The 288,358-nt window shown below is 40.0% G+C and overlaps 2 protein-coding genes across 5 annotated transcripts in view; both read left to right on the plus strand.

The window, feature by feature from the left end:
- The first annotated feature begins 73,999 nt into the window (after positions 1-73,999).
- On the plus strand, positions 74,000-227,573 carry SCAF8 (SR-related CTD associated factor 8). 3 transcript variants are annotated; one of them, XM_064708204.1, is made up of 21 exons: positions 74,000-74,430; positions 95,860-95,943; positions 97,423-97,467; positions 100,966-101,127; positions 103,851-104,007; positions 105,129-105,259; positions 108,132-108,308; positions 111,857-111,936; positions 112,337-112,454; positions 115,223-115,354; positions 115,480-115,592; positions 116,080-116,273; positions 118,431-118,531; positions 120,146-120,259; positions 120,896-121,052; positions 122,200-122,330; positions 123,319-123,463; positions 123,979-124,059; positions 124,649-124,870; positions 125,499-127,215; positions 227,501-227,573. In XM_064708204.1, the coding sequence occupies exons 1-20, from the start codon at positions 74,401-74,403 to the stop codon at positions 127,199-127,201; spliced, it is 4,077 nt and encodes a 1,358-aa protein (XP_064564274.1). In that variant the 5' UTR covers positions 74,000-74,400; the 3' UTR covers positions 127,202-127,215; positions 227,501-227,573. The 3 variants fall into 3 exon arrangements, with proteins under 3 accessions (XP_064564274.1, XP_064564273.1, XP_064564275.1); XM_064708203.1 differs by lacking the exon at positions 227,501-227,573 and adding an exon at positions 162,736-163,879; XM_064708205.1 differs by lacking the exons at positions 74,000-74,430; positions 227,501-227,573 and adding exons at positions 74,702-75,057; positions 162,736-163,879.
- A 47,125-nt stretch (positions 227,574-274,698) lies between these two features.
- Positions 274,699-288,358, plus strand: part of TIAM2 (TIAM Rac1 associated GEF 2) — an 88,499-nt gene continuing 74,839 nt past the window's right edge. For both annotated transcript variants that reach the window (XM_064708197.1, XM_064708198.1), the window contains exons 1-5: positions 274,699-274,768; positions 275,832-277,034; positions 282,741-283,176; positions 287,037-287,209; positions 288,222-288,358. The exon at positions 288,222-288,358 is cut by the window's right edge and continues 88 nt beyond it. In XM_064708197.1, the coding sequence (XP_064564267.1) occupies positions 275,838-277,034; positions 282,741-283,176; positions 287,037-287,209; positions 288,222-288,358 (1,943 nt within the window). In that variant the 5' untranslated portion in view covers positions 274,699-274,768; positions 275,832-275,837. The remainder of the gene's footprint in view (positions 274,769-275,831; positions 277,035-282,740; positions 283,177-287,036; positions 287,210-288,221) is intronic.

Below are 288,358 nucleotides of genomic sequence, written 5' to 3' on the forward strand. Positions count from 1 at the left end.
CAAACCAAACAAAAAATCTCCCTGTTTAAGTAATACTGTCTTCCTGTGCTGAGTAAACAAAAGTCTCTAATGACTGTAGTTTGGGGCTATTTTTCACAAATCTCTTTTAAAAAACCCAAAAGTACAGGAATGTGTTCATGGAGTTAATGGGATCTTACATTTGATTTATCCTTTCTTTTTACAGCAGCAGAGCGATAACATTTTCTTTCTTTTTTTTTTTTTCCTACCATCTTTCTTTACTCTTTTTTTTAACTTTTAAAATTGTGTTTCAGAAGATTTGCTTACAGGTGAAGTTAGGAAGTCTTGAAGATATTTGAATGTCTTCTTGTTGACATCTTTAACTGTTCAATCCAAGAGAAATAAAGTGAAATCTGCTAAAACTCAGATGAATTTCACCCTGGATATATACCACTACATTTTCTCATAGTCCATTAAAACATCCAGTGTTCTTGTGCTTATAGAGGCAGCTTTGAGATATCACATATATGGTTTATGGCAACTTCTGTGCAAACTCTCTGGGGTGCACAGACCCTCATTAAAATCCTAAGCAACCAGTGTTTCTAAAGATTGGTGGTCTTAGTTGAATATTTTTTAACAATCTAAGCCATGTTTGGTGCTAATCTCAGACTTCCTATGTTGGTCTCGTTATTTTGCAAAATCTGATGAAACTCAGTTGAAGTTTTAAGTAGTAATTGCAACATTTGGTGTCACAATTTGTGGCAATGTATGCATCATTTTTTCATATGTTTAAGTAAGGATATTTCATAGTAACCTCTGTTGAAACAAAAGAATGTTTCATATGGAGAAATAGTGACTGGTCTCTCACTGATTTAAATATAAATAAAATTAGATTCAGCACTTTGGACTTCAATAGGTAGTTATGGCCAAGTTATAAATTTAACTAAATGGAGCCTCTAAAGATTCCCTCTTGGGAATCTTTAGCTACTGTTTGTTACCCATTTAACTCAGTTTACTGAAAAATGGCCAATAGCTGATATCAAGAGCTTCCAAATCTGTTGAGATTTTGCCTTCACTTTTCATGTGATGTATTGCTTTTATAGTTTTAACTGTGCTACAAAATTTGCTTAAAACAAGAGGTTGCAGTAATTACCTCAGTCTTCTTGGTGGCTTCAGCAATGACTTGGCAGATTTTTTTAAGACTTTTACAAGTGACAGCATCTCTATCCAGAAAGTTCTTGTGCAGTCCTGGTACGTTCAACTTATTCAAAGGACTATAAAGGATTGATCTGTTTTTATTTGTCTGACTATTTACACACTTCTGAGGAGGAAAAAGAAAGAACTTGAGGCAGCAAATTGTTTCAATGAATCAATCAGAGTAGGCAATATACATTCAATCCATACTCAGGTCTGAGAAGCTGAATGAATTTATATTAACTTTTAAAATATTTCCTCCATACATGTTAATGGTCTGTTAAACCTGACTTATTCCTTTTCCTTCAATATGACTCTCAATTCCTTAAACACTTTTGAAAGCCACAGCTTGAAAAATTTTGACGCCACAACAGTTCCTGATTTTTGTGGGCTGGGTTTGTGTATATTCCATGGAGCTGTGTGCCAGTGGTGCATTTGGGCTATACAGATGATATAGCCTAAGGTTCACCTGTGCCTCAAGGATTTTGTCTTCTAACCAGACCAAGAACAGCCCAAAGCTGCAAAACCTGCCTGGCATTGCAGTAGAGAGGTCAGGTTTTCCTGAGAGTGGAGGTGTGCAAAGAAGGCAGGATTGTTCAGTTTAGGTTAGTAGTACACTGGAGCTGATATTGACCTTGCAACATTCAAGTGTTTTGGAGAAGGAAGTGGAGGCTCAAGGGATCCCAAGGAAAGAGATACTGTAGAAGTCCCTAGAAAGACCCTGCTCATGTATAACAATCATGCATGTGAGGAGTGAGCAATAGAGCCATTTGGATTACATCCCATAATTCTGAGAATGTTAGAAAAAAATATTTCCACAGCGAAAGAAAGGAGATCAGAGAAATCAAAAGAAGAATTTGCTTTTTGACCAAGCAGATTATAGAAATTAGTGTTTTTCATGACCTTTGGCCATTTGTCTATCTTCGTTTTTTCTCAAAGGTAATTTTCTCATCCAGGGCTCAACAATCCTGTGAAATATAATTATCTTTGCCAGTTGATATAAGACATAATTTAGTACAAGTTTAAAAAGAAATATAATGGCTTTTATCCTTTTTTTTCCTCCAGATGTTTCAGAAGTGTTGACATAGATCAAAAATCTGTGCTGCCAAATAAACACAAGGAATTCCTTGTGCTAGTGGAAAGTATGGGAAAATCCTTATACAAGAAGTTGAGATGGACATATATCACATGTATATTAGCAGAGAAGAAAGAAGATTCATTGGTATTCAATGTCACATGTATTTTAATAAAGTGAAAAGAGAACTCATTCATTTGTTTTATCATGATATTACAAATATGAGGATCATCTGCTGAAACCTTCATCAGCAGTTTCTCCATCAGCAGGCATCAAGTTTCTCCATCAGCAGAGCATCAACTTTACTTTTATTACTAGAAGATATTTCAAAAACATTACTGCGAAAGGCCCTTTGAGGTCTCACTGGCCTTAGCAAAGGTCTGGTTTCTAAAGGAAAGGAAAAATACAATGATGACATTATGAGACAAAGATAAGCAGAAGGAATATGTTCCTTTCACAGAATTACATCATGATAATACATTTTGATTTGCCCTTGCATAAACTTTCATCTGAGGAGTTCAGGAAGTTCACAAATATCTACATGGCAGAAAGAGTATGTTGTTTTCACTGCATTACGTCATGATACTGCATTTTGATTTGTTTGTCCTTGCATAGACTTTCGTCCAAGGAGTTCAAGGAAGTTTCCAAATGACTAAGTGAGTCTCAGAGAAGACAGAAAGTGATAAACAATGACTGATTTATGCATAATAATTCAAAAATCAATAGCAGAGAAAGGCCCAGAGCTCATATTTTCTGACTGCAGCAACAGTCATGCTACTGATTCATGAGCACAATGAGATTATGCCTGGCTTGAGAATCAAGGTTTATTTTGAGCATCTGAGCACTACTCAGGTGCTCAAAGTAGAGAAGATACCTAAGCCCATTTCTGAATCATGATCTAACTTTGTTTGTTAGGAAACTTGGTGGACCTTGCACCCATTCAGTCAGCAAAACAAAAAAGTCCACCTTGCACTTGGTGGACTTCTGCACCCATTCAGTCAGCAAAAAACAGCTCAGTCTCTGGCCTCATCCCAACACAACCATGACTACAAGAGACCAATTAAGACAAATCATCTTTATTTCATGAGAGTGGCCACCATCTGCTGATGACTATAGGTGAAATGGTTTAAATAAGAATGCTGAAATTCCCCTCACCCCTAGCTGAAGCCTTGTTGAGCTGTGCACACTGGGACAGCCCAGGCTCAAGTACTCAGGATGCACAACAGCACCCTAGATGAGCTCCAGCAGAAGGTTGCAGTGAGCAGCTGGTGGGGGGACACAGAAGGGGAAACAGATTAAGTCAGCGCAAGGCACTGGGGAGAGCCTCAAGTAAAGATTGAACACTAGAAACTAGTCATAATTTGGGTCCCAGGAGTGCCTGACAGGATGTTCTATAGGTTTCATTCTGCTAAAAAGAATCAATAAAAGATGGGTTAAACAGTGTTCTAGATATCTATCATCCTATACAACTGTCTTGTTTTAAACTTCAGTGTAAGCTGTTCAGTTCTGTTCTGTTTTTACCAAAATAATATTTGAACAGTGATGTATGCCACACTGTTCACATAAATCAGAGAGACTAGCTGGTAGTGGGAGCTGTGAGGGTCAGTTTCATATGTCTCTGTACTGACATGTGGTTTATTTCCTCTGTAACCAAGTATAGTGTCTGATCGGAATGTTTCTGAATTTCCATCATCTGTCTCCCACGTGGCATTTTCTAGTGGCTGATATTACATTTGAGCTCATTTATAGAAACTTCCCTCAATAGGGGCACAAATTTTCCTATATTGTACCAAATAACTTTACACCTTGATCAGAATTTTATAACAGCATTACATTTTCAAAATTATTTAGTTCTCTTAGTCTGTATTTTATTTTCAATCATCTGTCAAAAAAATCGGGAGGTTTTTGGTAGTTTTTTCTTTGGTTTTTTTTTTCAGCAACATGTGGAGTAAATTGAGACAACTCTTTAATACTATGGCCTTACAACACTACACTATAATGCAAATAAAATACACTTTAAAAACATCTTCATGTTCTCTTAAGCACTGCCTATTTACAAGAACAAGCTAATTCTGTGAAGACAAAGCAGAGCTTTGCATGTTATCGAAGACTTACTTTAAAATTTACTCAGTTACATGGATCATTTTGCATCCGTTTCCAACAAATAATTGAAAAATATCACCACACAATTTGCTCCAGATTTGTGAGCTCTGGGGAACTAGATTTCAAGGGAAAAAAGAGATAATGAAAGTAATATTACAGATTACACTGAGCCAAGTCTGTTTCCAGTCTGTTGCCAGATTGGCAAGTTGAGGAGAAAGTAAAGGATCTCCTTATTTAATAATTATTCAAATCCTAATTACTTTCAGAAATCTAGGGAAGCCAGTAAACTAAAATCCTATATAGAGATTAATTTATGTAGACATTTTTCTATGGTTAGTAGCAAACAGGAATATGTATTGCAGGGAAAGATTAACTTGTGTGATGTAGGTAGATCTACTCCCAAATCCCTTTCAATGCATTCCAAAAAGTACATATCTCATATCTGCAACTATCACAGCTACAGAAAAGTATTGCAGCTACTATTCCTGTGCTTACAGGCACTGTTGACAATACATTATATTATGCTTTGAAAAGGCAGTTATTGTGCTGTCAAAGACCCACCTGCATCCTATAAAAGAAAGTCAGGTCCTACCCCAACAAACTATATAGAATCAAGACAAAGGAGCAGAAGGCATCAAAGTCCCATTTTGAACTAACCTGAAGGTAGCAATAAGAAAATATGTACTTATCTGCTTTAGAGTCTACTATGTTCATTCAAAAGGCACATTGACCAGGCTGGCATAAGAAACTAGATGAGTAGTTCTGTCTTCACAACAGCTGGAAAGGAAAGTCAAGATGACATGGTGGCTTAATAAATTGAAATTTTAGCCCATTAGGCCCTGGTGGTACAGCTAGGTCAACACTGTTTTTACTGTCAAGCCAAATCATGCCCACATAACTTCTCTTTCTGGGAAGGAAGAAATATTTGCATTCATTTATCTTTTCACTGAGAGGCAAAAGTTCCCATGAAAACCATGAATGACTTGCTGACTGAGTTTAGCAGCAAGAATGCCTAACAGTGAAGGCAAATGTGTTGCACAAATTTGTTTATTCCTCCAGGTCCATCCTGGTTCCATTTTGCACTATTCCCTGAGGTGGACAAAGCTCTAAAGTTTGAAAGTAAAATGAGGGTCAGAGCAGTATGCCATCATTTCCATACGGATCCAAGTTTCACAGTGTGGAAATCCCAGCAGGTTGGAAAACAAGCTAGAAATACCATGAGAACAGATTATTTTTCTGACTGTTGGGTGTGTTTGTTTTATCTCCCTGGGGAGAATGTGGGTTCCCTAAGCCACATTCTGCATTTAGATTCTTTACCAGGAAACCCTAGAGAGGAAATTCTAAATTATAGCTTTCTACTAACTGTATTTGGCAGCCGAGTCTCGGAAACCTCCAGTGTCTGGTGCTCACCCAGCTGAAGCCAACAGGATTTCTACAAAGCTCTGAAGGGGTTTCCCACTAGAGGTCCATGAGGATGCTACTTGTATGAGCTTTGATGGAGAATTTCCATCCTAAGCATTCCCTTGTGCTTCTCTTTTACAAATAGGAAGAACCCCACCTAGCTCGTTCCAGGAAGAACAAGCACAATGTCATCAATACAGGCTCATGTATACCTGACCAGGTCAGGTCTAGATATGAAAGAATATATTTTCCCTCACTGATTTTTTTATCCTTTCTTCATCTTCCTCACTAAATACAATAAAATTTGGCAATATTTTAGCTTTCCCTTCAGAAGAGAGAAATGAAGATTATTTTATTTCTGTTTTTAAAGGGGCTTTGGGTAAATCAAACACAAAACTCCAATTAATTCAGAAATGTTTTGACACATCTGACTTTCAGCTTATTGAAAGAGAAGACTCAATTTCACTGGCTACCTCAACAAACTACAGTAGTCTATTTGTTGTTTGATTTGATATCTGATAATCCATATTTTAGGTGGTATATTTACCCTCCCATCTTCATAAAATATGGAAAGTAAAAGTCCCTGCCTATTCTCTAGGATTGTGTCATTTTTAGAACTACTTATAAGAAAACAGGAACATGATCTGCTTCCTCTTTTGGTGAATACTGAGAGATAATTACATGCATTAATATAATCATCAAGTAACATCACCTAATCTAAAGATAAGCCAAGCTTAGTCACAGCTGCAGATGAGAGATGAAAGGTAGAAGTTGAAGGTAAAAAAGATTTCAGGACATAAATTGTTTTCACCGGAGCTCATTTCTCTCCCTTTTGGAAGCTGAAGGTTGCCATTGGGAGTAGAGCTGTCGCTTTGGACATCTTAGATGTTCTTCTAAAACATCTGGACCCCTGCAGCATGACCTGCTGCAGCTGAACATCCTGCAGAGCCACAGGAGCTCTGCTGCAGTTCACCACACAGTTCATGCATCCCCAGTGAGATGCAGGCAGGGGTTTTACCCACGAGCTGATGCCATGTAATCACCTGCATTTCTTCTTGTGGGAAAGAAAGGTCTGCGGGTCCTATTTGTGGCAGAACTCTCATTTATTCGAGCACAGATAAAGAGCTGCATGAAGCTAAACGGTGTTTAGGAACATTATTATAATATGGAAATCAATTACTGAAAACATACAGGAGTCAAGTTTTACCTAAACTAGTTTGAAGTTAGTGAACAGATCAAAGCAGTTAAAACAAGAATAATGACTTGCAAATTCTAATGATAGAGAATAAGAACCTGTACAAAAACAAATAAAACACCTGCCTGAACTTGAGGGTGGCAAGGGAATTACCCACAATGAAACATATTTCCTGAAATATGTTTACATGAAATGTGCTTGGGGGCTGGGAGCACAAAGTAATTAGCAGAAAAATGACTAGATGGGCGAGGTCAGATGATGTGTTTGTCTAGTCAGCGGTTTGGGGCCATTGCAATGGAAGTAGAGAAAGGGCACTGCAGGTTAAAAAAAAAAAAAGGGAGCAAAGGACATTTTCTTATTTGCCAGAGTCAATAATAACACCCCATAAAAGCAACAGTGCTTAAATTATTGGAGCTGATCAAGGATCTCTCACTGCAATGTCTTTCCAACAGAAAATGCAGTTCCCATAAAGATATTTTTTTCCAGAGGAGCATTATATTTAAATGTAATTTTCTGAGGAAAATAGTGTTTTGTGTTGTTGACTTGAAATATTTCATTTTAAGTAAGTCAGCTGAAGTGGTGTTCTTTCCTACAGCAGATAGCCTCCTATGAGCTCCAGACTGAGCACCTCACTGTCTTAAGGCTGCACTGGACATCGTGGCTTTACAACATCTCCAGTGATGCAAAGCAGCCACCACCTGACTGTGAGATATGGGGCATCACAGGATTCACTCAAACAGAGTCTGTACTAAGAGATATGACTTAGCTAGACCAGACTTGTCTCTTCAAAAAAGAATGAATGAATCCAACTACCATAAGGCAAACACAAGATTCAGCTGCACCAGACAGTGTTGGCTATATACCATTCTGAGTATTTATAAGCTCGAGTATTGCAGGAATTATGATCACAGCTCCTGCAACACTCAGAAAAAAAAGCCATGTAAATAAATAAACAAATAAATAAATTATTCTTATATTCTTTGCTATATTGTACCTATGTTTTTACGTTGAAGTAAGCACATGTTTGGCAAAACATCATGAGATGACAACAAATCTTCTTTATCCTTTGGTGACCACATTGTCATCATATATCACAGCAACTGTCCTGGAAACAGGACCCTTTCCCCATATTTTTGTACATTTCCAAATGTTTTCTTGGAAACCCAGTGACTCTGGGTGCATGTTTCAGGGAAAACTGGTTGCCTGTCATTTCTGAAGACTGCACAACAATGCTGTGGTTTAGCAACCAGAATAAACTTAGGAATAAATTTAGCAAAGTCTTGCTCCAGGAAAGAAGCATATACTTACATATACTGTCTTAAACGTAAAGCCTTCATACTAGATTCGAAGAGAAACCTTTCCTGAGCAGGGTTTTGATATTTTACCCAACTTGCAGTGATCTCTGGGGTAATAGGCTGCATGGAGTCCCTGCAGGTGACCACAGGCTGTGACTTTAACACCCTTTCACCATAAGGGAGCTCTTCTTAGAAGGTGATCCCCTTCACCACTATTCATGGCTATTTGTCCCTATTATCATAATGCCAAGTGTAGGCAAGGTGCACAGGTAAAGAAAAGAACTAAAAGCTCTAAACTGTGCCAACCATCTGCCCACCCCCACCTACTGATACAATAAATTCCTGGAATTTTTCCAGGAATGCTGACATAAGGAATGCTAAATCAAGTAAATATTTCTGGCTGTGCATACTGGAAGTTAGAAAATTTGGATCCCACATAAAAAAGAGGAAATGAGTTAGCAACCCAGGGACTTTCCACTAAGAACATTCTGTTGCAGCACCTGGAATTGAAATCTGGGGAGTAAGCCTAAAACCATCCTGGGAAATATCATGGGCCAGCCCAGGTCATATCCTCTCAACAGAGAACTGTGCTGAGGCCCTAAGACTCACTCCAAAAATATTGGAATACTTTTCTGGAGGAAATCAGTTAGATGCAGGGACATTCAGTAGTTTATGTCAGCAAGAGATCATGGGAATTAGGGCTGTGGGAATTTGTGATGGACAAGGTCATCCACTTCTCCTTTACACCTCTGGTGTGGAGTCTGTCCACAGACAGAGCAGACACCAAGTCCATCTCAACCCACAAGGACAAGAGCTCCCCAAAGGGGAGACAGGACCTGTAACTCCAGTGTGACAATGGGAGCAGCCCCCTACAGTAAGTAGCTTTACACACACCAGTGTAATGTCCTGCAGAGCCAGCTCTGGCTCCTTCAAGAAGGGAAAGATGTGAATGACCTTGTGCATTGCTCTTCATTCCAAGACTTTCTACAGTCAGGGAAAGGGATCACTCAGGGCCCACAAAAGCACAAGCAATCCCTATTTCTGCATTACTTGCTTCTTTTGACAGCCAAGAACCAAACATCAATATTTTTTCTATCCATCTTTCACTCTGCTGGTTTACACCATTGTAAGTAAAAGGACAATCTGACCTCCCATTTCTATTCCACATATCACAAAGCAGCATTTAATGTATTTGATATGCAATACAGAAAATGTATATGATACATAAAGTGTTCAGTGTTCAGCTATCAGCTTTGATTTTGTAGTAAGAGCTGCTTTTAATTGTTACCAGGAATGTATGTCAAAGGGGAAGGAACCAAAAATAGAACTGGATGCAAAAAAAAAAAAAAAAAGAAAAGCAGCTCCATAGCTGCTATTCTAGCAACACATGTATCTCTGTTAATCTTGAGGATTTGCCAAATGTAAGGGCACATGTTTTAACTTGCTATAAAATGAATGTGCCTATGGGCCAGATTTTTATCTTAGTTATAACTATGTAAAATAGAAATAAACTTCTTTGAAGCTGTTAGACTTATTTTGGATTTATAGTACTCTGAGATCAAAATCAGAACTGCATTTTAAATTGAGATGAGCAGAACAATGAGAGAGGCATAGGATTCAGATGGCAGTGAATACAACAAGATGTCTAGCATAAAACTCAATTTTTCTGTGCACAGTGTAATGAAGCAGCAGAGCATTACTGTCTAGATGGTCCATGTTACTACGTAATGTAGTTAGTATATAAATTATTGTATGCAGATGCACACTCTCACACGCTATTTCTTTGGCATGGATTTTCACGAGTCTCTTTGTTCTGGAAAGCAAGTAATAAAACAGAATGTAAAAGTCAATAATATGCATCCAAGTGCACACATATTAAATATACTTGGAAGCATAATGATTGTTTTTTAATTTATTTTCCTTATGATGTGCCTCCTAGAATACAGAAGACAAACAAATACATATCTTTCACTTCTCATGAAAAAAATACATTCCAAAGCCTCTCTATTCTAAGCAAAACCAAAGAAATATGTAAACTTCTGGTATACGTGAGAGAATGCCTTCAGCCAGCATCTTAGAACATCATAGCACCAACATGGTGTATGCCTTCTCCTGTTTACCATAAGAAAAGATAATTAATTAATAATAGGAAAATGCTGGTGGTCAGCGAAGTGTCCCATGTAGTACACTGACTTTGTTAGTCTTGTGGGACAAATACAGGCACTAAGACAAACGCATGGCCAAGGAACATAATTAATGGTGGGTGAAACAAATTTTAAAATTCTTTTATGTAGTAATAATAATATATTTATTTTCTTACTGACACACAAACAAAAACTGCCTCTTAAAAATATACCTCTTTGACAGAAATTGCCACTTCTGGTTGTTTTGCTTTTACAGAGAGAATAAACTGAGATAATGAATATTTCTAGTTCATTTCATGAGATCAGAATACACACAGTCCTCCGTAGTCAGGCTTGCCCTGCTAAGGAAGCATGGACTCAGAAAAGCACCTTTACCCCTGATAAATGCACAGACTCACAGGTAACTTTTCACTCAGCTTTCCATACAAGAAGCCTGCATACAGAAATAATGACTGGTATCCCATACCTAGTGCATGTGAAGGATCCTTTTCTGCATAGTGCTTGTGAATTTGCTGTGTGAATTTATGTAGTTCAAAAAAAATCTACTGAGGACATATAAAACCATCCCAGCAACAGGGTGGCTTGTTTTCTTGCTCAAACAGCTGCTCTACCCTCATGTTCTGCCAGGAAACTGCTTTTGGTGGGGACACGAACTGGTATGGAGAAACCTAACCACAAAATGTGTATTGTTTTGAAAAGTTTGTATTTCTGCTGTTCACATGCAAGTAGCCGTGGCACACACTGTTCACTAGGAAACATCTGTCTATGGCTTTTCACAGTTGCAAGCATTTTAAAGCATAATAATGATTCTGAGAGTAGATAACATTGACACTGTTATATGCAGGCAGGTTTTAGTGACTAAACAGAAGTCACGCGGAAAATTCATGTCACCGATGAAATGTCAACATGCTGATGCACAGGAAGACAGGGAAGAACATCCAGCCCCATAACTGCTTTGTGTTTGAAGGCCAGAAAGGTAATTCTGTGCAGCAGAGAGGTTCCATCCGTATTTGGAAGAAATATCTATAGTGATTCACACCATCCCTATTTTGCCTTTAGAAGTCTTAGGAATTTTCAGTGATTTCAGTCTCCATAAGAAATACAAAAGCATAGATAATTTAGCAAATTTGATGATGAATTAATTATAAATTAGATAATTTGATGATGCAGGATTATTTCTGCCAAGAAGACTGGTTGATCTGTGTACAGTAGGAGTGATAGAGCGGCATAAGAGCAACTGCACAGGACAGGCACAAACACAGGTGGAGGAAGGACTGTATCCCTCTGGAGCCATCTGATAGAGAGATATCTGACTGTGTAGAGTGAGAATGTAAAATTTCCTGCAATGGCCTATTTCAGAGTACTTACAACTTAAGTGTGTGTATAGTAATAACTACTACAATATGAGTCGCAAAACAGAGATGGACAATGGCGACAGCCAAAAAAACCAAAACATTAAGGTGCCATGAATGCACCTCTCTCACAGTCTAAGCATAATCTTGATCATCTGGAAAACCTCCTAATTTCAGAAGCAAACTGCCAAAGTGCAAGAATCTTGTTAAAGGATATCAGTGTTGATACTCAAAGGGTGTGAGCAACAATTCCTCAACAACTAGAACAACCCCTCCGGCAAGTCAATCATTGCCAAGTTATTTACCTCCTGCCACCTCTTTCCCAAGTAAATCATAGCAGGACAACTGCAAGAGCCCCAGGAAGGTGACAGGGCAGGCTGTGAGATACATATGGTTTGCAAATGTAATGTCCTCCCTGCCAACAGGTGATACTTCCAGTAGCTGCTGAATACTGAATATCTATTTCTGTGCTTTGAGGATGCTGCCACATCACACCAGGCAGGGGTACACAGAAGCTGTAGAGTTACATTAAAATCTTAAGAAATTGAATAAGCTGGTGCAGCAACATACCTGAAATCTCATCAGCTAGAGATACTGGAATTCTTTCACTATCACATCAGAGTGCTTGCAGGCAAATGAGACTCCGTGGGTAAGTGTTGTGTATCTAGAACATTACAAACTCTAAGCCTTTCAACATTGCCACTGAATAAGAGTTCTGTTACAGGCACACTCTCTATGCATAGCCAGAACTTTCCCCAATTAGGTTTCATTGCCCTTTCTCTTCTGCCTGTTGAGTAATTTTTTAATATACCAGATTTTCTTGAACTTGATAACAATAAATCAAGTATAAATACTTGATAACAATAAAATATATATCAGATAGCTGCAATATTTAGAAAGTTCCACCTATAATATACTTCTTAATAAACTCAAAATATAAAGTGTTTTTGAAATAAAAATAAAAGTATAACTTAGCTATTACTCTTTACTGTAAATATATTGCAATGCAATAACCTGTTGAATAAAAGAAAGTAAAAATAAATTAAATAAGAAATAAATTGAATTATGCTCTTATGATTTTCCTAGCCTTGTTCACTATAATCTTACTTGATGTCTCTACTATCAGCTGTGATATTAATCCAAGCCAAAAACAAACTCCTCCTGTCCTTTTGTTGGGATTTAGTGTTTAGAACTAATTGTTCTTAATCTTTAAGGATTTGTAGAACAAGCTGTCATTTTAATCCATCTTAATGCAACTTGCCTAGTATCTGAAGAAACTTCACCCATTTCCTTTTAGGCAAAGCAAAACATGAAGACTGTTGCAGTAAAACTGCTCACTTCTGCTGCAAGAAAATTCAAGTGTGGATGAACCAACCATGTCTCGCTATCGTTTCCTATATGCAGGAAAAAGGACAGTGCCAGCCCAATCAAGTTTGCCAGTAGCCTGGAAACAGACTTGTTTTTAATACTTCCAGCAATTTCAAGCAGTAGCTAGGCTAGTCTACCCTTGCACAGCTAAGCACTGGCTTTCACCAGATCAACACAGCACATAGAAGCCCAGTGTCTCAGTGTCCCCTCTCACACAAGGGCACTGCACAAGACACATCACCCATTGTATCAGCTGTGGCTTCTCTGGAGCATCTTTCATACAATTCCTGCTGAAAATAATGTCACCACACAGATTAAAACTGATTTTTATACTCCTCATCTTTACATTAATATGCTTTGTTCATGAAATTAGTTGGATTGGGGATCTGCCATGTTTTATGTATTTGTGGCACTGGGAGCTGGATGCTGTTCTCATCTCTGTCACTTTGAGCAACTCACATAGTCTTTGTCCCAGTTCATGCAAGACATCAAATGGTGATAATAACCATTACCTGTCTGACAAGAAAGTTGCAAAACACTTTTCATTATCGTTTGTAACCAGGTTTTAGAATTTCATACAGAAGATTTTCAGACAGGCCTTTTCCAGGTCAGTCTTTTTATAGCACCAAAGTTCTTATCCTTCGCAGAACTTGTGTCATTAGAGAGGAAGAAACTGGCACCCAGATGTTTGCAGTCACATTGGAGGGGTAAGAGAGGATGATCCAAGCAGTAAGGTTTATGCCCTTACCCTCATTCACTGAGGGGAGATCCTGCCTTTAGAAGCAGATAAGAAGAGGCAATTAATTCATCCCTTGGTTCTATGTGTGGGGAAGAATTGAGTGTCCTTTCTTTATGTGATGATAACTGCTTAACCCACAGACTCAGGAAGAGCCCTGGAAAATTTAGGCTTACAAAGTAACAACTGCCTGTGAGAAGCACTGGCTGAACTATATATTCCTTCGCAGAAGAATGAGAGAGGCACTGGTTATTCCCAGTACAAATTTCTGTGTTGCTACTTGAGTTCTTTTCACAACAAAGGTTTTCTGTGTTGAGAAGGTCACACGTTCTTCACGCGCTTGATCTGCAGCCAAGCCAAGTCTCTGGGCTCAGTGACTGCAGGGGACTATAACCCTTTCAGGGCAACGAGACAAGCCCAGATAAAAGCAGCAGGCAGCGTAACTTGGGAGTGCCATGCTCGAGTCCAAGGTCTGCACATCTGCAGTTTGCTATCCCGCTCCCTGAGCTCTCCTGCAGGAAACAGGCAAGAAAACAAAGATGGATTCACAGCCTGGTAGTTGAGGTCTATTTCCTGAGCCCTACCCAAAATCATCATCTGAATGCAAATACTATGATGTGTCTGTTTGTGTAGTAATTATTTTTCTTTTCTTTTAACCCTACAAGTGTAACAGGACAATTAGAAGGACAAGCCTGAAAAATGCTATTATGGGCTTGGTTTGAAATGCATTTTCTTTCTCTCTCTCTCTATTTTTAAAGGGGGTTTGTAAACCATAGTGTCTGTCAATGATATTGAGCCAGTGAAAAAGCCAGGACCTGAGATTTGGATGATCATGGACTCATCAGGACTGCCAACCGTGGGATGTACATGACTCAGAAGTGCCCTTCAGCTCCTTGAGTTTCTGTCTGATTTGGCATGGTTGTTAGAGATATTGGAAATATTAACACTGTCGAACACAATAGGGTCTTCATCAGCACCTTCAGCAAATACTGTATTGTGAATAGTAACTCTTTTGACAGCATTCTCAAATACCACCTAAAGAAACAGACAGAAGGCTTTCTATTGGACATGAGAATGTGTCACTTCAGTAGATGATCTGAGTGAATATGCTTTCCCTTTGTGGATGTCCAGCAAGGGAAAAAAAGGATAATTATTAGATAGCTGGAGTTTGAGAATAAATTAAAATCTATTTGTTCCTTGATATATCCCATCAAGCATAGCACCCCTGAATCCTGTCTTCCATCCTCTGCCACTCAAAGCTGTATCTAGAGCCCCACAGGGCACTGCCTTCAGATGGGAAGTAAACTTGAATTTCCCACAACAGACCAGCTATTATAAAAATATGAAGAGGCCAAATAAGCTCATTCATGTTCTGACCATCTAAGCTGCATTAATTAAGAAAATCACAATTAATAAAATTGACTGGATTCTCAAAGGTGAAAAAACAATAAACTGGTAATTTCATTGCACACAGTTCCTTTCCCATCTGTCAGTGAAAGGATGGGGTTTTACTGGTGCCTATAACCAACATGACTAGTTGTGCAAGTGCAGGCTTTAGAAACTGCAAATAGAAACAAAGAACCTGCAACAGCTGAGATAAAAACGAGTCACAGGATGAATCAGATCAGTGGCTGTGGAAATGAATTTCAGGACTTTTATGAAGCTATGTGACCTGGCAGGAGCCCAGGGAAGAATAAGATAAAGAAGATTTGATTGAGGAAGTCACCAATGACATGTCTGGTATTATATAAGAAAGTGGGAGAGGTTGGAAATAGATTTTTAGAGTCATCATCACAAAGGTAGCAGTTAAATCTATGGGAATAACTCAAGTTACTTATTCATTTACCTACCCACACACGTACACACCCTTGCTGGCTTCTTAATTGACATTGTGGCCAGAGAAGGAACACTGAATTCAAATAGAGGCTGTTTGTATTTTATTTCTGATCCAGCTGTACCCAAGAGGTGCCAGGAATCTTGTGAGAAAGGCTCCTTTCAGACAGAAATTGAGCTGTATTTCAGGCCGTGTGAATTATGGTCCTCTGAATCCTCCAGTCATTTGAAAAATACTTTTTTTACTCACTAAGACATCATGGTAACTTAGCATGATAATGTGCTACACTATCACATAGAGAACTTTTTATTAATCCTGTATTGTGTTAATTTTAAATACCATCAAGTAATGATTCCATGGAGAGAAAATTGCCAAATCATTTTTTCCTTTTAAATTGGCATTTTTCCAGGACAACTTTTTACGGCTCACCCTTTCCAGTAAAACTTCCCCACATCTCAGAAAGCTCTCAGCTTCCACACTGTGTTTAGTCACTAGTAACTGTGGAGGGGTAGGAGGTACCATGTCTGGCTGTGCACTGTCTCTGTGCTGGCCAGACAGCTGCTGTCCCCATCACCACTGGCCAATGGACACCCTTATACTCCAGCATTTCCTCAACAGGGAAACACCTCGCAGCCTTATTCCACTCTCCAAACACTGGCTTGCCTTAAGTGTGTGGAAGTTTCATGTCTCTAAGGTCTTTATGCCTTTTTTCAAAGTGGCTGAAATGGTTCGAAAGCTTTAGAAGGCCACTGAGGAGTACAGCAAAGAAAAAAAAAGAAAAAGGTAATAGTTGTATTGAATTTGGAAACCTTGAGTTTAAATGTTCCACCCAGTTCATGCCTTTGGCTTAAAAATTATATTAACATCTATTTCTTTAAGAAAAACAAAATTCTGTTACATCACTTTTTTCACTGAGGTATAGTTCATGCTTATCAGGTATCCCAGGGAGCTACCATTAAGCACTGCCTATGCCATGCCTCAGGACACATAACTGAGCAAGAGCTGCTGTTTGATTTCAGTGTTAGTTTAGCTGATATAGTCTAGTTTTTCCCCATGAGGTAGGCATGCATATTAAATTAAAAAATTTGTCCCTGCTGTAGTGGGTGCAGTCACTGGTCCATCTTGCCCAATATTTATACTTGTCAATCTCTTGTCGGATCTGTGTGATCTGTTTGAGATGAAGTCGAGCCCTCTTGTGCCCTGCCAATGCCAGCTGTGTAGTGCTGTGTGTAAGCAAGGGAGTACTCATTCCCTGTTCATCACTGACAACTGATTTGGGATGCAGAAGGGTCAGCACAAGCATTTCATTACCTCAAGAATTGATGCAAGTAACTGAATAACATTCCAGTTTCATAAGCACTCTTTCTCAAGCACTCTATTTAAAATATTTCTCCACTTAGGACTAGAGGATAATTGGGAGTGTCACTATTGCCACTGAGCAGGGAATGGCTCTTGGGCTGCAAATAATGGAGATGGCTGCCTAGGTGCATGGGGCTGCAAGTGCACGCAGTTTTCATCTCTCTTGGACATTTCTGGTAGCTTGTGCTGGGTTGCCTTGTTTGCTCTTTTCCTACTTAATGAATGTAACACTAGTCTGACACCAGTGTGTTTCACAAGAGGGGGTTGTCCAGGACTGTGGCAGCTCCCCATGGGGGCAGCCAGGCAGGATCTAGCAGCCAGGATCCATCCCATTGACCCAGCCAGGATCCATCCCACTGACCCAGCCAGGACCCATCCCACTGTCCCAGCCAGGAGCAAGCATCCAGGAGCACCAGAGCAGCTCCAGCCACAGCCCCAGGCACTGGACCCCTCACTGGAGACAAGGATGGGCTGAGACTGGTTGGGACAGCAGGTTCTGGAAGCCACTTGGTAGAATTCAACTGCAATATGGGTAACTGTCCCAAATAGCTTCATGTATGAACTCTTTTCTATATTATCATTCTGGATATTACACCTTGCAAATAGTGGATGAGGATGTAGAAATTAATTTCTCTGCTTTTACAAGTTCACCATATTTGTCCATTTACAAATGTAATCTCCTGTAGCATTCACTGCATAAAACTCCAGCTTCTCAACACATAACCTAAGAGGTTTCTCCTCAAGAAGTTCCTTATGCTTGATTAACTGGACCCCTTACTGAAATTACAGTACCCAGTTTGTTGCTATTGTTCTCTAGAGAAGATTCATCCATATTTACTCATTTTGGTAAAATTCGGGTCCTAATTAGAAACAAGCTTTCCAGATTATTCAGCTGGACATTTTCACCCACAATAGCAGCTACTTATTTGCATATATTGTAAGGGATCAGAATGTAGAGGGAGTCACACATAGGAAAAAAGCCTAAAATATTTCTGCCTTAATAAACCCCTCTGTTGAGTATAGAAACAGAAAAAGAACATTACTTCATTAACAGGGTTAATGCAGCCCGTGTCAATATATTCTGATCCAAAGATACCATCCTTATTATTAAATGTCCTGCAGCTGCTTTCATTAAAAATCTCAATATTTATGCTCTGGGAGGTGCCGAAGTGAAGTCTTGCTTAAGAGCAGAAATGTAAACAGCATTATACCTCCCTTCAGCAGGAACTACTCACACACCTGTCCTTTTTGGAAGAGTTTCAGTTTAATATTTTTATTTTCCTATGCTTCTGAACTCAGTAGGTTAAGGGCTGTTTTTTTTGTGTTTTGCTTGGGGTTTTTATAATTTTTGATGCATGTGCCAGCTACACATTCCCTGTAATCCTTACTTGATCTGAGGGTGGGTATATCTAGTCCCAGGAGTGTTCAGTGACCTCAGGGCATAGTGAATATTTTGCATGCTCTACCAGCTTCCACTGCGTTTGCTGCTGTTATCTTAGGCATAACTATTACCTCAGACTTGCCAAGTGTCAGGTATGTGGCATGGCACATATTTTCCCACAATGTCGTGCTCTTCCTTGCAGAACTCAATGCCTCACTCAACCATGGGAAACACCTTCTTGTGCACTGGCACACTGACAACAGGAGTGAGTATCATAAAACTGGCAATGCCCAATGCCTGGAGTCCCCACATTTCACTGTAGCACAAGAAAGTCTGACTCACTGCATTTTTCATTGTCCCTCTAGGATTTGCAGGTGTCCATATGTGCTCCTGGACACTTCTTTGCGAATGAAGGTAAAGGACAAATTGTGGAGTGGGGCTGGTGTTCCATTCCAACATCCCTTAGTTGGCACTTTTGTCCATGGTAAACCAAGGAGTCACAGATTACAGCAGATTTTATTTTAAAAAAGGCTTCCAGCAACCAAGTTTCTCCTGAAAGCACAGTCCTACCATCAGCACAAAGCCAGGCTCCTTCCTTTTGGGGGACAGCTTGGAGCCACTCACCAGCTGGGAGCACTCTGAGTCCTCTCAGGCCTCTGGCACTTGTCACCATCACTTGGCATAGTTCAAGTACAGGCAGGGACAGGGACAGTGCTAGTGCAATAATAATAATACATTTAAGTATTTCATAAAGGTTGTGACATGTCTTTTGCAACATATTTTCAAGCTTCCATAAAGACAGCAAAGCATAAATATGCTTTGTCAATAATGTTGAACCCTAGAAACAAAACGTTTATAGGACAAACAGTACTGTAGCACATGGCTAAGTCCCACGAATGTCACATCTGTTAACAGAAATAATGGAGCATATCAGTTCCCTGGAAATGGAAATATTTCCTCTGTGTTGTGAGGAATGCCTGAGGACTAGGGGAAACCCATGTGCCTTAGAGCTGGAGTTGTAGGAAGGCGATTTCATCAGAGCCTCCCAGAGACTCCCCTGCAAATGCTTCCCTACATTTTGGTCAGTTACCTAATCTTATGGTAAGGGATTTCTGCAGTTAATATACAGTCTTATCTGATTAATGTAAATTTAAGAACATTACAGGATCAGCAGTAAGTTTCATATATTGCAAAGTTTGTAATATGTCTCAAATTCTTCCCTTACTAGTCGGGATCAACACAAAAGTGAATGACATAAGTGTGCTTTGGAGATTGCAGATGCATAGGCCAGGCACTCAGTGAAGATGCCAAATCTCACTCTTTTCTAACCAGGTTGGATCAATAGCTAAAATGCTCTAAATTCTGTCACTGAAAATTGTTGTAGTGAAGCATAACCGGACTTAGACCATTACAACATGGATATACTTCCAACACAAAATTCTGTTACTTAACAGGCATAAAAGAAGAATTGTTTGCCACTAGTGAGCAAATGTCTACACAACATATTGACAATGTTTTAAATCAAGCACTAGAAACCATCTGAACGTGGTCTATGTTACTCCTTCCAGTGCTAGCAGTACTGGTATGGTGGAGGAATTTTCTTTGGGGGCAGAGGGGGCTGAGGGGGAAGCTATTGCTGGCATAATCCTTACACTAGCATTGAATACAATGTGCTAGAAAAATATTTCTCATAACCCTTATGAGATAATGAACAGCAGCTCTTATATGCCAGTTCTGACGTACCTTTACTGAAAGCTAAAACTGACCAGTTTTATGCAGCTGTCTCACATAAAATAACTAATTTCTAAAAATCAATTTTCTGATTAGAGAAAAAATATCATTATTAAAAATAATAACGAAAAATTAAAATTGGCTTACCTCTGAAATGATAAGGAAAAAAAAATACTTCCTTTAAATTATATTCCTGCAAAACAGATTTCACTGTATTTTTTTCAGTGAAGAGAAAGGAACTAAATAAGTAAGCAAACAAACAAATAAAAACCTGAAATGTCATTGAGATGTTGTCCCAGTGGTATTTGATAGAAAGTTTTAAGTCGGCAAACAGAAAAATTCCATAAGAAACATCTGCTTAGTTTAACTGATAGGTCCACTATTGCAAAGATGATATTTTACTTATGTTCTGTTTCAGAAATATTATTTAAAGCAATTGACAGAGAAGTTTCCTTCCACAAGAAGGGAAGGAAACCTTTTTGAAGCTCTCACTGTCTTCCATATAAATTAATATTAAGTGATTAAGTATAGTATTTAGCTCTCAGCCATACCCATAAGAAATTTAATCCACTGCAGACTGCAAAGGACATTTGTAAGGATCAGAAGAATTGCATCATCCTCCAATTATCAATAATGGTTTTAGACCATCAATAAATTCTGAAAGAAAAATTCTGTACTGTGCTGGTTTGGTACTGCACATCACAGCAAAGTGAAAAATATTTAATATATAAATAGTATCTAATGTATACATACATACAGACACATGAACATACAACATGGACACAAACTGAGCAACGTTCATCACTAAAAACTATGAAGAATATTTGAGAAGAGCTTGATTCACTTCTGCATGTCTCCCATCTTGTTCCCCATGACTCCCATGTTAGAGAGGAATTGTACAGAAGCCTAAACATCTCTATAGATGTCCAAAGTGCTTAAACCCCAGCAGCTTTGCTACAGGTTTGGAGATCATATTTGGACAATCAGGAAGCCTAAATGATTCAGAAATAGGGAAGCAGAAAATGCAGAAATGTATTCCTTATTTCACTTTTAGGTGTTTTTGAAATATAGCAAGTCTATTAACTTACCTAAATCTGATCTACATGCTGAGAACAATTTGTGCTGTTTGCTGACCTGCAGAGGGGAGCTGTCCTGACATGAAACATTGTGCATCACAAGATACCAAGGAAGGGTGTCTTCTTTCTCTGTCAAAAAGATAAACTAAATTTTGATAATTTGAACACAAAATGTTAGTTAAGGAATTAAAAACATCCTTATTACATTTTGCTTCTTTTTTTTCTTTTTGAGGGTAGGGTCTTAGAAGAATCAATCTTTGTTGATCACCATATAAAGTAACTTTCAATTCTGTGTTTAATTCCTAGAAAAGATGTTTCTTATAAACTATAGCATAAATAATAGTTTTATTTGTTATTCCTGTCATTATTTTGTTCTTTCTTAAAAAGTCAACATGAAAATAAAATCCATACATGAAAATCATAGTGCTCCAAGCCAAGCACTTTCCATGTCACAGTTCAGGTAAGAATTATTTTCTTCTCAGACAAATTACATCACTTCATAAAGGCCAGCAGATTCCTGAACAACAGCAAAAGCAGTATTATTAGAAGGGAATTTCTTTAGAACTAAAGGGCAATCAGGAGCTAATATTCAACAGTGTTCCCTTAGGGTACAAACCTTAGTTACATTTTAGTAGGAGAACAAGCTGTAAAAAATAGATTAAAACATTGCTTTCCAAAACCTACAAACTTCAGTTCCAGGAAGCTAATTACTTAAAGCCTTGTTTCAGAAACTAAAGCTGAAATTAGCTCATGGTCCTGCGACGTGCTTCATTACCCCAGGACCAAACACTGCTCTGAGGTTCAAACCAGGCACAGTAAACCTGGTACAGAGCAGTTGCTGTCTACAAGTCAATGCATCCAATCTCTGTCACAGCCAAAAATTATTATTCCATAATGGTTTTTTTCTTCTTAAACTTATCTGTTCTTGGAGTGTTACCATGTCCCCAGTGGGTTTTAATTGCCATAGGGGCTCTAGGAGTTTCTGAGCATCCCCTGATACCCCAATAAAGTATGGGTTTGCAGACTTTTAAAGGACCAAGGGTGAAAGTATAACCAAAAATAAAATTATGATTCAAGCATTCCCAGTGTCACAACTTGCGGAAAGTAGTGCTGTGAATGTCACGAATACCAACCTTTATTTTAATAGTGAGCATACAGAATTATGCTCTCACTTTATAGTTATTTCAGGAACACTAAAATAGCTACACTCAAATGAAGGTTTTCATACACTCAGCGCCAAAACTGAATACTGAAAAAGAAATATTAAAAGGAAATAAATAAACTGCATTTTTAAACTCCTGGAATATAAAAAGAATATTTGCTTTCATAGTCTGACATTAATACTTGAAAACTTTGAGTGTAAGCAATGAAAATGTGCCAAGAACAATTAAAAAATGAAAAGGCAAATGCTGAAAAAAAAAAATGAACCCTGTTTTGCCTTTTAATAAATGAAGTAGGGTTTTTAATATGGGTGAAGCATTCCCTCCAGAAAATTATGAGCCAAATATCCAAGGAAACCTTGTGAGAGAAGGAAAAAGCAAACAGTTATTGAAGAAAAACAGTTCCTTAATGATTTACTATTTCATTAACACACATCAATCATTTCTAAAATATAAAAATTTTATTGGCACCTCGGATGTGGTATCACCAGTAAGTTGCTGTATGCTTATAGTGTTTCTTTCCCAGTGACCTGAAAGACCTTGCTTTATTTTTTGTCTTTATTTCTTTCTTCATAAATCTTATTTGGTTATCATACTGAATAAACAGAGCAGAAAACACAAGACTTACTCTTTTCTTTTCTAAATTCAGAAATGTTTCTAAGGGTTGGTCTTACAGGTTTCTGTCCCAAATCTTTACAAGATTAGGAAGGCATTGCAAGAGGAACTTAATGAAGTTTTGAGGGGTTTTTTTCAGCTCAGGCCTCTTTATTTTAAGCCACAGCCTCTGACCTGCTTGCTTTGCAACATGTGGAGGTTACAATCATCAGAGCAGTTTCAGCAATACCTTCATGAGTTTCCAGAGACGATTTCTTCATGTGGAGGAAATGGTATGTTTTCTTTAGGCAATTGCATTTTTTGTGCTATGATTAGTTTTATTTGTGCAGTGATTAGGAATGGCACTCCATCTTCCTAATCAAAGGTGGGATGTTTGTTTTCAGTTTCTATACTTATTAACAATGGCCAAAATTGTAGTAGACAATTACATAGATTTAGGGCTCACCTTAGTCTTGCTGAGATACAAACTAACCAAAATAAAATCAATTAAACTTGTAATGGAAAAGAAGGAAGGAAGGAAGGAAGGAAGAAGGGAAAGTAAGACAGTGCCTCTGAAGAAAAGAGGTCTGCCCCAGGCTTGCTTCTCTCAGCTGGTGCTTCTTCAGGCCAAGAGCTGACATCCCAGTGGACTTGACAGATTGAAGGTGCTGGCCAGGCAAGGAGGAGGGATGAGCTGCCACTCTCGGTGAGCAGAGAGGAGCTCTGGGCAGCCAGGTGCTGCAGCTGCAGCAGGCTTCACTGCCAGTCTGGGGCAGAGCCAGACCTACAAGCAGGTCAAGCTGGGCTATGGCTCTTTGCTGTTAGGCCATTTCTTTGGGTACATCTTTGGCAAATAAACACTACTTTGTTTTGGAGAAGCTGTTTTCTGAGTCACTTTAATTAACTGCTGTCACAACAGAGATAAAGGGTGTGTATGTGCCAAATCCAGTTGGGCCTGTTGAGTTAACCCTGCTGCCAAGCAGGAAAGTTGGGGCCTTGAGATATAATCTGAAATTGGGAGCATCTGTGATTCCCCCAAGAGGGACAAGATAGCCAGGATCATCTGTCTCCTAAAGGTTGCCTTAATGGGTGACAAAAATAGGTCACCTTTCTGGATGACCACAACTGCTGTCAGGAAAGGAGAAGGGGCCTCTCTTTAGGCAAGAGAAGAAAAAAAGTTTCCTCTTCTTAAAAGATGGTAAGTTGAAGAGAAGACTTTGTCTTCTTCTATGAGCTAGAAAGGAAGGCATGAAGAAGTGCCTCTATTCATCTGTCAATTGGTTATTAAAATGACAATCCATTGTGATTACACCATGGATTATTGTCCTAGAAAAGTAGCTTCTGCATGTGTCAGCAACACAGGGCGTGTGAAAAAGAGTCAGCATGGTGCAAACCAGCACACTATGCAATGGGCAGGGACAGGTGACACAAGAAGACACAAAGCCTTTGTCTACTCCACTGATGACACCTTTTAGAATTTGCTGGGCTTGCCTTGAAATTAAATTAAATTAAATTTTAAAAAAAAGTTTTGCAAAGATGAAGTCAAGACTGACTACTTCAGAGAACTGACCATAGTTCTATGTACTTCCACAGGAACAAGTAAAGTTATTTCTCTCTTTGCCTTTTCCTGGTATGTTCCTCTGTCCCCTTGGTGACACATACTTGGATTTTCCCAGGATCTGAGGCCTCTGAGTGGGATGGTTGGACCATCAGAGCCATTAGAAGTATATGAAGATTATTTCTACCAAGCAATGGTACAAGAAGTGCCAAGACCTTTGCCATCTCCATGGAGATCAGTGACATGTAAGAATGCTTTATGTCTCACCAGGGAGGTTGATGTCCTCCCTCAATGTTTTCATTTACAGAAAGGGAGGTGCTGGTTTTCAGCCAGCTCTGTGCCTTTTAAATTCTGTAAGGGCCTCTCTACTCAATCCCATAGAAAAGTTAGTCCCCCCCCCACCTGGAACAGCAAACTGCATGAAGCTTTTCTTTTCTGTAGGCAAACATGAATTTTGCAACTCTAAGTGGGAGGGACCAAAGCTACTTCTATGGAGGGAGAAGAGGTGTGGTGAAAGACACAGAAAACATGCAGAAACTAGAGGGAAATTAGGAAAAGGCAGGTAGAGCCTGCTCAGAAAGCCAAGACTGTTGCTCCTCTTGTCACAGATGGTGTGGAAGGGGGGTTAACCCTTTTGACATTACTCCTACCCTAGATCCCCCTATATTTTGCTGGGACAATAGCAGTGTTAGTCTGGCTTTCAGAATTCTCTGCCACCCCCTCAGTCTGCCATGGCAGCAGCCTGATTTGCCTTTGCCTCAAGCCCGTCTCATCTCCCTTTGCCTCAGCACCTGCCAGCATGTGCTCCTTGCTACTGACTTTTTTTTTTTTCCTTTTTTTTCCTCTTAATAACTGGATTTCAAAAGCTGGGGCTTTTACAATAAGCTGATAGTACTGCATTTACAACAAAGCCTAGGGGGCTGGCAATTTCACATAGCCCATAGACTCAAACCTTTGCACATGGTTTCTAGTAGGCCCAACAAGTGATTTTCTACAGCTTTTGGTAAGGGTTAAAACTTTGTGTTTGCAAAATGACATTAACTATAAATTATTAGATCTGCTAATTGTCACTGAACTGCCATATGTAACTGTGTCCAAATATCAGTCTCATATTGTTCAAGCACATGCTTCTGCAAATTGTGTTGTTTTGCTAATTGAGCTTTGTCTTTATTTGGCTGAAACTTGTTGTGACTGCAACAGTTATTCCGGGGCTGTACAGAAGCCAAAATATGGAGGCTTGATTCCAGCTGGGAGCTATAATTGATATTATTATCTACAATGCAAATAACTATAACTCCATGTACTTCCTTTTCAGTAGGTTTTTCTTGGCAGGATGAGTTGACCCTTAGTGTTGAATTATTCATTTTCTCCCCACTTAAAATATATAGCCCATTTTTTTATTCCACTAACATGACAGTCTGTTCAAGAGCTTAGCCAAATAAGGCCCAGTTCATGCACATTTTGAACCTCATTAAAAACACCTCATTGGGACCTGGATAATGTAAAAAAATTACGCTGTCAAATTTTGTAAACTGACAGCAAACTACATATTAAGAAATTGGTTAATTATATGAAGATCACAAACTCAGTCTGATTTGCCAGTGAGCCTAGTGTAACCTAGATGCAAGCAAACTGTAAGCAAAGAACAAGTAATAAATCTACTTGTTCAGTATAAACAGACCTGAGGTGAAGACACTACAAATTAGGGAAAAGAGAGGAACACACACGGGTTACAGGCGGGGTGGCAGCAGGAAGATGATGTGCTCGCCCACACACTCGCCAGAGCATTTGCCTCAGCAGCATTCCAGTTACCACTGGCAGAGTTCAGAAGCTGGCTTCCAAACTGCTCCTTCAGGGTGAGCTTCATTCCTCCAGAGCAGAGAAACAGCATTGCCACTCCTGTAAGGAGATGGGCTCCCAGTCTTTAGGAAGGAAAATGTTTTTTAAAAACAATGACAATTGATAGGGCTACGAAACTTTTTTCTCCGAGTGATACTGGCTTCATCAAAACTAGTAAAATTTGCTGAAAACTAACCAGGTTTCATATTAATTGCCATTATCTCCTCAGGTAGCGTCATTGGACAATAGGTAGTCTCTCCACAGAGTAGGAGGTGACCCCAAGACAGCTTCACATATGCCTATAAAATGGAATTTCTGCTTCCATGGGCTCAGTCTTATCTGTAGGAATCTCTCTGAATGTAGGGCATTTGCCTGCAATTTTATTTCCAGTGAAAAAGATATTAACTTTTACATTTTTCTTAGATTGCTTATTGCTGCATAAAGGTGCAAAAGGAGGGCCTGTAAAATCATGGCTTAGGCCTGTTACTTTGACTTTGTAGAAAAGGGCTTTGGGAAAGAGACTGAGCTGAATTAGGGATAGAAAAACAAGTTATGTAACCACTGTGGGTTCACATCGTGGTGGATGGTGGTTGGTTGAGTTATGCTTGTTGTGTTTTAAAACTCTGTAACTGAAAATGGTCTAACTGCTTAAAAAGGTTTCTTGTAATAAAGTGGCTCCCTTTGCACCTGTGCTGGGGACTTTGCATCAGTATGGATCCTTTCCCACAGCTTGTAGACAGTCTGGGGAAGGAGAAGAAGGATTTCTGTTCCTCTGCATAAGGGATATTTTGCTGAGTCTTTTTGTTTCCAGTTGCTAATGGTATAGCCAAACTACATTTGGATCATAGTACATACTACCTTACATTATGTTCATAATTAGCAGCTAAAATGTACCTCTAACTCCTTACAGAAAAGCCAGTATTCTTCTAGCCACCATAGGATGTTACATGACTGAAAATTAATTGGACCATCCCAGTGAAAGTAGGAAACATTCAAGGGGACAGTGTAAGGCAGTAGAGTAACAGAGGACACATGAAGAGCACCTAATGATGTCCCTCCCATCACAGAAGAGTGTAATGGAAATTTGGCAGTGTCCTTGGTCCTCTCTGGACTGCAAGTCCCTAACATTCCAGAGAGGCCAGCTGCAATGCTCCTGTCTCACAGATTCTCTCTCCAGCTTCTCATACTCCAGAGCGCCCAAGAGATCAAACATCACTATTGCTCTTTCTTCAGAATCTCCCAGTATTTTCCAGGCTGAATATCCGCCTTGTACTCCTTTTTTCCCAATGTTCCTCCCATACACAACTTCAGCATCTCCAAAAGTCTTCCTTCTCCAACCCATCCAGGCCTAAGCTCACCCACCCCGTATATCCTGTTTCATTCTCCTTGCTGGCCTAATGCACTCCCACTTTTCAGCTCCCCAACCCCTACTTCATTTCTGTTTTTCCTCTGACCTGCTGTCCTCAGCTCTGCCTCAAAATACCTCCAACCCATTTTTCTCCTCACAGCTTTGGGTGTTCCTATTTCCCTCAGTTCCCAGGTCCTTCTGTTCTGTTGGGAGGCTCCCACTTGGAGGCTCTGCATTTGAGGTATGTGGGTGAGATGTTCATCTTCAACTTGTTATATTACCCCTAGCGATTGGCACTTCCTTCTACATCCTGTCTATCTGAGAACAGCCTGGAATTCCCAAACTTGCTTTGTCTGGGTAAGACCGTCAATAAATAATAAATAAATAGCAGGCAGGGACTGAAATATTAATTGCTAACCCCAATGGGACATAAGTGATAGAATGATCTGTCTGAGAAAAAAATTACCATGTATTAGCCAGAGGACTGTGTAGAGAATGGCTCATTTCATCACAAAGTCTGCCTGATGAAGCAAAGTAGGGTCCCTGAGGTAGATGCTTCAGAGAAAGGAAATAGCAGAGGAAAAAAGCTCCTAGTTATATAGTAGTGTGTACCTGTTTGTAGTGTGCTGGCAAGTCAGAAGTTACACTATGATTTCTTTGGAAAAAAATTTCTTTGGAAAGCTCTAAAAGGACAAGTATGCAGGCAAGGGTTTGCTTCTGCATTTCTTTTCTTGTTATACTAAAACATCCTTGCCCATGAAAGCCTTACCCTGTGGTGGTCAGCACAAAATAGATGCAAGGCAAGAAAAGGAAATGTTCTGGGGACTTTCCTCCTCCTGCCCTTGAAGTCATAAATCTGTCCCTTCCTTGAGCCCTTTTGCATTCACAGCAGATCCCAAAGAATTTATGCTCAAATTACCCTTTTGATGGCTGACCTTGAGGCTTCCATTTGCAGGTTTCCCTCTTTCCTTGGCCAGAACAGTTTCCCTCGCTCCTTTTTCTTCACTCACTGCTCTGCCCTGCCAAGTGCTGGACATTTGTGGCTGGCAGTGAAAGCTGAGGACCCTGACAACAGCATGCCTAGAATGTCTTCACAGAGCTTTGCTAAGACAAAGATGTTGCTGACATTACTGAGCTGGTAGCAAGCACCATGCATGCATATCTCAAATCCCTTGTCAAGTTAGAGCTTCTGCAGTCAAAGCCACAAAGAAAGAGAAGCAATTAGCTTTGCAGAGTGGCTTAGTGCCACATGTTAAAACAAAAAATTGCACACCTGTTAGGTGTTAAGTCTTATTGTATCATTAAGCCCAGTTACTGGACCATCTAATGCTATATATCAGAATATATTTCTCCTACAAAGACATCTCTGGATCTCTTCCTCTGTGGCAGTGTGAATGCTGATCAGGCCCATCAAGCAATAGGTGAGCAGTTTTCAGCAAGATCAAGATTCAGAAGTCCTCCAGGGGATGCATCAAGAAAGTGAATGAGTGCTCATTCTCAGTTTCCCTGTCTAAATTCTGCCATTTGAAACTCCATAGCTCTCTCACACATCCATTGGCATTCCTATCAGTCTTTAGTTAATTAATCTGTTAATCTTCTGTAATAATTTCAGTGAATAATGAGGTGATTATTACTACTGAAAAATACCAAGGTACCTGGAAATGGCAGAAAGTTTTGAAGCAAATTTTTAAACTTTATTAAAGCCGGTTGGACAGGAAGAAACAGTCAAAAGACAAAGCACATTAGAGAAACCCAACAGATATACCCACTGTGAATGCTATGCTGAAGCTCACTCTCATTTCATTTTACTTCTGAAGAAATTATTTGAAAGTGGGAAAAAGGCTTTAGAAGTTTAGGGGTGGTTTGAGATACCACAAGGTAACAGACACTGAGAATGAACAGCACTTTTCAGCACAAGAGCCATGCTTCCTTCATAACAGTCTCACTCACTCTGTGTTTGAATATCATTAGACCATGAAGATTTCATGCCCTGCAACTTGCATATTTCATACCCTGCAACCTATGAGAATATTTCATTCCAATTGTACATAGACACTAAATAAAAATGCACAGGGGAAGCACTTCAAGCAAACTGAATAACATTTTGGGGAGAGAACTGACTAATCCCCAGGAATGACAGCCAAGAGTGAGAAACTCTTTGTCTTACAAGATTTTAGCTGTGAAGGCAGAAGTAGACAGCATTCTTCCTTTAGTAATCATTTTAGCTCTAGTGTTTCAACCTTGACCTCAGAAGAAAGGGCAATGAGAGAAAAACTAGCCAATCTATTTCTCCATTGGTAAATGACTTACTCATTAGTGTTACAGCGGAAATATCTGAGATTGTTTACAAGGATCCAGAGTTTAATTAAAAAACAATTCCCAGATTCTGTTTTAATAAAGGAGCACAGTTTTGTAGCTTTTGGCCAACATTTTCAAGATTAGGTGCCTGGTGGTAAACACCTAATATCAGGGCCTGGTTTTCAGAGTTGTTGGTTGTTACATAAATCTCTCCGTGTCTGTAGTTTGTGTGCCTCTTGCCATTCCTGGAAATCAGACTGCTTGTCTTCATACATCAACATTGAATGTGTTTCTCTGGACCAAGGTACTTGAGTCTGAAGGGGTTTCTCTCATGACTCCACACCTGAAAAATTCAAGGGTGGGAACCAGGTGCACCTGTTCATTCCCTGACCTTGCTAGTTTGCTTCTCAAGCTTATTGAAAATGTACCTGCAGTTCAGCAATCAGTGAACTGCAAGTAGGAACCACAAACCTACCCAGGGCTCCAGCCATCCTAAACACATGCCACATGACTGCTTGCTAAAGCAGCTCAGAGCTGCTTTGCTAAAGCAAACAGTACTACAATGTATTATGTACAGTGCTTAGCAGTGGCAGATATTAGCCACCACTTTCAGATATTTGTAGCTCCTGAGCTCCTGAACCCCATCAGCCATTTAAACAAGCACAGAAATGTTTCCTTTACAGCTCCTGTACATAGAACTCGATACCTTCAATGTATGCATGCAAAAAATGTGATCTCCTACATCTGCATAGAATGTGTTTGTGCAACTGCCCACAATCTTCATTCTCTTCATATTTTTCATATTTTCCTTTATGACTGAATCCTATTAGTCTTGAGTATTCACTGCATAAATTTATGACATCTGTCTCTGCATTTTTTCAGACCTTTGACTCATCACATTTTGTTCATGATAATGCCAATTATCAGCATTACCTCAGAATTCAGGTTTCCTCTTCCCCTTCATTTGCTCTTCACAAGCTAACTTCCCTCAGTGGCTCAACAGAGAACACAGCCAGGCATTGCAGCCAAATGGGTTTAGGGGAATCATTATGCACAAATCCTGACATTGACTCCATTTCAGAATTTTCATACTGAAATGATGATTAATATGTGGCTTCTTGTTTCTCCAAACAAGCACAGCAATGCCTGTGGGCAGGATAATCTACTAGCACTTGCTTTTCCTTTATTCTGATACAGAAAAGTAAGGCTTGGATGCTCAGAAACATCCACTTGTGGGTGGACTTTGTGCCACAGAATATGTCACTTAATTAATATAAAATAAAATTTGCCGAGAATTTTAAAAAAGAATAAGGTACATTTATCAGTGAAATTAATATTTTCTTAACTGAGCAGTTAAGAAATGCAGACATAAGAAAGCCTTCATGAGACAGCTATCCCACAAAGTCTTTTTCTCCCTTGTGGGATTCCAATCTTTTTCCGCAGTGAATACCTACAAGATGATATTAAGGCTTTTAACTGGTTAGAACTTGTGCAGAGTGCTCTGTCTTATTCATGTCCATGTGAGGGTTTTTTGTGAAGAAACAGATCCAGCTGAGGGAAGTTCAGTACTATTACAGTGGCATAAGAGACTAGTCCAAAATAATAAACACTTAGAAAGGATAAAATTATGCAAGTACAAAGCACTCTGTAAACATCTTTTAATCCTCAGATGTTCCTGTGCCAGTTTCCCCTCCCCTCTTTATAAACCAGGCTGTCCAAGGCCACACAACAAGTCAAGAGCTGAGCCAAAACTGCCTTCTGATGCCTGAATTCTAGTTTTGAAACCCAAATCTATCTCTTCTCTTCTATTTCTACACTCTGACCACTACTCAAATTGCTTCTTTTCAAAAAAATATAGAAAGAAAGATTACTGAAGCCTTTTGACCCTTGTGCCCAGCAAATCCAGTCCTTGGGCTGCCAAGGACCTTTGCAGAACTCTGTGCCTTACAGTTTTGTAGTCTCTGTAGTTCAAAGTAACTTTAACCTCAGCAGACATCAGATATTAACTTCTTTTTCCATATCTGAATGGCATCTGGATTCACACAAATTCTTTCCTCTTAGCAACAATTTTGTTTGGTGACTTGCAGGGAGACAAGCAACCTCAGGGAGAACAGGCTCCCAAGAACACAAGTAAGCAGTAATAAACCAATAAAGCTGCCAGAAGGGCAACTGCAGCATTTCCCAGGTTGGAGACATGTCTAGGTTCACAGTCATGCTGTTATCTTCAAAGACAAAGTCACTTGATTGTTTCTATTCCTTCATCATAGCAACAGCTTCCTTTCCTCCCAGTTCAGCAATGACATCTTGCATCCTCCCTATCCATAAAACAGATCCCTGCCTCTAGCATTGTGCTGATGAAGAATTCTGCTTTCCTGATTGATTGTCAGCCAAGACTGCTCAGATGCAAGTGAGGGTGATTCAAGCCTTTGGATAAACAGTCTTAAGTTCCTGCATACCTGAATCTGAGCCAGATTCCAGCAGTAGCATTGCTCACTAGAGCTAGCTACCATCTCCAGATCCCAAACAGCATTTGAGCTAAGCTCTCTTGAAAGGATGTCAGTGTTGAGATATATCATTAGTACATGGAAAACAATCTCCAGCTTTGAGCCTTTGGTAACAAATAAGGCTGCACAGTTCTTTTCTGTATTTATAGTACAGACTTTTTGTTTAACATTTGTCTACTTCATGTATCAATGGCACATATTTTCATAAATTAAAAGCATTAATGTGCTGTCTTTTGATGAAGCAGCTCTAGCTTCAGTGTAGCCTGATTCCTATCAAAGACTCCTTTAATTCTAACCACAGATGCACAGAAATAAAGAGGACAATTTCTTTTGTTACATTTGGAGGGGATCACAAGCTCTATCAGGTCCCTAGAATATTTGTTGCATTTTCTTTTTCTACTGTTCTTTCATCTTTCTTCTCAAATCTTCATCTAAAGTACACTTACTGCACATCTCAGCTAGACAAGGCAAAATCTGTTTGCACTCCTTCTATGGTCCCAAGCTAGAAAAAAAATTTTTCAACATGTGCCTATCCCATAGGCATGAGTAGGACACATTTTCTAGAGGAAACTTTCTTGCAAAGCAGAGAATCCACTGTGCTTGATGTGATCATTTTTGCATGAGCACCACACAAGGAAACCATGAAGTCTTTCATTCCCTTATACTTGGCAATGGTGAAGCCACATCTCAAAACCTGTGTTCAGTTTTGGCCCCAAAAAAAGACATTGAGGCACTGGAGCATGTCCAGAGAAGAGAAAGGAAGTTGGTGAAGGGTCTGGAGCACAAGTCCTTTGAGGAGCAGCTGAGGGAGCTGGAGTTGTTTAGCCTGGAGAAAAGGAGGCTCAGGAGAGACCTTATCACTCTCTGCAATACCTGAAAGGAAGCTGTAGCCAGGTTGGAGTTGATTGCTTCTCTCAAGTAACAAGAGACCAGACCAGAGGAAATGGCCCCAAGTTGTGCCAGGGAAGGTTTAGATTGAATATTAGGAAAAATTTCTGACTGAAAGGGTAATCAGGCATTGGAAGAGGTTGCCCAGGGAAGTGCTCAACAGGCATGTGGATGTGACACTTGGGGAAATGGTGAACAAGGTGGTGCTAGGTTAATGGCTGGCCTCAATGGTCTTAAAAGTCTTATCCAGCTTTAATGATTCTATGATTTTATGTGTGTGGCAAATAAAGGGGGGTGGAAGTGGCAGCTCTGTCAGAGCTGGGTTTCTGAAAGACAGGTGAAAGGCAATGCAAGGCAAGGCCAAATATGCTGTGCAAATACTATTCCTTTTTTTTTGTGTTTCAAAGGAGGCAATTCAGAGCTGGGAGATTCAAATGCCACCAGAGCTGGTTGTCAAAAGTCAGTAAAATGAAGACTTGGTGTTATCATCAGAGGTGTAGTATCTTCTGCTGTTTTTGTGAAGATTCTGTAACCTCAGTTTTAAAATTCATCACCTTTGTGGCACTGTACTGTGGCCCTTGACTGAATGGCATTTGTGAGTCTCTTCAAGGGCCCACAGATTGTGAGGGTTGTCAGAAATTCTCAGTGATTCTTTTTCCCCACTTCCCTTTGCCTGGGAGTAAGGTACTTGATTACTAGTAACTGCAGAATACATTTATCTGAAGAAGGAAAGTGAGGCTTTGAATGACAGGGGTGTGAGCCACCCTACAAAACTGGACTTAGACATGCTTATCTATCTCATAGGGAAAATTTATGCACATGCATCACTGCTGTAGCTTTATCAGTTTGTGGAGCTAAAGCGAAAGCATGTATTTTGGATGGCATGAGATTTACATTGTTGGCTTTTTTTTAAATGTATTTATTCTCAGATGATGTTTTTATTATGTATTGGGGATAATTTAGTTCAAATTTAAAAACTGGAGAGTGGCATGAGACAGGAGTCACGTCCAGTGTTAATGCTGAAAGATCACTGGCAAGCACAAGCCCATTTAATAAAAAAATGGAAACTTCACAGAGTTCAAGATATCTTCTTATCTTTTGCTGTTGAATGGCCGACAAAAGGAAGGGAAGTGACTCACTATCACTGAAATTAAATGGAAGATTCATACTTTGTTCAGTTATGAGTTTAGCTATAAATTATTCAGGAAAAGTTATTTCCTGACAAAGAAATTGACCTTTTGTGTTCACAATGTCCTAGCAATCCTAACAGGTAGCACCTGTATGCAGAAAAAGAAATTGAGATCCACTGCCAAAAATGTAGTTTGTTGCTATCAGTTTATTGAAGAAGGTTGTTAAAAATTATAGTCATGAAAGTGAAAGAAAATTTCATAAAATCCTAACAGCTTTGGTGCTTGGGCTGTGCATAAGTACAATTTTTCAAAAGGGTCATATCTAAACTTTCTAGAACACAGAAAATTTATAATATTTTCTTAGATGACCTTGAGGACTTAAAAAATGACACCATGGAATCTTCAGCATTTTTTGCTGCAGGTAGATCTTGGACTACGTCAAAATAATTCAAACTCTTCTTGAAAAAATACAGGAAAATAATTCAAAAAAATGCAGATGTTGACACAGCCTTTTACCTGCATAAAAGGCTGGTTTTGCATTGAAGTCAGCAGAAATGCAAGATGTCATGAGCATTTTCAGCAGTACAGGACAAGCACTTGCCCTGTTTGAAAGGCACCTGTGACTCAGGTGTTCAGGGCCCCTCCTGCCCTGGAGAAACCATGCCACTGCTCTGCCAGGCCAGCTGAAGGCCAGGCTGGGCCCATGCATTAAACAGCTTCCATCGCTTGCTGTGGAAGCAGCATTCAGCCCAATTCACCACAGACTTTTAAAGGGGTAGAAAGTGATTAATGCTCGAAAGTGATTAATCTTAGCGTAAGCTGCTGACGCGCTCAGCCATCTGCATGGAGGCCGGCAACAGCTGCTCCCACAGCCCGGCCGAGGAGCTGGCAGAGCAAAGGAGGAGCCTGGGCACATCGGGAGTGGTGAATGCTGAAGGGCTGCTTTCCCCTGCTATTTCTCCATGGGGAGAAGGAAATTTATTGTACTTTGGAAGGGAAGGAGGTGTGTTAAGCCGCTATGAGATGTTAAAAGAAAAACAAACTCAACAAAAAAACCCCAGGAGAACTTTACAAAACAGTTTGATCTGTAACAGAGAAAGGAATGAATTTGAGATCCCATGAGTAACTCCCGAAAAGATTTCTCACATCCATTTTCCAAACAACTCAGAGTACTGACCATGAGAGCTGGAAGACATTTTTGTTCTTCTTCTGTCAAATTTATTCTTGCAGTAACCTTCCTGAAAATTACATATATCAGCATGCAATAAGAACTCTGTATATTTAATTATTGCCCTCTCTTTCTGAGGAAATTACAATATCTGATTTTGCTTTTGGTTTCTAAGTGGATTAATTTAAATGAATGATTGAACAAAGAGTCTTGTAGCCCTACCATTATATCCACTCGAGTACCTCAACAAGTTCTGTGGATTTTGGGTTAAGTGGTGTATTTATATAATATGGATGAGAGTGAGTTTTATTCCTTGTCTTAGCAGTGTGTGGAAAACCTCACACTCTTGTCATGTTCTTTGCCTTGACACATTTAACCAACACAGTGATATTACCATGTACATAAGTTACATTTTCAAGTACATGTTATAAATATTCCATGAGAACAAGTTAATAAGTTTTCCAAATGAGCTCACCCCTTTTTTTTTTGAGGCTACAAAAGCTTCTTGTGCTTTAGAGATTAAAAAGACACAGAAAGGTCATCTTCTCCATCATCTTCCTCTCTGCAGATAAAGGTGACTAGTACATACTTGTAATGAGAGCATGTTTGCTCTACGTGTTGTAGAAATTCCTTATTTTCCTCTCAAGGAAAGTGTTGGAGGCCTGGCAAAAGTACCCAGGGCACCTGAGCAATGTCCACATAGAAGGTCCAGAATCCAAAATCTTGTCCAGAAATACTCTTGGCTGATGGCTAAAGGCATGGCCTACTCTCTGTATGAGAGTTTGAACTAGAATATCAGAGATCCTTTCAGACTCTTTAAGATTTGGTAGTTTTGCAGAGTTAATTTCAGCTTTCTCCCAGACATGTCCTTTATAGCTCTGGCCAGTGCCCATCACAATGACAGCCTCATGCAGCAATAGAGATGGGGGAAAAACTCATTCTTGCAGCCTAAAGACAGAAAGGTAAGATGTTAGGTAAACTCTTCTCTTCTTTCTAACTTCTGCTTTTAAAATGGGTTTGTTTCCCCAAAGGAGAAGAAAAATCTGGAAGTGAGATACAGCCAAATTCTTCCTAGCCTCCTTCTCCCCTAACTCCCCAAGTAACTTTCTGAGAAGAAAAATGGTGAAATGCTTTCTTACTTGGCAACTTCTTATCATTTTCTCTAAACAGTACATGTACCCACAGTGCCTCTTTTTCCTTTCAGCTGCAGATCTCAAATATTCTACATTATTGTGTGACACAAACTAAGGCAGCAAATCATGATTCTTAAAAAAGGCCAGGAGTATACTCATCTTCAAATGTTTCTCTGTCCTTCCTCAGAAAAGATGCAGACCCCACATGGCAAATACCCCCAAGCACTGCAAGGAGACTCTGCTTTCAAAGAAGAGGAATCATCTGTTTTGAACAGCACTTTTATTTTTTATTCTCCCCAGCAGTATTTTTTTTTAAATCAAGCTCCTTTCAAAAAAACTTCTTTTACTTTCTTTGTCTGTCAGTAAAATTCTTCACATGAGCAAGCTGTCTTGTAAAGACAACGTTTTTCAACTGCATTAACCCAAATGAAGCATTTCATTCACAGTGAGACATTGGATAAAATGGCTTTGTTTTCTGAAGAACTCTCAAGAACTTGACCCATACAGGATAAAATAATGAACTAGAAATTTTTATTTAAGTGCTTCAGTTTGAGAATCTGAGCACTTAAATTTAGGCTTGTATTTTTCCTTAAATTAAAAGAAATTTGAAGTGTGAAGAGATGCTAACACAAAGCTGTCCAGATCAATTTGTCCTGCTGTACCAAAATACAACACATTTTAGCAATCTCGTGGTTTCCCTTTGTTAAAAGCTGTAGTTAGATCTAAAGTACCAATATTAATCCACAAAGCTCTATGTTTTAAAAAAATACCACAAATCATTATCCTGTGTTAGTACAAGCCAAATTTTGCTGCCCCTAGTAGAAGTTCTAGGTTCTGAACAAAGCTGCTGTCCCCATGAACGCTCTGTGTTCTGCTGACCTGGTGGGGAGCTGCAGTGGCTGGGAACAGTGAGCCCTGTGAGTGCTCTGGCCACTGCATTGTCTCACCACTCGACAGTCAGGTAACCTAAACACCCTGGTTTAGCCCTCATTTTCACACAGGAACCCAAACTTTAGATTCATCTGTGGGAGAGAAGCTTCACTGGCTGGAATGCAAAGAAAAGGGGAATTTCACTCACTTCCAACAATTAGACTGGGGTCTCTGCTAAGATCAAAAGTGTCTGGTTGATGAAAAGCGGTTTCCTTGAGGAGTACAATTCATTTTGGCCAAATAGCACTCAAAAGTGTTAGAAGTACTTGAAGGGACAGTGGCCTAGTTCAGTGAAACACCGAAGCACAGCCCTGCAAGCAGGTTTGGGAAGTCCAAGCCACAGAGCACACCCCATTGCCTGGCCAGGGTCTGCGGGCTGGCGGCAGAGCAGGCAGGGGAGATTCACAGAGTCACAGAGCTGCTCCCATTCTCACCCCAAGAACTGAGCTCACAGCCTTACTCAGAGATGGTTTAAGGTTCAGCTCCAGCCCCTTCCAGCACAGTCATCAGCAGGTGACCTTTTTGGTGAACCTCAGTGGCAGGCAGCCCTCAGCAAAGGGGAGAGGACAGAGCAGGAGGCAGCAGGTGTCTGAGTCCATCAGCAATGGCATTATTGGTGACACTTCTGAAACAGGTCTTGTGCCAAACATAAGGCTCTTAACTGCTGATCTGCATCAAAACAGGGTTCCTTAGTTCAAATAAAGAACTAAGTGATAAAAATCAACATAAGCAACCAATTACTTTATATAGTTTTTTTAGGAGATTAACAGAAAATATTGTGGGTTATGAATTTTAGAGATGGATCTAAATTCAAACCTCATGTTGAAGGAGCAGATCTCAATGAGAATATAGTGTCTTGCTACATATTATTGCATTTAATAAACTCATACGCACAACCCTCTCTGGGTGTTAGGGCTGGATGTTTGGCTGTTCAGGCTGGGATCTGGCTTTGCAGTTAAGATAGTACTACTAACTCTTTTCTCTCTGGAAATTACTTCATATTAAAAATATTTGAAAACTTAAAATGTAATAAGCAGAGAATTTTTTTTTATAGCATAAGAGGAAAGAATAAATAAAATTTATTTTTCTCACTGAAGAAAGGGGAGATAGATTAGTGGTAGAGAAGGCTGCTGATAGCAATTTAATACAGACCAGTGTCACAGTATGTTGCTGTCCTCCTCATTCTCCTCCCTCTGGCCTGACTCAACAAGGGCAGCTGCTAATCCCTCCATTTTTAGCACAATGCAAACCTTTCTCTGTTCACTAATCCATCACCACATCAGCAGCATCAGCTGATGTGCAGCCCCTTTTGCCTACAACCCCGTAGTCTCCGCCAGCATGCCTGATCCTGTATACACCTCCTGCCCAAAATTCCGTGCCTTGAAAGCGTTGTGGGGAGAGCAAAACACTGCCCCTTGAATGGTGCCTCAGGAGAACTTGGGCAGCCTGAGTTTTAGTTTGTTTTCTTTAAAAAGCAGTTCAGTCGAATAGAGCTCGGATTTACAGGACAAAGGGGGAGAATAAACCCTGCTAAACTGTCATTAATCTCACTGCAGTGGTGGAAAGAAATTCCATTTGTGTTCCTAGGGAGGGTCTTTGCTTTATGATCCAGCAAATGCTGGATGCTACAAGGCCGTTTGAACTTGTGCCAAATTCAGTATAGACCCACAGCAGTGGAAAACAAAGTCATTTAATTCTACAGCTAACTAAACTTCTACTATAAATTGTAGGGATATACCGTACAATTAAATCCACAGCCTTGGCACTTAGACTAGTTTGAATTTGAATCCATCAATTTTTTTTATAAATAAATCCTAATTTTTTTAGTCAGTAACATGCAGAGAAGGAAGATCTATAGAGTCCAGCAAAATTAGTTTTTCTTTGGTCTTCATTCATCTTTTGCACCATTTTGGTAATATAGGGGGCTGAGTACTGATACAGATCATGCAAGAAAGGTCACCTTCATGAAGCTGAAGAAGGTACACTTAAGCTGCATGCAACTGTATAATATAAAAAGGGCATACCACCATTAGTTTAAAAAAATGAACAAAACAAAGATGAACAAAAACTCAAAAATCCAAACAACTCTATAATACTCTGCACATGATAAAGGGACATTGATATACAAGGCCTCATATCCATTTGTTTTTTCCTGAGAAATTGTGGGATACCTTGAATTAGCTGCTATATAATACATGGCATAAAACTCAGCGCATAATTCACTTATACACTTTAAAATCATTTGAATTTTGAAATCCTCTGTGATACCAACAACATAAGAGGCATGTAACCTTTACAAATAATGAAGTGTTCATCTAAAATTAAATTATTTTTATTCAGATGCAATAACCTCTGTTATTGCAACTGAATAAAAATAAATTTAATTTTAGATGAACAATAGAAAACTAATCCAGAATATGGATTGTTCCTCCTTTACCCACTATGTTTTTTCCCAAGGAGAACTGTCCCTGCCGAAAATATCTCCTCTTGTGCTCACAAACAGCTTGCTCAGAAGCAGCAGGACTATGCAAACATGCAAGGACATGGGCTGCAGACACATCCCTGCACACAACACAAGGTAGTTCAAAGCACTTGGAAGCTGCTTCTGCATCTTTGGCAACCTCCAAGAGAAAAATGGTCTCAAAAGTGGGACATGGCCTTGGTACTGGTCGGAAAGTTTACTCAGCTCCAGGGACTGCATACTGCATATTCCTGCAAGTTGCTTCGCACTACAGTGAGTACCGAAGAGCTTTTATTAAAAAAAAAACTAAAACCAAAAGCCAAAAACCACCCAACCAGGAAAGTGTGTGAAAGTGACTGAGAGCTGAATTATATCAGCTCTAAGGTGGCACACAGTAGCAGTAATTAGGAACAAAACAATCACAGGAGGCAACTTAATAATGTAATTGGCTTCTGCATTAGGTCAGAGTTGCTATAAACCTCACCCATCTGTGAAGCAGTCAGATTTTCTGCTTGAGTTCAGCTTTATCCAGTAAACCAAGGGAAAGAGGAGTACAGAGGTTGTAGACATAAAAATTCTGGCTCTTAGCTTTGGAAGAAACAGGAAACAAAATTACATTGTCTGAGGAACTTCCTACAGCACAATTTTGCAAGGCAGTCAGATTCAGCTATCAGCAATACAGAACACTACCCGATTACCTTAGAACAAAAATACTCCCTGTACTATTTCACCATCACAGTTCAGCTTGCTGTGTTAAAAAGTGAAAAATAAGGAATAACTCCTTGAAAAAGTGCCAAAAAAGGTCATAACAATAATGTAGAGAGTGATGTAATACAGCAGGTGTTTGGAAATGTGGCATTTTGTTTACAATGGTACTATCTACTGAAGATTTCATGCAGTAGAGGTTGCCCCGATATGCTTGGGTGTGTAGAACCTGTGCACTTCAGGACCTTATCTCCTTCTCTCGACTTCATGTGTGACAGAAAATATCATGCCAGAAAATACCATGCCAGAAAGTACCATGCTGCCCCCCAGCCTGAAGCACGAGGGAATTTCCCCAGGCAGGAGGAGGAGAGGGGACACATTCACCCGGTCTTGTCCCATGACTGCAGGGAGGGTGTCCAGCACATGCACCCAGACTCAAGCTCAGGAGCAGGCACGGGGCTCACAGGCTGAGAACCAGACTAAATAAAACCTGTTTGCTTAAGGCCTCTCCAGATAACCTTGCACAGGGCCTGGCACCCATGGGCAGCAGGGAGGGAACTCCTCAGTGACTCCACGGGGAGGACAGCCATCCCTGGCACAGGAAAGTGATCATATTTGTTATACAGGGAAAGTGAAGGCAGCCCTGGACAGACACACTAAATGCAAAATGACTCTCTCAACAATTCCTTTTTAAAAAAAGTTTCATTGTTCTTCTATAAAGAGAGAGAGAGAAAAGCTTAAAAAGCTTTGTCTGCTGGTGTCCATCACTCTGCATCTGAAAAGCCTCCTTCACTACTGGCAAGTGCATATTATGCCTCCACATATGGAGGCATTTCCCCAAAACCCAAAGGCAAGCAAAGTCTGCCTCTTCTAGCCAACAAGGAGATGAAGCATCCGTGGGCTGATCAGCATTTCTAAAAGGAACCAGAAGCTTTTAACATGAGCTTCATTTGAATAAGAAACAAAAGAAAGATTTAAACTGAAATGAAATTCAGTGACACAAAAGGCTCTACTGCGATACAAAAATATAAACAATGTGATCTTTAACAGGACACTGATTCACGTTTCCTTTCTGGAAAAAAAAAAACAAACTTTACTTTTTAAAATCAGTACTGGTAGGAACATATAGTCCAGTAAATAACATTTGTTACTTTTCTCTTTCCCCCACTCCCTTCCCACCCATTATATGCTTATAAAGAGAGTGATTACAGCAATTTCAATGTCCAGACACTTGAGAAGATGTTGCAGAGAACACAGACCACCCACTAACTTCATCTGCCTTGTTTTTGTAGTCCTGAATTTTTTCAGATTTTCCACTGCCCTTGATAATGAAAAACATAAGCTTTTTCTTTTCTTTATTAGTTTTTATATAAAAAGGGCAAAATGCAAGGGCAGGTCAAGGAGAATTTGTTAAATGCCAAAAAATCCAAGACATCCCTCCACACATGTTGGCTTTCCTCTCAATTTGTGTGCCATCAGGCACAGCACCAGGTCCTTTTCCATTCTCATTGTAGTTTCAAGATCCAAACTGATTTCTGACCAGTTTTACTCTCACAAACCTGCTAGACAACGACCACTGTAGCTTTCCTTTCTCACATGAAGCTTACCTCTCTTAAAGAAACTACACAGGTAAAACAGAAGTGAAATTAGCCCAGAAAAAAAGAAAATTTAGTGTGATTCCATGGGTCCAAGCTGTTATAGAGCTTTATTCCCAGAGTCCACAAATTCTCTAATAATAAATAATTGTAATAATAAATATATGCTTGCATAACATAGTTTGTGTGCTATCACGCAGAGCTATATTCTTGGAGGGATCTGCAAAGGGACAGTTTAAACTATATTTCACTGTTGAAAAACAAAAAATCTAGATAGGCTGCTTGTTAGTTAACATATTGGCTTTGCTGTTCACTTCCAAAGGTCACCTCTTCCTGCTATGGAGCCTTCTGCCACATTTCTGTCCAGTCTAACAATTTTTGCCAGACAGTTTTGTCAGATTAGGTTAATTATTAACACAAATCACAAAAACAACCCCATCACAAGTCCTTTTCTTTTACTTGCAAACTGGGTACATTACAAAAGCTGAACAAGCTTAATCTACCATAAACAGTGGTCATGTGTTACATTTACATAGCTTTTGTCAGCAGTGCTTCAGAAAAACACACACAAATGGGGATCACTTCATCCTTCACTAGACTTAATCAAGTTGGAATTTTTGAATGGTATACAGTGATGGTTTGTAGAGCAAAGGAAAGAATACAACTTTAGTGAAATACAGAAAAGAGGGGGAAAATATTTTAAGCAGGTCAGGCATCAGCACAAACTGAAATATATCCTGAGTCACAGAATAAGACCCTTATAAACAGGGCAGTGTAAGTTTTACTGATTGCAAATGGTCAACGGCTTTGATTTTCTGCTTCACTGCAAAGGTTCAAACCCACACATCTCATTTTATCAGTAGATAAATATCTATCTCAGGGTAAAGCACAGTCCCAGAGCTGAAACCTGACACCCTGAATGCTAGATATCCAGACTTACTGAACTGTGCGGATATCTTTACATGATAATCCATCTGTAAAAGATACTATGAATTTCCAGTTGCCTAATTTTCTTCCCTTGACTTACTACTGAATTGCCTACTGCAATTTGGAAACTTTTCTGTGGAAAAGGGTTGATTTCTCATGGGGAAAGGCAAGCTAAATACCTGAGAAAAAAATACCCCACCACCAAAACTCCACCAGCATGGAGACTGTCTCCTCAGGGAAAATTTCAAAAGCAGGTATTCAGAGTATTGCCCAGTTGAGACCACTTTTAACAGCAATTACATTTAAGAACCAGTGCCAGAGGAGCAATTTTTATTTCTGTACTAACACAGTACAGAAATTTTAAAAAATGGGGGGGCATTTTTTGAAGTTTGGGTAGTTTGAGAGTTTTGTTTGATTGATTTTTTTTTTCCAATAAAAAGTTTTTCATTATTCTTCTTGATGTATTTCCCAAAGGTTTAATGAAGACAGCATTTAGCTTAGCTATTGTCAGCAGGTCAGACGAAGATAACTCCATTGGCAGGTTTCAATGAAGCACCACAGTCAGAACACGCTCTCGGGACATGCTTGCACACACTGAAGCTCACTCTGATCACACAGGGCCTGTTCTGGAGGCAACAGGGGCTGCTTCAATTGTCTAATACAGTAAACACTAGGAAAACAGCTAGAAAACCCTTGAGGATAAACACCAAACTACAGTTTAACAAGACTAGAGAACATTCTGGACTCCTGGCAAGAAGATACCTTCTCATTGTAGGTACCAGCTCACTTAACACCACTAACTCCAAGGGCTTGCTGAGCTCCAAAACACAGCTAATCAGAGTTTGAATGCTTTCCTACATCTCCTGGGTAAACTCTGCCTGCACCCCTGCCAAAACACACTTCTCTCCTCCCCTGCATTTCCAAACAATCCCCCACCTTAGGTATTTCCCCTGCAGCTTCTCACAGTGCTGCGCACTTCGCTGTAAGCTGCACAGCCACACCAAATGATCGGAGGCAGAAGTGGACGCATAGAAGTGTTGGCTGTGTATCCTGGGAACAGGAGAAAGCTCTTAGCCCTGCCTCAGCACTTCTGCTCCTAGCTCTTCTCCCCCTTCATCCAAAAACTAGACCTAAAAGGAAGAAATATTTCCAGGCTCCAACTTCAGCTTGTGCCACCGAGGTCCGATGGGTGTCTGTGCAGCCAGCCCTGGTCACAGTCGTTCTTCACGTTCATTTCGGGGACAAGCTGCAATGCCTGCAGCGCTATCCTCCCACAGGGAGGGCGATCCAAAGCTGCTGTGGGAATCCAGCAGCTGCCCAGACACCAGATAACAACAACAGGATGTCATTTATCCTCAGCAGCGGGGTTGGAGGTCCTGCCGAAGCAGTTAGAGGTCAAAATTAGTTACCAGGCAATGGCTGTTTAGTGATTCATGCGAAATTAGTCGTGACCTCAGCCGAGGGGCTGCGGGGAAGCGTTCCCGTGGCACTGAGGCGCTAATTAGCACTGCCGCTGGATGGCTCCATGCAGGTCACAGCCGGGGCTGGATCGCACGGGGAATTACCCCAGCCCACTAATGACGCCAGTGCTAATGAAGTGAAAGTTTGCTCCCATGGAAAACTTAAGTCAGAGATTACTGCCTTATCTGATGCAAATACAAGAGGGAATGATGGCTCTGCTCCCTCCATGAGCGTCACGCAGTGCCTGATCAGAGAGGGAAAGCAGGAACCCATCCCAGAAGCTGGACCCTTTACTCCCAATCACTCTTTAAATTAGTCCTTCCCCTAATGTGTTTGAATCCCCAAAAGGCACAGTTTGTGTCCTGAAGAGCAAGCAGATAACGAGCAATGTGTGGGATTAGCAGTGAGTGCATAGCAAAGGTGTAAGATTTGGTGCCACTGTCAAAACACATCCACACTGAGCTTCCCCACTTGCTGACCACAGCGTGGCTGAGCGCAGATGGGAGCAAGGGCTGGGTCTACTTTTCACCACATTAGAAGGACTTCCAAGAAAAGTTTGTATTTTGACAATGCAATTGGATTTTCAAAAAAAGTTTGTATTTTGACAATGCAATTCCCTTGGAAAAACCAAAGTTCTTGTGTTAGATGTGCACAAACACATTATAAGTAAAAACATACCACTGCTTCTATTCTGTGTTAAACTTCATCACAACCTCATTTTTAGATCTTAAAAAATTCAGATTTATTTAGAGAAAGGAAACACAGTGTAGCAGCTGGGATTTTCTTATTTGATGGCGTGGGGAGAAGACAGAAAAGACAAACTCCTGAGAGCATCCCAGCACTGGAGAAAGGGCAGACCTAGAGCACCTGGGCAAGAACCAAGAGCACCTGAAGCCCAGGTGTAGATTAGGGAGCAGGAGTGACAGCTGGGGTGGTACCAAGGGATGCAGAGAACTCCTGATGTGGGCAGGTGGTGTGCAGACAAATCCTGGCCAGAACAGCGTACAGCCTGCTCGGGAGGCCCACATGCATTTCATTTCAGTAGAAGCCTTTTCCTCAGACCTTATTTATTTATTTATTAAACTTCCTAAAATTTGACTTGGCAGAGAGAAAAAGGGACTTGGCAGAGGGAAAAGCAACATTTCCCAGTAGGGTAACTTTAGGCTAGCCAGTGCAACTTGATATGAGTTCTTAATCTTCAAGACTTGTGTTGACATCACAAGCTGTGAAAGTGGAGCCAATGATCAGGGGAGCTGAAGTTTGGGTTACATGAAGTGCTCTCTTTTGTTTTTCTTTCTAAGCTATCATTGCTTTTAGTGCAAAACTGAAGAATTAAAAGAATTTTAAGGGCATGGGGAGTCACATATTTAAATAACAACAGCAGTGTGGGATGGCCTTGGATTTCAAGTCAGTCCAAAAGCAAAGGCAGAATTAAGAAGGAAGCTGGAGGCACAGAGCTGGACTAAACAGACTGCAAGGCCCATGTGAAAGAAGTATCTGGCCAAATACAGGGATGGCATCCTGCAATGCTTAACACAGCCTAAGCAAAGACATTCTTTCTCCATGACTCCAGAGGAGCAAGGAATACACAAGATGGGGCAGAATGGCACTGCTTGCTAGCAAAAGTGCTCATACAATATGACACTATTGTGTCATCAGCTCCAGCAATGCAGCACCCTGAATGGTGGCAACCTGCACCCTCCTGTAGGTTTGGTGGCAACTTTCACCCTCCCAAGGCTCCCCAGCTCCATGCAAGGAAGAAATGGTCTGGAAGTGCTGCTGCCCCAGAGAGGAATGCAGTTTTGTGGCCACTGCCCTAGACCGCAGCTCTAGGATGAAGCCACTCCCTAAATTGTGACTCTGGTATTCCAGGTGCCTGGCATAGCCAAGATGTCCCCAAACCTGCTGGCTTTTCAGATTTATTCTAGTAAGATCAACCTTTTGAAAAGCTGAGAAGCTGACTGTGCATTGCAAGCAAGATGCAGAGCACTGGGAGTCCAATCCTGCTCTTGCTAATGTCAAATAAGAGTTTAACTGTTGGCTGCAATGTCATCCTCAGAGCCATGCAGAGGAAACAAGATTAAAAAGGCAAACTTTTCAAATCTAAGTAAAACAGCAGATTTCAGATCATACATTTCCAAACAAAAGTTACTGAAAACAAGAGTTTAAGGAGTTTAAAGAGCTAGTTGGCAATTTTGAATGCAGCTCTTTCCAGCCACCCACTTGGACACATCAACTTACAGCGAGGTTATGGAACTCCAAATCCTTTTACATAGGCTGGGGAAAGTTAGGACCTTGACATTACCCGCTCTTTAAGAGGGTAGGTGAGATACTTTTAACAAGAGAGGAGAGGAAGGGGTGCAACTTAACAGCAGGAGTAGCTTTCCATATTTTTCACACTGTTTGCCACCAACCTTAAACACACAGAAGCTATGTCCTGAAAGTTCTTACAGCAAAAATCTGATACCATAGTATGAAACACACCTTCTGCTCGTTTGTAGAAACAGATGTCCTCACTGCCTTGCCAGGCTTGACAGAGATACATAGAGCCTGGAAATCAGTAAATGTTACGAGAAAACTAAGCTCAGTTTTATAGGCCTGACTTCAGTTTGTTGACATGTAACTTAATGCCTCTCTTGAAAGAGCTCATCAAGTATTTCAAAGAGAGCACAGATTTCTTTCATTACTTTTACAGAATAAAACCCACAGAATAAAAACCTATCAGAGTGGGAAAGGGCAAGCCTGTGCCATTAAAAGTTTAGACTCTGTTAAATGCTCCATTCTTGCTGTTAGCCACTTGTGCAGTCAAATGAATGACCCCAGACAGCAGAGTAAGCAAACTTTAACCAAGGGGTAAAGCAACTGTAACCGCAGGTAAAAGAAGACTTTTTTCTGACCACTCAAGTAAAACTCTAGGCAAAAGTCTATTATGGTTGTCCTCAGTGAAGGCAGGACAGGAAAGCAAAAAAAGCAAACAGAACTCTTAAAAGCCAGTAACTCCAACAGAGAAAATATTTTTTCTACCACAGAAGTGCTCAAACTCACTTTTTCCTCACTGCTAAGGCTGAAGACAGCTATTCATTCACCTTTTTGTGCAATCATGTGGAGTCAAATGAGGGTAGCAAAGGCTGAAAAGCCAGAGCTAATGTTAGCACTGTATATTTTTATGACCTTTGGTGTGTTTACAGAATACAGAAGCTATTGTCTGGAATACTTTCTCTCCGTGCTGAGGAGAACGGAGCTAGGGAAGAGGATTATGAACAGTTCTCTGTTTGTGCATGAATACCAGAGCTAGCATCTCCACAAAGCTGTATTGCTTACCCCCAAACCAACTTAGGAGCAGACAAGAATTGTTAAATATACACCAACATGTGACGATGAATGGGGAAGCAACATTCTATTTACCAAAAATAAAAAAGGAGGGGGAGGGGCTACAAAAAAATTGTCAACAAAATAATTCTTAGTCTTCCACTTGAATTTTGACCATCATTTTAGAGCCCACACAATTCTATCTTCTCATATTCTGGACAACTCCTGGTAAATACAACATAAAACAACAGAAATAATAGTGCTTCTGCTGCAGCAGCTCAGTTTTATAGTTTTCCTTTCTTTCTCATACAGTAAAAGTTCCTATAGAAGAGCCATTCCTATTCCTTGGCCATAGAGGTTCCTTATCACCTTCATCAGCCATATCCAATGCTAACTGAATGAGGGAATGTTGCTTTTACAAGCTCTTTGGACACAGGTGCTGTAATTGAACTCAGGTGCTCACCCTAGTGCAGTCTGTTTGGATGGAAAAGTATTTTCAGGTCATAGAAAGGCCCCATAAACATGGAAAGGATAGATTTATACATGTTTATAGGTTCTATATTTTTCTAGCCATTTAAGAGATAGATTGGTCTATAGCTAAAGCAAACTTCTACCTACAGCAATTCCAAGGCACTTCAATGACTGCCTTCCTTTCTGTCTTTGTTATTTGAACTGGAAACTTCTGAAAGCAGGGAAGGTGTTCTCAGGGGCTTGAGGATTTTCTGGCTGGATGTTTGCACAGCAGATTTCCCACCTGGACTCCCACTAAACATGATACTTCCAGACAGCAACACTATATTATCACTATGGATGCTATGCAAAAATAAATCCCATTTTTCCCACCTCATGCTGCAGTTGTCTAGTCAAAACCATGAAATAAAACATTTTTAGAACCCAGAAAACCTCCTGACCATCAACTCAAACCCATTTTTCCATTTCCTGCCTTTTCACCTTTTGTACAGCAAGCAGACAACATTGGCCTAAGAGCCTTAAAGCTAGAAATAAATTAATAGAATAGAGCAACATATCAGCCTTCGTTGCATTAATGAGTAGAGCAATCAAAACTTCAAGAGGAAAAGGACAAGAGTCAAATCCCATGCTGACTTATCTTGCAAGGAAACAACACTGGTCAGACAGATGTTCCCCCCAGGTTTAGAACAGACACTGCCTGCTGGCACTGTGCACCCACTCTGGGGCAGGAGGTGCTGGACACAGATCCCTGTGGGACTGCCCATGACTCGGCAGCAGGGCCAGCCAGTGTGCCCAGCTCCACACAGAACCACGAGGGACTGTTTTACATCACCTTTCCTCTGGCACTCTCAGCTTACTAAAAACCTTGAAAACCCCAGCTTTCCTGAAAATCCTTCCAAGACAAACCCTCTTCTATCCCTAGTTCCTCTCCAAATGCCTCCCCAGTTCTATATAAATTATATACTCATTAGAAGTTTATTTTCTGCTCAATAGATAAGCATGTTTGTACTTCATCAAAGAAATTGTTACAGCCTTTGGTTCCTCTACCAAGGCACTGTTTCACATGTTCTAAAAAAAAAAAAAAAACCAAACCTCACAGCCTCACATCAATAAGGCCATAATTAATTCTGTGAATATCAGACCACTCTGAAAATTTTGGTATTCAAATAAGCAACTTCTCTTTGCATTGATTCAGATCATATGAGTACCAGGAAAACAAAATAAAACCAAAAACCAACTTTCCAAAAATCCCCCAACCCACTGGGAAGGAAAAAAACAGATATTAGGTTCGGAAAATTCTGGTTAGGAAGGAGAATTTAAAGATATTTCCACAACTTGAATGCTCCCAAGAGTCAGTTTTGTTACATGATCTCAGTGCTCTGAACAAGCTGCAAGTTAGCAGGCTGGTTGGAGAGGAAAGAGGATGTAAACACCCTACAAATGCTCAGACACTCTCACAGGACAGAGGGCTCGGAAAGGAGCCCTCACCCCAGCTCACATTGTTCATATCATGAACTTTCCTCCACCTCTTCTTCCAGACAATTGGTCACTGCCTTCACACACCATCACATGTACACATCCCACATGTCTCAGCAGCTACATGGGGAGACTGAGACCTGTAACAGTTCTCCAGAGCTGCCCTAGACTTGACCATTAGTAGGCAGGAGAAGTTAGAGCACCACCAAATATTCCTTTACTGGTTGACCAGAGCTGGTACTTGAGTAACAAGAAAGTTGTTTTTTCTCTCCTCCAAACAAGCTGAGTTTCTTGGTGCTGTTTATAAGGAGCCTTCCTTGAGCTGGGACTGGAATTATTACTCTGGCTGCTCTCTGGCCAAGCTAGCCCAGAGCAGGGGCCCAGAACATATTTAGGCTGTGCTTCTAGCTCACCAAAGGCAGCAGCTGCTCTGGGGAAGATTCTGGATGCAAAGGTCTGAGCACGTAAAGCATCAACCAGAGTGACTGATATCAATGCAAGGATACCAGAACTCCCCACTGCTGGATCTTGAGCACAGACCAGGAGCCAGCAGTTTTGGCATTCTGAGATCTAATTCCTACATTGCCCTGATTTTTTTTCCTACATGCACTGATTTTAGCAGCATCCTGGCTTGTCAGACCTGTGGTTGCATCACTTTTGGAAAAGGTCCTTTATTATATATATATATATATATGTATATATATGTATATATATGTATATATATAAAATAAAGTAGTAGAAGCAGACAAAGAGGTCTGAGACCTAAAGAAAAGCCAGATTGGCAAAATCAGTTCACATTTCATTGTTGTTTGAATTCTAGTAAATACAGCCCTAAGAACAAGGGAAATCTGGATGAAATCCAGTAGATTCTTTGGCCTGAATCAGCGCTGTACTAGAAGTTGAGGCAGGGAGAAAAGGCTTTAAGCAATGCTTGCATCCTGTCCATCTGCAGACAAACCCAGCACAGCCATAGGCCCTGTACATGCTTAACCAGCTCAAAAATCTGGTTTGAAAGAGGCCTGAGAGCACCCTTATGATACTGCACCATCTGTTCATACACATCCCCCTGACTGCATTAGGACCTCCAGCATTCCTGTGCCACCCAGGCTCAGTGTGTTAGTGCCACTAACACAAAATAGGCCTCTAAGCACCCTGCCCCTCTGAGTGGCAATGTCAAAGTCTTCCTGACTGTCCTCTGCCAAGCACACTTCCCTCTCCTCACCTCCCTGCTCCCATCCCTTTCTTTGCAGTGTTCTCTCACCTCTAGCCCTCAGTTTCTCTTCTCTCATCAAACCTGATTTAAAATCTTCCTTCGAAAGTTAAAAACTCTGTTTGCAATATTTTGATGTACATAGTTAAGACTAAGGTTTTAAGCATTTTATATGTACACTGACTAACTAAAACCAAGAATGCTTACTTTGCATTGGCACTGGCTTATACCTTCAAAAATTCACATTCAAGCTGCTATCAGACAGGTCATCTGTCAAACCTTCATACACCTCCCTTAACTGTGTCTTTAAGAACTTGAAATTTTTTTCCTATGCAGCAGTGGCTGTTCAAAGATATTTATAAATTATAGGATTTTATTAGAGCTGAATAATGCTTGAAGCATTGAAAAACCGAAGGGACTAACATTATTTTCCAACTACATTCTTACAGTCAAAATAAAGGCTTATGTGAAACATAACACTGAAATTGTAATGAACAAATTATTCCTAAAATGACCAGAACAGCCATCTTTTTACATTCTTAAATAATAATGTATTGCAAAGAAACCAGCAAACTCATGTGATCACCAGAAATAACTACGATAGATCTCTAGCTCATTTTTTCTGGAAAAGCAGCACATACCTTTCCAATTAGAAACTCACAAACATTGCCATGTACTTCCAGCATGTAAGACCACAGGGCAGCCCTTCTCTTCCATTCCCTGTCACTTGAGGCACACCAGTATTAACCAGCAGACTTCCTGGTTGCCTGAGCACAGCAAGTCAGCTGTGTCCCAACCTGAGCCCATTTGAAAAATATTTGTCTTTTGTCTTGCACAGTGTTGCACATGGTTAACAGCATAAACAAGACCTGTTGCAACATGAAATAGTTTTGGAAATGGCTTCTTCTTGTCTTCAGTGTCTCATGCACATCTTTGGGCATCATCTTATAATATCCTGGAATACTAGAGAGTTTCCACCTACCAAAGTCTTCTTTATGATGTGACTCATTACAGGAAAGGACTGAAGGCCTCTGATATAACAAACGATACCCCTCAGTTTCAGTCACAGAAATGAAAAAAAAGTAAAATTTCAGTTTCTCTTTTGCATACTGTCTCAGCGAATAGGCTATTGTGTGTTATTCAAGGTTTTAATTGTTAACCAGTTGACTGGTTAAATCCCACCAGGACTGGCATATTTTTTCACTTTCTGAAGGATCATGAGATGGAAGTACTAATATTTTTTAGTAGTCCCAGAGTAATCTTGAAGTTTTGTTGCCTTCAAGCAAATACTTCTTTGGAGATGCATTGATTGTTTTCTCAAAATAATGAATGTCAAACCATAAAATGAATCTCTTTGCAGACTCTTATTGTTTTTGTCAGAATGCCCATACCAAAAATATCAACCCATGGACAGGCAGAAATTCCATCTGAGGAAAGCTGGCTGTCTACTCTTGAACAGTGTGGGGATTACAGGATGCTCAGAGCAAGCACCTCATGATGGACAAAAAGGCAGATTAGCCTGACCTAAGATAACATGAACATGAAGTGTCATAGGGCATACTGTCACACCTGAACATCTATTTCAGAGCTACAAAAAAGGGTAGAATAGAGATAGATTAGGATTAGGATAGAGGTACAATAAAGGGTAGCTAGAACACTGGGGAATACTATGCTGAGTCACAAGGGGAGGAGGACAAGAAAAGTGGGATGCATCAGCACTGCAATGACAATCACCCTTGTTGTGACCTACTGGCATGAGATCAGAGGACGATGATGGAAGAAGAGAGATTTTTTATTTCCAGTCTGACAGAGCAAGTCTGTTTCCTGATGTCCAAAGTGAGAGGTTTGATGTTTTGTAAGAAGCAGTTTCAGCATCACAAGGCACTTTTCTGTGCTTGTAGGTTCAAAGGGAAAATGTGACTGGCCAGGATCAAAAGCGTAGCTCAGCCATGGCTGATAAGCATGTGCCTCATGGCACCTGCCCTGAAAACAGGGTCTGTCACCTTCCAGGGCACACTGGGGCTGAGGGACCACCTACAGCAGGGAGAGATGGGACAGGCCATTTTCTGTTTAACATGGAAGAAAAGAACAATGAAAATATGGAACTGAAGGTACCTATAAGATGTATTTTAGTCTGAACTTTGTGCTCTTTAAATAGGCCAAGGAAGCCTTGACAGGTTAGTTCTATTAAGCCTACAAACTTTAGAACAGGTTAGTTATAGCAATGCAGTAACAGCAGTTTCACTTTTTTACTGATATTTCTTCCTTTGCTTTAAAATCTCATCTCCAAGTCCTTATTTTCCCCCATTGCATAGAATTATCTTCGGTAAAATGTTTAAGTTAATTTCTTTTCAAAAGGTGCAGATTGTTGTACTCTTTTTTCAGCTAGTTGAAGCTACATTAGATTCTAAATGCCTCTCACACAGTGCTTGACCTCCTCATTCCCAAGAAAATCCTTCCAGTTTTAGTGAAGGAGAGCCATTGTGCACAAAGCAGATGACTAGTACTGAGAATACTTGATTGTTTTCCAGCTTCTGCCATGTGCTTCTTGGGTGTTTTCCAGGAATTCATTTTACTTTGCTGTGCTCAGATCCCCACGTATGAAATGGAAATAATATTATCCAACAGCATGATATCAGAACCAGATATTATCATTATTGCTAAAGCAAAGGAAACACTCACCACTCGGTTTTGTGGTTTTAATGCTCTGAAAATAAACAAGGACTAGATACCTCTTCCATCAGGAAATAAAACAAGAAAATGCCCTTCATTGACAGCATCATTTTCCCACTTGGGTATAAGAACTACATTTAAAAACTCAGAGGAGTGAGAGATTTTATTTATCATGTAAGATTTCCTACATTCAGTGTAAGAAATCCACACAGAAATAGCTTGATCACAGCATTCATAGCACTGTGAGCAATCTTTCCACAGACAAATAAGTCCATAAGCAATCATCATGCTTTGTTAGGGAATAGAGGCTCAGGGAATCTGATTCCATGGGGCATTCTAGAGAAAGAAAGCATCAAGACAGCAGATAAGAAAAAAATTATAATTCCCCAGTGACACAAACCAAAGTCATCAATGAAGGCAATCATTGATAGAGACAATTAAAAAATATATCTGATGTTTCCTGAAGAATTGGAGCCTCCTCAGTGACAGAAAAAAAGCTGGATGCCATATACAGTTTTATAGAACACATATATTACTGCTTGCTGTCCTCTTGTCCCAGGACAGCTAAAAAATTCATGTTAGCAACAGCATTCACTAAATATTTAGCTTTTTTTAGAATGGACTTTCATTTCACTCGTGATCAAGAATTTCCTTTATATGGGATACATCTTCTGTCACTTTGGCTAATACTTCACATAGTCAGAGAAGAGCTGTAAGTGTCACTTAGAATTAATCGAAAAATAGCAGTATGAGGGGAAAAAATGTTTCCATGAGAGCATAATGTGCAGCTTCCTGTAATAGACTGCTCTTTCAAATCCAGCAGAAGGTAGTGCATCTCTTCAGCATTCACTGGGCTGCTAGACATGTAAATAAAGATGAAGCATGCAGACACACAAAACTAATCACTGTATTCCTACAGGCATACAGGAATGACACATTTCCAGTAAACAACTGGACACAGGCAATGCTTTTACTGCCCGGGACAGCCAGGTTTATCCCTCTGACTTTTCCTTTTCTGTGTGTGCAATCCGCTCACTCCAGGCCTTCTAGGGACTGGACTGCTGCGATTCCACGGGCAGAGACAGATGTGCAAAAATGGGCTTTGGGGACGGCTTGGCTCAGAGCTGCTCACAGCCCGGGCCAGGGCTTACGAGCTTCAGCGCCCTGCTAACAGGGTACAGTGCAAGAGGGATGCACACGGCAAACAGGATCAGGGATTTAAAGCAAAAAAGAGAGTGAAGCGTGCAGGGCATCTGTGCAGGGCTGCCCTGCAGACTCAGGGAGCTCTCGGCGCGCTGCTCGCATCCCAAATCCAGGGGTTTTCCAGCGCGGGCGGTCCCAGCGGGGCAGCGCTGCCCCCCAGCGCCGGGAGCCGCCCGCGCTCAGCCCCGGCCAGGACCGGCTGCGGACCGCGCACGGCTTTCCTGGGAGCAGAACTGCGGTAAGGACATACAGGGAGCTTCATGCTCACAGATCTATATACATTCTATTCATATATCTATAGAGCTATGTCCATATCACAGATGCGCTCAGCCCCGGCCAGGACCGGCTCCGGACCACGCACGGCTTTCCTGGGAGCAGAACTGCAGTAAGGACATATGGAGAGCTTCATGCTCACAGATCTATATACATTCTATTCATATATCTATAGAGCTATGTCCATATCACAGATGCGCTCAGCCCCGGCCAGGACCGGCTGCCGACTGCGCACAGCTTTCCTGTGAGCAGAACTGCGGTAAGCACATACAGAGAGCTTCATGCTCACAGATCTATATACATTCTATTCATACTATAAGCATTCTATGAATATATCTACCACAAGATAAATTTTTATTACATACACACCCCCCCCTTTTTATTACATATACACTCCCCTTTACAAGTAAATATTTATTTGTTCCACACAAAAGCACCTTTACACACACAATGCATTTGTACTTTTTTTGGTTGTAGATATCAGCACATGGGACAAACAGTACAGTAATTAATGTGTGAGGGTGGTGCTAGGTGTGATGAAGAAACACTGATAAGTGAAAGAATTCTCATATCTATAACAAATTAAGGTTCTTATGTGATAAAGATGGTGCTTTACATCCTCATTTCATTTTCACAGCTGAATTCTCTATCAACAAGGAACATCTTGCTCTGTAAATACATGCTCTCTCTCTCTTCCCTTCCTTCTCCTAAGATTTTGTGATTATTTTTATTCCCAGCTTTCCATAAGATTGGCCTTTTATACATAGCAAGAAAGTCATAATTAAAGCTTGACACTCCCTTTACCAAGGGGTTTGTGCTTCTGAGTAATATTTTCCTCTGTAAAACTCTTGTGAGAATTTTAAAGTCCTCCTAAAACACTTCCCAAAAACAATTGTAAGAGTTCTGCTGGGAACAGCAAAAGCACACTGGAAATGCCTCCTGCCTTTGGGGTCCATAGGTACCCTCCAGAAAAATCCCATTAAGGATCATAACTGGACGTGACACTTCTGCCTTGGAGTGAGTATATGGGCACTGGTGTCACTGGTAGATTAACACCAGCTTAATACTGTATTTCATATTGACCCTGACAACATTTACAGAGATTGCCATCCTGCTCAGGCCATGGAGGAAAATGTTCTGCCTTCTGCCCTTCCCCATGTCACCTCCATCCTACTGTGCAGAATCCTACAGTGGTAACTACAACCATTTTCCAAAGATATGACCCAAAGTTAGGACTCACTTTCATTGTTTTGAATATAATCATTTTATGTTCTCCCCAGACAGGATTAACCAGAAATTTGCCATGTGTTGGCTGGGCTCCAGTGCCTGTGACACAAAACTGCATCCCCACCAGCTCTGCAAAAGGACATTGTGTGCCAGGATTTTCCCTGAGCTTTCAGAAAGATCTCACACCAGACCTTAAGGATGACTCAGCAAACAATCCTTACCTCTCCTACATCCCCTCACAGAAGGGAAACTAATCCAGAGGCCTAAATCACAAAGAAAAAAACCTCAGAAACCATGCAGTCATACAGCATCATGGAAAACCCAGACACTTGGAAAAAATGGAAGATCTGGAAGAGAAGGAGCACTGCAAGGAGTTAGCCAAGTCACAGTGTGGAAAAGATAAGCTGCTTCAGGAAGAAGACAGTGCTCTCCATGAGCAGGCAGAGCAAATTGTATTTCCCTCTGATTTAATTAAGGCAAAGAACAACTTCAGGGATCCCTCAGACTTGTTTCTTTAATTAGGAGATTAAATGACAAAGTATATGGACAACTGCTTTGATATCCTACAGTAATTTGGAGGTTCCTAAGTCACAAATTGCATTAAAACAAGGACATGTTAATACAGTGTGTGACCCATTTTGAAATAAACATATTGGGATTAGACCACTGTTACTATGTATGCACTTCCTAATGCACTTATTAATTTTGACTGTATTCCAGTATGTGGACCAGAACATCTGATGTTTTAAGTTTATCCAAATAAGTAAAAAAAATGTCCTAGTCTATGTATTGCCCAAATACAGTGAAAGAATTTTCCAAGTCAAGCTAAATATGCTGGTATACACTGTACCCTCACAAGGAACATGAGTTAACAGAAAAACTAGCTTTATTGCTTTTTTTATTGCTTTATTATTTAAGTAAAATAATCTCCTAGTAGTTTCTTAGCTGTTTAGGCACATTGGGTTCTGTAATACAAAGCAAAAGCATTTTAAACTTTGAATACTGCCTCTGTTACAGTAACAAACCAAAATCAATTTATCTAAAACAGGATTTGGGATTATGCTATTAAAGGGCTGGAGTCTAGTCACACTAGAAACATAATGGCCTGCCACAGTTGAGTAAGACAATACCCTTATCCCTTGGACTTTCTTCAGTTAATTTTGGAAATCACTCTGCCATTCATAATGCAGCACTTTGTCTTCACATATCCATTTTCTGCTACACCCAGCAGTATTTACTACTTTTTGACACTCCATCAGTCTAGCAGCTGTTTTATTTTGGTTTTGATACTGCCTGTGGAAAATTCAACATTTTAAAGTAAGAAGAAAGAAAGAAGAAAAAAGAGAGGAAACAAGTGCTGAACAATGAGAGACTTTGCACTCATGTGAAGGCAGCTCCACCAGCATGGAAATAGATGGGCCAGCAGATGTGAAATCAAGGGAGGCTTTCCGGTGTTTGCTGAATCATTTCTTCCTTTGCTATCGCTACAGGGCTTCCTGTCAGCAAGTCAATAGTGCATTCAGAACACAGCTAAAAGGCCAGATCCTATTCACTGAGGAGCCCCAATTAGCCATGTGATGTCAAGGGACCTTTTTGCATCTAACACAGTAACATTGTATCAAAATAATGGTTATCTACTTCCAAAGCTGGAGGAGGGAAAGCAAACTGGAACACACCCATGCACTGCTATTGGGGCCTAAAACAGATTTTTACAGTGTGCATGTCAAAATTTGTTCTGTTCTCTCATTTTTCTCAACCAGATAAGCATTATTCAGCAGGATTTTCTTGGTTTAACTTTAAAGGAACAGAACACAAGTTACATGCAAGCCCTTTAAGAGAATAAATACACAAGTTTTACTGAGACTAAGAGGGACTGAATTTACAAGTGTAACCGCCACCCCCTCTCTTTGGGGTCATTGGATGAGGACCTCCATATAACCAAGACTGAAAACCTATTCTGACCTATTCTGTATAAACTGCCTTAACTGACCCTCAGTAGCATAGGCAGAAAAAGAGATGGGGAGGTGCTCCGGCTTAAGGGCTACAGAAAAAATTAGGCAGGCATTACACAGAGTTTTCACTGGCAGCTGGACTTTGGCAAAAAAACCTCAAGTATTGAGGGCTAACTAACTCAAGCGGCCACCTCTGCTCCTTACCTGAGCACTGGCCCCTGCCCCAGGGCAGTCTGAAGCCGATGGCCCCAGAGGTCTGCACCCAACACTGTCCAGGGAGCAGCCTGATCCCCATAAGGGACCAAAGAAAAAATACACATTTGTAACTAAGCGTTCAACTCCTACCACTCTTAGAGTGACTTTTGGCGACAGCTGACTCTCCATGAGAAAAAGAAATCAGCTCTCAAGACAACAAACCTGTCTATAAAAAATCTGCAGTGAAAAGGGAGTAACGCTGGATTTGCAAATTTCTATATACAAAGCTCAAACTCTACAAGGAGCGTGACCATGTAATTCATCATATAACTGCATCTCTGTTCCAAAAGGAGGTAACTAAAACAAGGACTGTATAACTTCTTTTTTTGGTATTAAGATTATATTTGATAACTGAACTATAACTGTATTTTAACAGATATCAAGTTTTACTTGAATTAAGCTAGTTTCCCTAAATTTCTCCTGTACTGTAATGAACTAGATACCTCTACAGAAATATTAATAACTTTCTACATCACACTTTCATTATTTTTATGGAGATTTCAAATAAAAGCACAAAACAACTCAAGACCCCAGGCAGCATTATCTCACAGGTAATAGAATTCAATAATATTCAGTTAGGTTAAAAATAATACCACCTCTGAAAATAGGTCAATAATTTCATGTGAGCTGCTATATTTTATATCAGAGAGAAATAGTTTTTCTCAGGTAATTTTTACTCCTCTTAACTTATTGATTACTATAAACATCAGGACTTAAAGTTTCATTATGTTTAACTCCAGACAGTCTCATCTCGGCCTTTAGAGATGACAGAACATGACAAGTACACAAAGCACATAGACAGCTTAAGAATTCAAGCTACAAAAAAACCTTGAACCCTATAATAAAAGCCTACTCTACTATATCAAGCCCCTATAGGAATCCAAATTAAAAGCACAAATCAGAATTTTTTTACTTGTCACACAAGCCACATACTGATTAAACTACACAAGAGATAGCTCACTAAACAGAGCAAGGATTTTTTTGTTTTTCTATCTTGAATACAAATTCTTTCCCTAGATAATCTTAGCTCTTCCCTTTCCTTGTTCATTTTTCTAACACGCTCAATGTTTGTAAGCTACTTCATCCATTTGTGTGAGGCTTTGAGAGAAAGCACCCACCTTGATCAGTGATGAGCAAGAAGCCCACGCAGCAGCACAGCATGGAAGACTACCAATAATGCAGTAGCTGTAAGCATTAATGTCTTTTTCTGTGAAAGACTTACAGACTAACATATTTTTCAATACAGTCACAGCATGCTTTCCTCTGTCCCTGAACTAATTGCGCCTTTCAAGGAGAAGTAGACAAGCTATATCTTTTATTAACAGGAGCATGCACATCAAAAACTCTTAGCTGCAAAACACCAGAATCAAGATTTTAATTTTTAAGGAAAGAGAAAAGATACAAACAAACAAGTCTGCCCACCCCCACACTACAACAAACAAATCCCTCTAACTATCTTACATACGGTAAAAAAAAACATTTTTAATAGAGAGATGGCACTTACCCTTTCACATAAGTATACCACCCCATCTCAATAAACTACCTTAAGTAGGTTTCTGTCACCTGTATCTTATTCTCATCAAGAAGATGAAGTTACCTATTTAAGGTGGGTATATTCACACTACCACCTCAAAGAAAAGTCAAGCCAAAAAACAAGGTGGTTTATGTACTTAATCCACTGTTTTGTTCCCTCTATAATAAATGGAACTAAGATGTAAAATGTTCAGTATATATATTCATTACAATGAAAAAAGAGCTGCTATTTTTAATTATTGTAGCATTCTACTCTAAATATGCTAATAATTTAAAGTGTTTCAATTTTTTGGGACTTTTAAAGCATTGATACCTCTATTATGAGCTCTGTTTGCTGTTACAGAATTGGCTTAACTAGTTTACCATCCAGTATAAATGCATAAAGTTAAGAAAATAAGGGGATATAAAATGGAAAAGGAACTTAATTTTGCTGTTTTCTTTCTTTCAGTGATTGCAACTCCTTGGTAGGAAAAGCTGAACCTTGTGTCAAGCCAGAGTCCCAGAGCTGTGGTTTTGGGTCTGCCACACTAAGGTCAAGAAGCATTTAAATATGCGGAGTTATAAACTATTACACCAAAAGATGCTCACTTGGGCTTGGTAGCGCTTTCCGAGGCTGGGATAAATAATCAGGATGGAATTATTTTTTCCTGGTTTAAGTCTGCCCATGCTTATCAGTCAAGGAGGTGTCTGGCTGGCATCACTGAAGTAATTCAAGTACCTCAGGTGTTTGCAGAGAAGAAGTTGTTGTTAGCAACTCATGTCTGAGGCAAGAAAAGTGCTGCATCTGCTCTGGGTGTCAAGGCAGTCTTAAGTCAGAGCTAAATGGATTTTTTTTTCCTTGGTTCTCTTCTAAGAAGTAGCAGCAAGCATTTGTCTTCTATAGACACTGCTGTGCACATTAATTATGTAGAATGAAAAAAAAGGGATGTTTTTTCTCATGGGCACTTAGGCAGAGTGTGAGCTCCTCTCTTGTTTCTTGTGCCTAAGGAAGCTCTGACTCACTTTCACTTATTCTACCTTCTACTGAGGAAGCCTTTGTACTGTTGTGATAGACTGGATGAAGAAAGATGTAGCTGAGGATGGACTCAAAAAGACAGAGAAAAAAAGGCTGCCTTATTAAATCTTTCAAATACAAAAGCAGTTCTGGAAAAGCCTTTCTGCTTGGTTTTTTTTTCTTCATTTTTGTGTAAACTTTTATTTATGACTATGTGGCTGTGTTGCAATTTTTCTGGTGTCTATCCCTCTAGAGCCAGGGTACTACAGCTCCTCTGAATCAACCAGAGCACCATCTCCATTTCCCATACTTCATCATAAAAATTGCTGTGTTCAGGCTAAATCCCATGCCTTGTACAGTGTTCTAAATTTGCTAGTATCGGGCATTAATTTTCTTACCTATTCTAGGAGAGGCTTTTCAGGTGAGTGCTCAGACTTTGCAGGTAAGTATTTTTAGGGAACTGCCCAATAAGAGAATAGGAAGAAGGATAGACATTCAACAGAAACAGAGTGATCATCCTGTAGTGTGTTCTTTACATCTTAGGTGTAAGATGTTTTGTTAAAACAACAATGCTTTTATTCTTAAAGCAATATTTGCTCCATACCTTAATTTTGTCAGGCATTTTGCTCAGGAGGAAGAACTCTTCATTATGTTCCATAGATATGGACAGATTAAATCTATCTCTTCTTTTCCCCCATGTAATCATCTTATATGCCTCCTTGGAAAAACTGATATAGTATTTCTCTTTTCCACAAAACCTAGCATTAACAGTATAGTTTAAAGTGAAGTAAGGACTTTTAACCTAGAAATGTAAGGTGTTACTTTATGGTTTTGAGAGTCATGTTTTTGGAGAGGAAGTGTATTACTAGAAATGATGCCTAAAAACCATGCACCATTCTTTCAAGATAATAGAATTTAGCCATGTTAATAATAACTGCAAAATGCATGCAAGCTATTTTTTTCCTTTACTTGGTGGAGTAAAGCTTACATAGAAGTGGTCTCTGGACAGAAATTATGCAGAATTAGTGATCTAAATATCATGATTTTTTTTAACGAGTTTGGTTTGTTTGTATTTAACTACAGTCTAATTAGTGTTAACCGGCTTTCTGAAGTTGTTTTTCTTCTGTAGCATTTTCTTCTTTCCACTTTTCTCCGGGTCTTCCTCAAATCTCAAAGTTCATATGTTCTGTGGGTATTAGAGCAATATGTAATAAGTCACAGCAGATGAAAACTCAATACTAATTTCTTCATAGGTAACTCTGTGTGAAGGATGGCACTGGAAACTTACCAAAATTTTAAGGACTACATCTAACTTTTGATAAAGAAACTGTGCACAATAGCATTTATTGTACCTTCCCTATTAGAGGAACAGTTGTTGCTTGTTTTATTCTCACTAGCAACAGAAGCATGAAATCTAGCTTTGCCCATGACTGAATCCTTGTGTTCCAAGTCTAGCCAATCTTTTTTCAAATAAATTTTGAAGAGAAATCCCAGGGAATTGTCAACATCAGTTACAGTCTTGCAGTCTGATCCTATAATTGGATGCCACTTTGTTCCTTTCTGTAAAACTTCAGGGCATTGCTCAGATCCACCAACTCAGGCAGACAATTTGATGTTAGATTTGAGAATAATTATTGTACTGACTTATTAGGACCAATTTTTGTAATAAATGCTCTTTTTATTTGTTGTGTTTTGGGGTTTTTTTTCAGAGAGAATTCTAATATAAGAATATCATGTTGAATTAGGGATGTATTGTACTTTGTTTTCTCTTTCAAAAGTTGATTCCACCATGAATGTAGGAATCAGGCTTACAGAAATTATCACCTACAGTTGCTCAGCATGCTTAGAAGATCCAAATGCCATATATTACCTTTTTACTAGTTCATGAACATGCAACTGTTAATTTAATTATTTTGGGAGTATTTTTGGATAGGAGCATAGGCTTGTTTCCTTTTTATTGCTGCCTGCCATAGCATTTGTTACTAAAAAGTCTTCTTTTACTTTGATTATTGTTAGTTTTCTAGCATCAATTACAACTTGTTGGGTATTGAACTTAGAGAGATCTGGATGATCTTTGTACTTAGATCATCATTTGCCACCCTTTGAAGAGAACCTACCAGGCAGAAATGACTAGTGCCAGGGTTCCTTTTATTAGAATTAGTCTTTTAATTACAGGATTGTCAGACCTATTAAGCAAACACAGGTGCTATAGCTGACACACTTTATGCCAATGGTTATAATACACTTTATTCATGTATACCTCAGCCTAGTTACATTGTATGACAAATACACCCTACCTGATGCTAAATCAGGGGGTACAGAATTGTATAAAGAAGTCTGAAGATTCACCAGTGCTTAAAACTTGGAAATCTGAGAGGCCAAAATTAAGACTGGAGTCCCACCTCTGTGTGTTTCGTAAGAGGCAGTCATTTTCCTAAGCTTTAGGTAGCTTGTGACTGAACCATATTTACTCAGAACGCAACAAAAATTTAAAAAGACAAAACTGAGTCATTAAATTGAGAAAAATAATGAGTTTATAATGACACTAATAAACTGCTAAGTTCCCGTTTCATACGTATTTACACTTTGTATCATTTCTCCATAAATGACTAGGAGGAGATAGGTGATTCACCACTTGCATTTATTTGAGCAGAGCTCTGTATGAATGTGGTGATTGATGGGCAAAAGCTGAGTTTACAAGTTATGGTCCTCAGTATGCAAAGCACACTGAGGGCAAGTACATAAACTGAATAAAAATCAGCAAAAACTATAGCTGAAGTGCAAATCATATGCTAATAATCTGGCTTTGGTTTTGATGTGGCATATATAATCAGCATAGCATAGCAGCATGCAAGTAAAGGCAATCTTTTATTAATACAGATTGCTAGCAGAATAGTGGGGATTTTTTGTTTGTTTTTTAAAATCACTTCCACCAGTGGGAAATGGTAGAGGGAGATAAAAAAGATTGGCTAATGAACCCGCCCCCTCTTTTCGGGTGGGTTGTTAAGGCCATGCTGTTGGGGGCAGATGCACGGATTTTTAGGAGAGCCGGGAGCACAAATCCTGCTTCCAGATTTGTGGTGCAAAGCGCTTGGAGCAAGAGCCGCGGGGAGTACGCGTGAAGCGGGGTTATGTGAGCAGGGGAACAAGGAATGCCGAGCACAGGGAAGGGAACCTTATTTCGCTAAAAAATAATTTTAAACATTTTTTTCAAAATTAAAAAAAAAATAAAAAAAAAAAATAAAAAGGAAAAGAGAGACGCGAGGACGGCCCCGTGAGGACGGCCCAGGCTGCCCGAGGGAGGCGCTTTCCTCTCCCGCCCCACCAGGTGGCGCCATTGCGGCGCGGAGCGGCGGGGCTGGCCGGGCCCTGAGGGGCGGCGGGGCCGGGGTGCTCTACTGCCGGGGAAGGCACGGGCAGTGCCGGGGCGCTCTCCCGCCGGGGAAGGCACGGGCAATACCAGTATGCTCTCCTGCCGGGGAAGGCACGGGCAATGCCGGGGCCCCGGCAGCCGGCTGGAAGCACCGACCTGAGCGACGAGTAGTGGTACCGCCCGAGGCGTGCCGCTGTTGGGGGCGCAAAGGGCGGAGCTCGCTGTCGGGGGCTGCGCGTCTGCCTCCCCGGGGAGCCGGGACTGCCTTGTAGGCTTTGGGGGCAGCAAGGGAAGGAAAAAAACCTTCAGGACTGTAAGTGCAGCGCGAAAACACAAAAACGTCTTTCGCCACCATCTTTTCCCCTTTTAGCGCTGCCCTCAGCGTTACTCAGCTGCCGGTCTGCGGCTGGATGAGCGAGGCCAGGGCTCGAGTGTCTGGTCCTGATGGCTCATGACGCTGTGATCATGCTCCAGAGAGTTGTTTGTCCTCCATGTGGTTTTTGAACAAAAATTTGTGTCATACTTCTTTCCCAACCAAAGCTGCAAAGATACTACAGACTGCGTCCCCAAAAAGTCAGGGGCCAGGAGCTAGGGCATTTTCAGACTTTTAACCTGCAGAGTGTGACTGCTGGTGCAAATTTCCCTTTGGGGAATGCAGCTGTAAAGCTTTTGGTGAACACCACCAGCATGCCAGGAAAACTGTAGCTCAGGGAAAGCTTTCATCAGAAGCCACTTTCTCAGTATCTTCTATTTGAAGGACACAAGAATAAATCTTAGTACGTCTTGTTACATGGATTTTAACACAGTTAAACCAAGACAAGGTTGCATTTGAAAACTTTTTTAAACTTGGGTAAAAGTTAATACGTTAATAGTTTTTAGTTTTTTATGCTGTTTGTCTACTACATGCATTTGATTTCTCTCTGTACCATCCTTACAGTGATTCTATACGGGTCATTCAAGAGACTGATATTTTTGCAGATTGCAGGTTAGTTTATTCTCTAATTATACCGGAATAGATAGCTATGAAGCTCAATACTCAGTTTGGTCAAGGTTTTCTGGCCAGCACATATCATGTTTTGGGTTGTGTAAGAAGTTTTGAATTATATAATCTTGTTCTGTGAATTTTGCAAGGTAAGCATAAGACTGAGAAGTCTCACCTGGCTTATAACAGCAGCTGAGCTCTAGTCTGGAGAGATAAGCTCCACTATTTGCATTTTGTTCTGGAGGATTCTGGGGAGGTGTGTTTTTAAAGCAGTTATTAGCATCACTTTGCTGTCGAACTGGAAAGCTCCACAAACACATCCAAAGCTTGTCTCTCTGCTGTGCCCTACTGTGCTTTTGAATGCCTTATTTAGCATCTTTTGAGTTATTTGGAATTAATGGGAGCAGTTTTTTGACTAATGCATTCACATCAAGAGCAGATCTGATGATAACCAAATGTTCTTGGATGTTCATGTTCTTGTAGTGGCAAAACAGTGTTTCAATTGAGGCACAGTATAGCAGTGTTAGTTTCTTAAGGCTTGCCCTTAAAGGTAGTGGCCACTGTAAAACACATCAGACTTGACAGGATGATTTCTGCCAGACAACATGATTTCCTCTAAGAATCAACAATTCAGCTCTTACAGCCACAAAGTCTTAAGAGAGCCAGTAAAGGGCTTTTGAATACCTCATCTCATAACTTCTGACCAATGTAAGATCTACTACCTGTTATTGCTTGGTAAATAAAAAAAAATAATATTTTATTACACTGAGAGTCTTATAATAAGTGTATATAAAGTTTCTTAGTGTTTCCATCCTTGTAGCATTAATTTTTTGCCTGTATATCATAGTTCTATATGGAATTTAAAGGCTATATAGGCCACATACCTCTCATTATCTTACATTTTGGCTATAAATGCCCTTAGGAAGTCTAAATTAGAAGCCTGAAAGTTGAAGGTGGAGTGTCCTAGGTACATAGGGATATCAAGCATGGCAATGCAATACATTGTTTGTAAAGGTATTTATTTAACAAGGCTAGGTGGATTACAGGTTGTCCTGTAGCAAAGCTAAAGCAAACAGAGGCATTTGGAGTGTACTGAGAAGTCCATACCAGTGTTCCTACAGAGGCAATAATGAACATTTTGCTCTCTATCCCCAGCAATTCCATTAGTTCAGGCACCAGCAACCACTGTGACAGTGTGCTGTTCCAAATATTATCTTATGCATTCTTGGCTTTAATGCTCACAAGCAGGTGGTTGTCAGGGTTAACCAGGTGGGTGATTTCTGTACGGTTTCTGGTCTGGCAAGCACACTCTTTAGGAAACTGTAGCTTCAAAAGTGTTAAAATTAGTATACTCAGGTGCTGAGCATTTCCCTCCCTGGATGGAGTTTCCAAATAATTTTATGTTAGTTACTGTCTTGTGCTAGTTATGGGCCAAGAAATAACAGAGTGTAGGTCTGTGGACTCCTGCATCTTTTGGATAGGTGAAGGATTAAGAGGTATTATTAACCACTAGACTTTAGGGGACGAAGGATTCTGCCCACACAGGGGGTGTTTTTCTTCCTGCCGAGCTCCATGTGTGCCATGCTGTCATCTGCTACGCTGCAGATTCAGCTTACTCTCTTCTGCCTGTGCTTTCAACATGTTTGACCTTCATACCCCGTGATTTTATTGGTTTTTTAATATCTTCTGTGCAATTTTATTTATTACATGTTTATATTTTCTTTGTGAGCGTACACAGATAAGCAAATTCTTGGAGGAGGTAGAAATGGATTTGCCATCATTCCTTTGCTCTGTTCTGGTCAATAATTCTTGCAGATGGTCTAACTAATGGCTTACCTAAACTAGTGAACATGTGCTCATGCCGAGCTTGAAAAATGTAGATAGTGTTGCCTAATAACATTCAAGAAGGACAATGTTTCCTCTGGTAGAATCTGAGCATTACACTAAGAGATCACTTTTTAAAACTTGTTTTATCCTAACCATACCCATCCTAACCTATCCTAACCTATAACTGAATAGAGTAATTTTTTTCTAGGGCATCTGGAGAGAAATCTAATGATTCATAGAAAAAGCTAACTGCCAGGTCAGGAACATATACTATTACAAAATAGAGTTAATAGTGTAAATTGCAAATGTTGTCATTACAGTATCTATTTTCAGTAAACACATTGAAATGGGAACACACAAGTATGCAGAAAGCATAGTTATGTAAGTTTCTTCTGCAACAGTTGTAAGTAGCTAATGGTTTTTGGGTTTTTTTCCTGCCAGGGTTTTCCTTCTCATCCTGGGGTAAGGTAGTGGCTATTTAAAATTCCTTGGACTTTTGTGCTGGCCCACACCTTATGTGTATATATGTAATTATCTCTGTTCTGCTTGTTCCCATTTAACATTTCCAGTGCAAAGCTTTCATTGACTGAGCTGTTCTTTTCTAAGTGATGAGCATGCTTTTAGAAAGAAAACAGACTTTCTGTATGGTTTGTGCCAGCATGGACTTCTGGTGTCTCCTATTGCAGTGTAAATTGTTAATGAGCTGAGTCTCACTGTCCAAGATCTACCCGAGGAAAGTGTAAGGAAATGATTTACTTTTCTAACTGGAGTTACTTTTTATTGAAATGCAAAGGATGACACAATAACTCCATTTCTTTAGACCAAAAAAAGTGTCAATGATATGACTGCAGTGAGGTCATAACTTGACAGAAAAGAAGATCTGAAACTGGGAAAGTCAGGCTTAGCAGCTGAATGTGATGAAAGAACTGTCAGAGTGATAAGGAGGCATATTTCATCTCTGTGGAATATCTTCCTTGAAAGCCTCTTTTAGTCATAGTCAATTAGACATTGAAGGTGTTTAGGTTTAATCAGTATTAAATAAACCTTGGCTACTCCTTCATTTCTGGCCTTCTGCAGACTGAGGCTTAGGTAGCTATCACAGTACAGGTGCATGAGGTGAGTCTGGACCAACCACTGCAGAAAAATGTGTCCAGTTCCACAAATACCTGTAGATCTCACTGCAGGAGATCTGCCTACTGATTTTATTGTCTTTATTGTGGTATTTTTTGATTAAAAAGTGATCTTAAGCATTGGCTAAAATTTTGATTTCAAGTCTTTGCAGATTTTTAGTATAATGAGTGTGATGTTCTAAATCTAAAATGTTGAGGTCAAAGCAAAGTAAAAAAGATTGAAACAAAATTGCTCATTTTCCTATGTTATTTGCTAGAGACAGTAAAGAGACATTATGAAAATTACTCTTCGTGAATTGTGCTCAGTTTTGTTATGCTGGTTTAGCAGAAAGGGAGAAAGAATTCTGCTTTTGCAGCCTTATTGTTGCAAGTTGGAAATTTAAGCTGTATGGCAGGAGAGAAGAAGTAGCAGTATGCAAAGGAATGGCCCAAATTGCTGGTTATGGACTGCCCTCATTGTAGCCTGTATGTAAAAAGCCAGCTGGTAAACACTTTCTGTAAGTATAATTGTTCTCAGTTGATCTCTAGTGTTCTTACTTCATGTTTTTGACCCTTCATTTGCTTGTTTGGCAGTACAAGCAGTACTCCAAATAAGGAGTCTTCTGCTGTTTATTACGTTTGAAATTTATTAATGAATCATCCTTGAGTTTTCCTTGAATTAGCTAAGTATATTTTAGAAAGTTTTAGTTTTTACCAAATTCATCAAGAATTCTTTAAATTGAATTCTTCAAGGCAATTTGAGTATAAAAACATATGTTTTTATAAACGTATCTACTGAAAAAAAAGGGTTTTTTCCTAATTTCAGTTTCCCTTAAACAATAAATGGATATGTTTGTAGTTGGAATTTACCGTAAAACATTTCTTATGTCTTCTGTGATATTTGCAAGCTAAAATCTAGTGGGTTTTCTATCCTTGTACTTCTGCTGTTACATTAAAATTATGCAAGCATTGCTTCTGTAAAACCATTGTCTGGCCTTTATTTTAAAAGAATTGTCTTGTTAGGAGCAGAACAAAATGTAACTATGCAGCTGTAGGAAACAATGGTTGTTCTACCTTGTAATTGTACACTACAATCAATAAACAGGATGCCAGAGTTCAAGCTTCAGGATTAGAACCCCACACAGAATAAGAAAACATTAGTAAATGCTTTCTGGCTAAGCTTATTAGAAATGCCACGGTTGGTGTGACTTGTACTGCCAGCATGTTTTAGCATCAGGTTATCCAAACCTCCTATGGGCAAGTCCGAGAAATGTTACTTGAAGGTAATTTCCAAGATATTGTTCTCCTTTCCTGATTAAAGCAGTTTGCTTTGACATCAACAGAGATTTATAGAGTGTGCCTCCAGGAGAAGTAGCTGGCCTGTAAATTAGAGCTCCAAATGCTTTTTTCAATAAAGTTGTTTTGAGGTTGTTTCTGTGCTGTTGTGCTGAGAGAGTCTGACACCACCATGCTTGCATAAGTACAAGAGTCAGTCAAGCTTGACAAGAAGGAACTGCATAGTAAACTAACTGGAGCTCCAAACTGTCAGGCTATCATGAGTAACATGTGGTTACAAATGATTCAAAAGTTCTGTTTCTGCCTCTGAAATTTTTAAAATTTGAAAAGGAGCTCCTTATGTGAACATATGCCTGTAACAAACTTAGGAAAAGTTCAACATAAGATTTATTTCCATACTTTTTTTCTTACAGTTTAAACTTTTAAAATGGTTATAGAGGTTAAGAGGACTAAAAATGCAAATGAAAGAGAAAGATGAGATAGAGTTAGTGAAGAAGGACAGAGGGGAGAAATGAGTTCAATTTCAGTAAAAAATGTAAGATAATCTTTGAAAATGCACTGAAAAGTTAAGTAGAAACAGGCAGAGGAAAAATAAGTAGACATGGTGCATGGAGGATGACTTGTAGCTGTGCATTCAAAAAAAAATTGTGGAGCTAGTACGAGGAAAACAGAGTGATATTCTCTCACCTGAAGCTAAGTTACTAATAACAGATCTATTTTTCTCTGTTCTCTGTCAACTGGAACACCAGTTCTCCCTCCAGACACTTCCATGTGGTTTTCCTGAGAAGAAACAGGGAACTGCTTACTTGGATGACAGCTTTTTTAAGGGCATTTGCCAGCATGACACTTGTTTGACCTATTGAGACTCTATTTGGACATGTCTGAAATAGGAAAAAAAGCAAGCATACCTATTTTACCTTCTCTTATGGGGGAAGGAGGGAAATAACAGGAGACTAAAGATGTATTCAGTCCTGCTTTTCCATCAGAATTGCAAACCTAGGTGTTTGTACCCACACAGGAAGTGTGCCCCATCATTGCAAATCCCACTTATAATTCATTGAGATGTTGGGAAGCAAGTGGGATTTCACCTGCAGAGCTAATGTTTCTGGTATGAGTTTGATCAGTTGTGCAGAGCACTGGAACTGCAGAAAGCTTGTGCTGTGCAGGAAGCTGGAACTTTCTCTGCTGTGCAGCACAATGAGAACTCTGCTGGCTTTGGTATGTCAGGAGTGATACTGAGTCACTGAACTAGAGAGCCTTGCGGGGCAAGGCCACCTTGCCCCAAAATAAGTTAGTGTTTCTGCACTAACACTGTTTCAATGTTACATGATTTGTATGTTTTCTTAATTAGACCACGTAAATATAATCGGAGATGTTTTTTACAGTATTCATTCTGTAGCCTATTTCTCATTCTTGGATGACAGCTGGCTCCTTTTGAGATCAGGGATGTAATGTGCTGCTCTTCTCCTTTCTACTGCTGGAATTAAAAAGGGCTGTTAAAAGGTTTTGCTACCTCAATATTTTAAATGGTAAAAATAGTTGTTTAAATGTTTATTACAGACCTACAGAAAGCAAGCTTAAAATGTGTGTGGGGGGGAACCACTTAGTTTCAAATTCAGGCTCTGCTTTTGAGGTCAAGGCTTTGTGCATGTATCTCTGAGTGAAAATCCTACCCCTCCTTCTTTGGCTTTTCCTTTATTGGAATAACTTCTATGCTTCTGGAAAATATATTCCTGAAAAGCAACTGAGTGGGAGTTTGTGATCACTTTGAAGCCAATTTCAAAACCTTGTTTAAAAAGTTTCTGCAGTGTGGAATTCCATCCATTTTGCTAGGGAAAACTAGGCTTGCTTCAATTTCACCAAAAAGGGAAATTAGCAGATCCTGGAGGACTGTTTGTAACTGCAGTACTTCAGTAAGCTTTCCAGAGGAGTACAAGATAAATAGTTACAGCAGTTACTCTTGTAGTACAGTGAGTACCCTGTAAAGCCTTCACAATGATTTGAATAGAGTTGTCTCTTCATATTTTATTTACTCTTAACTCCCACAAGAAAAAAAAAAAACACAAAAAAAAAAACCCAAAAAACCCCAAAACCCAGAAAAGCAACCAAACCCCCAAATAAATTAAAAAAGCCCCAAACAAAACAAAACCTGAAAGAGAAACAGAGGCCTTGTCCCTCCTGGTCAACCAAGTGTACTTCTCCTGAATCACCTGTGAAGAGGGGCTGTCAGAAGGCAGCACTGAACGCTGTAGTTGGTAGAGTATCAGTGCCACTCAGATTAGAAGGGACCCGGGGAGCCTGTCCAGTCCAGTCTCTGGCTCAAAGCAGGGTCAGGCTGTAACCTCTGAGCAGCCTACTAAGGTCCTTATCCCAAGGAACTTCATAAAGGGCTAGAGACTGCACAGCCTGTCTGGAACACCTACCCCACGGCTTGGCCATCTTCACAACCAAAACATTTTTCTTGGGTTGTGTCAGAAACTCCCCTGCTTTAAATGAAAACTACCTCTTGACCTCCTGCTGTGTAGGAGGTCTGCAAAGAATTTTATTCAGTTGTTTAAAATCAATCAAACACTTGGCCATTGAGCCTTAGTCAGACATTTTACTTTGCAGGCATTGGGTGTCCTTCCTACTCCATGGCCATCTGGGCTGTTTGTGTCCGAACAGACACAGTCCTCTCATCCTAGTGGGGTATTTGCTCTTGTTTCCTGACCCTCATGGTGGCCTGACACTGCAATAAGGGTGGTTGCTAGAGATGGGCTTTTTTTCTTAAGTAAGACTGTTGGGGGGTAAGATGGGAGGAACTTCCAATTCCTTTTGTAAAAAGACTTAGTAATTTCTCTTGTTCCTGTAAGAATGGAGCTGTAGGATTCCAGGTCTCCCTCCAGTGTTGGGTTTATGTTAATTTATGTTACCTTGTTTGTTGAATCAAGCCCACCTGAGTGTGAAGTCCCTGACTCAGGCCTGAAGAGGGATTTTCACTGTCCATGAAGTCTTTGTGGCTGCAGTCTGAGGGGCACTTTTGAGACCATCAAGGCACATCCAGAGCCTTACCTAGAGCTGTGACTGGAAATGATGGAATGCAATTCAGATGGGAACTGTCATATCTCTACTGCGTCAGTAGAGTTGAAAGGACATAACCAAGCAGGGAAAAGCAGCAACAAAAGACAAATCTAAGTTTTCATCTTCAGTGCTTCTGAGACCCTTGAGGCTCTTCCTGGCAAAGGTGAGTCATGAACAAAAATCTATGCCCTGGAAGTAAGTCCTCCTGTTTGACAGAGCTGCTCCTGCTGGGATTTCTCAGCTAAGGAAAGTGTTTGTGCTTCAGGGAGAGGCAGGTGCTCTGCCGGTCTGGCATGGTGCTGGGGACATGGGGAAGTGAGCCCTATCCGAAACTTAACCTGACAAGATGCCCTGGGTAGTCAAACAGAAATGCCTTAACGCCTGGTTGTGGGTTTGGAGACTTTTTGGTGTGGAATTGTTGCAGTAAGTGCACTGAGGCTTGGGACTGATTTACATTACGATTGCCTAGGTTTTCGCCATTCCTCTTGAAAAATATTACTGACTGCCAGTGGGCTTATCGAATTAAGAATTGTTTTGCCCTCCTACGCCTCGCTGATTCTTTTTCCCGCTGCCTTTTTTCAAGCCTGCATGCCGTTCCCAGTTTCGCCGGCGGGCCTTGCTGCGGAGAGAGGGAGGCTCAGCGGCCCGGGCGTGAGGAGGCGAACGGTTCGGGGATCTGGAAACGGTGAAAAGGGCGCCTCAGGAACTCCGGGATCTGCCCCCCGGTGACGAAACGAGCGGCATTTAACACCTCGCTCCCGTAACCCTTTCCTCGCCGCCCGCTCTGGGAGGCGGAGCAGAGGGAGGAGAGCGGGCGGGGCGGACGCGGCGCCATCCCAGCAGCGCCCGTGCGGCGCGGCGCTGCAGGCGCTGCCCGCCAGGGGGCGCTGTAGCCGCCTGCGCCGCTCCGGCGCTGCACTGCGAGGAGCCCCCGCGTGTCCGCCATATTGGCGCCCGCGCCGCAGCCGCCGCGCGTTGTTCCTCCATCTCCTGCCGGCGCGGCCGCCCGGAGCCGAGCGCGGGAGGGAGGGAAGGAGAGAGGGAAGGGAACGCCGGCGCCGCCGGGCGGGAAGCGGGGCGAGGAGGAGACGGAAACGAGCGGGGCCCGCGTCCCCCCGCGCCCGCCCCCTGCGCCACCCGCCATGGAGAGGAGGCCGGGCGGCCCCTGAGCGAGGAGCGCACGCACGCACGGACCGAGACTTGCCCCCGCCCGGCCCGGCGCGGCCCGGCCGCCATCAGCGGAGAGAAGCCGCCCAGCTCCCGCCTCCGCCGCGACATGGAGGCTGTGAAAGCCTTTAACAGCGAGGTGTGTAACCCCCTGCCGGCAGCCTCCCCTCCTCGGGGCCGGGGAGCGGGCGGGGCTCCGGGCCTGGCGCCTTCCCTGCCCCCTCCTCGCAGTGGGGAAGCTGCGGGATCTGGGGGAGCTCCGGGGGTCCAGGGGTGCGGGAGCGCTCCCGGCAGGCCGGCCCGGGGCTCCCCCCCGCGTCAGGCGGGAAAGGGCCGTTGTCGCCGTCCCTGGGAAGCGGGAGGGTGGAGAGGGTAATGGAGACATCCCCCTCCCCCCCAGCTTCTTCCGCCGTGAAGCTGGGGGCGGCTGAAGGGGAAGAATAGATCTGGCGGCGGGCTGGAGGAAGAGGAGGACGCGTGAGGAGACCGAGGAAGAGGAGGAGAAGGAGGTCTCTTCCCTGCGCCTGGCCTGCGCTGGGGCGGGTGATGCCCGGCCAACTTCAGCCAGCGGCCGAGGAGGCTGCGCTGGGCGGCGGGGGGGACCAGGCTCGCCGGGCACGGGGACTGTGCCCTTCCACGCCTTCCCTCGTCTCTCCTGCCACCCTCTTCCTCCTCGCGTGTGTGTCCGAACCTCGCCAGCGCGCACTTTTAACACCTCGTGCAGCTGAGCTTTAAATCTGGGAAAAGGAATACAAAGGCATTGGAGGTTTGTCTCCGTGTTTAAGAGTCGTATATTCGCAGTGGTCAGGATGGAAGCAGACATTCCCTACATGCTGCGCAGAGCTCAGATCCTGCACTGAAGCACTGTGCAGAGAGCAGGCTATGGAACCCAAGAACACATACATACATACATATAGGCTGAGGTGTTCATATTGCACCTGGCTTCTCTTTTGTGCTGAGAGCCAATGTTTATTTTATTGCAAGATGGTTCTTGTGGCAACTCTTTGTTTCTGTCATTATGAAAGTATCATTTGTATTTTGAAGTTAATGTACGAGCAAGAAAAACAAATACGTATTTTTCTTACCAAGTCCTACATTTTACAAAGTAGTTTTTAGCTTATGTTGACCTTAGATAGTATCGTCATTCGTTACAATGTATACTTCTAGAGACTGCTCGCATACTGAAGCTCCCAGTTGCTCTCTCACTAGTCCCAGCAGGGATGTAGTACAGTTTGAATAGTTTCTAGTAATGCTGTTTCATTTGACCTGTGGTGGAACAGTGTGGCAACCATGTAGTTGTTTCTACGAGCACAGTAAGATAGACTTCTGAAATGAGCAGGTACTCTCCAGTAACACTTGTACAGCTCTAACCTAGATGTGCAGTTCCAGATGTTGCACTTTATGCAATTTGAATTCTTAAGTAGAATAATAAGCACATTGTGGCCACTAGAAAAAAATAAACACTATAAAATTTTATTCCTGTGTTATTACTTGATTGGCACATGTGCTATATTGTTATGCAGGGAAAAGGAAGAATCTGGTCACAAAACCAGAAGAACATAAGTTGTTCAGAACATTTTCCTGCTATATACCTATCAGTAGGAGCAGAAGTCTTCCTCCTCATGTTGAAAAATAGCTTCTTACTGACCTGCTGAGCTCTTGGGTATAAGTACTGTAAAAATAAGTGTGAGACTTAAGGTGGCAGCTGTGCTGAAGAGGAGTGCTTTAGATTATGCCTTAGATTTTCTAAATGCTTAAAAATGGTAGACAGTAGGTTCTTGGAAAAGAAAATGTAGAACTGACAGTGTCCTTTTAACCAACTTATCTGCTATGGTATAAATAGACAGTATGTCTGATTTTACCTCTGTATTTGAATGCTGGGCTACAATGATGGGAAGGTTTTAAAGATGCCATGACTAAACAAACCCTGATCCTGGAAGTAAATGGTACCAGACTTGCTACAGGTAAAGAATCCCATGTGTCATTGCTAACCACTCTTAACACCTCTGTACCCAGTGCAGAACTGAACTTTAATTTAACTTTCTGTCATTTTCTCTGGTTGAATTTGCCTGTACACACTTTGCAATTTAGAACTGTGAAATGATCACTAAATATGTGAATTAGCTAAAGTGTATGAGTCTATTTATTGCTGTTCTTAAATAGTTTTGATTCATTTACAAAATATTGGTTGTAAATATTACTTGTAAAATCCTGTTCTTTGTTTATATTATGTTCTAAGGTCACGTTAAACTCTAGAACTGACGTCTGAGTCCTGTTTTAGAGTTTTTTGGCTTAAAATAGATGTAAATTAAATTTAGCAGCAGATGGGACAGAATAAATGGTATAAAAACTTTTACCATACTTTTTCTTATGCAGTTTGCATTCAGTTAATGATTTTACAACAGTTTATGTAACTTACTGGTGAAAACCAGATGACACTTTAGAAGGAGCATTTCAGTACATTTAAACACTCAAGTTTGCATTCTTTTTGTTTGGTATTTTTAAAGGAAGGAGTTGTGTTTGGATTCTCAGTGAAGCTAAAATAAAGGCAGGTATCCATCTAGGGAGTACAGCTAACTCCAGAATTGTATGTGAGCTGAGCAATAGAAGTATTGTGACTATACTATGTGGCAGTCAGGATTGAAGTGCTTAGAATGGGCTTGTCATTAATTTGATTAGAAAGAAGAATTCCAAGTTTATTTGAACAGTAACTACTGGAAATAATGGTGGCTATTGTGGAAAACTGTTCAATGTCTGGTAGTACTGTCTGTGCTGTACCTAGTGGTACATAGAAAATTAGCCCTAACATTTCAAGTCTTGGGAAAGGTAAATTTAAAGCTGAGAAATAGTCAAGCTCCTAAATAAAACATGCTCAGTATTGTTTTCATGTAATGGTTGACATTTTATTATTTGATTAAAACTGCTTGGCAACTGGAAATTGGAATAATATATGACTGACTTAGTGTAGTGTTGAGGTAATTGGCAATGTTTTGTACCACAGAGTTTATCATTTGCTACAGTTGGCACCACGAAGGCTTACCACTGCAGAGCCACTTTCCTCCAGGCCTCAGTTTAGGCCCTGAGATTTTTCAGAAAAGCACAAAATCATATTCAAGAACAGGTCCTGACAGAAGAAAATGAGTCAAGTATTTAAAATTCTCTATATGTTCTATAACACGTATTTTGTTAAAGAGGAATTGAAATGGAGTAGAGGCAAGCATGTGTATCATCACAGTTAAAGTGCTTAGATGACAGTGATTTAATTGCAGAAGTATATAATTAAAATTCAGTATTTGTTACATTTGTTCAGTGTTAAAGTCCTGCTGTCATCATCAACTCTAGGTGGCCATTGTCATGTTGCTTTCAGGTACTGGTCTTGAAGTTCATTTTGAGTGCTATACTCCACAGAGTTTTCTTGCTATACTTGTCGTTTTTGCAGTCGCAAGCCAAATTATTTTTCACTTTGTGATGTGAAGACTGTGTGGAAAAAGAAGAGCAATAGATGTTTTAATTCTAAAACACATGTAACTATTTTAAAATTTATTATTTTAAAATAAAACATTATTACATGTTAACATGTAGAATAAATATAAATAGTTTTACAGTCAAATAGTCACAGGATTGTAATTTATTTTAGGGGGAATGGAGATCACAAATTCATTTTTAAGTGCAACACAAACTGAATATTTAACGTTGTGCTTTGTTTAGCCATACTAACTGCATCTGTAAGAATTAAATAATAGGAATCTTGAAAAGACAGAGCAAATTCAACTTAGATATTTATTTCTTTTAAAATTGCAGTAGTAGTTCACTGATCTGGTTCAATTAAACATAGCATTTCTAATAATTTAAAGTTTGGCAATATCTTTACTCACATACAGGCACACATCTCATCATGTATGAGCTTCATCAAGTCTTGCTGTTCATGATGTTTACTGATGGTTTTGGTTTTGCATTCTCTTTAAAAAAAAAGCAAAAATAGCTCCTGCATAAGCTGTGCATGCTTTAGTCAAATTATTGAATATTCTTTTCATTTTGAGTAGCTGAGACTGGTACTTGCATCCTTGATTTACAGCCATTTAGAAGGTCAGTAGTGGTAAAACCTACTCAGGAAAATTAGATAGCATATCTAGATTTAGAATTTCCATTGTTGAATCCAATGCACAATAGTTGTTATCGTCCAGTGCCACAGATTTCAGCTGTATTTGTATTTGTCAGGGAATGCAGTATATTATGGCATTGGAGAGGCAATCGAGAAAAGGACAATAACATAGAATAAGGCAGAGCTGGTCCCTTGAAACTCAGGAACAAGAAAGTCATGTGTCTTCTGATTCCTTTCACAAACGCCTTGTTCGCTTGTATGAAAAGCTCAGATTCTCTTGTCTGTACAGTTGGGTGCTGATACCTTCATACAAGGGAATTGAATAGAAAACTGAAGTGTCATCATGGAGACCTGGAATATCTGCCATCTTAAAGTGGGATGCACATAAAGTGCAGTAAGGTTAAGGTAGTGATTACGGTTTGTTTAAAGAGTGGTGTGGGTTGCTGTGCCTTTTCTAGGGTGTGAGAGTCGTACTTAAAACTTCTGCAGCATTGCTAGGTTGGTGTTGAGCCGTTATTGACAATTAAAATTATTCTCTTTGCATAAGTCGTCATAAAATACACTGAGCTTTTGGTGTGCATTATACTTTTCATAGTCAAGTAAGATGATGCATAAAGTGGCTATTGCTGCTTTTGGGTTCACTTGTCATTCTGAAATTGCTCAGAGCTGGAGACGTGGCAAACACTGATCATTTACTGGTAATGCTGTTGTCTCTATACTTCATTTGCGCTTCATTTTATGTTGTCCAGCTTTATCATGACAATTCTTTGGAAGGTGTATTTTGAGAGTCAGTGAGGAACATTTCAGTGGCCTACAATTTCAGAAACGTGATCTTGGAAATGACCCACATTTTAAATACTGAACATTGGAGTATGGGTGCATAAAAATACAGAAGGCTAAACTAAATATTCTATTTCAGACTACCTTATTTAAATGGCATATTCTAAGTCAACGAGGCGGGTTTTTCATGAAAGAATGCCAGTTGATGCTAAAAAATGCTAAATGGTATGCCTCATGGAGATGCTAAATAGAGATTGATGCTGAATAGCTGGGGAAAGTGGGGAAAAAAGGGATTCTCTATAAAATGAGCAGGGCTTTGATTAGAAAAGTAGATACTAGCAGTTATATTGAGAAACAGTGAGAAGACACATGAGCTACTACCTGTCAAGATATTTTTCTTGGATTCTGCTGCATGTTTCATGTTGGCTGAAGCACCTGAAACATCTACAGGGTTTTTTCCTAGCTGCTGTGACAATGGCACAACCTCTATCTGTTTTGTCTGTCACTATATTTTAGAGTACTGCCTTCTTTCATATCCTCTGCTGTTCAAAGGACTCTGCAGCTGTGATAAGTTTAAAACTTTCTTCTTTTTTGTTTATCTGCTGCCTCATTTATAGTCTGATACTTGTAAATTTTATTGTAACAAATTGAGGTGTGAACTTCTGGTTTACTTTTGTCTTTTGTCAGAAGAAAAAGTGATACGTGCATCTGCAGATGAAAAGTTGTTTCTGTGTTTCATTCTTAACCTCTGGGGTGGATGTGAAAAATGTCTTCCATTTTAGTTGGCTGTGTAATCCTGTAGTGTTTCTCAAAAAAAAAAAAAAAGCATGGATATTTACACGAATTCCCTTAAGATGCAACAAAATATGTTGCAAACTAACAAGAATTTGTTAGTTTCCTGTTTACTGTCAGGAGCATTAGGAGCAGTGTCAGTGAAATGTAAGTATTTTACTCTATTGTTTCCCAGCAATAATTGAACTTTGCTGGCTCTCAACGATTTTTTTAAGAGTGTAGAGAAAGTTCTTTTCTCTTCAAGATACAGTAAATATTAAATTGATGTTCACCTGGTTAAATGTCTCCATGGTGCTGAATAAATATTTACAGTTTTAATATCACACTTTCAAAGACTGATCCGACCTTTGATTTTCATTAGCCACAGAACCTTGACTTCTGGCCTTGTAAAGACATGCTCATGCAAGTGTGTGTTAAAGGCCCGAAATGTTAGGGTTTGGTTTTATTTTGGTGCATGTCTTGCTCAAGAACCTAATTTCTTTAGTGAAACAGTATAGGACAGACATTGATAGGTTTTCAGTCTTAGATACATAGATTTTAAATTTGTTCTTAAACCGTGATCTAGATCAGATCCTTGTGAGCCTGGAGCAGTTGTGTAGATCTCCAGATTCTGCAAACTCTCTGGAGTTGTAACTGGATAGTTACAAGTACTGATCCTACTTGCTACTCATTTAGAGAGCAGTGTGCCATTTTGCAGTTTAAAACAAATGCCCTTCTGAACTCTTACAGCTTCAGATCCTTTGATTGTCATCTGCTTACCAAGATTATACCTGGGGCTACAGTCTTTGACAGAGTACTTAAAATTATCTTAACAAGTCTTGTTTGAATATGCCACTATTTGAGCTGTGCCCCATCCTTGGAAGTGTTACAGGCTAGGTTGGATGGGACTTGAAGCAACTTGGGCTAGTGGAAAGTGTCCGTGCCCATAGCAGGGAGGTTGGAACTGGATGACCTTTAAATTCTCTTCCAACCCAAACCATTCTATGACCAACAGTGTGTTTTCCTATGGCAGTTGTAGAAGTGGAGTCTGGTAATCCAGATGGCTTTCTTACGGGAAAAAAGCCATTCAGAATAGAACTTTTTGGTAAGGCAGGTTAAAAAAAACTTTAAGGTACTTAAGTTACTCCCATGTTTTTTCACTTAGGAGGAGGTCTTCTATTCTCTTGTCTGTAAAATTAATTCATCATTTTACCCCTGGACAGCCACCAAAGAAATTCATCCTGGGTGGCTCCTTCCGCCTTGGTTATAGCCCACATTCATGGCTCACTGGTGTAATTCCATTGTGAGGCCCAGGACAGAGGTGCATAATTGGCTGTTCATCTGTGTAGCCAGAGTTCACTGACCTTGGCTTTGAAATTTCAAAAACAAAAACAACTTCTGAAAAAAGTTCAAACAATATTAGTCCTTGTTCCTGTTTGGAACTTTTTGTAAGTTGTGCATGTATTTCTGTTCTTCCATTTTTTCAATTCTTTGGGGCAACCTTCTGCAGTATTTCTCAGGAGCACTGACACAGCAGTGGTTGGGTAGGTAATTTTATTAACCTTATTCAGGAGTTGCTTCTTCACTTTAGGGTACTTGTTCTTTGAGGCAAAAACACAATGTCCAGTTACTGCTGTACTAGTACTTATTTTACCTGTTCTTGCCATATGTACTGATCAAAAGGAGACATTTTTATAAGTAGATTTTAAAATGTTAACATTTGGAGGAAATAAGAAGAAATGAGTGCATTGTCACCGTGACCCTCTCTCTATCAGATTTACCCCTACTAGAAGTGCATATTTCTTGTAATAACCTGCTGTTTCTGCTGTTAGGCTTTTGGGAAGTGAGCTGGCATTTGCACAAAGGTGATTACTATGGATATAAACAACTTACTTAGCTTCCACTTCTTTTTGCCAGAGTTTGCCACATAACTTAGCTTGTTTTACTGGGTACTGTCTTTGATTGTATGAGGTTGTTTTTTTCTCCTGTCCCTGGTTATATGAGTGGGTGGCTGATGCTTTAACATTCAGAAATATAATGCATGTGTTTAATTTACTCAACTACATGTGTGGAAAATGAGGCTTGGCACCTTTGTTGATGTGTCTGCTGTGGATAGTTTTGAGGGTTGGCAGAGAGTGTTCTGGTTCCCATTTAAAATGAAGGCACAAAAGATGTGCCCCAAAGAAGGGTGGCAGAGCTAAGATCCAGGAGCAAGGAATGGTGGTTTGGGTGGATGGTGACTGAGCAGTAAAAAAAGAGTGGAGGGTAGCAACACCTGAGAGGTTGAAGCCATCTATTTTGTAGCCTTGAGCTTCTTTATTATAAGATACTGTTTATAACATTTGTTTTGAAAGATTGAAGCAAATAGTGCTTTATAAAAAATTATAACAGCTGAACAAGGTGCACTGCCTTTATGCAGGAAGGTGAATAGCTGTCTTATGTATTTGAATTGAAATTTATTATTGAAATAGCATGCATTTTTGGGAAAGGTAATTTAGAAGATCCATCATCTTGAGTAGTTCAGTCTAGAGCTCAGTGTTTCCAAATAATTAGTTTAGAGTTGAGTGGTAAAGGTTTCCGTACTGTTTTTTTGTTCTCCATCTTCAGTATTTATTACTTACTTTCAAAAACCTAAGTAGAATTAATTATGTGCATTCTTTGCTTTCCACCCCTATTATTCTATAGTTTGTATTTTCTGTAAAGTGCAAAATACTGTAAATTGCTCTCACTATAAAACTCTTGGTTTAAAAATGTTGGCCTTGTAGCAGGACTTTATAGAGCTCTCGGTGCATAATTTAGAAATCAGTATGATAGATAAAAATACAATTCTAATATTTTGCTAGTGATGTGACTGCAGTTTTAAAAAGAGAAATAATCATACTTATAAAGGGTTTTTTGGCTTTTTCATAGGATAAGAGCTTAGAATATATTAACCAGGTTGTTGGAAACTAGTGGAAAGACCTGACCAAATCAAATCAAATCTAATCAGAGTCTTTCAGAATACCAAATCTCCCATATGTATTAAAAACCACAGCTGGTTCATATGAAAATTAATAGCTTCAGATAACATGTTGATCTTCAGAACTTGTTACCAGATGTGTAGTAGTAACCACTTGCTGCTTAATTTTCACAAGAGTGAAGTGGAGCACTTAAGCACTTAACAGGAAATGAAGACCATTTATATGGCAAGTGTATTGGTTGGGGAAATCCAATCCAGTACAAACTGGATTACATTTAAAAAAAAAATTTTGAATAATTAACTTTCATTGTGAATGCAGGGGTTTTAAACTATATCCAAGGAGATATTTTGAAATCAACACAACAAGACAGATTTTGTCAGTTGGCAGAGAAAATGTGAGAGTCTGATTTTCAAAATGTTTAAGATCTGTTCCTATATTTCATATCTCAGAATTGTAGAGGTATGATTGTAGTTAGGTTTCTCTGAGGCTTTTAACTGCATTATGCCATACTTTACCAAACTAGTGCATTAGAACAAGGACAGAGGGTACTTCTCCAGTGTGAGCAGCCCCCAAGCTCACATCTGGATATCTGTGAAGACTGGCATTGTGACAGAAGCTGATCCATTTTCCTCTTGATCTAGAATTAGCTATATAATAATGATAAAATGTTAGTGATGGAAATTAGCCATATGGCAGGAAAGATGAGAAAATTGCTTGAAGTGAAACGCTTCTGTTATTTTCCTTGTTTTCTTGTGTGATACTCTTACCTGGATTTTTTGTCAATCCTGCCTTTCTGTGATTGGGAGTTCAGGCATTGGTGAAGTGCTCACTCTCACCTACCTATTTCATTTGGTCCATTTTGGTCTTCTAAGCTTTTTGTTCCCATGCAGCAAACACCCCAAGTTACTCTGAAGAGAAAAAGGGGAATTGTGTTTGATGACTTAAAAATGGCTAAGAGCAAGTGGAGCATATTCTAGAGACTATCTGAAGTAAGCATGTGTTTTGCAGTTGTGTGGAGTTCAGGAAAGTGGAGCCAAATCCAGGTAGTTTCTTTACATTCCAGTTTTATGTTCATATTTGTACAAAGCAGACTGTACTAAGAGTACTTTGAAGCTTTCTTTGAAGGGAGTAATGGTGAGGGTTTAAAGAAAATTGTAAATGGGCTGATGGGTCAGAAATGTAAAAACTAAAATGGAATTTTGTCATTCCATCTGAAATTGTTCAGGTTCAGTAAACTTTCTTAAGACATAAGAAGTAGGAGAAGCACTAGACAAGTGCAGCAGTGGTAACGCCTGACTTCATGTGCTGGTGTCTGATGGGCTGAGGGACTGCTGTGTTACCTTTGCATCCTACTTCACTTAGTTGCCTGTGTAGTAGTTGGCATGAATATTTAAATGCCCTCTTTAAACATAAATAGTGTATAATGCAGCTGATGTGTAGGGAGAGGCTGTTTTTGCCCTGAGTGTTGTTGGTTGCTTTAAAACTTTTTTTAAGAACATGCACTTCGATATCAAGAAAATGCACTACTATTTTTATGTTTCCTAATTAAAACCACGTGTCATGCGCTTTGTTTATGAAAACAGTTGTTTAAGGGAGCTGCTGTTGTCCTGCAACCCACTTGTTCTGCACTTTTTTTAATGTTGAATTTTGGCAATTCATCTTGGTTGATAACTGAAAGAATAGAATTTATTTTTTTTCTTCCAAACTTAAATACCGTATGCTGAAAAGAGTATCTGCCATTCTGGTCATCCTGCATGCACATCTATGGTATCTATTTTAACATTTATATTCAGCACTGAGGGTAACAAAGTGCTGACAGGTTTTAAATAACAGTTCTCACAGGTAGGTCCTACTCAGCATCAAGTTAAAATCCTACTCACTGTGAGATCAGGGCATGCACTTTGAGTAACTTTTCCAAGAAATTTAATTTTAGGAAGGTGTATAAAATGTAACCTAATAGAAATTTGTTGATAAATGTCTTCTTTTTTTAGCAATAAATAACAATACTCTTTTCTTGTTCTCTACTGTGTGTTGATATTAATATTTAGTAAGCAATTCAGTGACTATTTCTGTATTTCCAATTGGATTTTATTTATTTTAATGCTATTGAAATATGAAATAAATTAAACTGATTTATGAAGATAGTATGTATTTGGCTTGACTTCTAAGTATTTATTTTGGGTTTTCTGCATTGAAATTGCAGATACTTGTTAGTATATGTGATGTCTGGTTAGTGTCATGTCATTACTTGATGTCTTTTTAATGTTGTATCCTGGTGGCAGGCAGAGAAAAGTTCAAAAATATTTCTGTAGAGGGATTTGTAACTGATATCCCTCACACTGGTCATTATCTCATACTTAAGAGATGGGCTGAGTCCTGGTGTATCAGCATCAAAATGTTTATTCCCTTAGCTGCTGTATCAGTGTTACAGAGATTTGTCTCTGTGAATATCTGTTCCTTTGTATCTCATGAGACTAGAGTTGTTCACATCTTTCAAGCCTTTTAAAATTATATGGCAAAATTATATGAAAAATTATTTCCTAGCTGCTCTTCTTGTCTTTATAGGATGTGGCAGAGGTATAAAAAAAGGGATATATTATTTATGAAGCTTTTTAAATTTTAATAAAATTAGTACTGCTTTCTCTTTTTTATTAAAAATTTTGGTACAGGAACAGCTGTCTGACTCTTTTGCCTATTGAATCAGAGCACTGAAAGATGTTGGAATTAAGTGCTGGGCTTTGTAGAAGTGCAGTGTGCCATTGCTTCCATGGATGTGTGTAGTAACTTGCTGTGTAAGCAACTGTCCATCCTCGGGGGATGTAAGCTCATGTGCATGACGTCTGGTCTTCACTTGAGAAGCTTTAGGCTGTAGCTTAGCAGCCTGTAGTACTGCCTTGTAAAACTACAGCTGTGTGCAGGAGAGTTTGCTTTTTATGGGTATTTACAGTAGATTTCACTTTTAAGTACTTCTTTAGTTATGATTGTAATGATAAAAATATTGTTTGTGATAATGAATGATAAAAATTTGAAATATGCTGATAAATTCCCTGACTTTCAGTAGGGCTTCTCCTGAAGACTGCTTTTCTTAACAGAATTAAAGAGAAAAATATAGAGCAGAAATTCACTGCTTTATTTATAGTATCAACCTGATCTTTTGCATTTCCCCCCAAACCCAACATGTACTTTTTATAGCTCATTAGATCTTTGAACAAGCCTGTATTTTTTTTCCCAAAATTTGGAAAGAAGACTTGGTTTTTTTAAAATTATATTGGGGAAAATGAGTATTAACAATGCTGTTGACCTTTATGTACACTGGAATATTGCCTTGTATGGAGTGCCTTAGCTCTCCCATCATTACTTTTTGCTGTACAAATAATTGTACTGTTTTATCAGATAGAGGAAAATACAGAATTGTGAATATAATTAACTGGCTTTAATTGCTGGCCCAGTCCTGATACGCAGATGTGCATTTCTGTAGGAAAGAGATAGTCTTAGAAACCACTTTTAGTGCTATTACTTTGATCATATTAAGAATTCTAATGCTGTCTGTGCAGTAAGCTGTTCTGTGCTTTACGTGGACATTTGGCTGTCATCTTACTTTGCAAGAACATGACCCTAGGAATTGCTTTCATTGAGACAAGATTAGGTTTTGTAGCATGTATATCTTTGTCTACTCACTTTGTCCCTGAGGTGCCGTTCAGATTGAGGTCTTCCCTGTAAGGTTTTCCTGTGATTTATATTAAGCATTTAATTAAACATGCATATTTCTATCAAAGGTTTATTGATTGTCCCCCACCTAATTATGAAAATGCCAGCGTGTGTAGGACATGGTTGGATGGAGTCATGATACAGGAAACCAGTGAAACAACTTCCCCCCACAAATACACTGTAAATTTTATCTGGTGTTTTCTTTAGCTTGAATGGGTTGAGAAGATTAATGTTCATTTTTATTTTGTAGTTTCCTGTATTGTTGGCAGTGTATTTGGAGCCGAGCATGTTCAGTCATCTAGAATGCTTGAGGCAGGCAGAATAGTCTTGTCTACAGGTTCCTAGTATAAAGTGATTATTAAATGTTCATTGACATTGAAATCAAATGTATGCTACTGTTAAGTGTGCTGTCTTGAAAAAAAACACTGGTATTTTTTACAGCAGCTTAAAAATATTCTCTTAACTTTGGCTATGCTTTTTCTCCCAGAGGAAAATAAAATTAATCCCAAAAGATCATACAGGAATCATGAATTAATGCTCTTTCTAACTTAATTATTTAACACTTGTTTTTTCAAAACCTGGGCTAACAGTTTGAAAACGGTGTTTCCCTTACCCTAAGTCAGACTCCTTGTGACTTGGCACTGATTGTGTAACTCTTGCCTCATCCCTCTTGTTCCCCTCCTCCCCATTCTATAGAATTTTAGTCTTTGTTCCCTCCTTGTCCTTGTGTGATAATGCCATCTGCCATCTACATTTAGACAGGAAATGTTTCATCTTTAATTTTCTGAGTCATGTGCCATAGTTCAAGAACGGACAGTACAAAACAAAGCTTTGTATAAATTTTAATGTATATTTGCAGTTTTGGTTTTTTGTTTTTGTTTTTTTTTTTATAATCAGGGTTTAACCTTTCAACTTATTTTAAGTCACTCCACCTTTACTGAAGCAGCATTCTCCCAGAGGTGTTTGTATTGTGGTGACTGCTTAGGAGAGTCTTTGTGTCAGTGACTTTTGGGTGGATAGATAGGTCACTGGAGCAGTGCTCTTTTCTGGGCAAGTATCAGGAGACTGTTTCTTCTCTCTAGATGGTAGGATGGGAGATAAATTTTGGGTTGATTGAGATCAATATATTCTCTTTTCTGCTGTAAAATCAGTTACTAAATGAACAAAAAAAATAAATTGATCCATCAGCTTGTAGGGTGGTTTTTAAATTAGGTTTTATTATGCATGTACATCATCAACAGGTGATAAATGTTCAGTGTTTAGAGAGAAATTCTCAATACATATTTTAAAAAGAGACTCCACACAATGTGGTGCTTTCCACAACAATGCCTCAGATTTCAACAGTAAATGTTTGTACTTACTGGGTTTTCATATAAGAAATGGTGCAAATCCTTTCACTCTGCAAATCTATAACATGAAACTTAGGAAGATAACTAGAAAAAATTGTTTTAGTTGGTATTCAAATATCTTTTAGTAATAATCAGACATTTAAAGATACCGATCAGTTTTTGGCTTTGAGCAAAGGTTTCATATGGGTTGATGTATATCCAGAAAAGCAGTAAGTGGCTAGTAAATGGAAGATTTTTTTTCATAATCATATGGTAGTTCAGCTTTAAAGTGTTATTTTTTAGGTTTACATATGGGTTTCTGTCTGTTCCCTTTCTTTGTTCTTCCAGCTTGTAAATGTGAACTAGTCTGTTTCAAAATGTCTGAAACTTACGGTTTTACCTGGCACTTGAAGATTACAGTGTTTCACTTTCGACCCTCTGAAATTAATTGTATTTCTACTGTGAAAAAAATGCAGCTGCTTGATGTGATAAGGCTTGAACTTCATTTGCATAAGACCTTTTAAATAGAGAGCTACATTTTACACTATCATACAGATAGCTGACTGTAATTTATACAGTTATTTAAAAGAGTGGGTGGGTTTCATTATGGTATCAGGGCACAGACTTAGCAAGCTCATGGTGACAGTTTAGGTTCTGAGTCAGTTCCCTCTGAGGCATGCCAGAGCTGCCCTTACAGGCTGAGGAAAACCACACTGGGCAGTTTGGAACCACATCCACCAACTGGACTCTTGCATACTCCCTGCTCATCTCGTGTGGTGTGCTCCTTGGGTGAGGAAGATCCTTCCCAATTGATCTTCAGTGCTGAGGTTGTATTGGCATATGCCTCTCCTTAGTAATCCTGTTCACCAGCTGAGGAACCTTTGTTCTTCACTTGAAAGCTTCTCCACAGTTTTAGTTATCCCTGATGATTTCATCCCAGCTTCGAAGATTGTACAGTTGAGAGTGCCCTGTTGCCTTATCACTGTTGCCTAAATAATGTAGATCCAAATGTCCATTTACTGCATTTGCTACTGAGATTTTTCTGGTTTGCTCTTGACTTGATATCTTCAATGCCATCTCTCATGGATCAGCAGATCTCTTTGCTGAATGGCAATAGCTTCAAGCTTCAAAGCCAGTGTCCACTACTTCCTGCGCATTTACTACTTGGTAGTGTCACCAATGTTCCTCTCCAAAGTCTGACTTTGTCCTAGCCAGAATATAGAACCCACCTGGGTTCTGTTGGGACTTCCCTTTACCCTGCACCAAGTGACTGTTTGTTCAGATTGTTTGCTGGCTGTATTTAAGGAGTAATTGTTTGGGTCATTTGTCATGCAAGGGCCTGTTTAGAATAGCTTAGTTTCTTGGGAGCCTTTCGTGATAGATCTTTGGTAAATGTGCTTTGGTGGTCCAGTTGGTTTTATATCAGTGATTTCTCACTGTGGTCCTGGAGTCTTTTTGAGAAGAACAATATACTGAGATGTTGCCTTTCCTTACAACAGCTGCATGGAATTATCTGTGTTCTCACTAATACATTTCTTTGAAGTAATTTATGCTATTTTTTAATATTTAACCTAACTGATCCATTGTTTCCTAATTCTCCCCTTGAACTGCTGTCAGAAATTCATGTTGCTTTTCTTGTCTTTCAGAGCTATAAGTTTGAGACTGCTTTAAATGAGAATTCATGAATCATAGCTACCAAGTCTTGCATTCTGGAGTTCTGTTCTAATACTTTGTTATTTTTCACATTGTGAGCTTGTTATTTACTGTATTGTAAACACACTTCAGGATGATTCTGATGTGGGATCAGTTTTTCCTTAGTGTATGGATTAAAAAAAAAAAGGGTGTATGTATGTGTCTTTTTCTGTAGGGCTTTATCTCCTATGAGTGCTTTATCTCCTGTAAGTGCTGGTTGTCCAGGACAAGGACTTTAGTAGATTTACAATTCCTTCCCTCTTCTGAAAAGCACTGATTTTCATGCTTTCTCCTGTTTGTTTCTCAAACTTGATTGCACTATCTTTTGCACATACATTGCCAGCCAGAGTTTATGGTCCCTCCCACTCTTCCCCATACCTTTGAATATTACTACTGGTTTTCTCAAGTGTATAATTTTATTTCAGAGTTTCCTTGACTTTACTATTTAACCATGTTGCCTTTTTTTTTCTGGTTTATTTAAAGATGTCTTTTATGTGAAGGCAAGCAATTACCTTCTGCAAATGAGCATGAGTGTCTTAGAAAACTAAGACACTGGTCTTAGAGAGCAAACTGGTTTAGCTAAACATCTCTAGGAGATGGCAGAGGAAAAATTAAACTAGGATATAAGCACAGATTTTAAAAATAATGCATGTGTCTTTAATTCCTTATTCTTCAAATTCCAAATGTTTAGAATAATCATCTATGCTGGATGAAAAACGAAGTTTTCATCACAAGAGAGGCAGCAACCAAGTCTTGCTTCTCTAGTCAGCCTAGACATAAGAGAAAATGGGTTTGGTGGACAGCCTGTTTGATGGATAAGGAGCTGGCTGGATGTCAGCATCCAAAGAGTTGCAGTTAATGGCTACAGTGTCCAAATGGAGACCAGTATGAACTGGTGTCCTGCAGGTGTCTGCACTGGGATTGATATTATTTAATATCTTTTTTGATTACTTAGACAATGGGATTGAATGCAGCCTCAGCAGTGAGGTGCAATTGATGCACTTTTCAGAATGCAATGTTTTATAGTAAATTAAAAGCTTTTTAAAGACAATTAAGGAAAAATAGTTTTTGAAGAATTTTTATTTCTTTTCTTGGTTTTTTTCAGGTACTAAATTTGGGATCTGTGTGTTTTTTAAATGGCTGTTAAAATCTGTAACAGATGTAACCATTGTCCAAAAAGTCTCTCTCTACAGAAGTACTGTTTTACTCTATTTATTGATACCTTTCCACCACCACCTTTCCCCCTTGAATTATCCGTCCTTAATGCTAAATTTGCCTGTTTGCTACCTGGAATAAAGTATCAGGATGTCGGCAACAACCCAGGTTCTCCTGTTGGCTTTTGGCATATTCCTGATAAGTGGTGCTAGGATATCTGACTGCACGCAGCTGATGTCTCAGAGTCAGTTGTGTGCAACTCTTGTTTGTTTCCCAGCCATGTGTGGTGGCTTCCTTGATACTTTGAACTGCCCCATTCGGGCCCAGATTATTTCAGAGCTGATGGCCTGGTCAGGTGTGGTCCCTGTGAGTATCTCTGTGAGTCAGTGGTTCTCCCTCCTTACAGTTGTGTGTTTTGTAGGTAAAAGAGCTCCTGTGCCAATCCCATCTGGGACTGTTTTTAGATTGACAAGCTTGGCTTCTTGAATCTAGGCTGATTTCACATTTGCTCATGTACTTGTAAATTGCTTTTACTGATTAGTGTTTCAGGCTTGAGAATGCTGACCAGGAACACCTAAAATGACTCTACTAAGAAACACTATACAAACAAAAAGTTTCTGGTGCTGTAGTGTTCCCAGAAGTAGTTTAGTTGTAGTTGCTCAACATCCAGCCAAACAGTAGCCAAGATGAGTGATTACATTTTGGTAATTACCTGTGAGCAATTGGAAGCTGAACAGTGAGCTGTAAAACTCACTGTCTCTCCCAGCACATCCTGGAAAAGTGGGCAGCCCACAGCTTGGACAGGAGCACTCTTTGCTGGGTTAACAAATGGCTGGATGGCTGAGCTCAGAGGGTAATGGTGAATGGTGCTGAATCCAGCTGGTAGCCTGTCACCAGTGGTGTCCCTCAGGGGTCGGTGCTGGGGCCAGTTCTGTTCAGTATTTTTATTGCTGGCATGGATGAGGGGATTGAGTCTTTCATTAGTAAATTTGCAGATGGCACTAAGCTGGGAGCGTCGATCTGTTGGAAGATAGGAGGGCTCTGCAGAGAGACTTGGAAAGGTTGGGTGGATGGGCAGAGTTTAACAGGATGAAGTTTAATAAGTCCAAGTGCCGAGTCCTGCATTTTGGCCACAATAACCCCCTGCAGCATTATAGGCTGGGGATGTGTGGCTGGACAGTGCTCAGGTGGAAAAGGACCTGGGGATGCTGGTCCACAGCTGGACATGAGCCAGCAGTGTGCCCTGGGGGCCAAGAAGGCCCCTGGCATCCTGGCCTGTGACAGGAATAGTGTGGCCAGCAGGAGCAGGGAGGTCATCCCTGTTCTTGGCACTGGTGAGGCCACACCGTGAGTGCTGTGTCCAGTTCTGGGCCCCTCAGTTTAGGAAGGGCATTGAGACACTTCTTGAACATTTCCAGAGGAGGGCAGCGAGGCTGGTGAGGGGCTTGGAACACGAGCCCTATGAGGAACAGCTGAGGGAGCTGGGGGTGTTTAGCCTGGAGAAAAGGAGACTTGGGGTGGCCTTATCTCTCTCTGCCACTCCCTGAAAGGTGGCTGTAGTCAGCTGGGGGTTGGTCTCTTTCACCCGGCAGCAGCTGACAGAATCAGAGGACACAGTCTTAAGCTGCACCAAGGGTTGGATATTAGGAAAAAAATTTTTACAGAAAGAGTAATAAAGTACTGGAGTTGTCTGCCCAGGGAAGTGGTGGCATCACCATCACTGGATGTGTTTGAAAAAAGGCTGGATGTGGTACTTGGTGCCATGGTTTAGTTGAGGTGTTAGGGCATGGCTTGGACTCGATGATCTTGAAGGTCTCTTCCCACCTTATGATTCTGTGAAAACAGAAGAAACTGATTAGTGACTTGGGTTTGTATCTCTCTTCTCTCTTTTCCCCGTGGTGGTGAAGAGCATTCATATATCTACATTTTAGGAATGTATTGCTTTTTGTCGTGTGAGCAGCATGTAAATAATTCAGAATATTTTGCAACAGCAGTTAGCATTAGCATTAGTGAGAAGTAGTAACAGTTGTTTTAAAAGTGGATGTCTAGCTGTGAAGTGGTTATAATTTCACAGTTTTAATGGAGATCCTTTCAAGCTGAGAAGACAGACACTTATGCTTGGACAAGCCTTTTTTTTCAGTTTGTGTTTTGACAGCTACAGGAGGTTTTGGTTAAAACTGGTTTTGACAGGAAAGGATAGAAAAAAAGTATCTCATGTTTACAAGGAGAACAAATCCTTGTCTCTTGGAAACTCAAGTATGATGAAAGAATATCTACTTACTACCTTCAGCAATAAATTATTATAAGCAACTTGGGGAGCATGACCTAAATTTAAGATTGTCTAATCCTTTCCACTGTGTGATCCTATTCAATCTTACAGTTTGCTTTATTAAATATAAACAATTCTGAACTATGTTTTCTGAGCTAGCAGTTTGCCACAAATTGAGAAAATATTAGGAAGTTAAAGATAATGTAAATATCTGTATGGATATTAATCTGGTTCATTATATTATATAGCATTTCTCAGGCTATATAGGAGAGGAGAGGGGGTTTTGGCTTTATTTCTGTTTCAATTACTGTTTTATGGAACAACTGCAATTTTTCCTGTTTTCTAGGAAGGAAGTAAAAATTTTGTTATGGATGATCATTCCTCTTATCAGAACTACATTTTTGAACTAACATGCTTCTAGACATGTGTTGTAAACAAAAATAAAATATAAGTTAAGAATGTCCTTAAATCAGGTTTGGCTCTTTGTGTCTGGTGCTTTTATGCCTGAAAGTAGCAAATATCAGCCAGTCCCTTCTCTTATAACACTTAGACCTGAAGGAGAAAATAACAGCATTTTGTTCAAAATCATATATTGTGAGTAATCAGAGGTTTTCACAAGTAAATAGCTTTGGGGAGGAGTTACTTCTAATTACAACCCATCAGTCATAGCTGTGAATTTAGTTAAAGTTTCACTGTGCAGCAAATTTGTGATGAATACCTGTCATGCTGGATTGTTTCTGCTGGGAGATGTATGTACCAGTCAAATGAGCAGAGTTAATACTGCATCCAGGGAGAGCATTGTTGCAAAACTACACTGCCTGTGTGCTCTGGTTTTTTTGCTGTTAGATATTAGTGGAGTTAAGATGCTCTGCTTGAAATTGAGAACACAGCTGGATTTTTGCTTAAACATTTGTAATACTTTCTATATGTTACTTTCCTGGGTTAATGCAGTGAATGAATGAAGTTGTCATGGTTTGAGCCTGGCACAGAGCCAGTGCCCCCCATGAAAATGCCTCACCCTGGTGTCTGCTGTGAGATGTGACCAGGAATAAGCAAAACAGGCTCCAACTTAAACATAAAGAACACTTTATTACCTAAACTACAGGAAAATAGGGAAAGACTATAAGGAAAAGAAAAAAAAATTGAAAACCTTACAAAAAAACTTTCCTCCTCCCCACTCCCTGACTTTCCCAATCCGATACATTCTCCCAAAACACCAACTGCCCAGCCTTGGCCCCACACTTTAGTATACTCAAACTTCAGTTCATGAAGAGGAAAGGAGTCTTTCTCGTTCCATAGGCTTCTCCTGGAAACACACTGAAACCTCGTGTGCTTCCCTGTCACTTCGGCACCGCCCGGAAAGTCCTTTTGCCGCTTGTGACATCTTCCTTCCATGCTCAGTGCTCTCACCACTGAGACATGGCCAGAGCTGCTTTTAGGGTTGTCTTTCAAGGATGCCTTGTCTCACTCCAAAAAGGCACAGTCTCTGCTTTTGGGACATCTGTCCCCCCCATATTTTTCCAACCCCCTGGGGCCGGGGGGTCCTCACGAAGAACCTTCCTGGTTTTGAGGCACTGCCTCCCCCTAAATGCAGTCTGTGTCACAGGAACAACTGAGTCCATAGCCACAAGAAAAGTCCAGCCAAAAGGCCACTCCAAATCATCTCTCCCCATCCAATCATCTCCACATTCTTCGGGCCAGGTCCTTGTCTCATCTCATCTCTTATCTCCCTTCTTATTCAGCTTCGAGGAGGATTAGCATTTTTGCAAGGCCCCAATCATGCAAGAAAGGGTTAAAAGTTTTCAGTCTCTGTCTGTCCTGGGACGAGATGATACTCCCACACGTGCTGCTGCTGCGGCCGGCCGGGCTGCACCCTTTTCCCCCCCCTTTTCTCTTCCTGGGCCGGCCCTCTCTCTCTCTCCTGGGGGGGGGGGGGCTGGCTGCCCGATGTCTCGATGTCTCTTGGGGCTCCTCCACCCTTCCATCCTTGAAAGCCCCTCAACCCCATCTCTGTCCAGGCCCCGGGCCTACCGCATGGCCGGCCCCTCCCCCGCCCAGCAGCAGCGGGCTGGACGGGGGGGGGGGAAGATCTGACCTCCTCGCCGCGATGTCCAAAAGAGAGAGTGCCAAGGGCAGTGCCCTGCTTTTAACCCCTGTGTATTCTCGGAGGTGTGTCCAAACCCCACTGGCTACACCGGGTGCCAGTCTCAAACCCAAAACCTTCATTGGTTTGACCACAGCTTCCCAGAATTCCCACTCCTTCCTGGTCAAACCACGACAGAAGTCTATTCTTTTTACAGTCTGTTTAAAGTGTCAAATTGCTACATGCTCATGCTCTCTGGGCTTGATTTTGTTGTTGTTCGTTTGTTAAATGGAAAATGAAAAGACCAGATTCAGCAGGCATATAATGATGAATATACTAAGTTAAGGTTTTGTTGTGCTTCCATAAAGGTATTCAAGTATATCAGTGTCTTTGCCCTGGGAAACTTAGCAAGAGCTACTGTATTTGCATGTTTTAAGTATTTATTTTGTAACTTCACCTGAAATGCCTCCAGTATTTAGTGCTGGTGAAGCTAGGTCTATATATAGGGACCATTGCAAAGAAGAACCTGCTCTCCTTTAAGCATTTTGAATTTTATATTATATGTTATTGAGTTTTTTATTTCTTAAATGGGAATATCTTTTCTTGCTTAATACATAAAATCCACTGAAAATTAGAAGTGATATTTTCTTGTGGAAAAATAATGTATTCTGTTTACAGTTCTGCAGATTATATTTCTAATAGTGTTTTTTTTTCTTGCAGTTGTACTCGCTAAATGATTATAAGCCACCCATTTCTAAAGCTAAAATGACACAGATCACCAAGGCAGCAATCAAGGCTATAAAGGTATGAAACCAGTTATCTTCTTTTGTCCTCTTTTACATTTCTCATGTGTGTCAAAATAATTTGGTGAAATAGTCTAAAGAATTTGCTTCAGAACTTTCCACCTCCCTTGTGCTTACAATTTCCAAGTTACATTCATATGTGATATCCAGGAATACAGCAGAAGGCTGAAAGTGGTGTGTGACTTTCATTTGCTGGTTGTCATATGTGAGAAAGAATTATACCAATTTGTCTCCATCTGAATTCCATCAGATCTGAAAGACAGGGCTTTTTTCCTAGTTTACAAAGGAAACACTGACATGCCTGTTAACAGATGAATAAATAGAAAATTACAATTCACCCTTCCTTGTCGCCTCTCTCCCTCCCTCCCCAAAATTTATGCATGCCTTTGGATCAATACAACTGTTCATTTTTCTGAATTCCTAGCATGCCTTTTCATGGATATTGTTCATAGATTTCAGTTTTCTTGTTGCTTGGATACAAATTGTCTTTAAGTTCAAGTCTTAGTACACTCATTAAAGATTATTCCTGCCACAAAGTAAAACTAATTGCTAAACAACAGCACAGCAGAAAACGTCACTGAAAAGCGGTGAAGGAAGTATGCCACTAGTGTTAAGCATTAAAACAAATAGAAACTCAGTGAGGGCTGGAGAGGTAGAAAAGAGGATAGACCAAACTTATGCTTTTCTTATCTGCATTCCTTTGCTGACAATGCAGATATGTTTTCCGATAGTGAAATTCATATTGGTGTTTTGTGTAATTGGGAAAGAGTAATTTGATGACTGAAGAGTGAAATTCAGTGGCCTTCTTAAGTATGTCTGTAAGTTAAAGCCTGTGTGTTGCTATATAATGGAAATGCTGAAAACTTGTATTGAACTTAAGTAGTAAATCATAATAGATAGTTCTATTAATTAAACAATTAAATTATACCCAAATGTTTTATTATGTACTCAACTTGGAAATCCTACTTCCACTCTACCATTTCAATGATAATATTTAATTGTGCAAGTGGTTATTTCAATTATTGACATGATTTAGAGCCATTGTGATTATATGTGAGATATAAAAAAAACAACTCCATGAAAGACAGGCAAACTTTAAAGAAAAAGTAGCAGTTGATGCTATCAATTAATTAAATGCAGAGAAGTTGTATGTTTAGTAACATTAGGTGAACATCTTCAGTCAAGTACAGTAAAATAACCTTGTGTTTTGGTGGAACAATTAGATTAATCTCCTTGTTCTCAATAAATAAGCATGCTATTCAAGAAATCCAGTGTAAAAAACCTTCAAGAAAAAAAAGAAACACTCTTTCATAGGCTATTAAGTGTTTTAAGAAAGATTGCATGTTCAGCTGTAGATATTGGATTGCTATTTAATAATCCAAAGTTTCTGCTTCTGATTTTGCTATCAATATAGCAGCATACTTGAACAAGTATATGCATCTTCATATTTTCTCTATTGATATACTATTGTATTTTTCAGTTCTACAAGCACGTTGTACAGAGTGTTGAGAAGTTCATTCAAAAGGTAAGACAGTCAAGTGGGGGTTTAGGTTCACATATAGATTAATATTAGTTAGCACTTATTAGTTCATCTCCATTTTTAGTGGCATTCAGTTTCTGCTAATAATTGGCAGCAGATCATAACCCATGATACAGAATGACAAATACTTTGTTCTCATTTTGTCCTTTGATCTGAATCACTGTGGGTACTGTTTTAGGACGGCTTGTGTGTGTATTTATTTAATGTTAAAAGAGACTGTCAGTGAACAGCTAACAGCAAAACAATTGACAGTTGTTTGGCTGGTGACAGTTGCTTTTGCTTTTCTGCCAGGTTTTCCCATTGATTTTAAAGCTGAAGGGAAGATGACCTTCAGCCTCGTCTTTTTTGTAGCAGGAGATGTAGCATTTCTATTGGTGGTTCTTGCAAGTAAATTAAAACAAAAAAATTTACATGGCTAGATTAGAATTACTTTTTGGGAAGATGGTAGTATTAATTTAATGATTCTTTCTAGCAAAGAAATTTATAGCACTTTCTTTTCTTGCAACAGTTAATTGTTTTTGGGTAAAACTGCATTTTACTTCCAGTTGGAAATGCATGGACTCAAATTTGTGAGTCTTCCTTGCTTATCTGTGTTGTACCTGATTGTTCAGTTGGTCACTTTGATACTGAATTTCTTCTCTCTTTGTAAATAGCAGTAAATTATTATCAAATTGAAATTTAGTTTTGACAAACAAGCTAGAGAAGTTAGGCTGTTAATGTTGCAATGTTGGATGCAATTTTCCTTCTGTTACTGTTTTTACTGTATTAGTTACCCGTCTTCCTCATTAACTTTTATTCCTTGTTGCTCTGTGTTGCCTTTTGACAGCGACTGGGCAGTGTAAACAGGTTTCAGCTTCAGCCTGGTGTTTTTATCTGTCTCAGAACTGTTTATGATTAAATATTTAGGTACTGGTACATCAGTCCTATGCGAAAAAAGCGTCATATATGTGTTTCAAAGCAGTAGTAAAGACCGGTAGTACACTTTATCAACATTGCTAATTTTTTGTCAAGTAGTTGTCTTTTGGGTCCTTGACTCTGACTTCTTCCATCTCTGAGACAGGGATCACTATCCTTTGATCCCTGTTCAATGCTGCAGGTAAACACAGGTGGAGAAGAGCAGGCATACATCTTATTCATCTCTGACCAGTAACACTTTGCAGTTCCATGTCCTGAAATTAGCTCAGAATTGTCTGAGTTCCAACAGTGCTTTTTAATTACAGTGGATGTGATTGGCAGTTCAGTATTCAGAGGTACAAGAGAAGTTTTACCCTCTGCATGAATGAATGGCAATTTGTCAGGATTTGGACTGGTTGTTCATGACCCTTCCACAAGCTACTTTGAGTTATCTTTGCATGCCTTCAGTGTCCAGTACTGCTCGATGAGGAAGCTCTGCACTGTTCATTGCTGGTTAGAGAAGGCAGATGTACATTTTTATTGATAACCTTGTTAATGATCGCCCTGGATTAGATGATTTCCCTTGGTGGTCTTGCTGAGGGGTTTCATGAACAATTTAGTGAAATGTGCAACTTATTAATAACTTTAAATAATAACTTTTTTCTTGACTAGAATGAGAGATAAGCAGATGAAAGCTAGGTATTTGATATTAAAGGGCTTAAATTGTATGTTTGGAGACTTAATTGGAAGTTTTCTGCAAGCAATCACTTCAAGTTAAAGTGCAAGATGACTAAATCTTCCATTAAAGTCTGCTGTAGACTTGACCAGAATGGTGTCAATGCCATCTCAGATAGTTTGCTCTTCATCTTCCACAGTTCCAGTATTTTCTTTTGTAATTTCATGACATTACTGAAACTTCGGATAAAATTGTTGCTTGTGATATTCTTAATTTTGTGCCACTTAATGCACTGGTCTATTGTTATTTTGGTCAAGTGCTTTATTCTTTGGCAAAAGATCACTTCAGGTGTCAAATGATCACATTTCATATATGAGAGGTTATTCCATTGGAGAGCCAGATTTAATTTCTTTGAGTAATCAAATTACATTATTGATTACTCCCCCAGAAAATAAGTAAATATTTGTGTGTAAAGGCTGTTCCATCTGAGATTAGGGATATGCATGTTCAGTACCTACCCCAGTCTTAATTTTTATTTAATTTTTTACTTCCATTTTATTGCCTTTTCCATATAATCTATTATTATTACATTATTGTCATACTTTGCTTTCTTCATGTGCCATGTTTTAAAATACTTCAGCTAATACATGTCCTGAGTTTTCTTTTTGAATTTCTGTGAGCTTTATTAATTTGAATATTGTGAAAAGTTATATACCTGTCTGCTCTGTGTGCAGAATACTCTTGTTCAATAATTTAAATAAAATTTCAGAGGCTACAATACATTGAAGTGATTTTCTGAAGACAGTGTATTATATCCAATTTAAGCTTAATGATGCACATATATTCCTAAAAGGATGTCGCACACATTCTAAAAATAAAGAGTGTCTTACTTAAGTACATTGAACCATGTTTAGAAGCTAAAGAAAGGTGGCTTTCTAAAGGTTGCAAGTGTTAGCAAATCAACATTTTTCAAAACAGAACATTTGTATCTAGGGCATAGTAAAATTAATATTCTGAAGTGTTTGTTTGGCATTTTATTAAAGATTATTAACTTAGTGTATTGCATAATATGTCTACAGGACCAGAGAGGAAAAGGGTGTTCTTTCCTATGTTTTCTGTAATACCTTGTGTGTTATACACCCAATATTTATTTAATGAATCCATAACATAATATATACTGATGATGACTTCATTATACTTTTGGACCATGTTTTGTTCTGTCTTAAAACTGGTTGCAATAATGTGATGCAATTACTTTGCAGTTAAAAGACAAAAATTTTACCATTAGTTGTTAAGAAAGTAAAATTACATAATTAATTAGTATTTTAATTAGCAGACATGCCTTATGAATATATCATGCTGTTTGTAAATTATGCAAGTTTTCTGGAGTTGTAAAATAAATATTGTTATATTCTCAACCAAACAGATGTCCCCATAAATATGTTTTTCTGCTGCAAGGGAGGATATACCACACCCTAATTACAACAGTGTAAAATGAAGTAAACAAATTTTAACTTTAATGTTTACTTTGATCATAAAGATCATAATTTGATCATGCTTTATGTGTTACATGCAGTTACTTTTAAAACAGAGTGTACGTTTTAAAAGGATATGTGGTTTGTGTGCTAATTTTTTTTATAGATAGATTTTTAAAAGTTAACTCTTTAGCAGTAAGGAACTGATTTCATACCATTTACATATCTTCAGAATGCATATAGATGTGATAATTTAAACATTAGAGGTTGGATGTTACTTGAGAAAGCTTCATTTTCCAGGACAATTTATAAAATAAAGAACATTTCAGTATACTTGGATCTACTTAAAAATTAGAGAGGATTGTTTGTATTTACTCTGCTGTTAATGGTTTTGGTTATTTTTCACATATGCTCTTTTTAAATGACTGTTCTTTGTAGTGCAAACCAGAGTACAAGGTGCCTGGTCTGTATGTCATTGACTCCATTGTGAGACAGTCCCGGCATCAATTTGGACAAGAAAAAGATGTATTTGCACCAAGATTCAGCAATAACATCATCAGCACTTTCCAGAACTTGTACCGTTGCCCTGGTGATGACAAGGTAAACCACTTTCAGATCTTTCTAGTTAAAACAGTATTTAACATACCATCTATAAAGAATAAAGATTTTCATCTTACTTTCTACTTGCTGGAGGGGATCTACTTATAAACTTGCCCTGTATATGTATTTCTTAATGATGCTTGTCTTAGTGTAGGGATTGGAAAGAGGTATCCAGTGAGATTAATTAGAGTTTTGAAAAGGTTGTCTTTCCCTTGACTCTATGATTATCCAGCAGCTAAATAAGGTTTAACTTGTATAGTTTGACTCACTAGTTCAGCTGTTCCCTTGGATCACAATAGTTGAGATAGCCACCAAATTCTGTTTCTAAAAGATTGGCTGGAAATAACAGAGTGCAGGCAGTTTGACTTTCTTCATATTTGTCTCTTAGTTGTAAAATAGGTAGTATTTCTTCTTATTGAATAACTGCAGAAAGGTGGAGCATTCTAAGGGTTTTGTCTTGACAAAAATTTGTGTAATAGAGTCATTAGGTAAAGTAGTAAGTGAGGCTGGATACTACAGGAAGAGTTGTATTTAAAATAGTTACATGCATTCCTAGAGCTGTATTTTTCAATCAGAGATATGAAAACCCAAGGCATCCATGGAAGGTGATTAAGGCACATTCAGCCATTGTGTTATCTTAGGAATCCTGCCTTTTTAGAGTAGTTAAGACAACTGCAGGAAAATGTGTTCAGGACCTGGAAATTTTGCTTGGTTGGAGAAACTTGGCAAAGGATGTCTCTCTTCTCTTCTGCAACTGAGTTCTGAGGTGTTGCTGAACAGGTTATTTAAGTTAAATGACATGTTTCCAATCTGGTTTTAGGTTATATGTGTGATTAACTTGTGTTGCTTCAATTCCACAGTGTTTTGCTGTGGTTTTTTTTATAAATAGACACAATTTTTGAATTTATCTTTTTTAGTGTGTTTTGTAAACTCATTTAGCTTGCTACTTTGGGAAATATACAGAAAGATCCTGATGTATTGAAGAAGGATAGGTAAGAACAAGGATGGATGCAAGTATTTATTTTGTGTCTAGTTTAAAAAATACATAATAAATTCATTGGGTAAGAAATTGCACTATTTGCCTGTGATATTTCAATGCATGGCAATTAATATATTGCATTATAGGTGTTTGATGTGAAGAAAGAGGGTAAAACCTAGGCTATTTAGGGTCCACGAAAGTCCTGTCAAATGTCATTTCTAGGATATTTTTCACGTCAGCATAAAACTGTACTTTTCAGTCCTAAGTGCTGCTGCTGTGCTGCATATGGATTCAATATTATAGGAGGGTCTTTGTACTGTGAAGGTAGTTATCCTATACATTGCCTAGCAAAAAGCTGAGCTGTCACAGAGACCAAGGTATGTACCTGGTTTGTAACATTTTGATGTTTAATCTGATTGAAAGGCATGATGGAGAAACACAGCAGTTGTCTTTATACAAGCAAATGTAGAATTTGTTTTTAAATCAAACAGAAATGCAGTAACATTTCATTTAAAGTAACAACAAAAACTCCACAGATTCCTTTGTCTGGCCCAGAGAAAGTGCAAGGTGTGGGTAGATAGGGAGCCCCAGAAACAGTTTTGTATTCCTGTTCTGGAGAGATGAGGGCAGTTAGAGCCGCTGATGGACTTGACAAGGACTGCTTATAACACAGACTCTAAAGAAGAAGGGCTCAGATAGTGAAATGCTGAGTGGAAGCCGTCAGAGATTTCTTTAAGGGAACTCTAAATTGCATCTTGCATGCAGTGAAAATTCAACACTTCTGTATTACAGTTAAGGATCCTCTTGTGTTTCTGGACAAACAGACTTCTTTTTCTTTGAACACTGTGGCTAAGTGCTCTATGTTCTTGTTTTATAGAACTCAAGTAATTAAACCACCTTTGTGACAGCAAACACCAGATCCTATGAAGAATTTCCTGTTCTTTGTAATGCAATTGATTTTTTTTTCCCAAAACAGGGGAAAATCTTTCCTTTTGGTGGAAGTTAAGCTCATTGAAAGAAAGATTGGAAGCAGATCAAAATGATGATCTGTTTGCGATGTAATAGAATGCCTCTGTTGTAATAGAAAAAAATAAACTAGAAATGTAAGCTGAACAATGAGTTACAACTAATGGAATTGTATGAGGTCTTAATTTGGGGGTTTTTTTCCTTCCCCATGATCTACCTTTTTTAATATTGCTATGTATTTTCAATAGGCAGGTAATTGTGTTCCAGTTTAAACTTCTAAATTCCTCACTTCGTCAAGAGAGCTTGCAAAATATGAAGCTGCTTTTCTAATAAAAATATTTAGCAGTCTTAATAGTATATATGCATTTTTCAGTGCACTTAAATGATTTTGGTTCACAGGCAGAACAGAATTGCATTTATAAATGCTAACTATAAAAAATTAGCAGACTAATAATTCATTATTTTAATTATTAGTAATGCTTCAAGATGCTTCCTTAAAATAATTTTCCTTCCATGTCATCTTCCAAAACTAAAGGCACATTTTTGGTTGAGAGAACATTGTCACCTGTGTGTAGTAGCTCTTTGCTGTTGCCTAGGATCAGTCTCAGGTTTGTAGTTAAGACATCTTTGGTGTGACCCAGTATAGCTGTCCTTACTGTTTGCAATCCTAAAGGTTCTTTAGTCTAGACAGATTAAAGTTTCTAGCTAAGAATTCCATGATCAATAACAAGAAAAATAAGCATGACTCAGATCTTTTGCTGTCTTTTCTTCATTTTAGAGTAAAATTGTTAGAGTGCTAAATTTATGGCAGAAGAATAATGTGTTCAAGAGTGAAATTATTCAGCCTCTCTTGGATATGGCAGCAGGAATTCCTCCTCCCGTTGTGACCCCTGTCTTGCCCAGCACTACAGCTGCTATGAGCAACAACACGCCAGGTAAACAAAACCAGATGGAAGTCATACTTTGAACCAAAACACTTCTGTCAGCTTTGGTATGTTGCCTGTTAACATGCTGAAATATCTCACTCAAATGAATGCTAGAAAGAAGTATATTACCAACACCATCAAGATCAGGGAAACAGGAAAACATTATTGTAAAAGTGGGCTTGATTGTTTTGCGCTCTGAGTATCTGCCTTGCTTATGTAGGTAGATAGCAGGAAAATGGATTTTTAACTTCTCACTTCATCAAAATTTATTCTTTTGAAGTTGGGATATATGGTACATTGGCCAAATAGGAATGGCTTTTGGCACCTGCTTTTGTAACTCACCTTTTGCTGATCCCATGCTGAAAAGGAATGAGATGGAAATTCACCTTAGCTTTCATTGGTAAAGCAAATATGTGAGATTTTCAGATCTTGGAGTGCCTTTTCTGCATCTTCCAGTTTAGTATTTTTTACTTTTATATCGTATGACTACATTAAATTGTTGGAATCATAACTTTTAAATTCTGGTGCAAATTGACTTTCAAAGCAGTAATCTAGTCATGTTTAGCATTCATTGGTATACTTCTACTTCTGAGCTATAAATAAAAAGTATTTGTGGGTATGGAGGATTCTTCTGGATTATGGCATGAAACTAATTATCAGAGTGCTGATTTAGTCTTTCTCTTGAGAAAAAACAATAAAACAAGCCATCTTCATGAATCCAGCTGATACAGGTTGAAATTTTTAGTAGAATCTTTAAGATTCTTCCTGGGGATAAAGTGCAAGCCCAGTGAGATTTGGACTAGCTTACAAGTAGATTGCTAACAATTGTCTTTTGGTATATGTAGTTTCCACTGAATATTTTGGAATACTGTGTGAAACTTATTTATTTTGTCTTCATCAGTGGTTTTGTTAGGAGTCCCACTAGTCCCAACTAACACCAAGTAATTCTGCTACTTGAGGAATGTTGATGTGAGTCTGTATTATTTCTGTGTGCTCTCGTGTATGTCAGAAAAGTAGTTTCAATTGATGTGCTTTCTCAGTGTTTAATTACAGCAGGCTTTTGTCTTCTCTAACACTATTTTTATTTTCTGTGTGAAATATTTTAGCATACTGATTTTTCTGGTTTTTAGGTACACCTGTGACTCCAGTTACCCCAGCCAATGTGGCACAGAGTTTGCCTGATCCTTGGGTATCTCAGATTGCTAACACAGACACCCTTGCCGCTGTTGCACAGATTTTACAGAGTCCTCAAGGCCAACAGGTAATTTTGTGGACAGTTACACTGTAGACACTGTAGACTGTCTGATACTTTGTGACTTTGGGGTACAGGTAAGGAATGCTTTCATGTGTATCTCTTATTTGTCTTTATGTCCGATGTCCACGTTAACTTTCCCATGAGGTTGTTCATCACAAGTAAGTTCCAGGTCAGTTAAAACTCAGTGTTGCCTTTTGGAGCCAGCCCCATTTAAAGCCAGCACCTTTAAAGACTTAAAGAGTCTCAGAAGGTGATTTCAGATAAGATGGACTGTAATACATGCTTGTCTATATAGATGACAAGTACAGATCTATTGCAGATGACTAAATCAAGAGCAGCAATAAGATTTTATGGATAAAGGTATGAAATAGAATGCCAGTTAAAGCATATGTCTCTGTTGGATGCCTGAAGAAGAGCTAAGCATTGTACAGAATTAAAGAACGGCAGCAAACTTCTTCAGGAAGTGTACTGTATATTGATTCCTTTTTTCATCTTTCCATCAGCTAAACATAGATTTTATTTTGCAGCATTCAAAAATAAGATTTTGGAAGTTACTATGTTCTTCAATCTTTAAACGCTCAACTCCAAAAATGTCTTGATTTCCAGCATCACAAGAACTACTTGCCCTCATAACCTGTGGTTACATAAGTTAAGCACACACAATTGGCTTTCTGTAAAAATGTAGATCATTTTTTCAGGCTGTGCTAGAGCTATGACACCTGCATAACTTTGGCATTGTGATTTTTATTTGGACGGAGGTTGTTTTACCTGCTGGCATACTAAAAAAATTCTCATGCATATGAATAAGAAGCAGTGGCCAGTGAAAGCTCTTGCTGGCAATAACAACTTCACTTAGTGAGAATGTTTTACAGTATGTAGCTAGCTAGAGTTGTCTGTAATTGTTCAGAAGTCAAGTGGAGGGAATATTTTTATCTGTTTACACTGGAAGAAATGAAGTCACTGAAAATTAAAGCAAAATGAGTTTGTGGGATACTTTGAGAAATATGAAGGAAAAATAGTGGACTAGCTCTTAAAAAGGAAAGGATATGAAATGAGAATGGTAAATACGTGGAAAGTCTGTGAGGTAATTTTAAAGATTTTTGCTGAGAGAATATAAAAACAGAAAAGCAAGAGAAAAAATGAAGATGAGAAGGGAATTAAAATTTTAAAGACAGCAGATCACAAAGAAATAACATTTGGATATTTAGCTCAAAATAGTCTTAAGCAGAAGGGAAGAGACAGACTGGGTACACAATAAATATGTACATGCAGATGTCTAGGATTGGTAGAGGAACGATGATATTTGCTTACATCCTGTTTGTCCCTTTTCTTCTTGTTCTTCAAACCAGTCCTCTGCCACAGCCTCTCCCCAGCTCCAGAGAGCTTGATTTAATCCTACAGTTGTGTTTTATCGGTGAGAGTGTGTGTAGGTAAATTGAGGGTCTAGACATAAGAAGGGGCTGACCCTAAGAAAGATGTGACCAGCAAGAATGGGAAAACAGCAAGAATGGTGCCCACCCAGGATTTTTCCACTCTAGGGCCTCCATCTCTGCCTCTTCAGTTTGATTCCTTCCTACTGAGAGCAATGCACAGGCTAGACCAGCTGTACCAGACAAAAGGGGGTGAGGGGAGAACGCTTCAGCTTTGCCTATTGCAGTAATCAGGGAAAGCTCCTGCTTAGGTAGAACAACAATTGAAGCCTTTTCAGAGGCTCTGCTGTATAAGAAATCTGTAAAACTGTTTTTAAAGGAATAGGGAAAATGATTTCACATTATCAGAAAGTTACTCTAAAACTATCTTGAAAAAGGGTCACACACTTCCGATGCATTGCAGAGAAGAAATTCACTTTATGAAGTTTCTAATGAGGATTAGTAAGAAGGGAGGCATTGAACCCTTTAAGAGTTTAGTGGGGAAACTTATAAGCGGTTGGAGTATTGAAGGTAAGGGTAATCAGGGACTTATGTCAGCAAGTTTGAACTACCTGAATTTGCTCAACCCTTTTCCCACAAATATCTTTAGATAAGACTCTAGAGATTTATCTCGAGGAATGTCAAAGAACTGCTTCCTCTAATTCCACAGTGGTTTAGGAGAGCTTCTTTCAATAGGGCTAATATTTTTTCTTAAGGCAAATTGCACAGTTTTCTGGGAGCATTCCTGTCCAACAGATAAATTGATCTCCCTATGAGAAAGCCTTTTATTTCCTCACTAGCACAGCTTCTCCAAAAGATTATATACAGATATGAATTTGAAGTAAGGACCTCAAGATAGACCAAGTGATTGGTTTGTACATTTGCTTTGATGTTTTGTTAACATAGTAGGAGAATTGCATTCTGTCAACCCACACCTGAGTTTCACCATGAGATTTCACTTGTGACTAGTGCAGAGACACAGGTGCAAGCTCTCCCTATGAACAGGTTGCATTGGCAACCTGTGGAGCTTGCCACAGAGCAGTTCTTTTCTCTGTACAAATGCTGTTACAGGACACAGATTTTCCTAATTTAGGTGGGCCCTTAGGAAGCTGGAATAGGCTAACAGATTTTTTTCAGGTCAAAAGGAATCAAACTGGAGAAGCAGAAGAGGGGGAACACTAGAAAGCAGGAAATCCTGAGTGGTGACTGGCATCATCATGAAACCTGTCAGAGCAAGTTAGGAAGAAGAAGCATCTGCCTATCTTATCAGCCCCAGAAAACAAATTAGCCAGTAAGTGGGAACAAAATTTGCTGTAAATAAATAAAAGACAAAACAATAGCCATAGGTTAGATGATACTTCATTCCTGGGAGTTTTTTTACTAAGTGGAAGGGGAAAAGCCTACTTTGTACTTTGATTTTTTGCTTTAAAAAATCTTATTCTATGTATTTGTTATCTTTTCTCTTTTAGCTTCAGCAATTGATACAGACACTGCAGATACAGCAGCAGAAACCTCAGCCTTCGCTACTTCAAGCTCTGGATGCCGGTCTGGTCGTCCAGTTACAGGCCCTCACAGCTCAACTCACAGCTGCAGCTGCTGCTGCTAACACACTTAATCCACTGGAACAGAGTGTCTCTTTTAATAAGGTAGAAGTAAAATAATAGAACTTTGAAGAAGCTTTTTTTTTTTTTTTAATATGTGAGAAATTCTTTTAGATTTTATTGTTTGACTTTGGACATTTTAAAAATACATTAATATACCATAAAGTGATACAGCTTGAAAATAAAAAACAATGTCTAGACAGTAGTGTAAATGAAAATATTACTTTTATATGAGTTTAGGGCTAAATAGCCCATTGTATAATATCTAGTATTGGAAAAGACCCACAAAGGTTATTGAATATGGTAATGGATTTGATTTATGATTTAGCAAAGTTAAGCCATGTATTTCTGCACCCTTTGTAACATAGCAATGAGAATTGTTTCTTACAAGGTAATAAATGGAAAATATGCAGGAATTAATTTAGTATACACTGTTTTCTCAGAAGAGTAAAAAAGTTGGATTTGTAATTTTCTTGCATTATAAAGTATGTCCCAAGAAAACTTTAATTTTCGCCACAAAGTGATGTAAGTGAATAAATAAGCCTGTCGGTAAAGAAACTTTAATTGCAAATAACCCAAAACCAACCAACCAAAAAACCAAACACCAACAACCCACCTCCTCCCCAAAAAAAGAGCACAAACCCCCAAACCAAATTACAAACAAAATCAGAACGCAGGAATTTAAGAATACTAATATTATTGCATGCCAGGTAGCAACAACCATGCAGGCAATTGCAGTCATAGTAGTATAATACCTGTAATAAAAAAGGAAGAACTTCTGCTCAAAGAATTATAACTAACTAGCTAAAGAAAGAAATAAATAAGCATTGTTCTATTGTTTTTGGAAGAAATCGTTTGTGTGTACATAATCTCTGTAGGATTGTCCTGGAGTGAATAAATAGTAAGCATAAGGAAGTTGAAGAAGCAAAAAACCCTTTTTTATTCTTCACTCAGATAATCTCTTTTTATTGAAAGTAATGCAGCTGTAAAAATAAGTCAGGAAAAGAATGGCCTGTACTCTGCTATACCACAGCTGTAACCATCAACTTGAGAAGGGCATAATCCCAGGGAATGAAGGCATCAGTTAATAGGGACTGCTGTATTATTTACATACAGGAAGTATTTTATAGTGTGGCATTGTTCTGCAGACTTGAATTCCAGCATTTCCATGGATTGGTTTATTTGTAGGTGTGGATGTCTTGAATTTTGGACATCTTAAATTGAAGCAAATGGAAGGAATTCATATCCTGATGAGATGTTTGTATACAGACATAAAAGAAAGGGCAGCAGCATAAATATTTACCCAAATATTTATTAGTATTGTGATCCGAAGGAAACTGTGAAGCATAGTTTTTATTCCATGACATCATGTTTGTGAATTGGATAACAAATAATAAATAGTGCAAGAAAATAATTTTGATGAATGCATAAGTATCCATCTTTTTTTAAAAGAACCTATTTGGCAGTTCTTCCAATCCTTTGTTTTCAATCTCTTCAATCTGTAGTATCTTGTGTTACTTAATCGTGCAAATTAATCTGCATTATGTGAAAAATTCTTTCGGCAACATCGAATGTGCCTGTTGTCTGATCTTGCTATAGAACCAAATACTGTATTACAGTTAAAAAAAAAATTGATGAACATTACATGTGGATTTGCCCTACTCCTTTTCTTTTAATTTCCAAAGAGCATATCCTGATTCTTATGAAAAAATTAGTTTCATTTCTAATAAAAACCTTTTTTCATGTCTTTATTCCTTTCTGTTGCTTTTTCTGAACACGTTTTCTTCTTACATAATTAAAGTAACACATGTAGCATAAGGGAAGGTTCTGCAACTTTTATGTGCATGTGTGTGTAAGATTCAACTTGGTGTCCTAGTATTTCATTTGGTTTAATTTCTGTTACTTCACTGTAGAGAGTATTATTCTACAAACTATGTAAAATCAAGATATTTCAGTTCAGATTTTTTGCTTCAGTATGTACAATATTACTTAAACCAAATATAAACAAAAATCATGCTACACATTTACCTGCCTTGGCTGGAAGTTCTCTCCTTTTCTCTGGCCTTGGTTAATCTGGATGTTTTCTTTGTTTGTTGTGAACTGGTGACTAGTTTCTATTTATTTATTTTCTCAGCCATATAAACAGTACATGTTCTGTTATTTTGCCTCCTACTTTGTCATGATGGAAGATACATGATGATTAATAGTATTTTAAGTTTGAGGTTGTTTTTCTGAAATGCACAACTTTTTTCAGAGCAGCAACATTTTATAAGTGCCTCACTGGAAATATTCTAACAATACAAACAAAAAAGGTGATCACCTTGCTGTAAATGAATTAGATATATATGGTGAAAGTTGTTCTGGGTTTTAACATCCCACCTCACATAAGCTGAATGGTCCGTGTTTCTACTGTGTTTTCTCAGAGACATATTCAGTCCTGCTTTCTCGTAAATATTATATTGGGTAAAGTGGTTCTAAAATTCTTGATTGATCAGTGATTGATCCATCTTCTAGTTAGCTTATGCTTTGTTCTTCTTGCTGGACTGCAGTAACTGAGAATAAATAGAGCATCCTGAGAAAGAATATGGGGTACTGGATAATCGTGGCTTTTTGCTGAAGATGTTTTTGCCTTAGTATTTCAAAATTGCTGCCATACATTCTCATCCTCTGGGTTTTTTTCTGAGATTAAGATTTGAGAGGAAGTTATGGTGCTTGGTAGTATAGCATTAGCTCTGCTTTTCAGAAAACTTCCAAGGTGTGTAAAGATGCATGGACATGGTTTTAATAGCATGGTTCTTTCATTAAACAGTGAAAAAATGCAATCTCACTGATAAATAACATCTGTTGTATTTCTTTATGCTTGTTCCTTAGTTTTTCTCTTCAAGAAAGGAGGGTGCTGTTAAAATACTTCCGAACTTTTTAAAAAGTTTTTAAAAACTTTACTTTTTTACTTAAGCAGAACTCCAGTGTAGACATCTTCACAGATAACACAGGAAGTTTATCCAAGTTTTTCTCCTTGTCAGATACCTTTCTTTTTGTCCATTAGAAGGATTATTCCTCTTACATGATAACTGCTTGCTTTGATTTTTTTTTGCAGACTATTGAGAAGTTCTTTTCAAGGAGCAGTATATTTGAAGGAATTCAGGTTGTCTAAATGACACGTGTGTGTGAAAATACAATAATTCTTTGTGAAGTAATCAAGCTGTAGGTCTTCTCTTGATATGAGCAGAGTAGTTTGATGATTACCAAAGGATTGAATAGTTGGCCTCTTCGTAGTAATTTCTTCTAATTAAAGGTACCATTACAAAAAATTAATCTTTATTTAAGCTTTACTCCAAAATAGCTCTTAGTTACTGTGGAAAAGAACATGTGGTTGTACTTGTTGCAGCAGAGCTCAGGAAAACTGGGCCAAAATTTGATGCAGTCAAGAGTTTGGTAACAATAACAGTATGCCACTTAATTTTCTATTCAGGATATTTGCCAAACTTTTTTTTTTTAAGTTGAGAAATGAGAGCATCTTCCTAATGAAAAGGAAATATGCTTAAAGGGACATATAAGGAATGTTTAGTAATGCTTATTTTGTTTTCTCCTAGAAGCTGATGGACAGGTTTGACTTTGGGGAAGAATCTGAACAAAATGAAGAGCCTAAAAAGGAAACTCCCTCTTCCCAATTGTAAGACCAAGCTATGTTTCTTATGGAAAATGCTAAAATTTGCCTGATGCTAGTTGAAAATTAGGATTAAGTAAGGAAAATATTTATTTCAGAGCATAAGTACACTAAAACAGTAGGAAGAGAATAGACAGTTTTCTAAATTAGCATACACATTTTACTGTGTCGGTGTTCCAGAATATTTTTTGACTTTAGGATAAGGTTAGCATGTTCTTTGCTTTTTATAGTTATATTTATACATTTGATGGAATAGTGATGATATTAGCAGGTTGAACTAACTCCATTGTCCTCATTATTTTACATTTTAGTTAAACTTGAAACCCAGTTGTGAAGATCTTTTTACTAACTGTTTAAACAAACAGAAAAACTGTAGGCTTTTTTTTTTTAATTTATTTCATTTTAGGCCATTAGTACCAGAATCTGTGAACAACTCACTTTTTCACCAACTAGCTGAACAGCTACAGCAGCAAAATTTAGAGCATCTCAGACAGCAGCTTTTGGAGCAGCAGCAGCCTCAAAAGGTAAGGACTCCACCTTGTGGCTATTGTAGTAATTTATGTTCTGCTCTGATTAAAAAAAAAGCATATTCCAGGACAAAAAAATTGTGTTGTTACTGACAGTTTTCCTATAATTAAAGTCTTTATTGCTAGCTGACCATGTAACAGGAACTTGCTGAGTAAGTGGGGTAGGTGGAAAAAAGTGCTTAAAGTAGAAAAAACCCACAACCAAATGTGTGCGAGTACAATTTGTTTCTCTTAGGAAAGAGTACTCATTAGGTGAGTTAGACATGACTGTGCTTTGGCTGTTCAGCTCTTTACATGGGGGAAAAATGCTTTCCCATGCTTGCAGAAGGAATAAGGTGAGCAATAAAGTGATTATGCTCCTGTCTCTGAGGGGAGGACAGAATAGAGACTGTCGGTAGCTTTAATTTCCCCAGGTTTTATGTCTTGACTAATAATTGATGAAATAATTCTGTTGAAGAATCTGAGCAAAAGTGTAGTCATGTATTTCCTGAGAAATTATTCATTAAGAACTGGTGCTTGAGATAACCCAGGGTTCCTCTTAACTACATGAATTGTGTCCTCTCTACGCTGACATAACTTGACTTATTTCTGCTGAGATTAGTCCTCTGTACTTAAATGTTCTTTTTCCCCTCCTGATCCCATTTAAAAGAAAAAGAGCAAACCAAAGCCAACAAAAGTATTTTTTCTTGATCCTGGCCAGGTATGAAGTGGACTTCCTGTGGAGTATTTGGATATAGTTTGAGAGGAAAATAGAAATCTCAGATTGAAAGAAAAGACAAGGGATCACAAACTTAACAAACATCTGTTGGAGACTTTAGTTCAATCTGTGCAAAGGCCAAGTCATAGAACCATTGAGTGGTCAGGGTGGGAAGGGACCTTAAGATCATCAAGTCCAGCTGTAACCACGACTGGCACTGTAACCCCTGAACGACTAAACCACATCACCCAGCCCAGATCCAGTCCAGATCTCTTAAACTCCAGCAGGGATGGTGACCCCACCACCTCCCTGAACAATCTATTCCACTGCCTGAGCCAAGGGGCTCAGCTTTCAATCAAGAATGCCATTTAAGCTTTGAATTTCTGACTTTTTTAATTGAATTTCTACTAAATACTGTTTCTTTGCTGATTTATTTTACTGTTTTGTTTTCATTTCTCATTTAAGTGTAGTAAATGGAAAAGAATATACAGTATAGCTACAGACTAAATAGTTTTGGGTACTGGTGGATATCTGGCTATTTCTGTCTCTAAACACTAAAAACACTGTAAAGGAATAAAGAGAGGAATGATCTGTTTGAGGAGCTTTTGAAATGTCATATCAAAAAGTATCTGTCTAATTTGAAAATATAAATATTGATTGCCTGCCTTGTTGTAAAATCAGCAAAATCAAAGTTTACAATATATTTATGGGTAGAACGTTTACTTGACTCTCCCCTTACTATTTAATTTTCTATTACAAGACCTGATGAATTTCCCCTTCAGATCCAGACTTCTTGTCTAGTCAGTATGGAGAGAAAGGGGTTTTTTTTTCCACTTTGATAACAGCTAAAAGATACAAACTGCTGCTGAAACTACTTTGTAGTGACTGCAGTATGTTATGGGTAATATTTTCTTGATTTCCATGTGTAAGTTTCATTGAGAAAGATGAAAGGAAAGAGAAGGAAAGATAAAGCACAAAACAAAATTATTAGACATCTGATGAGGAGCAGAGGGAAAGGGAGGAGAGGACAGAAGATAAAAACAGAAGGGGCAACAAGAATTGTAGGCATTGATACCAAGAAACAGATGGTTGAAGAATAATTAAATATAAGGAAAATGAGACAAAACATTCTGTCAGAAAGCAAATAAATTAACTGAATTATAGTAGAATATTTTTTTACAAACTTGTTATAAGATGTTTAAAAAATATAAAGATAAAATTGTTACTACTAGTAATTCTGCTGACTTCCTGTCATTCTCTGGGCAGATAGAACATTTGTTTAATTAAAAGTTAAAATATAGTGAGCATCACTGAAATGTTTACCTGCAGTAATGGGTTATAAATTTTAAATTGCTTTTCAAAATTTTTCTCATATGATTTCTGAATATTTTAATTTCATTTGTTCTAGTTCTTGAATTATTTGTACCTTAGAGATATTTTTTCCAAATCTGTACTTTTAGGCAATGCACAGGCTGTTATAGCTTTTTCTCTAGCAAATCATCAGCACCTTGAGTATTCCACATTCATTAATTTTGGTGTTTTTTCAGCACTGCTTATTTTGTTAGATCTCTTGAAATTGCCATATTGACACAAATGGCACAGCTTCCTCTCTTATTTTTCAGTAATTGCTTGTCTGAAATCATTCACTGTAGAAAAGTTCAGGCTAGTGTAAATTTTTTAACTAGTTCAATTAGTATTGCAAATATTTTTATTATGTTAGTATCAACATTTATTAATGCATATGCATGGGGGGGACAAGTGGATGTCTTTCAGGGTCACTGTACATATGGCTACGTTTGTCCTGTGAATTTCTGTTTTGAAGCAGTAAATTGTGTACTCTGTGTGTACTGTAGTTTTGTTATTTAGCAAATAGATACTAATCTTTTGTAATCAGAAATATTAATTATTTCAAAGTTTTGTGTTTTAGGATGATACCATTAAAAAGGAATGGAATGTATTGATAGCCAGTTCAGCTTTCATATTAATGAGAAATGGGAATATTATTTTCATGTAGTATTACGTTTGTAATTGCAAGGGGCTTTATGGTATATTATTAACTGTTATTTAGGCAAGTCCTGAGGAGAATCAAGAAGGAAATTTTGGTTCAGAGCACTCTGCATCACCATCACAAGGGAGTAGTCAACAGCAGTTTTTAGAAGTGGAAGCAAATGTAGATGATTCCATGGATATTCAACAACAGGTAAAATTATTTAAAATTTTATTACAGAAATTGAAAAGAAAACATAAACTAATATAATTCCAAGTCATATGTATTGTGAATAAATTTATTAAGTATTACTGAACAATTTTTATGTCTGATCTCAGGACATGGATATAGATGAAGGTCAAGATATTGCTGAAGAAGAGATTTTTGAACAAGAAGAAAAGAAATCAGCTGTTCGTTCAAGATCAAGAACTCGTTCAAGATCTCGTTCAAGGTTTTGTAATTACCTTGCATTAAGTAAAGGAAGTTTTTCTGAAAAAAAGTTGCAGTTTGAGATTTTCAGTCTTAATTCTGTATTTTCCAAAATTATCATAAGCAGTTTTTGTCAAAAAAAAAAATATGTTTGTTAAATATTTGTGTATTAGATGCAAACTTTTGTTATGACAGTTCATTTGCCACGTGTGTGATTTAACTGAAATTTTTTAAGATGTGTTCAGGTTACAGAAATAGCTAACACTAGCCAGCTGGACAGGCTTTCTGTGCCAGAGAATTAGGTACTGTAGATACAGAACATTTTGAATGTGTTTTGTTTTAAGGTGTATGTTCTGTTCCTCACCCAAATGGCATTAAATTTATTTCCTGAAGTTGTTTTAGTGAATATAATGGAAATATCTGTGTAGTGCCTAAAGTTTATAGTTAAAAGATGACTAAATCAGAGTATTTTTTTTTAACTCAGCATACTAAAATTAAGTATTTTGTAGGTCACCAAGAAAACGAAGGTCTAGATCACGGTCTGGTTCTCGTAAGCGGAAACACAGAAAACGTTCACGCTCGAGATCAAGAGAAAGGAAGAGAAAGTCATCTCGGTCATACTCCAGTGAAAGAAGGGCTCGGGAAAGGGAAAAGGAACGTCAGAAAAAGGGATTGCCTCCTATACGGTCAAAAACACTCAGTGGTATGTAGTACCTGGGTAGTGCTTTAATAATGTGGGATTAAGTGCAAAAAAGGCTTTCTTTCCATTGACAGAACAAGAATTATCTTGACTGTTTATATATTTATAAGTTTAATTTCTCATGTTTCTTGCAGCTTAGGTACATCATGTCATCTTAGACAAGAACAAGTATCATACTCCTCTTCTGATGTTTTTAGTCACACTTGCACCACTGATTATGCTTCAAAACAGAGAGCAGCAAGGGCTGTCTCTTAAGTTACAATCTTTTCTCTTTAATGCTGTCTTTAACTTGACATTTGAACATGTCCAGCAGTTGGTCTAAAAATTTTTAAAATGTTAAAGGGTGTGGTGCACACTTCAGACACTTTGATGGAAATCTTAGAGGCCCGGGTTTTAAGACGTTAACATTGTTTTTTAAATAGATTTTCAGAGGAATGTAGCACCAAAGCAGGTGGAATTTGCTAGTGTAAGACGGACCATAATGGTAGTATCTTAAGGAAGTATTCAAAAATCAAGTGGATTTCAGCCTCTGCAGAGTGCTGCTGTGTATTGCATTCATTTCCACAGAGAATTTACATACTGAAAAAAAAAAAGGTAGTAAGGAAAAAAATAACTTCCTCCACCCGGTTGCTTAAATCAAAGGAAATGTATTTTGAGAGTTTAGTTTTGTTCAGATAGGTTATAAACTGTTTCTGATATAGTTTTGCATTTATCTTGTGTATTAGAGCTATATGGTTTATCTGACAAGAAAGCAGCTCACAACTCATTTTTGTAAACGAAAGAATGTTCTGTTCTCTTCACATTAATATTTTATATCATTCCAAAGTGACTTTAAACAGTTCCGATGCACTTTTTTTCCCTCTTCTTCTCTGGTTTTTCACACGAAAAGAGACAAATTGGTTTTATGGTATAGATTTCTCCCAGAAGTCTACAAGGCAGGGAGCTATAATCAAAATGGTTGGGAGCTGAGAGACAGAGATGTTAAGTAACCTAACAAACAGCAGCAGCATTTGAGGTCCTGTGAAAGTTAAAGGAGACATTAAGTAGGCTAAGTGAAGTGTGGAAACTTTGGGGGGAGGTAAGCGATTAAATAAACAAGTAATTCACCTGACAAGTGTTCTACTTCATGAAATTTGTTCAGTGACAGCCACTATTACTGGTTGAGATCTAAAGAATTGTTTCCTAGAGCTTAACACCATGAGATATAAAAGGGATATCTACAAGCATGTGAGGGACAAGTTTTGTCCAAGAGAAATCTTAGAGCTGGTCATTTTCACCACTGTAAAGTAGAGTCAGTTGAAAATGTCAGTTGACAGAATGCACAGCTCTGGTTTCCATTTTGGTGCACCAGGATTGGTACACCAAAAGGAGATGTGATGTATCAAGGTAATGATGAAGAAAGAATGTTTCCTTCATAAAGGATAGAGCAAACCAAGAAATCCAAGCTGCGCATATAGATTGGGCAGTATTTGGAAGACAGAGGAATGGCAGAAGGAAGTCTTAGCTCATGTCAGCGAGTGTTTGTGTTTGGTGAGGATGGTGGGTGGACATTTGGAAGGCAGGGATCTGGGCTTGTGGTGGAATTTACAAGAATCAGAAGTATCATGCATGTCTTCAGCCTGATTTGCCTCAGATAAATTTCTTTTCAGGCTTTTGCCCATAGTAAATTAATAATATTGTTGCTATTTTCAGGTGAAAATGCAGTGCATAATACCGCTGTATTAAGTTCCATCTGTAAGACACTTTTAGCCAGTTAGAACTTAGTCTTACTTTGTTAAAATTGACTCCTAAAGGCATGGGGTTTTTAATGGAAATGAGAAGAGAAATGTTTTGGTTTATTTCTAGAAGTAATTTATAATTCAGTTTGCTCTAAGTGCTAATCTACAGAATTTTACAGTTTTATTTCTATGAAAACAACTATTTTGTTTAAAAGAATATGAAACAAGAAGAAGAAATGCTTGTGGTCAATATGTTTGATGTTGTTTAACCCTTTACCATTTTTTGTTAATGTACTTTCTATATAGTAAGTAATAGATTTACCATTCTTGGGTTTTTAGCAGTGATTCCTGGATAGTTTCAAAATCTTTTACATTCATGCTATAGAATATTTCAGAAGGTAACATTCAATATTTTGATTGATGTGAATGTGTCTCTTGACAGTTTGCAGTACTACTCTTTGGGTAGGTCAAGTAGACAAGAAGGCTACACAGCAAGATTTAACAAACTTGTTTGAAGAATTTGGACAAATAGAGTCAATTAATGTAAGTAAGCATGTTGCTATTTCAGAAATGTTAGACTAGAAACTTAAGCATGCTTATGTCTCTGAATTCTTTACAGCTGCTTAAACTTGTATTTAGGAGACTTTTCTATCACAGTTAAAAATTGTGGCCATGATATTTGCCACCTAGTTTTGATCTACTCTGTTTTGAAGCACTAAAGACCACACTTCAAGGTAAAAAGGCTCTTCCTAAGCTCTAGCACTTTATGCAGTTTTTAAACTAGAGTTTAACCAAAAAGTTATGGTTGTTCTGGTTTAGTGATGTGTCATGGAGCAGGTATCATTTTTCCTTGTCCTAAGGACACCTACGGATGTGTATCCACATTGTTCTTGGTTACATTCCAAACAGAGGATTCCTTAAGTTGAATCCTTCTCGATAAAACATTTAGAAGAAAAGAAATTGTACTGTAAACAAACGTTTATTCTAAAATGTGACAATTAAAAACATGCTTATAATTTGGACATACAATTCTCATTACTTAGAGTAATTTAGCGTCAGGTGTTTAGAGTAGTACCTCAGTTGCCTATAATTCAGCTTCAAAAGGAAGTATTTTTCTCCTCAAACAGCACATCTGCATGAGAGAAATCTGGGTTTTCCTCTTGCTTCAGCAATTTAAAATGCTTCTTGCACAATTTCATCATTTCAGATGAAACTTTTACTGTTTTTCTATCATGTTAGTATAGTCAAATATGTAATTAATAAGGAATATGTTTTTGTCACTTTACAGAATCTTCTAAAAAGTTTCACAAGTGAAAAAATTAGCCCTGTAGCCAGACATTTAAACCTCATTTTGATTTGCAGGGGCTATCAATTAAGGAAAGAAATGTAACAACTATACATATGTCCTAGTGCCTGTTATATTTCAAAGGCAAACCATATTGTAGATAGTTCATCCTACGCATTCCACAAAGCCTAAGTACCTAGAATAACAATGTATATCTTAATGCAATTCTTAGAAAATATGTTTACAGTCTGTCATCTTACATGTTTGTTATGTTACTAGTGCATTTAAACAGTGTAACAGCACACCAAGATTTTGACTAAAACAGTTGTAAGCGATTGTCATACATGATAATTCAGCTAGCATAAGCTTGCAAGGGTTATATGCTATGACATACAATAAATAAAACATGCTATACTTACATAAATGCAGTAAAACGTTAAAAAAATCGCATTCAGGAATGAGGAGTCTACCCTTTAAAAATGCAATATACTTTTAATCACTATTTTGCTCCTCTGTGAGAGGTTGTTGCTCAGCTCACAGAGAATCTGGAGCTTAAGAAGAGGTAGCAAACTTTGCTTTTCTGATGTTGTCATAATGTAGCTCCCAGTCTGCTCCCTGTTCAAATTTTTCATGTCATTTATAACACTCATTCTTCAGCTTGCTGCTGCTTCTTGAATTGTTGTAACTGAAGTAGCCTGCCAGTATCACTCTTAAGTTTTCTCCAGGCCCAAACTTGTTAATATGGCCAATTAAGGTAACAGTTGCTTACAGTGTAAGCCTTTCTTTCTATAGTATTAGATACAATTAGTATTGTTGCATAATCTGAAGTACTGATTTTCCTGCTTTTTAAAACCACTGCTGTTTTTCCATAGATGATTCCCCCAAGAGGATGTGCTTATGTCTGTATGGTACACAGACAAGATGCATATCGTGCTCTTCAGAAACTTAGTTCTGGGTCATATAAAATTGGATCTAAAATTATTAAGGTAAGGTGATTTCAATCTTAAGGATGCTGTCCATTTCAAACACAGCACAATTGTACTATGATGGTTTGTCTTTTAGCGGCTGTTCACTCAAATGTACAATGTGGAGAAGAAGAATGAAGCAGTGAGGTGTAAACTGCTTTTTCACTGTGTAAAATGCAGCTTTTAACAGGCAATATGAAAGGTAGAAAAATGACTTGATCTTTAGGAAACACCTGGACCATAGTTTATGTACATACAGAATAAGTCCTCTACCTAACAGTTTGGGTCACTTAATATTAAATTTTATAGTAGTCTTAGAGATAGGTATTTTGTTAAATGCTATAGGGATTTCTTCTACCTGCTTGATACTTTAGGGTAAGTCCTTGAAATGCTGTATTTTTAATTTCCCCATATATATGTTAGGATTAATGTAGAACAAATTTAAGCTTTCTGATGTAATTAATCATACATGTACCTGTTGTAGAGGCCCAGTAAACTTCTTGCAGGTTCATTTAAAATCCAAACATTGTTAAAACTTTTAATTAATAGATGCTGAGGATTGATGTGCAGTGACAGAAACTTGAAGGAAATAATCTGAAATATTCTATTCCCAGGTTATATGATTTACCAGACTGTCTGATTGGGTTTTATTTTCAGATTGCTTGGGCTTTGAATAAAGGTGTGAAAACAGAATACAAGCAATTCTGGGATGTGGATCTGGGAGTTTCCTACATTCCGTGGGAGAAAGTGAAATTGGATGATTTGGAAGGCTTTGCTGAAGGTGGCATGATTGATCAGGAAACAGTAAATACAGGTACAAACATTAATAATTCTGATAGACAGTGTGTTTATTTTGGTAATTGCAAATTCTCAGAAACATTATTTTTTAGGAAATACATAGTCTTTTTTCATTTGCTTAGATTTTTCTAGCTCTTTGTTTACAATATAAATGGCACTGTAATAATGAAATCTAGATTTTATTTTTAGATTAATCAATTAATTTTGGATTTAGTTGATTGTCATGACAATGAAGAACTGCTGACAGAAGATAATTAGTTTAGGCCAGTTAATAAAGGTTAGCATATTTTAAGAGGTTTGAACTTCTTGTGCACTGGTATGTGAAATATCAATTTGTGTAGAAATTGTTATCTGCTTGTGATTAGGAAAGTCTTGTATTCTGGTAAAAGAATTAAGTTGAAATTAGAGCTTGTCCTGATAGGCACAGCTTAGCAGAACCTTATGGTATTTTTTTCATAAAGTCAGAGAGACAGGAAAATAAGCTGTGTTAGCCCTTAATCTGAAACCCAATTGAATAGTTTGTTAGGTTTATGAAAGATTTACTTGTATTGTAATTTCTTGAAACAGATTATACTGAAATAAACAGTAGATTAAGACTTTCACAACAGTGACAGTGATTCTTCAGGTCAAAATACAATCTTGCTTTGAGTGAAAATTGAGTATAAATGACAAAAACTAAAACATGTAACATTACTGAAATCCATTCACTGTGTTACACTTAAAGTACAAAATTCCTGGAGAAATGACAGATGGAAGAAATGAAGGTTGTGGGGAAGTTTGTTTAACATGAGGATGCTTTCTCATTGTACAGTTGCCAAGTAGTAATATGCATATATTGGCTACAGGAGTTTTTAGAAAACAGGAGCATACTCTATACTGCAAATTGTTTACAGAATGATTGGTAAAAAAAGTAGGCAAGTTTTGAACAATCAGTTTGTATACAGGCAAAATTAAACAGCATTGCAGGTAGATAAAGATGTTGTGTTCTTTAAAATACACAGTAATAAATAATTGCACTCGTTCTTTTCAAAAATAAGTTTGAGGGCTATTTGTAATGAATCTGTGTAGATACTAGATTCAAATTTATTGTTTAAGAAGGAAGACATCTATACAAAAATTACACATTAATTATTATTTTATAATAAAATACATCATTTTTAAAGAGTGGGAAACAGCCAGAAGCTCAGAAGCTGCTAAAGAAAATACTCAAACGACGCAGAGTGCTACAGTGGATAAGAGTACCGTGATTACAACACAGACAGAAGCTTACACACAACCAGTCACTATGCTGCAGGTTGGTATTGTCTGAGTTTGCAAAAGCCCCACGGAACTGGTGGGCAGACTTCTTATTCAATACAGGTAAACTTTAACGCTGAGGTTAAGTGATAAAATATTTTTGATTTTAGTCCTGCATCCATTAGCGTTCAATTCTGAAATATTTTAGAATTGTTTCCATCCATAATGTTTAGTTTCATGCAGTTGCTTAATAAGTTTTGTACTTATGTTATTAGTGTTTTATCTTTCTAAATGTATATAGACATTTCCAGTTGTTGAACTGACATAAAATCATATGAATGTTAATATATTGCATTTACTTGAATTGAATTTTGGGCTTTTTCTTTTTGCAAAAACTGTCTTCAGTCTTCCTATCTCAGCCGTCTCCTAATGTGCATTGTGATCAGTATATATTTAAATATACATATATATATTACATTTATACTGCTTCTAATTACATCTTTGTAAATATGATGCACTGTAACACAATGCATAGCTCAAACAGAAATTCAGGAAATAATAAATAATTTTCAGGATTTCATCAGGATTATTAGCCTTATTATTACGCACACTAAACTTAATTTTCCAATTAAGTTGTTCTAAAATATTGTTCTAAAATACCTAAGTTTTTCTAGACACTAGAATCACTGTTTTCAAAGTGCCCCCAAATTGCTACACTATTTATATTTTTCTTCCTTTTCTCTCTCTTCATTGCTGCATTCACCCCTCTGCAATACATTTTTATTCTTGAATAGACATAGTGTTAGACTGTATTTTTGGCTGTGTGAGAATGAAGTAAATATAAAATAGGATTCTTCCAGTGTCCTTGTTTGTTCATAGTGTACCATTTCAGAATGCAATCTAATTCTTCAGTGTTTGAAATATATACAAAGCCTTTGGAACATTTAGTGCTTGATGTCAATTGCAGTTAGATCAGTTTATCCCTTTTAATGTCCTTGAATACTGTTAAATATTGAAGCTGCTTGTTTTTCTTTCCATGAAAAAAGATTCCAGTAGCTCCAGCTGTGCCTGCTGTTAGCTTGGTTCCACCTGCGTTTCCTGTCACAATGTCTGTCCCTCCTCCTGGTTATAGCCCAATTCCTCCTCCACCCTTCTTGAGAGCAAGTTTCAACCCTTCACAGCCACCTCCAGGTAAGTCAGTAAAAATGAAATGCAGTGTGTAATGAGCATAGGCAGTTAGTGTGCCTCTGCGTACATCAAAGTTTTCTGTCAGCTACTGGTCACTGTCTCAGTGAGTTGGCCTTTGACTCCTAAATTATATACTAGATTAAAATTACTTTTATCTAACTTGGTATTATTTTTACCAATGTATTCTGTTGAGAATAAGAATCACAGATTTCTACCTTTGTGAAAAATTAAAATTTAAAAGTACTTAAAATCAATCTCCTTTCTTTTGAAAGGTTTGAAACTCTTGATTTTCTTCTTTGGATACTATTGGTAGATATCACTTAAAGATGCACCTGCAGATCATCTGTAGTGAAGATGGGGTTGTTTTTGAAAACAATAACCATGTTGCCTCTTCCTATTAATACCTTATTTGCCAGTGTACAGTGGAACAACTTTTTGGGATAAATAATGTAGGCAGTCTTTTACTGCAAAAGTTTATTTGCTTTTCATGTAATCATTTGTCATTTTTTTCCATATAGGTTATATGCCTCCTCCAGTTCCACCTGTTGTCCCCCCACCTGTTGTCCCCCCACCTGTTGTCCCACCAGTTGTTCCAACACGTAAGTTTGATTGCTGTAACAATTGTTTGTGTGTGATGAAAAGTTTACTTTGTTTATTTACTCCTTGTTACTTAAACAAAAGCAAGTTAATTCTGTGTAATGGGAAATAGCAACGCAGAAGTTGTTTAGCTGGTTTAAGCAGGCATTGAATAAAGACTTACAGTGCTTATAATGTAGACTGAAAAATTATACCTAACATGGAGTTAAGTTGCAAATTGTTAATTATTTGTTTGCATAGTTCAATATTTGGACCTTTCTAACACATGTAGCTATTACTGGAATTATTTGGTCTTATTCAGTGAATAATAGATAATAATTTATTTTAGTTTAGCATTCTAAGTGTATTCATTTAACATTTAAAGATATGTCAGAGTACTGATTGCTTAGGTTTGCCTGGAGCTCATGATCTCTAGGAAAAAACCCTAAATATTACATTGCTGATTGAGGATAAGAAATTTATTATCAAAAAATGTACCAGTGAGGGTAATTAATTTCACTTCTTCTGATTTATCAGCCTGACTTCTACCAAACTAAATTTGAAGGTTTCACTGTATGATTACTGTGATACATTTCTGTTATATCTCTACAGCTTTAGTACAGCCTCCATTACCAATTGCACAAGAGACAATGAAGGATGTTCCTTTTACTGGCCTTGTTCTACCAGTTGGCACAGTTACTAGCAATCTAGCTACTCCAACACTATCTGCTGGAAGTGTTTTCAATCCCCTGCCAATCAACAAACCAGAATCAGATGACAAAGGACCACATCTTACAGACCTTCAGATTTCTTCCAGTGAAAACAATAGATCTGGTAAGCAATGTTTTCATTATATGATATGATCCTGTACAGGAAGCATCATAGTCAGAGACTTTTGCAAATCATAGTCCATTGAGCTAGTAACTACAGAATAGGAAGTTTTGTGCTGGGTAGGGTATCATTCTGAATTTAATTTGGTGAAGTGGTGAGAACGATCTTTGTCATCACCTGATCAGTGACTTCTAGCAGCTTATGCTTAAGTATGTTTTTCTCATAGTCTCAAGAAGTAAAGCTGAATCTGGGAACTCATCAGAGAACTTCTTAGAAATGCAGTTTGATTACACAAGTAGCAATGGAAAGGAGCAGGAGAGTGTAGGGTAGTATAACATCTATAGAACTTCATCAAAGATTTTAATAGTTCATTGCATAAATTGGGTGATGGCTTTGGGATTTGTTAATTTTAGCTACTATACAGTCTTTACTCTGTAGAGACATTAATTTCTGTGGCATAATGTCTATGTATCACCAATGTGTTTGAAATAATATATATTACCTATAGAAACTAGGACACACCTTGTCAGCAGTATCATCACTGCATGCATTACCTGAACATGGATTAAAACGCATTTTGTGTTAACACTGATATTTTTTGTTAATTGTTTTTCTTGTCACTGCATTTCAGTGCAAAGTGATGTCTCGAGTACCTCTGGACTTGTTGGAGGAGTGCAGCCACCCAGTGTCTCAAGCAATTCTGGGCTTCCTGGAGAAGGGCCACCATCCACTGTCTCAAGTAGCTCTGGGCTTGCAGGGGGAGTACAGCCACCCAGTGTTTCAAGCAGCTCTGGACTTGTAGGAGGCGTGCAACCACCAACTGTTTCCAGCAATTCTGGTCTTGCAGGAGGAATGCAGCTACCTGCTGTCTCCAGTAGCTCTTCTCTTGCTGGCGGGATTCAGCCAACTAACGCCTCAAGTAGCTCTGGACTTATGGCTGGAGTGCCACCACCAAATGTCTCAAGTAGCTCAGGGCTTCTAGCTGGAGTTCATCCACCTGGTGTCTCAAGCAGCCCTGGCCTTCTGACAGGAATGCAGCCACCCAGTGTGTCCAGCAGCTCAGGAGTTCTGGCAGGAGTACAGCCACCGAGTGTTTCAAGCAACTCTGGGCTTCTCATAATGCCACCACCCAATGTTTCAACTAGTTCTGGACTTATGGGAGTGCCACCACCAAATATTCCAAGTAATTCTGGACTTCTGGCAATGCAGCATCCAGCTGCAGTTCCAAACATGCCTCATTTAAATATCAGTAATCAAAGAATGCCAGGAATGCCTCTTATAGATATCCGTCCAGGCCTAATGCCCCATTCGCCTGGACCAAGGTTTCCTTTAATGCAGCCAGGAATGCCACCACAGCGTGCTATTCCTCCCCCCGCAATGCTCGATCCATCTCTTCACCCACCACCACCTCGAGGTCCTTTTCCTCCAGCAGATATTTTTAATCAAACAGAAAGACCTTTTGGAACACCAGGAAGACAAAATATCGATAACATTTCTAATCCAGAGAAAAGGCTACCTCTTGGAGGTGATAACATTCAACAGGAGGGGGACAGAGATTATCGCTTTCCTCCGGTGGAAAACCGAGATAATCTTAACAGACCGTCTCCAGTGGATGTCAGAGATTCTGTTGGACGACCACCAGTTGATCCAAGAGAAGGTATAGGAAGGCCTCCAGTAGATGGAAGAGAACACTTTGCTAGACCACATATAGACATGAGAGAAAATTTTGGAAGACCAGGTCTAGATAACCTTGGCCGAAGAGAGCATTTTGGTTTCAATTCGGACAAGCACTGGGGACAGAGAGGAGATTATGATGAAAGAGAGCATCATGCCTTCCCTATTTATGGTGGCCCTAAAGGCTTCCATGAAGACAGAGAGAGGTTTCGGCATGTAAACTATAGGTTTGATAGCAGAAGTGGTCCCAGTTGGAACAGAGGATTTGAACAAGATGCTCACAGAGATTTTGATGACCGCAGAAGACCCTGGGAAAGACAGAGGGATAGGGATGACAGAGATTTTAATTTCTGCAGAGAAATTAATGGAAACAGGTTTGGAAGAGACAGAATGTCAAACAACTGGATCCCGCCTCCACATCCAAGGGTTTTTGAATATTTTGATGGGGCCACTTCTCAACGCAAAGCTGATAATATGCCCCAGGTAAATGGTGAAAATACAGAGACAGAAAGTCAGCCACCAACTGCACAGGTGCAGGATGATCCAGAACTTTATGAAAAACTGACATCTTCTGTGGAGATAAACAAAGAGAAGAGTGACACAGAAGCTGATATAGAGAGTGAACCAGTGGTAGAAAGCACAGAAACTGAGGGGACATAATCATCACTCAGTAGGTAAAAGATACCTTTTGTAAAGTTGTCATCTCTCTGTAATAGATAAATGGCTGACTGGACCGTAGCAGTTCACTTTTGTCTGCCAGAATTAAGTTAATCTGATGTTCATGTTCATCTTTCACTTAAATAACTGTACAACTGACTTGTATAGAACACTGTTCTTAATTTGAACATGGTAGGTAAACGTTTTTTGCTTTTAGGTTTTTTTTTAAATTTTATTTTATTTCTTTGGTAAAGCATAAACTTGCCCCCAATTGCTTTTAATTTCACAATGATAAATTAACAGCTTGTCAAACAAAGACTTCCTATGGAAGAAAATGGAATTTTAGATACTACCCTTAGTTTGGCTATCAAAATTGTTATACTTGAAAACAGGTGCTGGTGTATCTTGTCCGTGTTTTTAGGCTGCTGCAGAATTTTAAAGTATAGATAAAGCTGTGATATTTTATGTTCCTACAATTCGGCAGAAAAAAAAATGGCCCATGTTACTTAAGGAGCATAACACAGAGATTAAAAGTGATTTTGTAAAATCTACACTATAGTCTCTGTTTTCTCTAAAGTAAGTGTTTGTGATTTGTTCCTCGTACTGCAGTGGGTTTAAAAAATGAAAAAGTACATTTTAATGTTGGGTGCATTTTGTTTTTAGATGCCAATAAAGCATATTTGTTTGATAACAGTGTTTTAGGTATTGTATTTTTTTTAAAAACCTGCAAGCTCTAAAAACTTGGAATCAGCTCTGATATATGCTTAGCCAGTTGTTGCAAAAGGTTTATATTACTTTTGTAAAACCAATGCAACAGTTACATGTGCAAGAAGCATATGGTTTTTACATCAAAGATCATGCAGTCATATTAGTTTATGTAAATAACATGTATGTAAATATCTGTGTAAACTGTTTGTAGATACCATTTTTTCTGTGTGTGCCTGTGTATGTGCAAGCACTCACAGAATACTGTAGGCACTTCAATAAAATTGAAATGAAACTAGGTTGTGAAAATTTGCTTTTCACCTTCTTTAGGTAGTAAGATAAATCTTATTTCACTGCAGTGCTGTCAAGCTTCTATTTATCTGCTCATGCTCATTGTTACAATGTTCTTACTGCTTTTAGAAGGTGGAATATATATACTGTAAGAATATGCAGTAGTATTCCAGCTTACTTTTTTAAATGCAGATATGCATGAAGTCAAAACTTAAATGAGTGTTTGCATTTTTTATTTTGTAATATATTTGGTGTTCTGGATAGATAGTGTTAGTGTTTGAGTATTCCATGGTTAATTGATTTTAATGGCTCAAAGCTCAGAAATGTTGCATTAAAAGCTGATGTTGTCTAAAAACCCTACATGTTTTACAGAAATAAGAGTTGGGGGTTGTGTTTTGATGGAATAACATTGAAGCTGAACCTCTTTTTAAACTGTTAAAATGAATTGGCTGCTTAGGTAAATTAGTAGTGCTATTCCCTCCTCTTTCACCTGCTTTGCTACTTGTGTATCCTTTCAATTGGAAAGGTTAAGCTGTAGGATGATGTCAGATTTTCAGTTTGTTCCATTCAAGTGCATTTCACCAACTTCTTTCAAAGTAAGTTTTGTTAAAATTCTGTGTCTGAAAGCACCCTTTCACTCAGTTTTAAGAAAGTTGTTTTCCTCTTGCATAATAAGATAATAAGGGTAGATTCTCTTACATGAATGCCCCTTTGGTAAAAGAAACGTTTTTAGCTCAAATTAGACTTTTGATCTTTAACATAAAAGCATTAGCATGCAAGCTTTATTTCCCCTTCTGCTTCCCTCAAATGGGTGAAAGTATGAAAACATGAGTGTAAAGCATTAGCAAGCCTTTGAACCTAGAAGCAAGTTACTTGTGTGTGTAGTCCTCTTCCTCTGGATGGTGGGGTATTTTTCATGCTGTGTCATGGTTCAACTTTTCAGCTCCAGGGACTTCTATTCTGGATAGTAAACAGACAGCTTAATGAAGGTAGCCCTTGGAAAGAGTGGATTTGAATGAATTATTATCTATTGTGCAAGTAGTAGTCATTAGGTCTGCATTAAATAACCACAGCTTTGTAATGGACCTTGCTGATGTGTTTATTGCCAGAACGTGTCTTGGGAGTTGAGATGAACAATGTTGGAGGTAAATGTATTGTCATGGGCAGCCTCTGGCTCAAAGAGCTCAACTGATGCTGCTGCACCAGCTACTCGTAGGGTTCTGGTCAGGAAGATTTGATTGTGTGAAAGCCCAAAAGCACTAAATAGCTCTAAGGATATTTTATGAACTTAAGGGGTTTTATTTCATTTTAATATGTTAAGTTTGAAAAGGCTTCAGTCATAGGCCACAGAAGTGAATACTCAAAATCAAACACATATTGGCAGTAGCTTTTTAAATATTTTGTTGAAAACCTCCTAAAAACTAGAAGTTCATCTGTTGTTCTAAACTGGGACTGGCAGTGTGCCAAGTTGTTCATAGTATGAAGATTTAGGTAAATTGCCAGGTGACAGTTGTTAAACAATTTGGTTGGTAGTGGTATAGAACAATGCATTTAATGAATCTATTATCTTTGTTAGTATCTTTGAAACATGAATAAATTGGCTACTGTACATATGTGTTACACTATCAGTTTCTAAATGATGTCTTTTTGTAGAATAAAAGTTTGTTGTACAGTCTTCAGCTGCATTATGTTTACAGCTAGGACTGTTCTATTTCTTATTTAAATAATGTAGCATGCAGATATGTATTACCAAAATATAGCCATATTTAGAAGCTTGAAGGGACTTTATATAAATGAAACACTCTGGTTCTTTATCTTGCCAGTAGGAAGTTTTAAATGTTAAGGAGCTGGAGTGAAGACTTTCCTTTTTTATTGTAGATTAAGCCATCATAAGCCAATGTGTGCACTGAAAGGAGCTGTCCTGACACCCAGAGCAAATCTTTGATGTGATTCATGGGAGTGACTTTTAATTTTTGCTTTTGCAAAGGAGAGAGTGAGATTGGGGCAGAAAGCAGATGGGGCCCAGGCATTGGGGTAGCAGTTCTGGCTTACGCCAGTTTAAAGCTTGCTGTAGTGATGAAAGGTTGTGGGTTCCAGCAACTGAAGAAGCTGATGTACGATTCACATAAGTAACAGATACATTGAAAAATATTTCAGGTAGCTTTGCACACAACACATTGTATTTAGGCATTCACATTTACTTGAAAACCATATGCATCCATAAGATGTTTGATGTATTTGCCTTTTTAAACAGGCTGTGGTTCTTTCACTGGAGAGCATTTGAGTAGAGCAGTATATCCATAAAGGTGAAATGTAGCCTTCATTTGCTATAAGGACGTGATTCCTTTGCTGAAACCTTTTCCTGTGAAGTACTGGTATGCTTTTTTGTATGTGTGGTACTTCCTTTTGTTACAGACTCAGGGGAATATATTCACTTAGATTCCTTTGCTTCAGAAGAGCTCTATAACATACGTAGAGCCACTTAAGTGATCTAAATGAAGTTAAGGAATTTTAGCCTGAGTAAGTCAAGATGGGAGTACTGTAATCAAACCTGTAGTGAGGCATGCAGGCATTCCTTAGGCACAGTTGGAAAATTATAAAATAAACTTACATATAGAAGGTGTTTATAAGATAAGCCAATTTATTACAGAAGTCTCTGAATATACAATTTGAGCAGTTTTTTGGCCATGTGCAAAGATATTTTCTGCTGGTCAAACTGAAAGTAGTCTTGACTTTTTTCTCTAACTCACATCTTTGGGTAATTTGATTCGAAACTGATAAAAATGGATCCTAAATTTCATTCTCTGTCTTTTCAGTAATGGTGACTTTTTGTTGCTTGATAATAGGAGAGCTGAACAGTCAGAATCATCGAATGGTTTGGGTTGAAAGGGACCTTAAAGATCATCTAGTTCCAACTCCCATGCCATGGGCAGGGACACTAGACCAGGCTGTTAGAAACTGCATCCAACTTGTCCTTGACCATTTCCAGGGATGGGGCATCCATAACTTCTCTGGGCAACCTGTTCTAGTGCCTCACCACTCTCACAGTGAAAAATTTCTATCTAATAGAAGTCTGCTGTACATCAGTTTAAAGCCATTGCCCCTTGTTCTTTGCTCTTGTAAAAAGTCATACTCCAGCTTTATAATTTTAAAACCTATTCAGAATATCAGGAGTCATCAAGAGTAACTGGAAAAAATTTTTGTTATTAATGCATGTTATTAAAGAACCTTTCCCTTTTTTGTTGTTGTTGATTCAGGTAATTAAAGGATCTTCTTTTCCCTATTGTGACATCTACTGCTGATTCTTTTGAATTTTGCAGTGGTCAGATTTTTCTTTCAACTTCCTTTCCACAAGTAGGCATTCACTGTGATTCCATTTACTGGTGTAGATGAGAGATTGTTTTAAAAGGCATAAAGGCGGGATGTTATTTTTTTTAATTTGAAGCTGTTTATTTGAATAAGAATGGCAAAAGTGTCTTTCCTTAATTGTAACTAGTCTTACATTTTTCCTTGAAGGGCTGTCACAGCGATGTTAACTTATTTGGTACAAGTTCTTTGGGTGCACAATAAACATAATTCAATTAGTGTATGTACTTGATATTTCATAGTCAAGAAAAGCCAAGTAGAACTACTAAAAAGAAAATCCATTACATCTCTTTGAGTAATAACTCGCATATAGGATCTGAAAAGTCATTCTTGTCAGTGATGAGAGTTTCTTAATAGGGTTTTTTTGAAGTTGGTAAGCTGTAAAATTATATTTGCCGTTATTATTTTATTCTTATCTTGCAAGAACTTGATGAAAAAGGGTAGTCTCACTGAATATTCTACTCTTAATATCTTTTAGATGGTCTGCTACCAAAGATTAGAGGAGGCAATTCTAGCAGTCTAAGTACTCTTACAAATGAAGAGGATCTTAAGATTTATTATACAGTTACAGATGAACGTGTTTTCTCTCTCCAAGAGTTTAAAGTGCACATTTCAGCACTTGCATACTAACAGTGATATTAGTTGTATCACTAGTTTACTAATCTTATTCTGTACTCTGTCATTTTTCTTTTAAAAGCTAAGTCACTAGTGGTAATTTTAAATTTTCTTATCTAATGAAATCATACTAAAGCCCTCAGACAAAGGACTATTTTGTGCTTTGCAAAAAAAACAGTATGGTCAGAGAGCACTGTAACTTGTAAATAGGCTAGTTGAAATATTTTTAATGTTTTATGTTTAAATGCTACAAAATTCCTCTCGAATGATTTTCTTTATGCATATCTGTCTCATAATGGATATGTATTCACATTAGTGTGTGTTAAAGTTTCTGTTGAAATGCAGAAGAACAAATTCTTTAAAGCATATGACTTGGTGTTTCTCAGACACTTCACAGGTAACTTCACAGCCATTTGGATTTGCATACCAGAACATTACAATTGTGTGCAAGCCAGTGCAAGAAAACCTTACCAGATGAATAGTGCAGAGTGTTAAATGGATCTAGAATTGTTAACTCAGATGTAGGTCAGTAGGATTCATCTAAGCCGCAGTTGCAGGGATTTTGGATCTGAATATCACTTCCACACTAAATAGAGATCATATTGTAAGCAAAGTAGTTTTTTCTTGACATCAGCAGGAATTGAGTAGAAATAAAGTGTATTCAATGTATAAAGTTCTTCCTAAAAATGCATTCACCTTCATCTAGCCAATGAAAGCTCTGTCACTGCCACCTCAGTTGATCAAGGGAAAAAATATTTTGGATTTATGCTGTTTCTGAGGTAATCACATCTCATTCAGCAATGCAGTGAAATGCAGTTTTAAGTGTGCCTTAAGTTTGTCCTTTTGAAAAGGACACCTATTTCAAACTTCAGACAAAAATGTAGAAGAAAATCAATAAATTTTTTGTCTGTAGAATTTGAAATGTAATTTTGGGTTCACTGATTTTCTTCCAGAAAATCTTTGTCATTTCATTTGTGCAAAAACATAAATAGTAAGTGTACACTCAACTTCAGAAATGTTTACTGAAAGTTGTGCTAGTTTGTCCAGTTAATTTTCATTTTTTTCCACATGCTTGCATTACATTATTTTGTCAAGTGGTTATGTCACAGAATTCCTCTTACAGTAAGTTAGAAATACTTTGAATTATGTCATTCAGTTGCGTAACTGAGATGTTAAAATCTAGGACAACCATAAGTCTTTATCTGGAATGTCATGGATCTTTTGTGCAGTATGACTACCAACACAGGTAATTCACTATTGAGGACCCTAGTGGTAAAGCTGTCTGTGTTTAAAAGTAAAATGCAGAGAGCAAATTAAAATGCTTGCTGATTGCTTTGGGATTTTTGCTATTTATTAAAAGCAAAATAATGGCATCTCTCAAATTCCATGTTGATTAGAAAACACTGTATTAAAACTATGAACTTGGAGGGCTGAAGTTCTATGAATTGATAAAATAAGTGAGGCACCCATTATTTTTGTTAGAATGTTAAACTTTGAAGTGATTAGGATAAAATGTTATTTTTACAAAATCTTGAAGTGTAATTTTGAAGTTTTGTGTGCATACTGCTGGTAGTTTTTATCTGTACACTTCACACATGCTTTGTTCCTGTAATCCTTATTTCATGATCAGGAGCACTGTGGAAAACAGGAAAGTGGCATCAAGTATCATATTCTAGCAGTCACTGAAAATACTGTACAGAGTGGATCTCTATGTAAGCCACTGGACAGAAAATGGTTTTTCAGCAGCAATAGCTTGTTAGCCCAATTTGAAATGAGAAAAAATACAGTTAGAAAGCATGAAGGAACCTTTTTATTTTTTTTTAGATTCAGCAGACAGAAATTAATATGGTGCATTCTGATTAAATATTTACTAATTAACAAGCAAGCAAGCAAGCATCCAAAGATTTTAGGTACTCCTGAGCATTTTTCTTAGTATTGCTCATACCTCAATTAAAAAGGAACACCTCCTCACCCTTCCAAACCACAAAAGCCCCCCCCAAAACTCAGGTAGGTGTAAATATTTGTAGGCTTACAAGGTTCTTGGAGGTACAACTTGACACAGATGTTAATACACCCGTTTGAGTATCTTTAAATAGTAAATACTTTAGAACCCAGCCAAAAGCATGATGAAGAACTATATGACTTGCAGGGCATGTGCTAAACTGAAGTTTTGGTGTAAAATCCAAGATTATTTTATTCCTTGTTTGTGTTATCCTAGTCCAAATACTGCCCTTGTTCAGGGTTCCACTCTGAATGCTGATTAGAGGATGTTCTGATTAATGCCTGTGTAACCTGTTCAATAAGTAATACATTCTAGGTGTTGCATCACTGTGATACAGACGCTAGTGAGAAGTTGGGAGTGATGCTGTTTAAGGCAAAGCTATCACAGAAAACAAAGGGGAAGATTGCCAAATTGTGTGAATCACCAGTCCCAAACATGCTATTGAGGAATGTCTCAATGAGTAGAGATAATTACTGATTACTTGTAATTACCTCAGTAGCTATAAGAGTGCATTTCACAATAGTATCTCAGTTTGACAAGTGCTGGCTGCAGCATTTCTTGCATTCTGCTACCTGCAGAAAACATTTTCTTGATTAAAGTTGTTACATTCTTTCATGTTATTGGTAGAGAATTTAAAATAATGCTGCTTTAGTCTAAACCACTATGTGTTATACAGCCTCACTTGTTTACCAGTGGGACATGACTGTTTAATTAGGTCCAAGATTTCAAACTCTCTTGGGTCTCAGTTTCTTTTTCAGGGGCCTTTAGAAGAGCAGGTGATAGAAGATTATATAGTTCTAATTTCCTTGATTTTTCTATTGCTTTTAACACAGAGGCTTCTAGGGGATAACTTTTTTCCCCTTTCAGATTCTCTTTCCTATGCAAGTATTTATGAGCAGGCAACCCTAGTAAAGATTTTATTGGGATTCTAAGAGTATGATGAAATAGAATGTATAAAATATTTGAAAAAAATTGCAAGCACTATACTTGTCTAGTGCTGTGCTAGGAAATTCATAGAGCTCTCAGAGAAAGAAAGCAAGCAAATTAAAGCTACTTAAATGCATTGGTTTTATCTTCTGGCTCTCCCAAAACAATTGTACTTTCTAAGTAGATCTTTTCACTGTAGCACGTAGAGCATCATTTTAATACATGGTCATTGTTCTTTGTTTAAAATCCATTATGTCCTCCAGCTTTCTTCATCTGCATACTGCTTTTTTTTTTTTTGAAAGCTTACGTTTTATTTAAATAGCATTTTTTTCCTCAAAGGATTTTTAAAAATGAATGCACTAGGTTAATAAAGTTTTCTTATTTCATTTTAGAATGTGTTGCTTAACTCTCCTCAATAAATTTCCTTCTCCATGAAAAGTTCTTATATTTCTGTATTAATCAGAATAGAAGTAATGAATGACATGTAAAAAAAAAAAGAGAGAAATAAAAATTTTATTCAAAATTACATATATTTGTCATGATAGTCTGGTTCTAGCATGTTCAAGAATTTAACTAAAATGGCATTTTTCACACATCCTAGCAGATTATCCCGTCTCTAATATGCAACTTGAAAAATTGTGCACAAGCTAGAGCAGCCTCAGGAGCTATCCCATGCAACTTGTACATATTAGTGAATACCAAAGTCTTGTTTTTTCCTTTTCCATTCCTCTCCTTATCCCTAGATATTCTAATTATTCTTACTCAGAGTGAAGAAATTTAAGCAACCAACAGATTGGCTACGAAAGCTATGAAGATTTTCACTTTTCCAGCTTGGAGAATTAATTTGTTCTAAATGTCTCTCATCTTGATACTTTAAAGTAGACAAACATAAATCCAAAAGGAACAAATTGTGAAAGCAATTCTGTACATATTTCTAGCATTTTTAGGGTTAAAAAGCCTGCTAAAGAACTGGAAAGATTGTAATTAATGGGCTGTTTTACTTAAAAATTAAATTTTCTTTGTGGCCCTTCTCAAGAAATTACATTATTCTTTTGTCTCACTTTTTTTTTTTTTTCCAAAACTAGATCCTATTAAGCATCCTAGAATGCAGCTTTGAAATTACACATCTTGTCTTACAGTAACACTCTAACATTGACTTGAGCTACATACCCCAAAACACACAACACATTTAATTTATTATTGTGGAACTATCAGTGTACATTTATAAATCCATCTTACAGAAGCTTATGGAAACCTTAGCTGGAGAATTTACAGTCTACGCTGTGGAAGGAAACACAGACTTCAGTATTCACTCTTCCTTTTGCCATGCATGCTACTCTTAAATTCTTCCTACAGCTGACACAGATTTGTTTTGACTTCCATCTTTGTCATGTCAAAAAAGTCAGAGTTAGACATGGGAGTGTTCACATACAGATTTAACTGCACATCATCTCTGAAAATCAGTTGAATATTTAAAAATTAAATATTTAGTTGGTATTCTACATCTAGCTTGTTATGAAACATTTCGTTGGTTACACCAGATTTTTTTACACTATTTGGTGTCTTATTTATTTAAAGTAAAGTGAAACATAGTATTGTTGCATATATAAGAAAGGTTCAGTCTTGATGGTGGTTGATTTTGCTATGAGAGAATACCGGGTTCCCAGTGTTATACTATAGAAAATGATGTGCTGGTGAGCTGTGAAAGGAAAACCTTAAGTACCCTGACACTTGGCTAGAAAAATACCAACCACAACCTTTCATCTCAGGCTGTGAGGTAGCACAGGGAGTGCAAATATGTCCAGGCAAACTGCTATGTTTTGCCAGGTGCACAGGCTTGGGAGTGGAATATTATTGAGCCATAGAGACACAAGGCTTCTGCTCATCCTGGGATTGTCTTTTCTACCTGAGCCACAACAGTGGTATTACTACAGCAGTCTTTTTATACTGAACTTTGTCACATGTTTAATATTTATAAATAGGAGAAGTATTTAAAGTTAGTATGTTTTTCAAGATAATAATTACTGCCAAATCAGGTTTGTGAACCAGGGGCTCTACTTGAAGGGAACCCAGTTACAAGCAAGAAAGATGATAAAATCACTCTGGGTGCTTGTTTGGATTGTTCTGGAGCAGATACTGCAGGCAGGTGGTTCCTACTTCAAGGTCTCATTTTCTGGGAAAAAGCCAAAAGTTAATTCTGAAACTTTTTGTGGTTCTGACTTTCCAAAATACTCTCAGTAGGCTGATACCTCAAATACACCTTACATCTGCATGTGTTTTCCCATTCCTCATGTAATCTTGACCATGCTAAGTAGCAGCCAGCACAAACGTACTGCATCTCATGATCATCACTGTTCCTAAGAAGGATGTTCTTGGGTCTCTTTCTGTACCCTTTTGAATCCTTCAGATGCCATTGTTAGCCATTTCTAAAGACATTGAAATAGGAAATTTAGTGTTTTTCTTTAGGAACAAAACCTCTAGTGGACTGATGCAATACTTCCCCAATTTTTATTTTCACCCTGATTTCTTTGGCAAAAGCACTTCACAGTGAGCATTTCAAAGCTGCTTATTATATTATGGTTTCCAGTGTCTTCAGTCTGAAAGTGAAGTTTTGATGGATTTTGATGGAACATTTTCTATGTACTCTTACTATTCCTCTATCTTTTTCCTGCCTTCATGGAGCAGTGGTGTCTAGCCAGCCACTGCAGCCTATTTCCTCAACTTCTTAAGAGAGGAAGTCCAATGTGTCCCCAAAACATGCTGACACTTTCTGCAAAGGGCATTTTCTCAAGCTGTGTGCAGCAAGAGGAGCGTGCAAAACGAATAAGCCTGCCTTTCCAGGACACCTTATCCAATTTTTGAACCCTTCTTTGCAACGAGTCTCTGGATTTAGGAAGACAAGAATAGCAGCTGGCTGAGTTTCTCCCCTTGTTATTTATCATCTGTACTGGTGCTCAGGGGCCTTACATGAATTACAGCTGATTGTGCCTTTTGTGAAGGGTGGCCACTTCTGCTGTGTTTGTTCTGAGCACCTGAAATACCAAGCAGAGCCCTGAACTCTGCTGGCACCTGTGCAGTACAGGAGCTGCTAGGTCTTGTCTGTAACACGTGGCAAATGCTGCCTTTCACGTGCACCTTTCTCTGTTGCTTCTTTAGAACAACACTATTGCTTCTCCACTATTTAATTTTCTCCTGTGTAAAATAGAGCTTGATGAATGTGAAAGTAGTGAGAGGAGTTCATACCCCTGCTCATGGATATGTTGAGGATCCTATACTCTGCATCAGAGTGCCATTAAATTTGTTGTTTTCTAGTGGTGAAAAATTTAACAAATATTTCTTGGATCATGCTATTTCAATAAAACAACACATTCTCTGGCTGTAGAGACTGCAGAATAAGAAATTTGACCTAGTTTCATTTTATTCTTTTACCTTTATACTTTGTATCCTGTGTATCTGTACCTTGATTCTCTGTACAGTGTGCTGCTTGGCAAAATGCATTAGTACTTTATTAACTTTCTTGTTGTCATTGTATTGCAAAGGTTCCACATTGCTAGAGTTTCATACCTCCTTGATGTTTCTCATAGGCAGCTCCTCTCAGCACTGACTCTCTCCTCTTCTCACAGCAGCCAACTAACTCCAATTCCCCTCAGCCAACCAATCCACTCTTTTATAACACTCTTCTGATTGGCTACAGCTGTGGCTTGTTAAAGTCAGGCCTGTTCCTAATCTTTAGTAATTAACCCAGCTACAACTCTTTAGGGGGCAAGATTACTTTCTATACTACCTTTATTTTCTTGTATTCTATCCCCCTACACTTTCTTCTCTCAAAAATTATGTTTTTTCCATCTGAGTGTATCCCAACCTAATGAACTTAGAGGAGGATGCAAAAATGAGCAGCCAGACAGCACAGGAACTGGGAAATCTCTTCCAGTGGGACTGAGGAATAGATTGAGGGTAAGAAAAGGAGAGATCTTTGGAGCTCAGTCATCTTACTTGTGGTTGCTGATATTTTATTCTGCATTCTAAAATGCTGAACACTTTTGTAACCAAATCCATAGGACATAGCAAGTTATCAAGTGTCAGAGTATCGTAGGATTTTTCTTCTGAGAGAACCTCTTTTTTGTGAAAATTGAACTGTATGGCAACCCCTCTCAAAAGGGTGCAGGTGTTGCATTTGAAAAATTTTCTAAGCACTTGCTGATTTTGTTACTGGTACAACAAAACTGAGATTTTCTATTCCTTCCTTTAATGCTTAGGTACTGATTAAGAATGTTTTTAGAAGTGTCAGTAGTGACCAAAGGGAGATTTCTGTGGTTTTGAAGAACTGTGAAACTGAAGGATTTGTGAGGAATGTTAAGTGAATTTATTAGGATTTACATGTGTTTTCACTTCCTTATAATGTAGAATTGGTGCCTAACTAGCTGGCTGCTGCTGAGAGTTAACACTGTTATACTTGTATTTTGTTCTGCTTTTGGTAATTTCAAACGTGCAAGAGTTTTGTTTATGTCAGCTTTGCAGACCATGAAGGGTCACATGTAACCTGACAACACTCAGGAGGAGTCTTGTAAACTAGGAGTAATTATTGCTAGCCATGATGTTGATAAAAGTTATGTTAAAGGGGGAAAAAAGTGATTTTCAATGCAAGAAATGCTGAATGCTTTGTTCATGAGAGTAGAGTGTCTTTTTTAGTTTGATAGAAACTATAAGTAGAAACATCTAAGATAGCTGAATTAAAATTGAAAAAAGTTCTGGAGGTATTTATTTCTTTAAATTTTTTAAGTACATTCTGATCCCTCTTTTTTTACTCATGCTTGTAGTTAAAATGTTTTTTCTTCCCTGGATTTTGCTCGCACTTCGTTATATTTCTTTCCCAAGCCTGGTGACTTGCTGCAGTGAAGCCAGCAGAGGGTGCCCAGCACATGCACAGCCATTGCTGTTTCTTGCCAGCCCGCTGTGGTGCGGCTCTGTGGAACCCAGAGAGCTGCTGCCTTGAGCCCTGTAGGGGTGAGGTGCTGTATATCCTCAGTGCAGTTCTCAGAGTCATTCAGTCTTGTGCCTCAGTGCACTGCTTTCTCTACAATTGCTGTGTGTACAGGTGTACCCTCTGTTGTACGCTAGTTGGATTTTGTATTTCAGGTTTTTCATGTTGATTTGTACTTGGTGCATTAAGAGGAAGCCAGAGGTTCAGTCTTACAGTTGAAATGGGAAAGGAAATCCCAGAAAGCTAGAGATTTTCATGTGATGACCTTCTTGAGAGACTGATTTCTTATTCATCTCTTTATTAAGATCTTTCATGGGTTTTCTCTGAAGTTTTCATTTCTCTTTTTTTCCTCCCCATACTACAGTGAATATCTTTTCCCTCTGTTCAAGAACAATGTGATTGTAGTATTCTCTGCAGGTACAGAGTATGGATTAAATTGTGTTCTTTACTGAATTACAGGAAGGAAGTAAAGGCGAATCTGGTTTTATTTTGGGGCTTTTATAGTATAAATACCCTTTCAGTTTTTACATGAACATGAGGTTTTTCAAACAGATTCAATAAGCTGTTTTTAAAAACCACTGCTTAAAAAGAAAGCAAGCTAATAGATTTTTTTCATTGCATCTGATAACAGAAATCCTAATTTGTCCCAAACAGTAGGAAAGAGGCTTTTTTTGGAGTTTTGTTTATATCAGCAAAGAAAGAAACATCTGTAAGTCCTTTTTCTCATGTTAGAATTGGTTGTGTGAAGAAGGATCAAAGAGTGGTTTTCACATAGCAATGCCCAGGTTTGATCCCATAGAAGTTAAACTTTTTGATTGCTGCTTGAATGACTTTTATTGGGGTAGCACAAAACTCTGGACAGATTTCCCTGTGTGTGGAGCCAAGGGCAGTATGTGTCATTCATAACCTCATGTTGTCACTTGTCTGTCTTGGATTCTGTCACTCCTTTATCAACTGGCCACTGTCTTACAGAAGGCATGTCAGTAAATCTCCTGTGGTCCCTTCATCTGTCAAGAGCTCCACTTGTGCATTCTTCTCACAGCAGAGAGAAGGAAAAGTCTCCCAGCTTCCAGATTTCTAGCTCAGGCTATCCAGCTCCTGGTGAGATGAAAGAGAAGCTTCATTTGAATATTGAGTGAGTAGTAACTGGAGAGGTGGCAAGAGAGATGGCTTGGGTGGAGAAACACACAGGCACATTTGTAATGGGAGCATAAAGGCTGCTCTCCACAGCAGAGCCAGGGCAGTAAGGAGATGGATGGGCTTCTGTAGAGTCACACTGTTCACATGGCAGATGAAGGAATACTTGTGAGTGTACCAAAGAAAACCATGTTGCACATATAAAGCAAAAGACAGCCATCATTGTGTAAATGACTGCAAAACAAAAGGAAATATGATTAGGTCTTCAAATATTGTTTGCAAATTATGACTGCCTATAGACTCAAAAGGGTGAGAATTGAAGATAACTAACAATTGTCACTTTCAAAATAAGATACATAACATCTATAATTCTGTTTATAAGAAATCAAGAGCTGAATATATATTAAACTATATCATTGCTAAACAAATTTATGTTGATATACTATATTCTCTCATAAAAAAATATAATGGTTCTATTTAATTCTAGATCAGAATATTTAGGTGATCAGTTTAGTAAGAGTAAACCTAGCTACAGGGAGAAAAAAACCCCAAAAATGGAAAACTAGATAAAATAAATTATCCTATTACTCTCCTTTTTTTCTGATTTGAAAAACTTGAAAATAAAAATAATTTCCACTTAAACAGCTAAAGGTAATTTTAAGTTTTCATGTTTTATGCTGCCACTGTAAATGCTGACAGGTTCCCTGCCAGGTTTCCAGGCCCCTATGTCAGTCACAGCACGAGGAGGAGCTCCATGTGCCCGTGCTGTGGCTGCTCAGCAGCTGCCACCCTTGCTTGGCACATGTGCTGTCCTGGGAGAAGGCAGTGGTCTGGAGAAGATCATGGTGCTGGCAACACCAGGGTTGGGGATTCAGTCCCTCTATTGGCCATTTAATTTAGAGTCGGACTCGATGATCCTTGTGGGTCCTTTCCAACTCTGAATATTCTGTGAATCTGTGTGAAAGTTGCTGTAGCAATGAGGTGGGAAAGAATGAGGAAGTCTTCTGTCCACCTCTTTGCTGGCCAAGTAAATGCAGGCGCAAAAAGCTCTCGGTCCTATCTGAGCAAAGTACAGGCTTTCCTTGGGATCTTCTAGGGGAGGATATGCTGTACAGTACCTGTTTCCAAAGATCAGCTTTATTAAAGATACTTCAGGTATCAAGGAAATAGGTTTTTTTTCACATGCTCGTGTCATTAGGTTTGGGCCACCCACCCTATTGTTGCTCATCCCCAGCTGGGCATGCCTGTAGTGAGGTAAGGTGATGTCTCCCAAAGGAGTTGCTTGAAACAAAACCTCAGAGTCATTCTGCTGAGAAACAGTTCCTTGGACAACTTAGCAAACCTTGAAAAAACTGCTGCTTCTCATTTTATTTTATAGCTTTATGAGCTTTCTTTTAAGACACTCATAAAAGCCTGAGAGACCCGGGAGAAATCATTTGGAAGTAGTCAACAAAATTACTTGTTGTGTCCAATTCTCAACCTCCAACATGGCAAACCTTTCACTGCTTAGAAGTGGGATGAGATTTTGAGAGCAGAAGCTTTGTATGTATTCTATTAAATGTTCCTAATTTTCACTAATTTATTCTGAAATTTTATTTATTTTCATTGATTTATTCTAATTTCACTGATTTTAACTAATTTATTCTGGATATATGTGCTTTCATGTGAAAATATGAAAGGAATTGACACAGAAAAGGGTCTGCATTACTCAGGTTTTTATGGTTATCAGGGCTTTGCTCTGTTCCTCACTGTTGCTCCAGACATGCTCTATATCCTTAAATTTTGTTATTCTAATACTTATCTTAAATATTCAATGCTGACACAGCCAGAGACAATAGCTTACATTAACTCAGAGACCACTGTGGAATTATGAGAGAACCTGTCCCTAGACTGGCAAAATGTCTACCTCACCTTTTTTTGAAATTCCTGCTGGATGTCAAATGAAGCAGCTGGTGATTTCCTGTGACAATGGGACCATCAGCTGTGGTGTCAGGAGCAGATGCTCATCCTGCTCAGCAGCTGCCTGAGAGGGTGAGGTAGGCACCCTTCAAACTGGCCAGAGAGCCAAGTCCCAGTGGTCACCTCTGACTCACAATCAGTACCCATCCATACTCACTTCAAGAGAATATAAAGTTAGTTTTAGTAATTAAAAAAAAAAAAAAAAGGTGTGCTGCTCAACCTTATATAGAGGTAGATAGGAAAATAAGCTTGTGGTAGAATTTATTAAAAATTAAGTATTTACAGTTAGATTAGATTCTCCTCAAGTACAGATAAATTCAAAAGTATTATATTATTCCTTGTCAGGGGGCAGGTCAATTTAAGAATGCTTATGACCAGTTCCTGACAGTTCATATTATGCTACTATTACAGAGCAGATAACATATTTTTTCCTTTTGTCTCCTGTGTAAGTGGATGAGATGGATTCCACTTTAGTAGCTATTGATTGCACATTTGCTTTGTGCATCTAAGGTCTCAATAGTGACCATCTGAAAGCAATAATTAAACACACTTGAATGTGGTATGTAATTTAAAGCTCTCCTGCCTTCTTTTCTACCCTTTTATTTCATCCTTAACAGCCTTCAGGATCAAAACACATTTGAAGAGGTTGAAGGGCAGCACTGCCAAAAAGAGAAAGCATAAAAATAATCCACTGGAATATGTCTGTTGGAACCATGACCAGCTCCTGAGATGAGCATAGTGGGTCAGAGTATGATGCTAAGTACACCAACACCATGATCCAATGGGTTTGGTCCTTGTACAGGCTGTTCACAGCAGTTGGACTCACTGATCCTTGTGGGTCCCTTCACAGCTCTGTGACAATCTCTGTGAAACTGTGAAAACGCTCATTTACACACCCAGCAGTGCTTTAACTGTTATAATTATAAATGCTTTTGATTTCTCATCAACACTTTGAAAAGTTCATTGAATTGCTTCCCTCATTGATTTACCTTTCTTTTTTATTATTATTATGAAATTAAAAAATCTAGGTACTAATCCATCAAAACACTCAAAATATGATTAGTCTGTTTAGAATAACCAGACAGGCTTACATTTAAAGCACATGTGGGAGCATCATTGCTTTAGTGCCTAAAGGAAAAGGAACAAATAAGGCAAAAATGGAGAAACAGAAAATAATATAACACTTATGTAAACTTGACCATTTGCTTACTTGATTGTAAGCACAATTGATAAAGCAGTGACAAGTTTTAAACTCTAATATGTTAAAACACACCTTTAGTTTGTCCTTTTGTTCAGTTTCTATTTCTGTTTCCTAGTTTTTTTAATTTTATGACATTGTGGTTCAAGGTAGATGAGCTTGTGAGATTATTCTGTTCTTTCTAATAAGACCGTTTTTTTTAATCCTGGAATGTGAAATGTTATTCAAATATTTTTTAAAAACCTGCCATTTCTTGAAACTTGGCTGATTTCCCAAAGTTTTATATTAGAAGTTAGAGAAATATTACTCAGAAACTGTCCTTCCACCAGCAAGCTCTCACTTGATGGTGTTAATTACCTTTCATGAATTTCAAAATAAATTCACGTAAAGGAGTTTAATTCTCTGAAATATTCTGTGTGATATCTTTCACAAATAATTTGAGATTCTCCTTCTTCCCATCTGCTTTCAGTGGCACTTCACTTGATAGAAGCAGACGAGATTTTTCATTAGCACTGTGGGATATGATTCCTTCTTTGGCTTTTAATTAGGTTTTCAAGAAGCAAGTGTATTTGCCAGGGCCAAGATTTTAACTGAGATACACTTTAGTGAAGTTTTACTGATTATTAAACCATATTTTAATAACTACAAATGAGTGTCCATAAACCCAGATATAAATAAATATCTTGTCACCAAGATCCTTTAAGCTTCAGTTACAGTCTTCCAGATATCGGGCTGCTTTTTAGTCCAGTATGATATTTAGCTTGACTCTTTTAAATTGACTAAAATTTACAGCACTATTAAGTCCCTGTTGCACAGTCAGGATATACATGTAAATAGCTTTGCATCCTTTATTTGGCTCCTTATCTGCTTTTATTTCATATGAACATTGAAGCTGTATTATTAAATTACCTGCACTGTTTAAAGATAAGGCTCAAACAAAAATACATTTTGTATGGAAATTGCCATACAAAATAAAGCTGTCTTGTAGTTGTATTCAAAAATTGATGTGTCATCACATTAAAAGAGGTCTTCTCTCCCATAATAGATTATTTTTTGTTTTGCAAGAAGTGAGAGTGACAGGTTGTTTGTGAAAAATCTTTTTTTTTTCCATCACAGGAAACAAATGCTTCTAACTGTATTTGGTCTCTCTAGTTATATAATTGTATAACTATGGAAAGTAATCAATTACAAGGCACAGCAATCTGGCTTTCTGTACTGAAAGTAAGATAACAATTTTAGTCTCAGAGGTTACCCAAGTCCATCATTCCCTTCCTTTGAGGCATCTGTTCATTCTGAGTGTGATACAGTGCACTGCATAAAAGCACAAGTTCTCATAGACACAAATATTGTTCCCAGGCAGGTGGGTGTAAATCCTGATGGAATTGCACCCGGAAAGTAAAGTACATTTTGGATCAAAATGTTTGATGGTTCTTGGTAATTGTGCTGAAATCAACCTACCTAGGATTAGATTAACACAGAATAAGCGTTCTGTGGGTGTTTATAAATATGCACTTCCATAGTCTTTCATGTTGGATTATCCTGTTGCTTTCCACTCAGTGTAATATCTCTTGTGTTCAAGCTTCCCATCTTGCTAGAACTGCCCAGCTCTTTCCCACACCATCACCTTGTTTCTCAAGGTAGTTAAGCCAGGACTTAACTTTGTGTCCAAAGATTTTGACTTGGCACAGTTAAGTACAGTACTGAAAAAGGCTGTATTCTTTTGGAATCATGGTCAGCTGTAAAAATGTGCTGCTTTGTCCTTCAAGCTCTCATGCTAGGATGGTTGTAAAATAAACCAAGTTAAAAAATATGGGATTTTATGGTGACAACTATTATGCCTGCAGATTGTGTGTAAATTCCTTCTTTCTTCTGCTTGTTTTGTGGAGATCAGAGGAAAGTATCATAACTTCCATAAACCTTGATCTCTCATTGCAGCCTTTTCTCCTTCTTATAATATCTAATTACCTGAGCATTTTGACTAGCATGCTCTCGTTTCCATGCTATGCATTTCTTGTTCCAGATGAGAAGTGTCCTTGCTTTATTACTTGTTAGAGAGGATCTGGAGCTCTCATACAAACACATCAATGGCAAAATTTCAGAAAAGTCAAAAGAATCAGGAATTTTTATCTCTGTTAAAATCCTATCTTATATAAATTACTAATTCATAGGAATATGATCCATTATGTTAATTATAGTTTAATGAAAGTTGGATTGACTGCTCTAAAGTAAAGATCTCATGTGACTTACTGTAGGCTTTATGTGATAGTGGACAAATTGCTTTGTATCTTTGCATTTAGTTTTGATAGTTTAGTTTTTTTAGATAGTTTGATAAAGAGTTTCGTTTTTTTGATAAAGAGATGATGACAGAATGTGCTTGCCTTTTTTTTTTTTTCAATTCTTTGGTTTACTTGTTTTGAGTGTGACCTATTAGCCGAGGAACATTCTTGCCTGTGTGTGTTAGGTTTCATAACAGAACAGATTTGGAACAGATTTGGGCCCTGCTGCTACTGCTGGTAATGGGAAGTTTTGTGATGATGCCTTTTCCTTTAACAACCTGTATGCTTTCAGGGAGATTTTGACTGAACTGTTTACCAAAGACAAGGATGCTTTCGTGTAATTAGGAAGTTACAGACAAGTCTTCTGTCCATGGAAGCTCACTGTTATTTTCTGTATCCTCAGTCCCTACTTGGCATAGTTTCTTCAGAGTCTATGCTGCCATAAATGTCTGTAAGAATTGTTGAGCATGCAGGAACTTAAAGATGGCATGATGCATAGCAGAAAAGGAATATCTGCTACATTCATACATACATAGCACTCAGCTGGTGCTGCCATCCCATGGTGGGACCAAAGCAGGTGCCCAATAGGCCAATCTTATAAAATGAAGGAAAGCAAGAATTTTCTTAAAATTGATGATATCCCACTTAGTTACACCATCTGATAGAGAAGTCACCTTCAGATTTACTTTACCCTATAAGTCATCCTTACCCGTGCAAATATGGTCTGCAGAGACTCTGGAATGACTGTGGAATCAAAGGAGGAAAGTGCTCCTTCCCACCCCCTCCCCTCCTCCTGAAGCAATTAGAGCTGCAAATATCTATTAAATTTAAACTAATTTCAAAGAGCATTGGGCAATGAAATATAAATGCTCTCAGTACATTTGGAAAATAAAAAGGGAGTAATCAGGATGTTGCCTTGCAAACATTTCTGTGTCAGTGTTGTACTATTTTTTTACCTTTTTTTCCTTACAGAGACCATTAAATAATTCAAATCTGGATGTCTGTAAATTGTACAGTCTCATTAGCTGTCTACATTTATAATTAAAAGCTATTGTAATATGCAGCAATTTTGACATCGTAGCAGAAAAATCACGGGAATCATCATTAAAAATGGTTGAAGCATGACCTTTACCTGAAGAAGTTTTTCAGAAAGCCATAAGGCTTAGGTGGAAAGTAGAAAGAACTGAGTAATTGACAGGAGCTGTTTAATTTTGTTTAATGGGATTAAACAAAATCATCTTGTCAATGATTTTGATTTTGCCAGGACAATAGTTATGGTCAGTATTGTCACGTAAGAAGGAATTTCCAACATACACAGTGCACTATCCAGTCTTTACATGTGATTGAGCATAAGAACAGACCTTTGCCTGTGTTTTCCTTGCTCTCCATTTTATTATTGTAATGGAGAGTAGTTATTACATTCAATGCTTCTTAACAAAACAAACAAACAAACAAAAAAAGTAAGAGACCTGTTGTGAATTCAGTAGTGTACAGGTGAAGTCACTTAAGGGTCTGCACACTCAGGCTTGCCGTTCTGTGAGGGATAGGACCTTTCACAATCTTTCTCCCTAATCTCTACTCCTCAACTCTTCTAAAAGCAGCAAAACTGGTGGGTCTCACTCCAGATATTCCCATCTGTCTTTCCCTCTCACTGTCATACTGGGGTTTCTGATCCTGTTTTCTCAACCAGCTGGGAACAGCAGTCCTGTTGGTAGCTGGGATGGTTGGCCCTGCAATGCAGTGGCCTTGTCCTCCGTGGCAGAGATTTGGCATGGGTGGCTGCCCGCTGTCCCCATGGTGGGAATCTCTATGGTGCAAGCCCTTGGTGTGTCACCCCTTTTCCTCTGCATGCCATCTACCTTGTCTAGGTACAGCCTTGGTGACCAGGCACGCAGCCTCAGCCCTGCCTACTGCTTTTAGAGCTTGTTCAGCTCATTCTAACATATTCATTAACTCATTCCACCAGTGGCCTCACAGCAGTGTACACCTAAATCCTCTGGGTAAACCACTCCTGTGATACTGTAAACCCCTGGAAAGGGCTATGGAAAGCAAAGATGGGGTAAAGGTATGACTGAGCATGAGCACATTGAACAAGTAGAAGAGCATCCAGCGGTGACTGCATGCTCTCTGCTGCTTCCAGCCAATTGAATTAACCAGCTAAATGGATTTGAGAGATTTATCCCTTGTCCTGCAGGCTCCATCATTCCTGGCAAGCACCTTGAGACAAATGGCAGTGATTTGCATCATAGTATTCAGTCTCTGTGATGGAAAGCTCTGATCTGTCCCTGGTTTCTGTGGCTGAGCATGAGGCTCAGGACAGGTTCTCACACGGGATCACCTGGACTGTTCACCTGCTTTCAGGGAGAGCCAAGCACACGTCTCATCTCCACATGGGTTTTTGTCACCATTGCCAGTGCTTCTTGTGTCACCAGTACATGCAATACCTGTAGATAACCCGCTGCCTGGCTCACTGGCCTCGTGTTAGAAAGCTTTTCTTCACAACTGCATACTAAGTCTTGTCTTCTGCATGATGAACATGGAGAACAATTAGTTATCATCCTCTTCTCATACCAAACCTTTATATATTTTAAATATGTTATCATGTCTTCTTTCTAGACTAAACAATCTATTTCTTTCAACCTTCCAATCTTCTACATCTGTTATCAATTTTTTTGTGGCTTTTACCTGGATTCCCTCCAGCTGTCTCTTTGCTTCAACAGCCCAGTAGGCAGAGCTGGATATAGTAATGCAGTGAAGGCCTTGCCTCTGGTAATAGGGGAAAAATAATTGTTTGATTTGCTTACAGTATTACTCTGCTTATATATCAGGCTCCCTTTTTCTGCAAGTGGATAGCATCCTGACTTTGGGTTTGCTTATAGACCGCTGTAACTCCCTTCAGCTCTTTCTGTGTTAATTTGTCCTTCTCATTATGGATCTAATGCATTAATTTCAGAACATTTATCCAAATTACTGCAGTTATGGTGACTTCTAGTCCAATCTTATAAGCTGCTTGCAACCTCACCCAGTTTAATATATTGTATCAGATGCTACAAATCTCCTTTACCCCAAAGTGTGAGATTGTCAAATATAAAAGGCATCAGATTTACAACTAGCTTGTTTTGAGAAACCTCATGAAATACCTTTTTTTTAATGATTGATAACAAGCAGAAGTTATGTAATAGGATGGAGTCAGACTTTTCTCTGCCTGTTACTGTCACAGCATATGATGACCTGAGGTCACTGGCATTTCAGCCACCAAAGGCAATGTTCAGGTGCTAAATTGATCTCTGCTGAGCTGCAGGGGATGGCAGCAGTATTCTCACTGGCAAAGTTTATTTTGAACTAGCAAGGTTGTTCAATGCTGCATTTCCTTTTCTAACACTATTGCAGAATTTTTCTTACATTTTTCTATCTTTCTTTTCCCTGCATGTTTGCATGGTGAATTCTTTGCAGTTCTCCCAGCATGTGTACTTACTGATACCTCTTAAATTACTCCTTTGGGGCTCTGAGGTAATTAATTATCTCCTGGTATAGCACACTGCTCATTTACTGTGCACTGGGTTAATTTGCTGCCGTGCTTTAGTGCTGCCCTTCTGTAAACTAGTCCTCTCTTTTGAACTTTTTCCCCCTCTGGATTGCCTTTGCCTGGGGGTGTCCTTGATTAGTCTCTGAAGCTGGCTGTGGCTGCATTCCCTGTGCTTCTCAACACTGGTCTGCGCTTTCCCTCCTAGGAATGATGAAATCTCTCATTTTATAATCACTTTGGTTTGATTTCCTTTCCATTACTAAATTCTAAAAATGTTCTACAAAACTAGAGTTAAAACTAGAACACCCTCCCATGTCTTTTATGGCCTGCCAAATTACTTCTTCAGCAAATACTTGAGTGTGTTTTTCTTCAGGAGAAATAAAAGAGGTGTTAAATACCAAACTTTCTCCATATTCTAATTTTGAAAGTCTTCTGAGTTTTTGTATGCGTCCATGGAGGAGTGCTTTCATCTGAGAAGCCAACAGAAGATTGTTTCAAAGATTGTCTTCACTTCTTGAAGTAACCAGGGGCACACTTTTATGACCTATAATCTAATCCTTTCTACAAACCAGTTGTAGCTGAAAAACACAGCCTGACCTCAGAAGCCGAATATTGTTTTAAAACATATTCTGCAACTTTTTAAAATACGTCTGGAAAATACTTCCTGAAGAAACTACAGAGGAGGATTCTGTGCCTCATCAATATAATGGCAACTGCAATGTGATAAGATAGAAGCAACTGTTATGTCGTGTATATATCATCTATATCTATATCTATATCTATATCTATATCTAACACTACCCTTGGGGCAGGCTGTCAACATGCAGTGTAATACATATAATCTCTCCTGAGCAGTGAACAAAGCAGAGCTAAAACTGGCAGGATCTTCTACAACCTATATAAATATTTTTAAAAAGAGGTGAACAAGATCCATCCTATATTGGTACATCACACAGTGAGGGGATTGGTCTCAGAGTGAAGACTTTGTGGTTATGCTGTCTCTTACAGGGCAGATTGAAATCCTGCATCTGCAGCCCTTTTTTCCTTTAGGGAAGGATCTCTGTGGTTCAGCTATTTGAGTATGTTTCTTATTTTCTTTGTTTAAAAAATATTCTGTAATAGTTATTTCAGACCTCTGCAAATGGATGACAAATAGCCACATTTTAGTTAAACCAGAATGTTCTTTAAAACCATTTCTTACCCTGCTTTCAGTGCTATTTTAGTAGCTCTGTGGGTAACAACAGCATATTTCTTGCTTTGGAAGTTCCAAATACTAGAAATACTTTAGGGGAGTGATTTTGGTTCAGTTTGTATTCATACAGATAGGGTATATATCATGGGTGTTATATAATGCCTGTAATTTAAGAGTCCACAATGAAAACAAAACATTTATTATATTCGGAGACATTTCCAGGGAGTGAATAACTATGATTAAGTGAATAGGCCATTAGCTACCACTATTACAGCTCAAATGCAGCTGAAATAGCATTTATTTAGTGGTAAAAAATATTTGGCAGCACTGCACTTGCAAAAAAATCCCCAAAACTTTACATTTGGAAAGTTCTCTACATTCCTAGGAATCTCAAAAGAAATGGTATTTAAAGGCACCAGACTCAATTTTCCTAGGCTGTAACTGTACAAGTATACTAGGTATATAATTTGGCAAATATTGCATTTTAACAATTTTATACCAACATATGTAAGAATTCAATAATCAAAGTAGCTGTGGGCATGAAGTTTTCTATAAAATGATTAAGCCTTCTCACTCAATTATCTCCATTTTATTGTACACAGTTACTTCTGGTCAGATGCATTTGTACTCTGCAGTACATGCCTTTTCACAAGTATTTGGATCACTGAGGAAATATGTTCTGCAATTAGAGAAAAAAATACATGCCTCTTCATTTTAGCAGTATTACTAATGAAATAATGATATCAAGATTTTTCTGTTAGTGATATGAGCCAAAGAGCCCAACCTAACAGATACGAAGTTACTTACAGTATTTTATTTGGGTTTTTTTTATGCTGTCTTGGTACTGAAATAGATTGTTCTTTTTTGTGTATCTTAAAAACCTTCTATTGCAATGGCTACTGAAAGCTTTGCTTACAGTAAGAGAGTTTTCCTTTGTGATGAATTTTTGTTCAAAACAAGAACCAGAGTATTTCTTCAAGGTATTATTAAGGATCTTTAATATTAAATTTAATATTCTTGGCAGTTGAATCTGATCAGAAACTAAAGATCCTCTGAAGTTTCTCTATCTTCTCTGTCTCAAACAACTTTTAAATGTATTTCATGATTTCTATAATGTCAGATCTCTTCAGAAATGCTGGTGATAGTTACAGTAAGAAGATATTTTAGTAATTTGAAGAATATTTCTGGTTAAAGTCCTTTGGTGAACAAGAATTATATGAATTTGGTTGTGTTGCTCTCTGAAAATCCTTGGCATCCAGAATAGGCTGCATTCCCCAGCTGACTGATTCTGATGGATAACTTTCTGTGGATTGGGTGGTCTGTGGTGGAGCTGAGGGACAGACTCTAGCTATAGTGATTGTCTTTTTTTAGAAAAAAATAATGTCTCTTCACAACTGAAATTGATTATTTTTTTCTCATTTCTTGGAAAAAATAGTGTCTTTTGACAATTGTACCCTTGAACAAGCTAAACATTTTGAAGAGCCCAATATTGAACTTCACAAGATTTTAGAAGTGGACATTTGCAAAAGAGATCATTTTAAAAGCAGAGGTATCAAGAGAATGCAACTACAAGTCTTTGTCAGAGCTAAAGGAGAATAATGGTGATGGAGATGTTTCTTGATATGGAGAGTTCGGAAACAAAAGATGGGATCAGGTAAAATAATAAGTTCTTGCTGATTGTGGTAATTGTTTATACAGAGCTGTTCCCATTGGGTTTTGCTAAGAGGCACATTGCAATTTTTTTTAAGAGACAGATTTAAGCACGCCAAAAAGTCTAAAATGTAATATGAAAGTTAAAAAAAAAAAACACCAAAATAACTAGTTCATCCAGTTAACCTGCCAGCATGGACTTAATAGTAGTAAGTTATAGTAAGACTGTAGCTGGCGTCACAACAGTCTGTAGTCTTCAACAGGTATAGAGCCTTGGCCATGCTCTGGAGCTCTGTCCCATAATGATTATCTGAGGTATTTTTTATATGTTGTGGCATTTGATTGCAATAACTGAAATGAATGAGCAGTAACACCAATGTAGGTTGAGCCAATGTTTTTAGAATTTGTGGAGAGGCAGCTGACTAGAAAATGGAGTTAATGATCTGAAACAAAATGACCTACAGGAAGATTATCTTCTGCTTATTTAATGCTGGACTGATCTACCATCAGCACAGAGACATTTATAGAATAACAAGAGTATGGAAGTAAGAGGCATTTTGTTTGCATAATCTATAAATTTTAATTAAGTTGCCAAAATATTTTTAGTTCCAGGCCCAACGAGGCAGAACCAGACTAGAATTACTGACTTTGTGATCAATGGCTGCTGAGGTCGCATAGAAACCACAAGTAATGGCAAATCATTACTTGGACCTAAAATAAGATTATTTAAGTCATTAATTAAAGCTAAATATGCATAATTGCATTTAAATGTAGACTGATATTTTCAAGCAATTTTTAGGATCTTTAAGAGAAGCTCCATGTTGTAAGGTTCACCTTTGCTGGCTATTCATGCATTTCTACTTCACCGGGGACATAATTCCTGTACTGCAGCAATTGGAAACAGTACTTCCACTGCAAAGTGAGAACTGTGAAGGGCATGTGGGGTAGCAGGCTAATGGTCACCAGTGCATGGCTAAGACCAGGCAGAAGATACAATTGTTAGACAGCAGAGGGCACAGAGGAAATACATTCATTCTGCAGACTGACAAAACAGATGGTGGGTACCTTTCATCCAAAGGGGATGCTGCAGGATTGGGATAAAAGTTAGTAGTACAAATATGAAGTTGGGTGTTCAATGAAGTAAAGTTTCTACAACTACTTTTTGGAGACATCAAAACAAGTGAGAATAAAAAAGTATGTTTATTAGTTATGAGGTATTTCTGAGCCATTGGTGCATTGCATAAAAAAAAAAAAAGTAAATGCTATCTTAGGACATGTCAAGCAAGGTAACTCCAGCAGAGAAAGTGAAGTTATCAGTGTCTTAATCATAAAATCACTCAGGTTGGAAAAAGACCTTTAAGTTCATCAAGTCCAACCATTAACCCAGTTCTGCCAAGTCCACAACTAAACGACGTCCCTAAGGACCAGTTCTACATGTCTTTTAAATACCTCCAGGGATGAGGACTCAACCACTTCACTGGGAAACTTGTTCCAGTGCTTGACAACACTTTTCATAAAGAAAATTTTCCTAAGATCTAATCTAAACCTTCCCTGGTACAACTTGAGGCCATTTCCTTTTGTCCTGCCGCTTGTTACATGGGAGAAGAGACTCATCTGACCTGGCTACAGTCTCCTTCCAAGGAGTTGAAAAGAGTGTTGAGGTCCCCTCTGGGCCTCCTTTTCTCCAGGCTAAACAACCCCAGCTCCCTTAGCCACTCCTCACAGGACTTGTGCTCCAGACCCTTCACCAGCTCTGCTACCCTTCTCTGGACATGCTCCAGCACCTCAGTGTATTTCTTATATTGAGGAACCCAAAACTGAACACGGGATTTGAGGCGCAGCCTCACCAGTGCTGAGTACAGGGGACAATCCCTGCCCTGCTCCTGCCGGCCACACCATTGCTGATCCAGGCCAGGATGCCATCGGCCTTCTTGGCCACCTGCGCACAGCTGGCTCATGCTCAGCTCCTGACCAGCACCCCCAAGTCCTTTTCTACCAGGGCACTTTCCAGCCACTCTTCCTTAGCCTGTAGCACTGCCCGGGGTTTTTGTGACACAAGTGGAAGACCTGGCACTTGGCTTGTGCCACTGGCTCAGCCCACTGGTCCAGCCTATGGGAGCATCCCTCTATAGAGCCTTCTTGCCTTCCAGCAGATCAACATTCCCACCAAGCCTGGTGTCATGTACAAACTGAGGATGTGCTTGATGCCCTCCTCCAGAACATCAATAAGGATATTTAACAGAACTGGCTCCAGCACTTAGTCCTGGGGAATCCCACTTGTGACTGGCCACCAGCTGGATGAACTCCATTCACCACCACTCTGGGCCCAGCCATCCCGCCAGTTTTTGACCCAGTGAACAGTGCAGGAACTCCTGTCTGAGCCAGGAGCAGCCAGTTTCTCCAGGAGAGTGTTATGGGAAATGATGTCAAAGTCCAGGTAGACAACGAGGACAGACCTTTCCTCATCCACTAAGCAGGCCGTCTTGCCATGGACAGAATTGGTCAAGCAAGACCTGCCTTTCACAAAGCCACAGTGTCTGAGTCTAATCCCCTGGTTGTCCGGTACATGCCATATGGCATGTACAGGCACTCAAGATGACCTGGTCCATGACCTGCCCCAGGACCAAGGTCTGGCTGACAAACCTCTAGGTCCATGGATTCTCCATTTAATCCTTCTCATGGTTGGACATCACATTTGCCAACTTCCAGCAATCTGGGACCTCACTGGTAAACCAGAACTAGTGATAAATGATGGGAAGTGGCTTGCTGAGCCCTTCTGCCAGCACTTTCAGTATCCTTGAATGGATCCCATCCAGCCCATAGACTTGTGTCTCTCTAGGGGGTGTAACAATTTTCCCTTGGATTAAGATGCTTCATTCTATTCTCTGTCCCTGTCTTGCCGCTCAGGAGTCTGGGTACCCTGAGAACCACTGGTCTTTCTATTAAAGACTGAGGTAAAGACATTAAGTACCTCAGCCTTTTCCTCATACTTTGTGGCTATATTTCACCCCACATCCAGAAAAAGATGGAGTTTCTCCTTAAGAAGCATTTTTGCTGTGTTTTGTAGCTGTAGCCAGATTAAGTTCTGGTTGGGTTTGGGCCCTTCTAATTTTCTGTCTGCATAACCTCACAAGATCCTTGTAGTGATCTGGACTTCTCTGCCCCTTCTAAGGATTATAGACTTTTCATTTTCTCTTGAATGCCAGCTGAAGCTCTCTGTTCAGCCAAGCCCATCTTGTTTCCTGACAGCTTATCTTTTGAGATGTGGGGATGGCCTGCTCCTGCACCTTTAATATGCTTTGGTTTTTTTTTTAAGAATGTCCAGCCTTCCTGGATTCCTTTGCCCTTCACAACTGCTTTCCAAGGGACTGTCAACCAGTCTCCTAAACAGAACTTTGTGGGATAAAATCTCATCATTCCTGTTCCAGCAAGATTAAATCAAAAAGTGGAAGACGCTGAGAAGCAAGCTATGGAAAGAACAGGAAAGCAAGAGGATGCTAGCAAGAGGTTGCTAACAAATATTGACTTAACCATATAAAAGGAAGTTTGGGAAAGAGATTGAATAGTCTCTCTAACCACCTCCAAGAAGAGCACACCCGAAAAAAGAGAAAATATCTTTATTGTGAAAACAAGCCTCACGATTATAAATTGATCATAAAAATGCAGACTTCAAATCAGGAAAATTATTCTAGTCATCAAAGCAATGAACTTCAGGAACAGTAAGTAAAAAGATGTTAAAAAAAAAATTAGGATACAGCTTGGCCAGTTAATGGAATGGAATGGGAGAGGCCTGCATGCTGAGACCTTTCAAAGTACTACCCCTACTTTGTACCCCTCCTGTTCCACATAGTAAAGGGCTATGGACTAGTTTTGCATGCTCTAGAGTTTGCTGTCAGGAACCAGAAGCTCATAGGTATTCAGTTAAAATTAAAATTAAAAAATTAAGAGACTTCAGTTGCGAGAGAGAAGAAAAATCCTGGGGATTCGGTTTGTCTCAGAATTGCCACAAGCCATCAGTGTGTTACAGCCCTGACAAACACCCAGAGAGGTGTAAGAGCTTCCATTCCATTTCAGGGTGGGGTTACTGATTGGGGCTTCAGCTTGCTTCCTCCATGCTGCTGGAAGCCCAGCCAGGAGTTACTGCTTTGAGAAGAGTACAGGGAGCTGCTATGTCCTGCTGGCATACAATTTATTAGCCAATTCCAGCTGATACTCAGTGATTGTGCAATGGCTTTTTTTATTTGCTTTGTCCCAGTGTGCCCATTTAGAGGAGCACACCACCCCACAACCGGGAGGCAGCAACATCCAACCCATCCGGCGACATCTTGGGTGAGAGAGGCGCTGGTGCCGGCACTCCTCTCCCAGTGGCTCACACCAGGGCAAAGCAGCACTTTGGGACAACTTCTGTTCTCTGGGACGTGGACAGTAAACAGCTCCCTCAATCAGTCACAGGCATCTGAGGCTGACCCAGCTCCTGCAAGCTGAAGAGGTCCAGGTTATTTTAAGGCTTCTCCTGCAGGACTGATGCAGTGTGGCTGCAGTCACACTGTCGGCTCCCAGCTCTCCCACGGAACCTGTGGCTGTTGTGGGGATGCTCTCGCTGCCAGCTCAGGCACCAACCCACCCCAAGCTTGTCCTCAGCTTCACAGCTTCAGTGCATACCAAAAGCGTTTGCTTGAAGTGCCCCTGCTGTGTTTATGGATGTGCCTTTGCCTTGAAGCAAACCAGAAGCATTCCTGCAGTTGAGCTCAGCTGCGGAGAGATTAGGGCTGTTCTGCATTAACACCTTGAAGTGTTGTTTGCAGTTTCCAGCTCGCACCATCTGCCATTCCATAGCCACACCAATGAACACTGTTTGGCTTGAATGTAGATGAAGTGCTCTAGCAAGTATGTCAAGACTTGGCTCATGATCAAGTTTCAGTCATGTAAGTGTGTAGGCATACCCCCAAACAAACTTAAATCTTTCTCTCCATCATGGCAAGGGAGAGAAGGATAACTGCGTCAGCCAGCAAAGCTGGAGGACAGTACATTTGGATGTTTCTTGTAATGCAAATGCCAAATATTCAAAAATTGTGCCTTCCAAGGTTATCAGACTGGCTTTAAAATAGTGTAATCTTAAAATAAAGTCTCTAGAAATCCCTTTCATCTGCTTTTCTCAGATTCTTTTGAGCCTACCAGCACCTAAAAATCACATTTTTTCATATTTTTATCTATGAGCATAGAAAAATGAACTAAAAATGAAAACTATTCATGCAGGAATAACTCTCTTCAGAATGAGAAGCTCTACAGAAAAAACATTGTGGAGCTCACTCTCTGGAGCTGATAACACTGGATTTGACAAAGCCAGGGACTGAATTGCCAAAGTTTGCACAGCTGTAAGAATGATATAGTTCAGATTACAGAATTCTTGCTGACAGAAGATACATTTGGAGTGAAAAACACCAAGTGTAGATTACCTGGAAGGAAGGGAGCAAAGTAAAAAGGCCAGAGGGAGCTACAGTTGTCTTGTGCAGTGCAGTACAAGCATCTTCAGTCACACACCAGGGAAACTGCTTCAAGGCTGTGAAATTCTTCCTTCAGCCCAGAACTCACCCACTCCCAAAAAAGAATACTTGGTGCCAGCCTGGATTTTGGAGGACTGGCAACTGGATTGTCACTTGGTACCCTAATCAGGTCTTACCTACAGAATGCAATGTGCCACTGGACTGTTCATTTCTAACTGATATCACTTACACCACCATATACAGCGCAGAAAAGCTTTGAAAGTCCTTCAGATTTTTGAATCATGTTAGGTAGGATTTTTTTCCAATGGTTTTACATTGCTTTAAATTACACACTGCTTGTGTTTAAAGTATACGCTACTTTTTTAAGCAGATTCATGTGGTTATTAAACTAGCTAATTCTTGTTAATTTAAAAATACACTTCTAAATAAATTCTCTAGAGTTTTAGAGACTTTGTTAATCATTGTAATTTAGTATAGTTTAAATTTAGCACATTGTAACTTCACTTTATATCCCCAATGACTTGATGATATCAAGACTCAAAAGGTATATTCTAACACTTAATATTTACCCTTTAATTTGTTTAAAAAATGATTTATAGGAATATTTTTGTATACAGATACATAACATAGCAATTCAAATATTGAACATTACTACAATTTCTTCCCCTAATACTCCTTAGGCTAAGTCATAGAAAACACTCTGATAATTTTCAAGTTTCCTCCTGCCTCTTCATAAATGACAGCGCAATATATACAAAACATCATATGATGTTCCAAATGTTATTATTATCTTGATAGAGGCTTCTCTGACATCAGGGACAAGGGCTTCATAATTTAATTCAAGTATTGTAATGATCAGCATTCGCATAGTGTAAAGCTTAAGACATCTGACCTCAAGGAACAAACAGATTGAGGTTTGTCATTATCAGTAATCTAGTCTTTAACCACAAATTTTCACTGGAATTTAAAGTCAGTTAAATTATGTAAGTTCTATGCTGCTTGCTAAAATAAGGAAATTTTGCACTTTCTATTAATCTCTATTTGATAACTGCAGTCTTAATTACCCTGAGTGTTACTACTTTTCCCCCTGTCAGCCAACACAGGAACGTTGCACTGTTTAAAAACAGACTCCTGTTTCTCCTTTTGAAAAGAAGGCGTGGGACTCATCTCACTTTACTCTTGCCATACATCTACACTGCAGAGCTGACTGCTCTGTCTGCAGCACAGCACAGAGTGAGCGCTCTGCAGTGCGAGTCACACACCCACACACCTCTCATGGCTGCTCCTGCCTCCTGTGTTTGGCACTTAGGCAAGCATGGCACAAATTCTCCTGCCATCGCTGACTGGCTCCAGATAACTCTGGTTGGATACTTAGGCTTGCCATGGATGGCAAAGAGAACAATGATGATCTTTTAAGACAGGAGTCACCATGACACATCTCTCCATGTCAGCAAGCCATCAGCTCTTCTGGCCCTGAGCAAGCTGCTGCCTGGACTTTCAGTAATGCTTCTGACTGAATAGTTTGTCTCTCTTTCCCTGTTACTGTTAGCAAAGTCTTGACTCTCAGAGATCCTAGCCCTTTTGACAAAAAGACAAAAGTAATTCTGGTATCTGTACGTCTAAAATTCTTGATAAAAATCCCCTACATCTCTCTAATTTATAACCCCTAGAGCTGTTCTCAGTAAGGAGCAGACATCTGCTTTGTCTCATTTTCAGGACATCTGACTTCCTGTAAAAAGCAGGTGTTTTTTGTGGTATTTCCTCTCTGTCTTGGCAGTCAGACAGCAGGCTGTACATCATGAGCAGTCAGGTTGGCTCACCTATCCTTTATCTTCTTTCTTTATTTTCCACTGGAGAAAACTGGAAGTATTTCTGTGTACTCTATGCTGCTGTCTCTCTGTCACCACGTATTTTTCAGAGGAAGTCTCTCTTAGTTTTCTTTCACTGGAAATCCAGTGGGATATATCCCTAAATATCAAATCAAATTTTGTGTTAATTGAAGGTGGGCTTTGTGTTGTATTTCAGCTTCTGCTGGCCTCCAGTTCCTCCAGTCGAGAAGGAGCTGGGGACTCTCTTTCCACCTTGGAGAGCAAGTTATTTCACATTTCTGAGTAGCACAGATGGCACAAACAAAATATATCATAGAGTGAAAAGTAGAAGAGGTCTGCTAATAATCCAAATTAGGTTAAGAAGAGTGATCTGTGCCTCCTGTATTTGTGGAATTGTTTTGTATCTTCATAAAGATCAATATAAATGGTGACCTATTCTTTGCAAAGCTCAATATGACTGGTCCTGTTGGTCTCAGCAGTCTTTTTCAGTATTTTTCTGATCAAGATATATTTTGCAGGATAAACAGTAATTTTGTGGTCTAGAGTTTTGTGAAGTTGTGCAACTGATTTGTTTCTAAACTGTAGTGGTATGTGTTTGTTATTTTCTCAGTGGAATGTTTCATTGAACAAAATTCAGTTTTAAAAGGCTGTGAAACAATTCCATTAGTCTAAATTGAACAATATTTCAATAAAGCACATATTTCATAAAAGTAGCCATATAGATATGAAATCAATTGCTAGGAAGACTGTGTTATCACTTGAAATCTTCTTTTTGTAATGGTTCTATTTTTCCATTTTCAAAGTCTATATAATGCCTCTTGAAATATGTTTGCTTGTATTAGCAGCTTTATTTAAATAAGACTGTATGGTAAAATATTTCAGTTGTTACTGTTCTTGTGTGCTAGGGAAACTGGGCTAGAATAAATTATCATGATGTGAGTGCATAAATTATTTGGAAACCATATACAAGGAATAGTTCTCAATGATACTCTGTTTAGTAGAGTTTTTCAAGTTTTTTTTCCTTGTTCCAGTAATATTCAGTATTCTTACTGATGGTTTGGATGAAAGGTTACAATGTACACTTAATTAATTCATAGAGCAGCACAAGCATTTTGGAAGCAAGGCTGGGGAAAATGACAAAGTAAAGATAAAGTATGCTGATGGTTGAAATTGGTTAGACAAACATCGGCAGGCATTACATTGGTCAGGGGTGAGCAAAGAGATCTCTCACATCACCTGCTACCTCAATTCCTTTAGTGATTTCTATTTATGTGATAATTATAAGAATAATTATACATAAAATAAGTATTTTGTGTAGCTCCAGAAAATTGCAGGGTATATGACTAAAAACTTAGAACTGGTTCTGGAATTCATTACAAGGCTTTTGTACTTACCTTAGATTGAAGCAATTATACTTCTTATCATTCTGCCCATGTCAGTACTGATTGAAAATTGCTAGGGTCTGATGGCTTTGTGAATGGTCTTTGTGAAATAAATATGTGAACATAGTCCAATGTCTGTGGTAGGATATAATACATTCATATTTGTAAGAAATTTTGGCCTTCAGCCTACTCACAGTCCATGGAAAAAGATGGACACCTTCTTGAGGTTACCAGGGGAATGGGATAATCACCTTCCAGAGGTACCTCTGCCCCTCTTACATTTTCTGCAACAAATATATATTGGAGGTGTATTCTTAGTTTTTCCTATCTCAGTCGGTGATACTAAAAGTTTGATTTTCTTGGACTTTACTGAGGACTATCTGAAAAAATTCTAATTGTCAGAAAAGCAGAATAGATAATGTAGAGGGCTGTTTTGACCCTTGGTTCTGTGAAGCAATTCAGTGAGTCATTTATGAAGCTTTTACAGGTGTTACCAATACATAATGGACATGACCAATATGTGTTAGAGATAGTTCTACCACAAACTCATATAAGCCACTTATTAACCTGTTGGATTCTTGCTCATTGTTTGTTAATCCTTTACTCTGTATCTTGTGTACAGTGTGTGAGAGAGACACATTACAGTGTGTAATATAGGACTTTAATCTAGAAAATCTGCTATACAAAAATAATTTTTACAAGGATAATATTATACTGACATTTTTAAAGTACTAAGCTACTGGACATTTATTTTTAGATAATGGTATGGTTGATCCTGGATAATGTTTTAGGAACCATACAGAATAAGGTCTTTCTCCCTCATAAGCATTGTGCAGCTAACAGAGAGACTGTAAACTTTATCTCAAATATTTTCTTAGCAAAGCATTTACTGTTGCATGGCTGAAAAAACAAAACGTCTCATTTATAGGACTTTTTAAAAATTGGAATAAAACTCCAGCAACCAGTGATGACTAGTTATTGTTCCTTTTGTCAACAGGCAAGATGAAGGAAGTTCTGGCAGCTTACCATGTCCCGGGCTCTGCAGAGCTAAGTGAGAAGTGCTCCCAGTTCTAGCATGCATCACATCCCATCGACCTTGGGTCTGGAGTGCCAGAAGGATCCCAGCGCTGCGCTCGGAGACGGCTCTGAGCACCTCAGTACCCCCTTCTTGACAGAACCCAGGGATGGCAATATTACACACCAGTAGTACCTGTCTGGGGCAGGTTTAATTTTATAAATTAAAACAATAAACTCTATGAGTTTCTAGACCGTATTTGTGCTGTTGAGGATGATCTGCTCAGATGAACAGTTTTGCATCCATCGAAGAGACAGGTTCTTCTGCTGGACCAGAAGATGACAGTGGACTGTATATTGTAACTAATATCATTTGTAGCATCTCCTAGTGCAAATAATTGAAGAACAGGTGGCAAGAAAATCCTGTGGGGAATAAGACGTGCTCTGTTTTGATCTACAGATTTTATAAAAAGTTTTGTTTTTTTAAAGATAACCACTTTTAGATAACACTATGTGTGCAGTCTATGTGCAGCTCTTCACTGTGGCTATCTGTATTCCAGAGATGATGAATGCCTTGTAAGACACCTCAACTTTTTAAAATTTGTGATTAATCCTTAAATTATGAGATTATAATGGAAAACTAGAAAGAAAAACTTCTAGGGCTTTTATCTGACTGGATGTCTCCAATTACATCCCATTACTTCTCCTAAAAGGAGAAGGAAAAGTCAGGAAGTAGAAATGAAATACAAAACCCCCCACGTTGCATTTCTTCTTTTGGCATATGCACCTATCTAAATGTGTGTTTGATCTAATATCCAAGGAGAGAGAAACAGCTAAAAGTTAGCTGAGCCATCACACAAAAGGTCTGTGGTTTTGGACAGTATTTGCTAATTTTGTCTCTTGAATAGCTATAGAAAAGAAGGAATATGTATATGCCCCAACATATGTGAAAAGGACATACTTGCCATTCCTTTATTTATTTTTGCTCTTTCAAAAATTAAAGTGTCAGTTATTTGGAATGCTGTAGTCTGTGGTCTCTTTACATTTGTTTGGTGAAAGCCTTTCAGCAAAATCATTCCCATTACAGTGTAACTGCATGATGACCACAGCTTTGGGCCTGTATAATAAAGATCTAAATTCAAAATTTTTTTTTCTCAGCATTTTCTCTATTTTTATGTTGTATCTGCAAGTCCTTGATTGGAGTCCTGCTCCTTGCTGTGCCTGGAAGATTTGGCAATATTTTTAGGAAGAAATGTATTTGTGTGGTTGAACCTCATTCTCCTTTGTATTATTATTTACAACAGATTAGAGGGCAGATACAAAAAGTTAACAAATCAAAAGAGACGCTTAAATTCAATTTGCACATGATCCCCCGGGACAATAAGGAGATCAGGCTCTCTGCATTCTTGATTTAAGGCCATGCTCAAGTATTTGGCATCTGGTCTCTATTAATTGGTAACCCTGCAAAGGTATTGGAAGAAAAAGCTGCAGAAAAGTTGAGTCTAAGCCAGCTTTCATTTGCTGTGTGTGACATATTGTGCTGAACACACAGCTGTGCTGTACAGCACAGTTCAAAAGTCAATCAGATACTTTTTACTTCCTCCTTCCTATTTTCTTCTCCAAAGACAAAATTTTAAATTATAAAAATGTTCTTCATGTAGCAATGAAGTTTGTGTGAGCAAAAACTGCTCATGGCATTTCAAGAGTAAATGTGGTCCTGACAAGGCTATCTTAGCCATGCTGCATTTGGTTTGTCAACAAACAAGTGTTTGTCCCACTATGGTTAGCTCATAGCAAATATCTGAGTTCCTATCAACAGCACACCTTTGACTTTCAAAATCTTTTAGTTGGTCATCACTATTATCCTGTATGTAGCTGCATATGGATGTTGGAGTGCTTACTGCAGTGGCATCCATACCAGTGCGTTTAAACACCGGTTTTATGTGTTTAAAAAAAAAAATAGCGGCAGACAGCAGCGTCTCACACCTGCTGATCAATTTCAGCTAATCTAAAGCTGAGCTCCTGCTCACCTTCTGCCCTGCTCACACATTCCCATGACCTCCCTCAAAGAGCTGCACACCTAAGAGGCTTCCTGGTGTGACTGAAAACATCCTTGTGTAAGAGTTTAGCTCATGTGCCAGCTCTGACACCAGGGAGAGGGTGGGAAGGAACACCTTTTAATCAGCAGTTTAGTTGTAGGTTGGCTCTGTGAATTAACTGATCTTATTACCTTAACTTTCTGTTTCAGGACATTGCTTCCCTATGGCTAAAAGGTGTTCCTTGATTCAGTAACAACACAAGGAAAATAAAGCACTGGAAAATCCTTAGAAAATAATATTAATGGTGTCTTTAAAACTATTTGCGCAGTGGCAGTATTTGTGGTACCAGAAAAATACAACGCCACAAGAGTAATACATTCTTGGCATTCAAATTACTCTGAATATCAAAATGTTTTCAGAAAAACAGAAGTGAAAGCTTGGGCCATAACAGTAAGAGGGCAGCACAAGCCCACTCTGCTAGCAGACCCTGAGCTATTAATGAGGTTTATGCTCAGTATGTGGACAGCTGGAGCCACCAAAACTGTACATGCTTGAGCTTGACCATGGCACCATTTGAATATGAATGACAAGAATGAATTGCCCCAAGAGCAGGGCCTTATTTTGGAGAAATGGCTTTTTGTCTGTACGAGAGGCTGCTGAAGTTTGACTGTCCCATTGAGTGAACTTTTCTGACTTTTTCTGACAAGATGGGTGACTGTTGCCCATCTGTTGAAGGAGTGATTGAAAAACAAAACACAACAAAACAGGCAAACCTTTTGGCACTCCAGTAAGGGCAAAGGTTGAAGCTTTTTGTTCTTTGGATGAATTCCCCTTTGAGATGCCTCTCCATGCTTTTCCTTGGCATCTGGACAAGCCCTTCTTTGTGAAGGGACATGAATATGCAGAGGCCTGCAGTGCACCCTCTCTTCAGTCTGCTTCAAAGGAAAGTTTCAAAAGTCATTATTTTCTGGCAACTTTGAACATCTGAATGGGACTGTGCTGTGTAAAGCAGTGCTGGCTTTACAAACATTAGATTAGTATTAGATGATTGTGATGACTTGGAGCAATTCAGTATTTGCTCAATTAGAATAGATACTAAATGTGGACTGTGTCGCTTAGCAGAAAAGAGTGTTGGTTTTGCTGACTGAATGTAATGTGTGAATGTGGACTTCACATTCAAATGAGATGGTCTTAAGTAATTTCCTTAGCAGAAAATAGTGCATTCAAAGAATAAGAACATCTGTTCAGGGCTGACCTGAAATAAATTGTAGGTTTAGAGACAGGTCCTTTGTCCAGCATTGTTTAGGCACTAGACTTGTAAGAAAAAGTTGACTGTCCAGGTCACAGCTGAGGTTTCAATGACATGTCTGCTACAGCTGAGCACACCAAATCCTACCTGTGGCTGCAGTTCTGTTCCTGCTGCCAATCTGTGATAGCACAGACTTCTGCACTGCTGTGATAGCACAGGCTTTTACAAACTTCAGCTTGCTTTAGATTGCTTACAGTTACATTCCCCTGGGTTTGAACTATGTGTGTGTGTATGCTACTGTTGATTCAACCTGTACATACACACAAAATCCCACCAGTGTGGAGAGATAGAATGTAAGAAAATAAAGATAGTGCACAGGTAGTCTCACACCTGCAGAGTTGCAGCTGTACTAATCACCAAAGATTAGGAACAGGCCTGCCCTTAATAGGCCACAACTGTGTCCAATAAAAAGAAGAGTGCTACAAAAGAGTGGGTTAGCTGATGGTGAAGAGAATTGGCGTTTGTTGTTTGTGCTGTGAAAGGGGATGGAGTTTGTGCTGTGAAGAAGGAGTCAGTGCTGTGAGGAGCTACCCATGAGAAATCACTGAGAAGGTATGGAACTTTTGCAATAAGATAACAACACACCAGTAGTCATCAAATGGTTATATTTGTTAGTTGTTACTCTAAAAAAGCACAACTTTCTTAGAAACTATGATCATATTTCATAAGAAATTATGTACCTTACTTTTCAACTTCTCTGTTGTAACCTTCATCTAGTAATCAAGGTTTAGCTTAGATATTAGGAGAGAGTTCTTTACTGTGAGGGAGGTGAGGCAGAGGAACAGGTTGCCCAGTGATGTTGGTGATGTCCCATTCCTGGAAGTGTTCGAGGCCAGGTTGGATGGAGGTCTGAGCAACCTGGTCCAGTGACAATTATCCTTGCCCATTACAGAGGATTGGAACTAGATTATTTTTAAGTTCCCTTCCAACGCAGGCTGTTCTATGATGCTGTGAAATCTTGTCAAATACTAACTAAGGGAGTCTCAAAGAAGTTTGCAGGCAGAGTATCATTTATTCTAACTTGTAAGTAGATAAACCAAGTCACCAGAGAGCTAAGTAACTTTGTGGATATTTCACAAGGAGTTGCTTCACTGCAATCAACAATAAAAAAATTAATGATCATGTAAGGAATCTTACTTTAGAAGTTATCACATAATTTTTGTCACTCCCTGCTGTGTTTGCCTTCTATGTGAAGAAAGGTCCTCTGTCAGCAGCTTCACTTACCTCAGGTGCTCTGAGAGTTCTGCACCCATGCCCTCTATGTCTTGCAAGAAACAATTAGGTTGCTTTACTCTTTATGATAACCTGAACTGCCCTCCAGGAATCCCTGTGAAGGGCCGGATCTTATCACTGTTTTCTTTATGACAGAGCTGGAAGTTCCACTTTTCACCAAGGCTCCCTGTTGCCAGCACAGAACTTTAAAATATTTTCTACCCTTGTGTTACTACCACCAGAAATAAACAGAAAAGTGTTTGATCAACTTCAAAAGAAAAACCCGTCTGAAAAAAGCTGCCACCTTCCAACTCAGAGGGAAACAGGTCAAACTGTTCAGTGAAATGTTCCCGAATGTAGAAGCAGGAGGCAGTGGTTGCAGAGGGCTGTGGGATCTGTGCCCTGCTGCCAGGGTTGCTGTGAGGCAGAAGGCACTGTCCTCCCATGGCCCCACAAGGTGCATTTCGTGGCAGAAGAGAGAGGAAGTTTTCCCAGGTCATTGTTACTGCTGGGGACAGCAGAGCCATCACAGGGATAGCAGGCACTGAATGGGAGCTGGGCTGAAGCTGTCTGCATTGGCAATATGCTGCATTTTCAAAGCAGTAGTTAATTTTTGTACTGAGTTCCCGAGGCATGTGGTAGATTCACTGTCTGTGGGAATACTTAAGTCAAACTTCTTGATCATTCAAAGGGTGGTGATGTCCTGGTGCAGGCAGCAGGGATGTGTTTGATGTGGAGCACTTGACCTGGAGCTCTCTTACCTAATCCCAGACTCCTTTCATAGCCACTACTCTTTTTTTGACACCAATATTCACTTTGCCTTCAAGCAAGAGAGTTTGTGCTCTGTCTCCATGGGGATCTGGCAGTGCAGGTCTCTAACCATCAGTGGGTGTCAGAAAAATAGCAATTTCAGTTGTATCTTGTAAAAGTCAGCCAAATAATGACATTTTCTTTAAAATCTCAACTGTGTAAGTTCAGACTGAACAACAAAAAAAATTCTTTACTCTTTCTTAGGCACAAAGCTTCCTATTAAATCCATTTTTTTTTGAAAATTAGTAACTAGATATTCAAAATTGCTGAAACTTACTGCCCTCAGTAAAATTTTGGAAACTAGCCAAAACCAGGGGAGTGTTTGCTTGTTTATTCACAAGAAGTTTTGTTTTGAAAAATGGCCCAAATTACATGTGATATCCAGATCAGATTCTTACCCCAGAAATCTTGCTTTTGCTGCAACACTGGAGCATCCTGTACAATACAGATTTGGACATGGACCGTTTCAGGAATCCTTTCCCTGAGCTTTATGTAGAGCAGATTTTGTCAGCTGAATTTCTTATCAAAAGCCTTCACGAGACCCAGGTTCTGCTGCTTGGTTTATTTTGGTTTTGCTTTCATTGCTTGTCAACCAAAGAGCTGCAAAATAAACATCAGAATGTAAAAGTGAGTCCAGGTAATCTAAGGCAGAGAGCTGCATGCTTTCCAGCTGGGAGAAACTGTCTGATGTCATACAGCTCCTCTGACTCCCCAGAACACATTGAGTATATTAAGCAACTCATAAGTGCTGTTCTAAAGTTTGTCTGTCAAAAGCCCTGCCCAAAATTGTGCTTGGTTCTCCATGGCTGATGTGAGGTGCAAATAGCTTGGGTAAGAACTGAAGCACTAGCAGACCTGGAGAATAGGCTTTCTCCAGAATAGGCTTGAAGAAGTCAAGCCACAAGTTGGCAGAGATGGAACCAATCATGTTTGTTTCCTGAAATCACTTCTTTCCACAGCAGGGGAAGCAGGAATGGCCTCTAGTACAAGTAAAACCACCCCTGCAGAGTTTGAACAATAATTGTCATCTCTATCTGGAAGACACTCAAAGGAATCTTTGTTGTTTTTTGTGGGGGTTTATTCTTTTCTGGAGTGCATATTGTGTACATCAGCCAATTCTTTTTTCCATGGGCCTTCTCACAGTGACACAATAAAAGAAAGGCTTGTTAGCATAGCTTTGAAATTGTCATCTCTTCACTCACTAATGCAACTTAACTTCACATAGCTGATTTCAAGTGCTGTTACAGTAAGAAAAGCATGACATTTACTTAGCTGTTAATGTAAGGTCCAAAGAGAAGGGTATGCATTCCTATTTCAGCTCCACTTCTCAGGCAGTTTTACAGTCAACTTCTGCAAGGAATACCAGAGCAGTGATTCATCACTAAGGACAGTCCATCCCATCTCCAGGCCAGAACACTGGATTTCCCAAATGTCACAGTTTATAAAATACTGTCAGTGATGAGTCTCCATTTTCTGTGCTGTCAGTGTTCTGTGTTTGTTTTTCAGGATTTCCAACCCTGAGATGGTGATTATTTTTTTCTCTTTATCCATAGGCATAAATTCAGGAGTTCCAAAAGCACTAAACTAATATATTAGGTGATAAATCAAAGCAATCTTGGAAAGCATTGTGTGCCATGGCAGAGACAATCAATTGGAGAATCTGTACATAGCAAATGAGTTCTGTAATGAATTACATTCCAGGCCCTGGGCCCTTCTTGTGTGCAATCACTGCATTATCTCTTCCTGTAATAGCACAGAGTATGTGCCTGCACTGATTTGTGGGATACACTTGTGCTAAGAATTACACACTGAATCCCTGTAGTTGAATTTCCTCTTGAAGTTCATGGCAAAGCTTGCACAAACTGCAGTGGGACAATGATTCAGGATGATAAATATCCATCAGTGCCCAGCAGAGACACAAACTGCTATGCAGAAAATCATGGATATTTGCTACACAAGGAAACTCTCATCTCATCGTGATGGCATCCTTATGTAACTGAACTTGCTGGGCGCCAGTGTAAACATAGAAATTCAAGGGAGAAAATAGTGTCCTGGGTGGTGAAGATATCCACCTCCTGTGAGTGTGTACAGTTACATAGCAGGTTCTTTCCCCAGTTAAGTCAATGGGAATCAATTAGTCCTAAATATGCAAGGCTATCAACAACTGAACCCAAAAGACACGAGAAGCAAGCACAGAGATACAGAATGGCACTATTCACTTTTTCTGCAATAATTGTATTCCTAATCTTTCCCAAAAGGAACATTCAGTTGTTACCTTAAATAACTTTCCAGCAGCTCCTGGGGCATATCAGGCTTAGAGACCAAACAAAAGCTCTCCTGCCCCTAAGATTCCTGGTCTTTACTCAAGAACAATGAAAAATAGAAACACATGGAGGCTGTTTGAAAGATGAAGCCTCTTCAGCAGCGGTAGCACTTCAGATGATGAATGCTGCCATTCCAGTTTGGAAAGGCAACTTCAAAGTCAGCGACATGTTTACCTGGCTTGGTGCCCTGTAGGTCTTTCCTCCCATCCCTGCTGTGTTTCTGTGCACAGGAAAGGTAAAACCATGCTGAGTCATGGCAATGCTATGAAGTTGAAGTCATTGACCAGTTCTGCTTCATTAAAACTGTAATGAGTGGTGCTGGCCCTGGAAGTGTTGGTCAGTGCTTTGTGGAAAAGCTGTGTAGGTTCTTTTGGAGCAATTGGCCACAGCAGGGCCAGTGAGAGTATGTGGACACCTCTGGTCTTTTGACACCCACTCCAGCAAAGCAGCTGCCATGTTCCATGGTAAATCAAAGAGCAACCTCTGAGGTCAGAGCTCCAGCAGCACAGAAAAGCATTCTGATGTAGACAGCTGCTGACCTGCTGCCATGGGGAAGTGTGGGTTATATAACTTCCAAATGCAAATGAGAAGGGTCTTGTAATGAAGTTTAACTTTAATCTTAGGCTATTCATATTATTGTGCCATATAAAAATTACCAATTCTTTGCTGTTCCCTTTACTTCCACATATTCCATTTAGTCTAACTCTTCATTCTTGTTCTTAAAATGTCCAGGTTCTTAGGAATCATTTCATATTTATTTCAGAACACCTTTGTAAGTTCTGTACATCATGCCCACCCCAGTCAGGGGCAGGATGGTGGAGCTTCCCTTCCTTTCTGAGCTCCAGCAGGAATATGTGTGTATCCAGAAGGATAGCTCTTGTTATATTTCCTGCTGGGACCCATGAGCCGTGGTGGCAGGCACCCTGTGGGGCCGGGAGCAGACAGTGTGTCCCGATGGATTTGCCAGAAGTTAAGTGGCTGAAGCAGAGCCTGGGAGCTGGCTTGTTGCCACTGTAGACTCCAGATGGGAGGAGTCTTTGGCAGCATTCCCCGGGTCTCTGAATAGAAGTAAAGGGAGCCAATTAGTAGCTAAATGAAATTATGTATTCAGTCAAAGTTTAGACAAGAAAAAGTAACTGATTACATTCATTGGGAGAGTTGAATAAAAACACCCCTCAAAAGAGCTCTGGCTCCAAAGCAAGGGCTGTTTGCCCAAGTATATTTTCCTTCTAGCTGATGTAAATCTACCACTTTTTTTCCTCCCTTTTTTCCCCTTTTATTTTTTAATTTTATTTTTTTTCCAGTCAACTGGCACTGTTAAATCTTTTCATACTTTGGGAATCAAAGTGACTTTAGATTTGTTTGCTTTCCCTTTACTTATTTTTTCCTTTTCCTGGATCATTTTTTTTTTGGGATCTGGTTTGTTCAGGTTTTTTTTTTGGGGGGGGGGGGGGGGTTTGTTGGGGTTTTTATTTGTTTGTTTGGGGTGGATTTTTTTGTTGTTGTGGTTGTGAGGAGCTTTTTTTTGTTGTTATTGTTGTTGTCGGGGTTTTTTGTCAGGGTGTCGGCTGCTGCCGCGGGTCGCTGTCCCGGGTCCCGGCCGTGCCGGGGTGTCCCGGCTCCTGCGGGAGCGATCCCGGCGCGATCCCGGCGGCGGCGCCTGTTTTTCCCCGCGGCCGCCACGGGAGGGCGCCCCTGGCCAGCCGCGGGCGCTGCTTCCTGTCCGCCCTCAGGGACCGGCGCTGTTCCGCTCCGAACTATGCCAAATAATTCAAAGAAAAGGGAAAAATGTAATCTGGGGAGGCGAGGGCTGAGGGAGAACAGAGGGGTTTTGAACAGCTTTTGTGCCTCTGAGGCGGTCTGAAGGCTTTCATGCTCTAGCCACATCATACCTTCCCCATGCTACTTGAGGAAGCCAGTCACGCAGCCACATGGAGGGGGAAAAATTGAAGAAATAAACAGCAAAACGCCATTTTTAATCTGTGTTTTACAGCCCATTCTGTCTTTACTTCCATGGGAAGTGACATATTCTCCTGCAATTGCCATTAGCAGTTTTATTGCAGAAATGTTCTCCATTCTTCAGGATTCCTCTGCAGCCGAGCCCATCCAGGCCGCCCAGCGGAAAGCTAACACCCGCCCGTGTCCCTGCTCCACAGCTGGGCCGGGGATTAGCAGCTGGCCAAGAGATCGGCTTGTAGACCTGGGCACCGGGGCCTTCGGAGCCCTGGCTGCCTGCTGCTGGAGCCAGCCCGTGTGGCTGGCCGTGGAGGGGCGGCTTAAGGCCGAGGCCAAGACAAAAAGCAGGTAAAGGAGTCCCCGGCTCTGCCCAGCAATACCTGGGAGCCCTGACCAGGCTGGCTTCAGGCTCTGTCTCTGCCTGATCACGCAAACCCCACACGGAGCGTCCCGTGTGAGCAGAGTGCCAAAGCGCCTTCCTGCAGGATGGCTGAGCCCAAGCCGGGCTGTGCATTGAACTCCCTGCTGCTGTTCCTGCTCTCTTTGAGCTGCGTGGTCAGAACTGACTTAGCCTCATGCTGTATGCATGTAACTTGACAGAAGAGCCTATTTTGACCAGTTCTTCATACATCAAGAAACTGAAATGTGTAACCGCAATAAAGAGTTAAGGTTACCTTTGAAGCATCTGGTAAAGGAAGACTGAGAGGGAATGAGAAGCCAAATCTTTCACCCATCATCAGCTCTCTGAGGTGTCACAATATTTAACAGTTGCAGAGCACACAAACATTTATGGGGCATTTGAGAATGAGCAAAGATGTTTCATGAAGCAGAGGCTATGGATCTGTTAGAGAACTTTTATTGTCCCCTTGCTGTCAGTGTGAAAAGTGGGAGGTGAAGAACTGAGAGGGGAACAACTCAGCTGTTCCCAATGGAAAAGATACAAGAAACTCTTTTCCATTGAGAACACCTTGGCTGTTCTCAATGGAAAAGATACAAGTTTCTTGTATCTTTTCTCAAACACAAAGAGAAAATTCATTTTATCTTCGTACAGCCTGGAGACCTTCACACTTGGGGAAGTAGAAGTCAGTGCGAATATTCAAACTGGACAAGCTGTAATGTGAGCAGTGAAAGAAAGTGCTGCTGTCAGGCAGAGACTGAGGAATGTAGGTCCCTGGCACACTGGTTAGAAACTGCTTTTAGGCAAGGTTCAATCCAAAAATGGATTGAAATAGCAGACCATCCAGTTTGACTGTAGCAGGACTCAGAAGCACAGATGAGGAGATCTGTTATAATTCAGCCAGAACAGAAGGAGATACTGAGACCTCTGTCAGGTGGGATGTTTCAGATAGAAAACCTCTACCTTTGGCATTAAAATTGAAACACGGAAACGTTTAGCGCTGCTGAAGCCAAAGCAGCTAAGCCTAGGTTAAACAGCTATTCGAAATGCCTAGCTGGAGCAGGGGTGGCAGCCTGGGTAGTAATACTCATTTTCTTGGAAAAATTTGTGTTTTCTTCCATTTAATCAGTGCTTCTGTCTGCTTCCTTGATGTTCCTCAGCTGCTGTAGCTCTCACTTTCCACACTGGAAAGCCAGGGACAGGCCAAGCAATGAGAAAGGCAGTAAGTCTCCTTCATACCTTAGCAAAACCAAGACCTTTCACCTTCTTGTGTTTCTTCCTCTCTGTCTTCTTCAACACACTTCTCTTTCTCTTTCCAGCCTTTTGTACCATCTTCTGACATGCTCCTGTGCCTCCACCTTTATACTAAATCAACACATTTAAAGCATTTGGAATTTTAGTTGGCCTTCCTCTCTCTTCAGAAACAACTTTTCTCTGTGCCTTCATTTGTGGGTCTGTGGGTCAGCTCCAAGGAGAGCTCACGAGTATGAACCCTTTGGTTGCTTCTTGTGGCTCTTGTACAAGCAGATAGGTTTCAGGAACACGGTTTGTGTTGTGCTTAGTGCAGGGAACCATCTCTTTCATCAGTGAAAACACAGCCCCTCTGCCTGACAGGCTGGCTCTGTGGCTTTTATTGCATGTCATAGGAGAGGGATGGCTGCAAGCACATAGGCATGAAGGCAGGTTCAATGGGTTTTCAGCTGTGAAAATATATCTGCTGTCTCCCCCAGACACAGAAAGACTGAGTGCAGCCACAGAGCAAGTTCTCTTCATGTAGGTAAAACCCCTTGAGTTCCCCGGAGCTCAGTTTTCCAATGCAGGAGCACTGCAAGGATCTCCTTTACCCAGCCCACAACTATTTTTGCAGTCCCTCTGCTGCTCTGCCTCCAGTGGCCCCAGCACAGCTGTGCTTTACCATGCCCCACATGAACCTTCTCTAAGTGTTGCCAGAAGGTGCCTGCAGCCACCTTTCCAGCAGAAGGAAAGGGTTCCATGCGTCATTAGCAGGCCATGTTTACCCAGGAAAACCAAAACCCCTCACAGAATGTGACGTATGCACACAGGGAGGCCAGCTGCCTTTTTTGAAAACACAGTGACACACTTGAAGGCTGCCAGATTCTGCAGCTCTTTCATGGTGTGCAGATGGTGAAGCTTTTCAACAGATTGAGAAACTTGGGGGGAAAAAGAAAAAAAGAACCAAGAATTAGGAATTACAAAAGCCAAACACAAATCCTCTGACAATTGTCGCTGCTTGGAGTTACAACACATGCAGAGGATGGCAAAACCACTGGCAGTGAATCACCATAGAATGTGTCGATTTTCTTAATTCCTTGAGAGTCATAACACGACTCATTCCCAACCTGAAGACCAAAGGAAGGTTTTAAAGGAAAAATACTGAATAAAAGATACTCTTTGCAAAAGAATGAGGACAGTTTGAATTCCAGCCTTTGATATAATTTCATTAATGCTTTGTGATCTGATTGCAAAATGTGGCCATCCCCGTTTGGTAACATCAGGCACTCATCTTTAGTGGAGAAAATGGGCTATATGTGGGATGGACAATGCTGAGCAAGACTTCACTTCTTTCACTGACAATGTTGTCTAACGTTCTGACATGTTCTTTAATGCAGTTTTGTAAGTGGTGTCCCTGCTCTGCAGGCAGGGTCCTAAAGAAGCGAGGTGCTGTAAAAATACTCCTCAAAAGACAACATCCTTCTTTTTCAGTGGGGATATGTCAAGCCTGGCATCTGATTCACATGGGAAAAGAAATTTTGATTGTATGAGTCATTTCAGCCTTTGGATGCTTAACAAAATGTACAGTGTGATCTGATGCATGACTAATGTGTTTGTGTATTTAAGAGTCTGTGGGTGCTAATGGAAGTTACAGAGGCATATCTAGAGAAGAAGACACTTCAGAGCATATTGGTTCATTACTTTTCATCTATACATAATCAGCTGCTGTTTTATAGATCTAAAAAAATTCCTCACTGTTTTGTGTGTTTTAGGACTGCACTTCAAAAGTCCCCTACATCAAGTCTTTGTTTAAACATCCCACTCATCTACCATTAACCATCTCATTGTGTTTCATTTCAGTTCATTTGCAAAGCCTGTGCACTATCTAATTAACACAAATTTTGTTGCTTGCTGCAAGCTTCCCTTCTCCAAGCTGTCACTCCCAAATATGTTCATGAGAGATTTCAGCCTTTGTTAATTACATTTGCAAAGTGACCTTTATTCTCTCTGGGTACCTTCATTATTCACAGGTAGTTACTAAGTAACCTGTAGGAATGCTGCAGGCGTGCCATCTCTTATTAAGAGTTGTACTCCCTGGCTATTCAGGGTTGGTGCTGTTGGACTGATGGTGTGAACCCTCTGGTGTTGGCTCTACCCTCCATTTGGGAATGAAGTTCATGAACCAAACTTCTTGAAACTTCTTAATTATCAGGAATTTTCTCATGACAAATTGAGCCTGAAATAGCAAGAAAAGAATGTGGAGAAAAGTCCTGATATTTGTCATTCCCTTTCACCAACAGTTTACATATAATAATTCAAACAAAATAATTAGTTACATTTTTAATTAATACAACCATGAAAATGAATATTAAATAATTTCTATTCACCCTAATTGTGGATTTATGTGGTGAGGATTGATTCTAAGGACTGCTCAAGTTGAACTTAGTGAAACTTTGTGAATAGTTTCATTTATAACTTGCAGCACTCTGAAACAAATTGCCATTGGATCTTCACATTTGGATCTTCATATTCTTTGAATCAGTATTTATAAAGGAATCATAGAATGATCTGGGTTAGGAGTACCTTAAAGATCATCTACTTCCAAATCCTCTGCCATGAGCAGGGACAGCTTTCACTAGACTAGGTTGCTCAGAGCCCCATCCAATCTGGTCTGAAGCACTTCCAGGGATGGGACATCCACAGCTTCTCTGGGCAACCTGTTCCAGTGCCTCACCATTCTCACAGAGAAGAATTTCTTTCTAAAATCTGATCTAAAGTTATTCTTTTCCAGTTTGAAGCCATTCCCCCTTGTCCTGTCACTGCATGCCTTTGTAAAAAGTCTCTCTCCACCTTTCTTATAGACTCCCTTCAGGTACTGGAATGTCACAATTAGGTAATTCCATAGCCTTCTCTTCTCCATGGCCAGTTAAGATTTACTTTACACACATACATTTTTCAGTTCTCATGAGTATCCTGTTGACCCATCTCCTTTCTTTTCCTGCTTTTAGCTGTGTTTTGCACAGGCACTACCATGGTATTTGAACAGCCATCACATTGCTCTGGCATCACACTGTAATGAGGTATGTAAGCAGAATGGACCAAAAATTAATTTTAAGCTTAGGATGTAAGCCCATATCAGTCGAAATAGGTAACATTATCTCTGTGTCATCCTTTTGCTGTTAGTACTGAGCAGAATTGTCACAGCATGAAGGAGACAGGACAATCAAAAATACCTTCTGAGTCTCTCTCAGGTCAAATACATTGTCACCCCAGTCCTGTGCTGAATTTTAAGCAGTTCCAGTAGTGATGCCAGACAGTGACTCCAGTACCTAATTCTGCACCTAACAGAAAAATGACATAACACAAGAAGAAAATAAAAAACTTTGAACCTGTCTGCCCCAGGACAGTAGGACCAGAAAGCATTTTCAATGATCCCACCACTGGCTTCAGACACCAAAGCAAGGAATGAGGCCTCTCTGTCATATTTCCATTATTATGTCCAAGTGTTCTCAACCAGTGACAACTCCTTTAGGTGTTCAGTATTAACCCATTAGCAGGAGGATTTGACAGACACTACTGTCACCTGAGACAGTTAAAAACTATTGCTTCCCTCCCTGGATGTGTTTCAGGCCAGTTTGGGTGAGGCTTTGAGCAATCAGGTCTAGTGAAAAGTGTTCCTGCCCATGGCTGGGGGAATGGAACTAAATGGAAGGTTCCTTCCAGCTGTGATTCTGTGATCTGTCTGCTTTTGAACAAGAACAAAGGCCAAATGCATGTAGCAAGGGAAACACAGAGCTCATCCTCTTCTGAAATGCACATGCTATGAACAATGACCTCTGTGTCAGCCCACAGCACTGTCTTAGCACTAAACTCTCCTTGGTAACATTACAAAACACCTTTTCCTTTCATATTTTATTTGTCATGCTATTATAATCATTACTCCATAGAACAGCACTGCCCTTCCTTTCCCAGAAGCTGTACAGATCTGTACACTCGTGTCGCAACTGTGCCACTCATAAGCTGGCTGCTCAGCAGTGTTACAAATGCCAGGTGTATTGCAGTATTTTTCACTTTCAAGGCAGTGCATTTATCAAACACTGTTTTGGGATTACTCTGTTTCCCCATAATAGGTGACATTCATGTGGCTTGCAGAGTTGTGACATTACCTTGGCTTTTGCCAGCAGCTGCCTGGTGCCATCCCTTGCAATGCCACCGACTCCTGCAGCAGGCATGGGAGGATTGCCAATCCCGCACAATTTCCAGGGGTCAGGCTCTGTAACAGTGATGTCCAGCTGCTGAACCTAAGTGAAGGGGAAGAGGTGCTGATATAGAAACAGTGCAGGCAGTGTTGCAAGACCTGCCAAGCGCGCACTCCTTTGGGAGCCAGCTGTGGTCTGGATGCAGGCCCTGGCACACAGCAGACATTGAATAGGGATAGGTTTACTCCATACTTATATCTGTTTACCCCTGGTGAAAAGTTCCAGCAGATTTTTATTTCCTTTTTATTTTGTCGCAAATGTATTTTGGGAAAGCAAATTTATTTATGTGTCCATTCTGTGGCTTTATTTAGCAACTTGAGCGTCATTTTTCATTTTGCTTAAGCTGCCCCCACCTGCTGCACTGTTGAATTAAATAGACAAAGAAAAGGGAGATGTGTGTGTTGGGAAAAGAGCAGAGAAACTGTGTCTGGTTTGATGAGGTGATTCCCTGTCTGAGACTAAGGGAATCTCTTACTATTGTGCCAGTGCTGCTGGAAACTCGCAATGGCATTTGATATTGAGAAGTCTTGTGTGCAACTTGGACTCACTGGCAGCCTACAGACTCACTGGCAACAGGGCTTTCCTTTTTTTTTCTGAGAGCAGTCTGGTGTCTGACATCTGCAACCAGATGCTGTGACAGTACCCTGTCCTGCCCGCAGCCTGTGCTGCTATTGGATTGGACAGTCATCCCCAGTGCTCAGAGGAGACTGCTGTCTCCATGAACGTTAATTTCTCTGCAAGTGTCCCAGCCTGCCAGGTCACAAGGAATGTCACCACAATAGTGCAATTTCAGGAGGGGTTTCTCCAGGCTGTGCTTCACCTTGGTTAAAAAGAAGGCCAGCTTTCTGCCAGAGGATGCAACTGCAGCTCACACCAGGTGTCTGAGTAACCACAGCATGTGGTGACCAGAGTTAAAGTCCAGATCATACTGGTGAGCTTTCCGTCTTGCAGACTAAACCTCGCTGGTCTTCCCTTTCACCATAGGCTGACCGCTTGTCACAACAGCTTTCTCTTTCTAGGATAAAAGTATTAAAGAAAATTTGATGTCCTTACTGTGGAGTGATGTAAAAGCAGGAGTCCTCCCCTTGCATGTGATCATAAAGTGTGTCACTTTGTGATACAGAGTCTCCCCATTATTCATTTTGTGAGCTTTGCAAAACTTTGGACTTTTGGTGTATGACTCATACCACTAACTCTGTTCTACCACAGACAGAAGCTATGTGTGAGGCTAATGGAAAATCAGAGCTTGCAGTTGTCCAGGATAAAATGCAGAGTCAAAAGGCACTGCCAGTGGTGAAAGACTGTATTTGTGTCATCATGCCAGTATGCCGATCCATCAGTGCTGGAGCATGTGGGATACCTCTGTGACAGCTTTCACAAAGTCATACATCAAATTACAGGCACATGTCAGTGCCTTTGGAAAAATGGCTTTTGCAAAACTCATTTCTCGCTGACTACGCATTCAAATTCTGTGAATGAATCACTGTAGATAGAAAATACATAAAGAAAATAGAGTGGAGTAGTGTAAAATTGGAAAAAATGCTTCAAAGTGTGTTCAGGGTGATGGTTTGTAGTGAAGCAGGTAAGCAAACATCTCTCTGCAATCTCTTGCTCTTCCATTCACTATTACAGTGCTGCAATGCTGAGAAGCTGTAACAATCTGGTCATTTCTCAAATTTCTTCAAAATAATACAGCTGTACTTGTCAGGAAAAGCAAGTCAGTCAAGGAGAATTTTGCCAAAAGCAAATGTTACTGTTTGGGGAAAGAGATTGGATTTGGATTTGGCTCTAGGGCCTTATGAGGACGCGAAAGGCAGTGTTCACTTTTGCATTCTGCCACATTCATCCCAAAAGGGTGGTGAGAACCATAGATAACTGTGTGCATCCCAGGGCAGCCAGCTCAAGGGGTTCTCCTAAACTCTTGTTTGGCAGATATAAACAGCCAAGGCAGGGGACAATGTATGAACATCACACCAGTGACATGTATGAGAACAGACATCGCCAGAAAGACCTGAGGTCATTCTGGCCAGCTTGATGTTTACTGGCTTCCAGCTTCTGTTTTAAATTATGTTACTGAGAACATGGATTTAAAATGCGTTCCAAATTCAAGAGAGATGAGCAGTAAAAAGACTGCATGTAGCAAATGCAAAGTGAGAAGTCTGCTGGCTGAGCAGTGAAGTTGTCTCACCACAAACCCAAAACTAGCCCCTTGCAAGCTGAGTGTGAAGGGTTTCTCCAGGGAGCACTGATACAGGTATCTGGGCCACCAAGGGTCACCAGATGCAATGCTTTATCAGTACCAGTTCCTTACATACCATGAGCTACAAAACTGCTCCTTTACAACAAGGACCTGGAAAGTAGAAAGGTGAGGGTAGACATCTCTTTCTCTCAGTGTACAAAAATGAGTATGCATAAAGCTTAGAAACTCGATTTTTATTCCTGCCATGAGACTTCAGGAGGTTTGGAGACCCCAATTTGCATGTGCAGTTCTGACACTGTGAACCCTGATGTAAATCTGATCCTGATATAGATACAATGAATATAGTATGGATCATTAATCTCACATCAAATACTGCAAGGTCATTGTTTGGGAACAGGTCTGATTTTGTGCATATCCTGTGGCAACAACCAGATTGTCCCAGTAATCCAGACTGATGGATGGGCATTAATTTCCACTTCCTGAGATGCGTGCCACCCAGAAATAGAAATGCCAGTAACTGCAGAATTTTTATCAATTCAATATATAGCAGAGGAAGATAATTGCTTCAGATAATAGATAACTGGGCCATAATAGCAGTACACCTGGTGTGAAACTGCACCGTATAGGGTTTTCCTCATAATTTACTGGTGTTGAAAACTGGAGTTGTGAACAACAAATGGTCTTCAGACTTAACGTGATAATACTGTGTAGACTCTGTATCAGTGAAGGATTACCAAACTGCAGAATCATAACAATTTCTCTTTCTCACATTCTGTTGACTTCTCTCTACGATTTGCTAATCCATCACTACTCTTTACATCCTAGTCCTTTCTCTTGTTGCCAATGATCCCCGTCTAAAAACATCAGAAGAGGCAAAGATAATATTTTCCTTCATTTGATTACTTCTTCTTCATGTGATTTTTCACTCTGAGTGGGTGTTCTGTGGCACCAAATTCATGCTGGTGACATGTGCACACACGTAACATCCCAGCTCATTCATGGTGGAAGGACCCGGAGCCTCAGCGGGACCATATCTAGGTCACCAGTGAGGCAATAAGTAGGTCAGTAAGGAGTGGAAGTAGGTTATCCAATTGTTGTGAGGGGTGAGGGCTGCCCATCCACTTCTAGGGTGCATTTCCAGAACACAATAAGGCAGCATCACAACTGACATTGACATTGATTGGTGTCCCCCCTGGGGATATCCACAGAGATGCCAGGAAATAAATGGACAAGAAAACAAAATCTACCCTGTCACATGGGAGAGGGCACACCCAGGTCTCAATACAGGCATATTGGGAGAACAGCACGTAGCCTGGCTGGTGAACCTTTTGCTTTCCCATCCATTCTGTGCCTGATTAATGGACAGAAAAAGGACTTCACTTTCCAGGGCTTTATTCTGACACATTTCATCAGCTCTATCCCTTGAGAGTACATAGAAGACAAATAGTTTTATCCTATTATGTCAGAACAAATTGCAGCCTGCAGGCCTGATTCTCTGCACCATTATGCCAGTTTTACCCTGGTGCAATTTCACTAAGCACTGATGAGCTCCACCAGACTAAAACCAGCATGACAGCATGAAGATGCAGGTTCTTCATCTTGCAGAGGATGGAAGATAGAGCTCCAAGGCCCTGCTGCATTAATAGCAGTGCTCCCAAGTTCAGCCTCAATAAAAAATAGAGCCAGACACTGCACTTTGAAGCATGGCTATTTCCAGGGCAAGGAAGAGAGAGATGTCAAGGTACTGTGCAGTAGTTATGTTATGGCAAGTCCTGGTTTGGCTCTCAATTTTCTGTGGGAGGCAGAGGTTACAAGAGGAACCGCTGGCATGTTCCCAATGGCTGGTGGCAATTTAGAGCAATGTCTCCCCTCAGCTCTGTGTCCATTTATCTTTCAGCCTTGGATAAAAGCATTTCACAAGGCATTTAAAAAAAGGTGCTTCTGCAGTATCCGTTCTGTGGTTTGCCTGTAAAGAAACAGCTGCTCAGAGTGAGGTGGAGAGACGATGCAAAACAGATGCCATGTAGCAATTTGTGAGAGCAAAGACTCTTGTAGACTACTCCCAGTTGTTTTTACACAAGGTACCCCCAAAGCACCTGAGGATGAGCAATGTCTTGTCCAGAATTTGTCCTGATTTCTTAAGTGTCTCCCGGCTGTCTACTGAAGCCAGTGAGCTAGAAGGAGGAGGAAGAAAGGGTCCGATAATTTCCCACCCACCTGGCCTTTGTAGTTTCTTTGCTCGTCTTTCAGTGTTCTACCTTCCTATCCAGGCTGGTTTGCGTGTAAAACCAAACTGTAGGAAGGAGGGAAATGAGTGAAGCCCAACATTAATCTGAATAAATCAGGCAGATTATGTATGTTCCCTTTGCCTCTCTCAAAGAATGAAGTCTGTGTCCATACTCCAGCTTTTAACTGAATTATTTTGAAGTACAAAGGTATGTGAGCACTAAGCCTTTCAACACCTGCAATGAGCTCCATCTCACCCATAGTCTTCCCTGATAGTTTGACAAGAGTAACTGCACAACACATGCAGAAAGGGGGAATGACAGATGCTGTGATAAACAAAGACAAAATATAAATTACTACAGTGATCTCAGCTGTATAAAAAATATGCTGACAGGAGACTAGGGAGCTTTTTGGCATAATTTTAAATGGGAATTTCTTTAGTACCCACCCCTGTAATATCTGGTTGCTCTATTCAATGATTTTCCCCATGTTCCCTCTGCTTTGTCCTAGCCCTATCTTAAGGCTGCAGAGCTCTTACAAGTATCAAGAGCACTACTATTATCTGCAATTTCCTGGGTGCAGCATAACATGTGATCCAAGAACATCCTTCCTCTCCACTTCCCATCTCTGTAGATAACAGCACTCCGCAGAATTCAGTTACTATTCACTGCTTCCAAAACCTTACTTTTTGCTTTGCTGAGAGCTGAAAACTGCTGATATGTGTAACTTAGTATGTCTTCCTTTGAGTTTATAAATCACCTGCAGGCTTTGTTACACACAGTTATTGCATGGTAGAAAAACAGAAAAAAATAAGAACTCACTCAAATGTAAGATAAGCAAGTAACTGAGCATGCCTGCTTGGAAATGGCTGGATTTTTATCAGGAAATAAGCATTCACAGAAACCTTACTTAAACAGCATCATGTGTCATTCCCTTTAAGACTTTCACTTAGGAGCAGGTACTATATTCTATAATATATGTATATAAAATAGATTTGAGGACACATTTTTGCTATTTAATTCCCGATAGAAAATTTCAGAACACTTGAATAGATTAAATCCTGGATTCACTGTAAGCTGGGTAAGCAACATAAATCTCACCACAGAATCACATAATCAGCTGCATTGGAAGTGACCCACAAGGATCATTGAGCCCAGCTCCTGGCCCTGCACAGAACCATCCCCAAGAGTCCCAAGAGAGCATTGTCCAAATGCTCCTCGAACTCTGTCAGGCTGGTGCTGTGACCACTTCCCTGAGGAGCCTGTTCCAGTGCCCAATCACATTTTTACTCTTTATACTCACTGTTTCAGGGGCAGGGGCTACAGCTATATTGGGAATTGTCTTGGGAATTATATTACCCAAGACAACTGTCTGGTCTGAAGCCAGGCATGTCCCTGGTCTTAAATTCTCCTGCTCCCAAAAACAGGATGCTGCAAGAAAACTGCCTATGGTGAGTGGTACTTGGCCTATCCTACATGTTCCCAGAAATAATCTGGAAGGCAAAACTGTGCTGGTCATGACTCAAGTGACCTAATAAAGTCAAGCTCAAGCCCCACCAACCAACTGCAGTGGAGAGTTTCCTGTTGCTGTTTAACTTAGCCATGTAGGTACAACCAGAGTGAGCTTGTGCCACAACAGAGCAGAGATCCTGGATCCCAGTTCTTCTTTCCGTGGCTCGAGACCTCGGGTCCACTGAAAGTTTTAGGATATCATTGCTGTACTCTCCAAACCCTGGTGTCTATTCAGAGCAGAGGAAGCAGACATGAGGTAAATGAACCAAATCATGGTGCTGAATAACCTTACAAAGCAAATGTATGTGGCTTTAGGCTAGATTATTCTTGTATTTGAGCAGCTAAGTTCACCATCACTAATGTATAAAAAAGGCATTGAGTTGACACATTTGCAGAAAAAGTCCAAGTGTGACTGTGAGTCACATTTCACTTCCACTTGCATTTCTATACAGCCCTTTCACAGTGTTCCTGCTCTAGGCAGAACTCCCTATGATTAGTCATCTAATTCAAACTAATTATCGAGGCAAGAGAAGTTTTTTGAGTGCTTGAAGAGAACGCACTGATTTTTTGTAGGCTGTCTGCTGTCGTGACATTTCAGAAGAGACAACAAAACATGCAGAAGAGGAAGAAGGAACAGAGTGTAAAGGAACAAAACTAGGGAAATATTTTGATTGCAGAGGAAGTTGGCTAGTCAAGGAGTCTCTATCTGTGCATGATGCTGTTTATTTTCTGGTTAATTTTAGACAGTGGGTATTGGACAGCAAGACAATTGTGAAGGCTTCCTAGCGGGTGGGTCTGGTTTTATGGCCCATTCAGCTATTGCAGAATAGCCATAAAGAGTGCATTAAATCAGTACCTTCAGCAAAGGTAGGCAGAGTTGCATGCTCACATGGACATATTTCATACACTTACACTCTGCCCTTTTGCATTGAAGGTATTTGTCCATTTTCTTGTGCTGAAGACAGAGTGTGCATTATCAAGCCAAAGGAAGGGCAGCAATAATGCAAGTCAGCACTAAGGGCAGCAATAATGAAGTCAGGGGAACTTCAGTAGGCAAGGGAGACTTAGACCTTCCTTTCAAGCTGTTTCAAGAATTATGAGAAGTAAAATGGCTTTGGACACTTTATGCAATTTTACAGGGTGAGAGAATTAGAAACGTGCCTGGTACACACAAAAACAGACATACACATTTTTCTGTCACCATGAAGAAATTCACTGGGAATCCACAGATTATTATTTTTTAATTGTTCTATCATCGTGGGGTTTAGGAATCATAACAAGTGCCCAAAAATAATGATGCTACTGAACCAAATGGGCATACCAGAACAAGAGAAAAAATTTCCAAGCTAAGCAAAGAAATGTTTTGATTCATTTTTCATTAAAATTAGGGGCTTTTTCATCCATCTTATCGGCTTTTCAGCATTTTGCTTGGACAAAGCAAGGATCTGTTCCCAATTCTACAAGGTAAACAATGCTAAATATGAGTTTATCTTCACACCATTTCTGAGTTGAATCCATCTCTGTCCAATCATATATTGGCTTGATTATTTTATGCCAGTTATGAGGGTAAATTATACACTTGGGAAGGACCTTTCCTTCCCAAACATGGCAAAACCCCTTCTCAGAAGTCCACTGTGTGATCACAAATTGCACACAAATCTTGGAGGACTTTATTTGTAGGTAGTCTGGACCTTAGACAACACTTTGCGGCACCATCTATTTGAGGTTTGGAAAAATCCCAATCACATAGGTTGATTGTATTCCCCTGTAGCTCATTTTGACAGCTGGTTATTCAATGTTTGCAAAGGGATCTGATAACAAAATACCCTTCGGGCTGCTTGTGTCCTGTGCATAAAGCATTAGATTTTCTTAATGCAACATTAAAAGGCTGCCTATCTCCAGGGACTGTTCCCCCTAGATATATGTACACCTATAAAATGAAAGCACAGGAGGCACAATTACACTCCTTTGTTTTTGAAACCCCCTGGAATAGCCCAAAGTCCCCTCCTCCAGTGACAAGAAGCAAAGGCCCCCAGAAATAAGTAAGGGTGTTGTGTGCTTGTCTCCTACTTCTCTTACCATTCATGTTTTATCTCCATGAATACTCAGAGGCTGTGGCTGGGGCTTTCTGGAGACAAAACTCATCAGCCTTTGCTGTTCTTAATGCAGCGACTGTACCCTTGAGGAGGCCAGTGCTGACACACTTGGTGTTTCGGTCTTGGCTTCAAGTTGTCTCCTGTCAGACCAAACCTCACTCATGGATGGAAAATGTGTGCAAACCAGTTCTCTCCTCCTGAAACCATTCAGAGCCACGTGGAGAGGTGCTCTTGAAAAAAACTTCAACCAATACCCTACCTATCTCTAATATTTATATACATATATTAATATTTATATATTTATATGTTCATGTAATTATTTACAATCATCTTGAGAACTCTACAGAACTTTCCTAGCAAAGTAAGTAGCATATACTCATTTGACAGTTAATTTTCACTACATGAGTCTGAGAGAGTGGGGGAAGAAAAGACAAAAAAACCCAAAGGGCCTAAACTGCTCCTGGGTTTTGAACTCCAGCCAACTTATAATATTTAGGGATGATGCTTTTCAAGAGCTTTCAAAGCACATACAAGATGGAAAATTAAATATGCAGTCAAATCCTGACAACAAATCCTGCTTTGCAACAACCGTAGTTCCTACTAGTTTTTGTGATGATGCCATTTACACAGATAGGAGGATTTTTGTGGAATTCTGCAAGGGAATGAATCTGAGGCAGGTGGAGGAGAGGGATGATCTGTTCTAGGGGGTTATTTTCTGTGTCTCTGCTGCATCTTCCCTATAAACTTGCATCATATTTTCCTATTTTCAACTCCACCTCCAAAAACAGCATGACCAGCTCATTTTGCATCCCCTTCATGTCCATGTCCTTCTGTCATTAACAGCTTTCATGGGTCAATTCTCCGCTAACTCCAGCCCCTTTGCAGGTCTTCTACCTTTATTTATCCCAGCAACGGAGCAAAAACCAGTGTTTTGTGGCTTTTTCAGAAGCCATGCAGAAATTGCTATGTAGGCAGCCACCTACAATACTCAAATTGGCCAACTGCTTCTCCTAAATCCCTGCAGAGCAAACAAAAGAAGGAGGTGATGATTGTCTTTCCATTACTAGAAGCATTAATGAGTCCACTTCTCCACCTCCTTAAGAGTTTTACACTAAATGTGGACAGTTTTTAAATATCTCTCACTACATTTGTTTGAAATTGGTTAAAAAGGTCAAAAGGTGTTGCAAGTAGCAGCAGGGATGATGAGGAAAACTGATGGATGGGTAGATAGATATCGGTTCACATAAGCCTTGTTTCCTTAGGAACCAGACTGAAAGCAAGTTAGAAATGTTTAAAAAATGATTCTTGGTTGTGCTTTGTGGTTAACAGATCTGGGGTTTATGCTGTTGTTGCTATGGGTACATTGCTGTTGTGTACCATAATATAATAGCACCAAAGAGGGTTAGTGCCAGGAGATAAGACCTAGGTCTGTTGTCACATCAGCTTCCATGCAGTCCAGGGGATATGATGCTGTGCTCTAATTAATGCTGACTCCAAATGCCTCAATCTCAAATTAACATGCTCAACTGACTTGTGCTTAAGAGAAAGACAAGCAATGTGTTCTGATCAGCCCTGGCCCATGAGAAACACCAGCATAATACAGTCCTGCTAAACCCAGAAATGTTTTTACTCATCTTCATGTTAACCACAGTCCATTCTTCTTCTCTGCTCCCAAGAAGGAGCAAAAAGGAGGTCAAGTCGTCCTCTCATTCCCACTGTCCAGACTCCTCTCTCTGGTCAGCCACTGCGCTTGTCTAGTGTCCCTCTGGGCATGCTGGGGCTCACTGGGCCCGGGGTGGAGCAGAGCAGCAGTGACCTGCTGGTAATCCTGAAAGGAGCCTGGGAAGCTATCAGCCTTGGGGTACTTCTGCTGGAATGCTGCAGGCACAGTGGCGATGCTCATCCCTACCACACCAGGAGAACAAGCAAACTGCATCTTCCTGGCAATGCTGATCTTTCCAGAAAGCAGAGAAAAATTCACCTCTCCTCTTATTTTTAAAGAAAACTCTTTAAACTCCTTCTCTCTGAGGAGCGATATGTTTGCTGTCTGTGAACATGTGAGAAGGAAAAGACCAGAAAGGAAATTTAATCTAAAATGCATCACAGTCAAGAAGAGATAAATACTAACTGCTAATGAATGCATGTACCCTTGCTATTTAAGGTTTCCAATTGACAGAAGCATGAAGTAATGAATGATTAGAACAGCAGAGGAGACAAAAAACCTGGTAAATTAAGCTCAGTGAACATAAAGGGAAGATAAAAGGCAGTTGCCTACCAAAGGCCTGTGTCTGATGACCTAGCAGCACCTTCCCTCCCACACTCCTGGGGACTGCTCCCCCAACTCCTCCTCCTGGCCCAGAACTGAAGGCACAATTAGCTGGCAATTGTGGGTTGTGAGTCATTCCAAGAAAAACTACCCCCTTCATGCAGAGACTAGTGAGTAAAAAGGCTCACAGGTCACCTAACACAAATGGTTGGTGCCATCTCTTCCATGACAGGACCTTCCTTCGTGGCCCTAAGCACGATCCACCGCTGCTGCTCAGGATGTGCTTTAATTACAGCATTGCCTGTGGCTTCCAGCTAGCCCCTAGCTTCCTACCAAATGCTCTTCTCTGAACCCACTCTCAGTCCTTGTCCTCCATCAGCTCTTCCTCTAGGAGCTCCTTGTGCCGACTCCATCCAACTTCCTACCAGAATTATACATTCGTCCTTCTCTTTCTCTGAAAGTCAAAAAGGAAATAGGTACTCAGATTTCATGGTGATGAAAACCCCTAAAAATCCCTAAGAAGGAAGGGAAAGAAACAAACTCTTCAGTCCTCTTTTTGCCACCCTTCAAAAGGATTAAAATGACAACTATAGTGTGAATCCAAAATGGAAGGCCATGAAAATTGGCTGTCTGCCTTAATTCTGGATCACCTGGTTGTGACTGATGGCTCACCAGAGTTATCAACCACAAACAACTAGACCTTTATTTTTGTGCTCCATGATTGTCTGCAAAGCAGCTGCACAGACTAGCACAACCTTTTCGGAGGCTCTGTTCCACATCAGGATTTAATTGTGAAAAATCTGCCCTCTTCAGAGACTTTGGTCTGGGATTCAATGGCTTACTATATAAAAGGCTACCAGCCTGTTCACAGGCACATAATGCTGGACCCTTTTCTCTGCTCAAGCACCTTTGGGAGCAACTGCTGGCAAACAGGAGAAATAAGTCACCCCTGGGCAGCTCTATGAGTCCAAATGCTACAGTACATAGGAAAGAGCAATAGCATAATTTTCCTGTTCCAGGAAGTTCAGTCATGTACAGTAGGTTGGACTAAGACACGTGGCCTACCTAGAACTCCTCTAATATGTGCAATCTTTCATCTCTCAACCTAGTCTGTATCTGGCCAGGGTGCTTTGGCTTGTTGGGTTTTTTTAAACTTTTTCAAGCAACAATCAGCCTTTGCAATACACACAGCCTTCTACTTTGCATATACAAGCGGTCAGAGTTCATTCAACACTTTTCCTACTTTTTGCATTTCACATGCTAATAAGGTTCAGAGACAGTTAGATTAAGAGACCTTCAAAGGAAGTCTCTGTGTGTTGGAAGCTTAGGGCTGGACTGCAGATGACATCTTGGTTCAGGACAACACGAAGGCACATGTTGCGGTTTATTAAAATCTGTAACATAATTAGAACACACCCTTTTTCTGTTTGAGACAGCAATGAATTGATGTAAAAACCAAGTCACAGCTGCCTGACTGTGAATGCTGGGACAGACAGGAACAAGGAATGAAAACCACGGGAATGAGTGATAATGTTACAATGCTGTGCCTCAAAATTCATGCCAAAAATCTTGGCCAGATAGTGTTGATTGTATGAAGAATGAGACCTTGTTCTAGTCAGTTTACAAAGCTATGCCTATATGAAGAAGGGTATGTTCAAGCAGGCACTGATTATCCATTTTAAAATAAAATTTAAACATGCTTTGGCAATATTGAGGACTCATAGGAAAATTATCTAGAACATTACTCATATAACATTGCTTATATGCTTTCTTTACAGAAAAATACATATGTGAAATTGAAAGGAAGAAAGCACCTTTACAAATTTCCTTTAAGCACGTTTTTGTCTTATTAAGTTGATGTGTAAAAAATATAATATTTCTATATAATAAATCTGCCCCTTCATTCTATTTGCAGTCATGTGTGCTGGTAGCAAGAGAGAGAGCAGAGACTACTCTCCTTTTTCCTAGCAATAAGGGGCTAATAATTTCCAGGGGAACTGGATTTATACACTGGCAATGTAACAACAAGAGCCAATGGAAGGAGAAAAAGAAAAGACCAGAAAGAGCACAGAAATTAAATGCTGACACCTAAATGAAGTGATGGAAAGCACAGTCACTTTCAGGAGCTGTCTTGCAGCTTGGCATGTGCTAATACAGTAAGGCAAGTGAAGAGACTGTAAACACCCTGCCCTGGAAGATAAGATATGATGTGACTGTGGTATCTTTTGTACCAGTGATGGTATCAGCACCAGCTGGTTAGGAGAGAGGGGGCTGGGTCAGCTGTCCTGGTGGTTCTGCCACTTCTGACTTGAAAAATGATAATGTCAAAACATGATAAAAGCTTGAGAAAGACTTTGATACAGACTCTCACCAGTCATCACTCCAATGCTTTGAGAATGTGCTTTAACTCTCAAAGTTTTGGTATCCTAAAGTGAAATCGGTATCTTGAAGTGAAATTAGCATTTTGAATGAGCTGAGGGGCCCAGCTCTGCGTCGCACACTGCGAGCTTTTAAGCAGAGCCTTTGGAAGCTGGGACATTAGGCATGACTTTGTGTTTTCCAGAGGCTGCCATTTCCAAACAGGGCTAGCAGTCTTCACCAGAAGATGCAGTCACATAACAGTCATTTTTGAAATTATGTTCTTTTTTGGGCTTGAGATGAACATGACAATTCAGCATAAAACTGCATTGGCTTTACAGGCTTCAGAAAAGGGCTTCTGAGGGGGATTTGTTATGCCAGAAAAATCCCAGATTGGCCTCGGAGCACTGGTTTGTTGAATGCTTTGGCCAGGGCATTTTCTGTGTGGGTGATGGGGTTTTGAGGAGAGAAGGACCTGACAGGCTTGGCAAACCTCTCCCCCGGGCAGGACACATGGACTTGGAGGTGTCGTGCAGGGGGGTTCTCTGAGAGGCTCCACACATGCCTGCAGTGCACTGCTCCCTGCCTGCCCTGGCTGCTGCAGTGGCTAGAGGACAGAAAAAATCCCATTTTTATTATTTTAGTATTGTTTACATGAATTAACAACAAGGGGCTCTGAAATAATACCAGACTGGTGATGAGCTGAGCCATGTATGCTGCAGGGTGAGTGCAGGGGAAGAGGGGTTGTGCTTGCAGGAGCCACAACAGACTTTAAGTCAAGTTCAGGAGAATTAGCCTGTGTATTGCTTATTTTAAAGATCACAGCATCATTGCTTTAATTTGCATTATCAATGCAAAGAGGTAGCTTTATCTTCCAGAGATATAGTCCCAGGTACCTAGTCATGTGGAAAATATTCCCTGAGAATAATGCCATGGCCATGGGCCTTGTCTGCAGTAAGTATCACATAGGGACATGAACAAGAGCAGTTTAGGGAGGTTGCTCATGTGGGAATCCATAAAATCAGAGGGTTTTGGGAAAGCTGCAAAAGGCAGGCCTCAGAGACAGCAGAACTGTGATTAGAGCTAAGCAGTAGCCATGAGATAGGTCAGCAGAAAAATTATTTAAAAAGTAGAAAAGTAAGGACAAATAGAACAATGTGTATTCATGCTTGTCTAGCACAACTCCCTAAGCTGCAGAAAAGTATATCTAGTGAGATATTAGGAAGTTTTAAGCTTAATAATGGAGCTCTGTGCATTGTGTTTTAAGGCTTACAAGGAGATATTGTATTCGAAATAAGCAAGCACTGTTTTAACCGAAGGTACGTGTGCTTCTAGTGCTTGGATAGAACTCCTGTCAGTATGCTTTTGCTTTGTGCGATTGGTCAAATAACTTTTAAAGTGAGTTGTAACATTAAGTCCTTGGTCTGCTGCCTGGGATGTGAGCTGATGGCATCTTCCCATTGTCATAGCCATGTGATGAGACTGATGCTGGAAAATAAAACAGCTCAAGGCACTCTCCTCAGCAGTCCGTCCCGTTTGTGATTTGTACATGTACTCCCGGCCAGCAATAGCTCATTTTCCCTTCAAGGCCATCAGCTTTCTATTTTCCTTCTAGTTTTTCTGCTGCTTTTAAAATTATAAAGCTGCAGAACAGCTACCTTCATCTATGTACATTTTTCAAGAAACATACCTTTTGTTCTTGACATGCAACATCTCGAATTAAACTGTACTTCATCTATTTGAACAATACACACCTTCTCTTTCAGTAGTCAAAAAGATTCCTTGGTGAGTGGGACAATCTATTTTTTCTCTCAAATGTCCCAGCTCAAGCTCTTAGATCTACAGATGTTACTCTCCAGTCCTCTTGGCCCTGCAGGTCATCTCTGGTCCTGTTGCACTCTTGAAAACCTGGGGCCAGTGGGTCAGCAGGGCTTTGGACATGTTTTGAGTGGCTTGGCCTTCCTGTTCAAATCTTCTGCCTGGAAAAGCCTAGTCTCACTGATGTAAAATCTGTGCTGGTTTCAGTACAGGTCTTTAAGATGCTGGGCATGGCTCTCATGGAACTATTATCTAAGTTTTATGCCATCTGTTTCCCTCTGTATATGCTTTTGCCTGTATCAAATATTTAATTTTATCTCTCTGTATTTTTTTATCATTTGTCTTTGAATATGCACATGTGTATGTTTGGATGTATATAGCATACAGAGTTATGAATAAGTTTACATAATTTGGTTTTGATGGGGAAAAATACAAAAGGAGGAAGTTTTTACATCAAAAAGTTGGAAATTACAAAGAAAATTAATCCAGCCTCCCATCCACACACATCTGTGCTTTGAAGATGATTTTATCTTTAGGAGTTTTAGCATGGCTCTGTCAGCTTTCAACATCTCTTATCTCAACATTTTGAAATTGAGTGTGAATATTTATTTGGAACAAATTAATATGAATTACCATTCTGCAGGATTGGTAAGGGAAGTTATTCTTATTCTAGGGTGGCCAATTTTTTTAATGGTCCAGCATCACCAATATTTTCAATATAATGTTCTGAAGTATGTTTGTTAATACAGATACATAAGGGGGCCAGCCAGTAGAGGGGGCACAGAAGCCAAAACGCCGTTTTGGTGATGTATCGGAGATGGGCATTTTCCCCTGCGTGTGTTTGTGAGTGTTGTGCGTGTGTGCGCCTGCAGAGAATAGAAGAGAAACCTTTTCATATTCCTTAATTTACCTTTACTAATTTACACTCAGTGAAAATGTGTTCTGTCTTAATTACAAACAATCCTAGAGACTGTGTTTCATTAAATATGTTGAAAGAAAGTGCGTTTGCAGAGGATATAGAGCATTTGCCGTCTGATGCTTTGCATCACGTATATAACTTTTCAATAACAGAGATAGAAATTTCCTGCGTGTGCCTTCTGACGAGATAAGCAGGAGGGACAGCAGGATTCTAAATATTTGGGGGTCCCAGGCTCCTGACTGGCAGGACACCATGTTTTTATGAGTTGAAATTTAGGGAACAAGCATCTCCATAGTCTGCACCGCTTGTGCTGGAGGTGTGGGGTGGCAGGAGCAGTCGGGATGACAGGCAGAGGCAGAGGCAGAGCCAGCGATGCCCGGCTGCTGCAGCCCAATGGAACACGGACGGCTGCCGGAGAGCAGAGAACAAAAGTAAAGCAGATGCCCAGAAGCCATACATACAAGGAGGTCAGGAAGGGACAGATAAAGGATTTCACTACTTAAAAGGGAGAGAGAGAGACACTTGGAGGACAAACAGGAACACCAACCACAGAGAGGAAATCCATGCAAGCTCCGAATCAGTCAGACATGCTGCTCCACAGCAAACCAAAGGCAGGAGGATGAAAGTGGTTAGGATCGAAGAAGCTTCTAATGTAACACTTCCTTGAGAAGGAAAGCCAAAGAATACAGGGGCAAAAGGGAGAACTTCATACTCTTACACAAATAACACTTTATTGCCTTGAGAACATGCTGTGCATGAGGAACAGCCACAGATGGTGCTCACTAAAGCCTGCTTAGTGAGGTAGACTCCCCAGCTGAAGGCCCATCGGAAGTCCTGCGGTAATCTCACAGGAGAACTAAGCCATGAACAGCAAAGTTTGGGTATACATAAGGAATCCAACCGCCTTAAAAAACCAGAGTGTTTCCATCCCTGTTTTGATTTTGGCCCATCTCCATCTTTTTTTCCTGCCAAATTCTCATTTACTTCAATAGATGTTTTGCTTGAGTGAGTCATGAGGTAAGGGCTGGACCTGAGACCACAAAACATTGTAATAGGCAAGTCTGCAAGGGACATATTATTTTGTGATGTTTTTAGGAATTTTAATAGTGGCCTTAAGAGTAAATTTACAGTGTGTAGCGTGTGACAATGACACTGGCTTTAAATATTCATGACAGCAGATGATAGTTTCTGGTATGACATTTTCTTGTGTCTTTTTTGATAGGCAACTCGTTCAGCACTTTGCAAATTTAAAGATTTTAATCTCTGGAGTACACTACGAACTGGATTTACCACTAATATAAATTTACTATAAACATAATCTATCACAGCAAAACAAAGGTGTATGGCTGAGAGGGGCAATGAGGCCTCTCTCACCATTTCTGCTGTGCTACTAGTGCTACAGACATGAGCATTTTAAATGACATTCAGCTTGTTTTTAAATTCCTGGTTCCAGAAGTTATTTGAATATGAGATAATTCAAGCTCTATTCCTTTTTAAAAGTAAGTATTTAGCTCTCAGGCCTGTGAAAAATAAATTTGGAACACAATCCTGGCACAATCCTGAAAGTTTGAGAGATAGCTGTTGAAGAACAAATACTTTTTAAGAGCTTCCATATGACTTTCTGTATGACTTTTTCATGTGCCATGTTAGCAGTACTGCCACTGATTATTGCCAACAGCTCTCCATGGATTTGTTCTGCTCCATCTCCTGCTTGGTGCATAGAGCCAGCATGACAGTCACCAGCTGATAGTCTGTCTCTAGAGTCTTTATTGAGGGGTGTTGCACGAAGGCAAAGCAATACTCTAATTGCAGTTGTGCATAGGAGAAAAGCAATCAACAGAGGAGGAGAAGGTGATCTGGAACAGGATAAACACCCCAACACCAAAGCAAATGTACTAATATGCAACAGAGGCCCTTATCCATGGAGACATTGGTTGAAATGGAACATAGTACAGATGGCTTCCTACATAAACATCAGCAGACTTTTTCCACCCTGTAAGGAAAGTCTGCTTTCTGAGAGATTACATCAAACACAATGAAGAAACCTGATTTTTGACCTGATACCTCTCTTTTTTCCCTAACATGATAAAGAAATGCTTATAATGTAACAGTTTTGCAATGTTCCTCTGCTTCCTTCTCTCAGTAAAGACAACCAGGTATATTCCTAGTTCTCTAGACTCTACATCTAGCTTAAGTGCTCTGTGCAAGATCAGTAGGAAAAACCATACTTGTGGGAGTTGCCACTCATTTTAGTCTTATAAGTATCTAGTGTTTCATATTTAAAGAGTTCATAGTCACAAGATGGATTTCTTCATTGAAATGTCACAATCACAGTTGGCTAAGCCAGGCCGTGGGGCAGGAGTGCTGTCAGTATCCCTCCCTGACAGCGCACGTAGCTGTGCTGTGATGGGCAGGTAGTGCTCTCTGACAGAAAGCACTTGTTGGCCAGAAGAGTCCCTTCTTTCCTGACAGACTGTGATCCTGATGACTCCATCTCTCACTACATTGCTGGAGAGATGTTGCAGGCAGGAAGCCAGCAGAAAACTCCAACATAGTGTATTGTCTAAACAGCTGAGTATACCGTGAACACACGTCCTCTGCTTCTCAGTTCAGCCCCCTGTAGAGATTCCCTTCCACCCAGTTTTGCTATTCTGATGCACTGGGCCTCTCTGAAGACAGGGTGTAGGCTGCTGGGGAGGAGACAAAGCTTTAACGGCTGGCTGTGGCACAGACTAGCTGAGGAACAAAGGGCTACCACAACATTCTCCACGATGCTGTCAATGGCAAAGAACTTTTTTGATCTAGTTCTCCTGGAGAGAAACCAAAATAAAAACTGTCAGGGGAACAACTGACTATCCCATCATCAAGCCCTCCTCCTCATACTCACAACTGCCCCGCGGAGAGAATGACAGGGTTGCCAGCATAACAAAGGTTAATTATGTAATATGCATCAGAGCTGTGCTTGCACGGTGCAATAGTGCTAATAAACACACCAGGAGAATTGAAGGCAGCAGACAATTGCAGGCAGTGTGCCGGCCCCTCTCTGCTCTTACACCTCTGCTGTGCAGAGAGAGGGACCTGTCCCAGACTTCCTAAATATCTTCAAGAATGGCGACTATGCCGCTGGAGCCGTTCCCTTAGGAGTTTGTTGTACTCCAGAAGGGCTCCCCCTTTAAGAAGGGCTCTCCCAGGTGGTTTCTTTTCCATTAAATACTTGTGTGTGGAAAAACCCAAGAGGTGTGATGTTGCTCCTGGGTTTAATTTCTCCTGCTGTTGCATTAACCGGCTAGGTAACTCGCAGTAAGTTTGTAAACAAACGAAGACTAAAGGACAGGAGGGCTTGCTCGGGCAGACAGAGGAGGATGGGGTGGCAACACCTGGATCCCGCACCCTTCGCTTGCCCTTGCAGGGGCCGGCGGGTCCAGGTGAGCTCGCCCAGCCCTGCCCGGGCACCCCCGGGGCGGGCACGTCCCCCAGCCCGGCAGCTCCGCCGCTCGGACACGAGTGAGGCACCCCCGGTACCGGCACAGCCCCGGCACAGCCCGGGGAACCGGGGGCGGGGTTGGGCGCTCCGGACCGCCGCCCCTGCCGGAGGGAGGGAGGGAGAGAGGGCGGGCGTATGGACGGGCGGACGGAGGGAGCGGGAGGGGAGAGCGTCGCTGTGGCTGCGAGGAGCGAAGTAGGGGCACAAACTTGTCCGCCTGCAGCCGGGCGCGCCGCGGAGACAAAGTCCTCGGGGCTGCTCCGCACCCGCGGGCAGGTAAGGGGGTGTCGGGCGGGGGGCTGGCAGCCCCGGCAGGCGCTCCCAGGTGTGTGTCTGCGGTGAGACCTTGTGCTCCGCTGCGCGTTCCTGCGGCCGGGAGCGGGCGGCTGCGGGACGGCTCTGGGCTCCGCGGGCTCCGGCCCCGGCCCCGGCCGAGCCCGTCCCGCCCGGCTCCGCGGGGCGCGGCCGCTCCGGCCTCGGGCGCCGCCGAACAAAGAGCCGCGGCCGCGCTCAGCTCCGCGCTCCGCGCAGCGCTCGGAGCCCGGGGGAGCGGGGCTGCGGCCGCGGGGCTCCCCGGCCCCGGGCGGGACACCCGCGCCGGCCGCTGTGGGCGGGATAGCCGGGCTGGATGGAGCCCTGCAGGCAGCCCGCTGCTGCCGCACGCCTGTGCTGTGCCCGCACTTCGAGGGGCGCAGGGGAACCCCGCTCCCGCAGCGACCCGCTGCGCTCCGCAGCTTCGGAAAACGCCCTCTGGACTGTAGTAAAATGGAAAGGTTTGCTGGCGCGGATCTTGGTTTAAAGATGATCGCGGGGGCTGAGCTTTCAAAGTAAGAGGTGAAAAGGGAAACAGCGGCTTGAACAACGCCAATTTCAAAAGCTCGGGGTTTGTGGAAATAGTTTTAAGCCTGGTGCCGATCGTTTGGCGATTTTCGTACCGAGTTCTATAACGTGGAGTAAATTTCAGCTTTTCATATGCTTTTAGAGTTCTTGTCATCTCCCAGGCGAGCAATGTGTTTGAATCTGAGAATATCATGCTGGGTTTTTTTTTTTTTTGTACACGGCCAGAACTCCCACTGAAATTAATTTAACGTTTTGTTTTAAGTTACTAGTGGGATTAATGGTCATTTTCTTTAATCAGCTTTCAGTAAGGCTATACAGGAAAATCCTCCTGGAACCGTTGGGATCTTTGTATATGCAAAGAATGTGAAAGGAAACCAGTACTTTGTATGACCTTTTTTTATCTAACTAAACTTACAATAATGTGCTTCTATGTTTTTGGCATGAGTGAGACTTACAGTCCTGCAAATGGGTTTACTTCTGTGGCTGCTCCCTGTGGGAGGCAGCGGTTGGTCCTGGCCAGGCTTGCTCTTTGTAGTTGGGAAAAATATAGAGAACTTGCTCTGGGTGTTCTGCTGTGGACCCAGTGCACCCTGTCCTTTATGCCAGTTCATCCAACCCTGTGGAAAGCCAGTTCCAGGAGCCAATGTAGCAGAAACTTAATCCAGCCCCGGAGTTTTTCTGGGGGGAGATTTCTTTGCAGCTCTGCCTTCTCAGAGGAGTGTCTGGGGGAGATGCTGAGTCCCAGTGCTGTGGGGAGAGGGGAGGGAGATGAAGGGAGGAAGGAGGACCACCTTATTGCTCTAGTTTCAGTGTCAGGTAACTGTAGCAGGGCTGAAATTCTGAGCTGGGCTGTGATTGTGCTTTGGGTGGTTTAAACTGCTGCAACATGGGGTTGCCCTGGCAGCCCCTGCCTAGCTCTGACTCTTTTCATAGCAGCGCGAACACTTATGCCTTCCCGTGGTGATCTGGATCTAGGCACTGAGCAAAACACAGATGTAATTTTAATCTGGATCAATTCCATGATTTGGTTCATTAGGGGGTAAGAGAGGAGGAAAGAGGGAGTGGGGAAGGTAGCTTTTAGCTTTTTTTAAGCTGGCAAAACTGGAGACTGCTGCCAAAACTGCTTGTGGAGCTGCAATGTGACTGTAGATACTCCCAGGTGCCTTTCACCCTCCCTGCCTCCCCCCGGAGCCTGTCCCGTGACTCTGCATGTAGCCTTGGGAGCCTCCACTCTGCGTAAAAATGAGCCTTTGCTAATTAATCCATTAAATGTAATGGAGTAGTTTGTAACAGAAGAATTAAGCAAGTGCCCAAGTGTTTGCATAATTGTTGCTTTGGACAACAATGAGCACTGTAGGTAGAACGGCACAACAGGCAGGGTTTTATAAAAATGTGTTAGTTTGTAAGCACAGCTTACTGGCTTTTGCTGCTCTCTGCAGTGTCTGTCTAGCACTTAATGCACAGAGTGAGCCAGATGTTTTACAGTCAGTCATGACACTTGTATTAGTAAGTGATTATCACATGGGCTTGTGGCAGGAATGGGTGCTAATCAGCCAGATAAAATAAGATGAGTGTGTTTCTCAGTCCTGGGGCTGATAGAAAAGTAGGAACTGAATCCCAGTATACAGCAGCAGAAGGTGAGGAATCTGTTCTTTCTGTTCGTGGTTACAGCATCCCCACACGCTACTCTTGCCAGCTCTGCTGGCTATGAGTTGGATCAGATCAGTGACCAGGCTGAAAATTAGTGCTCGCAATTGGGAAAAAACCCTCAGCATTCTGACTGCTGTCCTGTTTCAACACTTGCAATAGCGTCATCTGAAGGCAGGAGGTGGCAATTGGTGGCCAGATTTGGAGGATGCTGTGAGACTTGCCCTTTGAGTAGCCGTGTAATTTTAGCTGATGTTGAGTTGATGGTGCAGTTTCTTCTTTCATTCCAGTTATTGCAGTCCCTTGAAGAGTGGGCAGAAAGCATTCATGTGGTGCTCAGGAACTGGGCATCCCTCACTGTCTCACCTTAGATCCCTACTGAAGGTATTCTGAGTGTCTGGAAGTAAGGAACTGCTGCAAGTGTTAATTAGTTGCCAGTTTTTACCCACAGAAGAGAGGCAGCCCACTTTGCCCATGGCCATGGGATTGAAGTAGATGATCTTTAAGACCTTTTCCAACACAAACCATTTTATGATTCTATGATCTATTTGCCCTCAGGACTTGATGGTATTGATTTGTGAGATTTGAATACTCTTCCTCTTGGGTCACAGTACAACTCATCAAGGAGCTGACCGAGACTTGGTTGAAAGACAGGTTTTTGTTTGTTTTTAATAGCAGATGTGCTTCCAAAACCTGCATTTGTTGACCAGATCTGATCTCTTCCATGCTCAGCTGATGATGCTACCATCAATCACTGCTGAAGGCCTCACTGAATTGCCCTCAGTAGGATGTCTGCAGAGGTCATGTGGGTGCCCTGCCCACTGACTGCACTGGAGAGCTCCACGTGCTGTCTGTTCACATTTGCAGTTAGCAACTTTACTCTGACCTTGCCTTTGATAGTGCCTGGGCACATTGATAAGGATCCTTCATGCTGCTGTGGAGCACCCTCATGGATTAATAGGGTTGCCTTGCCGCTTAGAGCCAAAGGTGAGATTCTGATGGTGCCAAAGTGAAGTCACTGCTTCTGAAAGCTCAAGGATAGTAATGGCATAATGATAGTGGCTGGGAAAAGTTTCAATAGTTTCTGTATATACTCTTAAACTCTCTGTGGGATTTTTTTCCCTTTCTGCAAAGTAAATTGCAGTGACACAAAGTAATGCACTGGAAAAGTTTGGACAAATGCTGCCAATGAGATTATATAATACAATTGTGAAGGAATTTATTATGAAGCCTGTTATTGATTCAAAGAAGAAAGATTTTCCCTGGTGGATTGTGGATAGTTTATAACTTTCTCTCCCATCCCAAAAGTATATGTGTCATATTGTGCAACCAGAGAAATATATGCTTGCTCCTCTTCAGTAAATAGTTTGTGAGGACTTTAATAGCAGTTTCAAAGCTTGTAGTTCATTGCTTGGGATAGCATAGCTGAAAATAGGGTTTACTGCTGATAGTAATTAAAATATGAGCACTTTTCTGGCTTTGTTTCTCTTTTTTTCTGAACAACATTTAGTGCTGGGATGTCTAAAAGTAGAAGTGTTTCTTATGTCTGTAGATGTTGAGACAACAATTTCGTAGGTGATCTCACTGCATTCTTTCTCTTTACAATTGTGTATTTTTTTCTTTATTTTAAACCAAATTATTTGAAAAAGAGTTATCAAGTAAGAGTAGTAAATAGGTTGTGCATTGTTTTTTTTATCACATTTGGCATTGTATCAAGTATTCTGTGATACCCCATTTGCAAAGCAAATAGGTGTTATTGAGAAGCCTTGAAAGTTTTGATGAAGGGGGAAGATCAAGACAGCAAAGGAAGCAAGTCTGCTTTGCTTTATATGTAATCTTCATAATTTAGTTTTTAACTTTTTGTGTCTTTCTTGGTTTGTTTAGTTTGGTTTTTCTTTCTTCTTTAGTATAGTGTTTCTTATTCCTAGCATCTGTGTGCTTATATCCCGTAAGTCACAGAAGCGTGTTTCTCCGCAATCAGCAGCAACATCATTCCAAGGAATGAAGGGTGAGAAAAACACCTGCAGCACATGATCACCTTGTGAGTAAATTGTCTTTTCTGTTGAGGGCACCCGGTGCCTTGCTGGGGGGACGGAGTCAGACGGTGCCTGGGCACAGCACCGTGGAGAAGCACTCGGGCTGGTCATGGCTCCCCCTTGAGCTCCTTCTCCCACCGCTCGTGTGTCCATAGTCTGTCCGACTCGATGTTGGCAATGGAGCCAGCGCTGTGCCATGCCAGCTGGCCAATGACTCCAAGAGAGGCTCGATTTGGAGCATGCCAGGAGGCCCCTTGGCTGCCTTGGTGCCTGTTTGTGCTGTGTCATTTGCTAATGTGGTTTCTTTCTTGCTGGCCTGCGTCTTAATGGAGTTCTTCAACCACGCTAACTGATTGTAATAACTTTTGCCTGTCTAGACAGGGCCTTACTGTGTCTGATTAGATCCCAGCCTTGTGGCGTGCATCACTGCCTGTTTCTTATAAATGTGATGAAAAAAAAAAAAGGTGCACGTTAATAGTGCTTAGTCTGTTTTTTTTTTTGCTTTGCAGTGTTGGTATAAAATATTTATAGATGTTTACTTTTTGCCTAGAGGAAAAAAGTTTTAGTCAAATGTCTCTAGGATGCAATTTAGAAGGGAACCTCTTATCTCCAGTAAGGAAAGAGCAGACAAATGCTCTCTTTGAGGATATTAATTGGGGTTCCACTGAAGTCAGTTGCGGAAGTTTATTGCTCACTGAAGTCAGCAACTTTCTCATATAGGTAAAAAAAGAATTTCTCTGAATCATTAATAAAAATCCTAAGCAGGAAATCTGGTCTTCCTGCCTGCTTTTAGTTCCTTACTGCTTTTTGGAAATGTAGTAAGTTAAATGCAACTTTGGTACTCTCAATATTTAAGCACTCAAGAGGAAAGGTTGTAAAAGCAGTTTTCTACTGTAATTACAAAAATATTTTTTAAAATTGAGATCCAATTTTAGAGAACCTAATAATTACAAAGTATAAGGTTTGAGATAAATTTGGGTTGGTGGTAGTCTGCCTTGTCTTTTTCTTCCATGCCTTCTCCAGAAAAAGAATGATTCAGATTTTCAAGTCTCTTCATTAAAAAAGAAAAACTGCCTTGGCAGAAGAAATGAACTTCTGGTTTTGATTCAAAAAGGAAATCAGAAGATAGTTCAAATGTGCATGCTTTCCAGTAGCTCTTATTAGTATTTTAAACTCTGTGTCATAGTAACAACTGCTTCTGTTTTCCTTGTACTGTTAGGATGGATTTAGACTGAGTGAAGAAGGGAAACTTGACAAAAGAAGTTAGCAGACCATTCTGGTCTCTCACAGGACTGGGAAGTTAGACTACTTTTTTTGGAGCTGGGACGAGCAGTTGCAGCTTGGTTTGTGTGCTGTGCTTGCCCAGAGGAAATTCCTACTTTATAGTGAGAGAGTGGCCAAGAACTAGAGCATATTATTCTAATTAAATCATTTAAATTCCATTGCCGTCATTTGAAAGGCTCTGTACATCTTCTGAGTTATAGATGGCTTCTGCAGGGACACTGTGAACAATTTGTGTACTTACATGCCAAAATGTCATCTTCAATTGATGCTGTAAAGTTTAAATTGCTGATTTATTTTGATATTAGTCACTTGAAAGTGCTCTTAAAAAACCTACATCTCTTCAGAGGTAGGAGGCATGTTTATGTCTGTTAACCATATACTGAATTTGTTTCCTTTGTGAAGCACCACAATGTCATTAAAATAGCTTTTAGAAGGAAACATTTAATGCAGGCCTATAAAAATGGACCATTCACCTCTCTTTCTAGTCCAAGAAACGAGACTACTGTGGAAAGACTGAGTCCAGGATCTGGAGCATGTAGCCATGGTGTAGCCATGCTCCCACTGCAGAGTGTTCCTTTAGGTCCGACGGTGCAAATTTGATTTTGACTGTCCATAGATGTGATCTGCCCATAGATACAAGAGATCACACTTAAAAATGGTAGGGGTACCAAGAATGAGCAGGTTTTTTGTGATTTCTAATAGAATTACATCACCATTTTAGTGTGAGTTACTTGGCAGAGTTAACTCTATAATTAACTTGTATGATCATTGTATATATGACAGTGGAAAGAAGAGAAACTTGAACCATTAAGATACTTTTGTTTGGAATACAAAGCTTGTTAAGCAATTATCAGCTTTCAGGCTTTACCGACTGCAAGGCATCTTGTTTGAAAAATTAAACTGTTAAAATAATTTACTTTTTTTCCTGTGGTTTTAAACCAACAGGAGTGTTTTATGTGAACTAAAATACTTTGTATATATATCGCTTTATCAGATCTTCAGGGGAAAATATTTGCTTAAAGATGTTGAGTTTTCAGATGGGTAGCTGACTAAAGCCAGAAACTGATGGTAGAAGAGTTATGGGGCTGCTTTTTTTGAGATTAATTTTCACTGACAAATAGTGATGATGGTGTAGCTATTCACCTGTGTAACTGTGGTCCCCATTTGGGGTGCTGTACCTATAAAATGCTTCCTGTATGGAAAAAAAGTTAGATGGTGCTAGGTTGTGCTCTTTCATTATCACAAAGCACAAATAGCGCCTGAAAAGCTAAGTCATCATAAATAATTGTAAAGGTTTTTTGACAATAATAGTAATTACTCATGCTGATGTTTTTGTTACCTCATGATCATGGTCTTGTTCTGAATCTTTGTCCCTTCCCTTTGTGTTTTTTGTTTAGTGATAGCATGATTTGGTTACTGAAAGTAAAAAAGCTTTGCCTTAACTAAGTGGATTGGACTAATGTAGTGGCAAATTAGTGGAATTTTTTTAAGTTGTACCACAATCTAATAGTGAACAACAATAAAGGGAAATATCTGTGCAACACTCACAATACTCTCCCACCCATACAGTTTATCTGTTTATAAAATGCCAGTAATGCATTAGACTTTGGACAAAAGGAGATGCTACTAGTAGGCAGCTTAACCTAGAAATATTCCCTAAGGGATATTAGTATAGATTGCAATGGGTAGTAAGGATTGAACAGGGCTTCACTCTGTCATGCCATGGCTGTGATTTTTATTTTTTGTAATTACTCTGTGGGCTTCTGGTTTTCTCTGTGTTCGTGACTTACTTGTCTCCAGCCTGGTCAAGGTCAGCACAACTAAGATTATTGGGATTTGTCCTATGACTGGCAAAGTGATAAAAATATTGTTTTTAAATTTGCAATTGAGTTGACATTTCAGGGACATAAAATGATGTGAGCTTTGATTCTTGACAGTCGCTATGTAGGCTGCTGATGTGTCTTGACACGCCCTTCTTGTAGAGCAGATTTGTTGCAGTTGGCATATTATGCTGATAGTTCTCAAATTCCTTGCAGTGGTCCTGTCCTCCCATTGCTCTTGTTATGAACAACCGGTTCCTGGGCTGGCAGCAGGGAGGGAAATCGTGGGGTAGTGGGAAGGCAATTGTTAATCCAGCCACATGCAATGTGCAGCAGATATCAGCAAGGCCTGACTAGCAGCTACAACTGCACCACTGGGAAGTGTCTGCATGCACAGAGGAGTCTTGCAGTCTGCTCAGAGTAGCCTTGATTATTTTACTGGGTATTGTGGACACTTGAACCCCGGTAAAAATATCGTCTATCTGATTATTTCTCCAGAATCAATCCCTTAATAGCTGTTGCATATATTTAAATGCCGTGTGTCTTCCTGAGGATCAGATCAGATGAGGTTTGAATTCAGATGATGAAATCTGTGCCTTTTTTTTTTTCCTTTTTTTCCCCTCTATTCCAAACAGAAGTAGGAAAAGGAGAGCTGTGCTCCTTTTTCCATTATTGAGAGAGAGACTTCAGCAGAGACCTGTCTGAAATAGTTGGTCCATATTTTAAAATTCTTTTAAATTCTACTTTTAAAATTCTGATTTGGGGACATCCTTTCATCAATGGTGAAGACTTTTACTTGTTTAATTACCCTTTATTATTATGAACAAAATGATGTTGCTTTTAATGCCTGGTATGAGCCTAGAATGGCACTGAAGTGCTGACAGGAATGTAGAATAAAATAGGAAACTTGGAATCAGTGCTCATAGAGTGCTTCATTTGCTGAGGCATAGAGCTCAGGTATCAGCTGTTTGCAGTGTTCGTTTCTTCAGCAATGGAAGAGGAGCTTTCTGCCTTCCTAAGGTGATTAAGTCTGTTTCATTTTGCAAAGTAGTAGAAGGCCCTGAGAAGAAAGATACCAGATGTATATATTGTTGTTTATTCTTCCTATGGAGATATGCAACAATATTATCATCAGTGCTACCCAGAGAAGGGAGAGAAAAATTTGAGTGTTATAGTACTGTAATTGATGCCCAACAATTAATTATAGCATCCTTGAAGTAATTTTTTCCGAAGTGTTTTGCTTTTTCATGGTGCTCCCAAAACTGGGTCTTTGAGAAATGTTTTCTTTTTCCTTTTTTCTCTGTAGGGAGATACCTTCTAGACATCATCTTTCTGCCCTCTATTTCTTTTGGATCCTGACGGCTTCCACATTTGGTCATGGAAAAGACATTTCCCATAGTAGAGAACTACATTAGAAAAACAAATCACCGAACAGTTGCAGTTCTCTTGTTTGACAGTTTATGGAGCAAATGCTGGCTATGCACCATTTAGCATTCTCCAAGACAAAGTACCCACACAGTGCTGCCAATTTCATTAGAGAGCTACACCAGCTACTTTTAAAATTTGGTTCTGTTTACATAGGAATTACAGTTTTACTACCATACCCATCAAAAGGTTATTGTCTGCACACAGAGTCACTGTTTTTAGCAAATCTCCCTATAAATCTAAGCAACCAGTAATTAAATGGAAGTCTGAATACCAGGCAAGGAATAAAACTAAGGGTCTCCCTGTGGACTGTGAAGTTATGATTAGCATGGGCAGGTTTTAAGCACCAATCAGCCAAAAAAATATATTGTAATTCATCATTAGGACTTACCTTTCCAAAACCTAAAAGTTAAATTTCAGCAAAAGGCTAGAGATTACTCAAGGAAGAAAACGGTCACTGTGAAGTGATGATTTCTTTTTCCTCTCAGAGAAAGGTAGCTGGAATTGGTGCTGCTTTTCCAGTTCATTATACAAATGGGAATAAAAGCTGGGTGCCTGGGGATGATGCTGAGAGAAGTCCAATAGCTTTGTTGTTTTCCCAGCTACACACTGGTCCTCCATGTCTGTCTGCTCTCTCCCTTTGCTCCCATTTCCATGGCCCGAGATCCACAGCAGGACCTCAGCAGGTTAAGCAGGGTCCAGAGTTCACATACTAGACACATGAATTATATGTCCACAGTGTATCAATCTCTGCCAGAATCTGTCTACAGCCAAGACATAATGTATAGCAACACTTTTTTAATGAGGAACATGCATCTGTTACACGTTTAGCAGAGGATATTTCTGGAGCAGTGTTAAGAAAATATGCTTTGGTTTTACAACCCCATACCCCTCTGTCTGTAGAGATGTCATTTTTGAGTCAAAGACCAGACATAAGGGCTTTCAAAGGCTGTACATCTTAAAACTGGATAGAAGCCTGGCAGCTCTACCCACTGTAAACAACGTGTGAGTCTCATCATTCCCTTCTGTGCTCCCCCACCCAACCCAGCAAGATGTGCTCTTCAGAGGGTTGAGGAAGCGTTCCAAAGAAGCACTTGAATAAAAATGCTGCTTTGTTTAAGAAGCCTCGTGCAAATGCGCAAATTCCTAATTTTCAACAGAAAAAGCTGTTGTAAAACAGCGTAATTCAAAGCAAAAGCCAAGTGTGTTGGTTTAGTTAGACTCTCATTGCAACACTTTTCATCACTTTCAGGTGAAAAACGTTATGTCCATGTCAAAATATTGACATTTGAGTTAAAAACTGGCCTAAAATGTTTTTTGTTGGATGGATAATGCTTAAAAATGGGTATGAATCTTGGGTATGTCCCCAAGACTGAAGTCAAGGCTTGAAGACAAAGCTGTGAGCGTGGTGGCATTTCCCTGTCCATGCTGTGGTGAAGGCAGCCAGGAATGAGCTCTGCCTGTGGTTTGTGCCAGCACAAAGCACTGTGAGTGAGCATTGCCAGCTGTGCCGAGCCCGAGGTGCTGGCACAGAGATGTCCCTGCGGCTCAGCAGAGTTTATTAGCTTGGCCCAGAGCCATGCTAAATGTTCAAAGGACTTTTGGTTATCTCCAAGTGTGGGCAGGGATTTCTTGTGTCTGTTCAGAACAAGTTTGAACCTGCTGGCGTTATAACCTATAGATAAATCCCGTGGATCTGTGTCTTTGATGAAAGGAAACTGGCGTGGTTTAGTATCTTGCCTCTCTTTGACTGCCTTTGAGTTTGCTAATGATTTTTTTTTTTTAACTTTGCAAAACTTGCCTCACTGTATAGCAAAATTAAAAGAGGAGGAAGTAATTACAGAATCATTAAGGTTGAAGAAGACCTTCAAGACTGAGTCCAACCTCTGACTGAACATCACCTTGTCAAGACCATTGCACTAAGTGCCTTGTCCAGTCATTTCTTGAACAGCTGTGGAGATGGTGACTCCCCTTTCTCCCAAAACAGCTCATTCCAATGCTCAACCTCCCTCTCAGTGAAAAGAATATTCCTTGTGTCCAACCTAAATCTCTTCTTGTGTAGCTTATGTTATGTCCTCTTGCCCTGTTGCTGTTTCCCTGGGAGAAGAGGCCAAATGTCACCTGGCTACAACCTCATTTCAGGCAGTTAAAAAGTCTCCCCGAGGCCTCCTTTTCTCCAGGCTAAGCACCCCCAGCTCCCTCATGTGCTCATTGTAGGACTTGTGCTCCAGACCCTTCACCACATCCATTGCCCTTCTCTGGGCACAATTCTGCAACTCAGTGTTCTTACTGAATTGGGAAAACTGATCACAGCCCTTGAGGTGCAGCCTCACCAGTGCTGAGTACAGGGGGGCAATCACTACCCTCTCCTGCCGGCCACACCATTGCTGATCCAGGCTGGGATGCCATCGGCCTTCTTGGCCACCTGGGCACAGCTGGCTCATGGTCTGATTCTTTTCTGCTGAGCCACTTTCCAACCAATTCCCAAGATGGTGGCCTGCTGAGTCAAAAGTACTAAAAAAACTTTTCTGCACTGTTTCATCTTCTTTATCAAACCTTCTTTTTTGAGCCCTGTCCTTGTAGGTTCTGCAGTCTTCAGTATAAAGCTTATTGGAAGCAGTGTTTCCATGTAGGAAAGTTTCCAGAGGTGAAAATTTTGAAATGATGCAATTGCTCCTTTCCCCTTGTATGACGGGGAATGAAGAGCTCCGTTATTTCTCTTGCTACCTTGGGCTGGCTTGGAAAGAGCATTTGGAGAAAGATGGATACAATGGAGTAAACAATTTTTCTGGTGTTCATGTCTAGCTATTTTATGCCTCAGGAGTGCTTGTACAGCATGCTGCAGGTTCCTACCAGAACAGTTGCCAGATGACCTGGAGAGGAAGAGGTGCCAAGATCTCCTTCTCTGTACAGTGGAAAGTTGCATTGAGGGAGCACTAACTTAGAGCAACAGACAGAGGTGTCATCCTCATCAGGAGCACTAGTCAAAGGCACCTGAAGCCAAGAATGAAATGATGCAGAATTCACATGTACTCAGGATCTCCATGGCTCTGTCAATTAAACAGCTGCAGAGAAGATCCCTGACAGAGTGATGGCACTGAAGTTTTTCCCATGAGGCATTCTACTTGGATGACTTGCATGACTTGCATAAAACAGCCATCTTCATGGTGTCAGGAAGGAAGAGTTTTGCTCGACATAGCTACCTAGGCCCTTGGTGTGACAAGTGTATCTCTGGTTAGGCAGGAGTGCTGTACATGGAGAATAGGAGGAAAGTTGTGTTCCTGTCTGTAAGAGGTGTTGAGACCGAATCTCCCTTCTACTCCTGTTCACAGTTTGTGTACAACTTTTAGAGATCATTTCTTTGTGTATTTCCCCATGGTATTTCAGCCCCCAGCTCTGTGACTGCTCTCAGTTTGCATCTGCTTAGTGGGAAACTATTGGCTCCACAATATGCATCAGAAAAAGTTAGGATAAATCACTTCAGACTGACAAAGATTATTTTAAAATGGGGAAGGATGACGACAACCTTCTCACCCAAACCTCCAAAACGTCATTTAAATTTGTTTTCAGAAGATGAACAAGGGAGCAGTGATTAACTGCAGCTCCTGCTGTCTTCCTGTCTAGCTCATACAGCAAGAGGAGCAGGATGAGATGTGTGAAGAGCTTGTGTCAACAGTGCTAGTCACTGCCCTGTGGTCTTGGGGAGTAGAAAGACTCTTGGGCTGAAAACTGAGCATTTATGTGGGCTGCTGGTGTGCCTATGTGAGCAATGGGCTGTTCTGTTGCAACAAAACAAGTCAAAGAGCATGGAGGATGCTGTTTCAGAATACCTTACAGTATTTTGCTCTACTTAATACTTTAAGGTTTTTACTCTTTGGCCTGTGTTAGCATAAAAATAAGTACAGGACTATCAGACTTTCCCCACAGGACAAAAATTCCATTTTCCAACCACCTCTAATTATTTCCATTCTGCTGTCTGGAAAGGATCTGGAGACAATTTAGGAAGCCAATTTAAAATTGACTTGGGAAAAAAATCATTTACCCTCCTGAGCCTCCTTAGATGTGCAGCCAGTGGCATGTGATCAATAGGAAATCTCATGCTCAATGATTCTGATGCTCACAGAAGGACCTTGAGACCATGAAATTAAGCCTGAGGACTGCTTACCTGTATGTGTGATTTTTGTAGACGTGGTGGACTGAACAGCTCACTTGTTGAAGAGCTTTGTGTGGTGGGGGAAGTGACAAAGAGCCATTAAAAATAGGCAGAGGATGGCTGTGCTCTTGGAAATGCCTTGTCATGAGGCGAATGGCCAGCCATTCCCTGCTTTCTTTATGTGGGAGCTTGGGTGATGTTGCAGTTTCTGAGCCCAGCAGTGACACGTCCAGCCTGCCGTCCTGAGGGTGCCTGTGGGCAGCATCTGTAGTTCCAGCAGCAGAGGGAAGGAGGCAGGGAGGCAGCAGGAGAAGTGTGCGTGCATGTCTGGTACCCAAGCACCGCTCCTCCCAAAGCTGTGTCCCATCCTTGCTCTGTGGATGGACACAGATTTTTCTTCAGCTTTTCTTGCATACCAGGTCTACATAAATCATCCTGAATATCTCTTTAATCCTATTAGGGCTGTGTTCAGCTGGGGTTTGGATTTGTCACTAATGAGCGCTTGAGGTTAGTAATTTTCAATTATGCTTTTCTAGCTCTCAATTAAAAAGGTGGTTGACATTTTATATGGAGAAGTTTAAAAACTCTTTTTTTCATTTAAACTGGCTGCAAATTATAAAATCAGGACTCATGGGTGTACAAAATAAACATTCTTGAGAAATACTGTAAAAAGTGCTCTTTATGGTTAACATTTCGAATTTTAGGATTTTTTTAATGTGCTTTGTGCTATGTTGGCAAATTGAAAAAATATTGGATCCTTATATGGAGAACCAGCAATTTCCCACAGCCCTGCTTTTACAGTGCTGAATGCATTTCATTTTGTGTGTGATTTTCCCCATTCGCCAACTGACTACATCATACAGTTTTTTTGGCATATTCTTTCTGTCTTATGACCATCAGCAGATATTTTGAGTAGCATATTATAAAGCCACAGATCCTTTTTGCTGCCTTGTATTTTTCCTGTTGCCACTGGGAATGGAAAAGATTTTATTAATTTTGTGGCGTCAGATGAGGATTCAGCAGAGTCTCTGTGCCTGACCCCAGCGCCCGGTGCTGGTTTCCCTCCCCGTTGGCAGAGGAGGGACGAGCCTGATGGTCTCCAGTGTGTTCTTTAAAAGTAGCACAAGATTGCTCTGGAGAGGTATGAGGAAAACGATTGACACTTATAAACGGTTCAAGATGCTCTGCAAATCCTTCAGGATGATCTAAGTGTCAAAGAGATGGAGCTGAATTTGAGGCATGCTGCTGAAGTGGGGAATAACTGGAGCAAGGAGAAGATGGGACCAGGCAGAGGTCTGGCGAGAGTGGCTGCAGAGACATGGAATATTCTTGCACAGCAAACTAGTGTTTTATGGAAACGTAGACTGGTCACCAGAAACTGAATTACAGAAATCAGGGCGGGTGTAGCACTGCTGGGTGCTGCAGTTGTTGTAGGGCTCCATGAGGAATTTTGCCCTCAGGTCTGGCCATTGCAGCAGTAGGAAGGAATATAGTGTGTATAAACTACCAGGCACTTCAGAGCAGTCTGAAAATTTGTGGTGTTTAGGACATTGTGTTTATTTTGGGCAGCATTTGTAATGAGAGTAACAAGTGGTTGCATATTGGAGGCTGGTTCAAGTGGTGTAAAGTAAGATGCGAGTATGGGTTAGCTTGGCTTAGTGGGTGTGGGGAGAGAGAGCTAACGTGCTAATCATCATCCCTGAAAGCTGTAACTCTTGTGTGTAAGGGGCTGTTCCTTAAAACACTCTGAGGAATTATGAATGGGAAAAATTGAAAAGAGTAAGCTAAAGTAGGAAGTGTAATCTGAATAAAAAGATAATCTTTACAGTCAGATCTCATAAGTAGAACATTTCTTTGGGGAAGGGATGAGTGCCCTGTCCCTCGAGTTTAAATTTAGGCTAGGCAGGAGATCAGAATATGCATTGCTGGGAGGCAACTCTTCACTGGCAGGAACAGGATTGGCTTCAGTATTTGGCCATCAGCAATGTTATTATTGTGAAATGTTTCCTGGAATAATACATGGGGGGTTGGTATCATGAAACAGTTTAGTTTTTGTTGATATATTTCTAAGAGCGAAAATATCTGTGATGAATTGTCGCTGTCAAATCTGTGAGCCAACATTTTTATTAGAGACGATGTCCTGCGAGATGTCCACGTGCACAATTATCTCTGTAGGAGAGGGTGCCACCCAAGGCGATACTGATGGATCATTCACTAAACGCTGTATTGTAAATGACTTGTGTATTTAGAGCTAAGAACGTGTGAAAAGGGTGGAGTTTTATTGCTGCTTTCAAGTTTGACTTTAGTCAGTTACATTTGTTCTCTTGCACTTTATGATCGTTAGGTCCCAGACATAAAGGAGGGGATATATTCCATTCACTGAATTCAGACTGATTCTTAATCAGTGGCTACTTCTTACTTGTATAAAATTGGTGTAGGAATTAAGATTTCTAGCTTGCCAGGTATGAAGAGTAACAAATGGGGCTAAATCATCAAAAAAAGTGTCCAGGTTATTTAAAGTACTTACACTTACCACTACTTTTTCCCTACCACAAAATCCTAATACTAGATTTTACCAGTGTCTAGGCTGGGCTTGACCAATAAGCCCATTTAAATGTTTTGTTTCTTTTATAAAAAATTACTTCAGTTTGGAACAGTGCTTTATTTTCTCTGGCACACATGCTGACATCTTGGGTTTTTTTTTTTTTTATTTTGTGCAGTATTTTGCATTTCAGTGGGACTTGTGTGTTATTGGGAGGACACTCTCCCAAACAAAACTTGTTTGGTAAATACTTCAAGCAGCTATGTGGAGTTAACTGGTGTTGGATCTCAGGATGAGAGCTTGACATTAATTTTTTGTTCACTTGTATTCTCTATATCCTCTTGAGATAGGAAGTTCTTATTGTTCAGTTATCTTCCTCAGACAAAGACCTTTTCATGGAGAACTTTTATGTTTTGCTGTTGGCTTTTGCTTTCATCCTTATGAATTTATTCGCGGAATTGTTGTGGTTGAGGTTGTTTGTAGAAAATTAATCTATAATACATTGTTTGCCATATTTCACTTGGAATTGTGGTACAGAGATTATTCATAATTATTCGTTATTCATAGGATTTGTTATTGGCATTTTATAATAAGTGTGTATATAATTTTATTTATTCTTGTATGTATTACTGATATAAACATTTTAAAATATATAAATATAAATAGTTTTGCAGAAAAAAGATAGGAATGATTAAATGGTGTCTTCAAAAGTTCATAGGAAGTTTATGGAGAAGCCATGCCGTGTCTGTAAAGATACACTAAAATTCTCTCTGCTGTATCTTATCCTGGTTCCCGCAATGCTTTCTGAACTAGTTTTGGTTCAGGAGCCATAATCTCTGAAGCTTTAAGCACTAAACCCTGAAAAGCTCCAAGTTCGTGGTTCAGCCATGTGAGGTCTTTGCTATCACATGGGTAATAGACATTCCCTCTTGCATTCCCTGAATGAAAAGTGAATCAACTAGAAGCATGTTTTTACTAAGCCACGTCAGAATTTTCCTCTGAATTAAGGCTATATAATAGGTCCTTTAAAGCTAAATTTGTACAGAAAGGTCTGAACTTTTTGTTGTTAGTCCAGATATAATTTGATGGCTCCAGTTTTATCACTATTAAATTTACAGTTTTGTTTTATCTGAATGAATTGGAGTGTGGTTAATTTGTATGCAACTTTATATACCACTAAAATCTTCCATATAGAATTTAGATTAGATAAGGTTCCAGGAAACAAGAGTCTTAGATGTGAATGACTGTAAACATACTTTAAAGAGTTATACTGTAAGGATTAAATAAGGTTTAGAGTTAATTCTCCTGATTTTTTTTCTTGTTACAGAACACAGCAAAGAGTTTAATTCAAGTTCTAAATTCGGATGCATATCATTACGATAATTTGCTGACTCATAGTATTTCATGGTCTATGCTACTTTACATGGTAGTGCAATGGATGGTGATGTGCAAAAAAAGTCAACAAATCAAGAATCTGTGACTAATAGAAGCCTGCCTTTTTGATAGCAATTAATTGATCCACGGTGTCTTCTTAGCACATCATGCCACGTTTTCTTGCCTCGGGGATTTCACAAGGTGGCTGAATATGGATAAACTAGGAAGACTGGAAAGCTGAAGCTATCATCTGATTTTTCTGAAATTTCTGTGGCTAAAATAATCAAATCAAATGAAACTTTCCCACGTCTTCTTGTTAAAGATCAAGAAAATAGTAAACTGTTTTCACACTGTTCTTACCCACATTTGATATTTGTATGTGAGGTGTGTGTGGAAACTTTCCCCTCTTGTGCTTCTCCTACTAGGCACTGACTTCCACAGTAGAGTACTTCTCCAGAGTAGTTAATGAACTTTGGAGGTTTTAGTTTTTTTTTTTTAAATAACTTAATTATATTAATTATTTTTCCCCTTTCACCTTTGCCAACAAGATGTTAGGATGTTTTCTCTCCGTGGTAATCTCGTCAGTTTTGAGAGGTTTTGAAAAAACCTCTGAGGACTTGTTCTGAATCTCCTGTCTTTTATGCCTGTTGGCCATTGATACATCATTCCTTAGGGAAAAAGCATCCAGAGGGTTCATTGTGCAGTTTATCAGACCATTGTAATAACTAAAAATGTGTAAAAAAACGGTGAAGGGGGGTGTGGGAGGGGCTGGGATGTGGGACTAAGTACGAAACAAAGTGAGTTTTGCTGCCAGGACTGATACATCTTTTGCAGATACTCTACCTTGCTTTCAGGGGAAGTAGTCTTCCTCTGGGTTTGCATTCTGGTGCAGCGCTCATAAAAATCAATGGAACAGTCTCCTAATGAGTAGTGCCTGCAATCTTCTTGTAGGCACAACTGGGTACATGCTGCTTGTGTTTCTGGTGCTGTTAGGTAGAGGTTAAGGGACGAATAAAAAGATAAAAATTTTCAGCAGCAATAGCAGCACTCCCGTGCCGAATTCCTGGTGCTTCCACCGCACATCAGCCCAGGGACTGGGGGAAGGAGTGTGAGGGGTGGTTGTGAGCCTGCAGGGCTTCACCCAGCCCTGAGCCCCTTCTCTGGCCGCTCATGCCATCAGTGGCATGGTCAGTCAGGGGCTGGAAGGCACAGGTTCACTGGGGAATGGTGGAGTATAAAGGGAATTTAGGAATCAGATAGGGGTGGGACTTCCTCACATTTACATTAGTTTATGCACTTCTGTGATATGAATACCAAGTGTTTAGAAGGAATTAAATAGTTAAGTTCAAAGTCCTTTATGTGCCTAGCAGTGTCTAGATGGTTTATAGCTGCAAGTAAGCAAAAGGTTTACTTACAAAATTGATTTATATGTTCATTTATGTTCTTGAATATTGAGAACGGGGAGGGAATTAGCAGTGTTGCATGAGCCACACTAGCACATTTTTCACCTTATATGGAGAATTGCCTGCCACTTATCAAGCGGGGTTAAATGTGCTGTTATTGTCACATTCCTTAAAGTTGGAAGAAATCTTGTTTCTCTGACTAAAGATGCAACTCATAAGCTTATGATTTTGTTGTTTGAATACTGTTTTTTTCATCCAGGAATTGTTGGGATGGGCAGTGCTCCTTGAGAAAAATAGCAGCGTGCACATTTTCGCTGCTGTGTTGTGGAGTTCATCCCTCAGCTCGGGTGGAGAAACTTAGATGCTTGCAAGGGAAAATATGTTTCTGTTTGGAGTCATCTGGAGCTCCTCCTGGCTGGCTTCGCTGGTCCTGAAGAACACAACAGGAGGGAAGGTCCCGGGAAATGAAGGGAAAGACCTGCAAATCGTGTACACGTGGTATTTAAGGGGGTAGACTTCGGTTTTGTCTTTTCTTTATCCCTGTTTAAGTGGCTGGTGTTTGGAACATGGATTTGTTGAAAGGATTGTGACTGACGGCTGTTGGCTGTGAAGTCATTGATCTGCTGGTGATTTGAGGGTGAGATGGAATTAGTGGAAATATGGAAGTGGAGACAAATTGCTTGTTTAGTCATTGCTAATCCTGAACCACAGAAGCCTGACAAAAGACTGAATACTTGAAAGGTTAAGAAGGTGACAATTATCAAATTTCCTTTTGTGATAATGTGCCATTGATGGTTGCATCCACTGAAATATTTGCATTTGAAAAGTGGGAGATCAGGTCTGGCTAAGTGTAAGTTCTTCAAATTAAAGGACTGCTTTCTATTTGAAATATTTTTGTGGTTATGGCGTTCAGTAGGGCAGTAAGTCTCACCTGCTGCTGCTTCTTGGTTTTTTTAGGTACCTAGAGTATTATAAGTTTTTTAGTATGTGCTCTGCCACTCTTGTGACTTGAGTTTGTGTTGTGATTGCAGAGATTTTTCTATGGTACAGCTTGGAAAATAAAATACTTCAAAAGGTAGTGATTAGGTGCAGTGGTTAGAAAACCTGGCTTAAAATTGCTGTTGCTGATTTCACTTTCATGCAGATCCAGAAGAGTTAACTGGAAAATGATACTCAGGTTTTTCTTTCTCCATAAAGGCAGTGTTGGCTGTATTTTTTTGAATAATAACACGTAAGGAAGAATTCATGAGCCTAGTAACATTTGAAGCCAACAGAAACAAAAGGGTAGTTTATATGGCTAAATACTTTGAAAAACCAACATTTGAAGCATTAAGCCAAATGTTTGCATTGAAGTATCCATGCAGTTTTGAAAGGGTAGAGCAAAAGATACAGTTTTATTTTCTGTTTTCCTGTTTGTGGTTTTACCATTTTATGGTAACCATAGCCTTTTATGGCTCACCAGAATAGTACCAGATTTCTTATCATGTATGGATATAAAAGAATTTAAACTACATATATTTATTTTTAGGACTCCACCCTCAGGCTTTGGATTTTGTGAACAGCTATTTCAGTAAATTTACATCTATATGTGGAAACTGGCAAATTGAATACTGTGCAAATTCACATTTTAAAAAAAGCAACTGCTATTATAGAAGCTAAATGATATCATAAGAAAGCCAAGTAAAAAAGATTGCATTTTCGTTTGCTGCTAAAGGAATGACCAATGCTTCCTGCTGGCTTTTGCACCCTGCAATTGGAGACTCTGGCGTGCAAATGGTTTAAATAATGCTGGGGTTTGTGTCTGCTTGGCGCTGTATAATGCTGGGGCTGAGGTGACTTAAATATACAGTGTGGGCCAAGCTCAAAGCCCTTTCTCGGGCAGAACACCCATTGAAATCACATTTAAGTGTCGTCAGTGAAAGCCTTGCCAAACAAATCATTATGGATTTGACCCCAAAGTTATTACTACTAAATTTCATATGTAAGCCTTTCATTATAGTGTTTTTTAAGAATGGAGTACTTGAGTGAATCCTGGAATTCATTATAACTCCGAGTTTTTAACAGGGTATCAAGCTCTTAAATTACATTTTCATTACTAAAACCAGTTTCTTCCTCTTTGTTTTTTCTTCTCATTTTTTTTGTTGCTCAGAAAGAAGTACAAGGGGTTCAGAAATATTTTACCTCAGGCAAGCAGTCTACTGAGGTGCCTAAATTAGGAGCTTAATCTTCCAGCTCTCCATGTGCATGGTGGAGAGGGTTGTATCCAGAGGGGATTTTGCTCAATGCCATCTTTTGGATGTGACTGTTATGCCCAGGGGTGGTGTAGGGTGCACTGATTTAGGAACCCAGAGGGATGTGGCTGGTTGGCAAAGGACCTCTATGATTTATGATGTGAGTTACATATAATTTGGTTCAAAATTCCTTTTTAGGAGTTAGCAGGTTAATTTTTTTGTCTGCCTTTGCTCCATGGATGATGGGGATTGGCAATAGAGCGGTGTCCTTTAGTACAGAAAATCTCTCATTGGGATGGGATCTTTTTGAGGTCTTCAGTCTCACTCTCTCGTGTGCTTTGTGTCTCTGGCCTTGGTTCCCTTCTGAAGGCTGCAGGTTTCATCCAGATCTCATGAAGTGTTTTGTGAGTCATGATGTGGACTGATGGATTATGTGACCAGATGTCTGCAGTGCCTGGCTGCTTGTAGCAGGACTGGCTGAACCAGGTGGTCCCTTCCTGGCCTCAGATCCCAAGAGAGGGATTTTCAGCACAGAATCTGGAGGTTTCATACTTTGTACAGCTAAAACTTAAAACTGCAGTAATCCAACCTTCCCCTGTTTAAAATACTGAAGGGACAACAACAGAAAGGGCAGGCCACTGGGGTTTTAAAGCTGTTTTAATGTCTTTTCACTTCCAACTGTATTACACAGTATTAGATATAGAAGATGGTAGATAGAGGTAGCAGGAGCACCCTTAAGCACACCTCCCATATTCTAACATCATATTTTCACCTGTGTTTACCTCTGGCCAGCCTTCAGTCATTCAGACAAAAGATTTCCAGAGTGTTTTTTCTGCTTCAGGCAGAAACCTCTTGGAAAGATTTTCTCCAGAAGAACTCCAACTGTTTTTAAAAGAATGCATTACAGAAATTTAGAGAGATTTGTCAACTTTATTTAGCCAGTCATTCCTTCAAAGCATTGTTATACCTTCAGGGAGTAGAAGGGGGAGTCAGGGTGCTTTTTGCAGCCTGATGGAAATTAATACAGACCTACCAGCCTGCCAGAGTTGGTGAAATTGTTATCTGCACGTGCTCACAAGAGCTTAGAGCTTTGCTGATACAATCACTGAACACTCCCACTTTATAAAATGGAAAATGGGCTTCTGCCTCACCAGCCTCTGTCTGTGCCTGGGGTGATGATGATGATGGGTGGTACTGAACACCCAGCTGGGTAGGTCCATGACTCCTGCTGCCTCTGCTTTGTTGGAGGAAGTGGTATCTGGGTGTTTAATAGTCTTCCAAATTGATTAAAGCTTTATGCCAAGGCATACTTGAGGCAATAATTGAAAAAATACTAGTTTTTTGCTAGTTATCACTCATGCAGTTAATTCCGGTAAAGCTGAGAGTAGAATTTATACTTTAGTCCTTATGCTACTCTCAGGAGTGTTGGGGTTGAGAGGTGTGATGCCCAAAGTTTGGGAACAAGGTTCAAAAAAGAACTTTTGTCTTCTACATTTTTTTTTTCTCCCAGATTGCAGGAGACTCTATAGGATTGTATTGATAATTCTTTGTTAGTCTAAAAGAGCAAGTGTTGGAATCATGACTTCCATAGAGGGAATGGATCTCTCTGCTTTGTTTAAAAACAGCTAAACATAAAAATACTACTGAGAAATTTTATGAAGGTTGCAATAAACCAACAAAAACAAGAATCTAATGCGTGACATCTTCAAGCGGTTTAAGAAATCAGAATAATGCAGGTTGATGACTTGAGGGTGATGGCAAGACCAAGGTCATGTCTTAGTTATTCTGCAGGATGGGAATGAAGTTGCTGCTGATGTATCAGCATTGGTCCAGCCAAAGTCTAAAGGCTTCATAGAGTTTGGGTTACCTCCTCCCATTTTCTTGTTCTTTCACATTTATAAGGACATTGGCAACTCTTCCTTCTCCCTATCTCAAGCCCTTTTAAAATATTCATCTTGCTCAGAAAACACAAAATACTCCTCCTAGTGAGAAGTGCTTTAGATCTTTGCCTTGTCAGTCATGATCCCCGAGAGGCACTAGGAGCTTTTCTGGAAGGGAACATTTATATTTGCTCAAGTAAGGTGGAAAGGAAGAGGGAAGCACTTGCCAGCCTCTAGTGTTGGCCAAGTTAGCAGGCCAAGATCGGGATTGCAGCAAATAGACAATTGTTTGCAGAGTATAAACGACTAGGCTGTTCTTATGATCTTTCTGCTAATTTGTTGTGCTAACCCTGATAAAGAACAATATTTTACCATCCTTCAAACATGCATTCACATTTCATACCCAAAGGTGTATGTTGCCATGGATGTCCTTGCAGTATTTGTGAGACACTATTCCACATTTTCAGCCTCTTGCGATTATTGGGATGGTGTGTAAAAATTGTCCCTTAAGACAGTGACTGCCCATCTCAAAGCATGCTCCCAACAAAAATGCCACTAATTAAAACTTGTGTGAGTGGAAACATTGTCATCTGTGTCAACTTCAGTCCGTTTTGAAGATAAACGTAAGGATTGTTAGAACCCCTTTGTGAACTAAAACAGTTAAGCAGTTCAAGACCCTATGTTATAAAATCTTAGATAAGAGTTAGTTAATCAATGTGACAAATTATAGGTTTGTCTGCCTGTCAGATGGAATTAATGGTGGGTGACCCAGGGAGTTTGGGTGCTGAGGTGAGAAGGAAGAGCTCCAGTGTTTTGCTTCATGTTTGTCTTGATGTGCTGAATTTTTTCAAAACATTTAAACAAAAGAGACTGAATTTGGGTCTCTATTTCAGGTTAATACTTTGAAGCTGTTTTCCCCCACAATTTCTGTTGCTTTTAATCAATTATGAATGTTCTGATGTAAATGCAGAATTAAAATAGTAGGCTATTTTCTTGTGCATGACGTAAGGTCCAAAAATTTATGCCAGATGACTGTTCCGGAAGAGGGAAAATAAAATACTTGGGAAAATCTAAGAGAGTATTTTCTGAAGCATATCTTCCTGCATGTGATCTGTAAAATGTAGGTATTCTAATTTTTAAATATGGTATCTATCACCAAATGTGAGTAATGAGCTGTTGATAATGTTGGTAGCTTTACAGAAAATATGAGACTTGCCTTTCTCTGTATGCAACTTTTTGCTGGTTTTTGTTAGCCTCATGGAGAATTTCACAGAAATTCTCAGCTTTTTTCAGTTTTCAGTTCTTTTGAAGGGTTTCTTTTGGGAGGGGGGTAGACTGGTGGGAGGGATGAGGTTTTGTTTGTTTGTAGGTTTTGTTATTTTTTGCTTTGGCTTAGTAGGGGTTTCTTTGGCTTTTTTTCTTTTTTGGCCCTGAACATTACCACATATTGTGTGTCTTTCCTGGGGTGTTCAGCCTGAGCTCTGACAGAATAATGCCACTGTTGCTTTAAGCCCATAGTGCTGCTTTATATAGATCTGGCCTGATTTATTGTGTTGCTTTAAATAACAATAAGAGAGTTCATCTCCCTTTCAGAAAAGGTTTATGACTGATCTCTGCCTGGCTAGGAATGTTTATTTTTCTTAAGTTGCCTCTCTGCAAAAATGTTTTGAGATTGAGAGTCCCAAGCTGGTGATGGCTTGTGCTCTATGCAGCTCTAATCCCTTTACCACTAGAAAGATGTGGTTTGTGATGGATCTCACATAGATCAGGCTCAATTCTCAATTTCTCTGTCCTTTCCCTATTGGCCATCCTGTTTTCAAAACTGTGTCATTGAAGTGATCTATGGGTGTTGGCAAAACCATCAGAAGCCTCGGTAAGATTTAGTTACTGCTCCTAGCCCTTTGCAATAACACAGGCTTATTTTCTTTTCTCCATAACTGATGATGAAATAACTTTGAAATAAACAATTTGAGAAAAAACTTTTCCACCACTAGGGATAATGGCAGTAGAGGAGGGAATCACAGTGGATTGCTTCTGGATGCTTTTAAAGCGGCATGCATCAGCTTTCTTAAAAATGTAAACTTGAAATACAAATCTTAAAATGCAGTATCAGCTATCTTGCTTGGAGCCATGTATTGATTATGTATTAAGTTCACAGAGGCCAATTGAAAAATCCTTTCTATCCCTGTTCCAGGAGTCTGTGGGGCTGTGTTGTATCCTGTGTGGTAACTTGTGCTTTGAAAGTGGATAAATAATGCCAAGTATGAGAAGAAGCATGCATAGACGAGGAGATGATATGAAACATGTAATTTAGGACACGGAAGGGAAAGCTCTGTTCTTCCCTTTCTGCTGAGCCTGGTTTTCTGGTCTGCCCCATGTCTGCCTTCCCAGTGTCACTTTCTGGTGACCAGGAGAAGGATTAGGCTGCTCCTAAAGCTGTGTCACCAACTCTACCTGCCACTTTTCGGGAGACCTTCCTGAACAAAGGGAGAGCAGCAGGAGGATTATTTGCTTGAAATCACCTGGGGCTTTTGTCACTCAACCTGTGGTAAGGAAATGGTGTCTACCTTGGTCACAGGGCAGTGGGCAAGGAGAGGGTCATGATGTGGGAATGATTTCTGTTTGTGTATAGAGACCAGGAAAGGAATTTCATGGAAGGAGAAAAGTTAGCCAATCCTTGAGGCTGCTGAGAGCACCTGCAGACAGAATTGTGGCTCCAAGGGCAGATGAAGCATGAGCTTTTCCCCAGTCAAGGGCAACATGGGTTGTGGTGCAGAGCTACAGTCTAGGAAGTCTGACCTGCTTTTCAGGGCTAAAAGTCTCATAATCAGGCTGTAGACCAGCTTGTGCTGGAGGAATTTTAGTAAGATCTTAAAAAAGAGTGAGGAAACCTTCAAATAAGTTTTTCTCTTTGACTGTCTTCCTAGGTGGGGACACTGAAACCACTGGCTGGCTGGAAGTATACCTGGTTTCAGTTGTGGTATGCACTTAATGCTGTGCACATTCCTGTCTAGTATCAGTGTCATTCCTACTTCCTTGCCTGAGCCAACTAATTCAAGACTGCAGGTCTTGGGCAGAGCTTTGCAAATGCATATTGAACCTCCAGGCTTGTTGTGCTTCTTTTGTAAAATTAAAATAATTAAAAAAAAGAGAAAGTAGATGACTATGAAATTTAGGCAAGGAAATGTGAGACTTCCTAAAGAATAAAATAAAATAAAAATTATCTCAGAATTTTAAGACTGAAAGCTTGTTGTGTTGTGGGGTTTTGCTCCTCCTTTTGAAGTTGAATAAGGAGGAAAGCAGTTTGGTGCAGAACTAATTATTCTACAGTTCTCTCGGGTTGAGTGATCTGTGTTCAGTCACACCTTCTTCAGGTAACTCAAGTGCATTAATCAATGATCATCTTTCTAATTAAACTGCTGAGTAGAGAGAGGATTTAGAGGATGATCATTAGTTTTGTGCAGAATCAGTATATGAAGGGAAAGTAGTGTTAACAAGATGTTCCTTTTTCCCATATGATCAGTCAAAGGTTAGGAAAAAGGTCAGAACTTTTGTTTGTATGTTGCCTCTGAAGTGCAAATCATCAACAAAAATCAGAAACAAAATTCGAGTGCTTTCAGGAATACATTTTGAAATTAGCAAGAAAGGTGGGGAAATAGATGATTTGGATCATCCCAGACATACATGTCTGCTTGGCTCTGCTCTGCATCTGACAGAGCAGTTAGGGTAGATCCTGAAACTTGGCTTGAGAAGGGGAGATTTCCTGAAACAGACACCTAGGCACCGGGAAGTGAAGTCCAGCTTTCCTGGTGCAGACAGCTTCTGCCTTCTGGGCAGGGCAGCGTGCTGTGGCACTGCCCTGCCTTTGTGGGCAGGCTGAATGGATGTGCTCAGCCTTGGAATGGTCCCTTCCCAAGGGCTGGAGGATTTGCTGTCCCTGAGCAGAGCTGAAGCTCAGTGTGTCACTGGGCAGCCTGGGCTCCCAGGAGCTGATTTTATGCTGAATGTGTGAATGTCCTCTGTCGTGTCCACTATGACACGTGGTGCATTTGGAGTTGTTCAGTGGGGCTGGAAAAGTTGTGGGATTTCTGTTTGTGTTCTGTAAGCAGGAGCAGCTTTCCAGCAGGCTATCCCCAAATTTCTCTAGGGGAAAGGGGAGGGATGGCTACCCAAGAAAACCATGTGAAGCAACCTGATAGACTGCTGCAGAAAGCTGCAACAGCTGCCACAAGCTATTCACCGATGTTTGGTTGAATATAGATGTCACAGATGAAGTTAAAATCTCTCTCTCTGGTGGTTGACAGGGCAAAGTCTGGCTGTGTATCTTGTAGAGTTGTTTGCAGTGCATTTATAGGAGGGTGCTGTGCTGTACTTGGTTTATCTACCAGTGGCTAACCCTGGGGGCAACCACATGAATAATAAGCGTCACTTCTCTGCTCCTTTCTTGCCAGACCTGTTGAGGTTCAGTAGTAGCTCATCCCTCCCTTTTGACACACGTGCACTGCAGCTCAGGGGGATGGAGGTGTCTGTAGAGTTTGTCTTCCTGAATTGCTCAGCACCTCATCATTGTACACTGGCTTTAACCAGGGGCTATAGTTTTTAATGACTATGCCTGGCAACCCAGCAAAAAAATCCAAAAAACCAATCAGTCGGTGTTCGCTCCCTTCTTCTGCAGACAGCACCTGCCCTGAGTTTGTACAGCCCTTCCCAGGTCACAGTTGAGGAACTACATCTGCGACTTTAAGTGTTGCTATTGTGTGTATAAAGTAATTCACTCTTTGTTTACAGTGGAGCTGGAAGGGCCCATGGTAGCTTTGAACTAAGGACTTTGCTTCAGTGCCATGCCTGCTAGCCATTTGCTGGTGTTTATTTTTGTGTGCCCTCCTGTTCAGCAGGAAAATGAAAATGTGAGTACTAGATGAATGACAAACCAAGGTTGTTACCATAGCACATACTGCCTAATCTATGCTGTTGAGACTTTCACAGCTATGCCTACCTGTCTGTCCTTAACTAAATGACAGAGCCTAGGGTGTTGTATATGCCACACTTAGTGTATGGGATTTTTGTCCTTGTTTGTTAGCAGGAGGTAAAAATCTCAGTCTGGGATGTGTGAGGTTTATGTGACTATTACTTTAGTACAGGAATTCTTTCTTTCTTGACTACTACTTTATCTTTTTTTTTGTCACATGGAAGTTTTTTTTTTTTTAGATTAATTCCTTCAGAAGTGCTTTGCCCTTGGTAGAAATTTAATGGGAATGGTTGGTATTAAAGACATTTTGGGGGAAAGGAAAAAGAGAGGAGTGTTGTAAGCTGGTATGAGATGCCCATTTCCTCCTAGCCTGCTAGAAAAAGATACCTGAATGTGTAAAGGACTGTATGTATGGAGCAATATTCTACCCTATAGGTTTTTCTTATGTTAAGCCTTATTATTCAAGATTGTGCAGATCCAGAGAGATGGGTATTGCAGATCTGGCAGAGCATTGCTGGCAAGTTTGTATTCACCACGGCAAACTTCCTTCAATATTTGCTGGACTGCTTGTGGGGGAGCACTGTGACCTCCCTGAGAGGTTGCTTACTGGGAGGGCTGGAAGCACTTCAAAAAACTTGGCCCTCTACCCTGGCCAGGAAGTTTTCTTCAAACAGAGCAGGGCATCATCCTCAGTAAGTGTTCAAGTAAGACCTGACTGATAGGGAGGGACTTCTGTGATACTTTGCCATAAATCAGTTCTTTTGTATCAAAATAGCATACCATCTGCCTGCTATAAATGTTGTGTTCCTGTTCCAATGCAGGTAGAAATGTTTTAGATGGACATTTACAAATTTGTGATGATTGAGTACTGTGAGATCACCCTGGCTGCATTAGCCAACAGCTAGCTGCATTCCCCTATAGGTATGGGTCAGGTTTGCCCATGAGGGCAGAGTATAACACTGCATTGTTGAAATTACACAGAACTCCTGACACAGATCTTACATTTAGCTCTGTACTGGGTATCACTGCGTGCCTGTCAAACTATTAGTAAAGAAGCCATGTCTGTGAAGAACTGGAAATGTGGTTCCAGCTGGAAAGGAAAATGCTTGAGCAGCACTCCTCAGTGAGCTGGAACATGGGAAGAAAAAGGGCACTTGTCAGTTCAGGGGTTTTGCAGATGAGAGTGATTGCCCCAGGTTTTGAGTCTTAGCTGCTGGTGCTCAGGAACTGAACCCCATGGTGAAGGAAGCCCTGTGTGGCTTTGAGGAATGGAGCCATGCTGTGCCATTGTGTAGCAAAAGGAAGTGTGACAAAAAAAATAAAGGTTGGGCACAGTAGCAGTGCAGTGAACTTTGGGAAAGACAATACCTGTGACACATGGATCGTGGCATTGTTATCTGAATGCCATAATCATGGCACTTGCCGCCTTGTCCTGCAGCTTTTGGCTCTGTCTCTTACAGACGTGGTTAGGAGGGCTTTGGTGGTCTGAGCTCTAAATGTTCTGTGTAGATAGATACACCTTTCCCCACCAGCAAAGCAGGTCTGTGTACTTGGAGCTTAACAAGGAGGTTTTTTGTGTAACAACCAAGAATTTAGTTGCATTTTATTAGTTACATTTTATATACGCGCATTTCCTCTCGGGTGTAACTTGCAGCCCGATGCTGCATTTTACTTTGCTGGCCCACTGTTAATGCATCCATTTTGTGTGGTGGTTTTGTAGCTTGTATTATTTGCTATTTTATTTGCATTTTATTTTAATGGAATAGCTTTTATTTTCAGTGACGTCAGTTCAGGACTTTGCTCTAATTCCACTGTCTTTGGAAGCAGGAGTATGATAAAATTCTTGTGTTAGTTTTAATTACGTTTTATGTCAGCTTAACCATTGTAGATATCAGGATATTTTTATGACAAGGTGCTTTGTGCTGTGAAGAAGCTGTTTAAGATCAGCTGTGCCAATTTGAACATCAGAGAAAACATTATAATACAGTCTGACACTTTGCAGAATGAAAATGACAGGCTTTGTAGAGCATGAAGTTCTCCTTGCCAGCTTTTGGGAGCTCAGTTAGTCACTCTCCTTATTCAATGCACATATATTGAGGATGGCTGGTGTCTGTTTTAACATTTTCAGGTGACGTGGGCAAAGGAGCAGCTGATTTCTCCACATCACTCTCCTCAAAAGCAGTGGCTGGCTGGCTTTTCAAAGCCTGGCTTGCTTGGTGCAAGAGAGCTTCCATGGGAGATTTTTGTACCTGACATACAGATATTTTGTAGAGGTCCTGGCTGGGATTTCATAGGAGCTTTAAATATGAACACATAGAAACAGGCAATCCTGTTGTGGTACAGGCATAGTTAGTGGTTAGGGCCACCAGTGTGGAAAAGGGATAGTGCTGGCCTGTTTCAAGCCACCTTTCCTGGTTGAGTGTTTCCTAGACGGAAACTTGGACAGCTTAACACTTGCTCTTCTTGAAGCAGGTGGTTGTAATGTGTTGTTTTACAGGTTTCTATTTTCCATTTGTACACAGAAAGAAGTTTTTAGCTGTGAGCAGTAGTGCAGAATGCATAAGTGAGGTATGAATTGAGTGATGTTTCTAGATTTTTTTTTTTGCATGAGAGCTGTTGTTCATAGTAGAGGTTAATGATGTAGTTGGCAGTGGTTCAGAACAAACCTTATTTCTATTTTGTGTATCTAGGGATACAAGTGTTAACAAAACAATTTTTGTTTTTCAGATTGCCAGTGCTACGAACACAGGGACTTCCAGCAAGAAGTTCTTCAGCTTGTGAAGCCAGAAGGACACCCCAGCCCCTCTCTGTGCTTTGACTCATGATGCAGAGGAAGCAAGACATTTAGAGAGCAAATAAGTTATGAAAGGTTTGTTCGGGTTTTTTTGTTGATTTGTGGATTTCTGAGTGGGTAAATTGCATTATGAAACATTATAGGCATGGAGCCAGATAGAACCAGGTTAAAATTTGCTTTTGTCCATGGGTCTTAATGTTTTGTGTTGGTTGGGTGTTTTTGAGGCTTTAGAACCAACCAATAGAGAACATCAGCACAGGGAGAAATGTAGGCTGTGTGAACTGCTTCTTTCAAGGCATTAATCCAAATATTAATGCTTGTGACTTCAAAATAGATTGTATTTAGAAAACTTCAGTCCAGACAAGCCTCCAAATCTGTAAACAATAGAGATACAGTTTTCTATATTTAGCAGGGAAACGGAGGGGTTTAGGCTTTTTTCTGCTTAGCTCACAAGAGTATTATGATGTGGTAAATTTATCAAAGGACAGGGAATGGATGAGCAGGTGTAGAGTGCATTGTTTGAGAATTAGACAGAAAATTATCAGCAAAGAGAGCCCTACTCCTATGTCTCACCTAAAGGAAAGAGTGACATTGCAGTTTAATTCCAGAGACCCCAGATGTCTTTCTGCTGTAGTTAGAAATGTTGTGAATGGCACAAGAGAGAGACAGAGAGGTGCTTTGGTTGAGGGTTTGAAAGACCTGGTGCAACTGAGCTCATGATAGGGCAAGTTTCCTCCATCCTTTTTAGTTTTGTCATCTGAGATAATTGTCTAGAGTTGTTTTAGAGATTTTAAAAGGCTTAATCATGATGCTTTGTAAACAGGTGATGAGAGTGTTTATTCAACTTTTCATTATTTTTAATTGCTTCAGCGTTGTTTGCTACTACTAACAGAAGAAACTTGACATTGTTGTCAATACCATGATATCTACTACACCATGTATGCTGCTAGTTATCACAAAATCCAGACTTTGTTTGGACTTTGTAGCAGGAATCCACTGCACAACCCTGACAAAGCTGCCTTTTAGCAAGTTTAGGCCTATGGGCAGTTTGGACATCACAGGGAAGGAAAATGGTTGGACCTCAACACATCCTGTTCATTCTCATTCCCCAGGAGTTTGTCCTGTGCAATCATATCCACTGGCAAGGGATGCAGTTCCAGAGGGATTTGTTCTCATTCCATGCTAGGACAGAATTGTTTTGCTTTCCTGACAAAACATTTTGGGGCAAAATTGTGCTGAATAAGCAAGGGGAATTTGTTGCAGAGTTACAGGGCTTTTCCCTCCTTGATGGACACATACCAACCAGGTGATGATTAGACCTGATTGTTATATATTATTCAAACACTTAAAAATTAATACCTGTACGCTCAGTTTACTTTGTAACCCATTCATCTCTTTTAAAATCAGTACATAATGGAGCACTGCTAAATTTTGTAACCACTTAGAATTTTGTCACAAGCAAGGGATTTAGGGCACTGCTGCCACAGAAGTAAATATGCGCAAACTCTGCATATGCTGTTGTTTGGCTAATGGAGTATTTGGCCCATTCTTCTCTAAAACAGGTTATTTTTAATACTAGCATATACATTCAGGATGTATTATAAAATTATAATAGATTTGGAGGTGTGGTCAGTGTTCTGCTGAGCATGATTGCAACAGGTCTAGAGGGTCTTCTGAATTCTGGAGTTTCCCTCCTCAAAAAAGTAAATAATACAAAGAAACAACTCAAAAATAGTCAACTTCTAATTGATTTTGATAAAAGGACAGCTGTGAAACTGTGCCATTGATTGATAAAATTAGACTTACTATTCCAGTTGTGCCACAGCCATAGGTTAAAAGCATCACTGAGATTTTATGCACTGCAGCGCTCATAAAAGTCCTAATTTGCTGTATTAGTCAATCAGCTGGGGGCTTGTGGGGTTTTTAGGGGGTGTTTTTTGTTTGTTTGATTGGTTTTCTTTGACCTGTGTTGATAAAAGGAAGTATTGAACCTTATTCTAAAATTTAATGACACTGTTGTCTGTTGGGGTGTTTGTTCTCACAACCGTTGGTGCTTTTTGCCACGTTTCATTTCTTTGGGAGGGATGCACTGTTTATTCCCTTGCAAGTTCTTAATCTTTTTAGCAGTCAGTGTGTTTTGTTTCATTTTGCCCACATGCAGCTCTCCAAAAAGCAGTGACAACCCAGCGTGAGCTTGTCAGGGGCAGAAGGTGAATTTGCGAACCACGTGAAGGCACAGAGGAGAAAATTACGGCATACAGATTCCTAATGATAAACACACTGAAAGCATCCTAAAATTATAAAGCAGTGTGGTGCATTAAAACTCTAATTTGCATTTTGGCTAAGGCGTAGCTGCATTTTTGGACTATCCCTTTAATTTGGTTCTTTTAATTACCTGCTGATGAGTTCCTGTGGTGGAAGCAGCAGGAGCTGTGCCTGCAGCAATTTCCTGGCATAGTGGTTTCTATCAGACAGAGCAATGGGATTCCTAAGGTTACTTTGAAATATGGGGTCTCCTGCTGTAAACCAGCAGACTGACACGAACAGGAATCTAATTAAAAAGTCAGAGATATTGAATAAAGCTCACAAATGCCATCTGTTCAGCTTTTCAACCTGAAATTACTCTATGAATTGCAGTAACAAGTTTGATTGTTCCTGCATTTTTGTAGCTGAATTTTGTTACAGCAGCCACCCATACAGGCAGAGTTGTGCAGGCTCTGTTAGTGTCAGTAACTGCTTGGACCTCTTGAAGTATTCCAGCAAGGTATGTTTGGGCAATAGTTCTGGATTAAAGCTTAATCTCATGAGGAAGGCATTGATACCCTGCAAAGGCCTTGCACTGATTTGCTAGCCTGGAGAATGCCTGGAAAGGGGCAGCACCCATCTGTAGATTTTGCAAAAAATTTTTCCCAGGTTAATGTAATTAAAACAAGGCCTGGTTATTTACCTCCTCTGCAAGTGAAAGTGTTACTCATTGGTTGAAGGAGAAAATGCCAAACAAGTTTCTGGAGTGAGGAGGGAAAAAAACTCTACCAAGTTTGTGATAGAATAATCAGTAAGCAAATCAAATGTGAAAAGAAGACCCATCAGTGTTTTGATGAAAACTATGGAATGGAGTAATCTTAAAAACTCTTTCAGTGATATGTAATGTTGGTGCCAGCAAAGTGCATTCAGCCTTCATACAGAAATGAAATAGGGACATTGCAGAAAGAAACTTGGTGGCAATTTGGGCAAACGCCTGTGTGTGTAATATACAAGAGGAAATGTTTCAAAAACCATCTGAGGAAGCAGAAGAAAACTTTTGTGTGCCAATGGAAGTCTTGTGGCTTGCTGTTAAGTTCTGTATCCAGGAAACAATTTCTCATTGACAGACATAAATAATGACTAAGAAACTGATTTCCTAAGAAAATCATTCTAGTTTATGCGTTTTTTGCATTATCTCATAAGAAATATATAAGGCCCTAAAGTCTTCAAGGTACAATAATATTAATGTCTCCAAAGCTAGGTCTCTGTAGTTACTGCCTACCCTTATTTGCTAGTTGTAAATTGCTTTCCCTTGTGTTCTCTGTCACAACCATGGCCTACACATGCACATCCACAGCTGGTCTACACCATCAGCAAGGACTTACTGAAGATGATACTAAGCCTTACTAAAGATGACACTAAGAAGTTAGGCATGCCTGACAAAGTTAAAGGATGCTAATCTCCATCCACAGGGCGGCTCTCCCTGTTACATGTGTTCTGTTTGACACCTCTGTGAGCTGGCACTGCTGACAGAGTGCTGGGATGAAAGGATCACCTTTTCCCTGTGGAGCTGTTGGGACCGTGGTGCATGGACGATGGTACCATGGGAGGGGGGAATGCTACTTCCCAGGGGATCACACAGGGTGCTGATGTGTGACAGTGATGGCTTGTGTGAGTACAGAGCAGAAGGAGTATTTGTGTTTATATTTCTCTGAGAGGCATTTTACTGAGGGCACTGTTAGTCTGGATAGGTGCTTGTTGTCCCACCTGAGCCTTAGCTCTGTCATCAGCAGTCTGTGGGCATCCTTGCTCTGTGTTCTCACGGCTGCTGCTCTTTGTCTGCTCAGAGATGTGCATCCCTGATGGAGGATGGACTCTCATTTGTGCTCCACCATTCCTGTGTCCTGGGAGATCTTACAGTGTGATCTACTGGTGTATTGTCTTCTGCCCTGATATATCAGAGAGGTCTCTTTTTTTCTTAAAATGATGAACATCAAATATTGCCTGCAATGACCAGCTGAATTTGCATATAGAGTAGTCTCTTGAAAACCATGTTATACTTTCATATTGGAGAATGAAATTTTAAAATCATTGACTGTGTAATACAGGGTAATATTAAATAGGATAGCAAAATGATCTTGGAAACTGGAGATCCAGAAAAAAAATCATGGGTAGTGGATATTGAGAATCTTCACTTCAAAACTGAGTCAGTATTTCTTCTTAGCATGTTTGTGCCTTGCAAATCTCATTGTGGACAGTATTAAAAAGAAATTTACAGGTGATTTCATTGCTCTAAAGGATAACATTTAAGAAAACATTGCCTCTTTGTATTTGCCATTGCAAGCAAGCTTGGTGCTTAATCCAGTGTAAATGTTACATGCGTTTATGTGAACTGAAATTTTAATTACTGTTCTGCCTGCCTGTTGTTGGCATGGAAAAATAATTATTGACTGAATTGAATAGAACAGGTGCACCAAATTTCAAGTTTTTATATACCCAGTTTTAAATACTTTTTATTTTTCAGAAAGAAAAATGTAATGCATAATAATTCACTAGTACTGGAGTTCACTGCAATTCCCTGTAGTGATACTACTCTGGTAGATATTCCTACAGTGTTACAGAAGTTGGTTTACAGGTGGGCTGAGCCAGTAAATGTCGCCTCAACTTATGCATTGAGGCCTTAGGTGAAAGCTCTGCACTTCATACACAGATACAGCTGCTGTTTAGGTTGCCCACAGCGGGTGGTTTGTCTATAAATAACAGTTGTCACTGGAGTCCAGTATCTCATAAAAGATATTTGGCCTTTAGGTATGTTTCTCACGTTGGACTTATCGAGCCATTTGATTTCCAGAGTGCTGTTCCTTTGAAGCCTCCGCAGCATATCTGAAGAGGTGACAATATAGTTGCAAAACACTCTTTGACTTGGGACCAGAGCCAAATGGTGCCACCCACTCTCCTGCAAGATCCCTTGCACACTGATCACTGAGGAACTTACCTCAAACCTTAAAAAAACCCAACCAACTGAACAAAAAACCGCCAAGGCCTCCCCAGTTTTAGGAAGCGCAGTGCTCTTGACTGAGTCACTACAAAATTGAGTTTTAATGCTGTGGATCTTTTCCTGCACTGTTAAAATGCAACTGGTGCAAGAGCTCCTGTGTTGTGTTTTGCTGGGCATGATCAGTGGGAAGGGCAATGTCCAAAGCTTTGTCACAGGGAGTGATAAATCAACTACCCAGGCACTGAACCTTCAGCTTGTTGGCATAGCAGGGGGAGCGGCAGAAATTGCATGGTCGAAGACATCAGAAGTAGTGGTTAAAGCAATCTTATTTATTATTTTAGTTTTCTATCTCCAAGCCTTTTCTGTTTTCTGAGTTGGCACAATGGGTGAAATTCTGTTGATGTTAGTGGGAAGTTCGACATGAGCTTTAACAGGACCAAGATTTCACCCACAGTGTTTTAAGGTAGTTTGAGCGTTAATGCAGCATTTGTGTATTTTACAATTCCTTGATTTGTAGGCAATAGCATAAGTATTATGTATCTTTCTTCAGTTACCTTAAGAAAATCTTGTTTATTTTTGCAGTGGGAAGTTTCATGTAATTACAGCAAATTTTGTACTGATTTTTCTCAAAACTTCCTAACTTCCTTTTTTTTTTTTTTGTTTTAGTGGTGTACAGGAAAGGGCGTTTTTACTGGCAGACTAACTAACTTGAGAGAAAAATTAACGGTATCTGTACTTAAGTTATACAGTCATAAAAGAGGTACTTATGAATAATGAAAACTCTGGAGGAAAACATCTGTCTGTGTAAAAAAAAGTGTTATGGAATGACATGGATGTTCTCCTGATTGCAGTCTTGAAACAGCTCTGCTAATTTCTTTAGTGGATAAGAAAAAAGAATTACAAGAAATAATTACATTTAAAGTCAGTGTAATCTGCTTGTGTAGACCCCTGTGTATTTAAATTAGTGTAGAATAGTTCTGCTCTGTTTTCCATAGAAAATAGTGTTCTATGGATTCCTAATTGATTCTTAGCCTATGACACCAATGTCAGATGTATTTTAATATACTGTAAGGAGATCTGCATATGTGACTTTCATATATATAATTTTCCATTGAAAGGCTGTATCATTAAGGGTGGGTGGGAATAGTAGAATATTGAATAATAATGAAATAGTATGCTGAGGTATTTCTTCATTTTCTTGCTATTTTTAACTGGTAAAATTTACTTGGATGGAAAGCAGTTTTCTATACTGTGCATTCAGTTAAACCCTCATGAGGTATGTCTTAGCATTCCCTTAATAAACTTCATGTTAAAATGTTACTGAGTTCATCTGGTTTCCAGGATGTGGTCTTCTGTTGCACATTGGCAAACCTGACTGAAACACAATTATTTCTTTGCATCTGTTGATATCTTTCTGTAACCTGAATTAATAAGTGCTGTTGAGGACAGGAACTGAATTTTTACTCTATCCATTACCTGCCATGGAGCTCGTGGGAAGGGAACAGATGCTTTTGAGCCTTAGCAGAATAACACATGCTAACAGGATGTTATGTGAATTGTGCTAGGGTGAGTTCACAGAATCATAGAATGATGGAAATGTTTGAGTTGAAAGAGACCTTTAGAGATCTAAAACTCTACCCCTCTGCAACGAGCAGGGACATCCTCAACAGATCAAGTTGCTCAGAGCTCTGTCCAAGCTTGGCCTTGAATGTTGCCGGGGATGGGGCATCTACCACCACCCTGAGCAATCCAGTGTTTCACCACCCTCATCATAGGAAATTTCTTCCTTATATCTAGTCTGAGTCTGTCCTTTAGGCCAGAACAAATAGCCCTTGTCCTATCAGTGCGGGACCTGCTAAAGTCTGGTTTCATTTTTCTTATAAGCTTTCTATTATGGGGAGGAAGAAGAGAAAACTTTGGCATGAGGCTCACTGCAACTTTGCCTCCATATGACCTTCTTTTCTCCAGCCATTACTTGAGCCTTCCCCACATATTAATCTTCAGTTTTCTTGTTTTCACAGCCGTTGCAGGCCTCCCCCATCTGTCCATACCCACCATAGATGAACCATGGCAGCACTGAGCAGCTAGTACCCAATAAAGCATATTTCCAGGTCACAAATAACCAGCTATTCCATACCTTGTTGCCTCCTTCATCCTTTTCTCCTCTTGGGACCCAGAAGCCTGGGAAGAGGGAAGCCTTTTTGGTGCATGTTCATTCCTTGCGTCAGCAGCATCTGGGTTGTTTCAGGAACTCAGCACATTGCTGTGCTAGAGCTTAGGAAATGATTGTAAGATGTCTGTGTTGGTTTATTTCCTGTGTGTCATTTCCTGTGATATTTCTACAGAATAGCCCTTTCTGTTGCACAGACATAAATCACCTGTGCCATAATGATTCCATAGAAAATGGAGCAGTGTGTTACCCACGCAGTGAGGCTGCAGTGCTGTCTACTAATGCTATTAAATATACTTTATATAGTGGTAGATTTCTGGAAAATCAAGAGTGAGTTCCTGTGGGAGTAACAAAATAACAAATTTATGGACATTTGTGTCTTATTTTGTGATAACTCTATATGTATTTCTGTCTTTTGAAATGCTTTTGGAACAAGTTGAGTTTTTAGCTAATGTACGTATTCTCTAGCTTTTACACACTGTCATTTCTTTACTGTTGCATTTGTCCTCACCAGAATATTTTTCATTTCTTCTTAATATAATGTGAAATTAGATCAAAGTATTAGCAAATAGCACAGGATTGGCTGTATACCCAGTATCTCAGACTCAGTATTTATCCAGACTATATATAGCTGATTGATTAAAGTGGCTTCAGGTTTTGTGCAAGTCAAGAAGCTATTTATGTGTGTTGGAATAAAAGCCATAGTGTTGAACAAAGTTTTGATTATTCCCAGAAGTTGGAAATAGAAAGGTATTTGATTTCCAAGACTTCTGTAGAATCAGTAAAGAAAGATGTATAGTAAAATCCAGGAGATGAAGGGTAGGTTTCCTAAGTTCCTTGGACTTCCTGTGGAAAAACAGATAGAATGACAATATTTTAAAAATTAATATATTGTGAGGCCAGAAGTGATCACTGCGATAATCTAGCTTGATTTCCTGGATAACACAGATTGTGTGACCAATTGTTTTTCTTTCTAAAGAAACGTTAGTTCCTGTATTTTTGTTAAAAAAAAAAATACTTCAGTCCTTGATAGAGACTGTTTCATGACTGCTATATTCCTGCAATTCCCCCCAAAACTTGTTTCTGCTGCTCTTGGTCAGTGCTGGAGGCTGGCTCTCCTAACTGGCCCACTGTGTCCCCTTCCAAGTTCCCAAGCAGAATGTGATGAAATAAGCAATGTATAGTACTTTACAGCTTCTGCTTTTCTGCATGTGTTTTGACAGACAATGCACCCCATGAAATCCTTTCCTGCTGAAATAATTATGCAGCTTATAAGAGAAGATGCAGCGATAGTGCTTAGGGGAGCTGAGCCCTGTCCCCACCCTGGCCATCATTCTGCCTGGAGAAACTCTCTTTTCCATGCACCCATCTCTCTTCTCCTTGTCCTTCCCCCTGCCTTTGGCTGGGGATAATGATACCAGCACAGCACTTCTGGGTTTGTAAATGAAAACTCCCATTTGTTATGATAATATGCCCTGTGTGATTGTTTGGATGTACTTTGCCAGGCAGTAGCAGGTGGCATTCTGCAGCAAATAGCCTGATTTTTTAACTAGTTACCATAGCAGAAAACCATAATAATTTCCCTAGACAAAGCCTTGGCATTGCTGAACACTGTGAGTGGGGATTTTACCATTTTTACCATGACCAAAGAGAACTGGGTCAGCACTCATCCAATTCTGCTTTTTTTTTTTTGTTCTTTCTCCCTCTGACCTTGGCAACTTTGAAGAAGATTTGCCCTTATTAACAGTCCTGGTCAGAACCATGTAATTGGTTAAAATGTGAGATTTTAATACTGAGGTTTTATAACTGAAAGGATTTGGAAACCTTAGTTACAGAGTCACTGCTTCTGTCTAGACTGTGGAAAGAAAAGAGTGAGTGTTACACTGTGAAGTGGTAGCTTAGTTTTTGGCAAGAAGTAACAAAATGTCCTAAGAAAACTGTCTTTGTCATGAAGATCAGTTCATATATAAATGCACAACTGTACTGTCAGCTAGCGGATGTTCATTCCAAACACTTCTACCAGGAGTGTATGGAAAATTTATACTGTGGATTTTCCCAAAATGTAGTCTAAACCTGAGAAGGTTATTTTAAAGCAAATACAATATTAAAAAAGTTTCAAAGCCATTAGTTTCAAACTGTGCATTATTTATATGGAAAGTATTGCTTTTGCCTATTTCATGTAAAAATTAATCCAACCTGCTGACACTTGCAACAATCATTTTTTTGTTTCAATTTGGCACAGAGTGTTACTGGAGGCTTTTAGCACCATTGTAAGGGATAATGAGGTCATTTTCCTCCCACATTGCTATTTTTTGCTAATTTGTCTGTATATGTAACCTCCCTAAAGTAGCTTGGCCTTAGCTGTCCTTATGCTTAGAAAGCTTTCCATGACATCTATACAAAAGTTTCCTCAGTGAAAATCAAGCTGATTTATTTCTCATGTATTCTTGATGAGGCTGCCCAACAGCTGATCCAAAATCTTAATACAAGCCTTTTATATACTGGAAGAATATTCTGCATTTCATTTTTGTTCTCTTTTTCCAAAGAGTTTGTCCTTCCTTTTTTATTTTTTCAAAGTGTCTTATGTCTTCTTTTTAACTAACTGGACAAAGTAATTCTGTAAAAGTTCTAACAATATTGACGAAAGAATTATTGTATTTGAACATTCTAACAAAAGAAAGAATATTTTATTTTTGTTTAAAAATTGCTGACTCATACTGTTCAGTGTCTGTATCTCTTTAGTTGTATTGTCATTCCTACTTTCCTTATGCATACCTGAAAAAAAATACTAAAATGAAAAAAACAAACAACCAAAAGTTATGATTTGCACGAGGAGAAGAAATGTAAATTAATTGCTGTTTATTTAAGAAAACTGTTTGATCCACTCTCAAAGCTCATCATTTTTTTCCATATCTGCTGTCATCATTGTTTTATTCTGTGACTTATTTGTAAGGCATGCTTTTCAGCCAAATAGAAAAATGTGGACTTTGTTTTGCTTCATGGTTGCACCAATGTGAAAAATACAGGATGGAGCTGTTGTTTTTCTGGTAAAGATCAAGAAAGTGCCACATGTTCAGAGGACCTTATCACCTAAAATCAGCAACTTAATGTGTAAATGCACAGTGGGGATATTGTTGGCTAAAGAAAGGAAGATGGTAAATGAATGAAGTTACAAGAAGTTGTAACACAATCTGTTTAATTGGAAGATGGGGCTTACATTTCTGTACCAGACTTCTACAAATCAAATCTCCCGCCTTGCACTTTTGAGGAGGAGAGTGTGGCTCTAGGATGTTGTGCTGCTGTAGAGTTTGCAGAGGAAAATGCATTCAGACCTTTTTGGTTAAGACAATAAATAAGAGCGTTTGGAGACAGGCCGTGCAGTATTGGCTGTGTCAGGGAGCAGCAATGGTCCTGGGTGGGGTTCCTCTTGGAGCTGCAGCTCCTGCCAGGGCCTGCCTGGGTCACCAGATAGCAGCCAGGAGCCACTGGAACATCTGCAGGAAAGGGTTCCCTCCCAGCCTTGCCCCTGGTGCTGGCATCTGCTGAGTGCCTGTTGGAGGGGCTGGGCTGGGGGAAAGATAACTCTCTTTGGAAAGGGGAGTGCCCAAATACACAAAGAGTTGTCTTTTGAGTGAGCTACTCTTAATGTCTTTAGAAAAGGCTGTGGCCTTCTCCCAAGTTCACATCTTTGAAATGGTTGCAGAAGGGTCTTGTGCAAGGGATGCAGGCGGGCAGCACCTTGCTCTGTTCTTCTGTAGGACACACTTGCATGATGGTTTGCATCACCTCTAGAGTTCCGCTGCTCCTCTCAGCTGATGGTTAGGACATGTTTGTACTTGTCCTCTCTTATTTTCAGGGTGACAGACACCCATCAGCTTGGGTATCCTGAGTGCATTTAGTCTAGGAGACTTTCTGAAGCAGGGAGGCAGCTAGCTACAAATGACTTTGTTGTAGAGGAAAACTGATACTGACTTATTGTCTGATTTCAGAGCATCACTGCTACCTCCATAATAACCAGTTTATATTCTTGCTGCATTTTGTTTTCTTTAATAAACTGTTACACCTAGCTGTGCAAAGACTGCTCCAAGCTAGTTTTGGTGCCACAGTACTGGTGGAATAAAGAAACAGAACAGAAGCCAAACTTCCACTAGCTGGGGTGGGCAGAGGAACTTGGAAGCCCAAGGATGTGAGTGGGAGAAAGCAGGATAAATCTGCAGGATGGCAGCATGGCCATCTGTCTGTCTCACAGGCATGGACCCAAGACATCCTCAGCTCTCCTTGTCCGGGAGATTGGTAGCAGGCAGCTGTAGCAGGCAACGTTGTCCATCTCCTATGGGCCAGGTCACACAAACTGTGAGAGCAATGCAGTGAGGTGAGGGAGTGGGGGAGCGAGGCAGGTGTGACGGCTGGGCATGTGTGACAGAGCAGCTCCCCTTTGACAGAATCTGCCCCCACCTGCAGCTCATGTTCCTGAGCATCCAGCCTCAAAATAGTCCCCGCAGTAGAAATCCACCCCAGGTGAAGCAAGTGGGGCATGACCTGACATAGATAATTGGATGGGTTTTGGGGAATCATTATTGGGCTGCAGTCAGAGCAGGAACAGGTAGCTGGGGAGTGAGGTGTATAGCAGTAGTTGTGCAGTATATAAAATTTGTGATGTTGGTGTGAGAATAATGGAAGATAGGAAGAGGAGAAGTTATGGGAAAAAATAGCTAGAAAAAGAATACAGGAAGCGCAGGAAAGAAAATAAATATATGGTGTAGTTCATGTTTTATAATTATTTGGTGAGAAAAAGGTAACTGAGATTTATCTCTGAATGAGAGACAGCTCTTGTATGTAATTTGGACACCTTGATGGCAACCCCTCATTGCTCAGGTTGTAACATACCTGCCTGAATTGCTACACCAGGTTATGTCCATGAGGTATAGAAGCTATTTGAATTTTCAATTAGGCTTTTCCTTACAGAAAGGTAGCTTTTGTGTAGTAATGCCTCTATGCAGATGTTTCTTATCTTTTTGAAAAAGGAAGTAGCAAACTTATTTCAAGTCAGACAGGATGCACTTATCTGGTGATGTCCTTTTTTCAATTACTGCAAGATGTGCAGCTTGTCACTGAAGAGGAAAGGCTTATTTTCAGAAAAAAAGTAGCAGTTGAAAATGTCAATGAGTTATTTGAATTAAAAAACAACAAACCTGAAACAACCATGTAGAATAGATTGTATCTCTCATTTTCATGGCAAGAGAGGAGGCATGCATATGTTCCAAGTGCAAGAGGAGAACAGTTAATATTGAGCACCCTGCTGTCTCTGACACTTACTGAAAAAGGGGGTGAGTTGGTCTCTGAAATGCCTGGGTCATTCCCCTCACTGCAGCAGGACCTTGGAGTACTGGTTAATTTACTAAGTTAGCTCTGATCAGAAAATGTGAATCCCACCCTCCTCTTACCTGTCTGTAGGTGCCCAGCACACAAGAGCCACCTGGTGGGCGTCCAGGCAGTGCTTCTGCAAGGTTTGGATTGTGTGGCAGAGCTGCTGTCTCTTGAGTAGGAGGGAATACTGGCTCTTGAGTACTATTCACTTGCTGCACAGATGGAGTCAAAATGGCATTTCAGGCTGACTTCTCCATGGTTGTTTATGGTTTGTAGCGGTTTCAGGAAACGCTGCACTACTAATGTTGGTGAAATTCTTGGATAATGCCATTTCCGTCACTTCAGGAGCCATTGTTCTGGTGTGTGAAGGGCTGCAAAGCATTTGTCTGATGCAGGGACAGCCCAGAAATGTGCCAAGATGTAGTGGAGGTTTTGGGGTTTTTTTAAGCTTCAGTTTCTTGTGATGTTTTTGCTTTGTGATCTATCACTTTGTACTTGTTACAGAGCTTAACCAGTAGAGTTTAATCAAAGCTTTTGGTTAACAGAGTTTTTTTTTTTTCTTTAAGAAGTTTGAAAATTGCCAAGATGTCATCTTCCAATGGGTTGTTTTTATAGACCACAGCAGCTTGTTGATGTGTTAGCAGCAAGCATAAGTCTGCACACAATGTCAAGAACCTGAAGATTAGAACAGATCCAGAAAGTTCATATATTTGTGGTGTCTCAGAAGAGGAAATCTCTCCCTTTTTTAATTGCAAAAAACTCATCTAGTATTACTATGCACTGCCTTCCTGCAAGTTATTCTCAGTAGCAATACAATTATCAACATTCAAAGTGATAGCAAAAACCTTCCCCCAGCATTCCTGAGAAGTTGTGAATCTCACTTCTGCTGAGATGCCTCTTGATAGACTGCATGAACTATTGTAGTTAGAGATATTTAAGATCAATTATAGTATGAATGTGAACACAGTGTAAATGATGAGTTATATTTGATTTGCAGAATATGTTATATCTAGTGAACTAATGCTGTCCCAGAGAAGGGCTTCCCAGTTGTATTTATAAGAGATGCTCTTGTCCAGTTATCTGACTGGACTTGCCACATGTGCTTGTTAATTGAACTGTTTTAACAACTCCTTCCAGGCAGATTAAGTAATATTCTTTTCATTTGATGTTGGAGAAGGTTAATGTAGTCAAAGAGGCAAAACAGTGGTACTGAATCTGGTATTTGAAGGCAGGAGCTTCTTCCTTCACAGGCTGGATTTTTAGCAAGTCATTATTATTTCATTTGTGTTTACCACTTTTGTAACTATGGTTTCTCAAATCTAAGTCCGTTAAAGTGAAATTAATCTAAACCCAGAATGTAGGTGGTTGTTGTAGGACAGTGATGTTTTCTCATTTGCAGCCTAGAAGTGGCTGTGTGCAAGGCTGCCTCTGCTGCCTGCTGCAGCTGCATATTTGAGCAGGCATGCAGGAACTGGATGTTTCTTCTGAATTGTTTGGAGACTGACAAGGACATCATGGGTCTGAACAGATGACATGGCTTTTTAATTTACTGCTGTGAAATACTGATCAGAGTGATAGCTTTAACTGTTGTAGGATGTGCCTCTTTCTCCCTACCTCCTGAGATCCTAGATCAGGATTAAATGATGTATTATGATGCTCAGAGGCACAGTATTGGTGGGTGGGGTGTTGAGTCTTCAACTCTTGTTTTTCACAGACTGTCTGGTTTATAGTGCAGTTTCCAGGATGTTTTTGTGTAGCTTGGATAGAAGCCTGGGTGGGCTGCTGGGCCACCCCCATGGTGCAAGAAGTGCTGGAGGGGTATGGAGGTGTGGAGGAGCAATCCTGGCCTCAGAGTGGTCTGACAGGCTTCTCCCTTGCATTTTGCTGCAGTCAGAAGTTGGACATCTGCTACTGTGGCCATGTTGCTTCTAGGCCCAGCCTGGGGAGGCCTGCACTGTGCCAGCAGCTTCTGCTTTCCTTTGCAAAAACTCTTTGGTTCAGGTATTTGTGCAGTTGTGGCTGTACCTGATGTTCAGCTGGTGACCATCCTTGGCTTGGAGGTTGCTGCCTGTTCCTTGAATTGGCCTGGCTCCTGGCCACTGGGAACCGTGGTCCTCCTGCTGTGGGGCTGCTCAACCAGACTGCAGAGGAACAGAGAGGAGGAGGGGCAGGGAACAGCATGAAGCGTCTTTGTTTAGAGACATCTAAGTTTCAATGGAAATTGAACATTGCTGCATGCATAATTAAGGGATGAACAAAAAGTAGAGTTTTATTCTTAGTGGCGTAGCTTGTGATGCTGCCAGAGGTGGACATGGGCCCCTGTTGCCAAAGTGAACACATAGCAGGAGCACAGCTGTGTGGTCCCATGGGAGCAGCAGGTGAGTGCTGTGCCAGTCACAGGGCTTGGTGCCACCAAGGGCCTGAGGTTCAGCTGACTGTGTGTCTCAGCTGGCTCCCAGGTCACCCACAGTCTATTTTCTCTTTCTTAATTTCCTCTGTCTCCTCATTGGTTCTTCCTCTCTTTTTCAAGTCCATGTGCATACGTGTTTGTTTAGTGATTGGTCCTTTTTCATGTTTTTCTAGCCCTGCTTAGGGGGGAAAACCTTCAATCTTAGTACCTTTTGATTAGGCGGTGCCACCACCTTCACTGCTCAGCACAAGGCTTGACTGGTGGGCAGCATCCCTACACCTATTGGGGGAAATGGCAATTCTACTCCAGCACAGAATATGTTTATATTATATCTTTTGTATAATATTTGTACTTCATGGATCTTTCTCCTGTTCTGCACCATGCTGTTTTGTTGTCATGCTTTCTTCTGACTTAGTCAAAAAAGACTTGATTAGTTAAAGCACTCAGGCAAAATTAACTGAAGTGAGCTTGCCTTTTCCAATGGCAAAACAAATCACGAGGCAGTTTGAGTGGATCCAGTGTTTATCTTGCTCACAAGTGAAGGGTCAGATTAATACTTGGTACATTGTTATGGTTTACTTTCCTTAGTGGTTTTGGATGCATCAAATGCCTTAATATACAGCAGGCACCATCAAAAGCTACCCAGATCAGTTGAGTGATTTCAGCAACAAGTTTCCAGAAGACTGGGTATCACCTTTAGATGCCTGTTGTATGTATTCAACATACATTTTTCCTCTGCTTTTCACCTGGCAGCTGGGAATGTATTTTTTGCCTCTGGTTAATTCTGCAATCTGGTTGCATAAAGGAGGGCATCTAACTGGCAACATTACCTCTGTTATCATTGCTACTCATTAACTCTCAATAGCACTAATTGTTCTCTTCTAGTATTTTGTGGCGGGTAATTTGTCTGTCAATGTTACCTGTTCAGTCTGCCTTGAACTAGAGCGCCCCAGCTTCTTCCCTCCCCTGGACATAAGCAAGACAAGAACCAACCCCTCCCCAAAGTGGGGAGCAGGGGTCCCTGCACGGTAGGCTTGAGGGGATTTTCTCCCTGAAAATGTTGTGGCAGGTCTGTGCCTACATGCTCCCCTTCATTCTTTCTGGGCTTTCCTCAGCCCACCACGGCAGCCCCCAAGCCCGGGGTGAGCAGGGAGGACATGTTATCTCTGGTAGAATTGCAGTGGGACAAATCTGTTTGGAAACTGTGCTGGTTGTAAATGTGATCCTAGCTCTCTGTTGCCTGTGAGATGTACCGTGTCCATTTCTTGCCTCTTTTTCATATGAAAGTAACAGACTGCATTTTTATACCACCAATTTATTTCAGTCTTTGGAAAAATAGAGATCTCTAGCTTTTTTTTCTTTTTCACTTAAGAATTCAGCGGAACAGTGCTTTTGTGACACTGATCATGAACCAAGCGGAACATTTACCTGCAAACATCTGCAGAGGTTTCTGATCCTGTGCCTATTGCAGGCTCAGTAGCTGTGTAGACATGGATTATATAGAAGTAGGTTTGGGTAGGATTTGGTGCCTCGTGTCTCTGCAAGCCACTGGGGATTCAGCCAGCACTGCTGCTTGGTCCTGGGGTGACACAGCTGTGCCCTCTGCCACCAGAGTCACAGGGCTTCACTCCTGGGATGAACCCTGAGAAAGGGCAAACCACCTGGGGTTGGTCAGGTCAGACCCTTAAAAACTCAGGGGGTGGTCTAGGCTGTAAATTCTGGTTAGTAAACACTCTGCTGTAGTGGTTGAACAATGCACAAGACCTTTAAAAATCTTTATTTGCCATCCCAGTTGTGCTACAAGTCAGTGTCACCTTTCTGTTTTTATTTTCTTCTCTTGCATCCTCAGATTATTCCTGCAAACAAAGAGGAAATAATTCTGGCAATCCTTTGTCAAAGGTAGCTAATAAAACAATGGAAGGATGTAGGCTGAAGCATAAATGGGATATTGTGGCAGATGTAGATGATTATTAACCAGCCAATGTTTCCGCAAGGGATTCTAATCATAAACACAGCATGGAGTGAATCTGGGTATATTAATAGCAGAGGTTTTATGGAAAATCAGAATGTGGGCTTTTTTTTTAAACATTTCATTTCCTGCTTTAATTGATAGAGTGTGAAGCTTTCATGAAAATAATTTGGAAAAGATTATTTTGTATTTCTGACATTAAGTACATGACACAGGCCAGGAACAACATGTTGTAGAAGGATCTCTTGAAAAGGATTCTTCCAGTGATGGTTTTTTAGAGATGTGACTAGTGACAGATGCTAAAGTCAGCGATATGAAAAAGCCAAGTGTCTGTGGTAGAAGAGTATTTATTTGTGTCTATGCTACCTATGTTTTAATGTGACTTTGTGAGAAAAACAAAGATATCAGAGAGATCGTTATGCTGCAAACCTTGTGAGCTATGCTTCCAGTTGTATCAAACGTCCTCTTAGTTTCAGTTTCATATTCTCCTGTGTTATGTTTTGAGAAATAAAATGCTAGTGTTGTATGTAATCACTGGTTTAGAGTTGAAATAATTAAATGTTCACCTTTCTGCAGCTCTGCTACAAGTTTGGTCCATCACTCTCCTTTTCTGAATCTCTGAGGAGAGAATACAAAGGTTGAACAGACATCACCCAAGCAGAGTGATGGAAACTCTTCTTGACATGTTATACCTCAGTTCTGCAAATATTGATTTCTAATACCATTTGCAAGCGACAACAGTTTATTTGTCTTACAGGAGCCAATATTTTTGAAGTGTAGAGTGTTGCTTGCAGTGGGATAGAAAATGCTGGGAAAGGAAATATCACTATGCTGTTAGAGTACATTAAAAAGACAATATAATTGTCAATGCAGGTGCTTTTTTTGTAATAATTTGTACTCTGCTGGTGTCAGCCATATTTCAGAAATTTTGTGACAGGAAGGTTCCCAGGTTAAAATTTGAAAATAAGAGAAAATAGCAGAAGTTTAATCAAAAGATATGGACAGGAATCAGTTTCTCCACTGGTCATCTCCAGCTCTCTAGGAAAATGGTATAAACTGTAAAGCCAAAGGGGAACAGCAGGATTGATCTAATGGAGGTTCCTCTTGCTGCAGAGTGTGTTTTCTGCAGGAACACCAATGGATCCATCCACAGCAAAGCATTGTACTTACTGCACATGGTCTCTTGTAGCTTTGGAGCCTGTTTTCTGGTGGCGAATTAAAAAAAAAAAAAAAAACCAGAACACTTCATTGTTCTTGATTTTAATTTTTCTCTTTCTTTTTTTCTTATTTTTCTTCCCCCGCCCCAAAAGCTGTTTCTGTGCTAAAGAAATCTGCTTAAATTAAGCAGTGGGTGCCAAGTGAAATCATTCAATTATTGGCACTTTTGGTCTTTCCTTTGAATAAACAGAGCCTTCCTGAGGCAGGGCAGTTCCTCAGGAATTCCTTTATGGTGAATTAAGCAGAGCAGTGATGAATAACTGGGAGCAAAGGACAGTCTGAGCAGCAAACCAAATTGATTATCTAAGTCCTCAGCTAACTACCTCAGGGCAATTTTGGATGGGACTGATATTCCCTGAGGCTTAGGTGGAGCCTAATCTCACCCCAGGGACCTGCTGTTGTTGCTGTGTGCTGCCCTGTTATCTGCCCTGCCTGTGTGCAGCTGGGGAGGGCCAGAGCTGTGTCATGAATTAAGGGTTTACAGGAAAGACCAGGAGCTGGCCTCTTTGCCCATGGACTCCTGGTGCACGTGGGGTGGCGGTGACAGGACATTGCTGTGGCACACCCAGCCCTTTGTCACCCTCTGATGCCTCTTCACCCCCCCAATGCTCCTGCCAGGCAGCCACTCCTGCTGATGCTTGGAGGTGACAGTGCCAGGGCTTTGCCACCCAGCCATTCCCTATCCAGGTGCATGGGGGGTCCAACCTGCCCGTGCCTGCAGCTGCTCCTGTGCCCCAGCACAGAGCATGCACCTGCCAGGGGAGCAGCAACACTGCTTCCCCTTCCTGACGTGCTGCTCTGCCAGAGATTAAAGCTTCTGTCAAAAAAACTAAGAAGAGCCTTTACCAGTATTTTCTGTCTACAGCAAACCTGTGACCTGCCATATCTTATCATAGAAGAGAACAAAGCATCATAGCATGGACTGGTTGTAAGTGCTCTTTACTTGGTAACAGCCTAATGTGCTCCCTACCATCTTGAGAGACTTGTCATTCCCAGCAGTCCTTTCTTTTATTTTTTTTTAAACTCATTCTAGCTACTGAGGCAGTCACTGTAACAGCAGAACATCAAACCAGTCTGTAGGAGTGTAGAGGATGATCTCCCCCCACTGTGTCCTGTAAAAACTAGCATCCTGTCTGACCACTATCTTGAAAGGCTGAGGTGAATCAGAGATTGTTTATTGCACACTTTTTTTTCTCCCACTGTCCTTCTGAATGGCTTTCTCTAGATTAGTTTATAATGCCACCCATTATTATCCATCTGATTACATTTGAAGAGGCTCTGCATTTAAAATTGAGTGCTTTTCTCTGATGAACACATTGGGGTCATGATTGAAGATAGAATGAGGACATGGGATCTGGAATTCAGGATGAGAGCAGGAGAGAGTGATGATTTCAGCTGTTCTGTTTGCACTACCAGCTCACTGTCCTGTAAAAAAGCTACTCCAGAACTGGCTTGTATTTTCAGAGTTAAGCTGATTATAAAATATAGTAAAGCTCTGGCCTCTCCAGGAAATTCTACAGACTTACTGTGAAATAAGCTTTGAAATGGATTTCGGAGCATCCCCACTGTTGCTTTCCAAGGAGGATAGACTTGGATGGGTACATGTTGCTTTCTGTGCCACTAGAGCAGAGCAGCACTGGAAGTGGCAGCAGCCAGGGATGTTTCCAGGCAGTGGCAGCAACCTCTTTCTTACCTTTCTCTGAAATAAGAAAATTCAAAGGGTGCCAAGCTTCAAGGGTAGCCTGAGCTCACAAACATTAATCAGAAATGCACCTCAGGTGCCTGTATACCACAGAAATGCAGTGCCTGCTGTGGAATGATTTTGTTTCCTGACTATTTACTTATCAAAATTTTGTTTCTGGGAGAAAGAGGAGCAGCAGTGGATGGGCAATACGCAAGACACAACAGTTAAAGCTTCCTCAGCTCACTGGTAGCAGACTGGCATGCACCATTTGGATTTGGTCTGGATTTTCAACCTCTTGAAGGCAATTCTGCTTCCGGTGGCAAGTCCCAAGATAGCCAGCAAAGATAACTGAAAGGGTTATTTTTCTCTTGGAGGCAGAGGAAGGGAAAGGATTGTGGGAAGCTGTATTTCATTATCGTGGATATATTGAACAGAAGTAAATTGTGACACTGGCCTCTGCCTGCTTCTGGGATTAAGTTCTCAAAAATATTCTCTGGGGCAGTATGCTTCCCTCCAGTAAATATTTAACTAGCTGCATCTTCATCAGAATTAAACATGTACCCCGCTGTACATGCCACATACTTAATGTGGAATCTGTGCTTCTGGTTCATTCAGATTGTGCAGAAGTGGTAGATAATGTGTGGAGTAAAAGGGGAAATACTGGGTGGGAAATAAGGTTCATAGACTGTCCAAATCCATTCTTTTGCCTTGTCATGGCCTTGTGCATCAAGTCAGTCTGATGTAGATTTCAGGTTGCCTGGTATACAGAGGTCACACATGGAAGAGTTTGTCACATGCTAAATTTTGTATTCAGTTTCTTTCCTTCTTAGCACTATTTGTTGGAGAAACTTATAGAAGGAGGATGTGAAGCTTAGCTGGGCTCTGGCCAAGGAGTTGCAGCTGGTCTCCTAATTAAAGAAAGAGAAAAAGATATATAGGCCTGTGGGGATCTGTCAGACACAGATTTATTGGGCAGGATGGAAGGGACTTAAAGCTATCACCTCCACTCTGTCAGCCCCTCCCCACACAGTGCACGTGCACTGAGTTTCATGACACTTTTGCAACCTTGCAAAAATCATCATCTGGAGCACTCTTACCTCCATGCTCCCTGCTTCCTTCCCCGTTTGCAGCTCCTCTAAGTTAATGGATGCAAAATGTATCCAATGGATGCATCCAATGCATCCTTTCCAAAATGGAAATAATGTGCAAGACAAACCTATCCATATCAAAATAAGGGAATCTGGAGGTTAGCATTGTTAAGTGATAATCTGACTACGTTTGCCATCTCCTAGTCTTCCTCAGACATCAGTAAGGAAAAATACATCAAGACTGCTACTGATGAAAAGGAGAAGCTGCAGCACCAGTTAGTTGGAATACTTAAAAATAATTTTAAAAAATGAAAAGTTTTTCAAAACTGTAATTTTTTGGTTTATACTGATTTTTGCCATGTTTGGGTCTGCAGTATTTGGGACATTGCCTGGAGACGATGAGGAAGAGAGACCAGTTCGTCCTAAGAGTCTCTTCACTCTTCTCTTAAATAACTTCCCACATGATCTTTGTTATTGGGGAAAAAATGGCAGCGGGGCCAGAACCTTACAAACAAAGATGACAAAAACCCATTTGTCATTCATTTGTGCAGCTGATGTGCTTTAGCTACCATTCTCTGGACTTTTTCATGATTTTGCCCTCCCTGAATAGTCCAATCCTTCCACACGGACTGCAGACAGAGGTACACAGAGAGGGCACAGGTTTTGTACTCACTACCTAATAATTTCACAAGGGTAGGAACACAGCTTGTCCCAGGCTAATCTGAAGAAAATTCATGGCTGGAAGTGAAATCCTGGCTCTGCAGGAAGTGATCTCATGCCAACTTTCGTCTAGTTGGGATTTCACTTTCAGGAATGTGAAAGAAAATTAAAAAGAAAAAAAAAAAAGAAGAAGTGCTTTTTAAAGGGAGTAAACATCAGGTAAGCCTTTAGCAGCACTTCAAGGTACAGGACCTCAGTGAGATAAAAATGCGTTAAAAGTTAAGCTTGAGCTTAAAATGCTTTTCTAGTATTTTTTGCATGTAGAAACCCAAGTGCTCCAGTTGTGTACTCTGGCTGCAGTATTTTGCAGTGTATGCACCACCCTAATATGTTTCTCAGAGCTAGGAGGACTATTAGATATTGAGTTGTTCTTCATTTCATGACACTGTTGATGCAAACCAGGACAGGAAGCTGTCTGGGATAACAATACATCACTTATTTCTGTTTACTTTTTCTACCTTTTTTCTTTGCTCACTGGAAGTTAGAAAGCATTAAAGCAAAAAAGTAAGAACCTCGAAGTGGATAAATGCTTCCCTTTTGCAAGAAACTGTGCACATTTTCTTTCATCTTCTGTATAATGTAACTCTTAAAACCGAAAAATAATAAAAAGATAAAAGTAGTGTTAAGAATTGTTTTCTAGGTAGTTTAATTTTTGACCTTGCTGCCTGGCTGTGCTTACAGGGGAAGCTGATCAAGAGATCTCAAGAGTTGCAGCTTCCTGGGATTGTCTGTCAGAGGAATGAGGAGCAAAAGAATAACTTTCCATCATGAAGTATGTGCTACTATATTTTCAAGTGTCCTTAAAAGACTTTTCTTTGGACATAATCGAGTGGGTTCAAGGTCCCAAGAGGTCAGACTAACAAATTGATATCAGTCCTTAAGCTGTCTGGGTTTTTTAAATGAAAGTCAGCACTTGATCTCGGTAACGTTTCCTGTGTTAAATACTGGCATGCTTTTGGTGCTGGTTTGCTATTTGGGTTATTTACATTAGGAAGCAGAGCAGCCTTTAGAATTAAGTATTTCTTTTAAGAAGAATTGTTCCTTTATGGTGAATATATAAAGTCCTCTCTTCAGCAAGCAGCTGGAATCCAGCAGCAGGAGGCAGTAGGATTGATCTTCTACTTTTCCTTAACATCTCAGTCCACTTTTCAACTATGACTTTACTGAGACATCACTGTCTTGATTTATCTCAGGGCCAAGATAAAAGCATTTCCCTCAACGACCTTGAATTTCTTCAGACTCCTCCATCTGCTCTTTCAGGCTTGATGTGCTTGTCTTCCCAGCAAAAGCAGAGCCCAGCCACTGACTGCCTTTGCTGAATAGTCTCTGTTTGCAGTCTTGGCAACTCAAATGCTTTGCTCCAAGAGCTGTACATGGATGGAGGGCAATTATATTCAGCAATTTTCAACAATATTTTTATTTCCTTAGTTTTGGCAGGTTTGTTGTCATGTGAAAGCTCATGTACGTGCTTCACTGAAAGTCAAATTGGTTCCTAGGGTATCAAGATGGAGCCCTTGAATGTTCTTTTCTCTGCTACTGTGGTATCTCAGCTGCATTTGAAGATGTTTGTTTTCAACTAGAAAGTTAATTTTCTAGTAGTAGTGCCATGAATTCATCACTTCCCTTGCTGTATGAATGGACATAAAGAGACTGTACCCTGCCCTTGGGGGTTGTGTGCAATCTTCCCTTCTCTTTTCGAAACTGGGTTTATTCTGTTCTGGAAAAATGACGACAATAAAAATTAGTCTACTTTTCAGATGGATATAAGATACCTCAGAGTTAAGTGGCGTTGCATATAACTGCCCCTGTGAGAGGAACAGCCGTGGAAAATGAGGGGTTTGGGGTTTCCTCCTCATGCCATGCCTGTGCAAGGAGGCCCTTGTCTGAGTGCAGCTATTGTACAAACATGAAGCAGTAAATGGCATTTTGTCTGATTCTTATTATGCATTCTCATTACCTTCATGTGTGGCCTGGGAGGGAAGTGGGAAGGGAGGGCAGAACAAACCAGCCCACTTCCCTCCCTGGTGGTAAACCAGAGTTTTAAATGTGAACTGATTTGGTGTAGGAGAAAAACAGAGCAGCATCTGGTGTGTCTGACTGCAGGCTTTTGCCGTGCTCAAATCCTGTGTGTTTGTGGAAACTGGGCTTCATCAGTGTGGGAGGAGGTTTAGACTGACTTGTGCTGCCATCCTAAGAGTCACCTATGTACGGTGGTAGTGAGTGTGGTAAACTCATTTTGTACTGGTACAAGTTCTCTTCCTACAGCTGGGTTGGTTCTCCAGGGTTATTCACCCTGCTAAATTTTGTTTTGCAACTGAGAAGCTGTCATAGTTATCTTTTTTGTACATCAGTATGTCATGTTACAAGGAATCATTCCTATTTAAACATTTGTATGATTGTGCTTCGTTTTAGCAAATTCTTAATTTGGCACTTTCTTGTGCATGTTTACACATGGAATTTTCATGGATCCCTAATTTAAGTGTCCAGTTTTTTTTTTTTTGAGATTTGAGTTATATATAAAATGGATAAACAATGTATTTACTCTATGTTGGTGTCCAGAATATCTTAAATGTGGTGGCTACAACAAAGAATGGTGAAAGTTTCTCAAAATACGTAGCTATTTAATGGAACTAACATAAATTAATTCAAAAGCCTCATGGAAGTGTGACTTGGCCACCCTCCTCCCCAGCCCCTTCCATGCCACCCAGTCAGGCTGCTGCCAGTGGGGAGAGAAGCTGGAAATCAGCAGAGCCCTAGTGCTCCAGGACTGCAATCCATAAACACTGAAGGTGTCCTAGCCTCCAGCCCCTTATGAAAAGTCTAAGTGATAAGTGTGGAGACAGCTAATGGTACCTGGGAGCTGTGTGGTGTTGATCAAGAAAGGAATTTATTATGGGAGAAAAGGAGCAAGTAGGACAGTGATGAGTATTTGGGGACAGAGCTGAATAAAAAAAGTTAAAATTTGCCAGATGGAAAATTTTTATAAGCAAATAAAAAGGAGGCACACTAAGATACACATTATCTTAGCTTTTTTGGGTTTTAATAATATAATCTTGGCAAAATAAATTGTCTTACATGCTCTAGACTACCCCTGTCTCACACTGTTAGAGATGTTTGGGGAAAACTTTGTGAACACAGAACAGTCTGTGAATTTTGTCCAGGTCTTGACAACAATTTTATGAAGTGATTAATGACCTGTATTGCTGTAGTTGCAGTTTTCCTCTTCTGTCTGTTGGTGTTCTAAGTAAAACAGATATAGCTTTTGCAAAAAAACAAAACCAAACCAAAAACCCAACAAGCAAACCACAAAAAACCCCACCAAAAGACAAACCCCAAAACCCAGGGATGAATTCTCTTAAGGGACTACTTCGGAAGTTAAAGAAAAATGGAAAAGTTTTCTCCCAAAAGCTGGAGGAGGAAGACAATTGAAGTTATATGATCTGTAGGGTAATGTCCTGTGGTCCTTAAGAGCTGCTTATCTTGAGTGCTTAAAGCAGGGAAAAGCAGAGTAGATGCCTCACAGTGAACCAGCAGAGGAAGGAGAGCTGTACTAGTTATTTTAACTCTTGGTTAGGCAAATGGGATTAGTTATGGGGGATTAAAATGATCAGATCTGAATTTTGCTTTAATGTAAGTAGGACCATATGTCTTTGGGAAACCCCGTCTGGTTTCAGGCAATCTTAGTGAGAAAATGAGACAATTTCAATACTTTTGTCATTTGTTGTGGGGTTTTTTTGGGATGAGTGGGGGTTTGCCACAGTTTCAATTTGTTCAGTTCATGAAGTTCCTGCTGGATTAATCCTCTTTAAGTGAAATGTTTTGTTTTTGTTTTCCCACTTGTCAGTCTGCACTGTGTTTTCTAAAGGGACAGAGACAGCTTGAAAATTGAACGCTCTAGCAAAGGAAAAAAGACACCTTATAGTCCATCACTTCACATAGCTTTCATTGTCTTCAGAAAAATCTGGTGTGACCATTTTTTGCAAGTAAATAGGGAACAGTGGCAATAGTGAATAATGTAACTAAGTCATGAACATCTTCAGTGTGTTCTTGAAATGCAGGTTTCTCAGTTTCTCTGTGTTCCAGGGTGGTCACAGGTTCAGTTGTCATCAAAAAGAGAAAGCAGAGAAACTGACGAAACTGTGTGAAGTAAGTGAATTAAATTCAGCAAAACAGCTTGGTTTTCCTTTTTTCCCAACATTTCCTTCTTTTCTTCAGAATAATTGCATTGATTTCATTGAAGCTACTCCTGATATGGGGATGACAGTCTGGCATTGTTGTAGTTTGTAGTTTTCTTTTTTTTTCTTCTTGTTTGTCCTGCAGCTGGGCTTGTAGGTGCTACCAGTCAATTTGTTTTAAAATAGTACAAAAGTTAGTTGTTGGTTTGTTGGTTTTTTGAGGGTTTTATTTTTTTTTTTCCTTTTAAAGAATAACTGAATATTAATCTAAAAGGAAAATCTTACATATGACCTTATGGTTTAGAGTGACCCAAATATGAATTCATAAGGTTTTGCACTTAGGTTTTTCTGAGGAGGAGTTCATCCTTTGACTGTCTTAGCCACCCCCAGTTCTGCCGTGGACCTGGAGCTTGCAGGATAAAGTTACTGTTTCATCTGCCACCTCATTTGGATCCTGAGTGGCTACATCACTTCATAGAGTACAAAATAGCAATATAAACCAGAAAAAACAATATTGAGCGAGACCTGTATTATAAGAGAAAGTGAAAGAACCTGGTGATTCTGGTCCCTGGGGAGGGGAGAGGAAAAAGCAGTACAATGGCTGAGCAGTACAAGCCAAGTACAGGAAGAAAATTGCTGTTTATGGACTTCCTTAGGGTACCTACATTAAGCCTGGTCTAGTATGAGACATGCAATAATACAGAAAGAAAGGGAAAATTAATAGTTCTAAATATAAATCTGTGCGTAGCCAAAGAGCCACACAGTCCTTTTCTCCATGGAAATTGCATTTCCTGGGTAGTAAATGTTACTTGTGAAGTCATAAGAAATTCTGTTTCCCAGAGTAACAACACGATACCTGTTTCTTAGTCTATGTTGTACACTTGCCAGAAATGCCATCCTCTGAGTCAGTGCTCTGAACTCAGGTGTTTAATTAAAACAACTTCCAGTATTTTGGAAAAACTGCTCTCCCTGCTGATTGTACTTGAGACAATCTTTGTTATAACTGTTTCTTATTTCCTCTGCCAATAGGACTGAATGACAGTGGCATGACCAGATCTGCTGTTTACACTCCATTCTTGAACAGAAAGTGTTAGAAGCAGGGAACATCTTTCAAGATCCTTCTGTCTTGTGCATTTGTTTATGTTGGTACAAAGCAAGGGAACAACACCACATGCTGTAATAGGTCAAATTTGATACTCAGCCTGTACTTGCAGAATAAGAGAGTTTTCTGTAGAGACTGCTTGAAAGGGAGATGTATTTCCTTCACAGGAACAAAATTTGATTTGTAATTCTATGCTTAGGAAATGCACATGCATCCATTTGTGTTTGTTTGCAATTCCTTGTATTTCAGAGCCAAGGAGAGAAAGACATTTTGCCTGTTCCTGCCAAAGGAAGTAAATAAAGCAGCTGCTTTCTTTCACCCTTTGTAATGGCCATCCCAGAAACCTGTAGGAAGCAGGCATGATAAAGGGCACCAAGTGGGTGAGCCAATGAGCTACATTCACTAGCTCTGGTTTTTAGAGATGCTGGGCTTCTGTCCATGCCAAGGCAGAGGGGCTCTGGCTTTGTGGGGAGCTCATCAGCTCCTCTAGTCAGGCTCCTGCCTTGGCACTGGCCAGCATCTCCATTTCCCCATCAGCCTGTGGCTAGCAAATGGTGGTAGGCATTCGGCTTAAGGGCTTCTCAGCCTCTGCTACCAGAAAGTGTGAAGAGGAATTTCTGGTTTCCCTCCTTCTCTTGCATGTTTAAGTAGTTCTGAACCTCACCTCTTCTGAAGTAACAGTTTTCTTTAGCAGTGGTAGCAAAAGAAAAACCACAAAAAACCAAAGAGAACCCTAACAATCACCGCTCCCCACCCCTCTCCCCCAAAACACTAGATCAGCAGTTCTCCTGCTTTTCTGCCTCTAAACTCTGGTGAGGCCCCATCTGAGATACTGTGTTCACATTTGGGCTCTCCAGTACAAAAGAGAAATAAAGGTACTGGGGAGAGTCTGATGAAGGCCATAAGGATGATGGACTGAAATACCTCTTGGATGAGGAGAGGCTGATAAGTGGCATTGTTCAGTCTGGAGAAAAAAAGGCTCAGGGGGATTTCACTGACATGTAGAAGTACCTGAGGGGAGGGTACAAAGAAGATGCCATCAGGCTTTTTTCAGTGGTGCCTGGCATCAGGGCCAGAGGCAACAGGCAAAACCTGAAGCCACAGGAGGTTCTCTCTGAAGATTAGGAAACCCTTTTTACAGTGATGCATGACCATTGGTTAATTGGCCATTCTCATTTCCTAGTAATGGAATTGCTCATAGTTAAAATTGTTTGTGTGTACCTTGACAAAGTAACCAGGAACAAACTCAAAAATATTTGCAGTCTCTGCAAGGGTCACTGCTGAGTTTTCACTTTACTTCATGTTGAGATATTAGCTTGCTGTAACAGCTACAAACTTTATAACTGGGACTAGGCATATTAAATGCCCTGTACTGTTGTCACAGTATTATAGTTTTGCTCAGTCCTTCAGATGCTGGTGGGCCAAACAAGTGTCCCTACTAGAAAGGGCTTGCAGTTTGTCAGGGACATTGAGCTATGACAGTTCATCTCAACTTTGCAAATACAGACTACTACATGGAAAATTAGGTGCTCTCCATTTTTTTCTCTGTGTATGTGCTCATTTATCAAATTCAGAGTTGTCAGATGTAGAAGTTTGTTGTGGAAAAATGAAAAATAGTAAGTTATCAAAACATGTTGCAGAATTTTATATGGACTTCCCCCTCTCCATCAATTTCACATTTCAAGAAAATTATTTTATCAAACACATGCTTTTTAAAGACTTTTTACTATCTCCATTTAATAAAAATACTGATTTGACCAGATTAAAATATTACACCGGAAGCACTTTGGAAACGCAGAGCTGAAGTGTAAGCTAGACTGTGGATTTGATTTATTCCAGACACAATTAAGTAAAACCTTGAGATCCAGACATTCCTTGTTTTTGAACACTGTTCAAAATCTAGGTCCAGACATGAATCTTGCATTGGAAGGTTGACCAGTTTATATATATCTTTGGGGGGTGTTTAACAAGATTTGATTGGACCTGGAAGGTAATGAATGTTTAATATTTTTGGTGAATAGAAAGGAATTAAGGATTTCCTGGGGATGGTCCTGAGGTCGTCTTGCATTTCACAAATATATCCTACAAGAAGAAGTTGCAGACTGTCCCATGCGTTTTGCAAAACTAATGTCAGCATTGATAAACTCAGTATGCAATGAGAGTGTTTAGTGAGCAGAATATTCTTTTCTGTATTTAAAACAGTTAAACAAGGTGACAGTTTGCTTAATGTAATATTTTCTTGATTTGATTTTTTAAATTTACTTTATTCTTCTGCAAATTTGAGATAGTAAAGATGCAATAATCTGAATTTAAGATGAGGGTTATGTTTCAATATGTTGTCTTGGTGTACCTTAGGTGCCTGCCGTTGGGCCAAGAATAAAATACTTGGAGTAAATAATATTTTAAGGACTATTCTGGAACGAAAAGCAGAGACTTCTTCCTCTGGGTACTTTCACTGCTTTTGCCCTGATCCAAAGCCCAGAGAAGTCTTTCTGTTTTATGTGGTTGGCTTGGATTGGGCTCTATCTTAGCAGTGCCATTATGTCAACAATAATATTTCAGGAAGCTGAAAGGGCAGCTTGATAAGGAGGGAGGAGCAGCCAGGACACAGAAGCTGCTGCCACACAGCAGACTGTTCACACAGCATGAGTGTTGTTTAGAAAGTGATGAGCACTTTGGAAAAACAGATATGCTGCAGCACATTGCTTAGGGATACTGAAGTCAAAGAGCATCCAAACATTGCTTTGTGACTTGCCTTTACTGCAAATAGAGTTAATGTTTCATTGTATTTGGAAAAGTGCTATAGAATTACCTTCTGGGCCTCATGGAAAAAGTGAAACAGCAGGACTGTTAGTTGTAACCCCCTTCTCAGATCCCAGGAAAGACTCCTTGAGGCTGCCATAACTTAACAAGGTATCTTGTTGAGGTCAAGAACACTTTTTTTCCTTCCCTGATCTTTCTACCTCAGGCAAGGAAAAAGGATCTTAAATTAGTTAAAGGAAATAGAAAACACAAAATTCTGATGCTCTGCTTGTTAATTCACGTGGAACTGGGATACACATGGGGGAAACGCTTGTGTCTTTCTGAGCATGGTTGCATGGAAAAGCCCCCTCTCTGTGCCTGGAGAGGGGTGGGAGTGGGGTGGTTGTGCCTGGCTGCCTCCACTCTCAGGAATGCAGGAGGGGCCGGGCTGGGATGAGGGTATGCAGAATTTCACAATGACCCAGACATTATGAACTTCTGCACATTGGGGTATTAAGGATTACATCCCTAAGTGGCTTAGCTTGGAAGGCAGTAAGTATGGGCAACGAGGGCCTCAGAAACCCCTGGTCTCTGATTCTCTTTTGTCCCTGAGCTGGGAATTAAGTCCAGCTCTGCTGCCCACCATGCAGCTCAGACTGGAAGCGGGAAGGGATGCCCAGCACACCGCAAGGGGAAGAGGAAATCCCTAGCCACATGACTTTGTGCAGATGGTCTTGGGCTTCTCACATAATCCTCTGCTTTTGTTTCTTGGGAGAGACCCCACCTCTCCTTTGCCTGAGTGTAAGCTTGTGTAGGAGGCACAGTGGGGGAATCTTGCTGATTTAATCATTCCTTACATGTTGTTTGCCTGTGTATGGGACAATTGAGCCTGTAACAATCAATCTTGCACGCTCTCAAATAGGAAAATGCTACGTATGATCTAAGCTACATGCTGAAATGTGGTTATTGGAAATGAATTTTACGGCTGAATAGGCCAGCATCATGTTGTCTCTCTGCCTTTTTGGGCTTTTCGTTATTTAATCGCAATGTCATGCCGGCAGAAGATTTTATGTTTTTCCATTTAGCTCGCTGACTTAATCTTCTGCTTCTGGAAATGTTTATATGCAGATGACAAAATAAAGATTTTGTAAGTAAACTGGTGGCTTACTTTCTGATCACGTTAATTGAAAGGCTTATCTTTGTAACATCTCTTTAAAGAATAAGAAAGGAGTTTCCTGAACTCCAATTATATGCATTAAGGTAATTGATTTTTGCTGTTTCTTATTCATATTGTGGTTGCTTAAGAACAGTAATAATAATATTAATTTGAAAATGTTCTCTTTCCATTTGTCCTTCCTTCAAATTGGCAATTCTCTATAGCTGTTGTGTCCTGAATGGTAGTCTACCAAATATTTACATGTCTTCCCTTATAGCTTTTGAATGCATTTGTAAATCTCTTTCTTCTCACACATGGTCTGTGTTTTGGTAAAAGAGGTCTAATGCAGACATTCCTAATTACTGCACTAACGTTCCTTGTGAAGTTTACGTGAGGAACTCTGTTCAGACTTAGGTTTTGAAGAGATTCCAAATTTTGGAGGCTGTGAAGAAAAGAAGACAGTCCTGTTGATTGTAAGACTTGCATTTTTTCCCATGTTGAGAAAGGGTAGGATTAGGTGAGATAATTAGTGCTGCAGAGCATGTTTGATTGCTTCTAAGTGACTGAGAAATAATCCATCATAGGTAAAGCTGCTGGTACTAGTAGCATTCCCCTTCATTTCTATGTATATTAGAGGTGGGAATATGTTTGAAAGATCCAACTTTTTTAGCTATGAGTGTCACTTGTCTGTAACCTCTGTGCTGCTACTCTATTTTGTTTATACCTGTCATCTATCATATGGTAGATGAGAAGAAAGAAAAATCAATAAACAGCTATTTTGCCTCCCCCTAACTTCCCATCTGTTGAGATGCTTACTGTTGCTCACTTAGCATTCAGGCTTCAAACTGTGTGTTTCAATTTTTCTCTTTAATGTATTTTACTTCTCTTTCAGTTTGGTGGGTGTAGTGCTTAGCAGCAACACACACCCTCTTTGTTCAGACTGAAGGCTTTGAGCAGCATCGAGATGATGATAGACTGAGGTGCATATTATTGTGGGAGCTGGCGCCCTCCATCTTTTGTTGTAGGGTGGGGGTAATGGAAGCCTCTTGCCTGCTTAACTCCTGTGATTGGAATGGGACACGTTGTGATGTTCTCCTCAATTAGCATGATCGGCTCCCGGGGAGCAAGGGAACGCTGGCTGGGGTGGTTCCAATTTTCCTCTCTAATGAGTAGAAAGAGTCTTTTGAGAATTGCTAAATAATTTAGGCCATTAGGAACCTGTCAACTTAAACAATGCCCCCTCTGACCAGAAAAATGGTTGTGAGCAGTTGGACACCCTGGCAGATGTTGAACTTGTTCTCATTGTTCACTCTGCTTCAGGCAAATAGCTTTGCAGGATTTGTGCGTGGCTCTGTTGAGGCAGTGCGTGTGGGTGTAAGCAACACATGTTAGCCAGACTCCATCTAGCTTTTATACCCAAGTATTTCTTTTAGGCAATTTAATGATATCATAATAAGATACTTATACTGCCATTTACTAGTTTTAGTAGGTTTGCCAGCTAGCTGTAATGAGAAAGCACAATCAAGACTCAAAAAAAGAAAAGAAGGTAAACACCGTCCCCTCTCCAAATTTGACTTCATTAATATTACTTCTGTTGTGTTAATTTCTTATTTTGCATTTTGAAGTGCTTCTCTACAAACAGAATGATAGAGGTATTTTTAAGCAGAATTTGGTGTATACTCATCTAACCCTAGGATCTCAAACTTCTGGAGAAACATTAATGTCTTGAAATATCCTATAAAATCGTATGCATATTCAGGACTACTTTAGCTGAGATTTATTATGCAACAATCTTTTTCATATGCCTTTTGGTTTATGCTATTGAAGTAAACAGTTTTGACACAATTTTCTTAGAAACTTTGCCATACTTATGCTTCTGTAACATTTATTTATGTCTCCACATTTCTCTAACTTAATTGATGAAACTTTTCTTTATAATCAGTATTATAAAGAAAAGTTGTATAATAATTAATTGATAAGTTTGGTTAGAAAACAACCCCTTAAAGCTTCCTACCCCCTGGCAACTGTTTGTGCTTCTGTCTTGAATGCATGACAGCAAATAGTCAATTTTGCACAAGCAATTAGCTGGTCTGTTGGATCAGTTAATGGAACAAGCAATGGTAGTAATGCAATGTGAAATAACATGTGTGCTTTGTAAATATTTATGTTGTTAGATCTCCTAGTATATTCTTGTGACAAATGACTTCACCTTCAAATATTTTTACGTGTTTAAGGGAGAAGTTTTTTTTTTAAAGGCCTGTGTGAAGGCTCCAATTCTCATTTTGTAACATAATGTATTCCAAAAAACCTTTGCACTCATATTTTTATGAGATTTGTCCAAGCTTTAGATTTTTGTTCCCGCAAATTAACTGTCCTAAATTGAGAACCTTTTTACATGTATCTGTTGCAGTTAAAGAGCTTTTAATTATTGCTTGAAAGATACAAATACCTATTTAATTAAAATTATTTGGCTAACTCAAATTTGTTGCTGTTCATTGGATATTGAAAAAGTATATTGTTGAAGTAGAGTGCTTGTCAGAAACAGATGCCATCAGTTCTGCTTCAATGATATTGCATGTAGCAAGTACTGTTTAGGACAAGTTCGCACCTTGGTCTTGTGTATCAGCGTTTCTCATGGGTTTTTTTCCAAAAATGCAGCTTTTATTGTTAGTTTTAGAGAATAAAAGGCTACTAAAATGTGTTAGCCTTTGAGGTTGTGCAGGGCAAGCCTCTTTGTCGATGTGGGTACCACTGCATTTGAGGGAAACCTTTGTCTCAGGGGTTAACCCTTGTGAGGGCCTTGTTGGTCTTAGATGTTCCAGTGAGAACCCTGTCAAAACAACCCCTCATTTTTATTACTGAACATGCCATTATATGGCATGGGATGATGTGCTCCATTGGGATCAGCTGTCCTAGCTGTGTCCTCATGCCCAGCCCAACCCGCTCCCTGGCAAGATGGAGTGAGAAATGGAGAAATCCTTGATGCTGTGCAGGCATACACTGTTCAGCAGCAGTGCGAACAGTCATGTGCCATCACCACTGTTTTGTCACAAATCCAAAACAGAGCACCATAGGGGCTACTATGAAGAAAATTAGCTCTATCCCAGCTGGTCCCAAGTGCAGGATTACTGGTGGATCATTGCATGCCAGGCTTCTGGAATGCAGCATGCTTAGTTGTTGAAATTGGGGCTGCACAGTTCATATTTTTTTTTCTCTCCTATCTTGGCATTTTTCAGTAACGCTCGTGCCATGTGCCTTGCCATTGTGTGACCATGATTTATCTTTCTTAATTTATTTATACTGAAAGGAATAAGACAGTAACTAGAGGCACTTCAATTCCCCAGCTATCCTCTGTAAGACTTGAAAATAGATGATAACCACAAATACTGAGCCCTTGTCTACAACAGTGCTAAAGAACCATGCAACATAAAAAGGAAAAATTCCATCTTGTTTTAAAGATCAAATGTGTTTTATGGCATGCCTTAAATGGCAGTGGATTCTCTGTTTTGGACGCAAGGTTTGTGTGGAGAGTGTCTGTACAGCAAGCCCCTCTTCTCTGCTGAGCTGGGCAAGGGCACACTGACTCCACAGGGAGGTGGGGATGGGGAGAATCCCTTTGATCTCTTTCATCACAGCATTTCACAGAGAGAACAGGAGACTGGTGGAAAAGTGGTAGGCACTTAGGGCATTGTAAGTCTCTGTGATAACTAAAGGTATAAAACTGCTCATGTACATCATGTTTTCATTGCTTAGCATCTATTCTGACCTACAGCCAGAGCTGTTAGACTTATGTTGATGATCTCATTCAGTAGGTGAAATGGCCTGCTTTCTGGTGAGCAGGAATGGGCTAACACACGGCCTCCTGTCTAGTCTTTTCCCAAACTCCTCTGAATCAGAATTAAATAATGAATGACTACAATAATTTTCTGTCACTTTGCATCTGATAAACATTTTGAGAAGAGAACAGAAAGCTAAGTGTGTGTGTACTGGCTTGCAGAAGGTTGAGTTCTCAGAAATTGAAGTGATGTCTTTATGGAAGAATTTCATGGGGTATGAGGTTTGCCTTCACTGCTGGTTGAATGGGAGACCACTGTGTTTCTTGTGCCATTCCACTTCAAGGCCAAAGATACCAAGAATGGATCTGAAGTAAGATTTAATGAGAATATTTCTTTAGCAGATGTTGCATGATTCAGATGTTTCAGTCATGAGATCAGCAAGGCTTTGAAACTCATCTCTGGTTATTATCCTGTTGACAAGAACATGCAATTATTTTTTAGCATTAGTTACACTTAGTATAGCATAGTGTCCCAGCTTTCTTGAGAGCTCCACTAGAGGTTTCTGATTTGAGAACTCAAATTTCCTACTTCAAAATTCTTTAATTCCTACATAGATTCTGTTTCAGAGAGCATGGGAACCTGTTTTGGATTTCATGGGAAGGCTCTGTACGCATCTGTGTAACAGTCTGTGGTTAAGCCATGATTGGCAAGACACTGATATCTTTCCACATGTGCCCATCCACACCCATCTGTTGAGTATTAGTTGGGGGACCTTATGGATCGGGGATTTTCACACGGCTCAGCTGTATCAATGTCAGGTGAGCCAGGTGGGAGGGGTCAAGAGGCAAAATGGAGAACTGGCATTTCAGAAACAGACTGGACTATGTCTAGGAAAAGATATTTTATAGGCATGGCCATGGGTGTGACAGTAGGCTGACTTTAGGGAAGGAGGCGTGTCACTGTCTCAGCATGAATGCTGGGGATAGGTGCCTTTTCTGTCTTTTTCTTCATGGATTTCCATTGCTTAGGAAATAAAACTGGTGACAGTGGGATTTCTAAGCACTTTTGAAGTAAAGTCTAAGGTTTTTTAATGTATAAGTGATATAGAAGATAGGTTAAAATACCTGTCTTTAATTTTGAAGATTCTTTTCTCTTCATCTATAAAATTAAGTAGCTTTCAAATATCTTTATAGATGGAGAGAAATGAATTCTCAAAATTATTACACACAACTTTATTTTTAGTTCCCTTATGGACTTCTCTGCACAAAATATTCTTATTGCAAACCAGAGACACTAAGAGCCACTAAACTACCCGAGACATACACTAACACAAGCTAGGGGAGGGTCCTCTTGCTTTACTGAAATACCCCTTAATTTCCTGTGTGATCTAGCAGCTCTTTAGAAAATAAGGATAATGACACCCTTTCCTTTCCCAACAATGTTGTGATGATAATACATTTGTGGAAGATTGTGAGGTGCATAAATACTTCTCATAGTAGTAAGAGACTAATCTATTGTTTTCTCCATGAGGTTTGCCTACTCCTTGTTGATCTCCACAGAATATTTCATTATCAGGTTGTCCCAAGTGGGTAATGGCAAGGCAGCAGGTGAGAAAAGGGGGTCAAGGTGGATGTTGACAGTCAGTTTTGGGAGTGTAATAAATAAGGACTCTCATGTAGAAACCCACAAGCTAGACTGTGCCACGTAAGTCAAGTAGAGGTCAGAAAAGTATGCCTTTAACATGCAGTGTCTGTGTGCTAAAAGTAATCAGATAGGTATATTAGAGATGAAATTTTGAAAACAAAACTTATTTGAAAATGAACTTGGGGGTATCAACTGGAGTCTTAAGACCAATTTTAATGAATGTTGGTTGCCTTGTCACAAAGAGAGGGAATGCATTGATGGAGCAGGCTGATAAAAAGTGGAAGGCATAGTGAATACACAGGTAGATTAGAAATAATGTAGTAAGTAACCTCCTTGTTGGTCCTGGGACTTGGATCTGGCCTGTTAGTGACATAATTGGACCACAGCAATGCTAAATGAAAAGAATGTAACTATACCAGGAATATGAAGAAGAAAATAGTCTGCTTTGCCCAGAGGGAAAAGTTTTTACCAGAACAAGCAGATGTGGAACCCGCACTATTTTCCACTGTAGAATTTAGGAGTATGGGCATAAGTCATGGACTGCTCAATTAGATTTTACGAAAACTGGCCTCTGGAACTTGCATATGGAAAACTTGATAGAGGTCAGTGGAATTGAAGGATTTGACGTTTGCCATGATGAGAAGAGTGTATTCAGTGATGATACTGTTAACCTGTGAAGTTTGAGAAGAGATCCAAGTTATTGTTTTCCAGTGGATGAGTTAGTTATAGCTGGGCTTTGGAGATTAAATAAAATTTTGTTCCAAATTACTTCAAAGCCGCTGGATTCTGGAGTTTCCTCTATAATGAGTCTGAATAATGGACACAGTAAAACAAGGGTCCACTTTCAGGTGGCAATTCCTCTGTTACTGTGCAAATCATTACTTAATTTTTGTGGACCTACATATTGATTTGGGGCTTTTGTGGGTTGCTAAAGCTTTTTATTATAGTGTTCATGTATTTATTTTCAAATGAACACGTCATCTGCAGTGTAACTTGGCTGTATTTTCACACTTGGCACTTGAATGTAACTCTGCAATTTTATTAGAATATTTGAATAAATGCATTGTTTTTGGCCGAGTTTGTTCACCAACTGCTGCTGCAATCAATGAAGTTTTGGGCTTTTCTGGTAATAGAGCAATTGTTCATGCACCTAACTACAGATTAATAGCCTGGGTCTGTATGTTGAAATTTCAGTGATGCCATTTGCATGTGAAGAGACGCATTTTATCGAAGGTCAGTTATTAAAAACCAGTTAATCAAAATATACTGGGAAAGGTAATTCATTCCATGGGATAAGTGTAAATGTCTGACAAAAGAAAGTGGCAAGGAAGAGAGCGCTAGAGTTTGTGGTTGTACCCGTGATGCTGTTGTGCAGAGTAGTTAAACACAACTGAGAGCTGCTCCTAAGAGTGTGTTTTCTTGACTGCAGCATTCCTGCTGTGGTTTGAGGAATTACGTTTTTGCCAGGGTGTCTCACTCAAGGATGTTAGGGTTACCTACACTCTCCTAGCAAGCTTAGGGAAAAAAAGCCAGGAAAAAAACCCACAAAAGACAAAAAGAGATGGAAAGAAAAGAAAAGAAAAGAAAAGAAAAGAAAAGAAAAGAAAAGAAAAGAAAAGAAAAGAAAAGAAAAGAAAAGAAAAGAAAAGAAAAGAAAAGAAAAGAAAAAGAGGAGGAGACCCTGGAGCTACCTTCAGGCAGGCAAGCGCCTTGCAATTCAGCAGGTTTCCAGGCAGCTTTCCTGTGGAAGCGGCCGGGAGGCTCAGGAATGTGGGGTCAGACAAGAGCTCAGTCACGGTGTATTCCCCGGCGGCTGCCCGGCATCGCGGCGGGCCGGCCCGTGGAAAACCACCCTGTGCTTGGGCTGCATCCTGCTGCTCCACCAATGGAAAAAAATGAGCGGGAGGAGGAGGAGGGTGTGTAGCCTGCCGACAAAAATACATCCAGCCTCGCGCAGGATCTGTTTTTAGTTCCCGGCGGCCGCGCCGCGCTCTGTGTGTTAGGCACAGTTTCCTGGCATGCCCCGGCCGGGAGAGGCTGTGACTGCGTGTCCCTGCTCCCGTGGCAGCCCCGGGACAGCGGCAGCGCCCCGGGCAAGGTAAGCGGGACGGGGCACCGGGAGGGAGGTGCTGGGGGACAGCGGTCCGTTCCCTGCCCTCCGGCCAGGCTTGGAGCGCTGAAAGAAAAGTGGGGAAGGACTTGGGAAGCCTCTGAGAACGGAGCGGGCTGCGGCGGTGCCAGGACTTGCAGCCCCTCTGCCGCCTCTGCCGTGGGTGGCTGCGCCCAGGGTGGATGGTTTTCCTCCAGAAAACAGTTCTTGGTGGTCATCTGTCAAACTCTATTGCCTGAATTGCTAAATAAACCACTGCTGGGATCATTTTACATCTCTCTGCTATGTTGGGGATGGATTTTTTTAAGGCAAAGTATGAGAAAGTGTGTTTAATAGTACTACGGTTTCTGTTATGTTAAAGAGACTCTTCCAATACAGTGAATTGAATAATCCCTCTGAATCTTTTTTTTTTTTTTAATTGTTCTGTCTATTCTCAGTAATACTTAGAGTGACTTACAATAAATAGTGTACCCAAGCAAGGGTGTAATGTTTGTGTAGTGTTAGAAGAAAAATAATCAGTCAGCGCTATTACCACTGCTGAACTGGGATGGTATGGAAAACCAAAGCTCCTGCATTTGCCAGAGGTAGGACCGGCCCAGGTTTTGATCTTTCTACATAAATTTTTAGTACATAATGGTACACAAATAGTGAAAATGCTATGTTCTGTGGCAGACAAAATAAAAATTAGGAAAACGCCCCAAAAAATGGGGAAGTGCCTTGTCTTCCTTGGTTTCCATTTTTTTTTTTTTTAGAGTGGTGATTAATTGCTTTTGCAATGCAATCAGAGTTTGCAACTTTGTTTGTGCTTGTTGCTGATGTGGTCACTGAGTTAATTTTGTACACTGGTGACTTCATTCTGGAAATCACGCATTTCTTTCTCTTTAGGGTGTATGATTTGTTATACAATGTATAGTAAGTTACAATTTAGAGGCGAGAGCCGGATTTTTTTTAATCTGATCGCCTTCAGTGGGGAAGGGGTGGCAATGTACCATGGGTGGATGGACTCTGACTAGGGCAGTCTGTAGCTGTGAAGCTACAAAGAAATTTTTTTAGTGAGGAAGCCTAATCCTCAATTTACTCTTTTTTGTTCTTTTAATGTGTGAGTAACATGCTGGTACTACAGGGGTACAGGAGAGGAAGCCTTCAGCTGTGTTACTGCTGTAGAGCTCTTGGCATGCAAAAATCAAGGTCTGATTTCAATTTTCCAAGGGACTGTGTCTCAAGTTTACTTTTGGTGTCTAACTTCCAGATCCTCTGTCCTCTTCAGGAAGTTCCAGGGCTGAAGGTAGGAAAGCATTTACTTTGGAATCAACACCCTCAGGTATTTATGAATGTGTAAACAGAGAAGTAGAAAAGACTATGCCAATTGTGGCCTGTTTTCTCCCTCCTGCTCGTGGAGCCGGCAGTGTAATAGGTGACAAATAGGGAGTTTTGCAGCCACCCCAGCCCCTGTCCCCCAGCCTGAAACACACTGTTCTGCCAGTTCCTAAAGGAGACTTTTCTCTGACGTCGTGGGTGAAGAGTTGTTCCAATAGACTTGGAATGTGTTATGCCAGAAGGAGTCTTTGTGGGCAGAATGTGTTAATGTTCCCGTCTTGGACTGTTCTTCCTTTCTGCCATTTGTTTCTCTTCCTTGGTAGGGTCTGTGTGGTTGCTCATGTTGTTGTGAACTGTGCCCTAGTCCAAAAATAACCTTTATCCTCTCTTCTCCAAAACTGATGTTTTGGCACCTACAGTTTTGGGGGGTGTGTGAGGGAATATCCCTGCAGCTTCCTGCTGACCGTGGTTGTGTTTGATTGCATGAGCTGGTAGCTACTGAAACAGACAAGAAAGGAGAAGGACGAACATTCCTGGTGGAGAATTGGGAATTCCAGTTTGAGCAGAAAGCCCAAGTCTCCCCTCCTGGTGTTACCGTAGGTAAAGAGGGCTGAGGCAGAGACCTCTTCAGGAGTTTGTCTAAGCAAAGCCTGCAGACTTGTGCTTGGTCTCCAAAGTGCTGGGCAGCGATGCTGGAGCCCAGGCTCCCCTGCTTGGAGTCTCTTGGCTCCTTTCAGGTGTACCATCCTCCCCACCTGAGGCCTCAGGCTGTGAAATGCCCTGAAAGCACCGTGTAGTTCTGCACCAGGACCTGACAGTGGCCTTACAACCCAAGTAGGTGGAGAAGTCTTTCAGATCACTGAGTTAATTTCCCCTCTGAGGGCAGGGAATAGACCCTTAGACATATCAACTCTTTAACTACTGCAGCTACTGCATTAAGCCAAGATGTTAGCTGGTGTTCCTGGTGGGTTCTTTCTTTTTTTTTTTAAACAAGCTTAATGGCTTTTATTTAAATGGATGTGCACTTTAGCCATTGTGTATAAATTCAATAACATTTACAAATGGTGAAATTTGTTTTTCCTGCCAAAGAAAAATAAGTCTCTAGAGATTTAGATTGTATCAGCACTGGTGTAATATGATAAGAATCTTCAGGCTCAATTCAGCCTTCCATATTGCACTAACTTGAAAGCTATAAAGCCTAATTCAATAAAGCTGCTAGAGTCTTGGACCTAGAGTGATGGGTTGAGCAAAAGAAGGGATCACGTCCCAGGTACGGGATGTTTAATTCTGATGTGATATAGATGTGAAGCACTGTAGATCTATCAGAATTAATGTTATTTTAAGAAAATAAACCAGAAAAGGAGAGTATCCCTTTCTTGCTTAAGCTGTGAAATTAGAAGTCCATCTGCAATGTAGATATGATTCACAACATGAAAAGAAGTGTCTAGGCTCACGAAGGCTACTTAGGTTTAATGAGAAAAACAAATTACTTTAATTTGATGTGGAAGCCACCAAACAGTTCCTAATACAGGAAACTAGAACTCTATAGAAACAAATGAGTGAGTGAGGAATTCTGGCTTCAAGTTGAATTTTTAAGGCAAAATAGTCCTACTTTTTTTTTTAATACAGGCATGCTTGTGGTGTTTTAGTTATTCATTCTTTGAATACAGTGATATATAATGCAAAGTATCCTGCCAAGAATACTATGGCATAATTATTATGGTATATTTTTATAATAGGAATGTGATTGAGATTGCAGGAATAAGAAATCTGCTTCTGATTTGTGGAAGCATGTGACCAGAGTGCGTAGTTTGAAAAAATACAGTAAATTGTTTCCAGTAAGAAACTCCACATTTAATCCAGCTAAAGTGTTGTGCTAACCTGCCCCGCTCATTAATTTCACATATCCGTCCATACGCAGCCATGCAGGAAGGGGAGGGCAGGTTCACATTCTAGCATTTTGTATTACTTTCATATTAAAAACCAAAGTAGATTAAAAGTTAATTAAAGCTTCAAACCTGTAATTCTGTATCCCTGTAAGAATTCACAAAGCCCAGTGATTCCTTGGAAAACTTATGGACACGTTAAGTTAGTTACATACAGTCTCAAAGAGTTTGTAAGCCATTTAAAATGGACAGTGTTGTAACTGTTAGGTGAAAGAAGATGTAAAAGTCGTTTGAAAGAAAACACAGGATTTGCTCAGGCAATTTAAACAAAAAATTACACAAAAGGCTTTTCCTGATGTAAAATACTGCTGGTGTAACTGCTGTACATCAAACCCTGCAACATTTCTAACTCGGTCCTCTGTTAAAAGAAAACAAATTGGTAATTTCTCATAAATCAGGGGATTTTCTGTTTAGTCTTTATTGTTCTGAAGAAGTTTCACGTTCTCCATTATCCCAGCTGCTCTAGTTCTGATGACAGTCTCCTGGGGTGCACTGAGGGCAGCTGCCCGTGTAAGCACCCTGGTGCTGCCTTTTCTCCTCTCTGTGCCTCCCCACTCCATGTGCACAGTCCAGAGGTGACCATGCTGGCCCCACTCCATGGCTGGGAGCCCTTACCTGCCCTTGTAGAAATGAGGGCTTTAGACACAGCAGAAAGCAAGTGACTCCTCTTGCTTCATCACTAGAGAGTGGTTGGTGGGATGTACTCTGCCCTCAAAAGCCCTTTGTATAAGTGTTTTTATTATTGCAGAGTGAGTTGAAGCTCTGCCTTTCTTTGGCAGATGCTTATACTTGGGTGGGTGAGGGACTGCCCAGTGGCAGGTGTTCCAGGATTGGTCCTATCCTGTCTTGAAAGGAACTGGAGTGGTGCAGGCAACAATTCTCCTGTTAGTGAAGAAAGTCTGAGGAGTTCATGATATGTGCTTGCTGCTTAAGATATAAGTAAAAATAAAGTACTATGTTAGTTTATGTATTTATTTATTTATTTCCTCAAGGAAAGATTTTCTTAAAAAGCTAAAACTGTGTTCTGCTGTGTCATTGTGAAGAACTGAGGAGATGGAGGTTGCTCTCGTCTCCCAGGTAACAAGTGACAGGACCAAAGGAAATGGCCTCGAGTTGTGCCAGGTGCAGCTTTGTATTAGACATTAAAAAAGATAATAAATCTTCGCATGAAAGGGTGAGTCAGGCATAGGAATAGGCTGCCCAGGGAGTGGTGAAATCACCATCCCTGGAAGGGTTCAAAAGGCATGTGGATGTGACACTGTGGATAAGTGGTGAACTTGGCAGTGCTGGGTTATGATCTTAGAGACCCTTTCCAAACTTTAAGATTCTGTGTAGGATCTTATTTTATAGGGATGAGACAGCTAGCTCTAGGTCTTACCTGTTTCTTAGCTCTTAATCTAGCTCTCCTTTCAAATGCTTTTTGCTCCTTAATGATAGGAGGTTTTAAATTTAATGTCTTCTGCTGTGCCTGAAGGTTTTGTTCTTGGTAATGCTGGAGACTCTCTCGAGTTCCTGCATTTTTAAATGAGCCTTCATTCAGTGATGCCAATTTGATGGCATGATGTTAGCCTCATCTGAATTCATCCATACTGATTTTATATTTTATTTTATTTTATTTTATTTTATTTTATTTTATTTTATTTTATTTTATTTTATTTTATTTTATTTTATTTTATTTTATTTTATTTTATTTTATTTTTTGGGTTTTTTTGTATTTTGTTGTATTCTATTTTTTACTGGTTTTGCCACTCTGGCACAGATGATATGTTTGGTAAAGTGAGACTCAACTTCCCTGTAACTCTTCAGTAGATTTTTGGGGATGCTTCAGCAGGGGTAAGTGGTTTGTAGACCACTTATTTTTTATCTGCCAGTGAAGATTTGTTTTCACCAGCCACCCAGAGGAATAAAGGCATCAAAATACATCAGAGAGTTAGCTTTGGTACTTGGGTTTGTCTCACGAGGATTAACTTTGTGATCCAAACTAAAGTTTAGCATTGCTAAGGTTGACTTTAGTTGAGTTCTTTCAACATCCAAGGTGGTGGGACTGAGACAGTCCCAGTAAAGCGAATCTGCTGAGCCTCCCTCGGAAGGTGCTACCACAACCTCTTGCCTTTTTATGGCCACTGTCCAATGCTGACTGGGGTGGTGGAGCATTCAGCCTACTGACAGCTTCCCATCTGGAAGCTTGCCATTTTCTGACCTGTAGTTTTAGAGAGTCTCAGCCCAGTTAGTGTGACTGTATGGGAAGCAGATGGCTGACAGTAGCAAAACCATGTTTGGTATGTGTTCCTGCTATAGCAGATGAGAGCAGTGCAGGAGCCTGTCTCCCTTGACTCAGATCTCCCACCAATTCATAACACAATAATTCCTTGTTATATCTCATAAGCAAACCTAGTACTGGAATATTATTATTATGATTCAGTTTTGCTTGAAATACGGTTAGTGAGTAAAGTTTGGAAATCTTTGAGAGATTAAGACTAGAGAGGAAAGCACCCCTGAAATTGCTAAGCACTACTTGTACTTGTGGTCCCTTAAAGAAAGTAATTTTCTCCTCTAGCATTTGTAAAGCAGGCCAGCTGTGGTGGTAATAATGAGGGAATAGAGGTGGCAGGCACTTCTCCAAAACAACTCCTGAGCTTGTGTGTTTGTCTTGTGAAGGGAAAAAAGTCTAGGAGAACTTTATGTGGAGAAGCCCCAAGGTGGGGAAAATACATTTTTAGCTCTAGGGTTATGACTGGTGTTAATGTTTGGGTGTGGTGGGGATGGTGGGGTTCCTAGATTAGTATGTTTGCATAGCTGGCTTTTTTTGAATGTGTCAAGGGGAACCAGGATGAAGATCCCAACTTTTTTAGGGAATGTGGTTATAATTGAAAGCAAATAAACTCTTAATAGTCATCTTCAGGCACGGTGAGCTGCTTTCTAATTATGCTGATTATAATTGCTGAAAATATTCATAGAAACTGGTTTTGCTCACAAGAAGTATTCGTCCCTCTGCATAGGAAGCGAGAGAAGCACGTCTTGCACAGCAGTGGATAGCTGTGAGAAATACAGCTGAAGCTGAGCTCTGTCCCCTGCACTGTAATCTCCAGGGCTTCCACAGATCACATAGTGTAAAGCACTTGAGTGTGGAGTGAGCACAGCCAGAGTTTGTCCATGATCATCACCTTGCCCCTGTGTTGGGCAGTCTTTGGGTATAAGCTAACTTGCTCTGCTCTTCCTCCACTAACTGTAAATAACAGAAATAAAATTGCTTCACACAAGTGAGAGGCAAGAGAAAGGCATGACAGCTGATTTTCAGGGCAGTGATGGTCTTGGTGCAGCCCCAGAGATGCCCTCATGGGTTATCACAATGTGTGTGGATGTTGAGCCCACCGTAGCTTTCTGAGTGCCTGGGATGCTGAGAAGAATCCTTTGGGGCTATTTCTATGGAATTTATTGACTGTTCTGCTGCAGTGCAGACTGGTTCCTACACAGACTGAGACACTGTTTTGTAGACATTGTATACCCTGAGATAAATTTATTCTCTCACCCATTGTGTGGCCTGTGTGTTCGAGACATGTACAATGGACCCTGGTAGGCACGGCTTGAGCCTTGACAAATTGAAGGTCTGTCTTTTGAGGTTCATGACAGCAGCTTGCTCACTACCTACTCTGTTAAAAGGATTACCTAACCATTGCACAATCACTATGGAGACCAGATGGTCTTTTTGCCTGTTTCTTTAGACAAATTGAGTTCAGTGTTTCCTTATGAATAGATATAAGCCCCTCAAAGGTCTCTTGTTGAATGTACTTTCTGCTCCCAGATGAGGAATTCTGAATGTAAACTCATTGCTTGTTTATGGTCTGTGCCTCTTGGATATAGGAAGACAATACTGCTGGATGTTGGCAATTTGTTCAGGAGCTTGGAGCTTAGGAAGTTTGTGTGTTGTCTTCTGCTAACCCTGAATCAATAGTCTTTTTGTCCAATCCAAGTTGCACACATATGACACATAGAGGAGTACACCTAGCAGCGCAGGCGAGTCAAACCTGCACAGGCAAGGGTATCATAAATAGCAGACTTCCAGATTTTTAGAGGGAGTAAGAAAATTACAGATGTTTTTTCTTTTTTGAGTGTAAGATGAAATTTCTGTGACTTATCTGTTTTATCAGATATTTTTGTGATAACAGGCATTAATTCATGTTTATAGGTCTGGAGCATCTCTATCATGATCTCTTCCAAGTGATTTATTTGCTAAAATTTTTCTAGGCTTGCTGTTAAGACTGTTTCTAGTTCTAGTTGGCAACATTTACCTTTGTTTTTGTTAAGGTTAGCTACATACCAATGGATTAATTTAAACTCTTTCAAGGTTCTTATGCAGTAAATAGCCACAAAAAGAGTCAATGAGAACAAAATCCTGCATGGTCAAATCAAGTAGCTATTCAATTAAAAATTATGAACAGTAGCTATGGCATTTAGGCAGAAAGGAAAAATGTTGGTGGTTGTGTGTTAAAAAATGGTTTGTAACTTAACTGTGTGTTCCAAAACTTAGTCTGACATCTTGTAGTATTTTTTTTATATAGAGTGTTTCAATCCCTAAGTGGCTGGTGTGTTCTATGAGATCCAGATTTGGTCCTTTTGCTTTATGCTGCAGTCTTAGTGTGCTAAGTGAAGAGCCACTTTCAAGAGGGTTAGGAAGAGCTTGTGTCTTGTTACCTCAGGGTCTGTGCAATGCTTGGTACAGCCTTTTTCTTATTTTACTGACAGATTAACTTAAAATCAGAACAAACCTAAAGAGGGAGGTTACTGAGTGGCTGCTGGAGTGAATTTCATGGTGGCCTTTCACTGCAAAGGTCGTGGTTGGAATCCAGGCGTAGGGAGAGATAAACAGATGCTGTGGGACATTGCTCTGATCAGTCTGGTCCACATTGTAATGGACCATTTCACAATACTGTGAACTGTAATTGGTCTCCCAAAAGGAAAACTGGAGAGGGATGAAAGTTGGTCCTGACTTGTCAGTGAGAGGAGAGAAAGATAAACAAAGAGGAGAGAAAATGAAACATTTACTCGATGACTTATTTCTACTAATTCAATGTCAATTGTTAAAGTCTGCTTGTAAAAATGTATGTCTAAATTCCAGGAATCCCCCTCATCAAATTTCTCTTAATTTGTAACTTTTGATTTTTTTTCTTTTTTTATACATCTTACATACAGTTGGAGTAAAATGTAAGTTATAGTTGATTGAAAATGCTTTTTTGTTGTTTTGGTGTTTTCTAGGAAGGCTGTGTGCAGCTCCATTCTGGTTTTGGCAAGCATAGTGGCTGGCCTCGAAGACAATGCAGAGCATACTGACTGCTAACCGTGCCCGTGTTTGAGAGTGTCCCTACAGGTTTGCTCTTTCTTTCATACTGTGCTTTTAATCTAAAAGTGCTAAGGGCTTGAAGTAGGGATCTTAAAACATAGAAACTCCAGAAGATAAGGTTATGCTTTTGCTGTGGCTTGTTTTGACAATTTTTTAATGAGGCAGCCGTGTATCCTCCTCCGGGTGATAGTCTGAGATTCCATGTGTAAAGAAGCGTAGTGCTGACGGAAAAAGCATTTTGGTGTTGTTTCTGTATGTTACAAACACTGGAGATTCTTTCTGAGTTACAAAAAGAACAGAACTGTCTTTTTTACTGTGGGGTGCACTTTATGTAGGTTTGAAATCTTCAGTCACCTCAGTGGGGCAATTTAACTGCTCCAGTGTGTGCTGTTCACTGCAGACACTGTGAAAAACTGAGGAGCATTTCACCAAGAAAACTATCAAACTGTGTTGTGTTGAATGAACATTATGCAGTTTTGTGCTGTAGTGGAAGATGAGGCTGTTTGCTAACCAAATTATTTTTTGTCTGATTTTTGGCATGTTTTTTTTTTTTTCCCTTTCTCCTAGATGAGCTTCATTTAAACACATAGCTGGGGTTTGCTGAACATTTTATTGAGGCAACACTTAGTTGCACAGAAATCAGTCAAGCTGAAACTGCAGTGGGCTTGTCTGCTGGCAGAAGGGATTTCTCTGAAAGTACAGTTCACTTTACATCTAAGTTATGATTATCTTGCTGTCTCCCTTTCATTATGCCATTGTTCTTGGGAGCCAGAGATTTTGTAAGTTATAAGAAAAGGATGTTGCCAAGGGTGTGGGTGGAGGAAGGTGTTGACATGATTTCAATGGAGTTAGATTCCAGCTTTATAACAGAGGGCTAATGAACCACAGAGAAAATAGGTTTTTCTAGCTTGCCCCTAAATTAAGTTCAGTTATGAATTTAATGTTGTACATGGCTATTTAATGGCTTTTTTTTGAAACAATTGTTTCATATCATTTTTTAAATAGGCGTTTTCCTGTGTAGAGGGTAAAAATGGCCTGTTACTTTTTGCTCTTTTAGCCATTGTTTCTAATGAAACTCTTCTTAATTTAGTGGAAAATGGGGAATTCAGAAAGCCAATACAGTCTTCAGGGATCGAAAAATCATGCTGCTGCTACAGCTGGTGCCAAGCAAAAGCCTTGCTCTCTGAAAATTCGCAGCATTCATGCTAAAGATGAAAAGTCTTGCTCTATGCATGGATGGGGACATACCAGTAGCGGCTCAAACTACAAATCAAGGTCCCTTGCCAGAAGCTGCCTTTCACACTTCAAGAGTAGTCAGCCTTATTCCTCTAGACTTGGTGACACTGTGATGAAGGTCTCCAAAAGCAATGTCCATGCCAAACACAGGACAAATGCCTCAGGGGACTACTGCCAAGGGAATAATGTGATGTTTTTGCCAGAGAATGGTTTCCACTATATTGGCCTCCAAGCTGGAAGTAATCACGCTGCCTCTCGAGAATGCAATGGCCACATTTTAAATTGCTATGGAAAGAATGAGAGTTTTGCATCAACCTCCCCGTCAGAGGACAGGAGGAGTCCTAAAGTTCTCATTAAAACTTTGGGGAAGCTGGATGGTTGCTTGAGGGTTGAGTTCCACAACAGCAACAACAGCAAGGTACCAACCGAGGAGTCCAGCGGGCCAGTGCAGTTGCTGAGGTATTCCCCTGCCTTGGAATCTAAGCCAAATAACCTGCTTGATGTCAGGAGGAACTCCAGTGCAGACTGTTCTTCAAGCCATCGTCTGTCACCTACCGACTCAAGGCTTCGGTCTAGTAAAGGGAGCTCCCTGAGCTCCGAGTCTTCATGGTATGACTCTCTCTGGGGGAATGCTGGGGACATCAATGAGCTGGATGGCTCATATTTGACCAGGAGCACTCCAGATACAAGCATTCATGCCAGTTTCCCAGCAAGCGACAACAAGAAGTCCTTCAACCAAAGTTCATCTCTTTCCTCACTCCGAGATCTCTATAAGGATACAAATTTGGAAAGCACTCCTCCACCTGGGATCAGGCTGTCTGATGAGTATATTGACACTCCTGGTAGCCTAAGCAACCGTGTCTCCTTTGCCTCAGACATTGATGTTCCCTCCAGGGTAGAGCAGGGAAGTCCTGCACATTACAGCTCCTACACCCTCCCGTGCAGAAAGTCTAAGCCCCTTGGTGAGGATGCATCCAAGAAGGATACGTTAAAGAACCGAATGCGGCGCATCAGTGACTGGACGGGAAGTCTTTCAAGGAAGAAAAGGAAGCTGCAGGTATGTACAAACCAGCCTAAGTGTGTGAAAGTTGGTTTTTATATTCCTCTTATAAGCATAGTGATTGCATGATATTTTTCTTTTTTGCAGGTTAATTATGTGCTTATCTCATTTAGTAATTTGTGGAATTTTGAGAAGTACTGCATCCCTGGTGCTGTCTGAAATGTCAGCAGCAAAAAAGATAGACATTATTTTGTGCAAATTTTCCCTTCCTATTTTCATATTTTGTCACCTCCTAAGTTAACTCCAGTCTTTGCAGCCTAATACCTCTGTGAATTTGTTTTTGAAATTGTTGCTTTACTTAAAAGGTGACTTGGGGTTTAAACCTTCTTTTTATTTTAAGTATGGAAATACAACCTCTCTCTATATATGTGCTATGGGTTAGCATACATTATCTGAAGAGTGTGGAAGAAGCAGTAGAAGGAGGACATTGTATCCATCTTTTCAGATGTTTCCTGTCTGTTTTACTGTTTTGCACTCATTTTTTGCTTGTTGGTCCATTTCTATCAAGGCAAGCAGCCGTATTGACCAGAGGCGCATTACATGGAGCAACCTTCTCCTTCCTGTGTGTCAGCTTAGTTCACCAGATGGAAAAACTTGGGTTGCCATCTGGCTCACTGGGAGATGGTTGTGTGAAGGAGACGGGAGGGGAGAGCAAGAGGGAGGGAAAGGATGTTTCTTTAGAAGAATTCAAGACTAATCCCATTAATAGAAATTTAGGATGCCTGTGGTCAGGAATGAAATTCTCATCTCTAGCTGCAGGCCCCAGAATTGGCTCTTTAAATACCAGACTGTGCCTGGTCTCTGTGTGTGAGTTTGCAAGCTGAGATGAGACTGTTTATGGATTTGGTTTGGATTTTTGGTTTTTTCCCTTACTTTTTTTTTCCTGAATATTCCCTGGTGTTTTTCATAGAGGAACAGTCACTGTGCTTCCCTAAATGAAGGATGCTCTCTTTCAGCAACATTGATGTGCTGGCCACTTCAGAAATTTCTTGTCTCCTGTGCTGGAAATTCAGACAGGTCTTGTGCTTAACCATGTACATCTGTCATTGCAGTGTAAAACTCTGACAGACCCTTAGGCTCAGAAATGAGCTCAGCGTAAGGTTTGCTGGAGTGTGTCCTGGCTGGGGGGCTACAGAACTGGAAAATGAAAATGAAAGCTGCTTATTTGCATCACTTCTTTTGTGAGTTGGTGCTCATGTACTTTATCAGATGCTGTCTTTTCACCTTCTTGCTCAGCTGTGAAAGAGAGGGCAAAAAACCCTGGAATCATGGAGGAGCCTCAGTGCTGTGTTCCAGGATTCTTCACTGATTTCAACATCTGTAGCTGCTCTGGGTTTTACTGCCAGGCTTTACATATGATTTCTGCATCCCAGACTTTTAGTATGTATTACTTAGTTATGACATTTTCAGAATGGCATTTGTGGTGTGCAATTCATTGCTATTTTGAATTCACTGTGCAGTGCACTGACTTCAGACGCAGCAAGGAAATTTGGCTGGCGAGATTGCATCAAGCTTGAATCAAATTGTGGTAGAAGGAAAACAGCCCTTACTCCAAAAACGGTGGTTTCTTAGAAAAAGGCATAGGAAATGGTTAGTCACTGATTTTAATCAGACAAGTATCCAGCAACAGGAAGGGTAAGAGGGAGGTAGTTTTGCAGTTCCTTGTGTGGCTTTATTGGTTCATTTCTATCTTTCACACTTTGAGTAACCTGCTGTCTCTTCTGGGGATTGCTGGGTTGTAGCTCAGTAGTGCTTATACACTTAACAGATCCTTTAGCTTAAAAAGACAGAAGTGTGGTGGATGATTCTGAACTGTCACGTGGTTGGTCCCTGTTTGTGCCACTTAATCTCGCCGTGGCAGCATCTGTGCTCTGCTCTGAACAACGCGTCCCTTCCTCCGTACATTGGTAATGACTGGCTGTGAGTCACTGGGGCTGAACGTAGGTGAAAGCTGGAATATTTCCCTGTAAGTGGGCCTAAGTGCCGGTGGTGGCTGGGAAGTCCCTCCAGCTCCTCAGTGGAAACAAACCAGCCGAGCCCCCTGCTTCATGGGAGCACAGACCTAGGAACCACAGGCTTGGGATATTGAGGCCAGACCCCTAACACTAGAGAGGCAGTGGAGTTTAATCCCCTTTGTGAACAAATTGCAGCTTAAACACAGGTAGGATTTTCTCCATCTTGAAGGCTCCTTCCAGACCATCTTATTCAATGTAGTTCCAGACAGTTTTTTTTCTGATGTCAGTATTGCCTTCTACATTAGTTATTCTTTCCTATTTTTTAATCTATTATGATTTATTTTAAGGGAGAAGTGGTGTCTTTTCTTGGCCTGCGTTTGTGGGGCTATACAGACTTTCCTTGGTCTCCTGTGTTAAGATTGGAAATCTATTTCCTTTTCATTCTGGCACCCTTCCTCCTCATCTGTTTTAAATCATCCGTAAACACATTTGCATATGGGATATTCCAGAGGAGTTCTTGGTTATGCCCTGTCAAATTACTTGGATGTTTCCTTATGTCTGCTTGATCTGACGTATCCTGGAATTGAATTTACCTTTCTAATAAAGGTCTTGCATCAAGACTTGCAATAATCTTTTCCAAGACCTAGTTTTCCTTGCATGAGGATGTCCTAAAGTGCCATCTCAATGCATCAATGGTACTGTACTGCAGCACATACCTTCATTTAGTTTAATCTGTGCTGAAATGGCATTGGGATGATGCTGAGTTGCAATTCAATGTGTGTGAGCTGAAAGGTGTGTGTGATGTATGTGAGACCTGTGGACAGAATTTAGGCAGATTCGCTGCACAGCCAGATATGGCTAAAGATGGTGGTGTAAACTCTGTGCAGCTGTTTAACATGGAGAACATTAGCAATTTCTGTGTAAAATGAAAATCCATCCACGAGAAACAGCTCCTGAAGAAAGGTTCTTGAATTAAGCAAAATAGTCTCACTTCAGGAATCGTATCTGAAATTTTATGACTTTATAAGCCAGAGCCCTGATGTGGGCTGTAAAGAGAATTTAAAAATAAAGTATGTTGAATGAACCTTTTTATTTGACTTGAAGACTGGTATTAGATTCTCCTTTTAGCATGGCTCCTAATGAATGCAGCAGGCTGCGTTTTTCCTGTGCTGTTCTTTACAATTAATTATTACGTGTGTCACTTTGTCTAATCGGTATCTTAGCCACTTTATCTTTTGCCTTGTTTTTAGCTATTCCAGAGTATATCTCAAACACTGAGAGATCTCCTTGAATGCAGCTGAGCAGAAACAGAGATCTGTCATCACTACATTCAACAGAGCAAAAACCAGCAAAAGCCAGCCTGGCAGGGAAGCCACCTGGCCAGCTTAGGTCAAACCTTTTCAGTTGTGGCAGATATTGCTGCAATGACAGCCTTCTCAAGGACCAGCAGAGACTGGCAGACTGACAATTCAGTTCTTTAGGAAAACAAAAATATTTTTGATGGTGTCCTAGTGAAGTGTATATATTAATTTTGGATTCTTTATCCATTTTCTCTATTCTGGTACTTTCCTCATTCCTACTCCTTTCTATGTGTGAGGAGAAAACATAGGATTTGGTTAGTGGCTGGTTATTGACAGGTTGCATCCCACACTTTTCCTTAGTGTTTGATGTTCCAGTGGTGGGTTTTCACAACAGACCCCTTCTATGTATTTGCCTTGTGTTGTGTCTCTTACTAGTGCTTTGAGACTAAAAGAAATACATATTCTTAATAAGCTGTACACTACTGTTTTCCAGGGGACACTGGCAGTTCCTGGAGAGTAGTCAAACAATTAAAGTGCTGGATTTTGGCACACAAGTACAATGGCAGTAATTAAAACAAGGGTGGAGAAAGCTTTCAGTTTCCCCCTGAAATACAGATGGCCAGCGCAGTTGTACTGCATGTACATGTACATCCATGTTCTGTGGTTGCTTTGTGGCATAAATGCATTACATGTGGGATTTTATCCTGGCTTCCCACCCCTTGTGCTGATCTTCCTCCCTCTACCGTATAAAAAGCAGTTAAATTTTTGATGTTTAGGGAGTTACTCTTGGGCAACACTGATTAACACTCTGCAACAGGATTTGAGGAAGGTGCTCCTTTACCTTGGAATTGTGATCTGAAAAGCCAGAGTTGAAGTTCAATGTACTGTAGGAGAGTGTGGGTCTCGGGTCAAACTGGCTTTTGTGAGGCCACAAGCAGCAGTGTCCTGCTGCTGGAAAAGTGGTTTGTCTGGCATTGCCTGGGAGGTATACAATCCCAGTCTTGGCTGCACACTGGAGGTCCTGATGCCACCAAAACATAGCACAGCTCTTCTGCTGCAGTTTTGAAGAGCATCAAGTAAGAAGCAAAGAAAAAGTAGCTGTTTTCAAAGCTGCTGGGGAGAACAGCTCCCAGGAGACCAATGTTTATTTACTTTGTTCTTAGTACAGTAGTCTGTGAGAAAATAAATGCTTTTAGAGAGGCAGCCTAAACTTGAAAGTATAATGGCTTTATTATTACCGAGGGTAATAGCTTCACTTCTCGAATAGTTTATTGCAATATCTTTTTTTTTTCTTCCCTTGCACTTTTACTGCAAAAGGCAACATGTCTTTTGTGTTTTAGGTTCTTAAACCTTGGTTGCTTTTAAATAGCACTGGCAACGCTTGAGTTTGGAAGACAATAAATGGATTCTTAGGATGGATGGTGTGGTTCTCAACAGTGAAGTTAGTACAAGGTGCTCTGTTTTGGATAGTAGGAAAATCCCTGTCCATCCCTGGAGCTTGGGAGAGTTGGGATCAGAGAGCATATTACTTGGAAAGGCTTAAAAGAAAAAAGGTCCAAACTGCCAACAAAGTCCCACGTTGACAAGCAGTGGCAAGAAATAGGCCTACTCTAGCATCCATATCAAAGGCAAAGTTGAAGTCATACCATCAGGCCTGATTATTTCAAATAAAATTAGCCAGCCCTCTCAATCTAAGGGATGAAGTTGCACAGTGCAATTAGGAGAAAGGCCTGCCAGTGCTTGATGGGATGATCAAACTCTCAGGGTGTTCCCAGCAGCTCAGAAAATACACAGCTCTGCAGTCTGGAGACTGGATTTAAGCCAGTCAGCAAGCATGTCTTTCTTTTTTAAAATCACATATTGTTTTAGATTAGATTTCAGTCAACTGATCAATTCTAACAAGCTTAAAACATTCTTTACTTTTGACCTTTTTTTTGTTGGTTAAGCACCATTTGTGCGACAAATAGAAAGTGGAGGTTAAAATCAGCCTTGTTGTGTTGAAGCTAAACCTGGCCACCTTGCACCAATGTGATAGCACCAAAGTTTCAAAAACCCTGTAATAATAAAAAAAACTGTTGTGACACTATTCCTGCTTGCACTCAGACAGATGCCAAACATGGTGCCTGCATTTCAGATGGAGGATGTAGTTGTCTCCTGGAGTACTTCAGTTTCAGACAGTAGTTTCTAGTGAAATTTGAGATTACTCAAAACATCCTGGAATTACCAAAGTGCTCACATTAATAGATAGGGTTTAATGGGGTTCTGCTAAAAAAACTGAATGGTAACAGTGGTGGTGTGAGTGGCTGAGGCAAAGGCTATGATGTAATGGTGAAAAGATGAAGGAACTGGAAATGGCTAAACATGAAACAAATTTAATTGACAAATGAGGTGTGTCTTTTGATCATAGCTCTGGTGGCTGATGGCAGATAAATTCCTTTTATGCGCAGGAGCCAAAGTGTAAAGATGGGAGTGACTACTTTGACAGCAGAATGGACAACTTCACTACAGACACACTGGCACCATCACAGCTCTCCACTTTGCTGTGGTCTCCTGGCTCCAGCCATGCCCTGTCCCAGAGAAGCGAGTCCACCAATGCTGTCAGCAGTGATGCCTTGAGGCAGAACATTTATGAGAACTTCATGCGTGAGCTGGAGATGAGCAGGATGAACTTGGAGAACACGGAGACCTCGTCGGAAACAGAAGACTCCAGTGGCGAGTCCCTTAGCTCCCTGGAGCAGCTGGATTTGTTGTATGAGAAAGAGCAAGGAGTGGTGCGCAAGGCCGGGTGGCTGTTCTTCAAACCCTTGGTGACCCTGCAGAAGGAGAAGAAGCTGGAGCTGGTCACACGACGGAAGTGGAAGCAGTACTGGGTTACACTCAAAGGTAAAACCACCACGCTGATCCTTCATCTTGGCAGTTCTTTCTGTTGTGTCTCAGCAGCATTTCATGCTTGCTGGCTTCTGTTAGCAGATTTAGGGGGATCAGAAAATCACACCTAACTTTACAAGGTCTACCCACCAGCTAAAGTGGAGCTTGTGCCTCGGCAGCCCACTGAACTGAGGTGCTGCTCAGTGTCTTTGAGATTGTGTGCAGCCTTGTGTTTCATATCATAGTGGGAATTGTTTTGTCTGACTTCCTAATTTGTGTGTTCAATCAGACTGGGGAGTTAGAAAATGCTTTTGGATGTTTGGAGATCAAAGATCCAACTGAACCAAAATTTAAGGGTCAGGAGAAGTTGCTGGTGCCCAATTCCTTGTTAAAGACACAGTTCCTTAGGTTCTGCTATGAAATTTACTGAAGGATGGGGTAGTTTATTGAAAAAATGTTTTGTTCATTTCTAGCACATTAGGTGGCAGTATAATGGAGAGGTGAGCTCCCAGTGCCAGAGCCTTGACACAAAGTGTGTGTGGTTCAGCCTTTACACAGAGAAGTGGTGCCCAAGGCAACCATTCCCAGAGGTTGAAGGTCTCTCTCCTTTTCGCTGTGAAAGCAGGTCTTTCACATTCTCTGCTCCCAGCTATACCAAGCCCTTCTGACTTTTGGCATGCCCAGCTTCCCATCTCCTGCAGCTGCTCCTGTTGTGAAAAAAGCCCCATGGGAGGGGAATCCACTCAAGGAGGCTGCTGCAGGTGTGATTGTTGGGCTCCATTTGTGCTCAGAGGGTGCTGTGAGACGTGTACAGGTGTCAGGAAGTGTGAGAAGGAAAATAATATCTATTGTGGGGAGGAAGGGAAATTTATTGGGTGAGTTAATACGCCTTTTTTAAATTTTGAATTGCACCCAAAGGATTTTTCTTTCAGTAAATATGATACTAAGTTAATGAGCAAGGAAATTATCAAGCTTGATCATTTCCTATCATATCTGGGACTAGAGAAGAGAAAATGGCAACTTTGCCACAGGTTGCCCTTTTAAAAATTGTGCAGTGAGTGTAGACTTGAAGAAAAATGAACAGCAAACAGCAAGTCCTAGTAATGTTCTGCTTGATAGTGCGGATTGAAAAGAAGCAAACTTACTAGAATGAGGCAATTCTGCCTAAAAATTCAGAGACTTGTTATCAAGTGATCAAAATGTAGGCAGGCTTAGCAGTTTAAATCACTTGTCCTGATAGCATCATCAGATAGCATGATTCACGCTTACAAGCAGTGTATACAAAGGGAAAAACAGCACCTGAATTCCACCCTCTTATTGTGTGTGTTTGTGTTATGGAGTGTGAATATAGTTTAATCTACCTCTTCTAAAATTCAGTTTCTAAACAATTCTATCAAAACTCTAAACTGAAATATGTTATAAACTAATAGTTTGTGCATTTCTGGGATAATGAAGCTCTGGCAAGCAATTTAGGTGCTTCATGTTCATTTTTTTGACTATAAAGTTGGCTTATTGGTGACTTTGAAAAAATTGTGTCTCTTCTTACTACCTGAATTTCTGCAGCTACCACAAAAAAAAAAAGGAATAATAAAGTTCTTTGGAAAAAGCTTTAACTTTTAACATTATAACTGTTAGATACAATGCTTTTTACTTCAGTGGTTGATCTGGCTTCATTCATGGTACAGAGTCTTTTGCACTTTGCTAGCTGTTTTAAATATACATTCCTAATTTCCTTGATCTCTTACCTTTATTTTCCTGTGGAGACTTCTGATTCCAAAATAAACTTGCCTGTATGGATATCAAGGCATAATTCTGTTTTCATAATCGCTATATCAAGATCAAGGCACTTGCTTTGGTTCTCTTTATACAGGTTTTTGAATGAATCAGTATTTAATTTGTTCTTGAAGTTTAAATAGCCAAGATATTTTAAAGCATGACTCTAAATATGTAAATGGAGAACAGCATGTTTATTTGCACTCTGTTGAGATGTGTTTAATTATAATATGCAGAAGGCTTATAGCCATCTAGTTACCTGCCAGATTTAAAAGTATACATGTCCTGAGTCATCTGCTCCACTTTCAGGGCCACCAAGACCTGAACCTGAATAGTAACTGTGTACCAAGAGAACCTCTCTTTTCCATCTGTCCTGTCCAATTAGTTTCCTTTAATGAGGGAAATTGCTTTCCCTTTGCTCTCTCTCTTCAGCTCAAGTTTTAATTAAAATATTTGGACAATAATCAGTCCCTGTGGGTCTGACAGAGCTTATGAAACTAGCTGCTTCCAGGGATCACTGGACTTGACCTAAAGATATACCTGGAGTTCCATACACCCAAGCATACATACATGCCCTTCAAAATTTTTAATTTGTGTACATATAAACTCTCAGGATAAAATATGAGTTATCTTGAGTTAGAACAAATAGGGGAAATATGGAAATATGGAAATATTTTAAAATAAATCTTAAAAACTTTAAACTTCTGCACTTTCCTAAAATGCAGAAGTGGAAGTGGTTATAAGTTGCTGCTGCTGCTGAATACAAAAGACTTGGCTTTGTTTGTTTAGTTTGCCCTGTTATCTTCAAATGACATTTCTGATATGCAGAGTGTTACAAACCATGTCCTTTTTTCCAACTGCAGAGATCTCCAAGTGTTTTGGTGGCACAAAGAAGATAAAGTGAGGGCTGCCCAATGGAATAGATAGGACCAACTCTATAGGATTTCTTCTTACCCAAAATATTCTGCCAGTAACTTTCAACATTAACAGGAAAAGGTGCAGTTATGTAGTATAGAGGTATTAGATTCCTTACTCTAGAAACTTGTCAGTTAACAGATGATTTGATCAGAAATCTCTGATATGGGTTTCCCTTTGTAATGGTATTTCAGAAGTGCACTCCAGTCCATGAGCCCTTGAACAGGCAGATTGGTGCATCTTGGAGGACAGTGGGTTATACCGAGGCAGGAAGGAAAGGGATGGAGGGCACAGGCCCTTCTCGAGCCAGCATCGCTGCCAAAGGCAACATGGCACTGTAGTCGTACTGCTGTGGGCTAGGATCAAGTGTCCTCTGCTGGGATCAAGTCTCCTCCACTCTCCTCCAGAAGTAATTCCACTTGTTATACTTGGGACTGCTGTCATCAAGGATGAAGTTTGTTTTCTGGATACAGGCTTCATACCTTAGATATTACGCTGTTTACAAGACTGAACATGCTCAAACTCAGCCCTTTTAAACTGTTTTAAATTGCTCAGAATTGTCTGAGTCTCCAATTTTCAGCTAGATTCAAGGAAATCTGGTTTAAATTTGAGAAGTTTATTCACTAAGCATGTTGTATGAAGACAAAGGGTTCTGCAAATCTTTTCAACAAATACGAAGATTTTTTTAAGTGGCTGTTATGAGAGAGTTTGTTCAATTTAATAAAGAAACACAAAAGCTGATTTAACTAAGCAGGAGTTAATCTCTTCTACATGCCTTAACATTTTAATAGGCTGAGTTTATTGATAGAATATTCTAGGTTAGAAGGGACATTTAGTCCAGCTCCCCTGCCATTGGCATGGACATCTTTCACTACAGCAGATTGCTCAAACCCCGTCCTACCCTAACCCTTGGATGCTTCCATATTGAGGTGTCCTGATTTATTTAAAGTCCATAAATGTTTGTTGTGGCCCTATTAGATGTCTATTTCAACTTTTCATTGGCAAATTGATCATTAACTGTTCTTCTGTGTAGAAGATCGTCCTTTTTTTATCTGTTTTGGAAGAGGAGTGGAACTGATGTTCGCTGTCTCTGAGGAGTGTCTTAATTCACAAAAATATTATGTAATGTTGGGAGATCCATGACTTACTTTCTCCTCATGTTTTTTTGTCCCTCTGAACTGCAAAAGGTTGTACTCTACTGTTTTATGAGACCTATGGAAGGAACTCAATGGAGCAGAGCAGTTTGCCTCGTTACGCGCTGTTTGCAGAAGACAGTATAGTTCAGTCTGTGCCAGAACATCCCAAGAAAGAAAATGTGTTCTGTCTCAGCAATTCTTTTGGAGATGTCTACCTTTTTCAGGTAATAGGATGCATGCACAACTTTGTGGTTGTTTCCATTTTAGGATGTGTTTGTGAGCCTACACATGTATCTATATGATGGTATGTACACGTGCACACACACATCATGTTTCTGCCATTGACTTAAAAATAAAAGCACGACTGCACTGTTGCGTTACACTATTATAATATTAAATATATATGACATGACTGCAGATATTACACCAGTTGGCTCAGTCAAATATGGTTCAGAAACAAAAAGAACAAGGACCACAAATCTGCAAGAAGCTCTGGGTACCTGGTTGATCACAAGCTTCTAAAAAATCAACTTTTTATAATTTTTTTTCACATCTATTAGCATTCCACCCTTACAGAATGGTGTGTTCAACCCTGAATCTGCTGGCCACAGAGAGTTTACTTGAGCCAGATACTCAAGAAAGAGAGCTAAAAATAATCAAAATACCTGGGTTGCTCAAGGGCACCACTGGAAATGTCAATAAAGAACAGGGTTATGTGGAACTGCCTGCGTAGAAACATGTTGATTCATAGGCACACTTGTACATATCTCCAGAGATACTACATGCAGATTGCATTCACTTTACCTTGATGTTGCCTCTCCACTAACTTGGCACTTTTTAAGTAAGCAAATACCTCACATATAAAATCTTCTCTGCTGTCACAGAAATGAAGAAGGTTTGTCTTTGATATCTGGTAGGGATTACTTTAGTTATTTGGAGGGATGAAAGATGCCAGTCACATCTTTCCCACAGCTTATGCAGCTCTTGTCCTTCTGGGGCTTTTTGCAGGTCTGAGAAGCAGAAGCTGGGGTTTGGAGACAAGTCATGATGGAGTGTAGGAAAATCTCAGACTACCTTTATTTGCTCAGTTCTAAAGAAAACTTTATTTCACTTGATGAAGATAAAGTTCCTAAGGCAACAGTGAGCCCATCAAGTGCTTCATGCCTTAGAGCTGTTGATTTTATTTTATTTTTCTCTTATCTGCTCATAACGTTGCACCATTGATTGGTTTCACAGGCAACAAGTCAGACGGATCTGGAAAACTGGGTTACTGCCATACATTCAGCCTGTGCTTCCCTCTTTGCAAAGAAGCTTGGGAAAGAGGACACTGTCAGGCTCCTGAAAAATCAGACCAAGAGTCTCTTCCAGAAGAT

This window comes from Zonotrichia leucophrys, chromosome 3, assembly GCF_028769735.1.
Source record: "Zonotrichia leucophrys gambelii isolate GWCS_2022_RI chromosome 3, RI_Zleu_2.0, whole genome shotgun sequence".
Taxonomy (NCBI): Eukaryota; Metazoa; Chordata; class Aves; order Passeriformes; family Passerellidae; genus Zonotrichia; species Zonotrichia leucophrys.

Coding starts and splice junctions, on each gene's coding strand:
- SCAF8 (XM_064708204.1), top strand. CDS start 74,401: ATGGAGGCTGTGAAAGCCTTTAACAGCGAG. Junction 111,937..112,336: donor GAAACTCCCTCTTCCCAATT/GTAAGACCAAGC, acceptor ATTTCATTTTAG/GCCATTAGTACCAGAATCTG. Junction 121,053..122,199: donor TCAGGAAACAGTAAATACAG/GTACAAACATTA, acceptor TCATTTTTAAAG/AGTGGGAAACAGCCAGAAGC.